The sequence below is a fragment of the Microcebus murinus genome, chromosome 4 (assembly GCF_040939455.1).
Source record: "Microcebus murinus isolate Inina chromosome 4, M.murinus_Inina_mat1.0, whole genome shotgun sequence".
NCBI classification, from domain to species: Eukaryota; Metazoa; Chordata; class Mammalia; order Primates; family Cheirogaleidae; genus Microcebus; species Microcebus murinus.
In genome coordinates this window covers 40452618-40740975 of record NC_134107.1, presented here as the reverse complement: position 1 = coordinate 40740975, position 288358 = coordinate 40452618, and the positions used below count along the sequence as shown (strand labels likewise).

Here is a 288358-nt window from a genome sequence, read left to right as displayed (position 1 = left end):
TTCTTTAAAATCACAACTTTTCTGCCCATATTCTTGGATATTTATAACCTTAAAAAGGGTGTATATTCCCCAATGTTCTATCAGAATTGCACAATTTAGGATCTTCACATTTAAGACTTGAGTCTTAGTTCCAGAAAAGCTGAGGAGCTAGAGAATATTTGAGGTGTTCTTTACATTGAATGTCATGAAACGTTTATGACTTCAGAAAGAATGAGTATCAAAAAATTCCATGCCTGCTAAACCTTTCAAAGAAGGGATATTGTGATTCTATGTAAGCCTTAGTTAAAACCCTTACTCTCACTCTTGTCTATCTTTCAATCTGTTCTCATCCCATTCTCCCCTTTGTTCACTCTTTGCCAGCCACACTGGCTTCTCTTCTTTCCCTAGAAATTATAACAGTTATTTCTTTCCTCCTTAGGGTCTTTATCCCGGCTGTTTACAAATCATCCAGATATTTGGCCAGTTATCTGCTTCTTATCATTTAGGTTTGAGTTCAAATGCCCCCTTTTTATGGAGGTCTTACCTGACCACCTAGCCTTCTGTGCCATGTATTTCCAGGTACAAGTAAATGTGGTTTAAGTTTGCTTAAACAATAAGAAACATTAGATCATAGGAGAGCAAGTCTTGAGGTGAGGTGAGTTTCAGGTGATTGACTTAGTACTTCAACAAATTCTTTCCCTGTTTTCACTCCAGCTTCTACAGCATCATCTTCCTCCTAATGCTGGTTTACATCATGGTAGTAAAATGGTTGCAGGGGAAATCTGGGCCATGAGGCTCCCAGAAATTTTTCTAAAGAAGACAGAAGAATGGCCAACAAACATATGAAGAAATGCTCAACATCTCTAATCATCAGGGAAATGCAAATCAAAACCACAATGAGATATCACTTAACCCCAGTGAGAATGGCCTTTATCAAAAAATCTCCAAACAATAAATGCTGGCGTGGTTGCGGAGAGAGAGGAACACTCCTACACTGCTGGTGGGACTGCAAACTAGTTCAACCTCTGTGGAAAGCAATATGGAGATACCTTAAAGCGATACAAGTGAATCTACCATTTGATCCAGCAATCCCATTGCTGGGCATCTACCCAAATGATCCAGTGACACTCTACAAAAAAGACACCTGCACTCGAATGTTTATAGCAGCACAATTCATAATTGCAAGGCTGTGGAAACAGCCCAAGTGCCCATCAATCAAAGAATGGATTAATAAAATGTGGTATATGTACACCATGGAGTACTATTCAGCTCTAAGAAACAATGGTGATATAGCACATCTTATATTTTCCTGGTTAGAGCTGGAACCCATACTACTAAGTGAAGTATCCCAAGATTGGAAAAACAAGCACCAGATATATTCTCCAGCAAACTGGTATTAACTGAGTAGCACCTAAGTGGACACATAGGTGCTACAGTAATAGGGTATTGGGCAGGTGGGAGGGGGGAGGGGGGCGGGTATATACATACATAGTGAGTGAGATGTGCACCATCTGGGGGATGGTCATGATGGAGACTCAGACTTTTGGGGGGAGGGGGGGAAATGGGCATTTATTGAAACCTTAAAATCTGTACCCCCATAATATGCCAAAATAAAAACAAAAAAAAAACAAAAAAAAAAACAAAAAAAAAACTCTTAATTTCTATGGTTGTTCCTTTTTTTTTTTTTGAGAGAAAGAGTCTTGCCCCATGACCCTGGGTAGAGTACGGTGGCATCAGCCTAGCTCACAGCAACCTCAAACTCCTGGGGTCAATCGATCCTTCTGCCTTAGCTTCCCGAGCAGCTGGGACTATGGGCACATACCACCACATCTGGTTAATTTTTGCTATTTTCATTGTAGACATGGTCTCACTCTTGCTCAGGCTGGTCTTGAACTCCTAGCCTCAAGTGATCTTCCCACCTCAGCCTCCCAGAGTGCTAGGATTACAGGCGTGAGTCACCACCACCTGGCCAGGCTGTTCCTTAAAAATAAAAAATAAATAAAAAATAAAAACTTAGATGACAGTGGGAAACTTGTTTTATATTTCATTGACTGGGACTGAGTCACATGAATATGCTGTGACTAATCATTGATAAAGTGAATGGGATTAATTCATAAATATAAGAGTCATCACCTTTTGCACTGAAGTCCTTTCCACAAATCATACAGTGTTGCTATTTTGTCAAGAGAAGATGGTATATGTGCTGGGGATTCAACCAAAATATCTGCATTACCCTCAAACACAATCTTGTTATCTTTTAAAGTTTTTATACTCACCACAATTTTAAGTTTTATATTTATTTGCATTAAGCTACACATATTGTCTGTCTTGCTGTTATAATTAAAGCTTCACAGAGGATGGTTCTTGTCTTAGCCAATGGTGGATTTTTACTTAGAAAAACAGAATAGTTTGTTCCTAATAAAATTTTTTGAAGTAGTGAATAAACTTGCAACATCACTCTGTCTTATAGAGTACCTTGATTTCACAGGAATTAGAAAGTTTGCCAAGTTATTATTAACTAACTTTTCCTTTTTATTACCTAAAGTCTCTTACATTCTCAGAAGGCCTAAGTTACTGGGTGAAGGTTCCTAACAAACAGTAATTTTATCAGTTTCGGGGACTTTTGGGCTAGGCTTTGAAGGATGAATAAAACGATATTTAAATAATTTTTTTAAAGAAAGGAGCACTAGAAAAGAGGCACAGGGAACAGGAACTATACCAAGACATGATGAAATTGCAGGGAGCGTGCTAATGAACACAATCTGGTGTGACTAAAGCTCAGAGGTATAGTGACTAGGGCAGGAAGGCTGGAAGGGAAGCAGTGAACCTGACCTTCTCCAGGTGGTCTTTCTTAGTTATTTCCACCGTTCTGATATTCTGGTCTCTACTTCATTGACCTCAGCACATTTATACTTTGTTTTATATTAAGTTACCTTAATGTACTCTTATTTCCTTATACTTTATCTCTTAGTTATATTTTACCTTTTGACTAGTTTCAAACTCATTGATAACAATAAATAGTTTTACTGTGCAATAGAATGAAACTTAACTCACCTAGACCTAAAGCAAAGACCTTAAGTGACTTTTGCTTAACCACTGTATCCTTTATGCACATAAAAAAAACACCCTTTAACATTAGTAAAATACTATTGAATAAATGGAAGAGAATGACTCAAAAGATCTCTTGTGTTTGTTTATTTTGTTTTTAAAATCAGCCTTCTCCTTCACTCATGTGATCTTGGAAGAGTTATTGAATCCTTTCTGACTTCTGATTTTATTATTGATCAAGTGGGGATGATGAGGTTGCTGATAATTGCTGGGAGAGTTAAGTGAAATGATGAAGGCACTTTGGGAAATTAAAATGTTATATAAGTATACCTTATGGTATATTGACAATAATATACCTTATGGTGTATTTAGAATATATACCTTATAGTATATTTAGAATAATATCTAATATATTATTCTGAAATCAGTGGCTGTACTCTGGCAACAAGATGGGAGCAGGGACAAGATAAGATTGTAAATTTGGCACCCAAATGGGAAAACCTAAATCTGACATTTTTTGGCGTATCTTGAAGATTTCAGGCTGCACATACACTGTTATAAAACATGTTTCACATGTCATTGTAAGAAATGGAAGTAGATAATCAGCTGAATAAATAGCTACAGAGCTCCAACCACAAAGATTTCTAAAATTTCAAGATGCTGTGTTAAGTAAATATTCCTGAGTTAGAATGGACCTCTTTGTTAGCAGATATTTCAGAGATTCATAACCTATGTCCGATTATTCTTCTCTTCATCTTCTCATCTTTACCAGAGAGGGAATGAAGAAATTAACTTGTCTTGGTATAGAAAAAAAAGTCATTACATCAGGGCTCGAAAAACTTAATGTAGTACTAGTTATCCACTTCTTACTTATGTAACCCTATATTAACTCATGCATCTGATTTTCATTTTAAAGTAAAGGAATTGTGCGAGATAAACCCTGAACGTCTTCAAGTGTGTAAAATTTTATAATCCCTAAGAATCCAGAGGAAATAGTAAATTTGAATCCCAGGTAGATTTCTGTGATCACTCAGCTTTCTGGGTCCTTTATATTAGTACAATATTGGGGAGTATCTGTCCCTTCCGCACATCAGAACACTTTTATTCTGGTTTCCGTAGGCTCACTTCAGGGAGACATTAAGCTGGCTAATTTAGGTCATGTCCTGTTATGTACTTGGATGATAATAATAATAGCTACCACTTTTATAACACTACCTGCTGGACACTGTTCTAAGAACTTTAATATATTAACTCATTTAATTTTTATAACAGCTTTATGAGGTAGATGTTATTGTGATGCCTATTTTATAGGTGAGTAAACTGAGGCAAAGGGAAGTTATATAATTTGTCTAAAGTCATACTACCATTAAGTGTCAATTTAACTCTGGGCTGTTTTATAACCCCACATATGTGTGATAAAGTAATAAAATATACTCAGAATGGAGAGTAAAAGGAATGATGGCAAAAGGAGGTCTACAACTAGAAAGAATGGAGCCAGGCACCCAGATCAATGTGTCAGATATACAAGGACAGGAAAACTATTCAAACAAATGTAGGCAAGCAACCGAAAGTCTGTGTTCTATCCCATAGACCAGTTTGCTCTCAGAATTTTGTCTTTGGGATTGCTTGCCAAAAATATGACTTAAAATATAAAACCAACAAAATGAAATCATTTCTTGGAGAGCATTTCTGTGGTTCACTGTGGCATGCCAAGTTAAGAATATCTGTCTTACATTTTCAAGCACATGTGTTGTAGTAATTTTATGGGGTAATGAGTTGGCTTCCATTGAAGATATTTTATTTTTACAGGGGCTGGGGCTGGAGAAACTGTTATGTGGCAGGCAGTGAAATATCTTGCGTGTTCAGATTGCTTTAGCTAATCACCTACAGGTGAATGTTTTAGGAACTCTGGTTTTAACCATTTGAAGGGTATAGATTTCATTGGGCTATGACTGAACACTTTGGACATAAAGGCATGGGACATAGCAGTGAGGAATGGAGACATTTGGGCTTTGGGGAAAATAATCAGAGTATAGTGGAAGAAATGTGGGCCTTTTGTCTCACCCTTAAAACTTGAATGATATTTAAGTCCATTCATTGGCTTCAATAATCCACCATGCAACAATAGCTAATAAAGGAAGGCAAATACAATTTATCAAAGCTAGAATAGTTAATACTTCCTAGTTTGTCACTTGGTAGATGCTGCTAGTCATTTACCCAATATTTATTCCTTCCTTCTTCCTTGTTGACAGAACTTCAATTTTGCTACTAAAATACTCTATTCCTCAGATTACCTTACAGCAAGAGGTGGACATGTGGCATATGATCTCTTTGGCCAAAGAGATTGATTTGGAAGTTGGCTGGAATTTCTAGGAAGGAAGCCATTTTGCAATCCTCCTAGCTGGTGGCTGGGAGCATCAGCCACAACTTTGTAACTATGAGGCAGAAAAATTAGGTTATGGACAGCGACATAGAAAGATGGACAAAGATAGATTCTTGACTCATTTTGAAGCTGATGTAGCTGCCCTTGACAGCTTAGCGCAGAAATTTTGTTTTCTGAAAAAAAAAATATTTTGTATATATAAGCAGTTGCCTAATTCTCACTATTTGTTTTTCTCTTGCAACTAACTTCTGGTCGTCTCAACTTAACAGGTTCACAGGCTTCCACTGAGTCATGCATGTGTCAACTTGATCAGGATACATGTTTTTCCTTCATTTGCAACTGCTATTCCTGAATAGAATGAATTGTTCTTGGTGCTCTCTGAGAAAGAAAAGGGACATAAACTGATATGAGATTACTTGCAAAAAATTTGTTGAATTTCAACATAATTTTCAAAAGAATCTAATGAGCCTTCTACTCGAAAGGGCAAATGAACAGGAAAGAGCTTGGTGCCTTACCCTTGCCCCATAGTGGGGTATGAAAATTCCCATGGACCTTCTGATGGAGAAAAAGCTGTATAAGGCTGGCGGCATCCTTAAGGGTTCTGGGAATGAAATGCAGCCCCACTGGGTAAAATTTCTCTGAGACTAAAAACCAGCAGGATGTGAGATCTCTAGTCAGTAAGTACTGTTAGAGAATTTTGAAAGAATTTTGAAGGGGGAGTACAAGAAATACCAGAGTTAAATGATTATAATTCACACCGTTCATCTGATGTTACCGAGAAGAGATAAGCTCGAAGCTGAAGACTTATGTTAAGGATAATAGATTAGGTCTTTGATGGTATTATTACATTTAAACTAACTGGCCTTGGGCTTCCTTCTGCATAAGTGAAATAAACCCTTTACCTGTTCAAGTCACTGTTTGTTGGGTTTTCTTTTATCTGCAACTAAGTGCATTTCACACTTGTACCTCCCTCCTTCTCTCAATACACAGACTCAGTGAGTGCTCAGTACATGTTTGATAAGGCAGGGGAATAATCCAGGTGAAAGACAGACCTTGTAATAGAGGAGATTGACTGTAATTATCTAGGCCACTGTAATCTCTACTTTGTGTTTGGGTTTCTTTGTTTTGCCCAGAAATTTTTAGGTTTGTTACATTTGGATGAATTCCATGAATATCATTTTTTAAAAATCTTTTATGAAATTGAGATAGGTCGAAATCGTCTAAGTAAATGGGGGCATTTTGATTTTCTAAAGACGGCTTGAAGAATGTAGGATGGAAGGCAGGGAAGAAGGAAGGTGAAGAAAAGAAAAAAACAGATGGGAATTGAGAGCCTAAGATGTGCCTATCATGGTGCTGTGGCTGGAATGATGGTCTCCTCCAATACTCATGTTGACATTTAATTGCCATTGTAACAGAATTAAGAGACAATTAGGCCATATCACGTTCATGGGTGGGTTTAGTGCCTTAATAAAAACCTTTTGAATGTGATCTCTCTTTCTTTCTCTCTATTGTCCCCTTACCTTGCATAGGATGATGCATCAAAAAGGCATGTGTCAGATGGAAGCACCTTGATATTGGATTTCTAAGTCTCTGGAACCATGAGCCAATACATTTTTGTTTATTACACATTATCAGCCGGTGGTATTCTATTATAGCTGACTAAGACATGTGGTACAAGTTATCATTTCATCTTATTCATTTTTCTAAACAGTTCTGCAGGCATATATTCCTAAAACTATTTTATAAAATCAGAAATCTGGAACTTGAAATGCGTATAATACCTTGTTAATAAGTGGCAGAACCAGATTTCACACCCAGATTTTCTGTCACCTTTGCCCCATAAGGAGACATTATTGTTAATATACTGGACAGTGATGTAAGCTGCCCTTTTCTCTGACAGAGGATTCTATCTACCAAGGCCATTTGCTGTACAAGAAGCCTTGAAAATAGAATAGGGAACAAGGATGACCAGTGCCTTTGTTGACAAACAGTATGCATGGAGACAGACCCATTGAAAAAGTATAAAGAAGTAAAAAGTATGATGTATTAATTTCACTGGGGGAGGGGGAGATTTGGTGCTTTTATATTATATGATCAAGAAAGTCCTCATTCAAGAAGTGAAATTTGAGTTAAAAAGGATAAGAGTCCATCATGAAAGAACTTGAAAAAGAATATTTCATACAGAAGGATTAGTAAGAGAAAAGACCCTGAGAAATAAGTCCTAAATCTATTAGTTTTAACCAGGTGAAGCTCCTAATGTTATATATTAAACCAATCAATTCTTGGACATTTCCTGTAGTTCAACCTATAAATAATAATAGGCACGTAATCAGTGCTATAAGAATTGTGTGTGTTTGTGAGCATTTACTTACTCAATCTCATTGAGAATAAGTTTAAAATTTTTCCATGTTACTAACGTTGAACTTGATTCAATGCATAAAAGTATAAGTACTATATACTTTTTTGAGATTTTCTTTATTAATCAATAATTTAAAAGTTTTAGGAAAATTGCTGAATGATTTACAAGAACTCTGAGAAACTGTAGAAAAATATACTAGTGAAAATTTAGAGGGCACATCAAATCACCTATTAGACAAAAGTGAAACTCTAAAGGAGAGTAATTAGAAATAAAAGAGGGGAAAGCATTAGGAAAAACAGACAAAATTATTAGATATTAACAAGCTCTAGTCAACATGTCAGAGTTTAACATAAGAAATATGTGTTTTAATTGTTTCTTTGAGACTAAATATTAGAAGTAAAAAATATTTTACTAATAACTGATAAATTATGCTAAGAATATCTATTATAACTCTAGGGACAATTATTTCATAATATCTTGTGTGATGGTTATTTTTATGTGTCAATCTGACTGGGCCATAGGGTGCCCTGATATTTGGTTAAATATTATTCTGGGTGTATTTGTGAGTGTTTCTGGGTAAGATTAACATTTGAATCACCAGGCTAAGTAAAGCAGATAGCTCTACCCAAAGTGAGTGAGAGATGGCTCTATCCCATCCACCAAAGGCCTGAATAGAACAAAAATGAAGAGTATTGACTCTCATTGTCTGTTGAATGGATCTGTACATGTGTTATAAAAGAGAGTTTAATGTGGAATCTTATTTGTTTGCAATTCTAGTCTAATAAATTGTTCCACAAAGAAGAAAATACATTCTTAACATCATAGACACATTCTCAAAAGTTATCAGACTTATATTTACTAAATACATATGTATCCCATCTTAGTGATTCATGAGCACACAAGCTCCTTTGAGAACTAATGGAAGCTATGAATACCAACAAAAGTTCTCTTCCAGTTTTAAGGATTTCACAGTCACCTTGAAGGCAGTTCAGATATCTCAGTTTAAGAATTTTTTATAATACCTCACTCATTCCTCCAAATACTCCTTAGGAGTAGATATTCTTATACCCTGCTACCAACAAAGAAACTAAGATTGGAGATTGAAAACAATTTGCCCCAGTTCTCATAGTCAATGAAAAATAACACTGAAACCCAGATCCATCTAAATCCAAGATTGGTCTATTTTGTTAGTAATTATACCATACTTCAAATCTAGTTTGCTGTTGTTGTTGCTGTTGTTTTTAACTTTCCCTATCACTTAGCATCTGACTTTTTTTTTTTTTTACTTGCAATTCAAGGACATTTAAAAAATAATAAAAAAGATATGCTTCTTCTAGTTGTTCTGTGGCAATTATAATTTGAACTTTGAAACCTGGAGTATAAAAATAAAATGATTAAAAATGCCTGTCTGCTAGAAGGTTTTGACTTTAGAAAATAATGCCTCATTAGCTGACACAGAAGGGCATTCCTACTGCATGCCTTACTTTGATTTCACAAACTGGGCACTGATGTTAGGGTTTGATATAGCTATGGGAGGTATAGTAGGAGGGTTTAAGGTAAGTTCATTCAGTTCGAGGTTTGGCCTAAGACACGAACTGCCTTTAGAAGCAAAAGTGTATCCAAATTGCATGAAATTTTAAGTGGCACAATACAAATCTAAAAGTATAATTAAGTTCCTAGAATAATAATAAAAATGACTTTTGGCTTGGGAACTGGTCCAGGTCCAAAGGGATTGTGAAGAATTTTGGGCTTTGAGCAAGCAGCATAGTGGCATTAACCTTTCCAGAGTTGCTTGAAAACTTCTAATTGAAATATGAATGTGAAAGAACAAAGATCATCTCATTATTTATTGTTTTTCCCATGAGGGAAAAATATCTGGAAGGAAAATTCATAACTGAATGCAATTGTCAATGTGCAATTTAAAACAAATTGACCTGTTACCTATAGTATTAATATGATGTCTACTGTAGCCTTGATCTTTGATAAAAATGAGAACTGTGTGTTGTCTGTGGCTTCTAATTGGCCATTGGAAAAATAATGCTTAACAATATCCTTTTAATTCAAAGTGTTGAAAGAACTTAACTATGTTGTCTTGAATCAAAACCAAAGAGTGGTAAAAAAAGATTCCATGTAGCAAATGCTTCCATAATAGATAGTTACTTCTAACTATGTTTGATTTCTCCTGAGACAACAAGGCCTCATGATCAATTTCAAAGTTGCTTTTTTTTTTTTTAAATGACCAGAAATACTTGGAAAATAAACATGTCATTTCCATAAAGGAATGTAGCATATTCAGAAAGACAGAGTGTGGGGATCATGGGTCAACTCCATCATAAATGCCTGCATTATTCCTTTCCTTAAATGTTTTTGCATTCTGCATATATCTATTGAGATTAATTTACATAACATAAAATTCACTCTTTCTAAGTATACAATTCAATGATTTTTGAGACATTTATAAAGTTGAGCAACCATTACTATAATGTAATTTTAGAACATTTCTATCATTCCTGGAAGTTCCATTGTGGTTTAATCCCCAGTTCCACAACCAGCTTCAGGCAAACATTGATTTGTTTTCTGTCTCTGTAGATTTGTCTTTTCTGGATATTTCATATAAGTGTAATCATAAAATATATAGCCTTGTGTGTCTGGTTGCTTTAGCTTACCATGGTTTTGAGGTTCATCCATATCATGGCATGGATCAATAGTTCATTTTCTTTTACGTCTAAGTATTACTCCATTGGTTGGATAGGCCACATTTTGCTTTTACGTTCACCAGTTTATAGACATTAAAATTGTTTCAAGTTTTTGGCCACTAAGAGTAATGCTGCTGTGACATTCACGTACAAGTCTTTGTGTAAACATATATTTTCATTTCTTTTTGGTAGATAAGTAGGAGTGAAATTGTTGTATTATACGTGTTATGGACAAAATGTATATGCGACTATATTTGGAGAGATGGCATTTCAGGAGTTAATTAAGGTGAAATGAGGTCATAAGGGTAGGGCCCTAATCCAATCTGACTAGTATCCTTATGAAACATAAGGAAGAGACACAAAGGAGACACGTGCACAGAGGAAAGGCCATATGAGGGGACAATGAGAATCTCACTGTCTGCAATTAAGGAGAGAGACATCAGGAGAAACCAAAACTTTCAACACCTTGATCTTGGATTTCCAGCCTCCAAAACTCTGAGAAAATAAATTTCTGTTAATTTAAATCTCTCAGTCTGTGGTATTGTGTTATGACAACTCTAGCAAACTAATTGAGAAAGTTCATGCTTAATTTTTCAAGAAACTGCCCAACTTTTCCAAACTGGATACACCACTCTTACATTCCCACCGGCAATATAGGGAGTTCTGTTTTCCACCCATTCTCACGAACACTTGATGATACTGTGTTTTTTTGATTATAAGTACTCTTTTGGGTGTGAAATGATGTAGTATTGTAGTTTTGACTTGCATTTCCCTAATGATATTGATATTGAGCATCTATTCATGTGTTTATTAGCCTTTTATCTATCTTGTTTAGTAAAGTGTCTGTCTATGCCTTTGACCATTTTAAATTGGGTTATGTGTTTTCTTTCAGAGTTGAAAGAGTTCTTTACATAGTCCAGACAAAAGTTTCTATCAACATGTGATTTATAAATATTTTTGTGCAGTGGATAGCTTGTCTTTTCATTTTTAATACATAATATACTTGCAAAGATAGCCCTCTCCCTACTTTTGTTTTATTTTATTTAAAAAATTTAATTGTGGTAAAACGCACATTACATAAAATTTACCAATTTTTAAGTGTACGCTTAAGTAAAGTATACTCACTTTGGTGTACCATCAATCTCTAGAACGTTTTCATCTTGTAAAACTCTATAATCATTAAACAACTCCCCCTCCCGTACCCTCAGCCCCTGGCAACCACCATTCTACTTTCTATTTCAATGAATTTGACTACTCTAGCTAACCTACATTGAATGCAATCATGCCATATTTGTCTTTTTGTGACTGGCATTTCCTTTAGAGTAACGTCTTTAGGGCTCACCTATGTTGTTACATGTATCAGAATTTTCTTCCTTGTTAAGGCTGAATAACATTCCATGATATTTTTATAGCACATTTTGTTTATCCATTCATCTGTGGTTGGACATTGGGATGGCTTCCACTCTTTGATTAGTGAGAATTATGTTGTTATGAGAAGGTCTCTGCTTGAATTTCAAGCTGTCTTTTCATTTTGTAATGGCGTATTTTGAAGCAAACTAGGCATAGAAGGAATATACAGTAACATAATAAAGGCCATAAATCTGCAGTCCCCAACCCTCTTCCAGAACTCTGTCCCCTTACCCACCCCTGTCCATGGAAAAATGGAAAAATTGTCTTCCATGAAACTTAGATGAAACTAGGGGGAGGGGTGCACAGAAGGAGGCGAGCTGCTGGCTAGAGTGAGGGAAGCTTCATATGTATTTACAGCCACTCCCATCAGTCACATCACCGTCTAGCCCCGCACCCACCTCTGCCCAGTTTGTGGAAAAACTGTTTTCCATGCAACTGGTTCCTGGTGCCAAAAAGGTTGGGGACCGCTGCCATAAAGGACAAACTCACAGTTAACATCATATTGAATAGGAAAAAACTGAAACCCTTTCCTGTAAGAAATGGAGCAAGAGTAGGATGCCTACTTTCACCACTCCTGTTCAACGTAGTATTAGAAATCCTAACCAAAGCAATCAGGCAAGAGAAAAAAATAAAAAGGGGAAATTAAATTGTCCTCTTTGTAGATGACATGATCTTATATTTAAGATCTCTAAGTCTTTAGAGAAACCTAAAGCCTCTACCAAAAAACTCTTAGAGATGATAAACAAATTACTGTAGCTTTATAGTAAGTTTCAAAACTGGGTGGACTCAGTACTCCATTTTTGTTTAGCATTTTTGAAATTGTTATGGCTTTTTAAGACCATTTAAATTCCCATATAACTTTTAGGATCACTTTGTCAATTTCTACAAAAATCTTGCTGCAATTATGTTGAATGTATAGATCAATTTGGTGAATTTCATTCTTAGCAATATTGAGTTTGAGTTTTGCAATCCATTAACATGGAATCTTTTTATTTATTTAGATCTTTAATTTCTCTCAGCAATGTTTTATGATTTTCAGTGTGCAAGGTTTGCATTTATTTTCTTAAATTTATTCCCAAGTGTGTATGTTAATCTTATATTTTGCAGCCTTGCTGAACACATTTTGGGTTCTTATAAGTTTTTAAATATTTTCTTAATATTTCCTATATCAGAATAATGACATCTGCATTAAAGACAATTATATTTATTTCCTTACAATTCAAATGCTTTTAATTTCTGTCTCCCTTCCTTCCTTTCTTTTTCCTTTCCTTCCTTCTAATATTTTTTCCTTATTAGTGCACTGGCTAGGGCCTCCAGTAGAATGCTGAATAGAGGGGGAAAAAACAGATTTCTTTGTTTTCCACCTAATTTTAGGAGGAAATCATTTTGTTTAACTATGTGTATATATATTATTTCTGTATTCTCTATTTGATTTCATTCATGCCTTTATCTATCCTACTTCCAATACCACAGTTTTCAAGTTTTAATCACTCTAGATTGACAAGTAATCTTGACATCTGATAGTCTGATAGACTGATTTTCCCTGCTTTCCTGCCTCAAATTAACTTTTCCAAGTTCATTACTTTTCTGCATAAATATGTGATCAAATTTTCAAAAACATCATTGGTGTTTAATCAGAATGACATTCAATTTATAGATTAATTTAGAAAAAATGTACATTTAGAAAAAATAAATTTTGAAAAAATAGAAAAAAATTAGGAAAAATGCACTATTGACATTTAATTCATGAACATGGAATGTTTCAATAAAATTTCATAATTGCCTCTGTTAAAGTCATATATATATATAAATAATTTCTAAGTAACATGATTTTGAGGCTATTGTAACGTGGCTATCTATCTATATTGGTTTATTGTTGGTTTATGGGAATGTTACTACCTTTTCCTATTAATTTATTGGCTGGCTGGCTTGATTATTGCTTTTGTTCTTTCGGGAGGATGTTAGTTTTCTCTTGTTTTTTTTATTTGTATCTAAAGCATCAGCTAACCTGTAAATATTCATTTCATTTCTCCTCTTCCAATTGTTTTTCTTCCTAATTTTTTTTTTCCTTTGTTACCCCTTATCTCACTAGATGAGATCAGCATTACAACTTTGGAAGAAACAGTAAAATAACTGTTATTTTGGTTAGTAAATGTAAAGGAATGTTGAAAGTTCCAACATTAAAGATGGGACCTTGATCTTAGATTTCCTGAACTCAAGAACTGTAAGAAATAAATTTCTGTTGTTTATAAATTACCCAATGTAAGGTATTTTGTTGTAGCAGCCCAAATAGACTAAGACACAGCCACTAAGGAAGTAATTAGCATTAAATGATTTTATTAATACAAGGGTGAGTCACTGATCTGAGAGGATTAGAGTCCTTATAAGAAGAGACTAAAGATCATGCTCTCTCTGTCTCTGTCTCTCTCTGTCTTTGTCTCTATCTCTCTCTCTCCCTCCCTGACTCTCCACATGCATGCACTAAAGAAAGATCATGTGAGAACATAGTGAGAAGGCAACCAACTGCAATCCAGGAAGAAATCCCTCATCAGAAATCAAATTGGCTGGAACCTTGACTTATAGCCTTTAGAACTGTGAGAAAACAAATTTCTGTTGCTTAAGCTACATAGTCTAAGGAATTTTGTCATGGTAGCCTAAGCCAATAAATATATAGCTCAATAGAAGGTAGCTAAAATTTGGCTCAATACCTGTGTGCAATATAGGTCCATTGTTTAGATTGCTAATCAAGGCAATATTGGAGTCAGATTTCTTTGCTTTTTATGGACTGAGTTATTTTTAGTCCAATTTACATAAAGGAGGCTGCTCTAAGAGTATCCTAGCTTTATGCAGGGCTCCCAGTTCCAGATTTAAGCCACTATTTTTTTTTACTTCTAGGTAATAAATAAACCCGAGGCACTGGATTATAGGGCCTATGTTAGGATTTTCTCTTCCCCAGGGCATTACAGGTTTAATGAAATCTTGCCTTTTTCGCCATGAGTTCTCTTCTTTTTTTCTAGAATCTGGGATTTCCACTATTTCTTCTGAGTTTACCTATTTATTTTCATGAGGTTGTTGTTGTTTTGCTATTGCTAAATTTTATTACTGTGTGTTTCTAAGGGAGAAAAGAGTCTGTGTAAGGTATGTTATTCATGTTGCTAAAATCAGAGGCCTCCTCTTACATATTCTTATATGTTCATCTTGTGTAAAATTGACTAGAACTTCAATGGACTTTCCCTGGATAATTATTTAAAACTCAATGGCTAGATGCTATTGCAATCAGCTCATTTATCTCATTAAATTCATAAGCCATAATAATTACTATGAACTGAATGTTTATATTCCCTCCAAAATCATACCTTAAAATCCTAATATCCAATGCATTGACATTTGGAGGTAAAGCCTTCGGAAGATAATTAAGTCATGAAGGTGAAGCTTTCATGATGGAGTTAGTGCCCTTATAAGAAGAGATGTGAGAGAGTTTCTTCTTCTCCTTCTCTTTCTCCTCCCCCTCCCCCTTCCTCTCCCCCTCCTCACCTTTTCCCTCTCTCTCTCTGTCACTTAAGGATTCATCAAGGCCATTTCAAAAACAGGAAGAGGACCTTCACCAGAGCCTGATCATTGTGACACTCCGATCTCAGACTTTCTGGCCTCTAGAACATAAGAAATCATTTAATGTTTTTTAAGCCACCCAGTCTATAATATTGTTATAGCCTCCCAAACTAAAACAGAAATTGGTATTCCAGAAGTTGAGTGCTGCTGTAAGAAATATTAATACATAAAAATATGGAAGCAGCTTCAGAACTGGGTAATGGGAAGAAACTTGAAGAGCTTTGAGATACATGTGAGAAAAAGCCAATATTGGCATTAAAGGACTTTTAAAGGTGATACTATTGAGCACTCAGAAAGAAAAGAGAAGAGCTATAGAGAAAGCTTCCATCTTTTTGAAGAATACTTAAATAATCATGTACAGAATGTTGGTAGAAAAATGTGGATGACAAAATCTATTTTAGTGAAGTCTCAGAAATGAGAAACATGCTATTGGACAATGAACAAAAGGTGATCCTTGTTATAAAGTGCCAAATAACTTGGCTGAATTGTGTTTGTGTTATAGAGTTTTGTGGAGGGTAGAACCTGTGAGTGATAAAATTGGATGTTTAGCTAGGGAGAACCTAAGTTAAGTATTAAAGGAACTCCTTGGTTTCTCCTCACTGCTTATAATAAAATAAGAGAAGGGAGAAATGAATTGAAGATGATATTGTCAAAAAAAGGGGACCCAGGACTCGAAGATTTAGAAAATTCTCAGCCTTCTCATATCGCAAAAAATGAGAAAGTATGTTCAGAAGAAAACACCGAACTGGTGACTTACTGACATTTTGAGAAGATTAGGGTGGGTATGAATCATTAACCTAAGCAGCCATCTCAACAGAGGCCAGAAACAGAGAAGGGATTATACAGCAAAGATACTGCCAGTTTGAATTAAAGGGGACAGAGAAAGTGGGATGAAGGGAAATAAAGGAAGGACGTCAAATTTCTTAGATTCTACAGGATGGGATAATAAAGGTATTCAGTTTGAACTTGCATTATTCTTCAAGAAAAGAGAAGAATGGCACCACATCTAATCGAGAGATCATTACGTTTTGACAGGAAGAGAACCTCTAGCAGAAGCCAGGGAAGCAGGGCTTTCCAGAGCTTTAGGGGTATAACCTTGTCTTGCAGGGGCTTATATTCTACTGTAACAGAACCAACTGCCATATTACTGTGGAACTCCCCTTTTAAAAAAGCAATGCCAAAATGAACTATAACTCTTCTGGGAAGATGTAGAATTTTTCTAAATTAATGAAGAATGTTCTAAATTAGATTTATATCAGCTCAAAGAATGTAGCAGAAGTAATTGCTATTTTTCTGGAAACCATTCTTACATTGATATCTTCTTAGACAAGTTTTTTTAGCTTCCACTGAATTGCAGTCAGTTGCTTGCAGGTCTTGAGAACTGCTAATAGGGAGTGAAAAAAGTGAAGAATGAATAAGGAGGAAATTCAAGTCATAAATATGACAACTGCATATAAGCAGCATTAATTAAGGAACTTGTAGATGACAGAAAATTAAAACACCCTTCTACAAGTTGCTTGAGTTTTAAACCTCCACTCACTCTCTTATTAAAATATTTCACCATGTACTTTGGCAAGTTCTGTATCACAGTCCTCTGAAGGTACCTAGAATTGGAACACTGAATTCAAGAGTCCAATCCTCAACTTTCTCATATGTTGTGTTCTGTTGGGAGATTGCCATTTTTCTTATAGTCTTTGCTGACCAAATGGCAATAGATTGTTAAACTGAGATTTTCTTAAGCATTTATGTTCTCCTGGAAATGGTCACTATAGATTTATATTATGCTGTACTTATGTTTTTAATACATATAAAATTAATGATCTATTTTGCCTCAGTCAAACCTTAAGTGGATAATCTTCATTGTATCAGATTTCTTGAGGGTGAGAGAATTCTGTGAGAGGTAGGCAGAAAGAATATAGGCTTGATAGTCAGAAATACAGGAGCTTTGTCATTAATCATTGTATGACCCTTGCCATGTTACAGAAGATCATGTTCCTCACCTGTAGAACTGAGTGAGATACTTCTTCACAGTTTTGCTGTGAGAATTAAAAAATAAAATAAATTTACAGTATTGAGCCTGCCCTGCTCAATAAATGTCAATTTCTTTTCTAGTTTTTTTTTTTTAAATGTTGGAATTAATTTATAGAATTAAGCTGAAGAGAACTTTCGAGGTCTTTCTCACACATGTCGCTGATGTGGAAATAAGCTAGGAGATACTGTGTTGGTCAAGTTCCCTCAGAAGTTGATTCAAAACCCCACTTCTGACTCTATACTGAATATGTAGCTAAAGCTGATGGCTTTCTGCTTTTTCTCTCATTGTTTAATAGAAAGGTAACTCATTACCACCTCTGTGATATCAGAAGATTGTCTTTTTCTGTAGGATTTAAAAACTCTGTCATTTTCCCTTCATGACGTTTGGGTTTTCATTATCCTCCAGTTCTGTGCCTGTACTTTCCCCATCTCTGTCAACTGTCTTTGTCATGCTGCTTGCTCCCTCAGAAATTCACACCAACCCCTTACCTCATCCCAGGTAGAAAGTGTTCTGTGGAGGTTCAACCCCTCCCCAACACCCAGGTAGTAAAAGACCTTCTGTATTAGGAAAACAACTAGAACGCTAGACTCCAACAGATAGATAAAGTTAAAAAACAGAAAAAAAAGTAGGTGGGTGGTCCTTCACAAAAGATCACTTTTGTACAGACTTTAAGTGAGAGAGTATCTTTCACTCTCTATGGGGACATGATTGAGATTTTTATCTAAGGAAACCAATTTGCTGGAAACCAAATTGCTGGAAAATGAAGAACATTAATAATTTTTTCTTTTAAAGGTGTGACTGTAAAATTAAAGAATGAGTCATATTCTACTGTTTAGTCTATGAAACTAGGAACTGGTTTTTCTTTTGTTTCTTTTTCTCTTCCCCTCCCCAAAGGAACACACAGATGATTTAAGCAGACTTCGATTACAGCATACCTAAAATAATAAAGCAATTGAGGAGGGGGAAAAAAATCAACTGAAGGTGTAAACCCCCTCCAGGCTGGATGACTGTGGTATATTTCATCCTCTCATTCTAAATCAATGCTAAGCAAAGCACAGAAATGTTTACCTTTGTCTGATCTCTAATTCCCTAAATTTATGTGGAATCATGCACAGATGCGCTGGAAACCAGCCTGGAAAAGCCTGGCATTTTAATTGATCCCAGAGCTTCTTGCCTCATGGCTCCTGCTGCGATGAAGTCTGCTACTTGTTCCAAAGATTCTCTGCCCGGTTGCCTAGCCACGGGCAGCCAGCCAATCAAGGTGTCCAGATGCAGTGAAGGAAGTAACCAATCAATTTTTTAATTTCCTTCTGTAAACGGGAGTGAATCAGGGTGGATTTGAAATCTCATTAGTCAAGAGTAAGACGTGTAGTGTGCATTTTAACATATGTATTAGTTGAATACATTTGGCATTTAATCATAAATTCTGATGAATATTTGAAAGCCCATTTCAGACAAGTTTGAACCTTGAATTATAAACTTTTTCCTTTACAATTCATATTTATATTCTTACTAGACCAAACTATGTATAAAATTTTAATAGACACCCCGCCCTCCAAATTTAACACCTGCCTCTTTGAAAATCAGCTTCTTATCAAAAATTTTTTTTGAAAACAATTGCACCTTCAATCTCCAAATCATCCAAATATTAGAGTCATTAACCAACTTTTTGCTTTCATTTGCCAATACACTCAGTTATCTGTTATTGTTCCTGGTCCTTCTCCCCTTCCATTTTGACCAGATTTCTCCACCCCCATGATCTGGTCTAAGGCCTCTCTGGTCTAAGGCTGAAGTTTCTTCATTTTTGGATTCTGAAACAGCCCCTTGGCTCTTCTTCCTTCAGCCCATTCTATAAGCTATCATCAATTGTCATCACTTCCATCTTCTGGAAAACTTTTACTCAAATGCAGGCAGACATGTGTTGAAGTGAACACTTAACAATTGATGTATTTCAGTAAGTCGTCTTGTATCTCTGAATTTCAGTTTCCTTATCCAAAAACATGGACGTAATTAGGATAAAGGAGATAATGTCTGTAAAGTACTTAAAAGTTCATATTATGAATACATAAACACACATATATATGTGCTATTATTTTAATTCTTAGTACTATTATTCATTGGCTCCTATTTTTGTTATTTGGTATTTTCAAGTTCCTTCATCATCTGGCCTCCATTCCATCCATCTGTCCATCCTTATTTCCATAGCATCTTTCCCATACCCCATACCTCATCACCATTATCTATCACACTAGTCAGATAGTCTCCTCACTGAGCTACAAATTCATCCTGTTATACTTATTTGCATTATTTCCTAACTCCTATTGATCCTTCATATTTAAACTCAAGTGTCACTTCCTACCAGAAGATTCCTTTATTATATGATTTCAAATAACCATGTTCATTTACTTCAGAAGATTTTTATCAGTTTGTAATTATAAGTTGCTAGTATAGCTACTTAATTAATTAATGTTGGTTTCCAACAACACAGGGATAACTGTAACAACAGAAACATGTAAGTTTTTGTTTGCCACTCTATTCCTAGTGTCTAATATGTAAGTGTGGTGTAAATATTTATTGAGAGAATGTTGTTAAATTCTCCTCCACTGAAATAGTATCTACTCTTTCTCTTTTTCCAGATCTAAAAAATATTATCTTTGAAACCCTATATTAATTTCATCTGAGGGTATCAATATTTAAATAAACATTTAATGAACATATTCTGTGTGTTCTATATTATGATGGGTAATATAGAGAAACTTTCCCCCCCTATATTCATGGGGAAATACTGGATAAAGAGACAAAAATAAAATTTATTTAAAGCAAGTGCTTAATTCTCTCTCTCTCTCTCTCTCTCTCTCTCTCTCTCTCTCTCTCTCTCTGTGTGTGTGTGTGTGTGTGTGTGTGTGTTTGTGTCAGTTGGATGGGAATGAGGCCATGTGGTCCAGTAGAAAAAAAAAAGAGGACTGAGAAATAAGATATCTGACATTTGATATTTGATCCTGAATAAGCTTAGATAAATCACTTTTCCTTTCTCAGACACTATTTCTTGTCTGTAATATGAGATTGAATCAGTGTTTCTTTAAGATGTTTTCAAAGTTTGTGACTCCAAACAAAACATACTACAGTATTAACAAATCAGCTTTATTAAAAAAAAATTAGACTGCATTTATATGGATAAATAAATGTAGTTAATAATATGTGATTAGAATGTTGTATTGTGCTTTTCTCTTGAATACAGTAACATAAACATTTCTTGTGGTACTACAATTACTTTACAACTATCATTTTTGTACTTTTAAAATTTATAAAATAAATAAGTATTGAACAAGAATTTTTTTGATAGGCACCATGTGAGGGACTGGAGGTGAAGTGAAGAATGAAAGAATTGTAGTTTTGGTTTTCGCAGGTGTCCTCAAACTAAGGCCCACAGGTCACATGTGGCCACCAAGGACATTTATCTGGCCCACCGGGAGTTTTTGCCGCCGCTGCCTGTCCTGCTTAGCAGCCGACTTGTCCCAGGCCCACAGTGCGCGTGTGTGGAATGTGCGCCGCACTCTCCAATGGCCCTCGAAAGGTCTGAGGGAGAGTGAACTGGCCCCCTGTTTAAAAAGTTCGAGGACCCCTGTTTCAGAGCTTACTGTTAATGTGGGGTGTAAACATTGTACTTAGCATTTTTATACTTATCCTTTTTTATAGTTGAGACCTCACACATCTCTATATGTAATTATCAATATGTGTTTATTAGTTTTGTTACTTATGTGCAAGTATTGTATTCCCTTCACAATTATATATTTCTTGGAGTCTGCATTTTATGTGTGTAGGAGTGTATGTGTAAGAGTGATCCTAAATCATTTAATTTTCATATTAACTTCAGTTTAAAAATATTTTTTTTGTTACCATAAATGCACATAAAATTGTCAATTTATAATAATATTTATTTAAAATGTTTTGTCACATTACATATAAATAAATGGTGAACATATATGGAATGTATATTAGGTATTAGCACTTATTATAGATTATTTGATATAGCCCTCATGACTATCCTATGTGATTAATAAGGTTATCATTCCCATTTTATGGGTTAAAAAACTAAGGTCTAGAGTGGTTAAAACACTGGTCTGAAATCACATGATGGTACAATGTATATGTGGGAGTCTAAGCCAGGCCCCTGATTATTATTTCATACTATGCTTTTCCTATGCTATGTTTTTTTTTTTTTCATGTACTTATGCTTTCTTCACATCAACTGAGCAAAATGCAAAATAAAACTGCTCTTGTAGCATAATAAATGCTCAATACATTTTTATTGAATTACATTCTTAGAAGAATTGTGAAAATTATTTTGGAGCCACATAATCCTTTGTTGTTTTTGGACAAGCCCTATTAGATTCAATGGAATTGTCTAGGGAAGAAATGGGGGAAGGACAGAAAGAAAAAATCCTGAAGCTAGTTTGTGTCAACTTGTGTATGTCCATTATTTTAAGCATTTGGATATTTTTCTAAAGGCACGTATTTTCCAAGCACCAGATTTAGTGTTTTGGTTACATGACATTGAATTATCTTCAAAACAATCCTATGAAGTAGGTACTATAATTATTCCCTTTTTAAGGGTAGAGAAATTGAGGCTTTGCAAGATGAACACACTTGCCTAAATTATTTATTCTGGATTACAATACATAGTGCTTTAAAATACCAATTTGTTTTTATCCACATTGTAGTAAATAATAAGATATTTTGTTCACTTCTCTGTCTTCTCATTCGCTTTTCCTGCTTACTTGCTGAATTTGCAGTCAAATCATGTGACTTGTTGGTGTTATATTATTATTCCTTGCTGAAAGGAATAATAGTAACAATAATAATAATCAACATTTATTCAATACTTACTACGTGCCAGGCACTGTTCTAAACAGTTTACATGTATTAATTTAATTCTTATAAAATTGCTGTATGGTAGCTACTATTATTATGTCCACTAAGTGAGATCATGTATGAAATGTGTTAATCACATCTCTTAGTATAGTAGTGAGGTTAAGTTAATATTAGCTATAATTATTACAAGTATTATAATTTTCACTGTAGCCTTGTCGATTAATCTGAAGTTGGGGGATTTGATGCCTCTAAATTTGTTCTTTTTTGCTTAGAATTGCCTTGGCTACTCAGGCTCATTTTTGATTCCATGTGAAATTTAGGATTGTTTTTTCTAATTCTGTGAAAAATGACATTGATATTTTGATGGGAATTACAGTAAATCTGTAAATCACTTTGGGCAATATGGATATTTTAACAATACTGAGTCTTCCAATCCATGAGCATGAGGTATTTTTTTATTTGTTTGTGTCATCAATGATTTCTTTCATCAGTATTTTGCTGTTCTCCTTGTAGAGATCTTTCACCTTCTTGATTAAGTATATTCCTGGGTATTTTATTTTTTTGCAGCCATTATAAGTGGTATTGAGGTCTTGACTTGATTCTTACCTACCCTTTTGCATTTAGGTGCACACAGTGTTAAGCCTGTTACTCATCACCATGAGGATTTCTACATATATGTGCATACGTATATGTTTGTCTATCTATAACTGGTAATTACCACAAAATTTTAAACAAAGAGGGCAATCGATAAAACAGCATACCAATAAATAGAAAAATTCATTTTCCATCTTCCTCAACAGTTTTATTCTGTCATAGTCCTCTCACCTCTGGTTGGATTCTGCCTAGTGAGCTCACTAAGTTTGGAAGAAATTTATTCATTTGATAGCTCTATTTTTGTAGAAAGTCTTGTTTCATGGTGAGTTGAAATCAAACCTTCCTGGAATGGTAGGCGATTTTATGGGAAAAAACAGTGTATCCTTGAACCTAGAAATCAACTAGATCTGCCCTTAAATCCTGACTGTAATACTTACTAGCTGTGAATCTGACTTAAGTTACTCAGTACATCTGTAGCTCATTTTCTCTTTCTGTAAAAGGGAGATCATAATCCCTATTGTAGGGGGTTATTGTGGTGACTGATTGAGACATGTCTCCACTATTAGGGAGTGCATTGACAGGGTGCTTTGTACCCATTCACTCCGCCCTCGTTCTTTCACATCTGGCAGGTAGTGTCCTCTCCTCTGAGCCACACTAAGCTAGCAGGGGGCATCTTAGTTCAAATGGATGGAGAACAGAGAATAAGATGCCCGCTAAGGAAATGTGTGCTGGCTTCATTAGCTGCTATTATATCCAGCTTGCCACGTTGTTCGCAATCTGGACCTCCACAGTATCAAAGAGCAGAAACCCTTGCAGAACTGTTGACCTTACCTCCAAATGGCTACAGGGGTTTCACTCAGGCACAAATCAAATCTGGAAACAGGTTCCCTAGAGAACTCAGCTATGAGCTGTGCAGCAGCAATAGTCACCAGGGTAAAGGGAGCAAGCTATTTAGTTACTGTGAACTGGGAGACTGAACAGATACAATGTCAGGGATGGTCTGTAGGGTAGTGGGTATTGAATGTGTGCAAAAGTCAATCCTCTCATTCTAATGGTGTAAATAATACTACTAGGCAATAACATAGGAGATATTCAATGCTATTTTTGGCCAACTAAATGCATGCATAATTGAATGAATAAATAAGTGGCTACAAGATGCAAAAGGGTTATTCAAAGGTACAAATTCATCATCCACGCATTTACCAGGTTTATTATATGCCAAGCACTATGAGAGATGCTATAGATTCAAATGTTAGTATGATACACTGGCTTACAAATAATTCTAATCAGGAGTCAGGATATTAATATATGTTAAATGTAATGAAACAACATAGTATAGTTGGGGACTATACTGGGAACTCTATTGGAGAATCATACTGGGAACTCTATTGGAGAAAAAATTATTTCTGCTGGAGGATGGGGAATAGGAAGGAAAGAAAGATTTACATTGAAGAATACATTTGAATTGGGTCCTAAGGGATGAGTGAGAGTTTTCCAAGTGGAAAGAGGAGGGTCAGAAGCACATTCTAGGGAGAAGAAGTAGCATTTACATTTACATGCAGTTTTGGCAAGAGACAAAAATAATCTAGGATAAAAAGAGTTCATTGAAAGAAAGCTTTAGGATGTGAATCTTAAAAGTAAGGTCAAAAGCAGGCTGGCTAGATTCTAAGTAGAAAATGAATTGTTCATGATAGATAAATGAGTCTGATTTGTTCATGCCTTATATTCTTTGCTGACTTTCCATCCATATTCATCCTTTTGATCTGTCATATCACTAGTCTCTCCCTCCCTACAGACAGTGTCCTGTAATATCTAGCATTGCTGCCTCTGGCCTCAAATAGTGATGTCATAATTAGAGATCTTTATATACTTCCCAAAACTCTAAAACTCTTGAAATGGCCAAATAATGTTTTATTCACCTGTTCATAAAGTCTCTCTGTCTTATTCCTTCTCTTTAAAGTTTCCTTCAGAGCAATGCTTGCGAAGGCATGGCTTTATTCATTCACCCATTTATCTATGTATTAATTCAATATATATTTATCAAATGTCTGTGAAGGACCAGACTGTGATGCTGTAGTAACCCCTGAATGTCATCATATCTCTGTCATGTCTTCCATATCTCCCTTATTCTTTCCCAGATGTCTTTCACCCAGTCACCATTATGTTTCTTAGACACAAGCACAAAATCCCATGCATGTTGTCCTCTAAGTTATCCCCACCAGAAATCCACAAATGCTCAGGCTTACAATCCCAGGATTTAGCAGCCAGTTCCCTTTAGCAAAGAAATTTGCTACAGAAAAGAACTCACTGCTAAGATTGTAAAAGCCAGCTGGACTTTCAGAATCTATTGTGAGAAGACTTGTTGACTCATCAAAGAATGACAAAAATACCCCAAATATTTAGTATTTCATTGTGCATAGGCCACTTGCCAAAAAGTCCTAATTCTCTAAATCCAAACTGTAATTATTAAATATCATTTTTTTTGGAATACAGGTTATTTATAGAAAGATGAATTTTGCATTTCTGGTTGAATCTTTCTGTGAATGGTGGGGGGAAAAAAGATAAAATTTTGAATGATTAATAAAAACTTCAAAGTTGCAACCAATATTGAACAATCCAAGATCATCACAAAATATAAGGTATTTATTGTAGAGAATAATTTTGAAAAATAATATGGACAGTTAGTATATATACATGTTATATTTTCCTACCTTTTCTGACAATACTCAAAATGTTGTTTATCACTGTTTTGCAAACTTAAAGATTACTAAATCTATACTCTCTTACAATGTTCATTCAAACATTTAAGATGATACTTAGGTCTTCTAGAGTCTTCCTTTTCTAAGGTAGACACAGTTGGTATATCTTAGAGTTTTCCTTTGTTTATTGAAACACATGGTATTTCAGTATGGCCATTATCCCGGTCACTTATTAGTTTATCAACTGAATTCATCAGATAGCTCAAGTTGGAATGTGATCAACTTGGAGAACAGCAGTAATTCCTGCTTATGTTAGAACATTATCACTATTTACTAATACAGTCTAAAATAGCTATATAACTTTTTCTATAATGCATAGATTTGGGATGATGTCGAATGCCCAATCTAATGACAAAATTCTTGGCTCGAGGGGGGAAGGGAGACAAGGGCAATGTATGTAACCTTAACGTTTGTACCTCCATAATATGCTGAAATAAAAAAAAGGGAAAAAATTCTTAGGCAGAAATTGGAAACACAAGTTTAAAATAAGGGGCTGAAAACACTCCATTAATTTGGCTAAAATGGAGTTTTACATTATCTTTTAAATTTTTATTTTGTATTATTTCATTTATCATTTCTCTTCAGTTAAGATCTTATTTCCTGAAAGTTAGTGACCATATTTTTAAGAGAAAACTTAAAGTTGTACACATACACGCTAAGAAGACATGTATTACAGTCTTAATTCATCCACTTATATGTAACCTTAGCAAATCTTTTAATCTCTGTTTCATATTTTCCATGTATAATACACATTCCATCTAATTACAGAATTGCTATGAGGATCAAGTGATGCAATGAATATAAATGTACTTTAGGGATTATAAAATTTTGTCCGGATTATGAGACTATGATTCTTCCTCATTCACAAAAAAGCATTCAGTAAATACATCTGATGTATAAATAAGTAATATATGTCTTCTTAGCACCAAGGGAGGTTAGATAGTACTGTAAATTATATATATATATATTTTCTCCTAAATAATACAGCTGATGTAGACAAAGTGAGAAATGATGGATAAACTGTAAAGAGAAGGGTTTTAAACATCTTAATTGTAATAATTTAATGTTCTCATTCCTTGTTCTTTACTGTGAAAATATATTTTAGAAGCGCTGGTAAAAGGAATTTTGTAGCTTTTGGCCTGAAAGGATCAAGTCCCACAGTGACCACAATGTGCTCGAGTCCTTCCTGCTCCGTGAGTTTTACAATCCTGAGTTAAACAGAATACAGATGTCTGAAGATGAAAAGAAAACATATGAAATTCTCACTCTCAAGCCAGAGAGAATTCCAGCCAATCCAAGTGTGAAGGCTAATGTCACAGCTGAAATAGAAGTCAAGAGGGTAGCTTTGAATATAATTAAGATATGACAGTTTCACTCAGATCTAAAACCCAGACACCTAAAAGAAGAATTTTCTCAAAGGTGTGAAGGTGAAAATAAAATGTTTTAGAGAATTGGGCTTTAAGCCAAAACTAATGAATTTCCTATTGAGTTACTAATTATCTAGAACCATGACCATCAGACAAGAGATCTGGGAGATAACAATTTGTATTAGAATTATTTGGACCTCTTCTCTCTTTGAGATCAGTGGAAACTATTCTTTTGATAAACAAACAAACAAAACAGCAGAGCTTCAAAAGAACAGAATTTTTCTCACTTTAACTAGATCCCTGTCTTTTATCCATACTGTTTACATTTATTCTTTGCCAACATTTCCAGTCATCACAGGGAAAAATACCAGCACAGTTAGTTTAATTTTAACATTGTATAACAGGGTATGGACCTTTGTTCTACTATGGATCTTTCCAGTACATTTTAATTTTATTAAAGAGTCACACAGAAAATAAGCAAAACAAAACCAAACAAACTGAAAATTTTTATTTAGTTGTTTACACACACACACACACACACACACACACACACACACACACAAGCACTATAAAACAAGAATAAAAACCCAGATTTAATTGATGGCAAAGTCCATGCTCTTCCTGCTGCATCTTGCTTACAAAGTGATAAGCACCGAATTTGAGCTATGACCATGATGTTAGAGGGAGAGCAGAGAATAACTTATCCCACCTGGTGAATGTCAATAACCGATTGTTTTTAACTTTTTAACTTCTCCAATGTTCAAAACCTAAATTTGGAGCAGCATTTACTAAAATATGTTTTGCAAAATTCTAGTTCCTTGAGTTAACAGCCAATGAGAAGTTCAATGGCAAACAAGGATAGGAAGCTCTGCGATCCATGTATTTCTTTTGGAAATTCTCAATGACTATTGACCTATCAAGGCCTCTAGTATCTCTTGTTCAGTTTTGTTTATTGTGTTTCTAAAATTCATTTGGTCATGGAGTATACTCTTGGAAATGCTGATTTAGAGACCACATCTTCAATGATATAATTAGAACATCTCATGACAGAGTGTTCTGAGTGATCATACATACATAATGAGTGAGATGTGCACCATCTGGGGGATGGTCATGATGGAGACTCAGACTTTTGGGGGGAGGGAGGGAAATGGGCATTTATTGAAACCTTAAAATCTGTACCCCCATAATATGCCGAAATAAAAAAAAATATAGCACAAATGCTTATTAAAGTGAAGCCAGAGATTTGAAAGACAAAGATTTAGAAATTTGAACTTTATCCTAGGCCCTTGAAGAAACCATTGAAGGTTTCCAGAGAGACATGATCAAAGGATGTTTTAGTGTACATCAAATAGTTTTCAAACTATGTTCCATAGGAATGCTTAGAGAGACAAATATGCTTCTGAGGTTCCAATTTTACCTAAAGGAATGTGGAAACAGTTCTTCCTTTTTTAGAAAGTATTTTTTACATATTAGACTTCTGTGCCATAGGTCATAGTAAGCTACTCCTTTTTGATTGCTTTGGTTATCTATGTTTTAGTTATTGCAGAAGGTAGTAGCAAACCACAATAAAACATAATTATGAGTATTCCATTTTGCTATACCTCAAAATATACTGAAATTAAACAAAATACTTCTTACATCTTGAAAATCAAAAAAGTTTCCTTTTGGCTTATTGCTTGCCTCATTGCTCCAAGATCAACCTCCCAAAACATCACCAATATCGTACCACATATCAAGTCAGAAACTTTCATTTGTTTCCTCATGGCTCTCAGAACAATCTCCCTCAGCATGACTTTTTGAGGTTTAGTGAATTATCTCTTCTTCCTACAAGACTTTCTTCAACTCTCCCAGCCTGAAATGATCTCTCTCTTTTTTTTTTTATTTCAGCATATTATGGGGGTACAGATTTTAAGGTTTCAATAAATGCCCTTTCCCCCCTCCCCCCATAAGTCTGAGTTTCCAGCATGACCATCCCCCAGATGGTTCACATCTCACTCGTTATGTGTGTATATACCCGCCCCCACTCCCCCTCTCACCTGCCCAATACCCTATTACTGTAGTACCTATGTGTCCACTTAGGTGCTGCTCAGTTAATACCAGTTTGCTGGTGAGTATATGTGGTGTTTGTTTTTCCATTCTTGGGAAACTTCACTTAGTAGTATGGGTTCCAGCTTTAACCAGGAAAATATAAGATGTGCTATATCACCATTGTTTCTTAGAGCTGAATAGCACTCCATGGTATATATATACCGCATTTTATTAATCCATTCTTGGATTGATGGGCACTTGGGCTGTTTCCACAGCCTTGCGATTATGAATTGTGCTGCTATAAACATTCGAGTGCAGGTGTCTTTTTTGTAGAGTGTCACTGGATCTTTTGAGTAGATGCCCAGCAATGGGATTGCTGGATCAAATGGTAGATTCACTTGTATCGCTTTAAGGTATCTCCATATTGCTTTCCACAGAGGTTGAACTAGTTTGCAGTCCCACCAGCAGTGTAGGAGTGTTCCTCTCTCTCCGCAACCACGCCAGCATTTATTGTTTGGAAACTTTTTGATAAAGGCCATTCTCACTGGAGTTAAGTGATATCTCATTGTGGTTTTGATTTGCATTTCCCTGATGATGAGAGATGTTGAGTGAAATGATCTCTTGAATACTGCTTTTGATTCCTCTATGACACATACATTTTGTCCTTTAGTCATACATTGTTTTTACACGTATTAGTTGTTTCATTATATGCTTGATCAGAAAGACTTGGAGTAGCAAAAGCACATAGCAATGTCTAAGCCAATAAGAATTTGAGCAGGTCACCAACTGCTTCCCAAAAATGCAAACTTCAATGAGTCATTTGGATTATCTGAGTGTGATTTTACAGGAGGCTTGTAAGAATTACTACTAGGGTATTCACCATGACACTGGACACATAATAGATGTTAATACTTGACAAACATTAGTTCTCTCCCTACCCCAAACCTTCTTTAAAACCAAAATCTTTTCTGCCCACTATAGTATACATTGCACAGTGTTATCCTTAAGAAGAATGTGTTTATAACTTGAAGCAAATAACCTAAACACATTTCTTTTATTGACCATATTTAGTTATTAGTTACACAAATCACATTTTTAGGTACTTCACTCATTCAAGAAATATTTATTGAATTGCTCTTTATGTGTCAAGCACTGTTCTAGCCCATGAGGATACGGTACTGAATGAAACAAAAATCTCTGCCTTCTTAGAGCTTACAAATTTAAGGAATGATGAGCATCCTCTATGCCCTGCATGGTTACAAGTGACCTTTCTGGCCTTGCAGTATCTACAGCTATCTAATTTTAGAATAAAAGCCAAGAGAGCTGATTATATATTACTACTTGTAATACATCCAGGATTTAACATTTTACTGGCTAAAACGATGCCAATTTTCTTAATGACTTTAATATTAGAGAGGATTTGAAAAAATTTTCCCCACAATGCTTAATAAAATAATTTTATTTTTTCATTTTGAATAAAAATAATCTTAAGAACATTTTTCTTTTGTTTCTTAAATTAATCTTTATACAAAAATGATGGGTTAGTCATATATTAAGCCAAAATTAATAGGCATTATTATGGTAAATGCTTGACTTGTCATAAATCAACAATCACCATTATTGCTTTTGTAGTACTCCAGGGTGTTTCTAGCTGTGTCAAGAGAGTTTTCAAATTGTAGAAATCATAACTCATTTTCATGAAAATAAATATAATTCATATTCATGATTACCAAATAGTTCTGTGTAGACAATATCTACTTCACACCCTCTAGTTAATTCCTAGGCCCTGGTTTTTAATTTTAAAAATATGGTCTTAGTACTCATAATTTATTTTTAGTTTTTCATTAAATTATATTTTTGTCATGAAAATAATGCACATTCATGGTAAAAAGAAATTAAAAAATATAGAAGAGAATGAGAAAAATACATTTTAAAAATTCCCTTACCACCCTCTAACTCTACTAATTTGCCCCAGAAGTAGTTACTTTTTATTTGTTACTTGTTTATTCTTCTAGGAAAGCACACACATATGCATATAGTTTTTTTTAAATAAAAGGATTATTTTATAAAATTTCATAATGACTTTGACACTTATTTCTATAGTTTGATTATTTTTTCATAATCAAACATAGCAATTTATTTTACTTTTAAGTCAACTTTATTGATGTATAATTTATGTATAACAAAATCCACCAATTTTAAGTGTTGTTGAGTTTTGATAAGCATGCATATTAATAGAGTCACTGACACAACCATACTTATATTCCTCGATAATTTCCTCTTTTATTTCTTTACAATCAAGCCTCTTCTCATACCCCCTGGCCTAGAAACCACTGGCCTGCTTTCCATCTCTATTGTGTCTACCCTTTCTAGCAATTCACATAGACGAAATCACACAGTTTGTGCTCTTTGGTGGCTGGCTTCTTGTCTACTCAACAAAATGCTCTTGAGGTTCATTCAAGTTGTGACATGTATTAATACCTCATTTCTTTTCATTGCCAAGTATTATTCCATTGTGTGAATTTATCATGATTTATCCATGCACCAGCTTATGGACATTTGAATGCAGATCAATTTTTGCCTATTATAAATAAAGCTTCTGTGAACGTTCAAGAACAGATCTTTGTGTGGATATATGTTTTCATTTCTCCTGGGTAAACCCCTGATGTGGAATTGCTGGTTTACATGGTAAGTGTATGTCACTGAGAAACTACCAAACTGTTTTCCACCAAAATGCATCCCACCAGCAGTTTATAAGGGCTCCAGTTTGTCTACATCCCTGCCAAACCTGGTATTGACAGTTTTTTTAATTTTAGCTATTTTGGTGGCTGGGTAGTTATATACCATTGTGGTGATTTTAATTTGCATTTCTCTAATGACTAATGTCTTTGAACATCTTTTTATATGCTTATTTGTCATTCTTATATCTTCTTGGTAAAATGTTTCTTCAAAATATTTTCTCATTTTTAACTGGGCTATTTTTATTTTTGTTATTGATTTGTAAGAGTTCTTTCTATATTCTGGAAACAAGTCCTTTATCAGATAGGTATTTTGCAAATATTACTCTTAATCTGTGGCTTGCCTTTTGATTCTCATTACAATGTCTTTTGAAGACCAACACTTATTTTTAATTTTAATGAGATCTATCATTTTTTTCTTTATTATCTATCACTTTTTGTGTCCTAGCTATTTTTGCTCAACCCAGGGTCTCTAAGATTTTCTCCTATGTTTTATCCTAAAAGTTTTAAATGCATGACTCTTATCTTTAGGTTTATTATTCATTTCAAATTAATTTTGTATGTAGTATTTGGTAAGTATCAAAGTTCATTTTTGCGTGTATAGTTATCTAATAATAGGTCCAGCATAATCTGTTGAAAAGATTACATGATAGCTTAATTTTGTGACTTTGTTGAATTGATCACATTGATAATATATGAGGGGTCCTATTTCTGGAATCTCTATTCCACTTATGTATATTCTATTTTTACATTACTATCACTCTGTCTTGATTATTGTAGGTTTATGTTAGGTTTTGAAATTGCGTAGTAAAAGTCCTTAAATTATGTATTTTTTCAAACTTAGTTTTGTTACTCTAGGTCTTTTACATTTTCATGTAAATTTTAGATATAGCTTATCAGTTTTACAAAACACATCCTACTAAGATTTTATTTTGAATTGTTGATCAACTTGAAAAACACTGACATCTTTATGATATTGAGTCTTCTGGTCTGTGAACATAATATCTCTTTAGTTAGTTTTTAAAAAATTTATCTCAGCAATATTTTAGAGTTTTTAGTGCACAGATTTTGCTAAATTTACTTCTAAATATTTAATAATTTTGATGCTATTGTAAATGCTATTGTTAATGTCTGTGTTTTGCTAATAGAAATAAAACTGATATGTACTTAAATTTAGTGAAGTTAATGTACTCACTTATTAGTAGTTTTTGTAGATGATATAGGGTTTTCTATATAAACAACAATGTCTGTCAACTGGATATAATACAGTTTTATGTTTTCCTCTTGCCCTGTTTAAGATTACCAATACAGCGGGTATATACATACATAATGAGTGAGATGTGCACCATCTGGGGGATGGTCATGATGGAGACTCAGACTTTTGGGGGGAGTGGGGGAAATGGGCATTTATTGAAACCTTAAAATCTGTACCCCCATAATATGCCGAAATAAAAAAAAATTAAAAAAAAAGATTACCAATACAATACTGAATAAAAGTATAGAGAGAGGACATCCTTGTCTTATTTCCAATCTTAAAGAGAATAATTATGATAGCAGCTATGGGTTTTCCATAGATTTCATAGATAAATGCTTTTAACACTTAATTCTTTATCTTGATTATTTTTCATAATCAATATACAAAAGCTATCCTACTTTTCAACAGCTAGCTAAAATTCCATCATACCATAAATAAGTACCATCATTTATTTAATTCTTATATATTTATAAACATTAAAGTCATTTCCAATTTTTTTTTGCAACTACAGTGCTGTAATTAATTCCCTGTAAATATAGTAGAGCACATTTGTGTAGGTAATTATTTCTTAAGCAATATTTCTAGAAGTGGAATTCCTGTGTCCAGGTGTGTGTGCATTTAAGAATTTGACAGAGATTGCCAAATTGCAATTGATACCTCCAAAAAAGTTTCAAATATCACTTCTGCCTGTAATGAAAAGTATCTTTACTTTCATGAATAATACTAGCAAATATTTTAGTCTTTGCCAGGATTGCGGGCATTGCAGTTCCCTGTTTTAATCTGCATTTCTTTGATTATGTATTTAGGAATGATGGGGAATAATGTTATGCTATCAAACAAGTGTTGATTTGTTATTCCAACTCCAGAAGGTTAGGCATAAATGCAAGAATAATAATAGATATTACTTGTGAAGCATTTACCATGTGCTAGACATTGCCCTAAGCACTTTTCTCATCATTTAATTTCTCATCATTTAATCATTATTACATCATTTAATTATCACCACAACTCTGTGACATAGGTAATGTTATAATCCCCATTTTACATATAAGTGAAAGGATAGATAGAAAAAATAAGATATTTTCCTAACTGCCCCACTGCATGTGAAGGCTGCTCTTATTTTTCACACGCCGAAGCCAACAAACAACCATTCTAAAACTGCCAATTCCAATGAATGGACTAAGAATTGAAATTCCAGCTTTAAAGCTTCCTAAGAACAAATTAAGGAGTCAGCCAAATAATGTCTTTAACAATTCGCTGTTTCTAAGCGCAAGCATATTTTCTCATTTTTTTCTTTAGATCATGATACCTCCAATGACTGATTTCTGCGTTGTATTACTAAGCTTTACAAACAAGTGCTCAATCAAATATCTAATAAGAGTGTTACTATGATAAACGGGTTCATTTACAGGCCTCTATACTTCCCAAACCCAACTCATTAGGTTTGAAATGGTACAATTAAGGCAGCATGGGGAAAGGGGGTGGGGATGTGAAGATCAGGGAGCTGGTGGGAATTGCAATTTTAATTTTAATTTGTGGGGTTTCACTTCTGATTTCTTCTCTTTTCACTTCCAATCAGAGCTGTAGACTACTTTCTACATGTTCTCTACAGCCTTCTCTGACTTCCCTGAGGAACTTACATTTGTTTTCTTCTCTATTAATGTGCAATTTCTCCGCCTGTTTCATTGTGTACAACTACGAAGGTGAAGTAATTGAAAGCGCCCCTTCCTTTTCACTCTGGTAAATAAGGAGACCTTTTTTCATGCTGACAGTGGGGTCTCAGAGGCCAGACTCTGTACCAGAAACTTGCTTTTCTAAACCTCAAAACACTTCACCATATGTTCAGCTCACATGTTCTCCTGGCTGGTTAATTTAACCCATGCAAGGTTCCTCTCTGCTTGGGGTGAGCACTGATGCCAGAGCCTGCTTGTGAATGATTATTTATGGGGATGTAAATTCACAGGTCACTTGTGATGACCTGTGGGTGCTTCACTGAACTGTAACAGACACCTTGTGGAGTGAGTACAGAGGAAAGATACTTCGAATTTAAAGATGAAATACAATACCCAGATCTGACACCTGGAGTTTTATTTAGTTCATATTCAGTTCATAAATTTAAAACAAAATATGCTTCTAAAAATTATCCATTTGTTGTATACATTGATAACACCTAACCTGTTCCAAAATATCAATTTACACAAATACAGGTAATGGGTAGCAGGTATGAGACAAAGAAGGAAGGGTGACAAGAAAATTAAGGTAAGTGATAAAAAAGCTTTGTTCCCAAAATATATACCATGTGATCCTTTGTCATTGTTAGGGACAGATCACATATTTGCCTCTAAATTTCCTAGTAGCCTAAGGAAAGACTTCAAAAACACAAGTTTCAAAATTCACTATAGACATAAGATATAAATGGTCTAGTTTCTTGGCAGCATAGTTTACCCAGTAACAAGATCTGATGATATACATTTCTTCTGGAACAACACATTGAGGGGGCTCTATAGCAGGGTTTTCTGTGAGATTATGGTGATCATCCTTAGTCACAGCCCAGTAATCAGATTATAACTGATTCTTTAATACACCTCAATGAAGTTTAATCTCTTATATGTCAATTGCAATTTAGTAAAAGAAGTTCTGTTAAGAAAAGTTAAAACAAAATGGACAAATTTCTAGAAACACACAGCCTCCCTAGGCTCAACCAGGAAGAAATAGATTCCCTGAACAGACCAATCTCAACAGCTGAAATAGAAACAGCAATTAAAAATCTCCCTAAAAAGAAAAGTCCCGGTCCAGATGGCTTCACACCTGAATTTTACCATACTTACAAAGAAGAACTAGTACCTATCTTCCAGAAACTATTCCACAACATCGAGAAGAACGGAAACCTCCCTGACACCTTTTATGAAGCGAATATTACTCTGATACCAAAACCAGGAAAGGATGCAACAAAAAAAGAAAACTACAGACCAATATCCCTAATGAATATAGATGCAAAAATTTTCAACAAAATCTTAGCTAACCGAATACAGACACTTATCAAAAAAATAATCCACCACGACCAAGTGGGCTTCATCCCAGGGATGCAGGGATGGTTCAACATACGGAAATCTATAAATGCAATTCACCACATCAACAGAAGCAAAAACAAAGACCACATGATTCTTTCAATAGATGCAGAAAAAGCTTTTGACAAAATTCAACACCCTTTCATGATACGAACACTTAAGAAAATAGGCATAGAAGGGACATACCTAAAAATGATACAAGCCATCTATGACAGACCCATAGCCAATATCATACTGAATGGGGAAAGATTGAAATCATTCCCACTTAGAACTGGAACCAGACAAGGCTGCCCACTATCTCCACTTCTGTTCAACATAGTGCTGGAAGTCTTGGCTACAGCAATCAGACAGGAAAATGGAATCAAAGGTATCCAAATAGGGGCAGAAGAGATCAAACTTTCACTGTTTGCTGATGATATGATATTGTATGTAGAAAACCCCAAGGATTCAACCAAGAAACTCCTGGAACTGATCAATGAATTTAGTAAAGTCTCAGGATACAAAATCAATACACAGAAATCAGAGGCATTCATATATGCCAACAACAATCTAATTGAGAACCAAATCAAAGACTCAATTCCCTTCACAATAGCAACAAAGAAATTAAAGTACCTAGGAATATATTTAACCAAAGAGGTAAAAGACCTCTACAGGGAGAACTATGAAACACTGAGGAAGGAAATAGCAGAGGATGTAAACAGATGGAAATCCATACCATGCTCGTGGATCGGCAGACTCAATATCATCAAAATGTCTATACTACCCAAACTGATCTACAGATTCAATGCAATACCTATTAAAATCCCATCAGCATTCTTCACAGATATAGAAAAAATAATTTTACGCTTCGTATGGAACCAAAGAAGACCCCGAATATCAAGAGCAATTCTAGGCAACAAAAACAAAATGGGAGGCATTAATATGCCAGATATCAAACTATACTACAAAGCTGTAGTAATTAAAACAATATGGTATTGGCACAAAAACAGGAATATTGACCAGTGGAACAGATGTGAGAATCCTGATATAAAACCATCCTCATATAGCCATCTCATCTTTGACAAAGCAGACAAAAACATACGCTGGGGAAAAGAATCTCTCTTCAATAAATGGTGCTGGGAAAACTGGATAGCCACCTGTAGAAGGCTAAAACAGGACCCACACCTTTCACCTCTCACAAAAACCAACTCACGCTGGATAACAGACTTAAACCTAAGATATGAAACTATTAGAACTCTAGAGGAAAAAGTTGGAAACACTCTCCTAGACATCAGCCTGGGCAAAGAGTTTATGAAGAAGTCCCCAAAGGCAATCACAGCAGCAACAAAAATAAATAAATGGGACATGATCAAATTACAAAGCTTCTGCACAGCCAAAGAAATAGTCATGAAAGTAAACAGACAACCTACAGAATGGGAGAAAATTTTTGCATCATATGCATCCGATAAGGGACTGATAACTAGAATATACTTAGAACTAACGAAAATTAGGAAGAAAAAATCAAATAACCCCATTAAAAAGTGGGCAAAAGACTTGAACAGAACCTTTTCTAAAGAAGACAGAAGAATGGCCAACAAACATATGAAGAAATGCTCAACATCTCTAATCATCAGGGAAATGCAAATCAAAACCACAATGAGATATCACTTAACCCCAGTGAGAATGGCCTTTATCAAAAAATCTCCAAACAATAAATGCTGGCGTGGTTGCGGAGAGAGAGGAACACTCCTACACTGCTGGTGGGACTGCAAACTAGTTCAACCTCTGTGGAAAGCAATATGGAGATACCTTAAAGCGATACAAGTGAATCTACCATTTGATCCAGCAATCCCATTGCTGGGCATCTACCCAAATGACCCAGTGACACTCTACAAAAAAGACACCTGCACTTGAATGTTTATAGCAGCACAATTCATAATTGCAAGGCTGTGGAAACAGCCCAAGTGCCCATCAATCCAAGAATGGATTAATAAAATGTGGTATATGTATACCATGGAGTACTATTCAGCTCTAAGAAACAATGGTGATATAGCACATCTTATATTTTCCTGGTTAGAGCTGGAACCCATACTACTAAGTGAAGTATCCCAAGAATGGAAAAACAAGCACCAGATATATTCTCCAGAAAACTGGTATTAACTGAGTAGCACCTAAGTGGACACATAGGTACTACAGTAATAGAGTATTGGGCAGGTGGGTGGGGGGAGGGGGGAGGGGGGTGGGTATATACATACATAATGAGTGAGATGTGCACCATCTGGGGGATGGTCATGATGGAGACTCAGACTTTTGGGGGGAGGGGGGAAATGGGCATTTATTGAAACCTTAAAATCTGTACCCCCATAATATGCCAAAATAAAAAAAAAATTAAAAAAAACAAAAACAAAAACAAAACAAAAAAAAAAAAAGAAAAGTTAAAACAATGTGGTTCAGTTCCTCATCTCTCTCATGCCTCTTACTAGTTATAATGAAAAGCTGATTTTTGATTATATTTAATAAGCAAAGAGTTTTAGGTTATATTCTCCAGCATGAACTCATAGCACAGATATGTTCTGATAATTAACTGAATAGAGAGTAGAGCTAATATTTTAAAAGACCATCATTAAGAATTGTGTTGTTATGTATACCATGGAGTACTATTCAGCTATAAGAAACAATGGTGATATAGCACCTCTTGTATTTTCCTGGATAGAGCTGGAACCCATTCTACTAAGTGAAGTATCTACTAAGTGAAGAATGGAAAAATAGCACCATGTGCTCACCAACAAATTGGTTTCACTGATCAACACCTAAGTGGACATATAGGAATAATATTTATCGGGCATCGAGCAGATGGGAGGGGGAGGAGGGGATGGGTATATAGATACATAATGAGTGCCATGTACACCATCTGACGGATGGACATGCTTGAAGCTCTGACTGGGGGGTGGGGAGGGACAAGAGAAACATATGTAACCTAATCATTTGTACCCCAATAATATGCAGAAATAAAAAAAAAAAGAAATGCGTTGTTGATTTTGGTCTTTGCTTATTGCTTCCAGACCTGAAGCTGTAACAGGCTGAGTGAAGCAGGAATGAGCTTTCACATTGCTCACGCTGTGAAGGGCCAAGTTGCAGAGCAGGTAGGGGAGATATGGCAGAGGGCTCAAGCAGGGGCTGCTGGTATAATAATCCTGAGGCCATAAAATACACTCCCTCTTGCTCACCCCACCCATCCCAAGACAGGGCTGAGATTGGCAGAGCACTACTACTATATCACCTCTACTTTCTATCATAAACCAGGAACATTCTAGGATTATTAAAGATATTAAAGAAATACCCTCAACTCTAAATTTCTTTTAAATCCATTCTCCCCAAGAAACTATAGGGTAGAAATAAACCTTATTATGCTAGTCCCTTTCTTCCTTCTTTTCTTTCTTTCTTATTTTCTTCCTTTCCTTTCCTTTCCTTTCCTTTCCTTTCCTTTCCTTTCCTTTCCTTTCCTTTCCTTTCCTTTCCTTTCCTTTCCTTTCCTTTCCTTTCCCTCTTCCTTCCTTCCTTCCTTCCTTCCTTCCTTCCTTCCTTCCTTCCTTCCTTCCTTCCTTCCTTCCTTCCTTCCTTCCTTCCTTCCTTCTGGCATGGGTGGGTGTGGGGTCTTGCTCTGTTGCCCAGGCTAGAGTACAGTGGTGTCATCATAGCTGACTGCAACTTCAAACTCCTGAGCTCAAGTGATTCTCTTGCCTCAGCCTCCCAAGTAGCTGGAACTATGGGAGTGAGCCACCATGTCCAGCCAACTTTTTGGTGAGACAGTGTCCATGTGTTGTTCAGGCTGGTCTCAAACTCCTGGGCTCAAGCAATCTTCCTGCCCTGGCCTTCCAAAGTGCTGGGATTACAGAAATAAACCACTGCACTTGCCAAAAAGTCAGCCTCTTGTGTTGGTTGAACCTTTCTTAAGTAATGGAGATCTTCAAGACTTGGGGAAAGCCGTGGGCCCTCTTCCTTTCCTTCATTGCCACTCTGCTCAGTGCTCCAAACATTACTTTGTATAACTTTGGGTAGTGTATATAATTCCTGATAACCAAATTAAGAGCCCTGGTTTTAAAGACTTTGTTATTTACAGGAAAATCCAGACTACTTTAAATGGCCATGCCATTCCTCCCGATAGGCCATGCCTCTGCCTGCCATTCTAGGCTCATCTCCTGCCATTTCCCCAACCCCAAAAAAGACCCCAAATACTGCAATTCTTAAAACATGTCGTGCTCATTCTTGCCTAAGAGTATTTGATTATACCTTTCCATCTGCCCTTCCTTCTCATTGTTCTGGTGAACTCTCATGAACCTGAAAATCATAATTTTCAGCCAACTCTGAAAATTACATCCTCCTTAGCTACATCTGCCCACCTCCCAGAACCGTCCACTCACCTCTTTACCCTCAGCATATTGCACTGACTTCTACACAGCATTAATCACTCTCTGCTATAATTATTTGTTTAATGTGGGTCTCCTATGTTGGAAGGTGACTTTTAAGAGCATTAACAATTTCTCAGTCACCTCTGCATCCCTAGAATTCCTAAAATATTGTTGTTGTTTAGGAAGGTTTTCAGTTGCTGAGAAGCTTTCCAGAGCCTTGCTATCTTCCCGTTGCTCATGAAAGCAGAGGCTCTGAGAGGCATCTATGGAGTCAAATGCTTTTAGAGATTCTCACTAAGAAGATTTATGGTATTTTTGGAGCATGTTTCTGTGTAGAAAATTGGTTTGGTCAAACATCTCAATGAATTAGCGGGGAATATTTGCAAGCAATCTGATTTAATAAAGTTTACATTCCCCATGAACTGCTGAACACTGGCATTACTGGCTTAGAAGTGTTATAGGAATATTTAGCACCATAAGCTTTTGTATAACCACTTTTTATTTCCCATTTTCAAAATACACAATCATCAGTTAAACCAGTTAGAATATTTTGCAAGTGGACTATAGATTGATAACTTTATATTCTTCCAGACTTTAATAAGGAGCATTTTTGCTGAAAACATTGTCACGTGCTATGTGATATAACAGAAAAAGAGTTTAATCCCATCACATCGTATAGTAGGTGTTTTTTAACCTCTTGGAGTCCTCAATTATGAAGTGGGCCCAAGTATATGGTTAGGATTTCATGAGATAAGGGGTTGGGAGAAGAATGAAATGCTTAGCAGAACCAGTTGAGAGTCATTCTTTAGAGTTGTTTATTCTGAATGCAGGGGGTATGCTGGGAGTTCAGTGAAACATAGAAACAGTTGTGCCTAAGAATGATGAAACCTGATCCTGGTCTGTAAGAGGAGAGCAGCTTCTAACTCCTGCAGAATTACTGTTGCTTTAAAATCTTCCTGGATAGTTAAACACTTAGAGGAAGTCAGTAGGGTAGATGGAGTAGAATATTACTTTGGATTCAACTCTTGACCCTGCCTCAAATTAATATCTACCATTTCTAAACCTTTAATAAGATAATAAGCACTGTGTGTATGTGTACAGTTTTGTTTCCTTCTTAGAACAACCTCACAGAAGCATAGATAATGCTTTGTTATTAGTATCATTTCCATTACACAGGTGAGTGGACTGAGACGTGGAAAGGTTATGTAACTTGCCCAAGGTAAGACAGCTAGTTAGGGGCACCTTGATCTACACTCAAGGTAATTTAGGACATAATCACATCGCTATAGTATCTCTGCGATTTACAGCAAATTACTTAATTTTGTTGAAGTTTAAATTTCTTGTCAGTGAAATGAAGGTCATAATTTCTCCTCTTGCTGTGAGATTTGACTGAAAGAATGTATGCAAAGTGCCTCACCACAGCCTCAGGATCAGTACAGCTTGTTAAAAATAAAGATTAGTCTGATAGTTGAGCTCATCATGTGTGTGTGTTTGTGTGTGTCAGGGGAGTTCTCACTTCAGTCTGAGGAGAATGTTTTTACCCAGTGGCATGGAGGAGGCAGTCAGCAGTCAGCTCAAGGTTTAAATGCTGGCAGGGGTGTGCGGAGCAGTCAAGCTCAGAGGTAGGTGGGGGGTTCCATGGCCCAGGATGGCAATGTGATGAGGTAGTTTGCAACCACTGTTTTTGTCTTTTAAGGAAACTATAAAGAAAGCAGAAAAACCTCTATCATATTTCCTGAATTTAAACCATGGGAATTTGAGAAGTAGGAGAAAAGAACTGGGCTGGAACAAAGGATTTATTTATTTTTCCTCTTGCTTCATCAATAGCCAAGACCAAACTGTTTCTGTAGCTTCCCCCTTCCCTTGGATCACTTGCTTGGAAAGACAGCAAAGATAGTAAAATACTATTTTTTAATAGAATTCTATTCTGTTATTTAAACCTATGTGTTTCAAGGATTCTCCCTAAAGGGTGAGATAGACACACATACACACACACACATACACACACACACACACACACACACACATACTAGGTTGCTGCAGATTAATTAGGATACACATTCACACTGTCTCAGACGTAATAAGATTTTAATTAGCCTTCAGAATTACATAGTTGAAAGCATGTAGATTTAAGAATCAGACGTCACTAGTTATAAAATTCCAGTTCTGTCATATGTGATCTTTGGCCCAATCTTTCATCTCATCTAGCTGGATTTTTCTCCTCTATAAAATAGGAGTAATAATATCCACCTTGCAGAGTTCACTCACCCAGTGAATGACATAGAGAATATAATGAAACTAGAGCAGTGTCTGGATCAGCACATGTTAACTGCTCTTCCCCTACAATAGGTATTTCTAATAGATACCGCAATAATTTTACCATATTGGTCATCACTACCATGCCACCACCCCACCATGCATTTTTCTTCTGCAATGTTCTTCTTCTTTTTTTTTTTTGGAAATTCATTTCCTGTCTTCTCATTTTACCTCTATCCATAATGTCCATTTGATAATTTTATTTTTGATACTGAGAAAAAGAAATAGGTTGTGTCCATGCCAGAGTGTTGGTATCATTTAAGTGCTCCTCTCCCTGCAGCACAGATCCTGCTCAGCAGGAAAAAAGACTACCTGCTGCATATGCAGATTTTGGATACCTGATTTCCAGAACTTCTAACTTGACTCTTCCATGCTGTACTGCTCACTTCATTTTCTTGGCTGCCCTGGACACCAGTTTTTTTTACTTTTTCTAGCATTTCATTTTTGCTTTATTCTTTGCCTTCTAATATATTGGCGTCTCTCTGGCTTGTTGATCTTAGACATCCTTTTTACTAAGATTTTTCCTCTTTGGATTTGATGCACTCATGGATCAGTAAGTCACTTCCCAAGAGAGAAGAAACCAAGGTGCCATAGTGGGGAGCTGCGGTCAAGCACGAAGTTGGAGTAATCAGAGAGGCTGTGCTGTACCAGTTGAATGAGGTGTTAGGTAGGGCCTTCCAAATCAGTCAGCATCCAGAAGGGTAGGGCACAGGGAGAATCAGGGCATGACACTAAGCATTGTAGAGTCTATGGGGATCTATTAAGAGTAGAGAGTAGAGATCTATTGCAAAGAGTGGGAGGTGCAACCTAGAACAATTTCTTTCTGAAAGAAGCAGTGGATTTTTATAGGGTTTTTGTGGCCCTCAAATGGTTAGGAATAAAGCAATTAAAGAAACATTGTGTGTAGTAGATGTATATGGGATTTTCTGCTCAATACTTCATTTCCAGGAATCACTCCTTTAACCAAACCTAATGTTTGAAGTAGAAGCAGCTATGTTTTATGTTTTAATGTATTCTGACCCTTGGTCACCGTAAATTGGTGTAGGGAATGAATCTAACTCAAGCTGAGCCAATGAACCCCTTCCTCAGGACATTTGGAAGTAGAGTTGAAGGTGCAAGAAATAATGCTCAGGATCTATCTTGGATATGTTTTTTTTTTTTTTCTATATACAAAAAGGCAGAAGAAGCCCATCCTTAGAGAAAGAGAGGAATGAATAGACATACAAAAAGGGGTAAATATGAGAGATGACAAGACAGAGAACTCTGGTAAGAGTAGAATCTCATGAGACATCCCATGTGCTTATAATAACTTATTCTTATTTAAAATAGTTCAAATTAAATTTTAGTCTTAGAAATTAAGAAAAAAATTGTCTAACTGTAAACATGCCAAATAAAGTGTCACCTTTGATCCTTTGCCGAAGTCATTTTCCTGAGACTGCCTCTGCTTGTCTTCTACTTTATCTGTCAGATCCATCTATCAAAGTCTCTCCTCCTCTTAGAAGCCCTCCCTGACTATACCTGCTGTCAGCCTTCTGGGATGCCTCTTACATGAGCAGCTGGATTAAATTTCTGATGGACTGAAAGTAAAAGGGCTTTTTGTATTTTATGTTTTCTTTACTTTGAATTTGATTGCTCTTTCAACTTTCCTCAGCAATTTTTACACATTTAACTTGGGGTCAGATTAGTTATTTATTAAAGAAAGCCATAGAATTCTTTATGACAAAAAGTACTTTGTTAAATGTCTAATCGTAGAGATTTCCATTATTAAGTTATAGAAGAGCAGAGCATTTTATTGGGAATATTTCCACTGACCACATGAACTAATATTACCTGACAACACGCTTTTGGACAAGCGTAGGTCTGGGACCCTTGAAAGATAGTGGACTACAAAGAGAACTCAAATAGTGCACTTGGTCTCAGTGTTTACAAAAAACTCAGAGTTCTAAGAATGTAGAATGTAGAATGAATGTAGAATGTAGAATGAATGTAGAATGTATTTGGACTTCAGATTCTACATTCAGGCTAGTGCTTTTGTCTCAGGCAAGATTTTAAAATGGCAAAAATACTAGCCTAAGAAACAGAATGCACGCATCCATGTGCGCGCACACACACACACGCACACACACACATGCACACACACATGCACATTCAGCTCTGGCTGTCTGTGGCAGCATTATGAATGCAGCTGCTGGGCCCAATAGTGAGTATTGACAATAGGAGAGGCGACGCAGCAGACGGTCAGCACATTCACTCAAATGTCAGGCAGTGGCATCATTAACATAGTGTAGTGTCCAATAACTCCAAGCTCCCCACGGATGGGGACTGTGCAGGAATAATTACTTGGACATCACATGTACTTCATCACTTCCAAATTAGATTTTACTAATCCACCGCTTTATTTTCAGAGTAATCTCATTAGCACAATGGTGTTTCTTTCCCTCTCTCTCTCTTTTTTTGCCAATGCCTTGGAAGATTTATTGCTTCAAACCAATAATAAGATTTAGTGATTGCCAAAGGGCATATTATTTTAAGATTTAGACTGATGTGAGAGGGATCGTGCAAATCCATTCCCTCCTTTTCTCTCAACTCCTACACCTCAAGAGAGATTGTAGGGTCAAAAACAAATTATGTCTCCGTACCTTGATTTTTCTTTTTTACAATACAAATAAATGCTACTGATTATTTAGAAAGAAAAAGAATGGTCAACTCATCATCATAGGCAGTTTTTCCTTGTAAAAATGTGTCTAGGAAAAAATGTGTATTCTCAGTAGACATTTTGTTTTGTATATTCTATTTTTTCCGCCAGTAATAATAAGATAAAATTATTGTTCTTAGTGTTTTTTTTTCTTTCATGTTGACCCAGGTAGGACAATGTAAGACAATGCTGAATGAATGCTTTCTTCCTCCAAGATACTGTACTGCCTCAAGAGCTAAAAATTATAGACTCTGCCAGGTAGGAACTCTTTGGTTCTTTTATAGGGTTAATTCAACACAGTCTGGTTGTTTTAATTAACAAAAACTTCACATAATATCACAGAAAACAAGACAAATTATGATGGAACACTACCAAAAACAAATACCTTGCTTCTAGATTCCTTTTATGAAATATTCTCAGAGTATTTTTCTGACTACACACATACTTACACACACCTTATACAATTTCATACCTTATTTAATTTCCATATGAGAGTTATAAATGTGTAATTAATGATTGACAGAATGAATAAATACTAATAGATATAAAATTATAATAATTAGTTACATTCTCTTTGTAGGGAGATTTTTCACTAAAGAATCATCCAAATGATCAGAAAAAGCTCAAAATATTTGCCTGTTATATAAGACAGGCATTGACATTGCTAAAATAATCAAGATCAGGATGTCTTCTGCCCCCAGCATACATAAAAAGTCAGAGATGAACCAGACAATTAAATGCATGGTAATTATTCACCATGATGAGAAAAGTACATAGTGCAACAGAAAAACACTCCATAGGTGCATAAGCAGGTCTTATCTTTGGAAAAGACTTGACATTTGATGTCTTCTTAATTTTTCTTTCAGGTATCCAACCAGTCATTTAGGCTATGCCTTTTCTGTGTATTCCTAGAAATGTGTCAACTAATTCCTCCATATGCCCTATACTCAGAGTGTTAGCTAGGACCTTCCCTGCTAGAGGAAGGAATATAAAGCTTTGTAAGACCTAGATTTTGGTACTGGGTCTGCCAGTAATTGATGCTCTGATTTGGGGATGATCTCCCAGTGTCTTCAGGCTTTAGTTTGCATTTCTATATAGTGAAAAATTGACCTAAATATATTTATGAATGTTTAGAATTCTGATAGCTCATGATCTTAATTACTGTTCAAGATTATCTCCCCTACATTATAGTCATATCTGAAGACTATAAAGGTTCAAGTAAAGGAAAAGAAGAAAATAGGATATTTAAGAACTGAGTACCTGTTATGTGACACTAATACTTTACCAAAAAAACTCTAGAGGTAGAGATTAATTCCAGGATTACTCTGCAAGTTTTGCTATCCTTATTCTACAAGGCCTACCAAATACATGGTAGAGCTGAGATCCAAACATGATGTCTAAAGGATGAATCACTAACGTTGGCATTTCAGATACCTAGGGATGGAAGTAGGAACAATCAGTCAAGACAGAAAAGACTTTCTGTGGACAATTTTTTAAAGGCTGACCCTATACATAAGAAATAACCATATTTGAGAAGATAAGTACGAAAACAAGACCCAACAAATACATGAACAATAACATAGAGCGAAGAAAGCTTTTGGTTGAAGATGCCCTGTTTCTGAAAGTTCATTCTTTCATTCCTAAAGTGTAATTACACTTAGTATCTCTAAGGGTAATACTACCTTTCACCTGGAAAACATCTCATGCTGATAGCTTGATACACATTCAGAGTACTGACTGGGATCTGGTGAGGGAGAAGGACCATTCAAACTGTTTTGATGATTGCAAAACTTCCTGATACTCTGTAGCCCCAACAAAAGAGTTGGCTGCATTTTTTTATTTCTATCTGGTTGCCATGGCAATACAACTCAGCTCTTTTCTAAATTTTTACCCTCAGTAAAATGTGTTACATTAAATAGGGTTGTTGTATCCAAACTTGTGCATGTTGGTGACAACTATTTGAGTTGTCAGCAGTTAGGCAGTAGTGGCAAAGCCACAGCTAGGGAACAGGCAGAAGTCAGAGAGCAATGAGAAGTGGGAGAGATGTCAAATCCTAGATACCTTGGCATCTGATTAAGTTGTCAGACCTGGGAAAGACTGAACAGAACAGTACCAAGAATCAGAGTCTCCTAGCAGGAAATCCAAAGATATTTGAGACTTCAGTGTTCTGTTAGGTTGAGCAGTCCTTTGAATGATCTCAGGCCTATAAATGCTATCTGACTTCTCTTAATGTTTTTTTTTTTTTTTGTTTTTTGTTTTTTTTTTTTTTTGAGACAGAATCTCGCTTTGTTGCCCAGGCTAGAGTGAGTGCCGTGGCGTCCTAGCTCACAGCAACCTCAAACTCCTGGGCTTGAGTGATCCTTCTGCCTCAGCCTCCCGGGTAGCTGGGACTACAGGCATGCGCCACCATGCCCGGCTAATTTTTTTTTTTTATATATATATCAGTTGGCCAATTAATTTCTTTCTATTTATAGTAGAGACGGGGTCTCGCTCTTGCTCAGGCTGGTTTTGAACTCCTGACCTTGAGCAATCCGCCCGCCTCGGCCTCCCAAGAGCTAGGATTACAGGCGTGAGCCACAGCGCCCGGCCTTCTTAATGTTTTATTTGAATAATTTTTGATTCTGTAATGAATTTAGAATTATAGGACAGCTGTAAATATAGTACAGAGAGTGCTTGTGTACCTCTTGTATGAGTTTTCTATGGCTTATGTAACAAATTACTACAAATGTGGTTTAAAACAAGACAAAATTTATTACTGTATGATTCTGAAGGTCAGAAGTGTGAAATGAAGTGCATTAGGTAAAATTAAGATACTGACAAGGCAGTGTTCTTTCTGGAGGCTTGAGGAGAAGAACCTACATTCTTGCCTTTTCCAGCTTTTATTGGTTTTTTGCATTCCTTGGTGTGTGGCCCCCTTCCATCTTCAAAGCCAGCAATAGTCAGTTGAGTTTGTCTCCTGCTGCATCACTCTGACAGTTATTCTTATGCCTCCCTGTCCCTCATTTAAGAACCTTGGTGATTAGTTCATGTCTACCTGGATAATTCAGGATTATTTCCCTATCATAAGATCAGCTAACTGCAAAATTCCATCTGCTACCTTAATTCTTCTTCGCCATATAATTTAGTATATCCACAAGTTATGAAGTTTAGAACATGGACATACTCGGGAGGCTATTATTTTGCCTATCAAATCTCTTATCCAATTATCCCCTTGTTACTATCTTATGTTACCCTGAAACATTTGCCAAAACTAAGAACCTGACATTGGTAGATTACTATTAACTAGACTTCAGACTTATTTGGATTTTTACCAATTTCTTTCCTAATGTCATTTTCTGTTCCAAGATTCAATCCAGGATACCACATTGCTTTTAGTTGTCATATCTTCCTGTCTCCTCAGTCTCCTCTATAGCATAACAATTTCTTGGTCTTTCTTGATTTTCATGATCTTTACCGTTTGAGGTGTACCCCAAAAGCATATTGTTTTTGACAGTTCCCTCTACTCTGAGTGCATCACATTTCTTCTTTAGCCAATAAACCATGGCAGAGAGGCAAAATATTTGCTTAACTTTCCAAAGCATCATATTCCAGCTTTGCAAGGGTGCCCAAGAAAACTGCTACCATTATGGTTGGGCTCCTTCCAAGCAGTGTCCGATTGTCGGCTCTAGAAGAAAAACAGAGCTCCAGCAACACAGCCAAGACTTCATGGAGTCCCTTTCATTCATTACGGAAACACATAGTTTACCATTAAAGACGTAGCATGATATATAATACAATGAGAATAGGGCTTGGGATAAAAAACATAAAAAATATTTTGCTCATGTTATTGTCACTGCTATTCCCATTATTGTTTTTTAAAAGTTTATTAAAGAGAAATTGGGAAATTCAAATAAGAAAAAAATAAAGCTAAATGAAAACCACCTAGAAATAATCCTGTAAATACATAGTTTATGATAAAAACAGAAAATTATGACTAGCTTCCTTTTTAATTTACAATCATCGATGTATTAATACTTAGACATACTATGATTTATTTAAACATTTTGTCATAAATAGGCATTTAGTTTATCTCTAAGTTCACTGTCATGAAGGTGAATTCAGCTAAAATTTTGTGAATATACCTAACCATTCCTTTAGGATAAATTTTCAGTGGAAAAATTTCTTATATGTTAGGTTCTGTTGGGTTGACAGTAACTCAAAATGTCAGAGGCTAAAGACAGTGGCTTGTGACATGAGTCATCAGGGATTGCTCAGACTCTGCTCCATATCATCTTTACTCTGGGACTAGGCTGTCAGAGCAGCCATTACACCGCTGGGTAATGAGGCAGTGAGGAGACAGTAGTGATGCACATGAGTTTCTTTTTAGTTCAATAAAATTAATTGGCCAAATCAAGTCATATGGTCAACTGACTTCTAGGAGGCAGGAAAGTATAGTCATTTCATAGAGATAGATCATCAAGTGGCAGGCTGGAAGGTTTTACTGCACTAGTTTATAATTCCACCAGAATACATGAAAGCGATGCTTTCCATACAGCCTTGTAAACACAACATGTTACCATGTTCTTATGTTTGCCAGTTTGACAGGAAAAAAGTAGTACTTCATTTTAAAGTTACATTCAGTTGGCTGTTAATGAAGAAGAACCCACTTTAAGTTTAGTTTTGCATTTAATGGGTGTGAGTTACCTAACCTTTTTAGCCTCTGTTTACATATGTATGTGATAGAAAGACAAATTGTTTCTATCTTATTGAATTATGGTAAAGTTTAAATTTGACAACATAAGGGATTACTTTATAAATTCTAACAGTTTTTTAAATTTCTTAATTGACACATAATTGCACATATGTAGGGAGTATATAATGATGGTCAGATACTACAAATAATGTATAGTGATCATATCAGGGTGATTAACATATCCATCACCTCAAAGATTAATAATTTATTTGTGTTAGGAACATTTCAATATCCTCTTTTTAGTTATTTGAAACTATGTAGTACATTATTGTTAACCGTAGTCATACTGCAGTGCTACAGAACCTTAAAACTTATTCCTCCTTTCTATCTGTAATTTTGTATTCTTTAACACTGCAGTCCCCAACCCCCAGGCTGCAGCAGACTGGTACTGGTAGAAATGGGGCACACAGCAGGAGGTGAGTGGCGGGGAGGGGGAGGTGGGGGGCAAGGAGTGAAGCTTTATCTGTATATAGCCGCTCCCCATCACTTGCATCACTGCCTGAGATCTCTTGTCAGATCAGCAGTGGCATTAGATTCTCATAGAAACATGAACCCTACTGTATGTAAACTGCGCATGCAAAGGATCTGGGTTGTATACTCCTTATGAGAATCTAATGCCTGATGATCTGGAATAGAAATACAGATTATCATTAGCAGAGAGGTTTGATAGCACAGAGACCATAATAAATAAATTGCTTGCAGACTCATATCAAAACTCTATCAGTGAGTGGCAAGTGACAATGTAATAATAATAGAAATAAATTGCACAACAAATGTAATGCACTTGAATCATCCTGAAACCATCTGCCACTCCAAACCGCAGTCAGTGGAAAAATTGTCTCCCCTCAAACTGGTCCCTGGTGCCAAAAAGTTTGGGGACTGTTGCTTTAACACATCTCTCCTTCCCCTCTCTTCCCCCTACCCTTCCCAGCCTCTAGTAACCTTTGCTCTCCCCCTTTACTTCCACGAGATCAACTTATTTTTTATTTTTTAGCTTCCACATATGTGTGAGAACATGCAGTGTTTAACATTCTGTTTCTGGCTTATTTCACTTAACATAATGTTCTTCCACTACATCCATATTGCTGTGAATGACAGGATTTCATTCTTTTTATGGCTGAGTAGTATTCCACTGTGTATATATACTATGTTTTCTCTATCCATTCATCCGTGTTGGACACCTAGGTTGATTCAAGGTTGATTCAGTATCTTGGCTATTGTGAATAGTGTGGCCATAAACAGGGGGTGCAGATGTCTCATCAGTATATTTATTTCCTTTCCTTTGGATACGTGCCCAGTAGTGGGATTGCTGGATCATATGATAGTTCTATTTGTAGTTTTTTAAGAACCCTCCATACAGTACTTCACAGTCGCTGTACTAGGTTACATTCCTACTAACAGTGTATGAGAGTTCTCTTTTCTCCATATTCACATCAGCATTTGTTATTTTTTGTCTTTTTGATAACAACTATCCTAACTGGAGTGAGATGGTACTTCCTTGTGATTTTTTTAGGATTTTGAGTCCAATTCTGTGAGAAATGCCATTGGTAATTTGATAAGGATTGCATTGACTCTGTAGATTACTTTGGGTAGTATGGTGATTTTAATAATATTTATTCTTCTGATCCATGAGCATCAGATATTTTTCCATTTGTTTCTGTCTTTTTCAATTTCTTTCATCAATGTTTTTTAGTTTTTCTTGGTTAAATTTATTCCTAGGTATTTTTTTTGTAGCTATTATAATTGGGATTGCATTCTTGGTAACTTTTTCAGCTAGTTTGTTGTTTGTGTATAGAAATGATACTGACTTTTGTAGAAGTAGAAAATCAGGAAAAAGATAAACCTACAATTATTAGAATTGAAAAATAAGATCATAACAGAAATAAATTAAATTGGGACTAAATATAATATAAATGATCAATGAAACAAAACATTGGTTTTTTGAAAAGAAAAACAAAATCAACCAACCATTAGCTAGAGTACAATAAAAAGAAAAAGACTCAAATAAATAAAATCAGAAAGGAAAAATGAGATGTCATGATAGATGCCACAGAAATACAAAGGATGGTTAGAGACTACTATAAACAACTATATGCCACTAAATTAGAAAATCTAGATGAAATTAATAGATTTGTAAATGCATGCAACCTACCAAGACTGAATCAGCGAAGAAATTGAAAAACTGAATAGATCAATAACAAGTAACAAGATTGAATGAATAATAAAATGTCTCCCAACTAAGAAAAGCCCAGGACTGGAAGAGTTCACCCTACTGAATAATTGAATAATTGACAACAATTCTTCTCAAAATAATAAAAAAAAAATTGAAGTGGAGGGAATTCTTCCTAACTCATTTTATGAGGCTAGCATAACCCTGATACCAAAACCAAGGAAGAACACAACAAAAACAGAAAACTACAAACCAATATCCTTGATGAACATAGACACAAAAGTCCTTTATAAAATACTAGCAAACCAAACCCAAAAGCACATCAAAAACATAATCTACCATGATCCAGCACAATCTATATCAGGAATGCAAATATGTTTCAACATATGCAAATCAATAAACATGATACATCACATCACTCGAATGAAGGACAAAAGACTATATGATCATTTCAAAAGCTGCAGACAAAGCATTTGATAAAATTCATCCCTTCATGATAAAAACCCTCAATAATTTAGGTACAGAAGGAAAGTATCCCAATATAATAAAGGTCATATACAATAAACCCACAGTTAGCATAATACAGGAGTGGAAATAGCTAAAAGATTTTCCCCTAAGAAATGGAACAAGACAAGGGTGCCCACCCTCACCACACCACTGTTCTTAACCTAGTACTGGAAGTTCTAGCCAGAGCAATTAGGTGAGAGAAAGAAATAAAGGTCATCCAAATCAGAAAGGAGGAAGTCAAATTATCCCTCTTTGTTGACAACATGATCTTATATATAGAAAAAGCTAAAGATTACCAAAAATTCTTAGGCCTGATAAGTGAATTTAGTAAAGTTGCAAGATACAAAATCAATATACAAGAAATCAGTAGCATTTATAACATGTTTTTAGAAAAGGAATTCATTTTTTATAATCATCTATATAGTATCAAATGTCTAATGCAGTATAATAATAATAATAGGAACTGTGACTTTATGGACTGAAATATAGGGGAGTCATCAAGGCATTATCAAATTTCTGACCACATGTGTATCAGTCAAAAGTTCTCCAACTGATAACATATTATAGTACTCATCTTGAAGGACTGTTGTGAAGAGTAATAAAACAAATTACATAGGGCATAAAATAGTTATTGAAAATTTTTATCATAATGGTGATATAGTAGTTAATAGATATTTCTTGAATGAATTATATCATCATTATCATTTGAAAGCACTCATTAAACTTATGAAATTCATGTTCCAAGTTCTAAAGTTTTTAAATTTTATCTTTGTCTTTTGTGAACTTCTCCTTGACTTGAGTAATGTTAAGCATGTCTTTTTAGTTTTGCTTAAGTAACATGCAAAGTTAGACATTATAGCCAACATATCTTTGAAGAACAGGAAAATTACATTAGCTGGAGAATTTTTATCTATTAAATATGTCCCTTAGTGGAAAGAAAATTATGGAATCCTTCATGTACAATTTGTCCTTGGTAACTTTTCACTGTAAGGCACAAGGACTCATAGCTCATTATAACTTTTATGACTTTCCTTTCTTTTTCTATTTGAATAAATGCTTGTGCAGATCACAGACATAACAAATAGAGAAGAAAATGCAATTTGTGGCCTTTTCTTAATCATTCATTTACTCATTCATTAAGCCCATATGTACCAAGCATTTATTCTGTTCTAGGCTCTGTACTAGACCTTTTACATACAATATGTTATAGAATCCTCCTAATAAATTCATAAAGTAGGTATTATTATTATTTTAAATTTTATAAAATATGAAACTGAAATTTAGTGAGTTTAAGTAAATTTCCTAAGACCACACATGGGAAGTGGCATGCCTAAGGTTAAAAATGGGTTAATAGTTTTTAAAAAGTATGCTTTTAATCATTGTGTTACGCTACTCCAAGGTAAATGGACTTGAGGAAAAAGAATAAGTGGAATATTTTTAAAGACTACATGCATAAGGTGAGACAGACAGAGAGAGAGAGAGAGAGAGAGAGAGAGAGAGAGGAGTTAAATATTATGCAAAGTTTTTACCCTGTGTGACCAGGAGGACGTGGGTTATGAACTGAACTTATATCACCCAAGACAAATGTTTAACGTTAGTGGGTTTCTCAAAATATGATCAAGGTTCAATGTAACAGAAGAGAGAATCAAGAAATAAGGCCAAATACCTGCAACTAAATGATCTCCAACAAGGCAGACAAAAGCATACACTGGGAAAGGACATCCTATTCCATAATGGTTCTGAGAAAATTGGATAGTCACATGCAGAGGAATGAAACTGGATTCCTATTTCTCACCATATATAATAATTAACCGAAGATGAATTGAAAGACTTAAATGTTATATCTGAAACTATAAAAATTCTGGAAGAAAATCTAGGAAAAATTCTTTTGGAAATTGACCTAGACAAGAATTTATGATTAAGACCCTAAAAGCAAATGCAACAACAACAACAAAATAAACAAATGGGACTTAATTAAACTAAAAAGCTTCTGCATAGTAAAAAAATAACAGAATAAATAGACAACCTATAGAATGGTAGAAAACATTCACAAACTATGCATCCAACAAGAGACTAATATCCAGAATCTACAAGAAACTCAAATAATTCAACAAGAAAAAAAAATAGGCAAACAACAGGAACAGATATTTTTCAAAAGAAGACATACAAATAGTTAAAAATCATATGAAAAAATGTTCAACATTATCAATCATCAGAGAAATGCAAATTAAAATCACAATGAGATACTATCTTACTGCATCACAATGGCCACTATAAAAAAGTGTAAAAGCAATAGATGTTGGCAAAGATGCAGTCAAAAGGGAATGCATATACACTGTTGTTAGGAATATAAATTAGTACAACCTCTATAGAGGTTGGAGAGTTTTCAAAGAAACTCTATGTTTACATAGATCTACCATTTGGTCCACCAATTCCATTACTGAGTATCTACCCAAAGGAAAATAAATCATTACATCTAAAGGATACCTGCACATGTATGTTTATCACAGTGCTATTTGCAGTAGCAAAGATATGGAATCCACCTAAGTATGTATCAACCGATGATTAGATAAAGAAAATGTGGTATATAAATAGTATGGAATACCATGCAGCCATAAGAAAGAATGAAATAATGTCTTTTACAGCAACTTGGATGGAACTGGAGGCCATTTTTCTAAGTGAACTAACTCAGGAACAGAAAATCAAATACTGGATGTTCTCACTTGTAAGTGGGAGCTTAACAATGGATACACATGGCCATACACAGTGGAATAATAGACAGTGGAGACTCTAAAAGGTGGGAGGGTGGGAGGTGAGTGAGATGAAAAATTACCAATTAGGTACAACTAATACTACTCACAATAGGTGCACTAAGAGCCTAGACTTCACCACTACACAATATATCCACGTAATAAAACTGCACTTGTTGTACACCCTAAATCTATAAAAATAAAAAAGTAAAAAATAAAATAAACATGATTAAGGCAATAATCACATTTATTGTTATATGCTAAATACCTGAGCAAAAAATTTTAAAAAATACAACCTAATTGCTTTTATTAGGTATTGACATTTTAAACTATTTCATAGGTTAATATGGACTAAAGCCCATTAAGACTTTGTACATAGAATTAGTTGTATAAACTCACTATTAACCCTAATTTACACACGTGCACTAATACCACAGAGAATCACACTTCTTGGGTGACAATTTCCAGCAGCACAAAAACCAGGAATGTGTTTTCTTCACTTCTCCATTTGAACTTGTACACTAATGACTTGAGATTTCTAGATTAAATAGATGCATATCTTTCTGCCTCTCAGAATATAAAGGTAAATATTTTTCTCTTTGACAATAGCATGACTATGCAGCTGCATACTAAGGATTGCCATAACAGGTAATTGATCATATACTCTAGTTTCAGAAATAATACCTCAAGATTCTAAAACCCAAATCATTTTTTATGGCATAAGTCTCCTAATATTTAACTGGCTTACCTTTAACCACTTGATGCATCAGGTCAATTCTTTCTGCTACCGAGGAAGTACATGTTGCAATTAATTTACCTCAGAGGGATCACCAGGAAGTTACTTTATTGCAAATTTCTTTATGGCTATGGTGAGTGATTGGTAACATCTGCTTCCAAAAAATTTCCAATCATATGTAATAGTGTAGAACACTGAGGCTTCACCACCCTCTCTCAGATCTCTAAATTGGCTTCTTCAGTACTCAATCCACGTAAGAAGTGGCCACTATGCCCAATGTCTCTTGTTACCTAATCCTTGTTACCTGAGGCTACTGAAATTTTGAAGATATCAATCTTTGTTCAAAAGCCTTCTATCTTTTCTCAGTGTCTACAAAATAAGAGACCAAATTCCTGACGCTAATATTCAAGGCTCAAATCCAAAACAGCTTCATCTTTCATTCCTATAATTTAGTCGAACAGAATAACTCGCCGTTCCACAAATGCACCCAGGAATTGATGCTGCCAGTTCTTTATCTTTCTGGCAAAGCCTCACTTACCTTCTAAAGCCTGTTCTAAATACCAGCTACTCCATGCATACTTTTCTTACCCTTATAAATCATGTTTCTCTCTGAGTGTGTTTCTTCATCAGTGAAATGGGAATAATAATACCAAACACATAGAATTGTGTTAAGGATTAAATTCTATATTTAAGAACTCCTGGCTTAGCACTAATTATGTAGTGGGCTCTTAACATATCTTCTTTAAACTCCTTTCTTTTGAATCCTCATAGTTGTATATCTGTTCCTTTATTGTACCCTTGTATTTTATGTTTTCTAAAGTTTGTGTGTACTTGACTTAATCCCCAGGCTTATCTAGTAAATATTGCAGGGATCATAAAATTCTTACAACTGAGACCATGCTTTGTCCTTCTTTGTTCAGTATCATTGGTTTCTAATACTCTGCCTGGTATTCACTAGGTGCTTAATAAATACTTGAAGTATTAACTTGAATCGGTTAACTCTCCATCACAGGCTGTCTTCTCAGCTTCTAGTCCTGGGTCACTGAGACTTGCTGGGGAATATGTTACACTTGGAGCCTGCATATAATCAAACCCTCATACAGCCCAGCTAGATTTCTATCTGCACCCAGGCAGTTTACTCTATTGATTTCATCAGAGTAGATATTGAAATCCTCTCAGCTTTCCTCAAATCTTCTTCTCTATCTTTCCCCCCACTTTATCCATCACCTATGCTTTATAGCATGTCCTTCTATTTCACAACAAATTTAGAAGCTCTCAGTTTCCTGCATCCTCATCCACCAATTTATTCACAGTACCCTGACAATACTGCTGCCACTCTATCTTACTTCCATATTTGTTCTCCCAATGGACTAGTTGTTGCTTCTCTTATATAAAGCTAATTACTTAACTGTGTTTTTTATTTCTGTATTTTCCCACTTCCTCAGGCATACTTTCCTACTAATTATCTTTTTCTTCCTTGCCTCCACTGATTCCTTTCTATCAAGATTTTAATATATCATAGCTGTCTCCAACCTTTTAAAAAATTGTCCCTTGATGCTAAAACCTTCTTAGATACCGTAATATCTACACTGTTTCCTTCCTTGAGTCACCTACATTTATTGCTCCTTTTCCATCATGTGCTTCACAACCTGTCTTTGATGTCTACTTTGTGCCACTACCACTCAAATGGGAATGTGCTAACAGAAGAAGACACCAACAGGTCTCCTGATTGCTGGATCTCTCTTTATGCATAGCAAAGTTATAATTCCCTTATCATTGTACTGCCACCTCAGCCAGTTCCTTAAGTGTTGGTGTTTTCAGATCTTTAGTTCCCTTCTTTCTTTTTCTCCAAGCTCTCCTCAGTGATCCCATCATCTTCTGTGATTCCATGGAATTTCCATGTAACAATGATTCTAAGAACTGCAATCGTAGACCTGATCACTCTTCTTCCCTGAAACCTCCCATCTTCGATAGCCAACTGACCATTTCCACCCAGCAAAAGTACTTTAAACTCCCATCATGCCTAACAACAAAGCCCATATTCTCCTCTTTCCTTCTTACAGGTCATTTTCTTCCCTCTCTTAGTGAAAATCACCACCAGTAACTCAGTAGTCTAAATCAGGGTCCTTTTCCTTGTGCTTCCTCTCAACACATTGAATGTGTCAATTCCATCTTGTTACTAAGTCTCTAATGCGTGCACTTCTCTTCATCCCCATGGTAACAGCCTTATTTCAAAGTTTTATTTCTTTTTATTTGTGTCACTGTGTGCAATGGTCCCCAATCTTTTTGGCACCAGGGACCGGTTTTATGGAAGACAATTTCTCCACGGACAGAGTGGGCTGCAGGAAAGGCAGAGCTCTGCAGCCAGGTCCTTAATAGGCCACCAACTAGTACTGGTCCATAGCCCTGAGATTGGAGACCACAGACTGTGTGTATTTGTTTGCTAAGGCTGCCATAACAAAATGCCACAGACTGGGTGGCTTAAACAATAGAAATATATTTGCTTAAAATTCTGCAGGCTAGAAGTGCAAGACTAAGGTGTCAGCAAGATTTGGTTTCTTCTGAGACCTCCCTTTGTGGCTTGCAGGTGGCCACCTTCTTTTTATTTTTAAGTTTTATATTTTTATATTTATTCATTTATTTATTTATTTTGAGACAGAATCTTGCTCTGTCACCCCTGCTGGAGTGCAATGGCATAATCATAGCTCACTGTAACCTCAAACTCCTGAGCTCAAGCGATCCTCCTGCCTCTGCCTCCCAAGTAGCTGGAACTACAAGGGCATGCCACTGCAACCAGCTAATTTTTTCCAGTTTTTGTAGAGATGGAGTCTCACTCTTGCTCAGGCTGGTCTCAAACTCCTGGCCTCAAGCAATCCTCCCACCAGGGCCTTCCAGGGTGCTAGGATTATAGGCATGAGCCACCACTCCTGGCTGACAGCCTTCTTGCTGTGTCCTCACATGGTCTTTCTTCTGTGCACATAAGTGCCTGGTGTCTCTTTTTGTGTCTGAATTTCCTCTTCTTATAAGGATACCAGTAGAATTAGATTAGGGCTCACCCTAACAGCTTCATTTTAACTTTAATGACCCTATCTCTTAAAACAGTCACATTCTGAGGTACTAGGGCTTCAATATATTAATTTGACAAAGTGGCAGAACAATTCAGCCCATAACACTGTGATAGCTTCTGTGCTAGTTTCCTAGGGCTGCTATAAAAATTACCACAAACCAGGTGGCTTAAAATAAATTTCCTGTCTCCCAGTTTGGGACCCTAGAAGTGTGAAGTCAAGGTGTTGGCTGGGCTGTGCTCTATCTAAAGACTTTAGGGGATGTTCCTGCCAACTTAAATGCTTTCAATGGGTTCAATACCAGCCTGAGCAAGAGTGAGACCCCATATCTACTAAAAATAGGAAATGGTGGGTACCTGTAGTCCCAGCTTCTAGGGAGGCTGAGGCAGGAGGATCACGTGAACACAGGAGTTTAAGGTTGCAATGAGATATGATGATGCCACTGCACTCTACCCAGAGTGACAGAGCAAGACTCTGTCTCCACCAAAAAAATAAAAAATAAAATAAAATAAAAAGCTTTCATTGGATCCACAAAATGGTTTACTCTCTGCATGAATTATCATGGCATACAAATCCTATGTCTACATCTCTGTCTTTTGTTATTGCTCTTCTTCTACCCCCTTATCCATTATTACACTGAAAACACCTACTGAACAGTGTTCTGCTACAGTTTGCCTAACCTCTGCTTAGGTACCTTAGGCAATCCTTTAACTCAAGCCTTGCCTCTTCTGGGAAGCTTTTTTGGGCCAACCCCGTCATGGGGAAGTGACTCATACATTTTTGTGGCTTTTCTAGCCTTAGCCCTTCATAGAATTAGTCACTATGTAATGTAATAATTTGTTTATTTGTCTGATCATCTATTAGACTTTTAAGAGTTTGAAAGTAGTAATTGGGTCTCATCTTTCTATTACCAATATGGGTGCTGAACATACACCAGGAATTCAAGGAAAGCTTACTGAATTAACAAATATGATGGAGATATTCATTGTTATCTACAGCCTAATTAGGTAATTTTATTTAAAAGAAAGTAATTTCAACTGAAACAGACAATATTATATGGAAATGTGTTGTGGTTAAACTCAATTATGTAAAAAATGCTGCTATACCAAAGAAATGTTGAAAAACATTTCATTGAGAATTCTGACATATATCAAGTATCCAGTCTGGAAGGGAATGATTATTTTTAACGCAATCCAAAAATGTTTCCAAAGTAATTTCAGGTTGAAAAATCTAGAAGAAAAATTTGTGTTGGGAAATTTCAAAGCAAAATTTTACCTGTGTGTTTCAGAGACTTGTTCTGTGCATTTCTTTCACTGAGTTTTCCTGTCTTCACAAGTTCTTCTATAAGTTTTATAGTTATGGAAAGTATTAATATTTAAAATCTTGGTTATTTGTAGAGTAAGGAGAGAAGACAAATTGAATGTAATGGCACTATGCTCTCACTTCCTTCTGCAGAGCACATTCATCTTTAGGAAATATAATTATTCTCCTTTATATTAGTTCTGTCTTTAACAAAAATTAATGACCCTATAATCCAAAACTGTTCCCTTAGACATAGATGAGAACAACTTGAAAACTCTAAGATCCTTCTGATTTTTAGTCAGTTGTGTCAAATGACATTAAAACAAGCTCTAAGGAATTGTATACATTCTTGGTGTAGAAATGTAATTGATTTTTATGTATTCATCTAATAGCTTCCTAAACTTATAAATTACAATTTTTCAAATGTAGAATATTTTGGCTTACCATGTAAACATTCATATTAGTGAGCAATTACAAACTATTTTCTTTCCAAATTTTAATACTTCTATGTTTAATATTATTAATTTTTAATATCACATTGGGTAGGATAGTGATGGTGGAACAATTTGTTTTGTATGTGAATTTAAAAAGAAAGCTTCTAACATTACATGATTAAAAATGCTATTTGCTGAAAATGTAGTGAAGATAATACCCTTTATCAGATAAAGGACATTGCCTTCTATTTCCAGTTTGCTAACATTCTTTATCATAAATGGGCATTGAATTTTATCAAATGGTTTTACCTCATCTATTGAGATGATCACATATTTTATTATTTAAATAATGTGGTGGGTTTACCAATTTATGTAGTAGATTATATATTTTAATCTGTTAATATGATGGGTGATTTTTTTTCTCTTAAAGTCAGGTGTTTTTGTTTTTTGTTGTTAAGACTTACTTCAGCTCTTTTTGTTTGTTTTGTATCAGTATATGTTTTACTATCCTTTGGATTTTAGCTTTCTCATGTCCTTAATTTTATTTATTTATTTATTTATTTATTTATTATTTCAGCATATTATGGGGGTACAGATTTTAAGGTTTCAATGAATTCCCTTTCCCCCCCTCCTCCCACAAGTCTGAGTTTCCAGCATGACCATCTCTCAGATGGTGCACATGTCACTCGTTATGTATGTATATACCCGCCCCCCTCTCCCTTCCTCCCTCCCCAATACCCTATTATTGTAGTATCTATGTGTCCACTTAGGTGCTACTCAGTTAATACCAGTTTGCTGGTGAGTATATGTGGATCATGTCCTTAATTTTTAAATGTGCTCCTTGTGGAGAGGATATCCAGCAATAGTTTATTGAATGTTCCCCAGAAGTCATATTCTTGGTTAGGACTAGGAACGTAATGAAGAATAAGAAATATTTATTCCTTGACACCACAGAAAGTATATTGACATGGGATAAATAAATGAGTAAACAAATAATAAGTAAATAAATAGTTGTAGATTGTAATCAGTAGTATGAAGCACAGAAACATAGTGCTAAGATAGAGAATAATGGGTGTAGACTACTTTAGATAGTATAGTTAGGGAAGGCAGTTAAGAGAAGCCAATATTTAAGCAAGACCTGAAGGATGAAAAGGAACAAATCACATGAGGAGCTAGGAAATCAAACATACTGGAGGAGGAAAAGTACAGATATCTGTGCCATTATGAGCCTAGCATGCTCTTGGAATTTGCAAATCATCACTCTAACTTGAAGATTGTAAGCAAGAGTTTGGAGGGTCCTAAGAGGATGTTAGAAAGAGACATTAAAAGGAAAGAAGATGCAGAGTATTTGAATCATAATAAAGAATTTGTTAATTTTTAAAGAAAGTTCACAGTGATATCTGTGTAAAAAATGGATTTAGTAGTGGCAGAGAGATGAGGAAAGGAAACACAGAGACCAGATAGGATGCCAATTCAGTGAATGATGCAGGTGGCTTGGATTAAGTTGGGGATAGTGGATGGGTTTGGTGTATGTTTTGGTTGTAAAACTAATAGAACCTGCACATGTTTTGGATATGAGGATGAGAGACCAGTAAAAATCAGGCATGCTTCTCACCATCTTATCTTTAATAATGGGCATATTATGGCAACTAATCAAAATGAGAAAGATATAGAGGGATGCTTGTGTAGAGAGAATAAAATATTCATTTTGGGATGTATTCATGTGTGACCTCTGAGGAATAGTGGTGAAAATATAGAGATCATTTTTTGACACCTTATTGTTGAGATGCCTTTGAGACATTCAAGTGGAAATGTCAAGTTGACAGTCATAGTCTACAACTTAGAGGAAATGTATAGACTGGAAATATAAATTATGATTATATAGAATAGTGGTTAAAAGTATGATTTTAAATAGAGACTGCTCGAATTTTAATCTTGCTTTGTGATATACTAGCTATGTAGCCTTGGACAAGTTGTTTAACCTATTTGTAGTTAAGATTTGACATCTATAAAATGATGATAATGATGGTAGCAACTACCTTATGTAAATATGTTAAACATGCAAAGCACTTAGAAAAATTTTACTTGTGTTAAGCCTAAATAAATATTAGCTGCTAAGATCACCATCATCAGTATTAATAACTCTATGGATTATCTTACTTGTGTACAATTTTACTTTTAATAAAAATATTCTAAAAATACTACTTTACTCAAAGACAATGAATCTCAAATAATAAAATTGAAGGTTAAGGCAAACATTATAAGGTAGAATTATAGAGGAGAAATAATTTTTGAAGTATAGTATTTTGCAACCTTCAATCAGAATGCCAAATCAATAATTTATGCCATTGTGTGTATCAAATCCATCCTAGAACCTAGCCCATCCAGGACCAAGAATGTAGTAGGTGTTAAGATGATGTTTATGGGCTGAATAATACTAAAATATACTGATAATGGACTGAATTTTTAAAGTCATATATTCCCTAGAGTGTTCTTGGAATTCACAGAAAACACCACTAGCTCATTGATATGTTAAAGGGATCTTTTGTCAAATTTAATACCATGATTGTGTGTATTTCAAGCTGTTCTATTACACTTGCCAAACAGACTCCCTCCTCCACTTCCAGTGCAAACTTATAATTCAAAATAAACACACCAAAAAGGGTGATTCATTACAAGTTTGACCGCTGAATGAAGTCATAATCTTTACCTGATTCCAACAACTGATTTTTTTTTTCTATAAACTAGGGGTCCCAAACTGTGCCTCATCTCCCAGACAAGGAAATGTTTCTGTGATAGAATTGTCAAATAGAAAGAAAAGATGAGAATCTTTACTTAAAGCATAGTCATTGGGCTCTCCATGCTGGTAATAAATATTTTGGTGCACTCTAGTGGTAGAAGGAGATAGGATGGAAGACGTAGACGTGCACCGGGATTGGAAGTAGTAATTGTTATTCTGAAAAATGTACCACCAATTGTGGATTTCAAAAATGACGAAGGGGATATTTTATGTAAACCGTGAAATTCACACATGACCTTGTCCCTTTGTTACTCTCCACCCAGAATATGTCTTGAGGAAAATAACTAAATTTCTTTAATAGGTAAAACACATCAGTTTAAAAGAATTACAATGCATATAGCTGAAAGTTATCTATCTTTTCTGATCATTTTATTTTTCACAGGAGTTGAGTTCATTGTTATCTTCCCATAATGACAATGAAAAGTAGTTTTCAACAAACACTTTCAGGTTCTATAGTTACATGCATGTGCATAAATAAAACAAAAATGGTCATAAATTCAAATTATATATTTGCACACAAATTGATAAATATTAATTTTGAGTGTTTTTGTAATTGGTTTCTACCTTGTTACCATACCTTTGGCTTCTCCTCTCTGTTAATCAGTTCTACATATAATTCTCAGATCTCTAATCATTCATTTATTCTTTGGCTTACAAAATCTTACTTTTCACAACTTTTCTTCTATTTTCTTGTTACTATTAATCATCATTCTTACAATGTGTATCTCAGCATATTGTTTAGATTGCAAATTTCTGGACTACCCAGCTGTGCCCTGATCATTCCTGCCACTTCCACAATACCTAAAACAGCACTTGGTGCATAATGGGCATTTGGAACTTTCTAGTGGGTGAGCAAATTCATGAACATCCTTATCTGCAGTTTTAGAGCCTACTTATAATGATGGATTACATTCACAGGTCTAAATCCCTCTAAGGGCTCCAGTTAAGTTCCAAAAGCTATATAGAAGGGAGTTTAGAGCTCTTCAGAGCTGCTGTCTCCTTGGGAACCAGGTGTCATGCCAACAAGAACTGATTTCACACTTATTTCCCTCCTTCTCAGGTAGGGAGCAGAATGATCATCTCACTTGAGCAATACTAAGCAGCAAGGAAAAATTTGCGCAGACAGCTCAGTGTCCAAATTGCTTTAGAAATTAAAACGTGTGTGTGTGTGTGTGTGTGTGTGTGTGTGTAATCAAAGGAGTAGGGGAGACAAAACTCACCTATATATGTTCCAGTAAAAAAACATCCAGGTTTGGGAATCTGGAAAGCTGAGATGAATGCTTTGTGACAAACTCCCCACATGTCCTGAAGAAAGTGACATAACATCACTAGGCCCCATTTACCCTAGCTATCAAGCAGAATTATCATGCATAGAATCAAATAAAACAGGGGATGTGAAGTGCTTGACAGAGTTAATAATGCTCTAAAGATGAAGCTTTCTATTTAAAAGTATCTTGCTTTTGGAAGCATCATGATGTAACTTTGAGGGTAACACTTAAATTTATTTGGTGTGTTATTTGACAAATATTTTATTTAACACCTATTATGTACCTGCTACTTTTCTAAAAACAGGAAACATAATAGTGAGAAAAGAAAACAAGCCTCTACTTTCCTGAAATTGATATTCTAGTGAGGAAAATCAATAATGAGCAAGCAAATGAATATGTGACATATAAACATTACCAAATCCAAAGTGGTGAAGACAAAGAAAGTAGGATAGAGAAAATGGAGGATATAATTTTACATAAGGTGGCCAAGTGAATCCTCTCTGCAGAGGTGACATTTAAACCAACACTCCAATGAAGTGAGAGAGCTGTGTGAATAACCACCCAGGAAAGGAGCATCTCAGGCAAAGGAAAAAGAGCAAAGACCCTGAGGTAGGAAAATGCTTGGGTGGGCTACAGCAGTAACAAGAATGTCACTGTAGCTGAAGTGAATAACAAGAGGGAGGGCATAAAGAGATAAGACGTAGAGAGGTATCCAGGGTCAGATCATGTAATGTCTTGTAGACCATGAAGATATTTTTTCAAATGATTTTTTAAAATAGCTTCTGAGCTACATAAAATTTGCAAAGCTAATACAGATAGTTTTCCTGTACCTTACACTTAGTTTCTCCTATCATTAACATCTTACATTAATATGTTACATATACTACAACTCATGTACCAATGTTAATACATTATTGCCAACTAAAGTCCATACTTAGTTCAAATTTCCTTTGTTTTTACATAGTAATCATTTTTCTGTCCTAGGATTATATTCAAGAAGCTACATTACATTTAGTCATTGTATCTTCTTGGGGTCCGCTTGGCTGTAACAGTATCTTAATCTTTCTTTGTTTTGGTGATTTTGAGAATTTTGAGACGTGTTAATCAAATATTTTATAGAATGTCCCTCAATTTGGGTATGTTATGTTTAGATTGGGATTACAAGTTCTTGGGAGGAAGATGACAAAGCCCTTCTCATCACATCATATCAGGGATACATGTTTCTAATATGATTAATCACTGATGTTGCTATTCATGGTCACCTGACTGAGCAAGTTTTTGTCTAATGACTGTAAAGTTATTTTCCCTCAGTGCCATACTGTACTGTTTATAGGAGCATCACTATAAGCATCCTATACTTAAGGGGTGGGGTGTTATGTTTTATCTCCTTGAGGGAGGAGTATCTAACATAATCTATTTGGAATTCTCCTGCACAGATTTGTCTATTCTCCTCTATTTATTTATTTGCTCAATCATGTATTTCTACCAGTATGGACTCATGGATATTGATTTTATCCTTTGAGTTATAATGCAGTACTGCATTATTTATTTTGGTGCTCGCATATTTCAGGTTTAGACATTGGGAGCATTTTTACTTGGCTCCTGAGTCCCCTTGGCATATCACCATCAATTTGTCTTTTGAGTCATGGAGAGACTTTGATGCTTAGTGTAACCACAGTCTAGCCACCATTGCAGGGAAAGAAGTGACATGATCTCATTTACGTTTCATAAGGATTCCTGTGACTGCAATGTAGAGAAAAAACTACATTGCAAGATGGTAAAAGTAAAAGCAGAGAGCTCGTAAGAAAGCTCTTATTGTAGTGTGGGAGAGAAGCAATGGTGGCTTGATAACGGTGTAAGAATAGAGGTGAGAAGGGGGAGGATTTGAGATATAATTTGTAGAGTAAGCTTACAGTATTTCCTAATGGAGTGGATGTGGTATATATATACAAAAAAAAAAGAAAATTCAAGGATGGGTCCAAGGTTTTCTCCTGAAGAATTGGCTAGCTGGTGATAGTGTTTACATCTACAGTGAACACTGGGGAGGGGAAAGTTTTAGAACTCTAAATAATGCATAAAATACATATAGAACAGCCACACTAAATAAAACTATATTTAAAAGAGCAGTTGCCTAAAAACCCTTGTTTTGACTGGTTTCTGTGAGGAAAATCAGCAGCATGATTCCAACACAGGCTCCTGGGCCAAGAGAGGCAGATGGTAGCTATTCCTCAGGCACAGGCTTTAAGGGAAGGGTTTTCATTTATTTTTCCAGTCTCTTAGTTTATAAATATTTTTCTTAAATGGCAAATTTGCTCTTATTTTGTCTGTGCACATTCAACTCTTTCTTTTATTTTCCTTTTATTGGATTTTCTTTTTCAATCTGGAAAATTTTTTTTATTTTGGCATATTATGGGGGTACAAGTGTTTAGGTTACGTATATTGCCCTTGCCCCACCTGAGTCAGAGCCTCAATCATGCCTATCCCCCAGACGGTACACATCGCACCCATTATGTGTGTGTATACCCATCCCCTCCTCCCCTCTTCCATCTGCCCGACGCCCGATAAATGTTATTCCTATATGTGCACTTAGGCGTTGATCAGTTAAAACCAGTATGATGGTGAGTACATGTGGTGCTTGTTTTTCCATTCTTGGGATACTTCACTTAGTAGAATGGGTTCCATCTCTATCCAGGATAATACAAGAGGTGCTGTATCACCATTTATTTTTGTGGCTAAATAGTAATCCATGGTATATATATATATATATATATATATATACACCACATTTTATTAATCTACTCATGTATTGATGGGGACTTGGGTTGTTTCCACATCTTTGGAATTGTGAATTGTGCTGCTATAAACATTCAAGTGCAGATGTCTTTATTATAGAATGATTTTTGTTCCTTTAGGTAGATGCCTGGTAGTGAGATTGCTGAATCAAATGGTATTTCTATTTTTAGCTCTTTGAGGTATCTCCAAATTTTTTCCCACAGGGGTTGCACTAATTTGTAATCTTGATCTTTCCTTTTTTGATTTGTATTTTTCCAATAACACTTTTTTTTCTGTAATTTGAGCTCATTTAAACAATTCCATATCTATTGTCTCTGCTTTTTATTTTATTAAATTTTAAAGGTTATATTAAGGTATTTCCATAGAAAACAATACTGACTATAATTATTTTAAAAGATAGTATTTTTAGATAAAATATTATATATAGATCAAAGAAGTTGTACTTGTTTATAAGGCATATATTCTAAATATGTTTCACCAAATCTATTTGTATCATATTTTTGTCAAGTTGATTCATTATTAATGAAATTGTTTTCAGTTCATAAGCAAAATGTAGTACACTGGCACTTAACCATCTTTTGTAAACACTGCTTCAAAACATAAAATCATTTTAGAATCCATAAATATTTTTAAAAAGCTAATCAGCAATTGTGTTAAATAGTACTGAATTATAAATTTTATACTTATATGTTATGTTTCTAGAAAAGAATACTAATTTGAGAGTTAATATTCACATGGTTTTTAAAAACCTGTGCTTTTTCATTTTACCTCCAGCTAGACCCATCTCCCAATAATCTCTTTATGGATGCTATATGACAGCTTCAAAGGTGTCATGGTGGCAATTAACTACCTCATAAGTTAAAATAATACCACTCCTTTCCTAAAACCTTGGATGTGAATGTTAATTAAGCAATTAGAGGCACAGGGGACAATTGCCAGATGATGCCTCCTGATAGAGTTAAGTCAGTAGATAAAAATGATGAATTCTATTAAAAGGGTGTTCAAATTTTTAAAAGAATTCTCAAACAGCCTAACATAAAAAGGCAAAACAACACTCAAAAAAGCGATTTGGGAAATAAGAGATTATTATTTTGGAGGGGGGCTTTTTTCATTTATATGGAAGTATTGGCAAATACTAATGGTGAAACATAAATGAGAGCTAGTCATATAAGCTCTTCACTGTGAATCATTCTTTAACTGTTGATTTGAGCAATTCCTTCAAAACAGAGCACCAAATTAAAAGCACATCCAGGAGACACAGATGAAAAAGCAAATTCTTAGCAAATGTTTGGATTGTATCAGTGAATGGCTTATTCTGGTGTATCCTACCTATTAACAAATTTCCCTGTCTTCATATATTTCAGACTAGATTATCTAGTTCAAAATTCTCATTTGCTGCAACTGACCCCTCTTTTTTTTATCTACACATCTCAATATCAAGACCCCAATCCTAACCTCTGGCAGAGCTCTAAATACTCCATTTGCCAAGCTCATATCCTTAAAAAGGATAACCTTTTTGGTTGGAAGGGCAAGGCAGTAAAACACCTCCATGTAGAATACTTTCATTCAAATTTGTGAAAGACACCATCTTTGGTGATTTGGGGTAACAATCCTGTGGACAAATGGCTTAGGGAGTGAAACCCAGTCTTGCTGGTCTGAGGATAACTTGCTAAGCTGTATGTAAGTGAAGAGATAAGAAATATATTTCAGACAGTTTTCTCTCTTTTTCCTATTCATCTGAAAAGGGCTGAGATCCCTTGAGTGCTTCTTTTACTTGAGAAGTGTTTTTTTGTTTTTCCTACTCCCTCATGCCTGAGGGATACAACTCTTCTCTCAGTAAATATAACTCTCTAAAATAGGGTAGATGGTAAAGTGGGAAGAAGTAATACTGGGTACTTAACACTGATGTTGCTAAGTTATTAACTAACATTCAAATTAATGATTTTAGAAAACTAATGACTCCCACCCATTCCCCTTCCAAGATATTTTTTTTTACCATCTCCCAGGGATTGATAATTTTTAAATGAAGTTTAGTCATTGAGTTTCTACCAACAATCCACTTATCTAAGCAGGGTTGAATATAAGATTTGTGGCAATAATCTTGTCACCAGTAGACCATGCTTTTTGTATGAATGTTCTCTCTATCCTGCCTCTCAGAAATCTAAAGGTATTTGTAGGCAACCAGTGTCCAAAGAGCCAGCATGATGAAATCTAAAACCTAGAAAACCTGGAAGGGTTCTTTTACAATTATGCATTGGTCAAAGATGCTCATATTAAATGACTATACCTTGCGAGACATTAGTCCAAACCATGTAGGTAATATAGAGATGATTATGACAGGGTCCTGATTTCAAATAATTTGCAGCATCTCAAATAGATTCTGCAAAAGGTACGTGAATAAGTGAGAAAAAAACCATATAAGTTGAGGCCTATGCAATGAACCAAACATCCTCAAAATACCAATTGAAAATGATGCTCCTAAGGGATACCTTTAACATTCCCTCCCCATATACAATATACTTGGTTTTACAGAGTTCTCCATAAGCTTTTGAGGCCAAGAACATAGGCTAGATAGTGACATTGATGGAGAAAATATTAATTAGCAATTCAACCAGTGAATCAGCACATTAAGTAAAACCTAAGAGGCTTTAAGGTAAATGAAATCTCAAAATCTGGATCAGGGAAAGGAAGATACTGCATTACTACCATTTATCTATTTTCATTAGGCATATTGCAATAAGCAATAGGACTCATAATACCCTAATTGGCACCAAACCAACAAAAAATAAGTAAATAAAAATTAAAATGTATTAAGATCAATTATATGTAATATCTACCTTCCATAATCTAATTTTCAAAACTAACTGAAGTACTTCCTTTTTTAGGGGAGCCTTCACTTGATGTATCTAGCCAGATGATTTTGGGGGCTATGAGTCCAATTAATAACATGCCCTGCTTTTATCCTCAAGCTTAGAAATAACTGAAAAATAAGACATGGAATATGTGGCTTAGGTGTGTGGCCAAAAGAATTGCTGATATTTCATGAATGGATTATTATATCAAATTTTTCACTCATTTTTGACTCAGCTGGACAACTATAGCTCAATTCCTCATTCACTAAAAGCAGATCTTGTCTAAGCACCACACTATGTATTAGAAAGCAGACTAAAATGCATTCTCTCTGGGTAGACAGATTGCAGAATGAACAGGGAAAGAACCGAACATGCTTAGTTTCATTTCCCTATTTACCAGTCACAAAAAAGCACACCTAATTCTGGGGAGGACTGAGTGATGGGGGGAAGTGTCCATAAATGTTATTTTAGCTCAAGTCCCTCATAACCACCTCATAAGTTAATCAAGTCCCACCTTATAGGCTAATCAATCATAGGACCTACTGAATCCTGTGAGAAAAGATATGTAGTTTTTATTACACCTGAAGTGAGAAGAGAGAGGACTTCACTTAATAATAATAGAAAATAGTAACAGACCACATGCATAGAGAACTTACTATGTGACAGACACTGAACTTTCCATATATTAACTAATTTAGTCCTCAACAAAAAATACCATGGAGTTGAATTATCCCCACTTTATAGATGAGCAAAATAAGGTATAGAGAGGTTAAATAGCATCCGGAAGGTCATGCAGCCAGTGACCAAGCAGAACAGAGATGTGCACCCTTATGCCTCATGTCATCCCACTTCTCGCCACGAGGGGCAGAGGGGACAAAGTGGAGAAGCGGTTTTCCAGCGTTTGGTCCTCTCCCAGCTCCTCCCCGGGCTGAGGCAGAAATTCCTCCACATCCTTCTAGAGGAACAGTGAAACAGTGCATTTCCTTTCCTGATAACCAACTCTCTCCATCCCCACAGAGCCTCACTATCCGCTTCATCTTATGAATAATGAGTGAGGAAAAGTTGAAAGCAAGTCCTGAAAGCTTCCCTTATTCTGTGGCATCCCCCGGGAAGACGCTAACAAACCCCGTTTCTCACAGCTCCCTTTTGTTGCCTGTTGGCTCGTTTTTCATCTGATTTCTGCATCCTCAGCTTGTCACTATGTTTTTGAGTTGGCAATCTATCTGAAACTTTCAAAGGAAAAGAAAAAAAAATCAGCCACTATCCATTTTATGTTCTCCTTCCCTTCCCTGGAAATTTGCCTTCAAAACCCACGTGTTTGAAAAAGAATACTCAGAGAATGAAGAACGATGAAAATCCTAAATACATGAACTGAGAAAATGAAGTGTGAATTTAGGGAAACTGAGTGCTACAGCCTGGGAGCATTTCACTGTGATGGGGCCTGGGCTTCTAATATCTGAGGACTGATCATGTCTTTTTCTTTTCCCCTTTTACTATATAGATTTCCTTGAATATTTGGCCCCAAATCAAACATTAATTAGTTTTTTACCTCTAGTGTTAGTTGTCAAAAATATCTCCCCTTAAGGATTACTTTGACACTCTAACCCTCTCTGGTTAGTACTGGGCATACAAGAAGGCCAATGGTAGTTTCTGTTCTGAGATTTTATGGAAGGTAAACAGGCAACATCCCTGCCTACACACACTTAGGGTAAAAAAATAAGTCTTTAGCCTGGAAGACTTAGTTTTCTCTGTTTCTACCAACACTCTTGTGTGTCTGCTGTTGCCTCCTCTGCCTCCTTGCTAGGAGCAATCTCTCAGTTTCTGAGCCAATGCTGGAGAGGTTAGAGGAGAATGAAGGAGATTAATTAACAATGATTAACCTTGAGCATCTGTACTGTGTCAGGTGGTTTGTTAGGCGTAATTCATTAGGTAAATATTATTAGCTCCCTTTTTACAGGAAATGGTTAAATAGTGTCAGAGACTGATTGGGACTGAGAATTACGCCATCACTAGGATAACTATACATCCCAGTTTTCCAAGGAAGTCCAAAGTTACATTTATCACCTTGACATTAAGTATTATATTAATTATTGACAACCCACCCCTTTGCTCTCAAATGTGAGTTATATGGTCACCTACTTATTATACTTATTTGAACTGGAGTCATGTAGCTCCAGCAATTCTTCTGGGTTCTCATTCCTTTGTACCCTTTTTATCTCATACCTAAAGTCCTATTTGCTTCCTGCCAAATGTGAGATCCAGTACAAAAATTGTGGGGGGCCTAAATACCTTTATATATACTAAATTATGGTTTTTCCTCATCCTGGATTGGGTCAATTTTTAAACCCAAGCATTGACTAAGGTGTTTCTCTATAGGTTCTGTCAGTTAGCCTATCTAGTAGTCAAACTTTCTAAGGAAATATAGACCTGCCTTTAACTAGTTGGAGTTCCAGTAATCTTACTCAAAATCCTGGCCAAACCCTTGGAGAGGGATTAAAACTAGCTTCCTGTTGCCCCCAAACAATTTGTGGAACATTTCCCATATGCCCAAGATACTGCTGCTTTTGGTTGCAGTCTGATTTACTGTCAGTTTCTATGCCTAGATTAAAATAATACAGGGCAATGTAAAAGTGGAGATACAACAGTACCACCAGAGGAAAAAGTCTGTATATGAGTCAATAAGATGATGCAAGGATTTCTTTGATGAGCATAATGAATGAATGGATGAATTTGTTACAGAATGAATCTGTGACATACTTTACTTAGATATTATGATCTCATAATGGTTCAAGATCTCATTAGCTTCTTGGTAGACATAGTTTACAACTCTTTAAAAGTTCAGGTAATTGTTAGCGTTTTTAACAATAAAGTAATTTTTAATTAAGGTATGCAAATTGTCTTTTTAAAAATAATGCTATTGCACAATTCATAGACTAAGTATAGTATGAACATAACTTTCATAATCACCAAAAATTTCCAAAATACCAAAAATTTCATGTGACTCGTTTTCTTGCAAAATTCATTTTATTGTGATATTTGCTTTATTGCAGTAGTTTGGAACTGAACCTACAATATCTCTGAAGTATACATGTATTTTATTCTTTGCCTCTTCTCCCCAGAGAAGATGTCAGAATGTGGAAAATTTTGATTCACTCTTGCCTATTGTCTGTGATTAGGGTTAACAACCTGCATACAGTTGAAGTGTGATGAGAAAACAAGAGTATGAGCAGATAGCATCAATCTCACTACAAAATTATAAACTTTGATTCAACTGTGGCATACCCATGTTATTGACCTAAAAATATAGATGGCCAAAGAATTTTGTAAGGCAGCTCTGTTTTCATAAACACATTCATTCCTTCTTTTTCATTCCCTTCTGGTTTTGTATTTTTGAATGATTTGGAATTTCTAGAATTTTGATAGTGAATGGTATAGTGTACAAAGCCAGACTTGCTAGACTGCCCATTCAGTCATTTCTGTATAAGAGAGTTATTTCTTTTGCCAAAACAACAAGGAAAACAAATAAGTAATATTTTTTATTATAAAGCACAATAATTGTTTAAAATAATAAACTAGAATTGATATAAAATACATCTTAATCGGTGGGTAGAGCCAATTTTAAAGAACCTTCTCTTTTTATGCATTTGTGCTTCAGCTAACCCCATGCAAAAGCCTTGTGGGCCTTTTATAGAAGCCCATAAACATTTCTATAAGCCACATTTTGGGTTTTACAGAAACATGACACTTTTTAATTGCCTTCTAGCCATAATCATCCAAAACACACAAACACACACACACACATGCACACACATGTGCACACACAGATGAGCCTGAGGCCATACCAGTTTATAAAGTCCTCATTCATTGAGGACCCAATAATCTAAAAATTGCTATGGAATATTTTTCCCCTGACTCTTATATCATAGGAGATACAGGTTTAGATTCTGTTGAGAAAGAAGGAATATTAGTATATTTTCCATGTCAATGCTTTTCATATACATAAATAATTTTCTGTATATTTCTTTTACTAAGAGAATGCCTTTAAAAGTCTCCAATTGTCTATTGCTTTCCAATAAATAAGCTAAATCATCAAAGGCCCTTAAGATGACCTTCATTGCCTTTTCTATAACCTTTGTTATAAGCCTGCATTCACATCAAGCTCCAGATAAAGGCAAACTTTTATTTAATCAGAAAAATTTTAAAAATATTATCTTTTATTTCCAGCTCATATTTAGGTTCTGAGGATGCAATTATAAATGCTATTTTGCTGTTTTCAACCTTAATAAAACGTGGAGATTACAGTAAGAAAGCCTGGGAAGCACCAATAATTAAATGATATGTAATGATAAATGCTAATGAAAGTACAATATGAACAATATACATGCCAGAAATTCTTAATTCTTTTTGAGTGATGGATCCTTTTAAGAAAATGATGGTTTATGTTAGTTATGTGTTGCTACAAACAAATAATTGCCTGAATGTTTAGTGGCTCAAAACAAGCAACATTTATAATCTCATAAAATTACTGAGGGTCAGAAATCTGAAAGTGGCTTAGTTGGATGGTTCTGGCTCAGGGTCTCTCATGAGGCTGTAGCAAAGATATCAGTTGGAGCTACCGCCAGCTGAAAGCTTGACTGGGGATGGAGAACATGTCTGTAAGATGGCTCACTTCACATGGCTATTTTCAGGAGGCCTCAGGGAGTTCCCTATAGGCCATGACAGAAAAACAAGCCCCAGGGGCTTGTTCATAGGACTGATCATAACTTGGTGGTTGGTTCCCCTAAGAGCAAATGATTCATGAAACAAAGGAGAAAGCCATATGCTTTTCATGATGTGGCATCAGAAGTGTTTTACTCTCACCCATGCAGCATTCTATTGGTCATACAGATCAATTTTAATAAAATGTGGAAGAAGACTACACAAGAGCATAAAAATCAGGAAGCAGGGGTCATTGGAGATCATCTTTAGGTTGACTACCACATTCTTCATAGACCTCTTTCTAGAAAATGCACCACGGACCCTAGGTTAAGAAACCCTGTAATAAAAGAGGACCAAATATATAACTATGCCTGGAGCAGCTAGAAAAGTTTTACAAAAGAGATTAGTTTAATTACAGCCTTCAGAAAAGTAATAATTTAATTAGTAGGTGGGGTAGACAGGTAGTCTATCCCGGAAGGTGAAACAGGAAGAGTGCATATATTATATATAAACAAAAGTCACTCTGTATTTGGGAAACCACAAGCAGCCCACATGATTAAAGCATAGGGAGACAGAGAAATATAGGCAGGTGTCCTCAAACTATGGCCCATGGGCCACATGCCACACACCTAGGACATTTATCCGGCCTGCTGGGTGTTTTTGCTGCTGCTGCCTGTCCTGCTTAGCAGCTAACTCATCCCAGCCCCACAGTGCTCACTCTCCAACAGTCTGAGGGACAGTGAACTGGCCACCTGTTTAAAAAGTTTGAGGACCCCTGAATATAGGTATGGGTCAGAAAATAGAAGACTTTAAAAGCCACACTGAGGAGTCTGACTTTTGTTGTTCCTTGTGGAAAGCCTGTGAAGGCATGCGAGAATCTGACTTTACAAAACCCACTTTGTGTTTTATAAAGATTGTTTTGATCATTAAATAGAGATGGAAAGCAGAGAGGTCAGGTGGGGAGCTATTACACCTGTATAGAGACAGGAAATGATAAAGGATGCAAGCTGGGGCATAAACAGTAGGAATGGAAAGGAAGGGTATTTCCAAAGGATTGTTTAGAGATAAGATGTATAGGAATTGGCAATCAATTTGATGTGAGAGATGAAATAAAATCATACATAAGTGAATCTTATGAACTTTTGCTTTGGACAACTACAGAAGTGAGAGTTAGGAGAGGCTCTAATTGGGTAGATGAAAAAATATCAATATGAGTTCAAGGTATCTTTGGAACATGCAGATAATATACCTGATAAGTATTTTCCAAAGCATCTTCACTGAAAACTACACATGTGAAAACTTAAAAATATAAGTTTCCATAGTTAACTAGGCTTAGAAAATACTATAAACATTTTGCATTTGGCAATTTACAATGCACACCAATATATTAAGGATCAAAGGGTTTTTTGGTTTGTTTTGTTTTTTCCAACAAAGAAGCCCATATATTTTCAAGGTAATGTTTCCCAAGTGTATTTGACAAAGGAATGTTTCTTTGGCTCAACTTCTATAATTCTTCTTCAACTTCTTATTCTATTATTTTTATTCTTTTAGCTATTTCAGTTTTTGCAGTTTCATCTATCAGAACTAATACAAAATATGATTTTATAAAACCATGCAATTATTTTGTACCATTAGGTACAAAACGTATCCTAGCTGAAAAATTTAGCAAGGCTTTAGTCTGATAGAACAGTTATCTGTTGCTATATAACAAATGTTTGTCCCCAAAGCACTGTCCCATGTTTAGGTTTTGAAATGGAAAAGACATCATGACCGTGATGATAAGTGATGTTTCAGCCAATGTTTTTCAAATGAGTGCTGCTTGCAAGAGCCTGTCAACAGGCTGACATTGAGGGTCCTTTTTTGAGATCTGAGTCCCCATCTGTAAGCTGAGGAGAATTTTTAGCAAGGCTGACTGCAAAGCTAGAAATCCAAGATGGTTCCTGAAGCTAAACAGAAAGTGTTCTGTCATTCGTAAATAAATAAAGACACTGAAAATTACACCAGGAAAAATGATATGTTTTCAGTATATAGTGGTTTTTAATCTTCAGTTTCAAATTATAACCTCAAGGAACTCAGCACATTATGTGGAGAGGCAACAGTGTGGGTTGAGAGTATAGTTCTGGGGGAAGGTGTGGACTGAGTGACTCTCGGTTCTGCTCTATGGCTGTGGACTTTCACAAGCAACATAACCTTGTTGTGCCTGTTTTCCCATCTGTAAAATGGAGCTAACGATGCCTAACACACAGGATTTTGTAAAAATTAAAAGGATGACTCATAGAAGCTTTAAACTAATATGAGCTATTGTTATCAGTAAAACATTTCCCACCTAAAATCTAGATTACCCCAATACAAAAAAATTATATAGATGTCACAATGGTAATAAAATAATGACAATAACTCAGACTTGAATAGTGTTTTCAAGTAATCAAGAACTTCCACATCTCTATGCCCGTTGACAATAAAGCACACTTCTCTGTAGAAAATTGTGTTAGTGAATCTGTGTCCAGCCGCTGGTGGGAAAAGGGTAAAGCACAATGAGCCAGGCAAGCTCAGGACCGACAGCCATTAGTGAGAAATAACAGATGGTGTCTCATTTTTTGCTATAGGCAAAGAGCCAAATGACATGACTAAATAGAAAGACAGCCCCAGAGGACTGCATTTGGGCTCCTACTGAGCACGGAGCCTGAAAGGCAGGGACATTTTTAATAACCTTTCTTTGACAAGCTTAAAGCCATTTAATGCCTAAACCTGTCATACATATCCAGCCAGGAGAACAGGCCTCCAGAGAAAACCCACAGCACACAGTCTTACCTCCCTGTGAAAAAATAAAAATTGCAAGCACACATAAAAAGAAAACATTATACAGCAAGGTCACCAAATACGAATTTTCCATTTAAATAAAAACAGCCATTGCCCCTCTCAATGGTAACCTTCTAGACCTGCTTCCCATTCTGTGTTAGATTAAATGCTGAGTTTCTGACCAGTCATTATTCAAATAAAACAATGGGGGACTCATGCCTGCTTTAGCTGAAGTTTTAGTTCAGTCTAATTAGAAGGACATGCATTATAAATTATTATGTGATGAAAGTCTACACCAAAAAAAAAGAAAGAAAGAAAAGAAAATGAACTCATAATTCTTTATATATTGGGTTTCACTTTTTCATCAAGCTAAATGAAACAGCAAGTAACTACTTTTATTAACGGCTTTTAAAGTAAATGGAAAAAGTAATCAATATCATTAAAAATGTTTATCATTCTACTATTCTAATAATCAGCACCAGTGAATGAGCGATTTGGCAAGACAACATTCACTACAGCAAATTTATTTAATAAATTGTATTTTTTTCCCAGTGAGTCAGCTAGTAAGAGCATCAGTATGGACACAAATTTAATTTTCCCTAGAGTCCATGGCTTCATCTTGTCCCAGCTGTTTCATTTTCTTCTCATCACCAAACAATTTTATTGTAGTAACTCTTCATGCCTTAGTTTTCTATAGCTCTATATAAATATAAGCACATTGTAGATACTTACATGCTGAGTAGTGGTGTGAAGGTTTGCAATGAAATCCCACGTTAAATGTACATTTGTCAAGGGGAAGGATACAGAAAAAATAGTTTGAAAAATATTATTTTACTATTAATTAACTATATTATGTGAAAAGTAATTTATAAGGGCTGCAAGGGGGAAACATTGCAAAAGCAGTCAAAATAATGTCTGTTTAGTCTTACAGATTAATTGAATTAAATAAATTAGTTACATTCATTGCTGTTTCTTGAAAGGCCCCAAATAACTGTTGCATATTTTTTTCCTTTTAAATCTCTCATGCCAAAAAACATTATTTCAAGCTGAAAATATATGCTTATTTTGTAAATTCAATAAGTCTGTAAATTCCGTGAAGGAGAAGCTTTTTCTTGTTTACCATTATATTTCTATGGCACCCATGAATGGTAGGTATTCAATGATTATTTGTTGCATATGTAAGGAAATTAGCAGCAAGAGTTGGATAGAACTGCATATGCACAGTAAAACAATTGAAGCAAATTGGAATACACTTTATCCTGGACATACAAGAATAAGTTTGCAATTGAAAAATGTGGGTTCTAATAATAGAAAGGAAAAAATATTGAAGCTCATTCCCTCAATAGTAAAATTCCTTAACATCCTAGATTTAACTTTCTTTCCTCCTAACCCTCTCTGTTAAATGACACCTATGGTATCTCTTCCACACTCTTGGGTAACCCATGGCATCCATGGTTAATCTGGTATTTCACTTCACGATGTCTCCTCTTCTTACTTTGATGAACCAGATGCTCCACTGGCTGATGCTGCTCCTTTTCAAAAGCACTGCAGTACGTTGTGTTAACATTGTTGCTTCTGTTGCAGGCTACATAGTAAATCTTCAGAAAAATGGATGTTAAGCAAATGCCTGGACCACTTTTGTAGTCAAAATTACAAATGTTTGCCTAGGCTCATGTCTATAAGAGTTTTTCCAACATTTTTTTTCTAGAATTCTTATGGTTTTATGCCTTTGAGGTAAGTCTGTTATCCATTGTGAATTAATTTTTGTGAATGGTGAGAGGTGAGGATCCTGTTTCAGTCTTCTACATGTGGATATGCCATTTTCCCAGAATCATTTATTGAAGAGGGATTCGTTTCCCCAGTGTATATTTTTGTCTGTTTTGTTAAAGATCAGATCTCTATATATATGAGGATTGTTTTATATTTGGGTTCTCAGACCTGTTCCACTGGTTTATGTTTCTATTCTTGGGACAGTAACATGCTGTTTTGGTTACTATAGCCTTGTAGTATAACTTGAAATCTGGTAAACTGACACCTCCAATTTGTTCTTTTTTGCTTAAGGTTGCTTTAGCTAAATGGGGTCTTCTCTGGTTCCATATGAAGCATAGAGTTATTTTTTCTAGGTCTGTGAAAAATGATATTGGTATTTCAATACAGATTGCATTGAATCTGTAGAGCACTTTGAATAGTATAGACATTTTTACAATGTTGATTCTTTCAATCCATGAACATGGTTTGGTTTTCCATCTGTTTACATTCTCTGCTATTTCATTCCTCAGTGGTTCATAGTACTCCCTATAGGGGTCTTTCACCACCTTAGTTAAATATATTCCTAGATATTTTATTTTCTTTGTTGCTATTGTGAAAGTTATTGAGTCTTTGAGTTGGTTCTCAATTTGACTGTTGGTGTTTATAAATGCTACTGATTTATGTACACTGATTTTATAACCTAAGAATTTATGAAGACCTCAAAAGCAATCACAGAATCAACAAAAATAAATAAATGGGACATTACCAAATTAAAACGCTTCTGCACAGCCAAGGAAACCATCTCTAGAGTGAATAGACAACCTACAGAATAGGGGAAAATATTTGCATGCTATGCATCTAATAAATGTCTGATAACTAGAATCTATAGCACTCAGAAAAATCAGCAAGGAAAAAAATCAAACAGCCCCATTAAAAAGTGGACAAAGGACATGAACAGCAACTTTTCAAAAGAAGGTAAACTAATGTCCAAGAAACATACGAAAAAATTTTCAACATCTCTAATAATTAGGGAAATGTAAATCAAAACCACAATGAGATATCACTTAACTCCACTGAGAATGGCTTTTATCAAAATGTCCCAAAACAACAAATGCTGGTATGGATGTGGAGAGATAGTAACACTCATACCATACTGGTGGGACTGAAACCTAGTACAGCCTCTATGGAAAAAAGTATGCAGATACCTCAAAGAACTAAAAGTAGACCCACCATTTGATCCAGCAATCCCACTACTCAGTATCTACCAAAAGGAAAAAAAAAAGACATTCTATACAAAAGACATCTGCACCATAATGTTAAAATAGCCACAATTCACAATTGCAAAGATGTGGAAACAACCCAAGTGTTCATCAATACATGAGTGAATTAACAAAATGTGGTACATATATACCATGGAGTACTTACTCAGCCATAAAAAATTATTAAATACATGTTTATTATATTATCCTGGGTAGAGCTGGAACTCATTCTTCTAAGTGAAGTATCATCGGACTGGAAAAACAAATGCCACATGTACTCCTAATTAAAATGGTACTAATTGATCAACACTAATATGCACATATGGGAAGTAACATTCATAGGGTGTCGGGCAGATGGGAGTGGGGAGGAGAGGACAGGGAAATCCACACCTAATGATTGCAGTCTAGGAGATGGGTATGCTTCTCAGGTGGTGCAAAAACAATTTATGCAACCAAAGTGTTTGTACCCTGTAATACTCTGAAATAATAATTAAAAAAACACACGTTATTTTTTAAAAAATCCTTTTTTCTCATTATGAATTTTGATAATGAATTTTTTAAGAATCTTGCATGCAACCAAACTGGGGTATGTATACCCAGCTAATTTTTCTGTATATAAAAATAAATATTCTGACATCAACTTAAAACATGCTATTCCAGTAAGATGCAACAACTTATCCCATCCAAGGGGTTTCAAGACACATATGGCCTCTCAGTGTGAAGAGCCTGGAGGGTAGCCCTCTCCATATCAACTTTTTGTGTACCCTGTTCAGCACCAAGAATTTCTTTATTAAAAATAATGTAAGACAAATAGTAAGTATAAAAATATATGTCTTTCTTCTTCTATTTTCTAACATTCAAAATCTAGTCAACCTCTAGGCCTACATTAATCCTTTTACATGATAATATATATTTTCACTATGGACATCACAGTATTTAAATAAATTGCCTATCATCATCCAACCTGAATTACAGTAATGCTTCTCTTTCACTAGAGTTTAAGTGTCTGGAGAGTCAATAAGACCTATGTGTATTTATCTTTATATCTCTAGGTTTAATACAATGCCTAGTGATAGTACCTAATAAAGGTAAGTTCATTGAGATTCAAACAAGAACCACAGTCAATTGTCTTTTTTAGGCTATGGAGAAACTCAAGGACTAGGACATGTGCAGCACACACCTTTGGTATCTGCTTAAATATATCAAGTTCATACATATTGAATATAACAATGTTGCTATGACAGGTAAAACATAACTAGCTTTATTCATAAAAGAGTATTTATCTTCTTACTCTATCTCAATGTTTTTATAGAAAAGAGCCCAAGTCTTTCTTATAGACTTGCATTAAAGTTAAGAAATACTTAAATATAATAATGCAAGCAAGTAATTATAATAAAACCTCATGTACATGCATCGTTTTACACATATACATATGTATACATCTTTATCATTCACATCCACTTTTCATGAGAAGCCTTTACAATAACTACTTTTATTTAATTAGTAAATAGTTATTGAGGGCTCACTCTGTGCCAGGTATCATATCAAGAATGAATCAGAAGGAAACATGTCCTGCCCTCACAGAGTTTATGATCCAGTGAAGGGAATGAAAAGGATGCAGATCATTAAACATCCACAAGGCAGCAAACTAAGTCTTATGATTTTGGAATTACAGAATGCTAAAAGATTATATATAAGAGTCTTTAATTTTGAAAAAGAATATTTATGTTCATTTTCTAATGAAAGAATCTTTATGGAGAATGGTTATTTTCTGTTACCATTTAGGCTAACTAAGCTTGGTTTTAAATGGTTCTGGTATTATAGGTACCTCTCCTTAGGTCCCTTGGGGTCTTATGTTAGAAAGTGGAGAATCCAAGCTTGTGTTGGTGACTAAATAAAGTAACATGCATGCATCACTTGGCAGAGTGCCTGGAACACAGTAAAGTTTGTTCTTGTTGGCTTTCTATGTGCCAAGCAATTGCCATTAATTACAGTATTATCTTCAATCCTACAACTACCCAATGAAGTGTATATTATCATTGTCCCCACTGTAAAGATTAAAATACTAAAGCTCAAAAAGTTCAAATAACTTGTCCTAAACTACCAAGAGACTAATAGTGATGCAGCCAATATTGGAACCGTGGCCAGACTGAATCCAACTATATTCCTGCTTTTTCCTATTGCACCCTGCTACCCTCACTATCTCCTTAGCACTTAATATAGCCTAGCTATTCCTAGATATTCACTTTTTTTCCTGTCTGGATGTTTCAAGGGGCTCTGGACCTGTCCCTGATTATCATACTTACCACAATTTCTTTTGTTACATATATCCTTTCTTGATACTCTCCATCCTTGCTGTCCTCTCTCTAACTCCATTACATTTTCCCAATCTCCCGGTACACTCAATCTCTCTCTTTATTGCTGAAAACTGATAATTGATCCCTCTTTTGATGTTAACTCTATAAACCCTTCCCTATGACAAATGTTAGCACATAACGTTTGGTGATCAAAGTACTATAGGGACCAAGAAGAATAGCATAGAGGTTAATAGGACAATGATTGGACTCAGGTCAATGCCTATTCATCTTTCTTAAATTCTCTTGCCTCAGCCTCTTTACCTGCAAAATGGTTATAATATAGTTACTGTGAGAATTAAATTAAATAATGCCTTTAGTTTTGTGGCATATGACTGGTATATAGTTAAGGGCTCAATAAATGATACTCCTGGTGAATATTATTATTAAGATTTTTTAATGAAATAGCATGGTAAGATTCTTAATAATAAAAATATTAAATAGAAATAAATTTATACTGTCAATGTGGATAAATTGATGACAAAATTTTCTGAATATTTAAACAAGATATATGCAACCAATTATAACTCTTTTATGCCACATTTTAATAAATATGAGTATGGCTGAGATCCCCAAACTCTTCACACATTGGTAGTCATTAATAGTTCACAAGCCATTTTTTAAGATGGCAGGAAAGAGATTGGAAAATATGGTAGCTAGCCTCCAAGATGGCTCCCAATAGAATCTGGCTGGACTGTGTGATCAATAGAATACAACAGATGTCATGGTGAGTGACTTTCAAGGCTAGGTCATAAAAAGGATAGCTTCTTCCTTGTTCTGCTGGAATTCTCACTCTGCTTCCATGCACTGAGGAGAAATCCTATGGAAACATCCACAAGGATAAAATAGCTCCCAACAGCCAGCACTAACTTTCCAGGCATTGACTAGCCCACTTTGGAAGTGGATCTTTCAGCTATCAAGCCTTTAGCTGATATCTGACTGCAATCTCATGACAGACCCTTAACCATAAGTGACCAACTGAGTTGCTCCCAAACATACACCCCATGGAAACTAAAATATAAATAAATGATTAATATTGCTTTAGGCCACTAAATGGTGTGATGCTTTATGCCACCATAGATAGCAAACACATAAAAGGGGAATTGGTCCTCTACCTAATCTCTTACTTCAGTCTGTGAAGTTGGCTGCCAGAATTCCTAATGTATTCCTTGATATCTTATACTGGAAGAACCTCCATTTCTGGAAGGACTTCATCAAAGATACTTGGGTATCCTATAGTGTTCCTTTGCAAGTAGAAAATTTCTAATTAATATTATGTCCAGCTTTCTGCTGAATCTTGCTGCTAATACTTATAAGTCATTTTGATTCTTAGCTCTATTCTTCTTTATTTTTGTTTTGATATTGATTTAGGTGGTTTAACATCATACTCTATCCACATAATTTTCTTGGTCCAGCCTTTCTTGGGCCATGTTCACATGGAACATACAGCCCATCAGCCACACCACTTTAATCAGAGGGCCTCTTAGAGTACATGAAAGTGGAGGAAGGAAGGAGATATGCTACTCCAGGGCTTTCATGTGTTTTATTTGTTCACCCATGTCATTATTCTTCCGTTCCTTAGGGTCATGAGTTCTGAATGCATTGGTCAAGCAGAACTCTGTGGTTATTTATTGGTCTCACTTTTTATTTTTTTTTCTTGTTTTGTATCATATTAATAATTCATTTACAATGAATTATATAGCAGTTATTCACATAATCCCTGAACAGCTAGGATGTTCAAAGGCTGAAAGGTGCCTGGAAAGTTCAAATAAGATGCCCACGAGTTCTTTAATCACTAACTTTCACCTAGTTGGTCATAAATAATTAGTGTAATTCAGAGAAAAACACTGGAGATAAGTGATCAGAGTTCGGTGTGACTTTGTGAGAGCTGTTTAACCTCTTTCAGCTTCAGTTCTTCATCAGTAAAATTCTAATACCTACCATGCAACCATGTAATGAGGGCAAAACTTAAAGTTAGTCCCAGATACTGCAAAATGGCAGCGATTATTAAAGGGGCATACATTTTCCCCTTAATTACCTGTCCACATACAAGATTTTTACCTTTTATTCTTTTTAGAGTAATCACAAGTCTTTTAGAAAATGTCAAGATGACTGCTTCAATTAAAAGGTTGGGGATTCCAGGTAAAGAACCAGCAGTGGTCCTAATTTGAGGTCAATATAAATTATTAAAGGTCATTTACGGGTTTCAAAGCTTACTACAGGTTATTGACATTGCAAAAGGTCCCTAAAGCTATTTAATATAACCTTCAGCTAAATGATCTACATTAGTTAAAATCAGTGTCATTTTTTTATAAAGAGCGTGAGTTATGGAATTTGACTTCCTAGTTTCAAATTCCAGGTGCACCATGTACAAAGCTTCATGATAAGTTACTTAACTTCTCTGAGCCTCAACTAACTTCTTTGTGTGTATGTGAAATGGAGATAGTACCTACTTTGCAGGATTTTTAAGGCTATTAAATATGGTAATACATATTGAATACTCAGTACAATTCCTGGCATAAAGAAAACCTCAATAGATGCAAACCATTAATGTCCCAAGACATACATTGCTGCTGAGGAAAATGGGTCCTTTGTGTCACCTTAACAATTTACCTGGCTCACATTTGATAAGTAAACAGCCCAGGTTCTCCCTTTACCCTTGCGATTAGATGAATACCTCCCAGGTAGATCCCTGTACAGTATGGGGTTTTGAAATGTAGCAATGGTGCAATTTAGGAGACAATATTGATTCTGTTTGTAGCCCATATTGAAGAGTATCTCAAACCAAGAAATCTGTCTTTCACTTCATAAGACTATTCTTTTGGAATAAGTAAAACTAGGTATACTTCAAGTTTCTTTCTACTGTATATTTGTTCCTGTCATATGTCTTAAAATGATATTTCATCACCTTTGATGACATTGTGCTCTGGAAGTTTCCATATGGTCTCTGTAATTGATTTATTATACTTTATGGGTTAGTAAATATATTTCAAAGCACTTGAAATATATTTAAGCTTCTGTGTTAAATGCTTGGAGACTATGGTGAGTCCCTGGCTGTTTTCTTGAGTGAACCATCATTACTGAAATTCCATCAGAGAAATCCTGGTATGCTTATTAGACACATTTTCTGCCTTCTCAATCAACATTCTTTCAGTTTGTTATAAAAGACCACAATTAACAGTTTACTCACACATGTACAGCCTCCACAACAGTTTGATCACTATTTTTCCAGACATTGCTGTATGACTGCACTGCACTTTCAGTCTTCACCCACCCACCCAATCAAAAAGTCAATACCATATGTTTTAAGTTTTCTTATGGCAACATTTCATTTCTAGTACCCATTTCTATATGATTTAGCTCTACTGTGCAAAAAACCACTCTAAAACTCAATGGCATTAAACAACCACCATTGTATAGCTCAAAATTCTGTGGCTCTACCAGGCAATTGTTGTTGTCTAGGCCAGTGGTCCTTAGCCTTTTTGGCACCCCCTAGGGACTGGTTTCATGAAAGACAATTTGGGAGGATGGTTTCAGAAAGATTCAAGTACATTACATTTATTAAGTCAAACCTCTCTGCTAATGATAATCTGTATTTGCAGCCACTTCCCTGTGCTAGCATCACCACCTCAGTTCCACCTCAGATCATTAGGCACTTGGTTCTCATAAGGAGAGCACAACCTAGATCCCTCCATGCACAGTTTACAGTAGGGTTCACACTCCTATGAGAATCTAATGCCACTGTTTATCTGACAGGAGGCAGAGCTTATGCGGTGTTGTGAGTGATGGGAGTGGCTGTAAATATAGATGACTCTTCACTTGCTCACTTGCTGCTCACCTCCTGCTGTGCAGTCTGGTTCCTAAAAGGCCACAGACCAGTACCAGTCTGCAGCCCAGGGGTTGGAGACTGCAGGTCTAGGCCAGCTTGGTGGATCTCTACTGGGTTTTCACATGCATTGCAGATTGTGAGCTGCTTGAATATAAAAATTATGCTTTATGTCATTGAATCTCTAGTTTCTAATGTGCTCTATTGAACATATCACATGTTTATTGAATGTTGGCTGAATGAAGAAGTAAAATTTATACTTCATGATAGATAAGAGGGAAATTTTGAGTAGAAGTGTGTTTATCCTTCTTCTAAATAGTATCATATACCAGGGAGCCAAAACACACATGCCTAAAGGGAACTAGTAGGTAATACAAATGAATGACTCTAAATAGATATAAAACGAAACAATTCACATCACTAGTTTATACCAACAGATAAAACTTAAACTGCTAATGTTAGCCTGAGGTTCAAATCTTTAGCCTCTCACCCAAAGCTCTTATAATACATCATAAAGATTTTAATTATTATATTTTCACAAGGGAGGATAGTTTAGGAACAACTTTCTCTGGATATAAGGAATTATAAAAGCAAAAGCAATAATATCTATTATTAAAGATGGTTTGTTCTGTTTCAGTTACTGTGCTAATAATGTCTCATTTAATCTTTATAGCTACCTTATAAAGTAAGTACTATAGGTTTTTGTAGTTTACAAGTGAGAAAACTCAGAGTTAAATAACTTGGCCAAAATCTAGTTATCAGTACTAGAATTTAAAGTCAGATCGAGCCAAGTACAGAATTTAAGCTCTAAAAATGATTGCTATTTGATCCTAACTCTCAAAGCCTACTCTTTATCTCTCACTTTCTAACCTGCACCTGTATAGGCACTATGAAATTTTTAGATGGCGTGTTCAGATACTTCATGATTCTCATAATCTTACAATATGAGAGGAATGATGGTTTGTTTTATAAGTGGATTTTAAGAATATTTATTGATTATATAAAATTTTTAATAATGTGAAATATCTTAAATAAATAAATGCTAAGAATAAATTTTCTTCTTCACAGTTGAATCCAGATCTTCGAAATAATTTGATAACATTAAAAAGTCAATGGTTTTGAATAAAAAGTTACAGCATTTTGATTGATCAGATTTTCCTCCTACTTTCTGTTTTTCTAAGAATTTAACAGCCCGACCTGTCTGTTGCTCTTTATTTTTGAGGTATGATAAAAAACAAAAACAACTTACTTTCATAGAAATCTACAAAACATTTCTTTCTCCATCTAAGGGACTTTAAATGGGAGTCATTGTTCAGATTGATGACCCTCAGCAGGATAAAATTGCCCTCATCAAAGACTGAATGACACCTCGACACTTATTAAGACCACCCTTGGTCAAAAAAAAAAATCCAGTGAAAATACCTCATAACCTGAAAAATGCAAATATTCTATTGGACACTTAATAAAAAAAATGAGTAATAACAAGGGCAAACCCTGGAGATGGATAGGCAGCAAATTCACAGACATGGAACCAAAACTCAACAATGAAGAATCAATACTGGGTAATGTTCATTGCCTTGGCCAGAAATATTGGCAGGAAAAATAATCACTGTTATGAGAAAAGTATAACCTTGGGAGAGAATTTTCCAAGGGTTTATGCCAAGGTCTATAATGTTACTATTATTTTATATATAAATATATGTTCTGTAAAATGGATCTAGGGTGATTTGATATTTGATTCATTAGCAATATCTCATAAATAACAGCTGTGACATGAACCCTCACAGAATATCTAATCATGAGTAACATTTTACTTGCAACATTGGCTCTAACAAGAAGTGTCAAGTTATTAGTTTTTCAATTTTATAGACTAGTTTTAGTAGATTCAATATAGCCAAGGGATATAAATTGGTATTGGAACACGCTTATGGAATTTTCCATTGAAGCCTAACTCAGGATAATCCCAGAATCTACATACTATAATTCATGTATGAAAGTATACATACAAGCTTTGAGATAGAAAGAAAGAGAATCTGGCTAAGAATGTATTTATCTATTCATTCAAGGAGTATTTATCAACTGACTACTATATGATAGACCTTGCTCTAGGCCCTGGAGATACAAAGGAGGAACAAGAGAGATGAGGCATCTGCTCTTGTGGAAATAATGTTCTAGTGGAAGGAGTTTGGTGATATACAACTCAAACAATAAATGAATGAGAATTAACTTCTGACAGTGGTGAGAGAAAAGAAAAATAAATGAGAATGTTGTGATACTAAATACCTGGTCAAAGGATATGGGTAGCTGCTTTCTGGAAAAGCCAATTAAGGTGAAGGCTGTGCTGTGACCTACATGTCAAGAAAGAACCAGCTATGTCAAAAGTTGGCTGCATATATTATGCTTAATTCCTTTTGAGTCACTTCTGGTTTTGTGTTGTTCTTTTACCTTTCTTCCCCAACACCCCCACACCCACACCCAAGTAACCAGGTCTGGCTGTCTATGCCTGAATCTTGAAACCTCCCAAAGCATGGATCTGATCATCCTTTCTAATTCTCCCTCTTAATATTATGTGCTCTTCTGTAGCAAAACCCTACATCTAGAGAGCAGTTTAAAAGAATCAAGGGCTTGCTCCTAGAATATTTCTAAGTGTGTAACTACCTGATTTTCTGAGTTTAAAATGTTTAATATACATCCTTTTGGGAGTAAGATCATTTTGTCCTAAAAGTATACTAAGCTTATAGTAAATATAAAGTTATAGAAAATATAGAACACGTTCTTTAAGAGGTTGCAAAATAATAGATTGACTTGTATAGCTAGAAGAGCACTTCAATTTTTCAAATAGTAAAACATTAATGCCATTTTACCCAAGGGGAACAAAATGAATTTTAAATACTTCCTTATATACTCTGCATATGGTACAAAGAATTTTTAATTAAAGGCAAAATCAAAACTTAATGGATATGAATACTTTTTATTAATGATTGCATTTATGTATATATACATGTGTATATATACATTTATATGTACACTATATATCTCTGATTTGCGGAGTTGGATTGTTAGCAAATCAGTATAATATTGTATTTTCTTGAAAAAACAGATTTATGGTTCATATTTCCATTTCAAAACATTAACCTGGATTATCCAACCTTGCCAGTCATTAACAAAGTTGAAATTCCTACTTGAATAGTTATTAGAAAAATAATTAAATCATGAAAAATTAAAAGATGTTCTAAAATTCCCAGAGCTCATCATGGAAAGTATAATGAATGGAAGATATTTTCATTAATTATTTATATGCTTTCCTATAATGACTAAGGAAGAAATATATGTAGAAATTGAAACATTTCCTATTTCTGGTTTTTATAATTTTTCATTGCTGACATTTTCTGTAGCTTTCATTTTTACAATTAAAGTTCCCATCCAATTTGTTTGTCAGGTATCTGAAATTTAACTTAATAGTTTGACATTTTAGCTTTCTTGATAGTATATAAAATAAGAAAACAATAAATGTGAAAATATTTTTTAATCATTAAACCAGTCTCAGTTTTGTAGCAGGGCTCTATGAAACTAGAGTGGACCATGTCCTACTCTCTAGATTGGTTCATTCAACATCTTTTCCAGCTTTCTTTTATAGTGCTTTCTTGTAGACAGAGGCTAGAAAGATAAAAATGGAATTTCCAAGACTCCCTTGTAACCAGAGTTCCAGATGTGATATTTGTTTTGCCAATTAGATGAACTTTGAGAGTCAAGACCAGAAGCACCCATTTTACTGGTGCAGATCCAGCAGGTGGAGCAAGCTGGCTTGCAGGTTCTTCTTGACCTCCGTAGCACTGATAAGCAATGATTTCCTGGAGACAATGCTGTGGTAGTGGTCGCAGCTTCCTGACTGGGTTGCAGATAAGGTGCTAGAGCCAGCAGTTGGTATAACAATGTCCTGAATTCCCAGTTTGCTGATTGTGGAAAGATAGCAGGCCTTTAGTAAACTAGTTTTGCTGTTTATTCTAGGAGTCTTTCATAGAGGACCAAGGCTTGAGCTTGCTCCTCCAGCCCTTCTAGGGATTTTGCAAGAACCCAACAGGCTGCATCAAATTTCTTTCTGCTCAAAGACCAGCTAGGGTTAAGTTTCTAATTTGGCTAGATGAAAGATGGAGGTGTTATTTAAACTTGTTACTCCAAACTAAACTCAATAACTTCTTGTGAATTAAAGCAGAAACTAAACCCTAATGTTGGTAGGTGTTTATTATTTTAAGGGTAGTATAAAAATAAGTTTCTTATTAAATCATTTTTTCTTTCTTTCTTTTTTAATTGTGAGAGAGAACACCTTATAAGAGCTTTCTGGTTAAGTTCCTACACAAAATTCATAATTCAGTCCCTAATTTTAATGGAGCTGATAAGGAAAGTACTTCAGACTATGCCAATAATTCTAGTTGAAAAAGGCTGTGGTAGACCTTGTATAGCGTAGGAACTCTTAGCTCTTCTCCACGCCAGAAAAAAATTCCTTGCTCTTCCTAAAGGGAAAGATATATACACACAAATTTCAATGTCTAGATTACAGATACTGATTGAGCCTTATTTACTTCTTACTGGCTACTGGCAGAGTTAAACACACTCATATGTATGCTATGCTGCTGGATAGGTAAACTGAGTCTTATTTCTTCAGAGTAGACCCAGCCATCTCATTCTTTGCTTGTCTTTTCTTCCTGCATGCTAAATTACTCCCATTTCTTCTGGTTCAAAGACCAGCTAAGGGTAAGTTTTTGATTTGGGCTAAAATGAAAGATGCAGACTCTACTTTAGATCTCAAATCTAAGCTGACCTTCCAGCAGGGCTTTTTCAGAATGCTATGTTAAGTGATACCAGACACTTGACAAGTTAATAAAGAACACCTATTTTGCCATTGTTTGAATGTGGAGCTTTCTGTGGGATTCTATGTACAAGGCAATAGTTAGTTATTCTTGAGTGCTTAGTGATCATATCACCAAAAACTTGACCTTAAGTCCTAGACAAAGGAGTGGAAAGTAGAGGCATTTTCATTGCTCTGCTAGTAATCTGGTAGTTTTATGGATATCTGGCAATTCACGACTTGGACTACAAAATGGAAAGAAATGGTCTTTCTGGGCCAAGATAAGTATTCATACTTAACAAGATAATATTTGCATGAATCCTTGACCTACTTAGGTAAAGATAATTTTAGAACTGTCAGATATTCTACTTAAATAACAAGAGAGTTAGCAAAAGCAAGTATAGAAATAACTAGCACTTCATCACTTCTTGAAAAAAACAATGTTCTATTGAGTTCTCATTATTTTTGATACTATTCTCCCTTTGAAATACATATTGGGTTTCCATTTTAAGCTGGTATATCAAAGTAAAAACAAGCTCCCCTACTGCTTAATAAACTCAGGTGCATACCTGGTCAGTTAAGAAAGTACTGTAAACAAATGCTAAAATGCTAAAGTCCTCCTTTAAAATATGACTAATTTGGGCCTAAGATCCAAGGTCATACACTCTGTTCATTAGGTGTTTTAAAATATGTTACACACACACACACCCACATACATGTGTGCATAGCAGTTTTAAACTTTTCTGGATGGGAGACCTCTCTACTCATTATATGACTGACTTCATAGTTTACAGTGGTTTGCTGTAACTAGATGACAATCTTGATCTGTTTCACTGGTTGACTCATTTGGATTCCAATTTGGCTATAAACACCTTAAAGGTAGGTATCAACTTTATTACTTCTACCTAATACAAAGTTTGCCCAGAGTAAAATTTCAATGAGTTTATGGAATGAATTAGCTATTAATATCTGTCCATTTAATTTCCTTCTAGACAGATAACATCAATAGCTCTATCAAAATTCTTCTCAACCTGATGTGAATATGATCATCCGAGGATTTTATTAAAATTCAGATTCTGATTCAGGAGATCTAAGATGCAGTTCAAGATCCTGCATTTCTAGTAAGTTCCCAGGTGATTTAGATGCTGCTGTCCCTTGGACCATATTTGCAGAACAAAGACCTAGGCAATTCCTCAGGGTCTTATTTCTGTGATGTAATGCCGCATAGTAGTTAAGACCATAAGCTGGAGTCAGAGAAACATGAGCTCAAATTCTAGCTCCTGTATTTAACTAGCTAAGCAAACACAGGAAAATTATTCAATCATTCTGTGCCTTGTTTCCTTTGTATATAAAATACCGATAATATTTACAATATTTCATATGGGTATCATGATATTTAAATGAAATAATATATATGTTCAAAGAACTCTTTGTAGGCTAAGTTAGGTTAAACCTCAAGCCTAATCTTGCCAAGTTAGATTCTCCCAAACGCCTGCAAAAATTGACGGCAAATGCAGGAGGCCCACACTTGTGATGTGGGGTTGAGTAAGAAAGGGAAACTAATGAAAAACAAAGAGATACAGAGATACCAGATATTAATGTGGGGTTTATTATTGAAAAAGGCAGTTTTTACAGTAAAATAAAGAAGAAAAAGTGACTAAAGAAGAGCACATAAAAAACCAACCTGTTTATGGAGAAAATTAAGAACAGGTCTAGAACATATAAAATGACATTTTAAATGCTTCTACTAATTCTTGGTATGTCTTAGGTCACCCAGTCAGGAAGAAAGATATTGAGACAAGGATTCATGGTTAAGTGGCTTCCTAAAGAAGTGTTCTGGAGGGAAACCAGTAAGACAGTGTAGGATGCTGACTAAAGTAAGGGATACAGCCCAGTAAGGGTGGGCTTTCAGGCAAACTACCACGGAAGGAAACTTCAGCAGAACATTCAGGGCAAAGCAGTTCCCAGTACCTGAAAGCAATCTTCCCAAAGACAGTTACAGGTCATAGACAAACCACACAGAAAGAAGGGAGAACACACAAAAATGATAGATGCTAGATATCCAAATATCAAATTACAAGAGAAGCTTTATTGTTTACACCTTCCCAGAACAACTGTTAACAATGAAAGTAGTTATGAACCTGTGATTCTTTCGATGTCTGCAGCTTCTTATTGCACGCCATTCAACAGAAATGCCAATGTTTCCTGAAAGTCAGGGTGATTATTCAACATGGACTCTTTGTTTGGTTTTATTTTCTGATTCTTTTTTTTTTGTTTAACTCGTTCTTCAGCAGCAGAACTAGTGAAAGCAAGCAAGATGAGGGAAGTGTTATTAAACACAACCAGTATAAATAGAAATTGGGATGAAGACAAACTACAACCAAGTTGTTTAAAACCTTGTGTTGTAGACCAGAGAGGAGAATCTCCAAAACACATGCTGCATGAAACAATGTATTGCATCAAAAATATGGTTAATCTATATGATTTTTAAAAAATTGTTTGCCCTTTTTATTTGCATCCACAATTTCTGAAATGAATAAATTATCATGTAAGATGTAGAGATGAATCAATGACATAATGAATAATGTCCAAAATGGCTAGGCAAACTTATATTTCATAACTTGACTGGCAGAAACTTAGGAGCTAAACAGAGAAAGAAGTGTCTTAGGGTAAAAATAAACTAAAATGTTCTGTTAATTCAAGCACTCAAATCTAGTTCTATATTTCACCTTGCACACAAACTGAATCTGAGGAGAAAAACTAAAAATACTTGAATATAGTTTCTGTACTTGTTACCAAAAATACTGACATGGGAAGGAAAGGGAGGATTATTTTTTCCTCAGGACAAGAAATATAGACCATTTTCCCCTGCAATTTTTTAAAGTTCAGTTATATGAGACAGGTTTTAGATTAACCCTGAAATAACTGAAGCTTAAGAGAACAACAAACACAAGAATGTGTGTGTGTATAAAATTAGTTTTCTCAAACAAAAGATTTTATGTACAGTAGGACAAAAATATTAATTATAAGAAATGATTCCGAAAAAAAAGAAAGAAATGATTGATGGAGGTAACTGCCTCTTCTCTAGGGTTCTTCAAATATTTAAGAAAAAAAAAAAAACAGTACTTCAAAACAGCACCAAAACTCTAAAATATCTATTAAGAAAATTTTTAAAATGTCTAGAAGCTATAGAGAATAAGTTAAATGAAATAATATAAATGACAAAATAAATAACACAAAGAACCTAAAAATCTCTGAATAAAAGAAGACAGAGATAATTTCCCACATGGGAAGATTTAAAGATTATAAGATGCTAGCCACAAATTAAGATTTAATTCAAAATATCCAATGGTAAAGCCTGGTATGCTAATTCTAAAGTTTGCTTGAAATAGAAAAATGTGACAGCATAACTAAAATATATTTTATAAAAAATAGTAATCAGACATCAAATCACATTATAAACATACACAAGTTAAAGCAGTGATTTTCCTGAAGAAATAGATTGTTAAAACAGAATAAAGAATCTAGAAACATTTTGATGGGGATTTTAGTATATAAAAGGTTAACATTATAAACCAGTGGAAAAAATATACACTGTTTAGTGTTATTGGGATAACTAGATCTCCATTTGTGCCTACTAAAGGCAAAAATAAATTATGGGTAAATTAAAGATAATCTTTAAATGAATTAAATATAAAGTTCAAAAATATACATCTATAAGATGAATGAATAAAATGTAGTGTGTGTGTGTGTGTGTGTGTGTGTATGATGAGATACTATTGAACCTTTAACAAGAAGGCAATCCTAACATTTGTGACAACATGGATGAATCTGGAGGACATTACGCTTAGGGAAATAAGCCAGGCACAGAAAGACAAATACCACATGATCTGATTTATATGTGTTGAATTTATAGAAGTAGAGAGTAGAATGATTGTTACCAAGGTCTGGGGATGGAGGTGGGAGATGTTGGTGAAAGAATACAAAATTTCAGTTAAGTAGAAGAAATGAGTTCAAGAGATCGATTGTACAAGATGTTGACTATAGTTAATGACAATGTATTGTATTCTTGAAAATTGCTAAGAGAGTAGATTTTAAGTGTTCTTACCACAAAAAACAGTAAGTATGTGAGGCAAGGCATTTTTTAAAATTTAGCCATATCACAATGTATACATATTTTAAAACATCATGTTGTACATGATAATTGTATAAAATTTGTATTTTTTAATTAAAAATTAATTTAAGAATATACATAAAAGAAACATAAAAGCAAAACCTACAAAATATTGGAAGAAAAATACAGGAAGATAATTTACATAATATTGATATAAGGAAGGCTCCCCAAAGTAAGCAAATTAGATACTTTGAAGAAAAAGTAGATTAGGCTAGTAAACATTCAAAACATTCTTATGATTAAAAATGCTCTAAAACCAGTTAAAATATGAAGGTCAGTTTGGCCAGGAAGTATTTGAAGCATGTTTAACACATAAAATATGAACATCTCAAATATATAAGGAGGCTAAAAACCTGTAGGATAAAAGTAGGAGTATAAAAACCTTTTTAAGGGGTAAAAGTATAAACAAGTATTTTGCGAAAGAAGAAATTCTAATGGCCAATTACCATACAAGAAATGCTCAATAAACAGGTAAATAAAGCTTAAAATTTATATGGAGCCAGAAAAGATTGCCAAAATAATCTTGAGCAAAATGAACAAAGCTGAAAGTATCACACTACTTGACTTTAAAATATACTACATAGTGATAGCTATCAAAACAGAATGCTACTGGGATAAAAACAGACAAACAGACCAATGGAACAAATAAGAGAACTCAGAAACATATCCACACACTTACAGTCAGTTGATATTCAACAAAGGTGCTAAGAACACAATCGAGAAAAGACAGTCTCTTAAATAAAAGGTACTAGGAAAACTGGAGATCTACATGCAGAAGAAGGAAATTAGATCCTTTTCTCACATCATATACAAAAATCAAGACAAAATAATTTAAAGACTTAAATGTAAGGCTTGCAACTAAAGCTACCAGAAGGAAAAAATAGGAAATAAGCTCCATGACATTGGTCTGGGCAAAGATTTTACAATATTACCCCAAACGCACAGACAACAAAAACAAAAATAGACAAATGAGATTACATCAAACTAAAAAGTTTCTGTACAGCAAAGGGGTAAACAGAGTGAAAAGACAACCTACAGAATGGGAGAATAAATTTGCAAGCTAGACAGGGATCAAGATGGCGGACGAGAAACACCGCCAGAGTGTCTCTGCAGAAAAGACAGATTCTAGCAGAAATTAGAAAAAAGAAGCAAGAAGACAAGCATACAGCGGACAAGGGCCGGAAGGAGGGGTACCTGAGACCACGGGAGACTCCACGGGAGGAGACTGCGGAGGAGAACTGGAAGCTGAGACCGCTGGAGCAGCACGGAGATCAGCAGGAAGGGTAGGTGAATCAGTCACCTTTCCCCTCCCCTGCATCTAGGACTGCTTGTGGGCTCCTCAGCGGGTGGAGAGACCTGGGGACACCAGCCCAGAGACAGCAGCCGCCAGTGAGCGGTGAGCCTGTAGCGGACGTAGCACCAGGCTCCCAAATCCCTTGGGGCACCTCCGTGTGCACAGACTTGAGCCACGCAGCAGGCGCCATATTGCCTCTTCCTCCTCTCCGCCAACCCTACCCCCGGCTGCACAAAGAGACAATATAGCCACCAGCCGGAGGCACCTCCAGGGAATGGGACCTTCCCTTTTGGGACCCTACAACTGACTCAGGGAAACTCAGACTGTGAGCTCCCTACCCGCCAGCTCTCCCAGGTGCTGCTGGCACGGTGATCCCAGGAGAACCGGGCAGACCCTGAGGCTGAGAGATATAGACTCAGCTTGGGCTCCCTGTGGGCAAATTGGGACTGGCACTCCTCTCCCTGGTGGGGATACAGTTTGAACTCTGGGGCCCAGAAGGGATATACGTGAACAGCCTACTGAGGTGTGTGTGCCTTCAGGGACAGATCAGCGTCCTAGAGGGCAATCCTCCTCCCAAAAGGAGCCCGTATGCCCAGCGCAAGTGGCGTTCCTATGCAGGGAACCTCCTCGCCAGCATCAGAGTCCAGGGAGGCCTGGTGGCATGTGGTCTGACCTGCTGGCAGAGGCCCAGGAGTAGCCGCAGAGTTGGGGACGGTGGAAAGAAGCAAGGCCTGCTCCAGACTGCAGGTCTCAGACAGCCCCACCCCCACACACAGATTTTCTAATTGAGCTGGGCCATTCCAGCCCCTCCCTGACAGCTTTTCCTGGAAGCAGAGAACAGAACTTTGACCCTGCTAATGGCATTTGTGGTACCCGAGAGCAGGCTTACCCAACCCAGAACCTCCCAGACTCTCTCCTAGACCAGCCCTCACTGAGGGGGAGAAAAGGACACACCTGGAAGTCCCAGGGCCCCACCCACCACCTGAGGCACCAGAATGCCTCTCTACAGGAACAAGAGCTGATAATAGGACATAAAAACAATAGCGTAGCCTGTTCCTCCAAGCAAGCACCATCTACTGACAGGGAGGATATCCTGCACAGCCTTTTCATGGCACCTAGTGACTCATTATACAGGGAGTGGTGGAATCTCACCCACAGACACTACCTAATGGCTCAGAAACTAAACAAGGTATGTGAATACCCAAACAAAAACCTAAAAAAAGAAACAACAACTGATCGACATGGGAAGAAATCAGCGAAAGAACTCAGGAAATATGAAGAACCAAACAGAAAACACACCCCCAAAGAGGAGCACCAGCCCCCTAGAAATGGACACCAACCAAAATCAGGCAACCAAAATGACAGAAGAGGAATTTCGTATGTGGATCATAAGAACACTCACCGATCTACAAGAACAACTCAATAACCAACACAAAGGAACCACAAAAAGCCTCCAGGACCTAGAAAAAAAGTTCACTAAAGAAATAGACACATGAAGAAAAGTTTAACCGAACTCCTGGAAATGAAGAATCAATTCAGGGAACTACAAAATACAGTGGAAAGTCTCAAGAACAGGGTAGATCAAACAGAAGAAAGAATCTCAGAGATTGAAGATAACACCCTCCAACTAAATAAAACAGTCACAGAGATAGAGCAGAGAAACAAGTGAAAAGAGCAAAGCCTACAAGAGATGTGGGATTATGTGAAGAAACCTAATGTGAGGGTCATAGGGTTACCAGAAGGGGAAGAAGAAAACACTCAAGGGTTCGACAAGCTATTTGAAGATATAATAGAGGAAAATTTCCCAGGCCTTGCTCAAAATCTCGATATACAAGTTCAAGAAGCTCAGAGGATGCCTGGGAAATTCAATGCAAACAGGAAGACGTCACGACATGCAGTCATCAGACTGACCAAAATATCAACTAAAGAGGCCCTTCTAAGAGCTGTAAGATGAAAGAAGCAAGTAACATACAATGGAAAGCCAATTTGAATAACACTAGACTTCTCTAATGAGACTTTACAAGCAAGGAGAGACTGGGGACCCATTCTCACCCTTCTGAAACAAAACAATGCCCAGCCTAGAATCTTATTCCCTGCAAAACTAAGCTTCGTATATGAAGGAGAAATAAAAACATTCTCAGACAAGCAAAGTCTCAGAGAATTCACCAAGACAAGACCAACCATACAAGAAGTACTCAAAACAGCGTTATGCACGGAACACCATAATAAAAACTCACGAATATAAAAACAACCAAAACCCAAAGATTAAAGGCCAGATAATACAATGGCTCAAGAGAGAAATCAAAGCAACAACATCCAACCCAACAGAATGAACAATAATCTACCTTACCTATCAGTTCTCTCAATAAATGTGAATGGCTTAAACTCTCCACTCAAGAGACATAGGCTGGCTGAATGGATAAGAAAATATAGGCCAAGTATATACTGTCCTCAGGAAACACATCTAACCTGCAAGGATGCATATGGACTAAAAGTAAAAGGGTGGAGATCAGTATTCCAGGCAAGTGGAAGCCAAAAGAAGGCTGGCATGGCAGTTCTAATTTCAGACGATTTAGTTTTTAAACCAACAAAAGTAGTGAAAGACAAAGAGGGTCATTATATAATGGTGAAGGGCACAGTTCAACAAGAAGAGATAACAATTTTAAATATATATGCACCCAACTTAAGTGTACCTAGATTCATAAAGCAAACCGTACTGGATCTAAGCAAATGGATTAATAGCAACTTCATAATCACCGGAGATTTCAACACCCCACTGACGGCACAAGACAGATCCTCCAAACAGAAAATTAATAAAGAAATAATGGACTTAAACAAAACTCTGGAACAATTGGGTCTGACTGACTTTTACAGGACATTCTACCCAAAATCCACTGAATATACATTCTTCTGATCAGCTCACGGGACATTCTCTAAGACTGACCATATCCTAGGACACAAAGTAAATCTCAAGAAATTAAAAAAAATAGAAATCATACCATGTACCTTCTAAGATCACAGTGGAATAAAAGTAGGAATCAATCGTAACAGAAACTCACATTTCTACACAAAAACGTGGAAATTAAACAACTTCTTATTAAATGATTACTTCATAAATGAAGAAATCAAGATGGAAATAAAAAAATTCTATGAACAAAATGACAATGGAGAGACAAGTTATCAAATCCTCTGGGACACAGCTAACGCAATTCTGAGAGGAAATGCCTATAACCAAAAGTCAAAAAGATCACAAATAGACATTCTAATGAAACGACTCAAAGAGCTGGAAAAAGAAGAACAGACCAACCCCAAACCCAGCAGAAGAAGTGAAATCAACAAGATCAAATCAGAACTATACGAAATTGAAATCAGGGAAACAATTCAGGAGATTAATAAAACCAAAAGTTGATTCTTTGAAAAAATAAACAAAATTGACATGTCACTGGCTAAGCTAACAAAAAGCAGAAAAGAGAAATCTCTAATAAGCTTCATCAGGAACAAAAAAGGAGATATCACAACTGATCCCAAAGAGATACAAGATATAATTTATGAATACTACAAAAATCTTTATGCACACAAACTGGAAAATATGGAGAAAATGGACAAATTTCTAGAAACAGCCTCCCTAGGCTCAACCAGGAAGAAATAGATTCCCTGAACAGACCAATCTCAACAGCTGAAATAGAAACAGCAATTAAAAATCTCCCTAAAAAGAAAAGTCCTAGTCCAGATGATTTCACACCCGAATTTTACCACACTTACAAAGAACTAGTACCTATCTTGCAGAAACTATTCCACAACATCAAGAAGAACAGAAACCTCCCCAACACCTGTTAGGAAGTGAATATTACTCTGATACCAAAACCAGGAAAGGATGCAACAAAAAAATAAAACTACAGACCAATATCCTTAATGAATATAGATGCAAAAATTTTCAACAAAATCTTAGCTAACCGAATCCAGACGCTTATCAAAAAAATAATCCACCACGACCAAGTGGGCTTCATCCCAGGGATGCAGGGATGGTTCAACATACATAAATCTATAAATGCAATTCACCACATAAAAGAAGCAAAAACAAAGACCACATGATTCTTTCAATAGATGCAGAAAAAGCTTTTGACAAAATTGAACACCCTTGCATGATACGGACACTTAAGAAAATAGGCATAGAAGGGACATACCTAAAAATGATACAAGCCATATATGACAGACCCATAGCCAACATCATACTGAATGGGGAAAAACTGAAAGCATTCCCACTTAGAACTGGAGCCAGATAAGGCTGCCCACTATCTCCACTTCTATTCAACATAGTGCTGGAAGTCCTGGCTACAGCAATCAGACAGGAAAATGGAATTAAAGGTATCCAAATAGGGGCAGAAAAGATGAAACTTTCACTGTTTGCTGATGATATGATATTATATCTAGAAAACCCCAAAGATTCAACCAAGAAACTCCTGTAACTGATCAATGAATTTAGTAAAATCTCAGGATACAAAATCAATACACAGAAATCAGAGGCATTCATATACGCCAACAACAATCTAATTGAGAACCAAATCAAAGACTCAATTCCCTTCACAATAGCAACAAAGAAATTAAAGTACCTAGGAATATACTTAACCAAGGAGGTAAAAGACCTCTACAGGGAGAACTATGAAACACTGAGGAAGGAAATAGCAGAGGATGTAAACAGATGGAGATCCATACCATGCTCGTGGATTGGCAGACTCAACATCATTAAAATGTCTATACTACCCAAACTGATCTGTAGATTCAATGTAATACCTATTAAAATCCCATCAGCATTCTTCACAGATATAGAAAAAATAATTTTATGCTTCGTATGGAACCATAGAAGACCCCGAATATCAAAAGCAATTCTAGGTGACAAAAACAAAATGGGAGGCATTAATATGCCAGATATCAAACTATACTACAACGCTGTAGTAATTAAATCAATCTAGTATTGGCACAAAAATAGGAATATGGACCAGTGGAACAGATCTGAGAATCCTGATATAAAACCATCCTCATATAGCCATCTAATCTTTGACAAAGCAGACAAAAACATACGCTGGGGAAAAGAATCCCTTTTCAATAAATGGTGCTGGATAGCCACTTGTAGAAGGCTAAAACAGGACCCACACCTTTTCACCTCTCACAAAAATCAACTCACACTGGATAACAGACTTAAACCTAAGGTACGAAACTATTAGAATTCTAGAGGAAAATGTTGGAAACACTCTCCTAGACATCAGCCTAGGCAAAGAGTTTATGAAGAAGTCCCCAAAGGCAATCACAGCAGCAACAAAAATAAATAAATGGGACATGATCAAACTAAAAAGCTTCTGCACAGCCAAAGAAACAGTCATGAAAGTAAACAGACAACCTACAGAATAGGAGAAAATTTTTGCATCCTATGCATCCGATAAGGGACTGATAACTAGAATATACTTAGAACTCACGAAAATTAGGAAGAAAAAATCAAATAACCCCATTAAAAAGTGGGCAAAGGACTTGAACAGAAATTTTTCTAAAGAAGATAGAAGAATGGCCAACAAACATATGAAGAAATGCTCAACATCTCTAATCATCAGGGAAATGCAAATCAACATCACAATGAGATATCACTTAACCCCAGTGAGAATGGCCTTTATCAAAAAATCTCCAAACAATAAATGCTGGCATGGTTGCGGAGAGAGAGGAACACTCCTACACTGCTGGTGGGACTGCAAACTAGTTCAACCTCTGTGGAAAGCAATATGGAGATACCTTAAAGCGATACAAGTGAATCTACCATTTGATCCAGCAATCCCATTGCTGGGCATCTACCCAAAAGATCCAATGACACTCTACAAAAAAGACACCTGCACTCGAATGTTTATAGCAGCACAATTCATAATTGCAAGGCTGTGGGAACAGCCCAAGTGCCCATCAATCCAAGAATGAATTAATAAAATGTGGTATATGTATACCATGGAGTACTATTCAGCTCTAAGAAACAACGGTGATATAGCACATCTTATATTTTCCTGGTTAGAGCTGGAACCCATACTATTAAGTGAACTTTCCCAAGAATGGAAAAACAAGCACCACATATACTCACCAGCAAATTGTTATTAAGTGAGCAGCACCTAAATGGACACATGGGTACTATAGTAATAGGATATTGGGCAGGTGGGAGGGGGGAGGGTATATACATACATAACGAGTGAGATGTGCACCATCTGGGGGATGGTCATGCTGGAGACTCAGACTTGTGAGGGGAGGGGGGAATGGGTATTTATTGAAACCTTAAAATCTGTACCCCCATAATATGCCGAAAAAAAAATTTGCAAGCTATACATCTGGTAATAGGTTAATATCTAAAATACAGAAGGAACTTCAATAACTCAATAGTAAGAAGGTAACAATTAAAAAATGGACAAAAGATCTTTAATTTAACACAAAGATAGGAAAATTTGCAAACCATACATTTGTTAAGGGGTCAATATCTAAGATATACAAAACAAGTTACTGAATAATATGCATAATATAATTTAGAGCTTTCTTTAACATTCTTTTCCATTTAAAGGGATACATCCCTAATTGTTAAAAGTGATTACCTCCAAAAAACAAAGAGAGACTGAGTATAAGTGATAGGGGCAGTGTGAAGAGGAATTTCACTATATTTGTTCTCTATATGAGTTTAAATCATTTTTGAAATTTAAAAAATGAAAATGTTAAGAACATTTTCCTGAGTTGTGAAAGGTAGGGACATACATGAAGTCATTATGAAATGTGCCAGTCTCTGAAATTCCTGGCATGGCCACACTCAAGATTCTGCAAATGCAGCAGGGGTTCTAAGAAAGGGAGAGAGACGACACTCAGCCAAGGCCAGCACAAGCAAAAACGTAAACTATCTTTGCTGGCACATATGGCATTCCCATTACAAAAGTGCTTTCTCAGCTAAAAGTAATAAATTTCATTTTAAAATAAAAAGCAAAGAAGAAAGGATAACCATAATCTTTGTAATACTTAAATGATAAAGTGTGATAACTCTGGCATAATATATAGACTGCATTTTATATAAAAAGCAAAATGTGGAACTAATATAAATAAATCATGTTTTATAAGTTATTTGCAATTGACTGCCTCATATGGATCTACCATATGAGCCTACGCTTAAACCTTATAAACATAAAAAATAACTAAATCAGCAGGAGAGATTCCTTTCTTTCAATAAAAGAACCATATGTCAGGTAAAAATTAAAATAATCACATCCACCAATGTTGCTCTGAATTCCTGTCTCTGTTCAATTCAAAATTCTGGCTGAATCATACCATAAAAGTTACATAATGGCATAGAAAAGTCATTATTTATGATATGAATCAGTAGGACAACTAAGCAGAGAGACTTTCTTTTACTGATTTGATCACCTGACAATCTCTACACAGAAATATTCTTAATGAAAAGTTAGAGGCAAGCCATGATAAATATCTGGTATATATGCCCCTAATTCTTCATCCCAGTGGAGTCAGCAGAAACTAATAAGCATATACTGAGCCCCAACATAGTGTCAGAATCCTTTCCAACTCAGCCATTCAGGCAGTCACTATCAATCAGATAGAATTATCACCAATCTAGGTGAAAGTAAAAAAATTCAATTTGGCATTTGAACCTTTCTCTCTGTTACAATACTTTATGTATATAAAGATATGTGGCACTGTTGTTGATTTTGACAGTTTTTTAGTTTTGATAATTTTAATAGTTGAATTTTGATAGGTAATGAGAATTAATAAGAGAATCAGATTCAATAGAAAATACTTTCATTGCAATTCTGTTGTGATTTTTGTCATTACACTTACTGTAGTATGAGTTAAATAGAATTTTAAGAATTTAATGATTAACTCAGTATTATTTAGGGCTCTAGACTGAAAAACAAAACCTAAGAAATCCACCATTTTTTGTTTTTTAAAAATGGTTTTGATTTATACTTTTAAAATTAGAATCATCAATCTTTTTCTCACTATATTGAAACTAATAATTACTTAATATTTGGCATGTAAGATCATGTACTTTCCAAAGCTCTTAACAAAGAAACATCATTTCCAAATACCTCAGACCAGAAAGCAATGTTTAATATGACATTTTTTGCCTCTTTTAGTGACAGCTCTTAAGCCATTATCACAGCATTTGTGCTTGCTTTTTCTTTGTTTTCAATACCTGTAGATAGAAAAAAAAAACTTGATAAAGACTTTAGTATGTTATATTTATTATTTCTGCAATAACAAGTTAATAAGTAGAATTTATGAAAAGGTAAAAAATTAAATAAGTAAATTCTTACTTAGTATAAAAATAAATACTTAGAAAATATATAACTTAGACTCCTGGCTACATTTTCATTGTCAAAATTAATTATTTGCTAAATTCCACTAACCCACTTGGTTTTAAGCTTCACAGTTATGAGTGGATGAAATTCCTTTTTATTTCTTTTATGAAACAACAAACTCAAACTTCATAATATTGTATTCAATTGTTAGAACTTAAGATAGCTTGCTAACAATATATGCAATCTAAACATTTGTACCCTAGTAATACGCAAAAAGAAAATAGAAAAATAGTAACAGTTTTTGTAAGGGAAAAATTTTTAAATCTTAAATTATACAGTAAATGTGTTTATCTTATACACTTACTAATGTCTTATCATGGTCAGAGTCTTACACAGTAGGAGTTCTGATAAGTTGTTGAATCAAGAACTAAATGTGTTAATGACAAAATGATTGAGCAAAACAGTTCTTTTGATGAATTGATAATTTATATTGAGGTAGATATTCACAGTCATTTAATTTAAAGGATGAGTAAGTATAGCATATTATTTACTGATATGTAAAATGTATTATGTGTATTTATTATGCATACTTACAATATAGTCATGCCTCTTTTCATTGTCTGTTACCAACATAGATTCTCTGCAGTTTAGAGACTCTTAATTGTTTTATCACTGAATTGAACACTACTAATAAAGTTAGTTAGAAATAAATTCTAGAAAGTGCTAACTTAATTTCCCTGATTTAAATTTACATACTTGCCATGTTTAATGTGGTGGTAGACCTTTCCATAAATAGCTTCATGTAATTCAGGAAATAGAGTAGTTGTAGAACTTGTCTCTAACTTACAGTACTTCAAATACTCCTCTTTAGCCACCTCTAGCCACTATTCAGATGTAGCTGAATAGTACTCTATGATATACATATACCACATTTTTTTAATCCACTTATGTATTGATGAGCACTTTCCACATCTTTGCAATTGTGAATTGTGCTGCTATAAACATTCGAGTGCAGATGTCTTTTTTATAGAATGTCTTTTGTTCTTTTGGGTGGATGCCCAGTAATGGGATTGCTGGATCAGGCTGGGGGTGGGCGTGCGGCAAGGACAATATATGCAACCTAAACATTTGTACCCCCATAATATGGTGAAATTAAAAAAAAGAAATAAAGGAAAAGGAAAGTGAAGTTAGGGGGTGCTAATGCCTCTCTTGCCTTAACAAAAAAAAAAAAAAAAGAAGAAGAAGAAGAAGAAGAAAAATTAAGATGTAGCCAGAATTGTGTGTAGACAACACTCACACTCAATATTGAATCATAGTGATGAATGGTTTGCATGGCTTCACCAAAAAGCTGTTTCAGCAATTAAAATATGAAGTGATTTGACAAGTGATATACATCACTGGAAATTTGGTACCAAAAAGTTTTCTTAAACTCTACATGCATATGTACTAGAAATATATCATCTTTCACATAATCATTTTTTCCTAGAATAATGTATATAACAATGGGAAAATAATTCTAAAGCAAAATATTTATACAATTTTGTTAATTATATCCTTATAAATTAGGACACAAAGTCCAAATACTCTATTATGATAGACATACTTTAATATTCATTCAAGTTTCACTTTAAACATTATTTACATTGCTAATCTATTTTGATAATCTTTTCTAGACTGATAAGTACATTAGGAGCATAAATGAGCCAATGCATTGGAAATTCACTACCATTAATTGAAGTAAAAATATTTGTAGTCAATGTTTAAAAATAACATATCTACCTACAAATATGTGCTTCATATCTAAACTAGGATATTTATCATAATAAAATAAACTAAAACATTTCATTTTAATTAATAGATGTATATATTCACTAAGGGACTGGAGAGTCAATCATTACTTCTCTTGCAAATGGCCTAAGATAAATACAGTTTGATGTAATTCAGTTATCATTTATTGTTAATATATTCTAACAAAATTACACAAAATATTGCATTATATTTATTCTGAGATTTTACTCATGACTTCACTAATATGTCATTGTTTCATGTCTGGAAACCAAAAAGGAAAAATACTTTATATTTCAAAGTTCTCAGGTTTTTTTTACCATATAACTATGGTAAAACTATTCACAGGAACCATAGAATATCAGAGTAATCAGAATACAGAAATTATTCCCACAAGTAAAAAGAAATATATTTAAGAAAGTGTTACTTATTGGTTACAAAAGATAAATATATTGAATCACATAAATAATAATGACCAGATTAGGAAATTCATAATCAAAATCTACCCATCTTTCCCTAACAATACTAGTGCTCTGAGATGTTCTCAGCAAAATATGGTCAAGTAGTCTTATTTGAGAGAAATATCACATTTTCTTTCTGTGTATCTTTTACTTCTACATATGTTTATTTACTTCTATATATGTTTGTATGTTTATTTCATATCTGTATTCTCCATTAGTCTATAAATTCCATGACACTTGGGGCACTGTTTAATATATCCAGCCCAATAAAGAGTAAGTCCTAAATAATATCTGTTGATATAAAATTAAAATTTATCCCAAATAGAAATTAATTATGTATGCTAGCATATTAAAAGTTCTGCCTAGTTCATAAGTAAATAAAGCTATTTACTTTTTAAACTCCTATTTTGCAAGTTGTCATCCTTTTAAATTAGTGTTCATAGAAGTCATTTTGTGAAATTGAAATATTAAGCTAATTACAGCATTCCAAATCTGGTAATTAATGTAGTCAATATAAGTATAAAGGTAAGAGAAGAAAATATGACTATGAGGACAATTATTCAAATCAAAATATGTATTTAAGGCAGAACTTATTCTGTACTCTATTTTGGCATTAAGCAAGCTATGCTGAATATAGTTATATTCTAGGGATATAACTTAATTTTTAGTTATTTTAATCAATACACATATTGATATATATGATCAAAATACTTCCCTTATGTTATCTTAACTTATATACATATATATAATTCTACATATGTATTTATGCATTTATTTATTTATTTTTTGAGACAGGGTCTTGCTATGTTGCCCAGACTGACCTCAAATTCCTGGCCCCAAAGTCCCACCTCAGCTTCCTAAGTAGCTGAGATTATAGGTATGAGCCACTGTGCCCAACTTAACTTGTATATTTCCCCCATACATATGTTAATCTAAGGTATGTCTAAATTCTGTCACTAGTCACATTAAGTACTCTGCTCCCCTATATTAGTACTCCTATATGATAACCTATATATTGGTATGATAATACTTTTCTTGTATAAAGATAACACATCCATATTACTGACTAAAATATACACTTATTTTTATGTAGACACTGCCGCAGGTTCAATATTCTAAACTTTGAGATAAATCTACTAGACATTATATACATACTCTTTTTCATTCCAATTTTTCATATCTGTGCATGTTTCATATATGTTTTATGTGGTTATTACATCTAAACCTATGAATAGTAATAGATATATTTATTTGTAAGTTAAGGTATAAATTCCAGAAGCAAAATTCTTAGTGATAAAACAAAATATTGTCTCAATATTTTTTTTTTTTTGAGACAGAGTCTCACTTTGTTGCCCAGGCTAGAGTGAGTGCCGTGGCGTCAGCCTAGCTCACAGCAACCTCAATCTCCTAGGCTCAAGCGATCCTCCTGCCTCAGCCTCCCGAGTAGCTGGGACTACAGGCATGCGCCACCATGCCCGGCTAATTTTTTGTATATATTTTTAGTTGGCCAATTAATTTCTTTCCATTTATAGTAGAGACGGGGTCTCGCTCTTGCTCAGGCTGGTTTCGAACTCCTGACCTCGAGCAATCCGCCCGCCTCGGCCTCCCAAGAGCTAGGATTACAGGCGTGAGCCACCACGCCCGGCCTGTCTCAATATTTTGATTCAATATTGATTCAATATTGTTTCAATATTTCATTTCATAAAAATTTATTCAGTGGATATGTCAGTCAAATCAGTAAAGGTAGGAATGAATCATTCTCTTCAAAACCAATAAGTGTAAATTAAATAAAATTTAATTTTAAAGTAATTCTCTTTAAGAAATAATCTCATATTCTTTTCTACTTCTGTGAAAAATATTATGCTTGAAGAAAATATCTTCTGTATCTTAATAAAGATAATCTACTTCTCTCTGCATTGTCAAGTATCTCAAAAGAAACTACATCTTCTATTCTTTTCTTCTTGTATAACTCTAAGAAAATGTAAGATAATGAACAACCACTTCTTAAATAGTTCTTATGCACAGAGGCCTCAGCAGATATTAATCTTTATCTTCCCATATTTTATAAATTTAGCATGATAGATAATTCATTCAACATCTACATGGTCAGGAACATATCTTTTTGTTCACCACCTGGAATTTTATCAGGACATTTTAATTTGAATTAATTTCTCCTTCCTTTGCATTTTCATATATGTTCTTTACTATTCTGCTTTAAAATTACTTATGCTACGTTATTCATTGAATTAGAAATGTCTGGCAGCAAGAAAATCTCAAAAGTTCCAATTGCATTGCTAGGTATATGAGCAAGGATAAAAATATCTAAATAATTTTCCTATCTACTCCCACCGTCCTCAGTTTCCTGACATTTTTCCATCAGAACTATTTCTTAAGAATTGATATATACTGCACAGTTTTTTCAAAAAATGAGTTAAATTATCTTTTGTATTAAATGGTTTTGATAATAGTTTCCTTCTTTAATTTAGAATTGAGAGATTCTTTTTTTAAGTTAAACTGAAAATATATGAAAACATTAGTATATGTAACAAAAATTAGTAAACATTTTACAAACAAGTTGAAAGTATAGTTGAATCCTAGCTATTTTATACGTTCTTGGATTATTATCTATACCTTCCATTGGGATTATTCTTGAATAATAAATTTATTACTTTAGAACATCACTAGATGAGTAACATGTAGTCTAGAGTGCTATGCTGTCCAATATAGTAGTCACTAGCCACATATGACTATTTAAATTTAACTTAATTAAAATTAATTTTAACAAAATTAACAATTCAGTTTTTCAATTGCACTAGCATACTTCAAGTGCTCAGTAGGCACATGTGGCTACCACATTGCACAGGACAGATTATATGTGTTAAATTCTCTTTGTCATAGAACATTTGATCATCATGAAAGTTTTGTTGGTTGGTTATAGTGTAGAGAGTTGACATAAAATTAGCTGTAGGAATTAGAAGGTATTTTTTTTCTAAAGTAATAGTGTCGTATATAAATAATTCAAGTTTTTTTCTTAATCTCTGCAATATTTCATTGACAGAGTTAGCCATTAGGTAATAAGTAATGTTTCATATACCTTTCTGACAAATGTGACATGGTAACATGGATGTGATTATTTTTCTGTTTCTTTAGGGAATGTCATGCTTTGAATTCACTGTGTACTATGCCACTAATTCCCAAGATTTTATCACTCTCATAGATGCAAACAATTCACTGTGGTTGAAAATCTAATTTTTCAACTTACTTAACGTAAAGTAGATTACTCTGCATTATAAATTGCTGCCAGAGAACAAGGAACCTGGATTAGATAAAGCTTACTGAGATTGAATGGTTTTATCATGAGAAAAATATATTAGGATATTCAGTGTTTTCTCCTAATAATTTAATATGAGGTTTTCCTGCCAAGGTCTGAAAAAGCCTTTAGTTTTATGAGTTCTCTCTTTCCAGATGGTCTTCACAGTGATTATTTCATACCTTCTTTCTTTTTAAGATCCCACTTCCTCTCCTTCATTCTCACTTAGGATGGACAATTGTATGATATTTTTCTTTACTCAGATCAAAGTCATCTACCTGTATTTTCACATATAAATCCTTTATAATAACTTTTGCTTCCACACATTCTTGTCTATAACTCTGTTCTCTCCCCTCCATGCTCTTGTACTCTTAGATGAAAGAAGCCTATTTTCTACTTCAGAGTAACTTTTCCACCCATTGTTTTTGAATTTTAACCACTCTTATTCTCTTCCTAAGGTCTTGAATCCCTAACTCCTTTTTAATTCTCCTCTATATCAGGTAGAATTACATGGCTGCAAACAACAGAGCTTGTCCCTGGTTAACCTATGAAAAAAAGAATTTATTAGAAGAATTAAAGGACTAGTAAAAACAAACAAACAAACAAACAAACAAACAAACAAAACAGGAAAGGGCCAAGGAACCAGAAAAGCTCTAAAGAGCCAGACAATGAGCTCAAGTCTGTCAGAACACCAAGATCAAGGTGAATTGGCTCCAACTACTTTTTTTCATATTTTGGCCCCAAGGAGAGCAGAGCCTCCATTATATACAAAGGAAAAATATATTTTCCCTGAAGGTAAAACAGAGTGTTCTTATCTGAAGAGTCACTACATGCTAGAAGGCATAAATTACACATTTACACTATAATCCCCCTTCAAATATGCACAAAGCCATTTTAAATATATATAAACACACATCCTAAAATATTAATATATCACTTGTTCTCCTCCTCTTCTTATTATTATCATAATTTCATGATAATATATATCATTCATTGAGCATTTACCATATGCAAACACTGCCTTCAATATTTTACATATATTATACAATTTATTTTTACAAGGACTCTTTTGGTAGGTACTATTATAATTTTCACTTTTTGTCAGATGAAGAAACTAAGTATTTTGCTCAGTAGGGTTCCAGCCTGCATTTGCCTGATCCCAAATGCTAAATTCTGAGTAAATACACTACAATATTTCTATTTGCAATGAGCTTTTCAAGCTAGTGGTCTGTAGTCTATGTTTTCTATGTTCTTGTTAATCTTCTAAAAACTGTCTCTGTTCTTCTCAGGCCCTGAGAAACTACAGATTTCTCAGTTTATTGAAAACTTTTTTAGTCAAATCCGAAAGCAATTCCCATTCTGTTTAACCTTCTGTTTGTAAATGACACCTTGAGCCATCCTCTTCTGGAAGCACTAATTACATCATGTCCTTTTTGTCCTCCTCTCATATTCCTGTATGTCAACCCCTAAGATCTATCTTCTTCCTTTTGCATCATAACTCTAAGTGCCTTCTTCAGCAAATAAGTGCTGAAGACAAAAAGCCCAAGGCCAACAACAGAATTTTTATGCCTACTTTTTTATATAGTTAATCAAGTCTTGTGGCCATTGTTTCTTAATGCTATCTGTGCCAAAGGCCATGTATCTATTTCTAACTCTTTAAATTCTAATTTTATATTTGTTGTTACAATTTTCTACCTGCAGAACATTAGCTTCTCAAGTGCCTATGTAAAATATATCTTAATTGTCTTTGGAACATCTCTATTTCTATTAATATATCATCATCGTTAGACCGCTAAATCCTGTCAACTTTTTAAATCATTTCATTAATTTTGCCTAGATCACTGAAATTGACTTTTAGGTAACAGAACTATGATTACTTAATTCATATTAGTCCTAGATTTTTCGCAGTCATTCTGATCTTCTGGACTGAATTAAACCAAACAGCCTATCTTCCACTCTGCCCACTTCCCCAGTGAATCCTTACTACAGACTCTAGCTTAGAAGATGGTTTAGAGGTCATAAACCCAATATCTGGTATGTTTTGGAGAGTCTTGTGCCCATAAAAATCTATCATCTTTAATCCCTGCTAAGGAAGGGGGTATCATACAGTAGTTATAAATGTATAATCTTAACTAAGTTATTAAACATTCTGTTCCTCAGTTTCCTCATCTGTAAAAAGAGGAGGATAATGAAACTTACCCTATATGGTGCTGTGAAAAAATAAATTAAATGAGTAATCAAACAAATGAAGAAGTAATCTCAAAGTGGTTAAGTACTATGATGAAAATAAAACAAGCTTATGTAAAAGAGTAAATCCAGTGATCCTTGAAGTATAGTAACTTAATCAGCATATATTACTTGATTTTTAAATCAATTTTTTTCCTAGAATGTAGGCATGCCTTTTCATCCCTTAGATTTAGTTTTCTTCTTATTTCAGGGGATTTTTTCTTTTTACTACTTCTTTGAATAGTTTTATTTGCTCCATTGCGGGGTAGAGGATGTCTTCTCCAAAGACATCAAATACGCTTGTATTAAACTATTGTTAACCTTCACATTTCTATCTCCTCTTTCATTTCATTAATATTTATATTTCATATCCACCTTTTATAGTTAATATTATTAGCTCAAACTTTTCTTTATGACAGTAAATTAAAATTCTCTTTGTTATAGGTTTAATTAATTTATTACTTCTATAATGTTAGATTTGATTCACAATTTTTTTTTTTTTAGTTTAGCAATCTCCCTTCATTTTTATATTGTCTTTTTTCATTGAATTCATTAACTTATTATGTTTTTTATAGAATGAAGTGCCACTGGGGAATTTTCCTCTTTTCTGTGGATCATTGCCCTGGCTGGAGTGCAGTGGTACTATCATAGCTCACTGCATCCTCAAACTCCTGGGATCAAGAGATCCTCTCACCTCAGCCTCCTGAATAGCTACAACTCCAGGTGCATGCCACCCCACCCAGCTAATTTTTAAAAATTCTTCTGTAGAGATGGGGTCTCACTATGTTACTCAGGTTGGTCTCAAACTCCTGGCCTTAAGTGATCTTCCTACCTTGACCTCCCAAAGTGCTGGGTTACAGGAATGAGCTATGACAGTCATGAAAGATAACCCATGCCCTCATGTAGGCATGAGAAGATTAAGGGCTTCAGATTCCTCATCCCTCTCACCTTTGTGTTTTACAGTAGCTTTCACAGAACATTGGGAATGTATTGAGAATTGAAAGCCTATATGTCTAATGAAGTGGGAAGAAAAAGTGAGGGTGTATGTGGGGAACCACTGGCATCATCTGGAAGATGGACAGCCTAAACTATTGTCTGGGTGAAGGATGTGGCTGCTTCTGCTTATATCAGTACTGCTCCTGGCAGCTGAGGTATAGACATATTCTTCAAGGAGTGACCATCAAGCGCTCCATCCACTGCTCATGCCAAAAGAACAGATAAGTAACACCACCTATTCGAGAATCTGATGAAAGGTGAGGACTCTTCCCCATAAAAGTCAACACATGGACATCAAATCTTGTATATAATTTCTGGAGTTCAAAAATAACTCAAAACTACCTTTTATACCTCTAAAGATCGGTGGACCCTATATTGAAAGCCCCTGATTTTAACATTGCAAGTGAAATATTTTACTAGGACACTTAAAGAAGTTAGATTTTTTTCTAATTTTGGATTGAAAAAATAAATTTAAAATAAAAATAAATTTGTTCCATCAAAATATATTCTTGGAGACTGATAAAAGGCAATCAACAGACAACACCAAAAAGATACAGATATTGCAGTTATTTGACAAGGATTTTAAGGCAATAATTATTAAGTGATTCAATGAGCAATTACAAATACTCTTGAAACAACTGAAAAAATATAAAATCTCAGAAAAACCTAAATAAAAGTATAAAAAAAGAACCAAATGAAAATTTTAAAGATGAGCTAAACACAATGACTGAAATTAAAAACTCAATGGAGGGGTTCCACAGCAAAATGGAGAGAACAGTGGAAAGAATCAATGAATTTGAAGATAGAACAGTAGCAATTACTCACCTTGAGAGAGAAAACAGACTGGGGGTAGAAGAGCCAGACTCAAAATAGAAACTCAAGGACCTGTGGGACTAAAACAAAAGATCTAACTAACATCATGTCATTAGAATCTGGGAAGGAGAAGAGAAAGAGAGTGGGGCTGAAAAAATATTTCCAAGAAATAATGACTGACATTTTTCCAAATTTGGCAAAAGACATAATCTAACAGAGCCAAAAAGATGAGCTAACTCTAAACAGGATAAATCCATAGAAATCTGCACCAAGATACATCAAGATCAAACTTTTGAAAACTATAGGGAAAGAAAAACCTTTAAGTAGTGAGAAAAAAATGAGATTTTACCCATAGGGGAAAAATAATGACAGATTCGTTATTAGAAACCATGAATACCAGATGAAAAAGGTACAACATTTTCAAATACTGAAAGAAAAGATATGGTAGCCTTAAATTCTATATCTGGCAAAATTATCATTTAAAAATCAACACATTGTCAGATGAAGGAAAGCTAAGATAATATATCACTAACAGACCTACCCTAAATGATAGCTAAAATAAGTTTTAAAAAGATATTCATGTTTTTAATTGCTTTATCAAAAGAACATGTAGTTATTATTCTTATCTAAATTGTATAAATGAGAACATGGAAGCTTAATGAAAAATTTTACCCAGGGTTTTTCATTGATAATGTTATATGATCAAAATAAGTCATAAAAGATAGCTCATTTAACAAATTTTAAAATCTATTTTCCCTTTTTGTCTCCTTAGTTACCCTTTAGTTCCCACACCATGAAAAAATATTGTTATTTGAACCTTCTTTTATTCTTAAAGAGAATAGTAAATGTCTTTTAATTGTAATATTGTAATAGTAAGTATAATATTCTATTCATAGAACTAGACTATAAATATGCACATAATACCTTTAACAAATTGCAGAAACCATATTCCACAAATATCCTGCCTTGGCTAACGTCTATAATGACAAACTGTGAAATCATTTTGAATCTACAGGGGCCAATTTGCTGGTGCACTGCACAAGGTTCAGTACTTTCCAGCTATAATTAGAAAATGGTGCCTGCTGTCAATTAGTTTTGGTTACTATAGCAATTCCATATGCAACCTATGTCTGCTGACTAGTGAACTATACCGTGTATCTTCTGTAAATTGCTCTTGTTAGTCACTTCTAATTTATTTTATGTTTCAACAACAATTTCAAACTGGCAGTGTTGCAAACACATGTTTTTGTAATTATTGGAAAAACAGACAGAGAATATGCACCTCCAATCTCACCCCACTTTTGGCTATTAATGTTTATGTGAACTACCGAATATTTTTGTAAATCATCAAAGTTTTGTGTTTTTGTATTTTAAAAAAACAAGATAGAAAACATTCTCCCTTTCTGTCACAAATATTTATTAAAATATTATGAGATCCTTTTATTTCTAGAAGAGATTATGAAACTATTTATAATCCTCATTGATTCTTCTATTAGATATTTTGATAGTCAATTTATTAGTGAAAGATTATTTGAATTGTGGATTCAAATTCAGTTAACATTTTTAAGATACCTTACTGTACCTGGGATTAGCAAATAACTTTTATACATTGTTTTCCATGGGTGTATCTACTTTCATTGAAAGCTGACAGCACACAATTTTTTTATTCTATCTTGGCATACTGTCAATGCTCATAAATATATGCATAGCCTCACACAGAATATCTTACAAAAAAGTATTGATATTATGTCAAATGCTTGGTATATTAATGAATATTTTAACAGCTATTGCATAGATCTTTGAATACTGTAGAAGGTAAAAATCTAATATTGATCTCTATTTATATATATCTGTCTTTTACATATTGATTTCTAGATATATTTTCTTTTAAAAAATGAGAAATTTGGTTCATAACATAAAAACATATAAGCTATATAAATTGATTTGTAATCATTTTAGGGCATTAAATCATATTTTGACATATACTAGGTAATCAAATGCTTATTGAATGAATGAATGAGTAAAAATTTGCAACATAAAGATAAAACTTAAAGGTTGTATATAAAGTGAGAAAGCTTTTATTTGTAGTGATAAACAAATGTTTGTCTTTAGAATAAATTTACTTTAAATATTCATGTATAAAACTCAATTTTAAATAAATCCCCAAACATTCAGATATTATCATTGACCTCTTTCAGAGATCAATACTATTTGTATTATATGAATAAATATAAAATATAAACTGAGACTATTCACATATTTCTGTGCTTGAACTTCTGAATCACTGCATATAAAAATTTCTAAGATTTAAGAGCTACTCATTCGTGAGATAAAAGGATAAAACTACAATGAGCCTTTAAAACACTGTAAGCTCTTCTGAACCCAAACCTTAACCCCAATATTAAGATTAATGAAGCTCCAAGAGACAGCTGTATACACATTAATTATTTCAGTGATTCAAGCTACTTTCCCTTAGGGCCACCATATTTCTAAGGCAAAAGGGCATTCTTAGCCCCCCATGACAATTAGCATCTAATAAATGATGCTACTGCCACACTTCTAATATAGTGATTGATCATTTCCAATTAGTTCCTGAGAGAAATCAATGGTTTCTTCCTAGAGCATTTACATTAATTAATTTGTGTTAATAATGAATACCCTTATATTCACAATTTTCTGGGGCAGATGGGTCATTTTATTCATAACTGTTTTCTACTTCAGAGCTTTAGTGTATTGTTTCAGAGCTCCAAAAATATATAAAAGAGCTATAGCAATCAAGTAAAAATGGAATATTTAACAACAGCAACTAAATCTTGACATTGATGAATATTGTTGATCTAGCTCAAATGCAACAAAGAAGCTTGGGAAGATTTTTCAAAATTGTTGGGTTGTAGCTTGAAAATATTACCGTATATGAGGACCTCCACTCTTCTTGTTTGGATTTATACTTCCTGTAGCCACTAAAATGACCCAAAGGATAATGCTCTCATCCAATGTTTACTCCATTCCCATTCATTAGCTACTGAATGTATGTCAATCATAGTTACAAGCGAGGTACTTGGATGTTCAATAAACAAAACAGAGAAAGTTGTACCTTCCTCACTGAGCATGGAAAAAGCAGTTCCATGAAAAAGACAGACACAAATGAACAAGAAAACTATGATTAACAGAAAATGTCTGAAAAAAAAAAAACAGGGTGAAATATATTTAGATAGATATTATGGTCAGAGAATAAAAATAAGCTGAGATATGAAAAACCTGGGTGAGAACATTATTGACTAAAGGAATAATATAAGCAAAAGTGCTAAGACAGAAAAAATCTCTGCCTACTCAAGAACTGAAATAATTCCTGTGTTTTCAGGGTGTGTGAAAGGAGAATGAATGGCAAGAGATGAGGGAGCAGATGAGCATGTTAAGATAAGCAGAGTATACATTTGATCTTGTAAGGCAAGGAAAGAAAAATAGCTTTTATTCAAAGTGGAATGGGAAGCTACTCAAGAATGTTAAGTAGATAAGTGAGATCATAAAATTTGACTTCATAAAAGCTACTTCACTCATTCATATATTCATTTAACAAATGCTTTTTAAGCTTTAACTTTGTGCTGAAAACTATTCTATACTCTTGGGATATATTACTGAACAAAGTCCACCCTTGAGGAGAAGCTTATGTTCTATGGGGAGAGGCAGCAAATAAATATTCATCATCATAATAATAAACAATAAAAAAGTGAATAATAAATTAGTAGGTGATGATGGAAATTTCTATGGAAAAAGAAAGGATGGAAAATTACAAGGAGGACCATGAATGAGGATGGGGGCAAAAGTGGGCAGGGTCTGGTGATCAGGAAAATTTCTGTATTAAATAGAATACTTAGAACGAGCCTTAAAGAGGGAGCATTGAGCAAAGAATTGAAGTTAGCTGAGAAGATAATGGAGAGAAGAGTTTTACAAGCAAAGAGAACAGCCACAAGGCACGAACATGCCTGGCATTTTGTAAGAGCAGCAAGGAGGGCAGTGTGGCTTGGGTAGAGGAAGTTAGGGGAAGAGTAGGAAGAAAGGCAAGGAGGTAAAAGGGATAGAGCTGATCATATAAAGCCTTGCAGGCCATTAGAAGGACTCTTAGTAAAATGAAATGCCAACTCAGGATTTTAAGGAAATGAATAGCATGATCTATCTTATAATATAAAGCTCTCCAACTACATTGGTCAGAATGGATAGTAGAGAAACCAAGATGAAAGCAAGAAGATCTTATTGAAAGGCTATTACAAATTAGAACAAAAATGAGATACTACTTTATACCTATCAGAATGACCAAAATCCAGAACATTGACAACACCAAAAGCTGGCAAGAACATGGAGCAACAGGAACTCTTAATTCATTGTTGTGGGAATACAAAATTGTACAGCCACTTTGGAAGACAGTTTGGCAGTTTCTTACAAAACTGAACATGCTCTCACCATATAATCAATCCAGCAGTCACATATTTTGGTATTCACCCAAAGGAGTTGAAAACTTACGTCCACACAAAAACCTGCACATGGAGGTTTATAGAAGCTTTATTTATAATTGCCAAAACTTTGAAGCAACCAAGATGTCCTTCAGTAGGTGAATGGATAAGTATAGTGTGATATATCCAGAAACTGGAATTTTATTCAGCACTAAAAACAAATGAGCTATCCAACCATGAAAACACATGGAGGAATATTATGTGCATATTACTAAGTCACAGAAGCCAATTTGAAAAGACTAAATACTATATGATTCCAACTATTAATACACAACATAATGAAAATGGAATAGATATGGAGACAGTAAAAAAAAAAAAAAAATCAGTGGTATCCAGGGTTGGGGAAGGGAGGAATAGGCTGTGCACAGAGAATCTTTAAGGTAGTGAAACCACGATCTATGCTACTGTAAGGGGGGATACATATTGTTATACATTTGTCCAAACTTACAGAATGTGCAACATCAAGAGTGAACCTAATGTTAACTATGGACTTTGGGTGATAATGTGTCATTCAACTGTAATAAACATAACATTCCGGGGGGGTGTTGATCATGTGTTTGTGTAGGGAAAGGGGGAAGGAAAATATCTATACCATCTGCTCAGTTTTCCTGCGAATCTAAAATTGTTTTTAAAAAAGAAATACTATTTTTAAAAAAGCTATTGCAGGAATCCAGATATGAGATGATAGTGGCTCAGACCAGGGGATTAGCAGTAGAGATGTTAAGAAGTGGACAAATTTTAGATATATTTGGAATGTTGAACTAATAAGCCTGTCTGTTTGGATGCATAGGAAAAGAGAGAGAAGAATCAAGAATGACTCCAAGATTTTTGGCCTGAGAAAACCATAAGGATGGGATTGCCAATAACAGGGATGGAGAATGATACAGATCAAGTAGGTGTGGCACATGTTGAGTTTGAGGTATCCAAAAGGAGGTATTGAGTATGCAGTTGGGCATATAAATATTGAGTTTGAAAAAGATGTCTGGGCAGGAGAAAAGTCTGAGTCACTGACATACAGATAAAGTTGAAGTCATGGATGGATAAGAGTATTAAAAAGTGTAAATAGAAAAGAGAATGGAAGAGTGAGTCTTGGGGCACTCCAATATTAAGAGTTTATAGACAGGAGAAAAATATTAAAAAGGAGTGACAACAAAGGTAGAGGAAAACCAAGAGAAGGCAGCGTCCTGGAAACCAAACAGAGAAAATGTAACAAGGAGAAGGAAATCATCAACTGTATCAAATTGCTGATCAGTTAAAAAAAGACCTGAGAATTGACATTTAGATTCAGCAATATAGAAGATACTAGGTCGCCTTGAAAGGGCATGTTTGGCCGAATGGTAAAGTCAGTGGTAAAGTCCAGATTGGAATTCTATTATGAAAAAATAGAACACTTTCAAGAAGTTTGTTGCAAAGGATAGAAAATAAATGAAGCAGGTATCTAGTATACAAAATGGGGACAGAGTTTTATTTGCTTGCATTGTCTAAGGTGGCAGAAATAGCTTCATATGTGTACACTGGAGATGTAAGAGAGAAAGAAGAGAATTGCTAGAGCAACATAATTATGCCAGGACAACAGGCATTAACCTATATCTTCCCTGAGCAAATGAAAATTTATGGTTACCCTACCCTAGGGGTGGGGAAACTTTTCATGTTTGAAGGTCACATTAATTTAGCTGTAATCAAATAAGGCCACATTTAAGAAACTTGAATTAGATATACTTAAAAATGTATATTATTTTGTAAAAATATAACTGCTATGTACTTAATAATTTCAAAAAAATGAAAACTATTTGCTAATTTTAAAGTTAACTAACCTTTAAATGACTTTGTTGTATCTGCTTTTTGTTGGAAAGCACTTGAATATTTAATTGCAGCATGGAGGTCGGCTGTTTCAGTTGATCCTCTAGATGGGTATCAGTCATTTGTGATTTTAAAAGCATCTTGATTTGGTGTAGGTAAGAGAATGTAGATTCACAGCAATAAATGGTTGAAAAGCAAGAAAGCATTTTCCAGGCATGTTACCAAAGGCATGAGTATTCTACTAAATTTTTCCATATTTCAATTGGATCTTTCTTAGCATTAATGACTTTAAAATGTCATCTACTTAAAGCTCAATCAATGCCATCTGTAGTTCTTCATGTGCGTTGGTGATTATCAGCTAGGTGAGGCTGAAATGCTAATTTGAGTGTGATGTCATGATCTCCAAACTCAGTGAATCTTTCATTGTATTCTTCAAGTAATAAGTCTGTAAAGCTGGGTATTCTTCAAATGATTTGCATATATCATCCTGCTCAACAATGACCTTTATTAACCGGGGAAAATGTTCATCTGAAATTTCCTTTTTGTGTTTTGAAAACAGATAGCTTGTTTTTTTTTTTTTTTTTTTGACATACTTGGATTTTTTGCCACATAGACTTAGTTTTACATAAGTCTAAGTCTATACATAGACTTAGTTTTACCTTGCAAAGAAATATTCAAGTCGTTTTGGTTTGACATGGTATCACACAGAAATGCTACATTGCTATAGAAATCTTCTTTCAATAATTCACATTGCCGATTCTATTCTTCATAAAATGTAACTATCTGTTCTCACAGAGATAAAATTTTGGCTAACACCTGTCCCTGCAATAACCAACACACTTTAGAATGATACAGCAAATCCACACTAAGTACCTCTTTATTCAACTTTAGCATGTTCAACTTTAGCATATTACAAAACTGATGATGCAGTGTTGCATGTGCATGAATATAGTTAACAATACTTACAACTTGTTGCAAAGTGTGGCTTAAAATAGTAGCTTTCCTGCAAAGATTTTGCTGATGCAAGATACAATGAAAAGAAATGAGAGCATCTGGATCTGTTAATACTTTTATTTTTAATCTGTGCAATAAATCCTCTTTTCCTGTCATGGAAGTTGCACAGCTGTCATGGGAGGTGTACCGACTGTACATACATTCACTAAATTTACCAAATTCAGTCCAACTTCACATTTATCTTGAAAGTTATTGAAGATATCTATTCCCTGTGTTCTATGTGCAAGAGTGTCCAAAGCAAGTAACTCTTCATAGCACAGAAAAATCTTCTGTTATGACCCGATGGAGTATAAAACCTGCACCAAGTCAGTAGTATCAGTTAATTCATCCAAAGTGATTGAATAATATACATAATATAATATATAGAATACTTCCTTTTGAAGTATTGCATGAAGTTGTTCTGTTAAGTTGAAGGCTAATCCATGCTGCTGATCAGTTATTGTTCTCCTCAAAAGAAGCAGTTCGTGCTTTGAAATGTTATCAGGTTCTAAGCACCCTATGACTTCAACAATGCATTATCTTTCTGTGCTTGGCTTATACCCTGACTCCTACGTTTCCAAAATTAAGATTAAATACATGAGAACTCGCAATAATACATTACCAAATATATAAAGAGACAAACTGCCATGACTATCAACAAAACAGGTTTAGATCCCAGGGACTTCAGGTTTTGAAATGATTAATAGACTATAAAATAACAATAATAAAAAATAAAAATGGAAGCACAAAAAATAAGCATGTAATACAAAATTGCCAAAGCACAAAGAAATGATAAATGCTTGAGGTGATGGATATCCCAGTTACCCTGATTTGATCATTATACATTGTATGCTTATATCAAAATATCATATGTACACCATTAATATGCACAATTATGTATCTATAATTAAAATTTTTAAAAATTTAAAATAAAAATGACCAAGCAGACTTGGAAGGAAGAAAAACATATAAAACTTCTAGAAAAAAATATTGCTGCAATTTAAAACTTAATTGATGGCTTAAACATCAGATAGATCAGGGAGAAGTATGAAGAATATACCAATACTATGTAGGATTATAGGTGATATTGATAAGACCAAATAACCCCAAACAGTGATTTGGATAAGAGAGAAGTATATTTCTCTCCCAAGTAACAAGACAAACTAGGCTGATAGGCATTGTCCTTTCATTCTGAACATGTGACTTCATCTTTGGGTCTACTGCAATTGTTCCAGTGCCATTGTTGCAGTCGTCCTTGGCCATATCATTCAAAGCAGTTAACTAGCAGCACATTTGACTTTCTGGCCCATTAAAATGGAAAAGGAGAGCATTAAGGGAAAATAATTTCATATTTTTCAGGTGTGAATCGTAAGTTGCATATATTACTTCTGCTTATATACCAGTAGCCCAAACCTAACATTATGACCATACCTAACTGCAGGAAAAATTAAGAAATTTACTCTAGATGAGTGGCCACTTCCAGGTAAAACTTGGGGGTAGGATATTATTACTAAAATGAAGACAGGGATATGGATCCTGGGAGACATCCACAGTTCCCACAGCAGCATAGAGTGATAAATATGGAGATACAAACTAGGAAAGGGAAGTAACATGATATAAGAGAATGAGAAGATATAATATAGGCCTGATCAGAGTCACAGCAATGAGTAGAAAAACACTGGGGAAAAAATGGCTGGAAATTTTCCAGAACAGAGGAAAACACAAATACACAGATATGAAACACAACAAAGATATTTGTAGATAAAAACTGAAAAAGTTTACAACCAAGAGACTTTCTCCAAGGGAATATCTTTAAAAAAGAAAAAAACCCGAACAATATGTAAATTGACTCTAGCAGAAATATCTGAGGTGCAATCATGGGAAATTAGATGGTCAAACATTTAAGTGAATAAAAATGCACCTGTGTATATATATTATTAATTGTAGTGTTCTAATTTGCTGGATTTTTTTCCTTCAAAGAACAAAACTAAAAAACTGGATAACAAGTTTTGAATTTGGAGATAAAAGATCAGGGTTAAAGTTTCTTAAGATCCACTGCATTGTTAGGAAAGGGGATTAAGAGATTGACTAATTTTAGATATTTTTAAGTTAAATATGATGAAAGTTTTGAGAGTAAAACTTAGGTATATAATATAACATCCGAACTGGTAGAAGGGGAAATGGAAGAAGACAACTATTTAGTCAATTGAAAATAGCTGAGAGAGAAATGAAACAGAGAAATCAAGACAAATAGAAAGCACAAAGTAGGACAGCAGAAAAAAGTCCAATCATAGTATTAATAATGACAATAGAAAAAAGATGGACTTTAAAGTAGAAAGGCAATCCACTACAAATAATAGGTTCAGTTCATTATGATATAATTCTGTATTTCTTTGCATGTTATAAAATTGCTCAAAATACATAAAACAGTAATTGACAAAATGTCCTGAACCAAGGTCATAGTGAGAGATTTCAATACTGTTCTCTCATTTGATTGGAGAAAAAGACTCCACAAAATAAGCATTTGTAGATTTTATCAAATATTTTGCTATTCATAGTTTTTCTCTCACTTTTTTCTCTCCAATCCTATGTGTAGATTCCAAGAGGGATAATAAGATTAGTATATTCACTATCTTTTCAGTCCTTAATATTGTTCAAAAAGGAAAAGTATAAAAGGTAAGATTCTAATGCTCATTTCATTCATTCAAACATTAGGGGGACCTACCACATACCAGACACTGTGCCAGGCTCTTACTAAATAAATAGCAGATATGGCTTCTATTCAATTGTCATGTTCCTTGTGCATGTACCCTTGGGCATTTTACTTAATCTCTTTTTAGCTTATATTCATATGTATAAGAATACATCATTCGTGTGAAGCTAAAATAAGATTATGTATGTAATAAACACATCATGGAGCCTAAAATACGGGTTTAATAATTGATAAGTATAAAAATGGATTTTAAAATGTTAAGTCTATATTAATCTATATTATTTTAAAAACCATAGTGTGAAATGTAGTTGCAGGTATAGGGAAATAAGTTCACAAACTGTTACATTCTAAAAATAAAGCTAATATTATGATAACATTTGTCATGTGGTAGAACTCTTCACATTGGATTGTTTCTTTTTTTTTTTTTTTTTTTTGAGACAGAGTCTCGCTTATTGCCCAGGCTAGAGTGAGTGCCGTGATGTCAGCCTAGCTCACAGCAACCTCAATCTCCTGGGCTCAAGCAATCCTTCTGCCTCAGCCTCCCAAGTAGCTGGGACTACAGGCATGCACCACCATGCCCGGCTAATTTTATATATATATATAGGCCAATTAATTTCTTTCTATTTATAGTAGAGACGGGGTCTCGCTCTTGCTCAGGCTGGTTTCGAACTCCTGACCTTGAGCAATCCGCCCGCCTCGGCCTCCCAGAGAGCTAGGATTACAGGCGTGAGCCACCGCGCCCGGCCAATGGATTGTTTCTTGATATAAGACTTTCATGTAACTGATAGAAGGAATTGACTTTATTCTTGCACTAATAGCAAATGGAATCTAAAAGATGGTTTACATGGATTAAAGCTAGAAAAAGGAATCTGACCACAAGAAATTAAGAGTTTGCTAGTGTACACTCAAGATTATCTAGAAAAGTGTATTTATTAGTGGAACATTAATTTATTCTCAGGTTCTACTACAGAATTAAAATTCTACAAGATTACACAATTTTTTGCTCTAATTCCATTCTGGAATTAGAGATTAACTTTTTGAATATCAAAAATATGTCTGCCAAAAAATCTTGCTATCAGCTAACCTGAATATGAACAAAAATATCTTTGTCACTGTGGAAAGTTTTATCCCCCTAATAAAAATGAATAAATCACTCTAAAGTTTGGTTGTTGGGAATCACTCTGCCAGTTGTGGAATGCCTGGGTAAGCTAACAAAGTTAGGTTATTACACACAAAACAAATACTCTGAACTCCATAGAGCAGCCACCGAGGGAAAAATAAGTAAATTTAACTATTTTAGTCCAAATATTTCATTTAACATGAAGCAAATGTAGCACTAAGGTTGTGATTTATTAACCTAGTTAATGGCAGACAACACCAAAATCTCAGTTTTCTAATTAAAAAGTTTGTTTTGATTCTTTTACCACCAAATGCTAAATTTATATCCAAAGGCATATATTTGAATTTACCACACTTTAAACCTTTTGTCTGTGAATCAAAGCTTTAAATCAACCTACTATGTAGTCTTTTACTTTCAAGGAGTTGGAATCTGCAGAAACGAGAGACAAATTTTCAGAATAACACAATTTTAATGCATGTTGAAGCTAGTTAACTGGTTACAATATAGGTTAACAAGGCCAAAGTCCAGGGCTTACACTCCAAATAGGCCAGTTAGCTTTCCAAACCAACATTTCTGACAGTTTATGTTGTTGGCTAAAGAAAACTCTTTACTACTGGGTAGGGGGCGTGGCGAGGGGACTTAGAAAAATCATACTGATAGAAAACGCCACTTTAAAGCTGCTAGCTCTTTGAAAAGTGCACGTTCTCATCATACTTCGAAAGAGGCCTTCTGAAAAGCAACTAATGCTAATTCCATGGCTTTAAATAGAATACTTCCAATATGTCACTTCCTCTATCCAGAAAATCCATGGAACTACAAGCAATTACTTTCCATATTTATAATTATATAAAAAAAAACCACTCAAAAAATAGCACCTAAAATAACACTTTGGACACATGAAGGCATAGAAGATTTGGTGACAATACTGGAATTTTCATTTTGTAAACCATATATTCAAGTACCGGTAATTAATAACAGAGCGTTGCCCATAGAGAACTGAGGCCAGGGAGGAGACCTAAAACTGGTCTCTTCTAAATGCAGTATCACGCAACACTCCCAAGAGCTAACAACAGGTCCGTCCAGATGCTAAGACCAGGGACTTCGAAATCTCCATCCTGTGCCTTACAGGACTTTAGGACAGTCACAACTTCATCTTTCAGAGGGGGAGGGGCCTGACAGAGGCTTTGAAACCTATCGTACAACTCCTCCCAGGTCACATCTTGGGACTCATCTCCAACCCAAATGCCTTTCTGAAGGTCATAGTGCAGATGTCGACCCCAGTCTGTTAGCAGACCCAGATAGACACGAGAAAGCTCTCGGTGGCGGCTTGCCACCACAGTTAAAAGCCCCGTTGGGAGGTGACGGCAAAAGACAGCCATGACTTCCGACTTCCCCAGAAGCCAATGGACTAGCTCTTGACCCCCCTCTCCAGGTGTTTTGGGGCCGCCCAGTTCCAAATCCTCTTCTTGGGGCCGGGGAGGCACAGGCGGCTGCAACAGCGCCGCCGCTATCACCTTCAAGAAGTTGTTCTGAGGCAAGCGCTCCCACAAGCTGCTGAGAAACATGCTGGGACCCTCCGCTTCGGCTTTCACCACCTCCTGCAGACGCTCCAGCAGCATCTCTGCCTGGGTTTTCAGCAGTGAGTCCTCTGGAAGATTCTGGTTCTCTTTATATCCATAGAAGCACAGCAGGTGGACCGCGGACCGGCGGCGGGCGAGGCAGGCCAGGCGGTCTTGGAGCGGCTCCTCCTCGGTGTCCGGGACGCCCGGGCCTGGAAAGAGCTGCTGCAGCAGGTGGTGACGAGCGGCATCCCCGAGGTCTCGGTTCTCCAGCAGGCGCAGAGACAGCAGGATGTCACAGTGCCCGAGGGCCTGGAAGTTCGTCAGCCCCGGGACTGGACTGGACCCAAAGCCGCCCTCCAGCCACCACCGGTTGTGCAGCCGCCGCTCCATAGCCCTGCGGATGCGGCCATGGCGACCAAAGCGCCGGTAGATGTGGCGCAGGTAGCGAGCCCACTGCAGAGCCCTGCGCACGGTGGCAGGGTCCCAGGTGCTGACGTGGGTAGTGCTCGAGACCACTAGAACCTCTGAAAAGCGCTCGAGGTGCTGTAGGAGCGGTTCCATGAGGCACGCAAAGACCTTACTTCCGCTTTCACCTTGGAGACGGCGACTCTCTGCGTGCTGATAGGGTTAGCCATGAAATGGTACGCCTCTCTGCAATGCTATTGGTCGAAGTGCATGTCAATCTCAGAGCGGCTTCATCCGGGTTCCTTGATTCTGGGAAACTTAAACTAGAGAAAAGTTCTGACCATTTTATTTTTGCTACTATTGAGTAGATTCTTAGTGGAGCGAGAATAGATGTAGGGAATCCTAGCGGGAATTCCCGGAGCCATATGCGAGACGCTGACAGTCGTGAACGTCTCCACGCTTCTTTTCGCTTTGGAAATACCCCTAAGTAGAAATTTTCTGAGCTTTGCCTAAAAGAAAGATCTGTGTTGAGGTTTAACGTAATTGGGTAACGCCAGAGACGTGCTGTTACCTGTGAGGAAATGTTATTAAATGAAATTTTAAGGTCAATTTGGGGAAAGTGTACAGACTATTAGTTAATGCCAGTCACACTATGCTACATTCTAGGCATTCACATTGGCATTCTATTATTAGAAGTGAAGCACAGATTAATTAAAACAAAAAGTAAATTTAAAGATTACTACTTTATTAAAATTACAAAAGAACTTAAAATTTTATTTCAAAATTCCACTATCATTTTGTCTTCATAGTTTCTAAAGCAAAATAGTTTAATTGACTCTTATTTCACACAGTAATTATTTCACAAATAATCAACTGAAGGAAACAGCATTTAAGATTATATAGCAATAACAATTGGGCTAAACACTGTAGAAAGGGAGCAGGGAGAGGAAGAAGGGCTTATCTCTTGAAGGCCATCAAAATTATCCACGCATTGATTCATTTAACAAATATTTATTTGCCAACTCCTAGGAGTTGCCTTGTATACAAATTCACAATTTTTAACTTACTAAAATTGATGATATAATAACTTATTTAAGCTGATTTATTTCCAGTTCTAAAGACACTAGCCAAAGGTTAGGGTTAGGGTTAGGGTAGGCAAAAGATGTTTTGTTTTGTTTTTAACAAAAGAGAAATTTAGAAACTAGGAGAGTCATTCTTCATTTATTAAAGTGAGCATTTCCACACCTTTTATAAAATAAAGCATTGGTACTCATGCTGTTAATTCAGTATTTTTATTTGATTTTTATAAGTTAGCCCAAACTCTTATTTGGTCCTGAAATAGTTATTTTATTGTACTCAAGTATACCATGAATCTTAAAATTCTCTGTCTTGGCTACTAGAAACTTAGAGCCAATTGAGCAACCTACCCTTAATAAAAGTGCAGGCATCACTAATTCATTCATTTATTCTTATATTGAACACTTATTATGTCACATAGCATAGGGTGCTACAGATTTAGTGGTAAATAAAATAAATGCAGCCCTTGCCTTGGTGGAGTTCATCTACCATTTAAGAGAGACATTACACTAATACCCTCCAATGTGATAGAAGGATATAATGGAGTAGTGTCATCAAGCCTTAGGTGATAGAGAAGGTCTATTTAAGAAACTGAATTTTCAACTGAAAGCTCAAAGATGAGTGTTGAGCAAAGCTTTCAAGGCCACAGAAATGGTTATTTTATTTATTTATTTTTTTTGGCAAGTACCTGAGTGAGTTGAGAGAATCAGACCCATTCAAAGAGGTGAATAAAGTCCAAAAAAGTTTCAGTTCAGGATGGGGATGAAAGTATATGGCAAGAGTTGTGTAAATTAATATCTCTAGCTTCATAACTTTCTACTTATCTATTTAAAATTTTATTTTATTTTAAATCCTTCCCCCCTAGAGCATTATAATGTATACATTCATACATATTCCTGATTAGCCTATTCCTATTATATAAGCACAATGTCTACAAAGTTTTCCCCTTTAGAAGAAATAAAATCCTAGGGTTTGGAACTTTTCCTCAGTCTTCCATTTAATTCAACAAAATTCAAAGAACATTTATTAAGTTCCTACTATAAGTAAAATACTAGGGATTGAAAGATGATTGTGACAAGGTTCCTTATTTCAAGAAATCTACATTCTTAAGGCAGGGATGGGGAAGGGCATAAAAACAGTTATAATGCAAATAAGATTTTAATATTTTAAATTTTTAAAAAATGAGGCTATGAGAGACTAGATATAAACTGACAGGAGAGTTCTTGGAAGACTTTATAGAGGACAGATACTTGGTGTAGGCCTCATAGTATTTGAACAATGATGGGACAAAGGAAAATTCAAGTGAGAGAAATAACATGAAGGCATGAGTGTACGTACTATGTGCTATGAACACCAGGACCAATCTTCCACTTCTTGGTTAAGATCCCTAAATTTCTGTAATATAGTAAATTAGGACAAAAAGTGGAAGTTCAGATTTCAGGAGATTTTATTAAAATAAGATGTCATTCAAACAATGGGAGTTATGGAACATAAACAAGGATCAGCAAAAGAAACTTTCACAAAACCCATGTCATAGGACCCTGATGAGAATTAAATGAGATATCAAGTGTCAAATGCCAGAGTGAATATTGTGGTTATCTTTTAACAGCCATTCTACCACCCTCTCACCACCATTGCATAATAACCATGCAATATGTGATACTGACCACAGCTCAGCTCAGTGGGTAGGATCTGATAATTTTTAGCCAATCATGTTAATCCACTCATCTTTTAATTCAGTAATTAATTTATGTACCCAGCCTTAAGCCTATCAATGCATAACATTCCTTAATGACAGAAGTTTGTTCATAAATGATCAGATGAATCAATTCCAATTAATTAGGCCTAGAGGACTCAGAAGAAACCTTTCTTACCTTCTTCAGAGCAGTAGATGAACATTGACTAATATGAATAGTTAGCCATGAGAGTATACACACTGAATATCAGACATGCTTATTGCTTTCTCTCTTCTTCTTGATTTTGTTATATTAATATATTTATGTGGCATCTAAAGTTACCATAGACATTTCCTTCCCAGAGACAAGATAATCTCCAAATCACAAAGAAAAATTGGATTAAGAGAGACCTTAAACTAAGCCTGTTTAGAATTATGTAACCCTATATATATTCTCAATTGCTTTTTTCCCCTCAATTTCAGTTTTATTGGCTGTTGCTTTCAGCTAAATGGACCCAACTAATACTAGCCCTTTAGAATATGTACCACAATATGTGGAACATATAAATATGCAGTATACATTGGTTACCATTATTAATATTATATCAGCTTTTGAAGTACAGGACTTTCCATGTCTTTTCCTAATTCTACTCCTTCAAATATAAAAGAGCAACCACCAACATTTTTATGGGCAGTGATAGAGGAAATTTTATCAAAGCCACAGCTTGCTACTGCAACATTTACTCTCGGTTCTGAGAGGTTTCTAATAAAATCTTGTCAATGGAATATTCAGACTTGAAAATTTGAGTTGATTTCATTCTCTATTAGATGTATTTATTATTTTAAGATATTCAAAAAATTATAGGACTCTATGCAGCTGAGAGACCAATGAAAACAAATTATTCTGATGTCCCCTTATTTTACTCTGAATGACATTATATTTATATACTGCCACAGTGGCAGTGCCATTGGTGTAGTGGTATTATGTGAGATTCCCATACACTATCACTAATTTTAGCTGTCTGCTTGATGAAATAATATTTTTCCATGTAGACTAGTAGAACCGGACTGCGCATCTTTAGGCAGTGCAGATGTTTTTTTGTTTCTTTTTCTCATCCAGGAATCTGATTCACGGGAAGAAAGTGTTTTAAACTTTTTACAAGTGGACAAATATTATGGGTTGCGATTATACTTGACCCCAACTCCATTACTTCACTGGTCTGATAATCCAAGGGTATATCTTTCTATATTCTTTGGTAGCAACAATAAATAGCAAGCTGGCACATTTTTTTAACAGAAATTTCTTATAGAAAATTTGCAAACATTATATCTGCCATTTTTCTGGCAATGTGAACTGTCTTTCTGAGAGCAATATATATTGCTATGGTTTGAATGTCCCCTTAAAAAAGAAATCGTGTTGAAATTTAATTGCCAATGTAATCATATAGGAAGGTGGGTGCTTTAACAGGTAATTAGATCATGATGCTTCTTCCTCATGAATGGATTTATGTCATTACCTGAAAGGGGTTCCTTATACCAGAAGTAGGTTTCAGATTAAAATGATGAGTATGGTTTGATTTCCTCTCTCTTTTGCCCTCTTTAGTCATATGACTTATGCTATGTTTTGAAGCAGCAAGAAGTCCGTTACATTGGACTTCCCAACCTCCAGACCATGAACCAAATAAAGCGAGTCAAATAAATCTCTTTTCTTTGTAAATTACCCAGTCTGTGGTATTCTGCTAAAGCAGCAGAAAATAGGCTAAGACAGCAGAAAATAGGCTGTTAGTGGGATTTACTTCAGTAAAATCACAATTTCTTAATTTCCTTGGTTTCTCTTACAAAAGGGGAAAATCATCAAATGAATTATAATGGATAGAGGACTTTAGGCCTATAAAAAGGAATCTGGCAGTTAGGTTTCCAGTCTTGCATCTTATGCTGTTACAGCTAGTCCCTGATCAGACCGTCTTGCATCATATGATATTACAACTAGTCCCTGATCAAACTGAAGAAGCTCATACCAAATCTTAAAAATATTAAATTTATATATTAATAGGGGAAAACGCACTATGTTTACCTTTCTTACCTTTAGAATTGTTTATAAGGCTATAATAGGCTGTAACCAAACAAATATTTTTCTGGATCCTGAGCTTTCTAATCAGTGGAAAGTAGACAGTAATCAGTGGAGAGTAGAAAGGATTACAACTGTGTATGCCTGGGATATTACTCTCCCTTGGCTTTGAGGCACATGAGAGAGGTCTGAGAGGTGAGAGTCATTACTGAGATGGAGAGAGGTCTGAAAGCCCATCCTGTGGTCCTTCTTTAGATATGCACTATCGCCTGGGCATCTAGTCATTGGCTAGAGGAGGTATACATTGCAACCCAGCGTGGACAATGGGGCCATGAAGTTAGTGTAGAGTTCCATATGTCCAAGAAAGACAGGGGAGAGCCTAATGAATTCAGAGGACAGTGGTGGAGGAGGAATTCAAGGAGGGGGTCTCCTTATGGGCACAGATCTAAATGATGAATACAAATCTCTGTTTTCACAAAACTGAGATACTCCTTTCTAGTTGTGGTGGATGTGACTTTAAGTGGCCTTGAAGCTAGCAGCAGAAAAACTACTCTAACAATGCACCTGAAAATTAGAGCTTCATCAACATTTTGAAACATATGTTATGAAAAATTTTGTTTGAATTTAAAATTTATTTGTGTCATAGTAATGTTTAACATTATTTTCTCTTGATAGGGAAAGAAAAGAGCCTTTATTTAAATAAAGTTTCATTTCTTATAAATTTTGAAGGGCTTTATAGCCATTCAAAAATGGTTTTACCTATTTTATCAGCATTTCCAGTCTATGGAGACTCTCAAGAATATAAAGGGAACTTTGTTTAAAATTCTTAATCAGGAATTGCAACTGACCATTTCAAACATAAAAATCAGTTATTGAAAAATTGCATTTGTGAAACAAGTTTAATTTTCTTCTTAAAAATTCACTTTTAAATGTTGGGAATTACATAAATTTAATATGTAAAATCATCTCAATTCATATTATCATACAAAGAAAGTGCAAACAGTTTGTTTTTTCTTGAAGTGTTTTATGTATGCCTTCCTACCTCTTGGGTTGACTGCTTTATTCTGTGATGTGAACAAAGAAATGGAAAACACTGTTATAACGTAGGTATTCTAAGCAATTAGCTCAGGAAAGGGGGCAAAAGAAAGGACTTTGTAATTCAATTAGTCTGTCTTCAATTTCTATAAATAGGACTAGGAGAAAGTAAGTTGGGTAGTTCTTCAGTTGTCCTTCCCCCTTCACTTGACAGATCTGATCTCTCCCTTTTCTTCCCCTGCTCTGTGCACATGAGTGGCCTAATCCTTACTGACTGTTTCAGCCTGTTCCCTTGCACTCCAGCTTTCCATTGTATTTCCAAGGAGAAGCAGTGGGAAGCAATCAGGAGGGTTAGAGGAGAGAGATGTAGGGTTTTTCTTCCTCTACTCTGTGCTAAGGTGCCAGGATGCTAGTTCCTTCCTCTAGAAGTTCTGTAAGACCTCCCTGAACTTGAGCTAACACATAATCCTCTCTGCAGCCTTCAGAACTTCTGGCTGTTGCTAATCTATAGATGCCCTCCTTTACCTTGTTTATTCCCTTAAACTTACCCGTACTTTTATAAGTATTGCTCTATCAAATTATCTTCAAAAATCCCCGCCGAATGTGCCCTTGTTCCTGCCAAGGCGTTGCCTGACACATTGCCTGAATTCTCAGTCACTGATATAATTAATATAAGTCTGTGAGTAATAATATTATCAGTGTGTGTTCAGAGTGCTGAGTAGTCCACAAATACCTGTCATTGACATACACTGTTCTCAATCTCTGACAAAGTCATCGTTACAGTAATAAATGAAAAATATATGGCAGAACAATGTGTGTTGTATTCATAGACATATTGTTTAAGTGAAGGGCAAAAAGCACTTTTTTTAATAATGTGGGAAATGGTAGAAGTGTTTGTAGATGGGCCCAGATTGTTAAGACCTTAGAATACTTTGCTAAGGAATTGGGTCTGTGTTCAACAGACATTCAAATTTTATTGAGAATTTTGAAGCACAAGAATAGCAAGATCATATCTGTTATAACACAATGTAGAGAATTAATTGTACCCACCTGGAACAACTGATTAGCTATGGAGGCTGGGCATGATGGCTCACACCTGTAATCCTAGCACTCTGGGAGGCCGAGGCAGGAACATCACTTGAGCTCAGAAGTTTGAGAGCAGCCTGAGCAAGACAGAGCCTGAGGAAGGAGGATGTCTTATGCCCATGAGTTTGAGGTTGCTGTGAGCTAGGCTGATGCCATGGCACTCTAGCCGAGGCCACTGAGAGATTGTGTCAAAAGAGAGAAGAAAGGAAGGAAGGAAAGAGGAAAAGGAAAAGGGAAAGATGGAAGCCCAGGTGAGCAAAATAATGGTCTCACTGTGACTGTAACAGAGTAAACATTAAGGTGAAGTCTGGAGAAGATAGTGTTCAAATTTGAAAATTCTTTCTGAAGTAGAATCAATAGATCTTAATGGAGAGAAGAATCAAAGATTATTCTGCATTTTCTCATTTAAGTAATTAAGTGAAGTCTCTTTACCTTTGGAATGGAATTAATAATGATTTGGACTGATGCTAGCAATTGGGAAAAAGGAAACAAAACCCAGAGCAGAATATTGGCTCAGCGGAAATTCTTATAAACATATTTTTCAATTCCAAACTACTGCCATTCCTCACTCTCTTTAGGATCTTCTAGATAAGCATACTAGATAATAGAATAGACAATTAGTGAATGCTATGGTGTTCACAAGACAACCTGAAGGCATCTTTATCTTTTGTTGGGGGGAGAGGGTCAGTAATCAATAACAGCTCAAGGCTTATTTAATTTTATTTTGTCAGTATCTTGGAATTATGTTAACAATGACACATTTGAGAATTTATACAGAATATAAAGAACAAAAGAATTCCATCCACTAAAACAATGATTTTATGTTTTGGCACTAAATTTGTTTTGTAGGTATACAATACTGTAGAACCTTATTTGTAGATTATTCTAAACCCATTGTATGCTCTGTAGTTGGGTTCAAGCTCAGGAAGGAAAAGAACATTAAAACAACACCACCAAGACTAATTTCTCCATGGCATTTTACTCTCTAACTATTTACTTTGGAAGGCTTAAATGACTTTTTATTGTTCAGTGCATAGAGTTGAAAGTGCTGGTGGAGGTAGTGGCTCACACCTGTAATTCTAGTACTCAGGGAGGCCAAGCCAGGAAGATCACTTGAAGTCAGGAATTGGAGACCCTGTCTCTACTAAAAATAGAAAAAAAATAGCAGAGAGTGGTGGTGCACACCTGTAGTCCCAGCTACTCAGGAGGCTGAGGCAGGAGGATAACTTGACCCCAGGAGTTTGAGGTTTCTGTGAGCTAAGCTGATGCCACAGCACTGTAGCCCAGGCAATAAAGCGAGACCCTCTTAAAAAAAAAATCCTGTGTATGTTTTTATTTTTATTTTTTTGGCTTCACTTTATCTCTCTGGTCTGTTTTACAACATTTTTCTAAATGACTTTATATAATAAAGTTTCAGTAAATTAATAATGGGAAAATCATAAAAAGGTTTCATGTTTGTTTGGTTTTATTACTTCAGGAGATTTAAAGACAAACTTTGTTCAAATCCTACCAGAAGACATCTTGATTGCGTGAGAAATGAGTTATTAGAAAACATGGATTAAATTATACAAAAGGAAGAATTTAAACAAGAAGATCTCTCCTTAAATAATCTCTAGTTCAATTCTGAGAATCAGAGCATTAAACTTGATAACTCTGGGATTCCTTGTTCAGAAACTACTTAAATACTTGAATTAATCCAACTAGAAGAGGCTCCTCTGACTTCTACCATTTTTACATTTTTTTCCACTGCTTAGATGTCTGTTTTGAAAAAAAAAATCAATATAAAAGGGTCAACAATGAAATCCATACTGACATAAATTATTTTAAAATTATATATCAATACACAGATTATAGACATATCCTCTGTAGTATATGTGTGTGTTTTTGTATAGTAGTAGTAAAAGGAAAGAACTTAAGAAGATATTTGAACTAAGTAATTGAACTAAATTTATTTTTAAGATTTCATTTTTCTTTTACGATTGATGATTATTTAAAAATGTTCAAGCCATAAAGAAAAGATTATGAATCAGGCTCTGTCTTTACCTTTCAATTAGAAGTTGGATTTCATATATGAGAGCTATGTAATAATGTCTGGATGCCTTTATTTTTATCCAACAGTTATCAGTATATTGCTATATAAGTACCTGCCAGGAAGGACTTTTTTTTTCTGGTTCAATAACTTTTTAAGTGTCTGTTGTTCCCATTTTCAAGTCTCCAAAACTTTTATGTGAATTCTTTCAGCACATTTTTTTCATTATTTCCCAACCTTCTTTTTTTCTGGATGGCTGAAGTTTCCAGACATATAACCTAAAATGTCCTATGAGAGTTAGTATATATTTTTTAAAAAACTAAGGAAATGGAAAGCAAAGAAAAATATGTATGTACAATTACATGTATATAGATATGTAAACTCATTTTTATTTCCTTTAAAAGATAATAGATGAATCTAATTTTCCTTATTATTCTCTCACTTAGTAGCAAATATGGTGAAAAAGTTATCAAGAAACATTCTGGTTTTTAATCACTTCCAGACCTAATCTGAGTTCTTAGATTGGACTAGTCTGTTAATATCATTAATGTCAAGGAGTGTTTTCCCTAGAGCTTCCTAGCATTTCAAAATAAACTGGCTGAAATAAGACAAAGAAGTGATTAAAACAGAACTCACATTTTGTTGGAATGTAAAAATTCTTTCTGGTATTGTTTTTACCAGTTAATTACCAAATTTTAAGTATAAAAGGAAGCTTTACGGGGAAACTCTTTCAGATTTGAGGGAAACACTCCATATAAGCAGAGAGAGATGTTTGAAGTGAAAAGTGCTGTTACTAATATTTTTTCCCTTCATTCTTTTGAATAGATTAATAAATAATGTAATTTCCTAAGTTTGCATATCATTATTTAAACAGATTCAGTGGGTGAAAGTTCCTATTACTTGTCATCTTATTAATAGAATATGGTGTGTCTTCACCTTCCTTCTAGCTGATATAATCTCCGTATCTGTATGTTTTATTGATGCTATACATAGAGGAGGGGAAGTATGCAACAGAACAACATCACTGTCACCAGGATGTTGGTTATACCTAGATCCATTCGAAGACACTTTGTATTCCATGGCCAACTCTGCATGTCAAAAAATGCCAAGAGTTCAGAACAAGACAAAATGATTGAGGGAATTGTAGGGTAGAAGAAGGAGAGTAGTGATAATAATAAAGGCAAGATTAAAGAAAAATACATAGCAGGTTAAATTTGACCGTATAAAGGGAAATGTTGAGAAAATTTTCAGACTTGTTATTTTAAATAATAATATTATTAAAATATTATGAAGTTAGAGATAAAAGTCAATGATATAATTCTAAGCAGAATGTCAAATTATACTGGAAAAAATTTTGTTAGTCAAAACTGTAAATTTTGAATTGTAACATTCTCAACTTTTTCTAGTTTAAATAAAGTTTTCTGTTCTTGGTGTTCTTAGTTGTGAAAAGCAATATTTATTTTATTATCTAGTAATAACAAACAATTTAGTATTCCTGTTTTCTGCCTAACCAGGAAAATATGTGCAATTCTGTATAATGAGAAATTACTAAAGTGAACACTAAGTTCTTCTCTAGCTTTGTGATGTGATGATTTTAATTAGTCTGTTTATATATTTGAGCAAAAAGAAGAAAAAGGAGCTTAATTTAATTTTAACAGAATGACTAATGTCTCTACAGTGTGCTTTATGATCAATTTACCCTTTATTGCCTATACTGGCTGCCAAATTTTTCCTCATTCTGCTCTACTCTACATTTTAGAGTCTAGAGTACATTAAATCTAGCACTTGAGTTCTAGCGGTCCAAGTATTTTCAATTTAAAATCTAGCTATTTGTTTTTTAATGCTGTACTCTCCTTAGGTATGTAAGGAGCTTTCAGTTGGATTGTTGATTTGTCATTTACTATGCACAGATTTTTACTACAAGTTAGCTTCCTTTTATTATTCAAATGTTTAGTGACATGAGCGCACTGTGTCCCTCATTAAGCAAGGCATATTTCTGCTTCTAGCATCCCATAGTCCAGGTTCACTATGCACTCACGGTGCTTCCTCCATGAAAAGTATAACACACAGGTCAATTACATTTTCAAGTGGATATATGCATTTTAAGTCTGAACTAACCTTTTTGAATGTGAAGATTTTATCTTAATATTATTTTTAATGCCCATAATTTTTCTATAGTATCTCACAGGATGTAGGAATGCAAGATGACAGACTGGAAAGAATGTGAACTTTCTTAGATGGTGAGATGTTTTTCATTAGACTCAGAGCTCCTAAAGAGAGAGGCTTAGTCTCTGTGCCTGTGGTTCCTAGCACAATCACATGGTTGGGGTTCACTTAGTGCAGGGGTCCTCAAACTTTTTAAACAGGGCACCAGTTCACTCTCCCTCAGACCATTGGAGACCGTTGGAGAGTGCGGCACACATCCCACGCATGTGGCACTGTGGGGCCGGGACGAGTTGGCTGCTAAGCAGGACAGGCAGCGGTGGCAAAAACACCCAGCAGGGCTGATAAATGTCCTCGGCAGGCTTCATGTGGCCCTCGGGCCATAGTTTGAGGACCCCTGACTTAGTATTTGATGAATTCAACAAAATTTTGATATCAGACAGACCTGGGGATATTAGTACCAGTGTTGTTTTTAACTTTATCTCAGGCAAATTACTTAACTTTTCTGGGTCTGTTCCTTAATCCATAAAGAAGAAACAGTTAGATTCATCATAAAAGTTGAGACAATGGTGAAGAATTCAGCTCTTCAGACTGCCTCACCTTCCCTGAAGACTGTACATTTTTAAGCTTCCATGCCTGGGCTCACCTCCCTCACCTCATCCTGAAAAAGCCACTGAACCTTGTGTCACTTACCCTGATTCTCAGAGACACACCATTCTTGCTTCTTTGCGCTCTCCCATGGAATGTCATTTGTTTCTCTATATAGTAATTGCTTGATTCTGCATTAAACTATTTTTTCAGATGTCTATTTCCTTCACCAATGTAAAATATTTCAAGGGAAATATTCTTTCTAATTCATCTTTGTATTCCCATATTGCCCATTTTAGTTATTTCATAAAAATGTCCTAAATGTTGAAAACAATATAAAAAACACTGTTAGGTAAGTTTGTGATATGGTGAAAAACATTCCAAAAATATTATCAGCATCTCCATCTACTGTTTTACTGATTCAAAAATTGAATCAAAGTATTTGAAAAACAAGAACAAAACCAAAAATCACCACACTTTGTTGAAATCGTAAAGTCCATATTGTGGAAATTATCAATTTGTTTTAGAAAAAATAGTGTTTATATTCATGAAGACATCTCTGTAATTCCACTTATGAAATTTGGCTTTGCTTATAAAATTTACCTCAAGGAAAAAAAAATATAATGTATAGTTTGGCAGGGCTTATAAATGCCTTGTCTGCTCACTCAGCAAAGAAATTAAACCAAATCATAACATATAAATCATAATCTTTCTCAGTACAGAGCCTAGTTTTATTTCCTTATCTTCTATATGTCTAGAAAAGCCTCAAAATTAGCATAATATTTAAGGTTCAGTGTAAGAGATTTTATCAATATTGAATAGTTATGAAGAAGTATGCTAAGTAAATATTTTGTCTACAGTATGTTTTTATATTTCCTGTGTCCCTTGGGTCATACTTCTTCCTGTTATTTCATAGAAATATTCTTGTTTGCTAAAGAATAAAAATATCAGTATTGATGGGATCACGTTGTCTGAATAAAACTGTGGACCAAATTTATTCATGAACAAGGGACTAAAAATGTTATAAAACAAATTGGCAAGTTTTCATTTCAGTCATATCTGTGATTTCTATAAACTATAAAACCATAGCATATACTAGTTGCTTATGTCTCTTCTGATTTTTGGCTTAGATATTTTTGGTTTTAAACTTGGCTGTGTTTTCTGAAACTTGAAGCTTTTCATAGTTTCCTTACAAGTCACAGCAGCATATGTCATTAATGAAGGGCCTTGGGTAACTTCCCATGCTATTGTTCTTAATACAGCACACGATCACATGATAGACACCAGCACCAATTAGGGAGATCTGCCCAAGGCATGGAATGTTGAAAAAGATGTTTTTTGAATGAAGGAGAATTGATGTAAGGAAAGCAAAAATAGTACAGAACTGTATAAAGGAGAAATTTAATGAATGTAATAAATATCTTCACATATTGAGCAAAACAAGGAATAATGTATAATAATAATTCAAGCAAACTATATAGAATCATTGGAATTAGAAAATGTAAATAAGAAGGCATCTAGAAGCAAAATGTATGCTTTCACAATTTCTCAACCAAGTGGTAAGGCAATATTAACAAATGAAAATCATCTCCATACTTTATTCATAAGCCATAAGATGTATGAGGTAGAGAAAATTGCTTATGGTGGAAATAGTCAAAGGCAGTTCAAGTTACAGTGAGTAACTGTAACTCACACAGAGTTATGGCTTATTACCTTCCCATTGGTGGTGTTTGTAATGATTTGTCTGTGCGTGTGTGTATGTGTGTGTAGGATGGATTACGTATAGCACTTGTATGCTTTTATACTTTATTCTGTACATTTCACTTTTACTCTATTAAAGGTTTAATATTTTCTTGCTCACATCTTTTCTTTAGTTTTAACTTTTATGAAGTATTTTGAGATAACTTACAGAAATCCCTGAGCCCAGGGGAGTATGATCACTATATTTCTATAGACAGAAGACAGTAGAAAGAATCTGGTAATCATATAAGAAGAGCAGAATTCTGCAACTGTGAATAAGGTGAAGAAAGGAAAATGGTCAGGATGAAAAGAGACTTCATCCCTTCCTGTTTTGTGAAATTTAAAAATTCTTTTAATGGTGGAACACAACACACCAACACCTGACAGATGAAAAGTAGAACTCTTTGTGACAGCTGCAAAGTGAGACAAGACTGCCAGGGAGAACCACATAGGGGTTGCACCCTGGGACAGGGTAACAGCAAGCTGGAGCTGCAGGGAGCAGCTAATATGTGGCAAGCAGGGTAGGATTGGCTAATTTAAATAATTTTACAGATTTTTGGGCAAGGGGCTCTCCTTAGTTGTTTTATACCTGGCCCAGGGAGATTAGGGTGTGTGCACAGTGGTGGGAGGTGCGAGAACTCACTAAAGGAAGTGGTTGGGATGTGGACTTAATTGGCTGCTCTAGAAGGAAAACTGACCAGACTCTAATCAAGGTAAAACACGCGCACACACACATACACATGAAGTAAAAGAGAGCTGAATAAACTATAAATATAAACAAGGCACAGAAGAACAGATAAAACAATAGAGAAGAAAAAAAAAAAACTAGGTTATGTCCTGAACAGAAGATTCTTTATGAGGTTATTTTCTTCTCTTAACCTGCAAGGTCATGACTACCCTGTTTCCTCACACTCTTTCTCTCCAGGGCTTTTGTTGTCAAATGAGGCAGCTCAATTATGTGAGCATCAAATCTTGGCCCACAATCATATATTACTCCTAATGCACTTTATTAGTGTTTAAATTTACTTCACAATTTAGTAATGAACTGGGTTAGTCTCCCCCACAGTTATACAACTGGTAGTTAAACAATTAAAAATATTGATAAATTTTACTTTTATTCAGTAATTCCCCAATATTTAATGTGAGAAACAAAACAATCTGGATGTATTTGTGAGAAGAGGAAGAATGGAGACAATCGAATACTTATATGTCCACACAAGATTCACTTTTAAAAGATTCTATTATCTTTGATTCACCCTCTTCCTATGCTTCACTGACCACACAATAGGTCCCCTTGGAAATCAAATAAACATCTCAAACTTAACTTGTCCCAAACACAGAAACCTGATTTTTATTCCTCTCAAAATATGATAAGGCAAAACAAAACAAAACAACTTCTTCCCAGCATCTTTCTCGTTTCAGTAAATGGTATCATAGGGACCAAAATAAAACAAAACCCTAAGTGCTTTTCACATCTGTTTCTCACATCATATATCCATCTATCAATAAGTCATGATAATATTTAAATAATGATTTAAAATAAACATCATAATAAAGCATATCATGGATAATGTAGATTTGTAGACTAGGATTTGATACTCACCTAATTTACCTGATATTCCATAAGATGAAAAAACTGAGAGAAAGAGTGTGAAGAAGAGAAAGGAGAATAACCATTAAAATTTACAAAGAACCCAATTGCTTATCCTTAAGTTCTTTACTATTCATTCTCATCCAATCATAATCCCCTCACTGAATTACTACAATAGCCGCCTGAACTATTTTCCCTGTACTCACAAACACTCCCAAGTCAGAGAGACAGCTTTAAACTATAAATCCAATCGTATCACTCCTCTGCTCAAACTCTTGAGAGAAGCAAAGTTTTTACAAAGGCCTACAAGGCTGTATGGGATCTGGATACATCCCCTATCTCCCTGACTTTATTTCCTACTCTTCCCTCCTGTGTTCATTCTGCCATAGGGTTTGGAACATAATCCTGAAAGACACAATCCCAAATGCCATAATCCTGAATGTTGAAATACCGAAAGATCGAAATCCCTAAAGTCTAAATCCAAAACTTCTAATTCCTAATGTTAAAAATTCTGAAAATCACAATCCTAAAAGATTACTGAAATTCTGAAAGCCATATTCTGGGGAGGTTATTAGTACATTTTTAGTCTTACACAGGATAGTTTCATCATGTTAGTGGCATCATGTCAGATGGAACTATTACCTTGTTATTGTCTTTATTTGGAAATTAAGTATGGTTTAAGAAGATGCCTCTGGGTGCCAAGTTGACAAGGGATGGACTTGTGATCTTACTTTTAGGTGTCAATTTAACTGGATTAAAGGATACCAAGAAAGGATTATTTGGGGTGTGTCTGTGAGGGTGTGTCCAAAGGAGGTTAGTACAGGAATCTGAGTGGACTAGGTGGGGAATATCTTCCTTCAATGTTGGCGGGCACCATTCAATCAGCCAGGGGCCAGGAAGAACAAATACAGAAGGTGGACTAGTCTCTCTCTGAGAGCCAGAACAGGTTTTTCTTCTGTTTCCTAGGGCATCGGAAATTTTTATTTAAAATATTTATTTATTTTTACATTGATTTTAAATGTGTTTTTATTTAAAATAAAATCCACCATCTCTCAGCACTTTCTGACCCTTACCCCCACTTCATTCATGTGTATAGCATACTTATCACCACCTAATATATTATGTATTAGCTTTATTGGTTTATTTGCTTAATTACTGTCTCATTTAAGTAAAATATAAGTTCTTCATTCAGTAAAATGTAAATTTTGTGAAGTTAGAGACTTTGTATCCCTGGAAAGAACAACCCGTGTCTTATTTTAATAATTTATTGCTACTAGAAATAAAGAAAATGAAGTAGAGTAAGGGAAAGATATTTTTTGAGAAAAGATTCTCCTTGATTTTCTATTCAAACATATGTAGGCAGATATAAGAACAGGGATAGTTAATGGCTGTATTTGTGTTTAAGATTAGTTGAAAATTTACATGTGTTATGTATTCACAGGTTAAGCAGTTTTCGATGCAGACATGCTACACTGATACTTAAGGAGCATGTCATAACCTCAGTCATTAGGCTTTATTTAAAATAAGATACAGTACAAACCTTTGCTACCTTCCCTCCCTTGTTTTCAAGTAATTCATGTTTATTTTTATTCTAGCATCTTATTTTGCACATAAAATGAGGGAAACTTAGATTGCTGATAGTCATAAGAATTATGAGCTATTAAATCAGCACCAGTGCTTCTTATCACCTCTTCTTTTGATGGTTAATTTTATGTGTCAACTTGCGCCATGGTGTTCCCACATATTTGGTCCACCATCAGTCTGGGTGTTTTGGTGAGATTGCTTTTAGATGAGATTAACATTGAAATCAATAGACTAAGTAAAGTAGATTGCCCTTTCTACTATTAGTGGGCCTCATCTCACTGGTTAAAGGCCTTATTAAAAAAATAAAGTCTGACTTTTTTCCAAGGAAGAGAGAATTCCTCCTGCCTAACTGCCTCCCAGCCAGGACATTGACTTTTTCCCACCTTTGGACTCAACCTGAAACATTGACTTTTTTTGGGTCTTGAGCCTGCCTGCTTCCTACTGGAGATGCACTATCAGCTCTCCTGGGGCTCCAGCTTGCTGACTCACCCTGAATATCTTGGGACTTGTCAACCTCCGTAACTGCATAAGCCAATTATTTATAATAAATATTTTTATCTATGTATCTATGTATCTATCTATCTATCTATCTAAGGTGAAAATCCTACCTATGTTGCTTAACAGGTATAAGATTACTAGGTAAACTCTTTAAAACTGTTTTTTTCTATTAAACTGTGAGCTCCAGGAGAGCAAAGTGTGCAAATTCATGTTTATATAAAACGTTCCTAGTACAGAAAAGGCTGCAGAATAAATGAATGAATGAACAAACCAGGAAGTCATCAGATGTTTAAAAGAGAGTAAAATGGGATGCCATGACGTGGGGAGAGGAGGAGAGGAAGGTTCAGATAAAGGGTGTGTAAAGTTCTCTGATCTTTTGTATTTTTAATCATGGTAATGGCCTTATCTCAGGAGCTTGTTGTTATCAGTCAATAAGATGACTTGGGTTCTCAATTAATGATAAAACATAAAACATCATTTCAAACTTATATATCAGAGAGTAAACTAAATATTTTATACATATTGTCTTATATAACTCTCAAGACATGCCTGTGAGAAAGTGGTATTTATTAATTCCACTTTACAGATGTGGAGACTGATAGTTTGAAAGGTTAATTTGCCCATAATTTTTAGCAAACAAATGAAGAAACTAGAACTTGGCCCTAGTTTTGTCTGTCTCTAAATATGGATTCCTAATTATTATGCTAACTCTAGTGACTAATATTACAATTTAGTATGCCTATTCCTTGACAGCTTTGGTGGGTATTATAGCTGCTAAAACTTCTTTGCATATGGCTTTAGAGGCCAAGTGGCCACTGTGATCACAGAAGGATGGCAACATTTCCTTCTTCCAAGAAAACCCCCAATGATCCTGACTGCTTCCTGCACCATTGTCTAATCTTGGGCTTGGAGTGCTACCCTTTTGTGGCATGCTGCCTTGCCTACTATTTGATACTACAAAAACCTTTGATGAGATCATTTTAAGAGTTGCTTCTCTAAATGCTTGTGTAAATCATCAGCTTGCAAAGATTTATTTGTGAAATATGTCATAGTTTCAATAATGGAAATTTCAGCAAGTTTTCTCATTCCACAACAAATTAATTCTAAGTTTGTCATTGTCAGTGATTTGAAGACATTATTAGTGTCTTCAAAAATAAATGAATAACTGGACTCATGTCTACTTGCAAGAGAGTCACAGAAACATGATAGTAAAATATCACTTATAGTGTATATTTTTCTAGCAACAAAGATGTAAAATTAACAACTGGTGTGGTCTTTACAGAGGGATTTCCTTTTAGTTCCTCTATGACAAGCCCAGTCCTTCCTTCCTGAATCTCTTCCAACACCCACTGGCACCCACATTTTCTTCTTCAACTATTCAGAGGTTGATGGTTCATTTATTCATTCATTCAATTGTTTAGCAAGGTTAGGTTTAGTCCTGTGATAAATACTTGAAACACAAGGAATAACCTAGTCCCTTCCCTCTATACTCACAGTTTAGGTGAGATAGATGCATAAGCAAATAACCATGATACTGTGTTATAAATGAGATACAGAAGAAATGGCAAAGTGCTCAGAGCACTAGACATAGAGATATGAGCAGTATTTCTGCCAGAGCGGTAAAGAGAACTACAGAGAAGGTGATAAGCTGTCCCTAGAACAATGAATCAGATTTCTTCTGGGGGAGAGAGTAAAATGGTAAAGTAAGGGGAAGTATAAAAAGATCATTCTCGTTAGCATGAGCAAAGGCATGGAGTGTGAGGGTGTAAGATGCTTAGGATGTTGTGACAATACAACATGCCAAGTCTACAAATGATAGCATATACAGTATATACAATATATCTGCTTCATACTTACAATGAAACCATTTGTTCATTGAGACCCTATCTCAATTTTTATTGATTTCTCCCTGAGTTAAGTTTCCTCATAGTCAGATTTTTTCAAACTGTGGGTCATGAAACAAATTTAGCAATTCTGCAATAGCATTTTTAAAAAATTGAATAGCATAGCGAGGTTAGAATAATGTAAAATAGAAAACTATCCGAGTGCAATAAATTAGTAAGGTAATTACTGTTTTGTGAAATATGTTTAGTTATGTGTGTCTGAGTGTTTTTCTATTTGTCTGTTCCATAATGTATTTCTTATTGTGGGTCACAATCAAAAACATTTGAAAGCCACTGCAGTAGTAATATGTTCTATTACTTTTCGTTGCACTCATGTTATATTGGTTATGATTAAAACTTGAGTCCAAATGAACCTTGGTTTTTAATGACGTGACAAGTGACACAGACTGACCTCATTTATAAGCCTGGCACACAGGCAAGCATCTGTTTTAGTGAACTCCAGTTACATTTTACCAGATGAAATGTTTCTAGGCTGGGAATGAAACCATCATTTTGTAACATTATTTTAACATTATTATTTCTATTCTGAGTTCCAAACTACTAAATTAGAGATACTATATAAAAATATAACCAATTAGTAGTAAGCTTCATAAGATACCAGTTTCTTTTATAATAAACACTCATTCATTCAACAATTATTTATTGAGTGCCTATTATATACCTGATGATATTCTATGTGTTAGAGATATAAGATGGAAAAGACAGGCAAAGTTATTAAAACAAAACTATTTTACATTTAACATTTATATTAAATTTGAGCTTCTTGTAATTGGAATGACAGATTTCTTTAAAAAAGATTTAGAAGCAGACCACAAAAATACAGGAATAAAAGGCAAATAAAGGAATGAAAAATAAAGGAAAAAATTTTTAAAAACCCAACTCCAATTTAGACAAGGAAGTCACACAACAGAATATATTGCATAGGATATTTAAAACTAAATGAGATAAATGGTAAATTTCATAAAATGATTTTAATGTATTCCTTATGGAAAAATTAGAAAACACATGTTCATATATAACACACATTTTGCAAAAGTATGAGTCTTGCACAGTAGTGAATGAATATCTATGCTACTGTTGTGTTTTACTTACAAAGTTTAAAGTTTTCCACTGAGAATAAAGCAATAGATTCTTAAAATCGCATATCAAGTGGAGAGCAAACCTTGAATTTTTCATAAGAATTTTTTTCATTTAATTTATTCTGTGTAGTTTTATATATGAATGGTGGTGAAAAGTAATAGCATTTATTGTTTATAATTTCAGAAAACAGTCTGCTTTTATTTCCAACACCATTTATAATTACCATGCTAGGATTTATAAAATTCATTCTCTTTGCCTTATGACATTTACAAAACCACATTTTAATATATATCAATTGAGGGCCCCTACCATGGACTAAGAGATAGATAGGGAAAGACAAACATATTTTACCTCACTGATGAAGTATTTCAATAAAATGTAAATAAATGTTCTATGTTATTAGATTGCTTCATATATTTTTTCAGTATCATTGCATGTTTTCTTACTACTTTCTATATCATTATTCTTCTTTGCCTCCAAGGCTATTGCTTACCATCTTTAACTGCCCCTTTGATGCTGTTTAACAATATCAGAATTTCTTAGTCACCTTTGGAAGTTTATTTTGCTTACTTTTAACCCAGCGTCTATTTCCATGTAGTTTAAATTTTTTTTTTTCTAAGTGTCCTCTAATCTCAATCAACCATTGAAGGTTTGCTTCACTTTTCTGAATAAGTGACTACTGTATATATTATTTGCATTTGGGAGAAGGAGAAAGAAAGAAAGGGTGGGTAACCTATAGATGAGGAAAAATATTTTATTGCTCATTTTTAAACTTTAAAAATTTATTATTTGATAAATGGGACAATTCATGTTCAAGACCATGTTGAAGATTTAAAATACACAAAGTAACCCAGGAACTTTTAATATTAAAGTCCTGTAACTGTGATAACTTAAAAAGAAAAAACTAAATTGTTTTCTTTAAATTTGGCTTTACTTTTCTTTTTTATGGTATCAAGTTTCAAGTTTCAAATGTCTTAGACATTTCTCATCTTATTAAGTAAAGCATTTGCCTCCTTTACCTTTATGTCAGATAAGCCATGCTTGAGTCAGTTGGACTATGGTTTCCTAATGTGAACAGTTTGGGTTGAGACAAAACCAAGATAAGAAAATTCTTGGACAAAATATTATCTTTGACAAATGTATCACTGAGAGATTGGAATACATGTATAGAAATATTGATTTTGAACAACACAAGATAAATATCAAATGGGAATTATTATAAATGCTATGAAAATTAAAAGAAAAAATTATTTTGATGCCTCTTCAGAAATCTTTTGTATTACTTCTCTTTTGTCACCAAAAAAATATTCAGTACAATGCTTAGATGTTAAAGGAAGAAAAAGCATATTCTATATTTATCTTGGTATTTTTTTCTTTTGACTTTTCCTTAAAGGAAAGAAGGTCTGATATAATGCAGAATTTAAGACTAAAAATAGTTCGAAGAAATAAACACTGAGAGGGAGTAATTTTGAATAATGATTATGCTTTTCCAATGCTTTTGTAAGCCTCCTTATTTTTCCAACCTGGATTTAGGATTTTCCTGAATCAACAAAAACATTGCCTTACATTTTGCTTTTTATAACATCAATATTGAACAATGTGACAAGAATATTTACAACTGGGGAGCAATAGGATATGAGATTTTCAAAGTCCAAGGTTCTAAGTTTTCTGAACTCATTATATATCCTGAGAATGCTTAAATTAACATTTATTGGCTGATGTTTTAATCATGAAAAATTTTCAAGGAGCTTTGACTTTCTACTTAAATTGTATAGGTTCAGACACTCAAAATACTTTGTTGGGGCTGTAGAAATACTCAGACCTACCTACTAAAGTTTTGAGAAACTTTATTATTCAGATTCATTTACTCAAATTCATCAGTAACCACTTCTGTATGCTTTGTTGTTATTTATGTATATTGAATAATGATGTTTTTCCTTAAAATGAGGAATGGCTCTTTTTCCTCTCTTTTGAGAAGCTAAGGAGGAATATGTAGCTAACAGCTGCAACACCAAATTGAACTAAAATAAAAAGCTTGTGTAGTTCAATGCCACCAAACTTTTCAATCTGTTTTCTCTTTTTCTTCATTATTTTTATTGCCACTACAAGCAAATAACTGATGCCATTTCTGGATGCCTTAGAGAAAATAACCACTTCCAGATGACAGCAATAATAAATGCAAAATGCATTTTTTTTTCAATTACATTTAAAATTATCTGCATCACTATGCTATTGTGGATCTACAGGTAGGTTTTATGGGAGAGGGGGTTAGGTAACTCATCATTTTAAAAATGGTACCCAAGAGAGGATCAGAATATCTGTGCCACTGCCACCACCATCATAAACATTGGCTGGAAATATCCATGAAACTGATGAACATGAGAACAAAACAGAGCAAAAAGTATAGTACTTTTCAATTGCCCTTCATTGGAAGTAGTAACTTGAGGCAATTAGGACACAGCAAGAGGCCACTGTATATTGGAGGTGAAGCAGACACGTGAACATCCGTCGACTTCATGGAAGACTTTTCATCTCAGAATACATGTACTAATAAGCAACAGTTGGAGAAAATTGTCTCTTGACATTCAACATAACTGAGGCTGAGAGAAGGAAGAGTGGAATCGTATTTCCTTTTGTAAAACAGAAACAGCCTGGAGTGTAGCCTCTTCTAAAATTTGACATTTAAAGAGAATTGTAAGACATCAAAATGTTCAATTTGGAAGGAAGAGTGGCCGAAGTTACTGGAAAGCTCATGCCTGTCTGCAGAATCACTGCCCAGAAACGCAGAACTTTTCCAACACCCAATTTTAATATTGTGCTAAAGCCATTGACTCTGTTAAAACCCTGGAGTTAAATATGATCTCCTCCCCACCCCCACCCTTTCTCTCTCAGGTTAGTGTTTGGGGGACAAGGAGGGGGCTGGAACTTGGCCCCAACCTCGGAATTGCTGCCAAGGGCTTGTAATACAATCTCTCCCCGTTTGAAGGGTAAATCAGTGTCAATTGCGTTTGCTGTCCACCAGAAAAAGTAAGCATTTTACTTCCGCTCGGTCTATGAGGACTGATGAAATGTAGGAAATCTGTTTCTGGCAGGGAGAAAAAATCGTTTTCCCAAACAGCACCAAGAGGAGCCATCAGAGAAGTATGAAGAGGGGCAGTGCGGCTGTAGCTGCTACCGCTGCCGCCAGGCTGGTGGGGTGCGGGGAGCGGCTGCTGCAGGACCTGCGCCTGGAGGGGGTTGGCCCCGAGAAGCTGCAGGAGCCCAGCTCAGAGCCCAGCCGCCCGTGAGAACAGCCAGTAGCCCAGCTCTGGACGCAGGGGTGAGCAAGGCGGGCTGGCCCAGCTCCGCACCAACGCCACCGCAGCGTGTGCGCTCTGCAGCCGGGGACTGCGGGAGCCCCTGCCTCTCTGTTGCACGGGGGTGGGGGCGTGGGGGAGGGGGCAGGTCATTAAAAATAACCTCAGGGACGACGTGGAGAGGGCTGAAGAGCGGCGGACAGTTGGAGAGACTGGCGCTGAGAGTGGGTAGTCACTGCAGTGGGTGACTTTCTGATTCCCTGGAAACAACCATGTGTTCCTCATCCCTATTGTGGAACAGCCCAAATGACCGCAGCACGTAAGCCCGCTGGGGCGGCTCAGCCAACCAGGGACAGAGTGAGGACTTCTTATTAGCACATCGATTATAAATGCACACATATGCATTCGTGCACAAGGGTGTCTGTAATGCATGCTCAGCATTGTCTGTTACGGGGGTGGGGAGAGGCAGAAAGGCGGCGATGGTCTTCGTGGACCGATCCTGAATGTTTTCCTTGAGACAATGAGACCAGAATGCTAGGAAAACGTAGCGCACGTGTGATTTGGGGTGATACTGTTTTGGGTTGATGAGTTTGACAGAGTTGAGTTTTATGCGAATAAACAAACACTAGCTAGCCTGTGTATCAACATTCTTTGGGAAGATTTTGCATAGCATTGTTCTTTTTGTCCAGTTCAGAGATGAGACTAGAATCTGAACTTGTTCGAGGAGCAAAGGAGCCGATTTTGCTTTGGAGGTATTAGCTATCCTGGTGAAATCACATTCTATCAGCTCAGTACGGGAAAATTGCCATTAACTTAGCCCAGGCATCCGAAGTTTGTATTGTCTTAAATGGAGAGGGAGCAAAAAGCGAGGGTTAACAGATTGTCTTCTAAATTCCAATAGTTATAAGTGGGGGAGGGTTAGTCAATTTTCCCCTCAACCTTTTTGAAATCAGTTTTTACCCCCTCCACCTTCTTCATCTTCATCCTCTTGCTTCTTTCATCTTTACCTTCTTACAGTCAAGAGTTTGCAAAACTTTACTCTTAAATTTATCCCACCCCTCCAAATAATAATAATAATAAAAAGAATGGATCAATTGTGTATGGGAGATCTTATGCTGATGGAATAAGATCTGCATGTGCACAGGAACACCCATTGGGCATCCTAGTGTTAAAATAAAGGCTCAGACAGGTTGGATGTGCCAGTCAGGCAGAGGAAATCCACCTTTTCTTTTCACCTGTCCCTTGAGATTCACAGAGTCAAAGCAGAGAACAAGCCCTTGTGCTTGCTCATTGCTTCTTTTCCCCAACCTCTTAGCAGTGTGAACACTGATTAACTACCTCTGGGATCTGATTTGCCCAGCTTGGTTTTGAAATTGATCAATGAGCTTCTTCTCGAGGAATGCTTCCCTCTAACTGCTCAGAAGGTGGTGGCTTTGGTGGTCCTCTCCAACATGGGCGTCTGGGTTTTGACTGTCTAAGAGAAGGTAAGGGACAGATGGATGAGGGACATTGAGCCTTTGCAATGCACATGGAAGCTTTCCCACAGGGCTGCCTGAGTGGTCTCTTGCACAGTAAGATAGCTTGAATTTCAGTCTATATGCTACTAAAGTTTGGGCTTATTTGTTTACTTTATTGCTAAACATCATACTTTGGTGATGTGGACTGAGCTTTACTGGGAAATAAATGCACGTGGCAAAAATTCTTTCACCTTGTGCTAAAGGTCATGTGATTGCCCCTAAGTTTTCTAGTATCTTGTTAAGAAACTTTAGTTTAAACCTTAAACTTGTAGGTATGGTGAAATGTTGGGTGGTATATTAACCCTAAATTATGTTGTGTATTTTAAAATTTTGCTTCAAGACTGGAAGTCTGCATTGTTTTGTAGACTCTGGGAAACTTTGGGAAACTAAAGTTACCTTGGTTGAAAGCAAATGGTGAGGCTATTAACGATTTGTTTACAGGGAGACTCTTGTTTAAAACTGCTGGGAATGTTGTAATATTTTGGTATCTTTGTGTACTGATATTGAGGCCCAAAAGGGATCCAAATGCTTCTTTTAATTTCTCCTGAACAACTATCAAGGTTTTTCACTCATTGTTTTTTTGACTAGAGAAATGAACTGGAGTGCAAGTAGAAAATATCTTTTGTCAAAATGAGTGAGATGCTTGTATTGACGAGCAAACTTTGTGTCTGCGTTGTTTGACACCCTTAACACAACTGAACAGAGGTGAGGTCAATGCTATAGATGAGAGCAAAGGTTACCTTTAGGGATGGGCCTCTTGACTGTGGGTTGCATAATTTTCTGTATAAATGTTTTCAGACTCAATTCATTGAGATTTTACTAGTTTTTCCCATGATACCATCATATATACGTACACATATATATTTCAACAGAATATAGAACTGTGCTATCTCTTAACTATTTTATAAATAAGTAATAGAAATATTTGTATTATATATACAGAAAACCGAAATTTTCTTATGAATTAAGGATTACCTAATAAACTTATATGAAATTTTGATGTAAGTCCCTTAAATAGTCTGATTCATAACTGCCAGATGGTTTTCCAATCAAACTATGTCCCAAGCTAATCTGATAGGGTTTTGTGCTAAATTGTTTGGAGGGATGGTTTAGTAGGATTAAAAAAACTTGAAAAAATATCCCCAATATCATGAAAATATAGAAAATCAGTTCTCACTAACTCACGTAGTTTTTCTATTCATGTTTTGAGAAGGAATTTTTGTTGTATTCATACCATGATTCCATTAAAAACAAATTATCATTGAACTATGAGATAAGAAAGAGATGCCTAGAAGAGAGTTAGCATTACACAAAGTTGGGCACCGGAGAGCAAAGTAGGACACTTTTAATTACTCTAACTAAATAATCTTGTTACTTTGGGCAAAATATCTTTTTAGGCTACCAGTCCCTTATTTATAATGATGAATTTGACTACATAGATCTAAGTTTGTTGAGTTTAAAGATTTTATTATGTAATTAGATAAACTAGCATTGAGTGTTATTTTGCTTTATGTTTGGTGCTTTTATGTTTGTGAATAAGTTGCTTCACTGAGCCAGAGGTGGAGGTCCCATTACAAGACCTGAAATTGCCTTTCTGATTAAATTGTGGACTTTATTTTCTGATTAGACCCTTAGATTCAGATTTTGCATTCATGACATTGGTTGAAAATACCTTTTTGTAGAGATATTATTGGTTAGCCAAAATGAATAACAAAGGAGTAAAGAACTCACAATGGAGAAATAAAGCCTTCTAGAATCTTCTTTGTTGCTTTAGTCTTTGAGTTCAGCTTGAAAGATGGCATTTTTCTCTTTCCAGAGTTTGAAATGGTGCTTGGTTTGGGGCATTGTTTGTTTTTAATTTTAAAATATAGTGTTATTAACTTGCAAACTTTGTATCTGCATTTTTGACACCCTTAACACAACTGAACAGAGGTGAGGTCAATGCTGCAAAGGTCAACGCAAAGATTACCTTTAGAAATGGGCCTCTTGACTGTGGGTTGATTTGGACTTACTGTTTTGAATGGCCACAGTTGACTGTGTGTGTGTATGTGTGGATGAGGGGGGTGGTAGTGATACCCTTTCATGTTTGAGAGGTATAGCACTTCTCTCTGTTAATAGCTTATGATCTTTAACTGGTTAATCAGCATCTTGGAGGCAGCATCCTTCTCAATATGAAGAAAACTTTGAATTTTCCATTATTTATCGTATTATATCATTACTATTTTTTATCTGTTTGCACTTCTCCCCCTTGTCCTTTGTCCTTTTCTAATGATTTAGAATTCTATATAATATTCCTGTTTTGTCATAGCATTGCTTTTCTTTTGAAGATAAGTCCATGGAAGTTTAGTTTGACACATTTCTGATGATGATTTAGATTTCACTAATATAAAATATATTGAATGTAAAATATATGCCAAGCATTGGCATAAATATTTAATCCTCAAAATTATCTGTAAGGTGTTAGCCTCCATTGTACATACTGAAGAACTCAAGTACAAAGAGAAAAGTCATATGACTAGAATAGACTAGCTCCTTAATGTCTAGGTAGTGGAGATATTATATGAACCTGCCTTCTAATTCCAATTCTAGCATTCTATCCATGAGTCAGGCTTCTTAGTGGAATCTCATAGCAGATAGTAGTGATATATAATGTTTATCATTTAATTCTTATTTTTCTTCCTAATCTATTGTCTATGTAATATTGCAATACTTTTTCTCTAACATGTCTGCAAAGTCTAGAGGTAAGCCAGAAATCATCTTGGTCATAATTAAAGCACACCTCTAGGTGGCATGGAAGAATACTTTTTCTTCAGAGTCAGAACTATGATGTCTTCAGCTGGAATTCCGAAATAACAAACTAGACAGTCTTTAAACATGTGATATTTTACTTATGGAGTCATTAATTTTTTTCTTCTTCCCCTGGGCTAGTTCAAGTCTCATCGTATTCATAATTGTTATTCCAGAATCAGTTCTACTATGGAAAGAAAGAAAGAAAGAAAAATACATGCATAGTCTTTGAAGGATTTTGTATTAAGTTTCTGCATGTTTTTCCCTTTAAATTTTATTGTTCTGAATTCCAAGCCATGAGGGTTGAGTTATCCACTTTTAGTTATTCACTCAGACAGCTTGAAGGAGCCATAGAAGCATTTCAGTCTTTATGCCTCTTTCCAAAGTGATTGACTTTAATATTTACCAAAGTTATCAAGATTTTGAGATATTTAGATTATATAAATTTTATTGGAAACATCTTTCAGTCTTTAGAAATATTACAAAAACATGTTTTTCTTTCTCCCTAACCAAATTTTTTTCTTCAAGTCTAGTGGATCATTAATCATTTCATGTCCTATCTTTAAAAGCTACCCTGGACATCTCTTGTGATTTTGAAAATTTTTGAATGAATTCAAAAGAACTGAAGTGATCTATTTTGTTATAGTTTATTCTTTATAGGCAATTCAAGTCATCCAGATTGATTAAACATTTGTTAAAAATTCTAAGAAGGGTACAATTCTGTAGTAATCTTTTCTTCTGGATAATATTATAAATTTATTTGACCTTTATTCACCACAATTTCTTCATTTCAGTTGGAAACTACTTTGCCATGGGGTAAATTCTCCATATTCCAAATTTTGATCCTGCTAGCTGGAGCCATTTCCATGTTCATGTTCATGTCTCAGCCAAATCTAAATCCAAGACCTCCAGGTAGTGACTTTCAGCTAAGCCATGGAGTCATGCTCAGTTTGGTGGTGATTTGAAATATGAAAAAAAGATCAGGAGAAATTGGATTGACAATCCTAATTCTATTCAGAAGGGACTTAAATAGAAGAGTCCCAATCTATGACAGTGACTTTAGGTTTCTACATGTTAGTCAGATGTTTAGTTTCTACAGCTTGTTAATTGCCCACTAAGCCTTCTTTCTGTCACTTTTGCCCCTGAGAAAATGTAACTCTGTTCTTGCTTTTTCTCACCACTAAAATTCCTATTATATACAAAGTAGCAAAATAAAATTGGTTAATTATTCTTATTGTTTTCACTTAATGATCATCTGTAAATATTAGAAGATAGTTCAAATTACATTTCTGGCAGTACACAGGACAGAGTACATGAGAAATAAATGTGCCACTGTCAAGGAAAATAAAAACTTTACTGTTTAGTGGAAGTATTGAGGGGAAGGATTGTGTCCCTCTGGCTCATTGGAATTGTTACATGCCATTAGACTTACTGTAAACTATCCCTTGATGAATTCTTTGCTGGACAATGAGCTTAAGAATCCGAGGTGTCTTCTTGCTTTTTATAGAGCAAATAGGACTCTGATGCTTAAATGGAAGTTGCAGAGCACATAATAGAGTGTAGGTAAAGTTACTGAACTACGGCATCTCACTTTCAGGAAAGTAGTGGGAGAGATTGTGTCTTGAGAAGAAAGACATTTTAGAGGTAACCCTTTTAAGATTTCAATTAGTTATTTAAATGTATGAATCATGTTGTTAAACATTATGACTTTATTATTTAAATGTTTGTTTCTGAGCTGAGCTGACCTGTAGGAATACTAATTAGCTACAGGGAAATGTTTTGTTTCCTAGGACTTGATATATTTTTAGAAGAATGGGGACAAAACAGTATTTTAGGTTTTTGGTGTTTAATCACATGGTTTGGAGAAAACTTTAAGACTTAGATAAATAATGTTATTATTAACTGTGAAAGAATAAACAGTGATGATGTTCCAATTCCTACACTGACAGTTTAGTAACCTATGACAAGGTGTGTTGAAAGCAGCTCACATTTGCACTGGTTGACTAGATACATGCATGAAAAATGTTTTCAAAGAAAATATATGGTAATTTAAAAAAAATACTCAAAAGAATAATGGCATTAGAAATGAAATTATGCTCTTAAATTGTATGACACTTTTTGTGTGTTTACTCATACTCTCAATGGTCTTTTCCAATACTACAGCAAAATATTTGGGAGATGGTCATGTTTTGCATTTTTCTAAATATCAGGTTTTTTTTTTTTAAGAATATAACTTATGCTAAGTGAATTAGACTTTGAGATTAACTGGAAAGGAATACTATACAAAGTTTCAAAGAATAAAACCCCAAAGAGAATATATTATATTAATATTACTTATATTGCTATATTATATTAATATTACTTATATTGCTACTTATAGAATTACTTATATTGCTAACTTTAAAATACCATAAATATTGAAATAATGAAATACCATAAATATTGAATTATTACATATAGATATACAATATTTAAACACTTCTACTCTAAAGATGATTGCAAATAAAACCAAGTATGTAAAAAAGATTAAAGTGGAAAGATAAAAAGCAAGAAAGAGGGGGCAGTAGAGGACAAATAAAAACCTCTGATAGTATTTGTTAGAATTATGGTACAACTCTTGGGTTATCAATATGGATTCTTGATTATTATACTTTGTAAAAATGTGCCATTATTGAGAAAGTAGTAATATTGCAGTGTGAAGACCCAATTTAAGCCTAGTTCTGCCATGATCTAACTATATGATGTAGGTGAAGTCACTCATCCTCTCTGGTTTTTGTTTTCTTTGACTATAAGAGAGAAATGTAGGTAGTGATTCTTTGAATGCAACTCCTCCCCTATCCCCCGCCCTATTTTCTAAACTGTGAGTCCAGGGGTTCTTGGTGCTCTCCAAAGAACCATGTGCTTAATCTTTTGGGCAATAGTCTTAAGAGTAATGACCATGTGTTTATAATAAGTTGTGCAATACTGTCACTGCTAGTGCTCAGTCCTAAAATCCTGTGGAAATCTATGGTTTCAAAAATTAACTCAAACAATGGAAGTCAACAACTTGGGAGTTAACAAATTCTGTAACTTTTTATTGTGTTAATATAAGTGAAATTTCTTGCTTTAGAAGCTGGTTCTTTCCAGTTAGACACAAGCTTAGAACTTATTGTTTGATTTTCTATTTGACCTTTGCTTGCTGCTGTTTCCTACCAAGTGGTTGGCCAAAAGTGAGAGGGCCAGTACAGATAAAGCAAATAGTGTTTCATGGGGTTTGATCATTAATAAACTGACCTGTCATCCAAAAACCCACGGCTCTGGTTCATTACTATGCCATAAGGGCAAAATTTTAACAAGAGAGGTCTGTATAAAAAACAATTGTTCTTTTCTTTCCAAAATAGGTATTACAAGTGGATAAATAATGTGCACTGCTCTGAGCTCAAAGGTACGCAGTGGACCTGGCCTCTCTGATATGCATCAGTATAGCCAATGGCTGGCCAGCAGACATGAAGCTAATTTGCTACCAATGAAAGAAGATCTGGCCTTGTGGTTAACCAATCTATTAGGTAAGGTTATAAGATCTCGTTTTGTAAGAAAAGATAACAGATTTTGTTTTATTTTTCCTTCACCTAAGCATGTGATAGCACCTTGGAAAGAAAGACTTTCATTATTTGGATATTACATCTGGGAAACCTGAAGCATGTGGAAAATTTAAATGAATTTCCCAATGTCCCTCACATTAACTGTGCTTAGTAATTCCAATATCATGTGTTGAAATGTGGAAATATGTGGTCAAATTGTTTATTTCATCTATATGCTGGTCTGATTTATTTTTGGCTCCCCTTTCATGCAACTGTCCAATTTGACCTATCTTTTTGACATTGTACACAGGCCACAGTCCCTGTGAAATCTGCCTTCTAAAACTGGATTTCTTTGCCCTACTTTTATAGCACACCTTCTAAAACTGCTGAATACTCATACTCAGGAACAAAAAACATCTATCTTTTGTCCAAATGAACTGACTATAATCATCCAACCTTGAACTAAAATTTTTCTTTCCAATTTGCTTTTGTTTTTAAGCTCCAGTCTACAGTATTGTTGTTGAGAAAAATGCTACCTCATGCTAAAAATGCCTCCTTTTTTATTTCTATCATGCTGACATATTCACAGGATAAAATTTCAACCATGTGCAAAATAAAATCATACATTTAAGAGATATACATAATGACACTGTTTCCACTAATAGTTTTTTTTTTTTAATGGAGGATAAAATTGACTTAAGACCTGAGGAAAGGACCCTAATAGAGTTTATAAAATGTAAGATTTGAATATTGAGCAAGCATAGAATTTGTATGGTGCTTTATGATTTGCAGAAGAGATTTCACCAATGCTATTTGATTATTTAAAGAATCTGTCAAGGTAAGCTTGTTATCCTCACTTTGTCGGAGATAAAACTGAAAAGATTAGTGAGATGTACCTTGTTCATCAGAAATTTTAGCAAGGTTTGGCAAGGTTTTAGCACATTTTAGCAGAGCTTTCCTTGCTAACCATGACTCTGAAGTTTTACATGGCTTTTGTATTTATTTATCTTTTAGTCTTTATTCTAGAGTGTCTTTATCCTATGTTTCTTTCTTCTTCACTCTGTGCACAATCTTGGTAGCTGGTTGTAGTCTAACCAAGGCTACCAAATATGAGTGTGCAAGTTGTGCCCTTCACAAGGGTGCTCAGCCAAGGGGTACTGAGGTCAGAAATAAGATACTCCTCAGCAAGACCCTTCATGCTATCATAGTATTGTAACCACTAGAAGGAGGATTCTACCACCTTTTGGTAATTCATCCATGCAAAGGAAGATCTTTTATCTCCATTAGATAAAGAGAGTTATTTTTTAGCCTAATCAGATGGATTTCTTATTTTTTGTCTTTTTGGAGTTCGCTAACAATTGTTATATTAGTAACTCATTAACTTTGAACTGTCTGTTTTTAGATATGGGCAATCACAACTATGGCAGTATAGAATAGAAGTAAAGAACATAGACTCTGGAAACAGCCTGTGTCTGAACCCCAGCTCTTCCACTTGTTAGCAATGTGATCTTGGGCAAGTTACTTAATGTCTGTGGCCTCATTTTATTCGTCTATACATTGGTAATAATAGTAGTATCTACTTAGTAGGGTCACTATGGGAGTAAATGATTAAAATATGTATAGTACTTAGAATAATGTCTGGCATATAGTAAATACTATATAGGTTATTATTCCATTTATATATTTCAGTGAAACTATTAATTTGATTTGTCCATAAGTTCGTTCATTTATTCAGCTAGTATTTGGGTGTGCAGCTGCATAAGGTATTGGTTAAAAAATGGGCGTTGTAATATGAATGCTCCAATTGAAATAACTTTTTTATCACTTACTATGTGACATTGGGCAAGTGTCTTATTGTACTTATTGCCTCAGTTGTATAATCTGTAAAATAAGTACAATAAAAAACCAAACTTATAGGATTGTTGGAGATTTGAATGAGATCATCATTTTTAGAACAAGATCTGACATGTAGTAATCAAGCAGTAAATAATAACTATTATGATTATTGTGTTCCAGACACAATCTGTTAAAAACTGATGATTAAGAATAGTCATAGTACTTATTTTTACAAAGCTTGGAGTAGATTAGCAAAGAAGCACATTAAATAAGTCATTGTGTATGTAATCCATTTGTTTGACTTCTTATAAACACTAAAAGATAGACTGCGATTAGAGTGCATATAAAAGAGTTAAGGGTAGGGCAAGTAATCAGAGGGCTTGGGGACATCCTCTTTAAGAGAACTTATATTGAAACTAAGAACTAAAAAGAATGACTGGCAACTAGCCAAACAAAGTATGGGATAAGAAACTCTGGGGGAGAGAAGGGCATGTACTGAAGTAGGAAGGAATTTGGTACATTGGAAGAACTGAAAAAAGGCTAGTGGTAGCATAGAAAGAGGGAGAGAATTTAATGAGACATGTTGGGGTAGATCTTACACTGTTTTGAAGACCATACTAAAGAGTTTCTAATTCACAGTATGATCAATGAGAAAGTATTGAGATGTTCTAGGCATGGGATGAGTTTGATTAGAGTAGCCTGATTTTACTGGTATGTTCCAAAGTCCCAAGATTTGTCATCAAAGGCATTTTATTTAGTGAGAATGATCATTTACAAAGGAGCTTGATCAGTCTGTACAGCCTCAAAGAATAGAGAGTCAGTGTGTGTAATGGAAAGATCCTTGGATTAAAAGTCAGGAGACCTGGCTCCTAACTAGGCGTCAGGAGACCTGGCTCCTAGTTCTGGCTCTGCCACTTGGTAGGAAACTTGCCCAGAGTCACTCAGCTATCTTTTCTGGGCTCAGTGTCCTCAACCATAAAATGAAGGGGTTGGAGTAGATGATCTCTAATGTCCTTTCCAGCTCCAAAAGTCTAAGTTTCCAAGAAATCCATCTCTTGAGACCGATTTCAGGGCAGTTGAGGTCATCAACATGTATAAACAAGAAGAGGAAGATTTACCTAAATGAATGACCTTTCTTTTGAAGGTTAAGATTTTTTTTTGATATTAGTAGTTGTAACACAACTGCAACTGATAACTTGTGAAATTTTCTTAGAAAAGGAATCCTAAAAGACTCTCAAGATACAGAAAAGTATAACCTTTGAATTGACTTGAGTTCATTCAAAGTAGATAGATAATAGACTTCAAGTGAATACTCTCCTGGCAACTTGAAAATAGACTAATAACCTGAGATCATTTAAAGCAGTACAGCATTTGGTGGTAGAAAAATAATTTATGTACTGGAGTGGTGATAATAAGAAGGGAAGGAATAAATGTATGGCTATGTTAGAAGATATTTTTCTCACACATAGATATATTTAGTGTTTACATACTTTGGAAATTGAGGCATTAAAGTAAATTTTAAAATTATAATATTACTGGCCATTTTTTCATCTCAAAAATATTTACAGATTTTTATTATGCAGCTTTCTTCTAAGTCATGCTTTTGATCTACTTGAAAGTTAGAGATGTCTTGAAAGTAGTTTCAAACTTGATCCTGTCTCCATATAAAGTACCTGAATTATTAGGTGAGGTACAAATTTATGTACTAAATTAAAGCTGTTAATTAGGTTTTGCTATTATGATATGAGACCATACTATGGAAAGATTTACCATTTCCTGTTTACTTATCTAAAATGTAACTTTTTTCCTATTATGTTTTTCAAAAGGAGTATTAATAGTTCATATATTTCTGATCCTACATATAAAATGTGAATTGAAAAATGTTTCTTAAAGAACACTCAATTCATATCCAAATTTTTGTTGAATAAAAATGATTTGATGAAAATTATTTTATTGACTCTTAAACCAATATTTACATTTATGCCATGTATGTAGGTATGATAGTGTAGTTTACAAGTAATATACATTTAATTGGTAACAACAATAAATGCCACTTTAAATTCCTAGGCATAGAATTAAAGCAGTAATAACAAACTTTTAGGCTAGCTACAATTTATATATTAGAATATAAAATGCCAGTTACTTTGAGATAAATTAACTATTTAAGGTGAATAAATGTTTATGGTAGCTGGGTTTTGTTTAGATGGTAGCAGACTGATGTGATTCATAAGAAAATTATCATATGATATTTGTTGACTACTTACATATCCTGGAGTGTATCTACCGACCTTACAGAAAATACTTTGTAGTCCTAGTATGTTTTTGAATAATAGCTAGTACCATGGAACAGTTTTATGATAAACATTCAAAAAAGGATAGTGCAAAAGTCAAGAAGAACCTATCATTCTTCATTATAAAAACTTTATTTGGCCATTGTCATTTGTTAGGCATGAACACATCAACTGCCATGTGAGTTGTATTTAACTCATGCTAGTTTTCAGCCCAGGGCCTCGTGAAGCAAAACCTGGGCAAAATCCTGCAGCTGGTTTGTGAAAATCTTACTTGTTGTTGTTCTTATTGTTACAATTAATATTGACAAATTAATTCTAAAGATGTGGATTAAATGAATAGAAGTCAATAAATTTTGTTTTTCATTAATGTTTTATTTGTTTTCAAAGTTTTTATTCTATTTTTATATAAAACACTGTGGCCACAAGGAAAAATTTTTTTCTAGTGTAGCAGTCAATGTGTTAAATATACACATTTTATCTTTGTTTTAGGTCATCTGTTTTGTTGCCTTTGTTCATGAAGCAACTGTTGCTCATTTGTTGGTTAACTGTGCCTTTAGGGCATATTGGAACATAAAATGCTTATAATAAGTAAATATTGAGTAAAATTTTAATTTTCATCATGAGTTAGCTGAATGTTGTTAACAAACCCAGATTGCAGAAACCACTCATCATTCAAATAGATTAGGAACATTCTACTAATTTTATGATTGTTAATGGACTTTTGAAGATTGTTGTTGGCTCAGCTTTGAAATGAGCATACTGCCATAAATATTTTCACATCGTTTATTTCACTTATATTTTTTAATAATTTGAGAATGAAGGTTTACCTTTATTTTGAATTAGTATTTGTCTAATAACACCATGTATCATGGGAGTATAATTTTTGAGAAAGGATTATAGCTATTAAGCATCAAAGAAATTGACATTATTTTTAAAGACTGTAGATCTTTAGGAGGTAGGCACATGTGTTCGGATAATGTTGGAATTCTGAGTAAATCATAAGATATATTAGAAATTAAGTTGTGCTGAGTTGATTTTACTTATATTTAGAAAATGCATTATGACAGTTGATGTCATGGTGACTTTCCCTTTCTATGATATTTCTCCATGCATAAAAAGTTCAGTTGTGTTCTGCTTAATGCAACTAAGATATAATGTTTCCATTGTTTTCATTTATTTCTGAAATATGACATATTTTCACCATTAAAATGTTAAGCACATATTAGGGTTATTGCTGTCAAGTATAACTGCAGTCTAATGAGTTTGGAACAGCTAGCTTTTCTTTTTTCTTAAAAATCTTTCACCAGATACTTATCCTGCAAGGTTCTTATATTCTTGGTATGGTCAATAAAAATTCCTTAGGAAAAGTGGTATCTTGTGCTAGTTCAGATTTTAAAGAATCAAGTTCATGTTCACAAGTTGACACCTTTCAGAGCAATTAGTGCCTAATTTTTTACCTGACTTTACCAATGGAACCAGCCTTGTCTTTTTTTGACATAAATGCAGGGTAAACACTGGTTTCTGCATACAGTAAATCATTTTCTATTTCACAAGCTTCACATTTTAGTCTCAAATCTGAATAATTTGGGTTAAGATAGCAAATAAGTTACTTTGAGTTCTCCAGTTAGAGAAATCTATTGAGATTGAGAGGTGCAGTGAAGATGGAAGTCGAGTTTAGTAGTATCTGGATCTTATTTACAGATTAAAAATATATCAGCTTTCTTCAGTAAGTCAAGACAAATTTCATAACATGCCTGAATTATATTGTCAGCCATTGTCCAATCTACAAGGTGGACTGATACTCATTTTCCAATATCACTGTCTTCAACTAATCTTTTCTTTTCCTGAAAAGCTTTCTGTGTTTTTTTCTACAGAGAAAAATACAACTGAAATTCTTAGGGAAACTACTATTGCTATAGAAAATAATCATTTGTGAATTCAGCAAATATTTAAGTAGTCAATCATAGTGGCTAAGAGCGTACACTCTGAACCTAGACTGCCAGGGTTAGAGAGCCAGATTCCTCTATGTGCTAACTGTGTGACCTTGGGAAAATTATTTAATCTACACATCTCAGTTTCATTATCTGTAAAATGGATATAATAGTAACACCCCTTTCACAGTCTTATGAGAAGATTAAATATATGAATACATATAAAGTGCTTAGAATTATGCCTGGCATATAATAAGAACTCAAATATTAAATATGATTATTAGGAATCTTTGGGAATTCAGTTCTGTTCATTTATTGAAAGGAAAACATTCTTTTTAAGCAACATAGAAGATAAAAAGGATCATTTTTCTAGGTGGCTCTAGTGTAAAACACTTTATAGATTGATACTTAAATCTTTATAAAAATTATGGCAAATATATTTCTGGGGGAAATACACTTATATGTATAAGCATGTGTGTTGATTTTAGTTGCCTGATAAAAGATTTCAGGCAGATGTTTTTTTCCAATCATTGAACCCTAATATTTTAAGGGGAAGTGACTAACCACAATATTTAATCAAACTCCTTGATCTTTCTCTACTGGCAAATTGTCAATCATGACTGATTTGGTGGTGTGAAGATCAAAGCTCACAATTATGAGCTGAGGAAGTAAAAATATTATTTCTAGACTAGGATAATCTAGGTTAATCGTCAATCCAATCATCTTTACAATCTCCAAGATGATTTAATTATAACCATTCATTGTTCTTTCTTTCCTAAACACAACAGTAACACTGAAAGGATGGGATTGGGGAAGAAATAACTCTCTGATGAGAAAATCCCACTGCCTCTGGTTTGTATAATCTGACATGTCAAACCAGCTATACCATTTGTATTAAAAAGATGCAATTCTGTTAACAAATATTTAACTTTGTATGAATTTTACTTGAGAAATTATAATTAGTTCTTTGTGGCCTATTCTTATGGATTTGTCATGGTTAAATTCAACTAGTTTCATACGGTATTTTATATATATAAGTGTATATATATATAAAATTTTAAATACTGTTGGTAATATTAATGCAATAAGGAGTGAGATAATATATCAGCCCATATGAAGATTATAATGGATTTTTTATAAACATACAGTATATTTAAAATGTATATTTGATAATTCTTAATTGTTGGATGGAAAATACATTACATATGAAGAGTTTTTTTTAAAACTTCTCAGTCTTGCGTTTTTTTTCTTCATTTGAGGCAGTACATTTCAACTATAAACTATGTAACAGTCTGTCTTAGCCAAAAAAAAAAAAATCTCACCTTTCTGAGCTATAAAATATACAGAATTGAAAGCTGACACCTAATATATTTTTCATTAGATACAGATGTTCAATGTAAAACTCTTTCTTTAAGTATTCATGAAAAAGCGGTATAACTAAAAATCTTCAAATACAATGCATAAAAAGTGAAAATAATAGTAATTTTGGTAAATTTCTAATGGCTTTTTAATGAAAGCCATTTTTCTTTTTATGATTTACAAGTTCTTCTAAGTTTACTGCAATCATCTTGTCACTTAAATTTATGAATGGAAGCTTCAATGGAACTCAATGAAATAAAACACCTAAAGATCGCTTACAAATGTAGAAAATTGTATAAGTAATTTCTAAAGGAATCATTCAACAACTTAAAGTGTATTTTCTTTATCTTGAAATTTAAACACATTTCAATAACGTTATAATTTTAAAAACCCTTTTCAAATATTTATTTTTCATACCTGTTTGCAAAATAACTTTCTTATTATTGATAAAGAATACAGGACCATATGGTGATTACACAATGCAAATTCTGTTATCTGGCTTTTTGTATCTTGAGACTGCTACTTTCATTTCCGAATTGAGCAAAACTGCATACAATTTTGAAATAAAAGTAGTTCTGCATAGGCTACCTGGTGGGGTGGATACTTAGAGCTACTGATGTTTTTCTACCTGCAGAAGTCATCATACTAACTAGGGCTAAAATGTGAACTATCCAGTAGGGAAAAAAGAACATTAAAAAAAGTAATTGTTTTTCCTCTTTGTCGACCGTTTCCCCACAAAATAGGAAAAAAATCATTTTAAACAGATGTTTCTTGAAATCCAAATATATTAGATATTGTAAGTTTAACAAGAAGCAAATAGTTTATATGTTGTTCCAGTTGGATTATATTTAAGGTGTTCATTGAATTGAGCTACATGCATGTTTCTTAAGATAACAGATAAGCCTTTGAGAGTCTCAGTATAAAACTTTTAAATGCTTACTCAATTATTTCCCTTTTAACTTAAGTCCATTTTATAAAAATAATACCCAACGTTTTCTAAGTTTTCCAGTAGTTTATTTCTTCATTTCAATTTCTCATGCTCACCGAACACATGTACTAGATGCCTACTATATGAATAACATTATGCTTACCTCTATGCATAAGCATAACATTATGCTTTCTCTGTAGGAGAAACAATATATATATATATATATATATATATATATATATATATATCAAGAGTTTTATAGCATTTTGAAGAAGACAACTCTATATAACACCTTTTATCAGCAATAGAAGAAAATGTTTGATAAATGCCAAAGTAAATGATATTATGAGTGTGACCATAGAGAAAAGAGATCAAGGTGCACTGGGAGAATCTCTTTCTGGAACTATGATTAAAGGAAAGGTAGAACTTGGCCAAGCAGAAAGAAGGTAGGACACTGAAGGCAGGGACCATGCCAGGAATAGAAGCATAGCAGTAGAAACAGGAAGGTCTGTGAGGGTACTTGTGAAGGCAGCCTAGAGACCACAGTGCAGGGTATAAGGATGTTAGATTAGAAAGGTGGGTTGGAGGCATATGGGGAAGAAAGGCTTTGAATATTTAGTTATAGGACATAGATTCCATAGTCTAGATAGAGGAAAATATTAGGGACTGTGCAAATAAAGGTATCTGAAGAATGCTCAGTGAAGATAGTGTTAAGCAACATTAATTTTTGCAGTGATTGTGGTATGTATTGGAGAAAGAAATCGAGGACACAAAGAATAGTCGTTGCTCTTGTTGCTAGAGGTTTGGACATTAGATAATGAAAATTTTTGTTAAGGTTATGGAATGTAAAATAGAAGGACACTTGAATCTACAGGACTTGTGACTAATAGGTCATAGAAACTTAAGGCAGGAAAATGAGACATTCTAAAACTTATCGAAATAGGAACATGGAAAAGGAGAGAGCATTGGGAAAGATAAGTTGTGAATGAGCATATAAGAAAGCAGTTAGTGGTTATATTTATAGGGCTAGAGGATAGATGAGTCAGGTATAACAGCTAAAAGGTACAGGGTTTCTTTTGAAGATGATTTAAAAAGTGGTAAAATTATGGTGGCGATTGCACAACTCTGAATATACTAGAAGTTATTGAATTACATACTTTAAATGGGTGAATTATAATGTATATAAATTATGTTTCAATAAAGCCATTACAAAATAAAAGAATATGTTTTAGGGGCCACATAAGAAGAAGTAAATAACATCAAACTGGGATCCGGTTAAACGTCAGGGATGAGTAATTGTGGATCATGTTTATAAGAGCAGTAGTTGAAATTGTGAGGATAGAGAAAAAAAGCAGAGATCTCAACCTAATAATTCCATAGTTCAAGGGAAAGGGAGAGGTAAAAAAGGGAACTTTTTTTTTTACAGAGAGTTTATCATCTGCATTACTTTTTCCTGTATTATTTTAATCAGGAAAACCAGTTCAATAGAATTTAGAGATGTGGTTTTATCAATTGGGTATGGTATTAAAGTTGCCAATGGTGGTTGATTATTTTATGCATATATACATGGCTCTATTTTAAATTAATGAAAAAAGATATAGTGTTCTTGAAATCAGACATATACCAGAGTCAAAATACTTGTCCTGCTTTATGTCCTGCCTTCTGGGTCAAAGTTTGAATGGGCCACTGAGGATGAGAATTGGATCATGACTGGTAAAGCTGGTTCTTTGAGTTCCGTGAACTGGTTGGTTTTCATTTCTCTTGATTACTAGATGATGAAATCTTTCACCTAGGATATCATTTTGCCATCTTGTATATGAAATAAAACTTTATGCAGTCAGAACTATATTATGAAAATGTAAAATGTTGAGATTCATGTAACCAAAGGAACACATAATTCCAGATAAACAATTCTTCTTGGTAAGTTCCTATTCCAGATATGTAACTATGCTGGAATAGAAATTTGAGTGATAAAAATTATGTCAAATATATTATTTAGTGTGAATCTGATATTTGTGTTAAGAAATGATTATGCTTTTAAAGTGCTTCATTTTGTTGTTTCAGGGAAGGAGATAACAGCAGAAACTTTTATGGAGAAGTTGGATAATGGTGCTTTGCTCTGTCAACTTGCAGAAACTGTGCAGGAGAAATTTAAAGAGAGCATGGATGCTAACAAGCCTGCAAAGGTAAAAAAGATCCCAGGGCACAAATCACTGTTAGGTAGTAGGTTACATTTGTATAACTAGTTACTTAAGAATTTAGTGTAATTTGAGAACTTATTGTTAATGGATGTATCAAGGTCTATACCAACAACAAAGTGCAGAAGATGCTTTTTAATTACGTAACATACTATTTGCACTCTAATTTCATAATTTACACAATCCTTTGTTAAGTCTAATTAAATAATATGATTTATGGAAAATGATGGTGTTAAAAGAGTACCATGTATAAACTGGCTCAATCTGAAGTATTAATTAAAACTTAACAGACAAATAATTGTGTCATCAGGCAATGAAAAAAATCTAGCCAAGAAGGATTTACTGAATAGGTCTTTGTTTTCAAAAATATTATGGCAGAATATTAGAACAATATATCTGGAGTGTAATATTTTTGTTTGTTTTAAATAAGTAGTAGCATTGAATTAATTAACGTTGGACAAATTATTTTATTGCTGACTCCTCAGATTTCTTTTCTGTTCATTAGTTCTAATATGCTTTCTAGTTATTATAAACATCTGATAGAAGTATGATGTTTGGTATTTTTAGAAGAAAACAAAATAGATGATACTTTAAAAATATTATTTTAATGTAATTTTAACTCCTATTTTCAACATTTCTGAAGTTCCAGATAATATGTAATTGGGCAGAAAAACTCTTTTATTACATCTTTACCCACCATAATTTGACAATCAATCATGACTATTAACACCCTTAAAAAACCACTTACAAGAAGCAATTATTTTGGGAAAACATTTGGAAAATTTGTTACTAGTTGTCAACATTTTCAAGACTTAAGTATGTATACGAAGTATTTATAATGTAATGGTTGGGGATATTTTCAGTTAAATTCATATATTAAAATATATATTTCTACCTTCTAAAAAAAGAAAATGAAAAGAAGTAAAAAATATGGTTAAAATGATTTTGAAGACAGCTTAAAGTAAAAAGCAACTGTTAAACTATTTCTGTAACTCTGACACAAAAGACTAAAAGTGACAAGTTTGTGTGTATCAGCACTGTACTTAGTTTTGGGATACTTTATATCATTCTGTAAAGTATTGGTCATGCTGGAAACTCAGACTTGTGGGGGGAGGGGAGGAAAGGGCATTTATTGAAACCTTAAAATTTGTACCCCCATAATATGCTGAAACAAAAAAATATACAAATCCTCACCCATACTTTTTTAATCTTAAAAGCAATTCTGTGAAGGTATTAATTCAGTGTCTCTGAAACTTTGCTGCACATCAGAATTAACTTGAGCATCATTAAAAAGAAAATAGTAAGACCTAGATCCTATACCTGAACATTCTGGTTTAATCCACATTGGATGAAACCTAGTCAATGGAATTTTTAAAAAGCTCTCCAGGTGATTTTAATGTGCGACAAACTTTGGTAACTACTAGGTTCTTTTTTGTTTCTCTGTTGGTGGATGAAGACTCTTAAGTAATTTGTGCAAGATTGCCTGGATATTAAAGGACCAAGCAAGAATGTGACAGATACTGTCTTTCAAAGTCTAGTGCTCTCTCATTTTGGTTCACTATGGGTAGCACAGACATGAAGAGACTGATTATGAAAATGTTCCATGTCAAGCTTAAAGTTAGGATGCCAATTATTCTTCTGTGGTTTTCATTGTAATGTAACTGACCACCTCTTCAGCTTCCTGGTGAGAAAACTTAATGCCTAATAGGAGGATAATTTGTATAGACAGTTTACTGTAAAGCAATTAACAGAAGGAAAAAAAGTGTTGTGCCCATATTCTGTTGAGAGAGCATTTCCTTCACATTGCATCGGTCCTGAATGCCTCAATTAAGATCAGTTGAATCCTTCATAGTAACAAAGACTAAACTCTATTAAAGCTATTGTACAATTTTCTGGTTTTGCTTTGTTATGTAAGCCTTTGCTTTTTTTTTTTTTTTTTTTTTTTTAGAGAAGGTCTTGCTCTATTGCCCAGGCTAGACTACAGTGGCATCATCATGGCTCACTGCAACCTCAAATTCCTGGGCTCAAGTGATCCTCCTGCCTCAGCCTCCCAAAGTACTAGGATTACAGGTGTGAGCCAGCATGCCTGGCCAAGACTTTCCTTTTTAAAACAGAAGCAAAAATTCCCAAATATAATTGTCATTATAAGGCTATCAAGTAAGTGTCAGACAGCCCCAAAGTGTTAGTTCATAATTCAAAGACTTTGACATTGCACACATTTTGCTTAGGTTCTAGTTTTGTTATTTATTTATTTATTTATTTATTTATTTATTTATTTATTTATGAATGAATGAATGAATAGATGAGACAGAGTCTTGCTCTGTCACCCTGGCTAGAGTGCACTGGCATCATCATAGCTCACTGTAACCTCAAACTCCTGGGCTCAAACGATCTTCCTGCCTCCCTAGTAGCTGGGACTATTAGGCACACACCACCACTTCCAATTAATTTGTTTCTATTTTTTGTTATTTATTAAGTGGACATGTCTGAGCATTAGTTTTTTTATCTGTAAAATAGGATTAGTAATCATGTATATATACTTTCCATAGATCGTTGCACAAAAAGCTCTTGATAAACATTCTCTTTTGCCTATGTGACAATTAAGAGACCCTGATGAGAATTTTTATTAACTAGAAGAAAATACTTTGCAAATGCTTGTATTTAGCATGATAGCTGCTATTTGCAAATATGTATAAATTTACTCCAAATCTCTATGAAAATATATAATATAGAGAACATTTATGAGTCAGGATTTTTACAGCTATTTACCTTTTATACATTTATTTTAATATTATATAATTTTTATAATAAAAATATAAAACATAAAAGAAACGAAGAGAGTTTTCCCTTCAAAGTTAGTAGAACTGCAGCAAGATTTTATTAAACTCAAAATACTTCCTTGACCCTGAGCAATTTTGTTTAATTGAATATAAAGCTAAAACTTATTCTGATTATGATAAATATATTTTAATGTGAAAACTTAACTTTGTTAAAAAACAACTATAAGTTTAAAAATATCCACTATGACTTCACTTTCCATGCTCAAAAAATCAAATTTGATCTGAGTTAGAAGCTGACACGATTGCTCTTGACTGAATTGCCTTCTGGGTCCTTGGCAGCATTTATATTTTCACAACTAATTGCCAACAATATGCAACTTAAATTAATAATAGCATATGCCTTACTATATAAAAAATGTAAAGATGGCTAGCATTTTTACTTTTTATGAGAACTTCTTTAAATAAAAATCCAAATGATCAGTGTCTTCCTAGGTATTATTATTCATCAATATACTTTTGCCAAACTAATAGTTTTAAATCCATTTTTTTGTGTCTAAACAAAGATGATATAGAAGATTGTATAATATTCTGTTATTGTTAAATGTAAACTTAAACATTAATGGATTCACTAAAACCCAGGTATTTAGGATTATGGTGAATATTTCACATAGGGAAAAAAAAGGAGGTTTTTAAATTGGGTATAAATAACCTGAATAACCTGGAGGTTACAATATTATCTGCTTTTGTAGGTGTGTATGTGTGTGCATGCCAGGGTGTATGTGTACAGAACTATTTTCCGCATTGGCAAAGTTTAGGGCAATGGTAGTGAAGAAAGATGAGTTCATGAATACCCTCTATGAATTAGTGAAACTTTTATGGATAGGGAGATGTTGAAGCAGAATTACTTTTAAAATGTCAACAACAAAACTTGATCCCAACCAAAGCTGTCACAGGAAGCCCTTTGTAATTATTTTTTTACCAGCTTAAATCTCATATCTTCATTTTTATAGAAATATTTTTATTTTTCCTGATGGATAGTTAATTTGGGGGATTTTACAGCTGTGTAAACATATTTGAGTGTATAAGTTATGCCTGGTATGTGTGAAGTATGTCTGTATTAAGAATGACTTAAGTACTCTTACTATTTGAAAGTAAATTTTAATAAATGTTAGACAGTTTACATATTTGATATTTTATGTATAAATCCATGACTCTTTTATATCCTGCTCTAGTTTGATAAAGCACTCTGAATAGAAATAAATTCTGTCCTATGATTCTTTCCAGGCTTCAATAGATCAATGTAAAAATAGCCTCTCTATGTATGTGAGCTCTAAGCAGTTAATCTTAGTCTTTGCATGGTGAGACATTTTCTCACTTAGCATGGGAACAATGCAGAGACTTCACAGAGTTAGGCAGTAGTTGGATAGAAGCATTTGAGACCAGTATGCATAAGTTTAATGTATAATTTGATTTAATTAGTTTGTATATATTAATATCATAATATGATAAATTTACCATAGCTATAAATCTTAATATTCTTGGAACCGAGGACCTTTAAAGGCAAAATTCTAAATGAAACTAATCTTTCCGATACTCTATTAGGATGAGGAAGCCGAAACAAATGACAAGTCTATGGTTAGATTTTATGCCTATTAGTTTCCTGACTCAAAGTTGGCATCTCTAATCAATATAGGATAATTGTTAGGTTTATGCATGAACTTTCACCTCCTGGTCCAAACAGTGTGCCACTGTACAAACTCCTTATTGTATATTTACTCTGTTTTTATTTTCAACCAATCACAACTTTTCTATTTATGTACAAGACTGTCTCAACCACAGGGCATCAACATGGGCATGATATTCAAAGAGTTTAACCTCTTTCTCTGCTAACATTCCTTTTCATTTGTCTCATTTATTTTGAGAGTCTCTGCCTCAGACATCAGAGTTCCTCTGGGTTCAGAGCTTCCTTTGACTTCAAAGAGCCCTGGGTGGTTAGATCAAGTTTGAAGCAGATGAAGCAAAAAGACAGAGAGAGGGAAAAAAAAGTAGTTCTGTCTCCCAGTAGAATGCTACATTATGCTCCAAGGAAGGAACTGAACATTAACCATCTAGATGTAGAATCCGGTGCTTGTTCAGGGGAAAGAACATCCTACTCAGATAGAATGCCTACAATACATTTGCCCATCAAGAATACCTAGTTCCCTGAGCTGCAAGATAATAATACTGCAGGAAGTTATTGTGTACCATCCAGAAATAAGACGTAAAGATTAAAGCTTTTCCCCTCAAAAAAATCAACAGCACTTTTTGTTTAGAGAAAATCTTATCAAGATTGAATTCAGAGAAATCCAGAGATTTGTATTTACTGGTGATATCTCTGACAGAACAAGAAAGTATGGTAGAAGTAATAAAAGTCTTTTTATGAGAAGAAAAGAAATCTCAGTTGTAATTAATCTGGAGTCATTCATTTCTGACTCTACAACTAAAGTTATTTTATATTCCTTAATAATTAATTATTCTAAAATGCAATTAAAACAACAGAGATATTGTTTTAAATAAGATGGGGAAAATAATGATGTGGGAAAAATGATTTTTTGATGGGTGTTTTGTTGCCTGGGACTAAGGGATAAAGAGAAAAGTAGAAAAGTTAGTGGTGCAAGTCTAATCACTCAGAATTTGTAAAAAAACGAATGTTAATATCTTCAAGCTTCAAATATACTAAATTACTTCACAGTATGAAGTTAAATTTCATTGTCACTATTTTTCTGAGGTCCTGACCACCTACCTGGCCAAATCTTTCACCACTAGATCAGAGATAATAAAATGTCTTGCTTAGTGGTTTTCTCACTGGGAGGAGTTATGTTCCATACCATCTTACAGAGATATATCTAAATGGGGCTTCCATGCCTTAGCAATACGTGTTGGTGTATCCAATGGAATAATAAGAATAATATGTAAGGCGGCTTGACTTTGTTTTTACTCATAGTCAGCTGGTCACAGAAGACTCAGTAATGGGCTCTATATGCAGACTGTGGGGAAAAAACCCCCAGCAGTGTGAAAAAGTGGGCATGATAGAGAGTGAATGATGTACTCATGGCATGTGTCTGGATCTTCAAGCCTAACTGAGCTAATCCCATATATGGCGCTTCTACTAAATGATAAAGTAGCTATAGGCACAATAAAAAATATGGCTGAGTAGATCTTATGGAACTAAATCCTTGACAAACAGTTCAAGTTTCATGGTCATTGGTATCCCATGATAGAGATTCAGTCTCCATCAGACAACAATAGCAAGCTAGGAACATTTGCATGGTGTCCTTTCCTAAAAAGGTAATGTTCCTACTACTAGACCCAGAATCTCCATGCCAGAGCCCCCTTCCTGCATTTTCATGGGAAATGCAGATTTTTTTTGAAACCATGCAGCTTTCCTAATATTCCTTCTCTTCAATATCAAGTCAGCAAAGTATCATATGATAGGAGAGGAGTTTGATGCCTTGTGAGATGCTGAAATGTCCATGGTGCCTGTAGGTTATGTCAAAGAGCTAGAGTTGGTGTGAAGAACAGGAAGATTTCTGTTGTTTCTGTCAAATGTATGCAAACTGATTCTGGAGTTTTCTATTTATCAGAATTAAGAAAATTGCATTTTTCAGACCAATGGATGAATGTCAAGTACCAGGATATTGACTAATACACTTCAGTGAAATGACCACATCTGTAACAGCAATTCTGATTAAAAGTGTTACTTCATTACAGCTTTATTGCTGTTTTCCAAGTCCCATTGATCTTTTATATTGGCTCTGATTGAAACGAGATGTGATAGAAATCACTTTCCTTGCAATATTCAGCTCATTGATAATAGTGTGAATCTGTGTTTTTTATAGTTCTTTTTATATAGGTAACTTTTTTTTTGGTCCTTTTACCACATAAGAACTTATTCCATGTGTCAGGGAATAAAGATTTTGATAGTTGCTGAGAATATCCATGCAAATTATGCATTTAAAAATATAAAAATAACCTATGTTGTATTCAAAGGCATACTAGTGATAGTGTAAAGTGGACATAGGTCAAAAATCTGTCTCCCTATCTCCACAAGGTATTTCCCTTTACTGAATGCATAGTAAACAGTTCGGGTCCCTTTGATGAATATTACAAGAAAGCTTTACAGTAAAGACTTGAGGCCATTATTCCCTTCATTTAATGGGCCCTGTATCTATAAATTGTCTCTAGTCTGCAAATTGGGTGATCAGAATATTCTCACGTTTTGTTGGTTTTTTTTTTTTTGTTGTTGTTATTCAAAATAAGAATTTAAGGAGTTGACTTTTCAACTTACATCTGAAGGTCCCATGATTAATAAACCATAGTAAGATTTCTTATGGTTCAGTTCATGCTAAGAGAGATGGTTGGCCTGTTGTGGATTCTGGCCACCATATCTACTCTGCCTCTGCAAATTAAGTGCCGCCATGTGTCCCTGCCACTCTGAGAATTTCCTTTACATAAAAATGAGGATTATTATTTCAATAAGCCCCTGTCCTTTACTGGAAGAAAATGTCATATTAAATTTAGGACCTTTCTTCATTAACTTACTCTTCATTTCTTACTTAAAAAGAGATCCTCTTGGGCTCCACTGAGTAATACAGTCAAAGGTATGCTTATGTAAGGTGTACATTGTAAATTAGATGTGGCATTTCTTCAAGTTTTTATCCTTTGTCTATATTATAGCAAGAGATTTTGGGCCCTTTAGTGTCATTTAGTGTGGGCAAATGTCATATCTAGCATTAGCAAATCTGGCAAACTTTTATAGGATAGTCCTTGGCTCCCATGCTAGCATAGTGAATTCAGGACACCTTGTTAGGATAGTCAGAGCAAATTAATTCTACCAAACCTAAAATTACATCCTGATTTCCTCAGAGTAACACTCTCAAAATCTATCACATAGATAGAGAAAAACCCTGCCATAATACACTTAGTGGCGCTCAATATTTTAAATGTATGTTGAGGCTATGTAACTAGTTGGCCAGAAATTCCTGAGTCTTGCTGTGAGATGAATCTAAATCCATCCTGAGCCAAGCTGTGATATTTTGACACCTGGTAGAGGTTGTAAGCTCTCGCTTAGAATATGGATTCTTTATTCTGTAGCTAGCTGAGATATTAAGAACAGAGCCGTTGTTCCAGGAATGTCCAGGTTCATTAGTATACTTTTTTTTTAGCCTGGTCCAGGAAAATACCAGGAATAGGGGAATCCACTGTGTACCCTCTCTGATTCCCAATAGGGAGGAGTGCTTGCTTTATATCCCAGGCTGCTCTTCCTCTTTTTGTCTCTTTCCCCCCACCAAGATAAGAATTTTAGATCTTTCTCATTTGAAAACAAGACATGGCAAAGGGACAGGATATAAGCAAAAGACAGGAACCAATACCAAATGCAAATCATATTATTATCTAAATTCCTTATATCACAGCTATTCTGTAGAAAATTTTTCCATATCCAACTCGCAAATGAAAGAATCTTGATAGATTTCTCCAAATTTGACAATAGAATTTTTGTAAATTTCAGAATTTATGATATTCACCATTAATTAGTTGTGAGGTGAGGCTGAAAGAGATTTTTTAAAAAAATTATTTAAAAATTTGTTCCAGTTAATCATGCTAGAGGAAAGATTCCATTGTATTTCTATGCTTCCTATGCAAATATTTCTAAACCGTTGTTTATGAAGAGGTGATCAAAATTCATAAAACTAAAATATTTAGGGAAAATCAGGGTGCCATCAGACAGTTAATTAATAAAACTATTATGTTATTTTTCTGTCTTTTGCGATGGTTCTAGTGTTTATCATTTTTAAGTTATTAATTGCTTATGCTTTGCTATAGTAAATAACTTCATATCTAATTTTGTATTCATATTTCTATATTATTTTTCATAAATAGAGCCCCCAAATAACATAAACTTAAGACCCCACAAAAAACAATTTCTTTTCCAACTCTTGTGTATAATAACTGTGGACTGTTATTATCCATTTCACAGTTGTGTTCCAATAACAGTCTCAACACCAATTCCAAATACTACAGGTTTTTCTGAGTTCTAGTGGCTGAACTTCACTCTCTGGTACTAAATAAATAAAAAAAAACAACTCTGGCTTACATAAGAAAAAACAGGATTTATTGGAAAGACAGGGGGTTCATCTTGGAAAAAAAGAAATTTGAAGGAAAGTGAACCCTGGGCTTAGAGGGTCTAAGAATTAGACTATTTCCAAGGGTTATGTAGCATAGTTTCATTTCAGATTACCACTGTCAAAATTCATAAATTCAAACATTTTTAGAGAGGGAAGCTGAACAGATGTGGTTAGCAGTGTGGACTGAGTGGCCAGAACACCAGGGCTCAAATCATAACTTTACTATTTATTAGCTTGGGAAAATTATTTAACTTCTCTGTGCCTTAGTTTTCTCATTTATAAAATGTAGATAATAACAGTACCTACCTTACTGAGTTGTTATGAGTACTAAGTTAATATACACGAGCACTGAGTAGTGCCTAATACATATGGTGCTCATTAACATTTAGCTATTAACTTTATTACATCATTCTTATCAGGATTAAAATTTCAGCAAGCTAGAGACGATGAATAGCCAACATTCGGACCAGGTCATACTCGCATATCTTGATTGACAGCTGCTCAGACTAAATAATAAAATGACAGATGGATCACTTCCATAAGGAAAATTAATATATTACTACCAAAAGAAGGGAACAAGGATTCTGGATGTGCAGAGTTGTCTCGTATAATCTCTATACTCTTTAGGTAGAACTGGCCTCCGTCTTTGCAGTTTCCCCATATGTACGTTATCCTCCCATGCCGTACCATATTGTTATACTCAGTTGTTTCCTAGTCTTTACCCCCTTTCTAGCCTCTGAGTCTTTTTTTGTTTTTTTAAGAGACAGTGTCTCACTCTGTCACTCAGGCTGGAGTACAAGGGTATGATCTTAGCTCACTGCAGCTTTGAACTCCTGGGCTCAAGTGATCCTCCCATTTCAGCCTCCCAAGTAGCTAGGACTACAGGTGCACACCACCACACCTGGTTAATTAAAATTTTTTTTTTTTTTGTAGAGACAGGCTCTCGTTATGCTACCCAGGCTGGTCTTGAACTCCTGTCCTCAACTGATCCCCCCTCTCTGCCTTGCAAAGTGGTGAGATTATAGGCATGAGCCATTATGCCAGGCTAGACTCTAAGATTCTTGAGGATATGATTTATGTTTTATTCATCTGTGAGTCTTAACATAATGTTTGGCATATAGATGCATAGTATATGTGTTTTTGGATGAATAAATGACTAACTGAATGAATGAATGACTGAATATCCCAATATAGATTCTTACTTTTAGATCCAGAATGTTGTTATCTGGGTTTTAGAGTTTTAGCCATTTTTGATTTTTAATCTTGAAGATTTTTATTCTCATTAAGTTTGAAATTCCTCCCTCTGCTGATTTTGCTTAGATCAAACGTCTTTGATGTGAAAAATCACGAGGAACAAAGCTGACTTTTTAAGTAATGGAGAAGACAGAGCACTGGAGAATTTTAGGGTTGTACAGGGGAAGAGCAAGTATCTGAGGACATTAAAAGTACTGACAAAAGATTGGCCAAAGTAATAGACCATGCAGATTTAAACTATTTAGTATAAAGTGAATCCTGGAGGAGGCTGATCATTTAATTAATTGTAGATGTTATTATATAGTCACATGATGTGGTATTTGAGTTCAGAGCATTATCAAAAGGTAAAAATGTTGATAAAAATGAGCACATTAATATCCAAATGTTGCATTCAGTTTGGGGATTATTTTTCAAGGCCTGTTTATATCATTTGCCATGGATCCAATAAAATTGGGATCAGACAAGTGATGACTTAGTGGTTTTATGAATTTTCCCACCATTGAGAATTAAGAAAGAGAATGATCGCAGGACCTTTCATGCAATAGACTCTCAAGAGATGTTTTTGGCCTGAAATGAGGTGTTGTTATAGTAATTAAGGGTTGTCTTTCAGTTATCGAAGGAGCCATAAAGATGAAATCATTGTTTTGTTTTGTTTCTTTTGCATCTTTTCCCCAGTAACTGCCCCTTTTGCCCAGTAAAATAGTTGGTGAGTGAAATGGGAATATAAGAACCTTTGTTTCTTCTCAGAGCCCCTAATTAGCCATCTTACCAAAGCACTATTTAACAACCGAGGTAAAACTGGAGTTTCTGTAAAATTGCAGGAGAGAATCACAATTACAGTACAATGCACAATAAAGACCACTATTAGAAAATGTGTTATTTTATTAACCAATGGGTAACTCACAAAGGAGATAAAAATCATGGAGTATAGCAATTTCATTATTTTATTAACCTTTAATAATAATATTACCAATTGCAGATATTTCATGGTAATTGAGTCCTATTTATATATGTTATTTTAAAATTTGATATAAGTGTGATGAGTTATTGTAGAAACAAGAGAGGAGATTATTTCCTGTGGGTATTTATATGTATGTGTGTGTGTAATGGTGAGAAAGATAGGTGTGATTTATAGATAGACACAGTGTACGCTCAAGGAGAATTTACTTTCTATTAGGGAGAAATACACTATATGTAGTAATGCATAGCTTGTGAGATCAAGCTTAAAAATGATTGGAAAAAATTGATTTCAAGTGGACAGAAGTCTTAAATAAGAGAAATGCAGTATTTTATTTGGCTGAATTTAAAATAGAAGTTAAAAGATATATAATAGTAGTATACATTGAAAAGTTTCCACACTTTTTAAATTACTTTAAGTATGTCTCAGCTTCCTAAACAAAAGGAATATCAATTGAAAATAAAAAGATCTACTTTATAATATACACACTAGCTATACACATTGCAATATGCTTATATATAAGAATATTACAATAATTTTAAGTGAGTTTTAATAAATTAATTTGACCATTCTGACTATCCATACATCATTTTATTCTTTACTCTTTTTTTTATTATCACAAGGTCAAAATCTAAATTATTCTCATTTGATTGTCCTCAATGAATCATAGAAGAAATTCCCTCTCTCCCTCTTATTATATAACTCTTTTTGTGGGTGTCAGAAAAAGCCAGTATCTAAGAAGTTGGGCTGAGGTTCTTTAGGAAAATTATTTAAAATAGTATGAAGTTTGTCCAACTATCTATACATGGAATTAAAATTGTAAAAAACTATATTGTGGCTTTACACACTTAAAATTATTTGGATAAGAGTGTTAAGTCCTAGTCAAGTGGAAAATGACCATGTGGAAAACATGGAGTTAGCCTCTTTGAAATGCATTCATGTTTGAGATGATTTTTTTTTATGTGCTAAGAAGCAAATGGCAAAAGTAAGAATTATTTCAGAATTTCTCTTAAATTATAAAAAGGTAAAACATAATCTATTTTTATGTTTGTCTTCTTTCTTACTTGTTGTAGGCCAGTAGCTGCCAACCTTTATATAGGAGCAAGAACAAGTCATTATTTCCCCAAATCCTAACGTTCTCCATGTTGGGGTATGCTTCTGCTGAGATGTGAGGGAACATGTACCCAGCCTATTCTGTATTCTTCTGAGAACCCCCACAGTCCAGAACAAAGAGGAGCAATGAGGGGAGACCAGGTGGTAGCACCTGATCTAGAAATTTGCCTAGACTCCAGAGGCTCTAAGTTATGTGAATCTGCTTATAAAGGACCCCTCTTCAAAATTGTTTTTTTGCTTTCAAAAACATAAGAGCCATAAGTTATTGTTGGCAGTGTAAATCATGATGGCAGTGAAGGTATATGAAACATAAAGAAAAAACATGTTAAATTGAAACTTCAGAAAGTATAAGAAATCAGAACACATTCTGGATTTTAAAAGGGAGGTTCACGCACACATACACACACACATACCCACACACATACCCACACACACACACACACACACACACACACGTTTTCCAACTGCATGATTTCCCAGTACCAGTGCAATGTTGTTCCTTGAGTGTAAAAGTAAACCTGACCGAATTTTTCCCCAGTGACATCATCTCTTCCACTTACAGGCTCACATCCTGCATTTAACCACATGCAGGCACATCGGCAAGACACAATTGTAAAAGGAGTGTAACTGAGGAACTGTTTTCATGATATTTGATAGCACTAATTGTGGTCACTGCTTTCAAAGTACTGTGGATATAGAAAACTATGTCAAGAAAAGTCACTCTCACCATATGGAAAGTGGAAAGTTAATTATTTTTAAATGAACTGTTACTAAATGTGTTTGAGATGAGAAATTCAAGTCATTTGAATAAATCAATAATGAACATACAGGCTATTTCTTAAAGAAGAACATTTATAGATTTTATAAAAAGAGCCTTTTTCAGGAAATAAACATTAGGGGGAAAAGTTGCTTTTTCCTTTAAAAATGTCTGAGGATTGCTAGGTAATTTAAAATGTAAGTACTCACCATATTTATGTGTGTGGTCCAAGGTATGTGGTACTGGCACATTACAGAGTAATGGCATAATGTTTTCTAGATGAGGTAATTGAGTTTATGCTATATACAGCTCTTCAACTGTATCTTAAGCTTTTAGGGACTAACTACATGAATGCCTTCTATTGTTTCACTTAGCAGTTTGAAAATGCATTACATATCAAGCATGAAGCCTTCTAGTATGTGTTTTGTGTTTATATTACTTTGCCGGTCATGTCTAATTTCGCACCAGCATAGGCTGCTTGTCTAATGGATTCCTTGCTAGCATTGCTGTGCCATGTAAGAAATAAAAAAGTAGTAATTTTTATATCTTGAAACAACAACAACAAAAAAACCCAAAATAGCTCAGTAAACAATTGTTAAAAAAGAATTAAAACTTTGAAGTGAAAAGGAAGAAAAGAACCTTAAAATAGGGCCGAATAAACTCAATAAATTCAGGAAGCCTTTTGAAAGTCTATTTTGTACTAGGGGTTATGAAAGATGTGAAAAAAGTAAGTCAAAGGCTCTTCCTTCTAGATCAGGAATACTTACTCGTTTTTACACCATATTTCTTTTGGCAGTTGGGTGAAGCCTGTGGATCCCTTCTTACAATGCTGTTTTTAAATACATGAAATAAAACACATAGGATTACAAATACAAAGCAAAGGAAATCCATTTTATTGAAATGCAGTTATCACAATATTACAAACAAACATTAAAACACAAAAATAAAGCAATATGCTTGCTTTTTAAGAAATTAATCTGGTATTGGTTCTAATAAACCCTGGAGTTTTAAAGTAGAGGAGAGAGTAAACTCAATATTTCTAGGTATCTATAACATTTGTAATATGAAATAAAAACTTGTGTAATTACTATTGTTGAGAAAGCTCCTATGTTTTTTTTCTTTATACTCTAATTGAAGGAATGTTAAACTTCAATTAGAAGCTAATAAACATAAAGATAATTTTTTGCTTATCTCAAATTCATAGTCCTTCCAAAATAGGATGATCACAACCTATTGTCATAAACATCCAAAATTCAGAATAAACATATTTTTACAGAATAAAGTACAGTGAGAAGTTTAATGCAAAAGATTAATCTTTATATGTTTATCTAATATATGTATAAATATATGCCATATGCATTATAAATTATAAAATGAGGAACCATATGTTTTTCCATGTTGTCATATTTGCTATATTTTAAAGCGTGTAAAAATTAAAAGTAGATATCTAATCTTTTTTTCTCAGACTTTTCTCAGATGCGATATGATAATAAAGCAAAAATTTACTAAGTACTTTGTGCCAGTCAGAGTAAGCTTTGTACATGGATTAAATCACCAAATAATTTCAAACTTAAGTCAGATTATGCCACTGTTCAGCTCAAAATTTTCCAATGGCATCTTGACTTGCTTGGAGAAAAAGCCTAAATCTTTATGACAGCCAACAAGGCCCTGTATGCTCTGTTTCCTGGTTACCTATCAGATCTCATTTCCTATGACTTTTCCCTAACCCCACTTAGCTTCAGCCACACTGGCCTCCTTGCTGTTCTTTGAACTCAACAGGGACCCCACCATGACCCCCCACCCCAGCCCAGGGCTTTTACCATTGTTCTTGTAGCTTTCTATAGTATTCTTTCCTCAAATAAGTGTATGACTCATTTCTCAGTCTCGAGTATCTGCTCAAATGCCATCTTTTGGCTGAGGCTTTCCCTGACAAACCTATATAAAGTATCTTTCAAGGATGCTTTTCTAGACTTCAGACTTCTGCTTTTCTAGACATTTATTGAGTGCTAACAGTTTACAAGATGCTGATAAATAGAAATAAGAGTAAAACATTACTGTCTCCTCTCAAAGAGCTTACAGTCTAATTAAGTAAATAAAATATGAACACATCAAAATACAGATATCAATGGTAAGGGTTAAATAAATCACATATACCAGTGGTTCTCAACTTTTATTTCACCATAACATACATTGATAACATCCAATTCAACAGATATGTACTGAACACCTAAAATATACAGGACAAGATGCTAGATGTTCACATGTTTCCTGTTCTTGAAGAATAACACAAAGCTAATAATTAAGAATTGAGTAGACAGTGAATTTCAACTTTTATGTATAAATATGGGAAAGTTCAGGTACATGAGTGGCTTCCAGAGGAGGACCTAAGCTAGCCATGTAGAGAGGATATCTTAGATTATTCTGAAGTGGAATAGGAATTAGCCAGGTACAGAGGGAATATAGCGTGTTCCAAATACAGGAAATAGCATGTGTAAAAGCCATTAGATGTGAAGATGCATGATGACTTTGATGAATTAAAGGAAAGTGAATGTGTCTAGATAATAGCAGAAATGCAAGAGTGTTAAGAGATGAGATTAGGAATAAGTCCTGTTGGATGCTGGCGTTTATCCTAAGAACACTATTGTGTCATTGAAGTATTTTAAGCAGAAGCAGGATAAACTCTTTTAAAATGATGACAGTAGCAGTGTGGAGAATGGATTGGAAAGGAGAGGTGAAAGTGGAATTGATGACCCCAGCTACGAAGCTGTTGCCCAGGTCAGATGTGAGATAATGGCCACTTAGTTAGCTTAGGCTGGTGGCAGTGGCTGAAAAGCAGCAGATGATTTTGAGATCTATTGAGATTAGACAGACTTGGCAGGACTTGATGGTAAATTGGATAGAATGGCTAAGGGATATTGGTCCAGGGTTTCCTACATGAGGAAATGGATGGATAGTGGTGATGTATTTTGCAATTGGAAAAGCCAAGGAAGAGTAGGATTGGGGAAAGATCATGGGTTCCGGTGCACATATGCAATATGCCCTCACAAGGTAGGGAGTACTCTAGATATAACTTGGAGTTTTCTTTGATGGACGTAGTCCTTAAACTATACTTCAGGTGTAAACTATTAAGGTTAATACTTTTTAAAGTCACAAATATCTGTGGGTTTAACTCTCAGCTGATCCAGACAAACCATTCTGTATTGACCTCTGACGGTATACATAGTAGATCCTATAAAATCAGTATGTCTGTGTGCTTAGGGAAGTTTGCATGGAGCCAGTGGAATTTGAATCATCTAAACCTGGTGCAAATAAATGGACAAAGAGAAATTTGTCATACCTGCTATCTAAAACTCCTTTCTCTGAAAAATCTTTCATATTCCATTTCATATTTCACTCTTGTACTCTTGCTGGTCTTGCTGTGATTTAGAGGTTTTCCAAAACGGAGGTGGCAGGAGGAATAAAAAATCATCATTTTTACGTCTGTAGAATTATCTTTAAAGTTTTTACTTTTTCCTTCAATCTATCCTTAACAGCAGTGCCATAATTATTTTTTCCAAAGAACACAATATGATTGAGATACTTCTTATGTGAAAATGTTAAAATGTTTTGTTCACTCTTATAATGCTTAGATTGTAAACTGGCAACCACATGCCTCTGCCTATATATCCAATTTGTTCAAAATCAGAATTTTCACATTAAACTATCTGGATTTCCTGCTTCTTCTGAAAAAATGGGAAATCCGACAATATTGGGACTTTATTTCTTTATGGCAGCTGTGAGTTAGAACTAAATAAATATGGCTGCCCCTTCTGGACTTGGCATGAGCTCTTCAGTGTTCCACAGTCGCCACTACTCCTTGTAGTCCCCTGGAGCTAGGCAGGCACATCACTCTTTTATTTAATCTGCCTGGCCTCTTCTGGGCCTTTGAGTTTATAAATCCTGATTGGGATTATAATGTTAGTAATCCTTATCAGGCATAAAAAACCCTGTGATCCTGCCCCAGGCCCCAGTCCACTTTTTTTTTTTTTTAATAGTAAATAGTCTCAATAGTAAATAGTAAATAATAAATATATCTCACTTTTAATGAGATATATATCTATCAAATAGGTGACTAATGAAATTAGAATATATCCATAAACAGAATGCTATGTAGCTATTACAAAGATCTTAATACATATATGTGTCAACAAACACATACACACACATGCACATACACACACACACACACAAATATCAACATACATTTAACAATTTTTAAAAAAGAAAAACAAGATTTGGAGCATTACAGAGAAAGTGAAGACTAACTTAAATAAAGGCATTTATTTAAAAAGACATCTCTAGGCTGGTCGCGGTGGCTCATGCCTGTAATCCTAGTCCTTTGGGAGGCCGAGGCGGGCGGATCGCTCAAGGTCAGGAGTTCGAAACCAGCCTGAGCGAGACCCCGTCTCTACCAAAAATAGAAAGAAATTAATTGACCAACTAAAAATATATATACAAAAAATTAGCTGGGCATGGTGGCGCATGCCTGTAGTCCCAGCTACTCGGGGCTGAGCCCAGGAGATTGAGGTTGCTGTGAGCCAGGCTGACGCCACGGCACTCACTCTAGCCTGGGCAACAAAGTGAGACTCTGTCTCAAAAAAAAAAAAAGAAAAAAAATGACATCTCTAAAAATGAGTAAGAATGTTCACTTCTCAGGATGCATCAAGACCCGAGTACAAGGTGTTTCATTGTTTTCGTTAAATGTGAATTTTGACTTTGTACAAAAGGCCCATTTCCTGAGGAAATTCACATTAGCGTCATGAACGAAGGCAGCATTCATAATTCATGTCAAAAGATGTTGCCAAAATTGCAGTACCATCTTTCTAAAATATTATTTTGAGAATGAATATTTGTTATATTTTCTTACAAATGTGTCAAAAGAAATATTCACTAATAGGCTCTTGCTGCTCTTAGTGTCTTCTTTTGTTTTTTATTTATTTTATTTATTAATTTATTTTTATTTTGGGATATTATGAGGATGCATTCTGCACTCATTCATAACCACCTGAGCTCCTTCAATTCTGTAAACAGCTGCTCCTTTGAAAGGCTTTCCCATACTGATACCCAATCAACCCCTTTATAGAGTTAAACAAAGACCTTTAAAGTTCCCAACTAACTAAATTTAAACCAAACCGCTACTTAAACTTGTAATTCTTACCATATGATGTGATTTTTAAGTCTGGTCTGTTTTTCAACAAGACAGAGTTTCCAGCAAAAAACTTTGACCTTCCCAGGTTGATTGTTCAATCTCCAGTGCCTAGTGTACAAAACTGTAGTTTAAAATGATTGGTTAAATTGAATCAGCTTAAATTTTTTTTAAAAAAAATGTTTAGGTAGCTGCATCAATTAACTGAATTTAAAGTGTAGAACTAAACTTTTGGACATTTCAAAAAGCTAACCTCAGTCTATTCATGTGTAAACAATTAGTTGGGAGAATAGAAGCTTTTCATAGTAGCATAGCATTTAGATAATGAATCCCATGTGTATGTGTGTGTGTCTATGTGTGTGCATATGTGTGTGTGTGTGTATATATATATATGTATATATACATATATAAATTAGGTATAAAGTATAAAAAAATGGAAGGAATGTAGTTGTTGTCAAACTTCCTATACTTCTCTTTTGTGAAGCATTTGATGCTTAAACTATCAATAAGATAGTAATTTTTGTAGACTTTATTTTTTAGCTTTGTTAGGGTATAATTGACAAAAATTATATATATTTATGTACACAATATGATATTTTGATATATGTAAACATTGAGAAATGATTATATCAAGGTAATTAAAACATTCATCACCTTTCATACTTATTTTTTGTCGTGAGAACACTTAAGATCTTCTCTCTTAGCAATTTTCAAGAATATAATACATGATTATCAACTATAGTCACCATGCTGTACAATAGATCTCAGAACATATTCATCCCGTGTAATTGAAACTTTCTTCCCTTGACCAACGTGTCTCCCTTCCCCAACCCCCTTCTGCCAGCCCCTGGAAATCACCATTCTACTCTCTGCTTTTATGAGTTGGACTTTTTTTAGATTCCACATATTACAAAAGTTTTAGATTCACAGCAAAGTTGAGTGGAAAGTGTACCAAATTGGTACATTTGTTAACAGTCAATGAACCTACATTAACACATCATTATTACCCAAAGTCTATAGATTACATCAGGGTTCACTGATAGTGTTAAACACTCTATGGGTTTTGACAAATATATAATAACATGTATCTATCAATCTAATATCATACAGAATAGTTTCACTGACCTAAAATTCTCTGTATTCAGCTTTTTTATCCCTTGCACCCTGCTAACCTCTGATCTTTCTATTGTCTTCATAGCTATGTCTTTTCCAGATTGTCATACAGTTGGAATCATGTAGTATGTAGCCTTTTTAGATTGGCCTCTCTCACTTCGTTATATACATTTAAGGTTCCTCCATGTTTTGTCATGGCTTCTTGTTCATTTCTTTTTTAGCACTGAATAATATTCCATTGCCTAGTTGTACAACTGTTTATCATTCAGCTAATGAAGTCTTTCTTGGTCACTTCCAACTTTTGGCTTCCAACTTTTGGCAAATAGCTGCTATAAATATCCATGGGCAGGTTTTTGAGTAGACATAAGTTTTCAACTCATTTACATAGTAACTTTTGTTGTCCAGCTCATCTTTTATGCCTTAAGTTTGAGGACTAGATTTGACCTTCATTTCAAACATCATTTTACATTATGCCAGAGATGATTTCACATAATTAAAATTGCCTCACATATTGCTAACTTTTTATTTAAATGATCATTTTCATGATTGTAGAGGAGGAAAGGTACACCAAAACTCTGCTGTGAGAAACCTTTTATATATACATATATGCATATATATATATATATGGTTCTTATAGTAGAGTTCTCAGGAAAGGGTTAGGGTATCAGAAAGGTTTTCTCTTTCTTTAAAAAATTTTTGTAATTTGGATCTCATATTTTCATCATGTCTAAAGCCATTTGGTAGTTATGTTTAGATAACTTGATACTGTGAATGTTCAATGCAATAATTTTATTGAAAGAGATTATTTTTCAATAAAATATATAGTAAAGGTAGCAAGGGAATACAAGTGGAAACATTAATTCTATCATGGAAAGAGTGACTTTATTGCCTGCATATTTGAATAGTACATTCTATATACCCTTTGGAAAAGGAAAAATATTGGTTCTTGGCAAGTGCCACATCTTCTTTTATGTATCTCTTCTGTTTTATATCTGAAATGTCTACTTAATATAATCAAGGGGAATAATGTGACTCAAACTTTTGTGAAGAATGAATTTAAACTACTAGTATTAAATTTTCAGTTCACAGCACACAGGGAACAAAAGATGCCACTCTCTTAGTCTTCCCCCCTCCCCCGGCTTGCATAGATAAAATAGAATACATATTTCTTTATTTTAATGCTGCCTGGCCAAAAATTTGGGAAATAAATCAAATGCTGAAATATATTAAATTCAAGGCACTGGTGAGCTATCATGGAATAGCTATAAATGTATGGGAATGAGAGGTGGAATTATTTGATTTGAGCTATGTGTGAGCTCAGTGTCTTCACCTGGAAAATGATGATACTCTTACTTACCTAATTTGTGGTGGTGTTTTTCGAGACTTAACTAGGACAATCCATGTGAAAGTAACTGTTCTCTGCTGAGAGCATGGTGGGCACTCACAGTATTAGTTCCCTCCTTTACTACCTCACAAGAGTTTGAGAAAACAGCAAGTCATCACCTTCTGTGTGGAAAGCACTACATTTAACACCATGGCAGTAGAATGCTAAATAACATTCTGGTTCTCCACGTGCAGATTATTATAACATTATAAATAGAATTAGTTGCTATTGCCCTTTTGAAGCTGTGACACCCATGACACTATAATTAGGACATACTTATGTTGAACACGGAAGCATATAAGTATAAAACCTTTGAAAATGACAGTTGTCTGTCTCATACCAGGGAAACTACTGTATATGAAGGGAGTTGCGAGACATGGAGAGGGATTGAGAGGGAAGCTAGTCAAGTGGTCAATATTAATCCATAAACCCCTAAATATTGGCTTTACTTTCCCCTCTATGAATATGTGTCTAATATGATAGCTACCAGCCACATGCAGCTCTTTAAATTTAACTTGATACATAAAATAAGTTCTCCAGTCACAACACAGTTCAAATGCTCAGTGGCCACTAGTGGTTTCCATATTAGTTAGCAAGAGATATAGAACGTATCCATTCTTACAGAAAACTCTATTAGAAAACTCTTCTAAAAGCTAAGGTCCAAATTTAGGAAGAAGTAAATCATTTGCCTGTATTTTTCTGAATTCTTGTGCCCATAATGGAGAGAATGCAATGTTGACAAGAAAATATGAGAGAAGGAAATCATAGGTAATTCATTAGGTTTTTACTTACATTGATGACCTTTATTGAATACTTAATAATAAATTTCAGTTATATGATTTAATTTGCACTTACATACACATAGCCAACGAGGTGTGCATTGTTTGCTATGTTCATTGTATAGAAGAGGAGACTGAGATGTAGACTTTAAATAAATTTCCCAAGACATCATAGCCTGAAGGTGATATAACTGAGTCTGAATTCAGGTAATTGGACTTTAGGGCCCTATCTGGTGGTTAACCTGAGAGTCAGTGGATTGAATTCAAAGCCTTTAGAAGAAAATTTGAATTCTTTCTTTTGATTTCAACCAATCTTGGTTGTTGCCTGAAGGGAATGGTGGGCACATTTTAGATTGCATAACTCTTCTCTTGTATGTTAATTAACCAATCTGTAAGTATTTTAGGGACTGTAAGTACATATCTTGGATTAATCCCACTGAGAGATACAAAGATAAACATGAGAGTCTTGATATTAGAAAATTTAATATGTATGCTATCGATTGCTTACACATAATCCCAGTGATTTATTGGTAGTAATTTCTCATTTTGCTAACACAGAATTTTGAATCCCACACCATAAAGGCTGGTGTATAATAGCAAGACTTTTGCTAGTGAGTGAGTGAGTGAGCCTAAATGTCTGCTCAATTTTAGTTCAGCATAACTGTTCTCTACTCATAATTTCATATTAAGTAACTTTAAAAACAGATGTGAATGTAGTACTTAAATTTTTAAGTTATGTTTTTTGGAATTTATGGGAAGCATTTTATGTATAGGTATGCTGTCAGTTTACTGAATTTTGAATGCCCTGGAAACATGTCCCTTGTAGATATCAGAACATGAATACAGAGAATTTGGTCCTGCCTTCAAGTTGATTTTGATCCAGTTTGAGGGGTCAAGTCTAACCATTTATTCCTTCACCTATCAATCAGTTTTTGAGGGCATAATATATAATAGCATTGTCTGGAAAAACTTTTGTGATTAAATAATCAAAGATGGTATATAATTTAAATGCTGAAGGAATTGAAAATTAAACAGTAAAGGGAAAACTAATATGGGAAACCTATCAGGTGACCTATGTGTGGAGGTTCTCTTTTGAATTCCTGGTGAACAGACATTAGTTATATGTGATGGACTTTAAAGGTATTCTATGTGAGGGCTTACAAATCATTTGGAATAATAGGGTGACTTTTTAAAAAATCTACCAACTAAAATGTTTTGTTTGAATGAAAACTGGAAGCTCCCATTCACACTGTTTACTATTTTCTAGTCTTCAGCTGGGAGCACTCAATCTAACATCTCCAAAGCAGAAGCGAATACTCAATAAATTACCTAAATGCCAAGTAATTATTAATAAATCATTGTTACTGCTGAATTCCTCTGCACTGGGAATTCCCAAGTTATCAATAGCCAGCTTTCATTTTATTTGTCTTAAAATAATTTTCATGTCTTTCAATATGATTGCATTGAATTTTAAGTTAATACTCAGACTGTGGTATATGATATATAGATGACTTTGTAAAGACCACATGCTTGTGGGAGCAAAATGCTATTTTAATTTGTCTTCCAGGTGGTTGTTCTTGTAAGTTCTTAAAGAGTGGGCTGAAGGATTTTTGAGGGGCTTGTCACTTGTGGTTATTCTCTCAAAATGTGCCCCTTGATGGGTTAAGTGTCAAATCCATCTCTTGTTTCTCCAGTGCAATATGGATATTTTATTCCTTTTTGCCACACAGATCGTGTATCTTATGCCCTTTAGCACACCTTTAGCTGTGTCAAATATTTTATAGTTCCTAGATTATAATCTAGTTTCTGTACATATACTCATTCATTGGTTTGAAGTGGTTTCACAAGTCCTCCCCTTCCCAAGGGATATAGATAGTAGGTTTAAAATGGCTCAGTGTTTGGGCCTATTTATGTTCTTATCTTAAAGATGATCTTGGCCTTATTTACATCACAAAGTTTTACAGTCTCCTCTTAGATATCTTTTTTAGCAAATCCTTTTTATAAAATATTTTGGTTGGCATAATTTACCTATTTTGATTTTTTTTTATTTGAAAGCATTGAAAAGATACAAAAGTCACTCACAATCCTACAGGTTATATTCTATTAAATAAATTTTAGCAATCTGTAATGCTTGGTATGGTGCCAAGGGAGATTTCCTGGCTAAAATTTTATAAGAGATAGTTAATTAGAAAGTCTGTCAGGGTTCAGACCCTCCCTTAGCTTAAGCACTTTTTTATCCCAGAAGAGAAATGCCCAATGTAAATAATATCTTTCAAGGTCAAATAGCAGAGCTCAGACCAGAATTATGTAGTATTATGTAGCATAGCTATGGCTTAAGGAAAAATATTCTGGAAGAAAGAATTCAGAATGTTATTGTTAAAAGATTTTTAGTATCTCCCTTTATTGGTATTGGTGATTGAGATTTGTGATGTTAAATACTTCTGCTCTTTTTCGACTTTATAATTCTTGGGTAATTTCTATGGGATGCATGTATGTATACATGTAAGAATGCAGGTATACGTGTTATACATATATTTATATACTATATTTGTTTTTCTCTCATTCCTCTTTCACAAATAAGAAATACATTTATAAATACTGTGTGATAAATACTGATAGAATAAACATTCTAGGTGAAAAAGAAGGCCAAAAAATAATAATGGAAGAGAAAGGGAAGAGGCAATCTGAGCCAGGAAAGGGACTTATGTATATTTACTACTCGTTACTAAAAGGGTATCTGCTTGCAGGCACAGACTTTCATAGTCTCCTAAGGCCTGGTAAGTTGTATAGCATTGTATTTCTTTTCTACAGTTCTTCACAAACCTACTGATTGACATTAGGTTATTCCAAAGCATTTTGTTATAAACATAAATATGTCACTGTGATGACTTTGCCAGATATTTCACCACAGTGAATTTCTTTATTTTTCAGAGTCTGCCATTGAAGAAGATTCCATGTAAAGCCAGTGCACCCTCAGGCTCCTTTTTTGCCCGAGACAATACAGCAAATTTCTTATCCTGGTGCCGAGATTTAGGGGTGGATGAAACATGTCTATTTGAATCAGAAGGTTTGGGTATGTATTTCATTCAGAATTTTAGCTGATAAAATACTCAAATTGTCTTTTATCTTTGTCCATGTAGCCATCAAAAGTTTTTTGTGTAATGTCATTTCACAGATTATTAGCATAAAAATTCTGAGTTTATTGTTAACTTGAAGGTTTACTGTAAACTTGACCCTTTGAAGATAGAAAAATGCATATGCTTTCTGTCTGTTGGTCACTTCATGGATACATGAATGGAAACAGAAGTAGCACAATTCTTTCCAAGCTAAAAATAAGGGCCATTAGTGCAAAATTGGTGGGTATCTGGAAAACACAGGGGTAAATTTTACCAACAGGCTTAAACTGGACTAAAAGTGTAGCTATGTGTGTCCTGGCCATATAGAAAACCATTGTCTTTTCAACTTTACAAAAGTATGAAAACACTATCTTCCATTAGTCAGCTCCATCTTTGTTGAAACTGAAGTTTATTAGTTCATTTATTTATCTATTTTTAGTGAGTTAAAAATCTGACAAGCAAGCAAAATATTAAGATAATTGAAGATGATGAAATAAAAGACAAATACCTTAGTACCTAGGCCTACTCAGATTACTGTAGTTTGTTTGTTTACTGGTTGAATTTTGGCAAATCCACTTCTAGATCACAGAGCTTTTGTATTTCCTTGGAAGAAAACATACATTGGAATGTTAAGTGTTTCAACACTACTTGATACCATAGGATTAAGTGTTCAAAACTCCTATAGAGTCTCCACCACAGGACAACTCTAATATGGAAAATATTAGAAATATTAAAAATGGAACCAAGTAAAGAGACATCTAGGGAGAATAAGCTTTGGTTCTTTTGCCCGAGGCTTAAAAAAATCAATTTACAAGATCACGTAATATTAACTATTAACATCAAAGGAAGCTGGACATCTTTCAGAAAGAACAAGTATACAAATCACCTTCCCAACAGTCAACATACCCATTGCCCTTAGGCTTCACAAAATAATATTCCCTTGTGAAACGTAGGAAATTGATGGTAACAGCTGAAAACTTAATCATTTTATATGCTTAAGAAAATTTGTATTTGTTTGAAGAGAAGTTGAGTGCTATAGAAACAAATGCCACCAAATTTCCAAGAATTCTCTCAGCAAAGAAAAGAATAACATGAATGTAGACTGGGAGAACAGTCTAGACCTGAAAAATATACCCAGACTAAATGCATAGTAGTATGCTGTATACAAGAGTGTGCTCCTGGAATTATCATTAAATAAATGAATTTTGATTGCTCTTCCATTTCCTCCCATTGAAGTGTGTGCATATAGAGATGATGCCTATTTTTCAGTTCAGTGGTGATTTTATAAATAGATTTTAACTTTCAGGTTTATAGAAAACTATGTGAGCTGAGGATTATAGGAAGGGAGTGTGGAGGAATTATTTGCAAAAACAAACCTAGGAAATGTACATTAACATATATAGCTATTAATATATAATCAAATGTTAGTCACAAGGAGTACTTACTGCATGTGTTGACACATGATTTAAAATTCTGCAATTCGCCTGAATTGCCAAAGAAGCACTATATGGGGAAACCGCTTTATTGTTTATTTGTTTATTATATAGCTTTTTATTAAAGAAGCATTTGTTCAGTGACTACTGTAGGCAAAGTGGGTTACTAAAAACTATGAGTGTAAATATGATCTTGTCTTATTTTTCTCAAGGTCTATGAGTTATTTTGTTACTTAAACTAATAAAACTTTCCAATGGACACCAAGAGGAGCCAATCGAATACTAAATTTTCTCTGCTAGAAATAGCACTATAGTTGGGGTTGTAGTGTTGTATATAATGCATATTATGTACTTTGATGGCTTTTAAAAACCCAAATAATAATAAGTAATATATTTTCAAATAATAAGTAATATATTTTATTCTAAAACTATAAAGTCTAAAGCAACTTATATAATGACCCTGGTATATAAATACTACTCAGTAGCATGTAAAATTATGTCAAGAAGAACTTTGAGATGGCCTACTGCATCCTGTTTGGAAAAAAAAACAAGACCAGGGTTATAAAAAGAAAGTCCATGATAATTTATATATTATATATACAACTATTGAATATTTGGTTTAAAAATATTTGATTTTTATTATCTTCTGTGTTACAGCTTAGCTTCTAACTTATAATAAAATTTTATTTACATATTCAAAAAGGTTTAATAAGACCAAGTTTTCAAGGCTATAAAATTTAAAAACTGTTTGCAATCTCAATACCAAACTAAATCAAATGGTTAGGCTTGTGAGTTTGCTGCACAATGAAAAAATAAATTCGAAATCTCTCCTGCTCAGAAGAGGACCTGAGGTGACGTATAATAGGCTCTGGGGATACAGTGGAAGGGGGCCAATATTATAGCATTGACTTTAGGATTAGTCAGAGAAAGGAAACAGCTGTGCCCATAGATGTTAATGATAATCAAGAGGAAGGACAATGAGAAGTTCCATTTCCGTAAGTGGAATCCTTTCTCCTTGGATTTTTCTTATTATTCACTGTGGGGTGAGGAAGCGACTGAGCCACTGCTGATGGCCTTGGATTCCGTACTTGCAGAATTGACTTTCTTGCAACAATAACACTGTGTACTCTGCTTGATGTCTTTTCACACTTTACTTTTGAAAGGGAATTTAGGGCAAGGGTTTTTTTTCTTTTTCTTTTTTTTTTTTTTAACCTCAAGATTTCATTTCAATAGCTCACAAGATGAAGAACATCCTTTGTGTCCTAGTGTTTTGAACAGCAAGTAAAATGAAAAGATGCCCTGATGAAGGGGAAAAATGTGTTTGAATGGATGATAAAGTAGATCACTGTACCGAGTGTGTGAAGAGGCTTCTGTTTTTAGCTATTCAAAGGTCTTTGCCTGTATAAAGCATCCTTATCTTTGTGGCAACTGATATGCTACCCTCTGTTGCAGTGCTTTTTTGTACAATTATTTGTCAGAGGATCTTGATTCACAACTCACTCAATCTGTCCTCTTTCCACAGCAGCTAATGCCAAAAACATTTTAGTGGGTAGGGGAAGATGTGCTAAGGATGAACTGGGGAGTATGGAGAGCAACTAATTCCATATGCTTCTCCCATGCTTCTCATTTTTCTTTTTTTTTTGTTATTGGCAGATAAATTCCTATGCCACATACAGGATATAACCTGCAGTTTATCTTCCATGACACTCTTGAGGGATAATTGTTTTTCTCTGGGAAATGTCAGTTCTTAGATCATATGTTCACTACATCCTGAATAGTGTTTCAGAAATGAACCAATAGAAAAAATGGACAAATGTCATGAAGAACCTATTCCTAAATGACTTATAAAAGGCCAAATAAGATATAAAAATGTTGGATACCGTAGTAATAAGGTAAATGTAAATAAAACTATGAAAAACTAGCAAAATTAAGAAAATTACATATTTAGTGTTGGTGTATGTATGTAGGGAAACAGGATCTTTTATACATTGGTGAAGAAAATTGAAAATTGATAGCTTTCTTTGAATAGCAATTTGATATTATACATCAAAGACCTCAGAAGTGTTCATATATTTTGGTTAAATTGTTCTGCTTCTAAAAATATTTCAGGAGGAAATTAGAGTTATGTTCTAGAATATACATTGAAATATTTTTTAAATAAAAATAAAAATCTGTGATATTTGGTAGTAGCTTAAATAAACTATAGTCATCCATAGATAATACCAACAAAAAATAATATTCTTGAAACTATTTAAGCACATGGGAAAATATGAGATACTATGAACATAAAGTCATACATTTATGTCCAGTATATAAAAATAAAGTTCCATATTCAGAATTTGAAAGAAAAATAAGCAATAATTGAGTTGTAATATCATTTTCTTCAATGCACTTTATGTAGTAAACAGTTAACAGCATGTAATCTGAAATGTGAACAATTAATTTTTTATATTAAGATGCAATTGGACCAATTTGCATAGATAATTATGTATTGACATAAAATTTTTCACATCATCATATTATAAAGGAGGTTAAACTGATACTTCAAGTGACCATGGAATTGTATAGCGCATAGTAACAGATCACAAAGATTTTTGCATCTCTGGAGCATATTCCAACCTAAGGGTCTACATGCAGCGCTCACCCTGACCCCTACTGTTCAAACCACGTTTACCTATAAGTCAGTGACGGGAGGAGATTTCCTTTTTCATGATTCTGATTTATTAAGATTCATAATTGGTTTTATTGAATTCCTTCAAAATATTTAGGATTGTGCTTTAAGTTAAAAAGATGAGCATAATTTTTTTTTAATTTAAAAGTATGTAATTGATCAATTTTAAAACAGTCTGCCAATAATTGCTTTAAAAGAGATGAGCTTCTTTTAATGGCAGAGTTAAAAAATATTTAGAAGGCTCTAGGTGTGAAAGTACTTATTTTTTCAATTTCACAGAGATGTAACAGTTATTAGACTATATTAGTCAATAATCACCCTAACAGTAAATTTAATAATTTTTCAAATGTTCATTTAAATAATTTAACCTTTTCTAAAATAATTTTGAATGTTTTTATATGGCTCATCTTTACTATTGAAATTAAGATCAGAAATCTATAATTTATTTTCAAGCTTAAAAAGAGTCATAAGGTTGATGCTTTTACATCGTAAAGGCATCCTTTTTTCCTAAATTAGTGATAGTCTTATTTGTGTTGTTTATTATTTGTAATTTACATTGGCACACCAATTTAGAAAATGTCAAGTTAATTTAATTCTTTCCAGAGCCATGTTTATTTTGCTTTATATGTATATATTCTGGTGAGCTGGGAGATGGAAAAAAAAGGGGTGGTGGAAATACTTTAAAAATACACACTTTTTTTGTTTGATATAATTGTGTCAATATCATTATGTTATTGGATAATTATAGGATTTGGAGGCCACTGACTTTTCTTCACCTATTTCTCTGAGAAAGAATCTACTCAGCAAGAAAAGGGTTTGCTATCTGCTGTGTAGCATGTAAATGTGTGTGATTTGTTTGTGTATAACTTTTTTTTTAATTTTTATTTTCTGTGTTGGTGTTTACTGTGTGGTACTGTCTTCTTTTGATGCATCACTCTGAGGAGCACAGTTTTAAAAAATCCTTTGTTCTATTGAACATCAGTCAGTATTTTGCTTCAGAGGCAAACGTTAGCTCACTGTACTGCTGGTTTGATATTGCACAAAGGTGAAAGGATTGTGTGTGGATTTGTAAGCATTTATGTTTTCTATTTTACACTTTAAAGTTACCTGTTGCATCAGAAAAAGAATCTGTGCCTACCTTTGAGTGTTTGGTGAATCACCCGTTGTTCTTGTTCTTGTTCTTGTCTATATTGAGGACTGTAGAAGTGTTTTTGTGGGGAACAAAAGCTATATTACTTTTATTAGTGTTAACGCAGGAAAACAATTTCAGGATTCCCACTCAGCTCCGAGTTATTTACATTCACTTTATTTCTCTCCCAGGATAATTTTCTTTTAGACTGTTTTATAAACACCTTTTTGTCTTATAAAGTACTTACTTTATTAGCATTTCAATTCACCTATTTTTTTTTAACTCAGAAAACCCTTTATAAAGCTAGTCATTTGCCCTATGCCAGGGAAAGTGTAAGAGAGTACAATATTGATTTAAATTCAGAGAACCAAATGTCTCCCTGGAATGATAGGTGTATCAAGGACTTGACAGAATTAGGGTCCAATTAGGAAAACAAACCACTTTCTATCTTTTCTAGAGTCAAATTTGCACTGTGCCAATATACTCAATAAAGGGTAGCTATTCGGTGCACACACACTATCATATATATTCTCCCAACATCATTATTTATAAATGAGAAGCTGAGACTTCGAGAATTAAATCACTTGCCCAATTTACATAGCTCCTAAATGGCCCAGCTAAAATTTGAATTCAGCTCTTATTCATTTCTAAACATCATGCCCCTGTGTTACGGAAAGTAATGCTTTATTTGAGCTAATTTTAGATGTTAGTAGGATCATTTCAAGAAAATGGAATAATAAAATATAGATATAAACCAACTTAGAAACAACTCTTGCTTTTGATTGCTGTGCTGCACGTTAGTGACTTAATCCATTGATTTAACATGACTGTTGGGTGCTGAAAGAAAGGGCACTTCTTCCAGTACATTTCTCAACTTGGGGAAAAAGCAATTAACTACACTGTCTCCTAAAGAGCTTCCATTACTACTAATGAGATTATAAATGGACATTCCTTGTCTATATAATTTATATGGATCCCATATTCTATTTTAAATCATTCTGATTAGTGACTCTAAGAAATTTGGGCACTTACACACTCAGCATTAATGAGCCTATGAGATTCTTTCTTGTTTGCTTTTTCCTTCTACTTCTTAGCCTCACATCAATTTCGCAGCCCTGAAATTGCTATCTGAAATTGTCATTTACATTTAAACTCGCAGATTTCTGTGTGGGTCTTACTCATGATGACATGACATAGGGAGCGCTTTGTGACTATCCCTTTTTTATAAAGCCAGAAAGTTCTTTTGTATCTTATAGATCATGGCAGAAAAGAAATACTCATCATATCCATTAAGGGCTAATCTGATATATATGTTATTTTTCTTCCATTCATCATCATCTTCACCGTCACCCTTGTTATCCTTCACATTTTTTATGCTTCATATGTCAAAGCACATTTAAATATTTTTAGCAAAATAGATATAGGAATCATAACTAATGCTTATTATCATAATGTATAATACAGTGCTTATGAAACTTTAATGTATGTACTCATTACCTGGAAATCTTGTTTAAATGCAATTTTTAATCAGTAGCCCAATAATTTGCATCTCGAACAAACTCACATGTGACACCAAAACTGCTGGTCTGTGGACCACACTTCAGTTGCAAGGAATTAACATTTAGTGTTTACTATGTACCAAGTGCTCTAAGCCATATAATTACATTATAAGGAAGAGCAAGTAGAAGGCATGACACCTTTTTTTAGAGATGAGGGAATTAGGCAACCTTCAATAGAACCCAATTCTTCTGAGTTCTAGTTTACTGTGTCCTCTACTATATCACTCTCCTTGTTTAGAACCTATTCCCTACTCTGAGAAGGCAGGCAGTTATTAATTCCTGATATTTTTATAATTAAACAACATTTAGCCAAAAATATATTTTTTCAAATTCCTTTCATAATTAAAAAGCTAAAAAATAGTTTTCTTCAAAATTACCATGAATATTGTAGTCTCTAGCTGTGTAGAAACAAAATAACCAACACAATTTTTCATGCTTTTATTTCTCTGTCCATCTGTTAAAACTTAATATACTTAGTTAAACTATACATTCATGGTCTAATGCATTTTATCCTTGCAGATTCTATGACATTGAAATTCTACCCCTTGCTTTAGTGGAAGGACTGATTTTCTATTCCTGTAGCTAGCAGCATTCCATTTGACATTTGATGCCCATGAGATTTTTATAGAATCTAGGTTATGAGATTGAGTCTCTTGCCACATATTTTTGAATGGAAATCTGTGTTACTTTTCCCAGAGGTGTTCTGCATTATGCTTTTCTTTGAAATGGTTTTGATTATTTAAAAAGAAGCCTCCAATGATAAAACCTTTCACATACTAATCATCATTGACTGGAGAGCTTTTTATTTGTTTTAAAGAGAAATGTTCAGAGGAAAGAAAACAATAGCAATCTCTTTTTCTACCCTTAACTCAAAGCAAAAGCCATATTAATGGTACAGTGATACAGTGGTAAAAATGTTTTCCACTATAGATTTCAGTATAAGTAGAAGATTCTTTTGAAAATATAAATAAATAAATATGTTTAAAATAAGTAGTACATGTGACTCAATGCAAGGGCTTCAGGTCAAACACAATATAATAAAACTGACCTTCTAATGATCCTGACAAAAGATATGCAATCAGTTATTTGATCTTCTAAAATATACAATACTTAATAATTAACATAGATAATGATTAAAAATGGACTCAACTAAATTGTTCTCAGAGATGGAGGGTAATTAATGGCAAGATGTTTGCTGTTTCAAAAAATGACATATGTCTTAATGTAATTGTTACTTAAATGTTATACTTATCACAAAGTTATAATAGCTAAAGGATATCTGCTTTATATCTTTCTATATCTGCTGGTCAAAGTGACCTATATAAACTGAAATTTGATTAATTTGGAATTAACTAATCACTTCTCAGTCTTTTGGCTAAGATCAAGTGTCATTTTAGAATTAATTATCTCTGATATGATATAATTGATGAAATATTTAAAATACACTCATTATAATAGGACCACTCTAAATTATATTTCCCAATAGTATTTTTTTTTTCATTCCAAGTTTCTTTTATCACTTAATGTAGTAACTGACACATTATAGATGCACGAAAAATGCTTGGGGAGAAAAAAGCAAATTAATGTTAGTTGACTAAATGAAGATAATCTTTAAAGAAATTAAAAAATAAATAAAACTAACATTGGGCAGGTATGTTTCATATTTGCAAAAAACTGTGCTAAGCATAACAGTAAACATGATTTTGTTTAATTCTCACAAAAATATTGTGTGGTAGGCACTATTGTTTTCCTTTAGAAAACTGAGATTTTACAGAATAATCTCCCCAAATGACACAACTAATAAATATTAGAACTAACATTTACACCCAGATCTTTGTGGCTTGAATCACTATTTCCATCTATTAACTTTAGTATAGAACTTGCTTTAGTGCAAAAATCAAAGTCATCATTTTGGTATAAAATAGATACTACTTAAAAATTGTAATTTAATTTTACAGCAATAGAGTAAGAGTGCTTGCTATTGCAATTAAATAATAATTTAAAGTCCTGCCTTTTCTGAAGATGCTAGGTAAATTTTTAGTTATTATTCAGTTTGTTCATTGTTCCCAACCACTATCACCACCTCATAATTGTCATCATCCTCCATACTATGAGGTGTAACAGTTACTGAAGAATCATTTTGTTCTAGGTATTGTGCTAAGTTATGCACCTCTACAGATTTATTCATTGCTTACTGATCATCAAACATTTTGATTTTTTTTTTTTTTTTTTTGTCATTTAGGGGCCAGGCATGATCTGTCCTGATATTTGAAAAGCTATTAACATGTGAGCCAATATTATAAGTGTGTTTTAAAGCAATTTTATTGCTTTATAAAAAGGCAACATTTCCAAGAAAACTTGCAAGTAAAACCTTATTTTTCTGTTAGCATTTTCCTAAAAAATGATACTGAGGAAGAAGTTTATTTGTCTTAAATTCTATGGCCTGATTCTAAGAAGATAGATGAAGAATCATGCAATTACTTTCCAGTTTGCCACACTGATTTTTGACGAGTCTGTGGTATAGTCAACATTTGAATTTTAGCATGCAAAAGCTGTTTAAATTGACAGATGAAACAAAGATATACATAATAGTGGTGTACCTTCTTATCAAATCATCTTTATTATATTATCTACATTATTCAGAACAAACTCAACTTTCCATAAAATAGATCTATTCACATACTAATCCTTATATAGTCCTCAAAATATGTACAATAACCAATAACCAATGGTTCTTGGTTAAAGAGCCATTATAATTGTGTTGGCTATTTTTATAGTTGGTTGTTCACTGCAAATTGCCACAATTTGGTCAGTTCACTAATAATTTTCATATTTTGACACTGTTTCCATCACGAAATGCATGAAATTGTATCCAAAGCTCTTGGGGCTTTTTCACTTTCTTCACACAGCTTTTACTTAAGATAAGGGTATTAGTAGGGATTTAAAAGTGTTCCTCTCCTCATTTTTTATGTAGTCTTTTCTCCCACTCAAAACTCCTATTTATTTTATACCATAGACATGGTTTTTAAAAAGTGTGACTCTGAAGAAACTGATGATCTAAACAAAAAGATTGATTTTTACTTGTTTACTTCTGTTTTGTGATGTTTGTTATTGTTCTGTGTTTGAAATTATGCCTCTGTGATGTTACAGTCCCTATGTGACCCTGCGCTGAAGTCAATTTAATATACCAAACTTTATGAAGTTGGTATAATTCTAGCTCCAGTGGGCTAGTGGTACATTTGACATTTGAAGTAGTAAAAATCTTTATTTTAAGGCCTTTTGGTTAAAAGTAATTTGAGCTTCCCTAAATAGGGTTTTGTGACAATTCACTAAAGGTCAACTGAATCTGAAAATTACATTATCAAGAACAGAAATATTCTATAATTAAGAAATTCCATAACCAATTATGGAAATTAGAATTTAATGATGAAATTAGAATTTATCTAGGAGCTTTAAAAGGGACATTTTTATAACCAAATAATAATAAATTTGTATGTCTATTTAAAGCCAAATGAAATCACATACAGTAAAACTATTTGTTTTTGTTTTCTTTATTTGCCACATACTCCCAACAAATTCCATTATTATGTCAGTGGACCAAATATTGCCACTATCATTACCTGTGAAGGAAGAAATTAGAATATTCAATTGAATAAAATAATACTGGAAAATTATTACAAAATTCTATGTTTAAGAATTAAAGCAATATTGCTACTTTTCTTAAATTTTTTCAATAAGTAATCAATAAGCTAGCATTTTCTTTTATTAGAATATTGTGTCTATGTAAAGACTGTTCTCAATGGACATTTTTTCCCAATATCTCCTGTCTTTATTCAGTACTGAATTTATTAACATTTAAAAAATCCCCTAATCTTGGTTGAAAAAGAGAGTGGTATGCTCTTCTACATGTTCCTCTGGTAGGCTCAACAAAAGCAAGTATGATTTGTCAGCATTACTGAATGTGTCTGAATCTATCAGTAAAGCAGGTTCATTAATTAATCATATTATATTAGATTAGAAATATTTAATCAGATTTGATTGGGAGAGGACATCAAATTTCAGAGTCTCACTTGACATTCATCTTTGTTTGAAAGATAACAAAGAACTTGGGTGTATAATTTTTACCCTTGTCATTGTATTATTTCTGCTAAAGTCCCTGATGAAGTTAGATCCCGGATATCAAAAAGGCTAATCCTTGCTCCATAGTCTTGTGTATGATGTGTGTTTTTAAAATATTTATCAATTATTTATATGTATCATAATTATAGCTACATATGTGTTCCAGTATTGACATACTAAATATTAACTAATTGAAGAAAATATGTTTAGGGTGAGATTTACTCAGGGTGAGAGTTCCTGAGAACTCTCTTAGGAGGGAGGTTGGGTTGAGGTTTGAAACCACTTAAAGCCTTTAGTAGAGGTAGGTGTATTGAGGAATAGGATGGGTTGTATGAATGTCAGAATGAAGGCTGGCTAGCTCATTTACCGAAAGCATGAGGGATGGAGGTCATTGGCAAACCTGTTCGCTGTTTAGCTGCTTTACAAGCCCTTCTATTGTAAAGGTGTTCACCTTTATCTTGTCTTTCAGTCCTCCACAAGCAACCCAGAGAAGTGTGTCTCTGCTTGCTAGAGCTTGGCCGGATTGCAGCCAGGTAGGTCAAACTACTGTTGCTATGTCAAGACACAGACCAGCACAGCATCCAAGAAACAGATAAGCTTTCTGGCTTCTCATTGCTGATGTCTAAACTGGATATTAAAAAGCTTCTCATTCAAATATGATTATATGAACATCTCAAGAGCAGTTTATCAAACAAAAAGCATGCCACCAATATTCTTAACATCACGATCTTGTTGTCAAAGCCACTATGTCTAAGCACTTGCTAATATCCTTTAATCAAATACAATTTCCCTTCAAACCTTTCTTGGGAATGAAAAAGTCTTGTACATGAAGTTTTATGTGATAGTTAACTCTGTCCTTGGTGGAAAGTCTATCCCTACTACATTCTCTCTTTTCCTCTTCCTCACCTCCTTGCTTTCTGTTTATGTTTTAATAATTTTTGGCCTCCTCTTTTTTCCTTTTCCTCATTTCCTGCATTCAGCACCTCATCTTCAGCTCTTTTAGTGTCTACTTCTGAATGGGGAGATAGTTTTAAAATTATTTTCATATTTCTAATAGAAAAAGACATAGAATGTTATCCTTGTGTAGATAGATATTTGGAACCTGTTTTTCTCTAGGGGAAGGAAAAATAAGAAGAGCAGAAATAATAGCTAAATAAGCAGAGGAAGGAACTTCCTTTATTAGCAAAGCCAACTTGCTTTGGTTTTATGTTTCCCATTTATTATTTTGAAAACCATTGGATGGGGCTTTTGATAGTTCTATGAAGTCCAAAGAATGAGAAATGAAGAGGTCTTGATACAGATTAAAATTGTGGAATTAATTAGAAGATGCTTTCTGATCCACATACTGGTAATATGTTTTTACAGTTGAGATCAGATGAAAAAGTAAGATAGAGTAAGAGGTGGCACTGGGTGTATATTCTGAAATAGAGAATTTATGAACAAAACAACAAAAAAAGAAAATACAAGGTGAGCATATCAGCAAATGAACATGACTAGAAAACATGCTGCCAATGAACAGACCTTTTTTCCATCCAATAGAAAACTAATCAGATGATGTAACCTCAAATTCTTTAAATCATCATAGTCAATAGAATCTTAATGAATTGTGTATCAGGTATGAATTTTATTTTACACAGTATTTGAGTATGAGAAGTGTTGATTTAATATCTTTTAACTCAAATTAAATATTACTGGGTTTTATTCAACATAGAGTGAAAAAATTAATTTGAGGCATTTGGAGATTTTTTTTTTCTACTCTCCCATCCATTCCCAGATAATTTTGTGAAGGCCTCTGGGGGGAGAACCCTCTAGGCTTTGGTCCTCTCAGGTGTCTACAGCTTAGGCATAATTGAAGCTCATGGTATCTGGCTGTTTCTTAGGGCTCCATTCCCTTCAGTGCTGCCACATTCTTGGGTTCTATGTAGGACAAAGGTCCTAGCAGGACAAAGGTGTCCCTGCCAAGCCCACTCCCCCACAGTCTTGGAGCTTCTGGCCTGCAGGACAAACAGCCTTGAATCAAATGAATACTAAGGACTCAGGAGCTATCTCTTAAGAGAGAAGTTAAAAATACAGAGGATAGGAAAACACACCAAGTAAAATGTCAATAAATGAGCTGCTGCCACCGAAAAGCTCAAGTAAAAGAAACATGGGTGTTCTTAACAAAAGAATAGGCAAAAAACTTTTTGTTTAGTTGTTTTAACTATATCATTAGAATCTTCTAAAATTCCAGATTCCATTTTGTTGCTTAAATAACCTAAATACACGTATCAGATAAATATCTTCTGAAAGTTATGATATAGAGGAGAACAGAGAAACTTGCACTATTTCTAGAATTAGTTGGAATTTGTCATTTTCCTCCTGTTTAGTTCATAGTATTTGCCTGTTTTCTGATTTTTATTTTATATTTTCTTATTATACTTTTTATTACATGAACAATCTAATTAAGAATCCTGCAGAAATGAACATTTTACCGAGAACATTTTAACTATGGCCGGGTCATCAAAGGAGAAGATGAGCAAACCAATGACACAATGCCTTTAAGAATCACCTTTCCTCCATCTCTGAGTCTGACATAAATTGCCTGCTATCATAGGATGTAAAACAAATTGAAAATCTTGGTTAATGAAAGGGAATCATAATGGCCTTGCCAATTTCAAGGTGCAACATCATGTGAAGAGTTCCCCCCACCCAAATATCTTAAAATTGTGATTTGGGGCTGCTGCATTTCTGACCATGCTTTATGACCATGCAACCTGATAAAGGCAGTGATTATTCACATTATAAAAAAATTAAATTACTGATTTTACAAAAGGGGTTACATAAGGATCAAGATAAACCCTCACTTTAATATATTTAATTTATAAACTTGCCCTTTTATCTTCTTCACCTACTTGGGTGGTGTGAAGTATTATATACTTTCAGTGAAAAAATATGCTATTATAATAGATAACTCATGGTGTTGCTTTTGTTGTGTGCAGCATGACGTTAAACACTTGAATACCAATTGGATAGATTGAACATTTGAGTATGAATGTCTGTTGAAGTTTCTCTCTGTATGCATTTGAAGATTTTTTATTTTGATGGAAGTTCATTTGTGCTTTACAAGCAGAAACCCAATAAACCCAAATCTCATTTCCTTACCTTTGTGTTGAAGCATATTAGTTGAAAGAAAAAAGGAAAATTAATTTCCTCAATCCAATTTTACTCCTAAATTTTGCTTTAACAATTAAACCTATATCCAAATGCTTACATCTGTGTTTCCTTCTCTCCCCATTCCTCTATGGAGGCTTGCACAAAGTAGTGAGTTATAATAGCTTTAGCCAAAACTAGAAGTGATTATGGGAGAGCTCTCCGTAATTACAAGATTAATTTGCACACAGAACAGATGAGTTTTGACCTTAATAAAGTCCCTACTACAATCTTGTTAGCTTGGTGTTTTCATCACTGATAGATGATGCTTTCTTATATTTGATTCTAGACATTTACTGCTCCAAATTGCATACATGTCGTTTTAAAAACATCAATTCAACAACATTCCCAGAATGATGATTCCCACAAAGTTTTTGATTTTCTGCTGTGTTTTTTTGTTTTTTTTTTTTTTGTCTTGGGCTACTTAGTGAAACTCCTTTGGGAACTGTGGGCTTTTCTGAGTTCTGAGATGGAAGAATGAGTCCGCTTATTTTGATTCTCATGGGTAAAACTTTCTTTTATTTTAAACTAAATAGAGCTATCATCACTGAAGAGTGAAATCTCTGTGCTAATATTTCAGAAATATGTCAGTTTCTGAAGGTAAAATATGTGCTTGTCTTGTGAAAAGTCAAACATTCAGCAAAGGAAGTTAATTAAACCTCAAAGATATTTTTAATGGCAGTATTTTGATATTCATTGCTAAAAAAAGTTACTCTGAATTCAACATTTTTATAGATTTTAGAATTAAGATTATCTTTATGATAGTAAAAAAAAGCTTTCGATATTTTGATTTGGAGCCATAATCAATACTCAGCATGATAGTGGAGTTTTTTATGATTATTTATTTTTCAGTACTTCCTTGATTTGGAACAAAATTAATGACCATTCAAAAAAATATACTTTGTGAACATTTTCTTTAATCTCCCATTTCAATCTATGGCCTTATAAAAGGAGATGTTACTAAAAGGAAAAAATATTCTTATAGAAAGATCATTAATTGACTCATCCTATTCAAAGCACTGGAAGTAACTGCTAAGAATAGCATTTACTTTCGCATGGTTGAAGTTTCCTTTCAAATCTATATCTTTAAATTGCTTTAAAACAGAAGACAAATCGGACAAAATTTATCTTGCATTAATCTATAAACATGCCTTAAAAGGAAAGCGTTTCTCTTATTTGGCTATAAAATGTTTTCCTCTACTTCTAGTAAAATAGGCTCCAGATGTCTTTTGTTTGAAAGCTATAGTCTACTAAATAGTTTGAGTAAACTTTCTAGTTCAGAGCTCAGTTTCAGGACTCAGTTATTTCATCTAGATCAATCTCGAAAGTTGTGTCAAGTTGCTGGAAAAATAAGAAATCTGTTCTTAGAATCTCCTTATAAAGTCATTTAGCCATAAGACCACTTTTCTAGCACTTCATTTTTTTTTTTGAGACAAAAATAAGTATATTGCTCTTTGAATGTTCACCCTACTTTCATATCATTGAGATGTATAGGCAAGTATTTGATTTTAGTGGACTCAACCTATTTGGTCTCTTTAGTTTGACTCTTACTCAGTTTGAGAACAGCTACCTTCTTTTCTCTTCTCTTCTCTTCTCTTCTCTTCTCTTCTCTTCTCTTCTCTTCTCTTCTCTTCTCTTCTCTTCTCTTCTCTTCTCTTCTCTTCTCTTCTCTTCTCTTCTCTCCTCTCCTCTCCTCTCCTCTCCTCTCCTCTCCTCTCCTCTCCTCTCCTCTCCTCTCCTCTCCTCTCCTCTCCTCTCCTCTCCTCTCCTCTCCTCTCCTCTCCTCTCCTCTCCTCTCCTCTCCTCTCCTCTTCTCTTCTCCTTTTCTTTCTTTCTTCTTTCTCTTCTTTTCTTTTCTAGTTTTGGTGGCTAGAAAAGCTACCCACTTCTAAAACTCTAAAATCTTGTAGTTGGAAAGGAGCGTTTTCACTCCTTTCCAACTTTATACAAATACACTCCTTTCCAAATTTATACAAATATACTCCTTTCCAAATTTATACAGACCTCATAGACAAAATAGAAATGCGAAGTGGTGTAGAGTTAACCACAGAAACCAGAATGAAGCAGCCTTTTGGCAAACACAATAAAAAGACATATTTGATGACTGAGTTGGCTTGCAGGTGCTGGCCCCCAACCCAAAGGGGATTTTACGATTTACGGCCTGTTGACATCTCCAGCCAGACAGGAAGCCAATGAATAGTATTTAAGTGTGCATTTTGGGACTGGCTGACTATACCTTAGGCAGTTGAAGTATTCAAAAGCCAATATAAGCAGAGATTTGGGACTTAGTGTTGATTTTCTGTGTTGAGTGGCACAGCTAATTTTCAGCATTCCCAGATAAAGAAAAATCTCCAGGACAAGGTTTTCCATGTGTAACTTGGGTACCAATTTTATTCAAACCTAGTCTGCTTTGTATTGGGCATGGAGTTGAGCCTGTTGTTACTCTAATAACACATTTATTATTTCATTTTGTAAAAAAAATAAAATAATATGCAACCTATTCCTGAAAGGTGGCATAAATCCCTCTACAATTATAAATGAAATCATATTTTCCAATTCACCTAATCTATACTTTCAAATATGATGTTTTCACTTATGATTGACATTTAATTGGCTGTGACTTCTAGTTAAGTTTCTCTAGCCTCACTACCAAGTTTATGTTATTCTCTTAAAAACATTAAATGTAACCAAATTTTATACTTGAGGGAACTAAGAATTCAAAAACATCTAGAGAGTTTAAAAAAGATTGCCTGCCTAAATTCATCTGGCAAATTAGTAGCAAAGCTGAATGTATAACTTGGTCTGTCAAACTCCAGTACTGAGATATTTCTGATATTCCACAATTCTAACAATTTTTTAAAAAGGGTATCTATAATAATTTATAGAATACCTATAATAAATAAATTTATAACATAAAAATAGTAATACTGCTACTTTGTATCTTAATAACACCTTACTTTTGAGGCTAACATGATCTCATTTTGGTGGTACAATATATTAAAGAAACCAAAAACTTTGGCAGCAGAACCTCAGTGCTGCAGTTTTCTGGTTGTGAAACCCATAATATGTCAATTAATTTATCAACAGCAAAATCTTAGAGGTGGTGACATGTGCCAAGACACTGTACTGGATGCGTATTGTATACTATTTTAATTCCTTCTAACAATATTAAAGCATAGAACTTAGAATTTCCATTATATATTGAAATAAAGTAAGGCTCATAAATAATGTATGTCAGGATGTCTAGTGATGCTAGACATATTGAAGATGTTCACTAGCAGTTGACTTTCTATGTTCTTCATTCTCCCTCTCTCCCTTTACTGCTACAATAGACCTCGAGAGAAGGCTGTTTTCATGTCTACTTTCCTGATAGAAAACAGACTTGTAATGGTGAAGAGATTTGCTAAATTTTAAAAGTAGGTTAATGGTATAGTTGGTTTAATTCTTCCTCAGAGAAGAATGAATAAATCTCCACGTAAGGATTGTTGGTATTTGTCAGCGGTAAGGTAATGAGATGCATAATTAATGGTTACTAGAACATTTTTTAAAAATGTGTTTTAGTTTTGGACAGGGTTAAAGTCTTCTAGAAGAAAATTTTTTTTTTTTTGGTCAAGCATTTTTGTACATTTAACCTTGACATGTTTTATCAAAGTGATATATGCACTTAGGGGTCCAAATCCATGAAACTGAATTCATATTTAGAACCTGATATTATTGCTATATGAGAATAAAGGAATTCATTTTACATTTAAATGGTAGCTATTAGGTACCTACTGTGTGCCAGGATCTATGTCAGATGCTGGGAATTCTAAGAATCAGTGGTCTCTATCATTATAGAATGTTTAGTCTACTGCATGTTTCAATTAATGTCCCATTACCTGGTTAGTATATATAAAAGGTTAGAAATATGTGGTATTTAGGTACTTTAGGTAATGATTTCTATGTAACTAAAAATTACTCTGTAGACAAGAAGCTGTTCTCAGAGGAGTGATTGTTCAGTTGAATTGTGCCAGATTAAACTGTTTTGTACTGAATTCTACTATCGGCTTTCCAGCCCACAAAAGGTACCTGACACATAGCACCCCTTTTTACTAAACCAACAGAAAATAAAAGAGTGGCATATGAAATATCAAACATCATCTTTATAACCATAAAGGTTGAAGATGACAGACATGTTTAGTGTCTTTAACTGAACTCCAGAATTAGGTCAATTAACTACCCACTCATGAGCACAGATGAGTCAGGGTAGGGGTCCTCACAGAAGACGCCCCATGAGCAGTGTCCTCCCTAGAAGAAGAGTAAAGCATGCTCAGGTTATTCTTAAATTTACAAATTTGATAAATCCCTTTATCTCATTGGAGAGAAGTGGGCAACAAAGCAGAGAAACCAAAAATTAAACTACTTGAGCCCCCAGTATAAAACATCAGGAGCAGGGAAATTGCCTACTCCTCAAAGTATGTACTGAACATATGTAGAATGATGTCAATTGAAATAATCCATTAGAACAGGACAATAACTTAAGGTTTTACATTTAATGGTGTTTTAATAGACTATTCAATCAAAGGTACTAAACATATTGTCAACACAATCTCTGCTTGTAGATTATTTACTTTGTAGATTATCCATAACCTCTTTTTAAAACTCCAAGTGCCTTTCCTCTCCTTTCTAATACATAATCACCTGATTAAATGTCAGGGGAAAATGGTGTTGGCACTGAAATCAGAAAACCTACACTGAAGTCTTTACCCTGCTCTTAGCTAATTATATACCTTCTCTGCATCTGTGTTCTTATCTGTATAAATGAAAGTGGTAACTCATTCATCCCCAAATCCTTCATAAATCTCAAATTATAGAATTATGTTTGGCCTTTCCTGTCTAGTTCCAGTTGATATGTATATAGGAAACCAAACCTAATTTTATATTTAGCTTAAGAAAAGTATTATAAGAGATAGCTGATAGCAATTACATCTCTCTCTTTGAACTTCTATGGCATTTATAATTTACAACACAGTTTTTTATATACTGCTATTCTAAATTATTTCTCTTCACCTGGTTCATTTTCTTTCCCAGTAGCAATATATGTGCTTTCATTGTGTTGTTCCTAAGAACAATATAACTTATGACACTGTATAACCCATAGTACATTATTCTGGGCCTATTTCAAACTTGACTCTGATTTTACTTCTATCTTTAACAATCTTGTATTCAAAAGAGGAGTTTAATTATAGCACTATTATCATTAAAGCTGATAAATGGGAAGGCTGAAGACCAAATTTTATGTGGTTATTCATGTTATTGACTCGTTAAGGTGTTACATTGAGTATTTTATTTATTTGTACTATTGTTGGTATGTGTGCATGTATGTACACATATATAAGCACAGCAGGTCTATGTGTTTTTCTCCTACTTAAAAGCCTACAAATTTAAGAAGTTAGCATTTCAGTGCCATAAAATGCAGATTTATTTTTGAAAGTCAGCAGTTTACTCCTAAAGGGTTCATAATCAATTTTAATATATGATAATTTTCTCATTATAAGTTATGCATATATAATGATGTGGTATCTCTTAAAAGGTATGGTGTGGAGCCTCCTGGTTTGATAAAATTGGAAAAAGAGATTGAACAAGAAGAAACACTTTCTGCCCCTTCTCCTTCACCTTCTCCTTCATCAAAGTCTTCTGGAAAAAAGAGTACAGGAAACTTACTGGATGATGCAGTAAGTAAAATTGCTCAGACTTTGCACCAGTAGTTAGTATTTTCTGAACTACAAAACACATTCTGTACAATCTCATATCAATCTCAACATTACCTATTTCAATTTCCTTGAAATACATTTTAACCCTCTGTGAAAAAGTTTGTAGTTCTACAATTCATTTTGAGATTCTAAACCAAGCCAGTCCTTTAAAAGAAAGTGTCACTTAATTCTGCTGAGTAGCTTCTAAAATTTTCAGATAATAAATCAACTTCTGGAAAATAGTACTCAAAAACACTTAAACCTCATTGTTACTGGATCATGAGTCCTCCTTTCACAAAAAAGAAGTCTGAGACCCAAGATCTTGCGAATTGTTAAAGAAGAGAAAGTGCCCATCAATACATGAGTGGATTAATAGAATGTGGTATATGTATACCATGGAGTACTATTCAGCTCTAAGAAACAATGGTGATAGCACATCTTGTATCTTCCTGGAACCCATACTACTAAGTGAAGTATCTCAAGAATGGAAAAACAAGCATCACATATTCTCACCAGCAAATTGGTATTAACTGATCAGCACCTAAGTGGACACATAGGGATTACATTTATTGGGTATTGGGCAGTGGGAGGGGAGAGCAGGAGACGGGTATATACATACATAATGAGTGAGATGTGCACTGTCTGGGGGATGGTCACGCTTGAAGCTCAGACTTGTGGGTGGAGGGGGGACAAGGGCATTATACACAACCTTAAAATTTGTACCCCCATAATATATTGAAATAAAAAAAAAAAGAAGGGAAAGCAAACATCTGATAAAGAAGATAATTGCCCTTTACAGACCACCTGCTGCCAGCCAGGGTCTATCATTGTATTTCACAGGTTTTCATGTCTGAAAGGCAGGTTCCTTATAAAAGAAACGGAAACTTAGAAGTTGAGTAACCTGTTGAGGGGAGAAGAGGAGCTTAGATTTCAATACAGTTTTGTCTAACTCTTTGAGGTCCCTCTACTAAGCAGAGTCCTTGAGTCACAATTTTTGGCAGTTAGGAAATATTTTAATGACACAATCATAATCACAGTGAGCAGTTTCTAGGTATAACAGCAACAGGGTAAATGAAAACTCTCAGGCTAGGCTGGGCGAGGTGGCTCACGCCTGTAATCCTAGCACTCTGGGAGGCCGAGGGGGGAGGATCGCTCAAGGTCAGGAGTTTGAAACCAGCCTGAGCAAGAGCGAGACCCCCGTCTCTACTAAAAGTAGAAAGAAATTAATTGGACAACTTAATATATATTAGCCAGGCATGGTGGCGCATACCTGTAGTCTCAGCTACTCAGGAGGCTGAGGCAGAAGGATTGGTTGAGCCGAGGAATGTGAGGTTGCTGTGAGCTAGGCTGATGCCATGGCACTCTAGCTGGGGCAACAGAGTGAGACTCTGTCTCAAAAAAAGAAAACTCTCAGGCTACCTCAGTTGTCTGTTAAGTAGTTATAGGTTATGATAAGTAGTTTGGTTGATTATGTATATGCACTTTAAGCCCGATTGTAAAAATGTTAATAAAGGAGAGAAATCGTGTGTGAGTGGAATGTTTATGTAAAGTTTTCATTTATGGAGTTGCAAGTGTTTATGAATTTTATAGAAACTAATGAAGCCAAGGATATTAGACTGACATGGGTCTCACATACATTGGGAGAGTCCATAGAAATGCACCACCCATAATGCCAGCTGTAATAACAGGTAGGACAAAAAAGGACTGATGGTTCATAGCTAAGAGTTTCTTTCTCTAGAGTCTAAGTTGAAAAGGGCTGGGAAAATGGCTGATTGACACTATAGAATACAGGAAAGATTTCTCCATATTTTACATTTCTCCATGTGACACTATAAACTATTAAATATATTGCAGATTTAGATGAGCAGAAATATAAAAATATGTCAGATTAAAAAATCCCATTTCTGTTAAGGGCAACAAATGTAAACTTAGCCCTTAAAAAGATATCTTAGCCAGTTTAATTTAGTTTCTTTTAGGTAAACTATTCACTCAAGACCTAAAGTATAGACAGTGCATTTTAATGTAATGCCATCTAAAAGGATTTTAAAATCATGAGACTATTTTTAGGGATTGGTCACATACTTTGATTTTTATAGCATTTCATTTTTTTATTTTATAAGCAAATTGAATAACCTATCAATAGTAGATAATGGTGCATGGTTTATACATTGATGAGAACAATTTTTTCTCTCTCTGAATTATAGTTTTTTGATTAGATTTATTTTAGGGTAAGAAGTTCCTTTGGTCTATCTATTATAAATATAAATATGTTTCTCTGGGGCTATTACATGTGCTCTTAATCCTTTTCCTCTCAGCAATCACCCCCATTCATTTTTTAATGCCTTATTTATAGTGAGGGTCCCAGACTACTGAGGAATATCTGGCCAATGTCACTCTTAACTTCCTATTGAATGAATGACTGAATTTAATGAATTAATTTAGTCCTGAATTATGAGACCTCTTCTGGGCATTAGTCATTATTGACCACTCCATTCTTGAAATTCGTCTCTACAAACATTACTACTACCAGAATGATCTAACTCAATGCAACTCAGATTTGCTTAAAATTATATAGAGTTCCCTAAAACATCCAGGGTAAAGCCCAAACTCATTGATATGTCACATAAGCCCTCCATGTTCTGGCTCAGTGTGTGTTTCCCAGCTGTTTTGCCCTCTGGATTAATCCTTGAATTTTTTGTAGTCATTGTTGCTTTCCTCATCTTATGCCTAATCATCTTTTAAACCTACTTTTAAATGCCTTTTCATATTTTAAAATTCAGATTATGTTACCTCCTATATTAAATTTTCTTGGCATCTCTCATCCCAGGTAAAATTGACAAATTACTCCTTGATGTCTCAAGTATTTGTGTATATTTAATGAGGCATTTACCTTTTGGGGCATAACATCCATTCCTCTCAAGGTTCAGACTTTGTTCTCATAGACAAGGAACATATTTTATTAATCTACATCTGTCTAGTACTATGTTAATTGGATAAATTATCAATGTAGGTAATTAAAGTTTAAAAAATCTCTCCATTGTTCTATTTATTCAGATTGGCCATGTGTTCTGGACATGCATGAACTTCTTAATTCTGCTGTAACTTTGCAGAGGAAGGAGATGCTGCCTCTTGAAGCTATTTATTTTATGTTCAGAAGCTGGGAGAAGTGGCTATAATGGTTCTCTTTCTTCAGCAGTTTGTCTTGTATCTGGCCATCTTTCATCCTTGAGAAGGGAATGGGGTGAGGAGGTAGTGAAATGATGAAAGATGTTTTGGAGCAGTTTTCCCAATACTCCAATTCAGAAAAAGAGAGTAAGATTAGAACTTTCTATACAACAGCAGGGCAGTGAATCCATGGCAGTTCTCCCCTACTCCAAGTTCTATTCTCTCAACTGGAAACAGTGGAAGGGATTTTTGGAAGAGCTTTAAACCCTCTTTAATGTTTACCAGAGTTTGGGAACATAACCATCTATTTGGCTAAGGGGTTTTAATTGGATGCAGGAGATACACAAAGTGGATATTTCTGTACCTTTGCCAGCTAGAATACCATGTTCTACAAGTCTTTAAACCAGCACTTTTCAAGGAATGTCTAATCAAACATACCTCCAGATGTTCCATGGGGAAAAGAATTCCATGGTTAGGTTACTTTGAGAAATACAACTTAGTATAGTCCCCACCTAGAGTTTGGCAAGACACTTTGGCATATCAAAGGCTCCCTTGAGTTCCATTATACAATCTTGTTTAACCTGAGATTTTCCAAACATATTTAACCACAGAATTCTCTTACAGTTCCCTTCATTCTACGTTGTCGAAAAATTTGTTGAACTATTTGCATTATGTGTGAGTGATAGTTTTTCACTGAAGTGTTTTATTTTGGGAACAGTGGAGCAGAGAGAAAAGTAATTGGAGCCTCACTAATGGTTTAGGTCGGAACTTCATGTATCTAATATAAAAAGGAAATTGTTCCTATGGAAACTGCTTTACTGTATGTGAAGCAGTTGGGAGTTGAAATTGATGTACCCCAATATGTGTTTTAGAACAGGGATATAAAACAGAGATTGCTTGCAAACCTCCTGTGTTTAGTTAATAGTATTGGCTATTTGTACTCTGGCAAAGCTATTATCTGCAACCACAAAAAAGAAAAGAAAAGGAGGAAGAGACAGGAGGCGTAAGTGAAGAAAAAGGAAAAAGAAAGAAGAAAAAGGAGGCAAGAGAAGCAGACCTATGTTAAGATATTATATTCCAGTGAAAAGTTTGAGCAGTAACTGCCAGTTTTGAAATTTTCAATGTTTCTTCACATTTCTTTGTTTGGTAGGGAATAGTGGAAAATAAAAGAAAAATAGGTGACCTTTTATGTGAATAATACATTCTACCTTCTTTAATCAAGATATCATGAAAGAAGCACAGTGGAGTCCATTCAAGTTAATTTATTCTGCAGATGTCCTGATAGAGTGATTCAGCTGTGATAAGATGGTGGGGTCAGGTTCAGTTCTCCTCTTTGCAATCTCTCATGGTGAGCTAGTTCCCACACACAGAGTTGAATACAGTTCTAAGAAGCCATTCTTACTTTCTTCCTCTTCTCCATCAACTTCCTCAGTCTGGGGATGAGAGATAGTATAATTCTGAGTAATCAGGCTCCTCTTGAAAACCCATTTCAGCACAAAACTGGCTGGGATCCTAGCCCAAAACAGAACACCTGCCAGACTGACTTATCCCAAGGTAATGTAAGAAGCACAGATGTCATCAGTCACTGTTTATTTAACAATATATTTCCACTGCCCACAGCCTCGCCTTGTCTCTTCCATTTCTGCTTCCACCTCTCACACAACTACAAAAAAAAAAAAAAAAAAGCCCTTGATTTGTAAAATCCAGTTCATTTTAAAAGCTAGGAAAGCATTAGAGAATGGAAGGCCACTTGAGAAAATGTTTCCTGTATTTTACTTCATTTGATACCAGCAGTTTCTGTGTTTTGTCTAAGCACTGCAAGATGGAAATACTTTCCATACAGACTTGTGATTGCTGTTTCGTAGTGGAAGAACCACTTAAACACCAATTTACTGTTTGCTCAATTACTACGTGGCAGAAAAATCCTGCCAAGCATGATCCTCCTTAAAGTTCCTGCCTCAGGCCATGTGCATTTTGACACTGTCTGATTTTCTTTAGGGTGTACAAAACCTCCCTCCCTCCCATCCTTTCTTCACTCTTCCTTTTTTCATGGAAGCCCTTATTTGTAGTGATGAGGAAAACTATACCACTTCTAAAAATGATGTAAACAATTTATATATACACCTATTTATGTTTTAAACACATTTTATAAACAAATATAGAAAGAGATGCAGAGATACACATAGAAAAACACTGGAAACAGCACATACAGGCTCATTCGTTGGTCCTAAACCCTATCAGCACCTCAGAATGTTGTTCTGCATTATTGGAATGGAATGGCATTATCATTACCCAATTTTCAGACTTTTTGTTTTGTTATCACTGTCCCATTCAGGAAAAACCTTTCCAAAATCTCTAGGGACAGAATTCTATTAAATATTGAAACTTGAGTAGATGTATCTATGGACCAAGTATGGTATGATGGGAGAAACTCAGAACTCAAAGTCATGAGCCTAATCACTAACTTAATGTTAGACAGCTTCTTCATTTTTCAGTGAAAGACATCTCTAATTTTGCCAACACATAAAATCATTAATGGTCCAGGGGACTCAGAGCCCTTGGAACTAATTAATGTAAACACAACCTGATTAAGGAGAATGAACTTGCCTGCTCTTCTACTTCAGGTGAAACGAATTTCTGAAGATCCTCCTTGCAAATGCCCAAGTAAGTTCTGTGTGGAGCGGCTTTCCCAAGGAAGATACCGAGTGGGAGAAAAGATCCTCTTCATTAGGGTAAAGTTTTATTTTTCACTTTTTATCTTCTTCTTTATGGGACTGTGCAGAATTTGAGTTGGGGATTACAGAAGAAATATGACAGGTAACTAAGCAGAAATTTCTTTATGGTGCTTACAGTTGGATTAAAAATGCAAGGTATGAATATTTTTTAAGGTTGCCTACCATATAATATACTACTGAGGGCTAAATAAATAGAACTATCTCATTTTACATATACATAACTACATACACACCAAAGTGATCATAGAGATCTAACAATAAAGATGCTCTTGTGATCTGTTTTGCTTATAATTAAGATAATTTAATCTCTCAAAATGTTTGTGACTTGCTGAGACCAAGAATTCTTTTTAAAAATAAGAAAATGAAAAATATAGCACTGATATATTCCTAGAAACTTACAGTAATACTTAAAAGTATTTTTCTGCCTTATGTTTTAGCCATTTCTTAAAAGAGAGTTTCTGATTTAGGAACAAAAAGTATTCTCACTTTAGTAAATTAAAAATATCTTGTTACTTTACAGAACAGAATGATTTGAATGTATTCATCTAGTACAATCAATGCACATTCTTACAATACTCAAATCAGTGATGGTCCAGTAGAAATGTTGTCGGTATTAAGTTTTCTTAATTTCTACTTTTTACTGAAACTTATTTGTATGACAGTTCTTCTTTTGAGTCTCTGCAACATGTATTTGAAGAAAAGTTTGGATGTCGATTATTTTGCATTTTAACCTAATTTTAGGTCAACTTTTACTGATTTTTTTTCTAATTTCTAGGAAATTGCTATTCTGCTTTGGAATGGCAACAAAAAGAATATAACAATATGTTATTATTAGGGGTTTGAGAACAAATCTGGATGAATGGCCTCACTAGTAAAGACAGTTGCCTGAGTGGCTTCTTATTGTTCTTTTGTTCTTTATTGCAAGGATAACATAATTTAGTTTTACCCATGCTGCCGGCTTTCCCTGTACTACAATACATAATAGTGACTTGGAATCTCAAAAGATGTATTTAAATTTTATCAGGTTGACCTTTCTCAGTTGAGAATCAGCCTCCTGTAGAATATTAGGCCTTTGAGTTTAGCATGAAAACATAGGACTTTGTTTAAATAGTTACTCCTTTTTATAATGGAAGTGTTAATAAAAAACATGACTAATAATGTAGATTATTTCCTCTCTAATGTAACCTAATATCTCCAGATGAAAATATATATTACGTATATTTGTGTCTAATCTTCCATAGTTAATCATTTGTGAAAGGATTAATACCCATATTTATGAATAGCATAAGTTTTTATAGTATTTAGTATATAGGTATTTTTTTGATGTTCCATTTTTTCTTTTCAGGAATTGAGAAAAGAAATTGAGATTTGCTTTACTGAAAAAAATTTCACAAAAGTTTTCAGTGATAGCATTTTAATTTAATATCAATTAATATATCAGAAGATATTGTGTACACTTGGTTTCATATTTCTAATGTCCTATGTAAGCTTGCAATAAGAGAGTTAACTGTGATGTGATTATTCACTGATTAGCCCAGCAAGTAATGGCATCATGCTATTACAATGTGTGTTTTAGAACAGTATTTTATTGAACTTTAAATAATTTACTTTCTTGATTTTTGCACTGTCCACATACAATTTTACCATTTTTATAACATATTTCTCTTGAAAATTAGCCCCTTTTTAAAAAAATTTTAATTTTCTAAAGAAGACACTGTCACTCCCTAATTTGGAAACCAAAATTCTTTGTCAAAAAAAGAAAATATTCATGAACATATGAACATAGATTGATTGCAATTTTTATCCTTTGGCTTGCCATGAGTCCATTTCCACCCTGATGGAGTAAAGTGATTCTAAAAAGGCTCATCTCCTTCTCTCTGGTTATCTCTAGAGGCTTAGGAATTACAATTTTAGAGGCAGATCATATATGCCTTGCATCACATATTTTTTTCCTGCTTCCTCCTTAATGGACAAACTAAAATGTCTCATTGGTGTGTACACACTTTTGCTAGTACTTTGGATTTGTGGAAGGGACTAAGTTTAATTGATTGTCATTCTGCTCTCACTCATTGAAAGGAACTGGCAATTATTACAAAATCTCAGAGGTATTTAATTGGTTTTCAAATGATCATATGGTTGTTGCTGCTAATGTTTTAACTATGGCGGTTTCTTTGAACACCTGGGTTAAGTAGTAAATGCCTGTGGTCAAATTCTTACACACACTAAGTGGATGACCATTCCAGAGTCTTCATTACAGTTCTACATTTCTTTAGTTTGTATTTTTAACGTGAGCATATTTTAAAATTTGTCACATCTTTGCTGAGTGTGCCTAATATGGTCATATTTACTTGGCTGTGTTTATGGATATTATTCCATTAAATGTACACATAGTGAAACATACATGGCGTCTTAGCATTTGTCCCTTAGTTATCTATCCACCTTGAGAGCAGCAGTGTATTCATATGGTCATAATGAACCTGTCCCACGGAAAGAGTTATTCAGGGTCAATTAAGGCTGTTAAGACTGTTGACTTCACTCTTACTTCAAGATAACATGATTACCAAAACACTGACTCAGAAACAATTATCCCTTAGAAAGTCATAAATACAAGATTTTCCTAATAAGCCTGTATCTAACACATTTACTCTTGACTCACTCTTGTCAGTGTAAACCAGATTAACAATTTTATTGCTAACCACCTTTCAAGGTTTGTTGACAACTCTCAACCACTTGACTCAGGTATGGTTTTATGATTATGTACATATATGAACATATCTTCTTTTTATACATTCACACAAATACAATAACAACAAATAAAAATGACAAATATAAAAATGTGCACAGATTTCAGAGGAAGAGCCAGGAAAACATTTTTCTGAAGAATGTCTTTGCTAAGTATATGTCTTGCCTCTGGATTTCTAGAACCAATGTGTGTATAGATACTTCCTATACTTAGCTATCTAATGTTTACTGATGTTGCTGCATCTATATGCTTATGTAGGCATGCTTGTTTATGTGCATGTATCTCCATTTGCAGTTGGGGGATTAATCTCTACCCAAATAAAAAGAATCCATTAGTACAAAGAAAATCCTTTGAGATTTTTTACTGTGGTTTTTAGTCAAATATCCTAAAAATTCCTTGCCAAATGGGAATTTTCTTATTTCTAGTGTGTCAAAACCAATTTCTCAAAGACAGATTTTTACCTTGTACCTTCCAATGAGTAACAATTTTTTGAACTATAATATGCAGCTAACTTATATTCATGTTGTACAGATTCAATTTACTGTCCTCCAAGGTATAAATATTTCAGTTATTTTTCAGTGACATTTGAATTTGAATGATGATGATAAAAACTCCTTGCCAGATTTCTGCAGTAACAGAGATTTGGATTATTCCCATTCAACCACAATATCTTTGAAATGTAAATAGATGGATCTAAGTACCCATGTCTTGATTTCAGGGAAAAGAGAAGTAAGAATTTTCTCTTGTTCTTTTGTTCATTTGATCAGTTGGTATCTACCCAGGCTTCAAGTATCAAAAGTACCAAAAAGTCAGTTGGAAATACAAATCTGAGTGAGCTTGTAGAAAGAAACTTCAGAAATATGTCTTTAGATTCAATAGAATTGTCTATGCTGTTTGGCTTATCAGCCCCAATTTGGTGCTGTATTCTGTGTGAATACTCCAACAGTGATTTTTAAAGTGGTCCCCAGATGTGCAGCTTCAGTATTATCTGGGGAACTTGTTAAAAATGCAAATTCTTGGCCGGGCGCTGTGGCTCACGCCTGTAATCCTAGCTCTTGGGAGGCCGAGGCGGGCGGATTGCTCAAGGTCAGGAGTTCGAAACCAGCCTGAGCAAGAGCGAGACCCCGTCTCTACTATAAATAGAAAGAAATTAATTGGCCAACTGATATATATATAAAAAATTAGCCGGGCATGGTGGCGCATGCCTGTAGTCCCAGCTACTCGGGAGGCTGAGGCAGGAGGATCACTCAAGCCCAGGAGTTTGAGGTTGCTGTGAGCTAGGCTGACGCCACGGCACTCACTCTAGCCTGGACAACAAAGTGAGACTCTGTCTCAAAAAAAAATGCAAATTCTTGGGCTTCCCCCAAGCCCTATTGAATAAAACTCTGAGAGTAAGACCTATCCACCTGTGTTTTAACAAACCCTTTATCTCTGATGTGTACTGAAGTTTGAAAACTAATATTTAAAAAGAACTATAAGCATAGGAAGAAATTTGTTGTACCATAACACAATTGGAAATCATTTTCATGTCTGATCATGGAAGAATATGACTATTCAAGTACTAAAACTGATTGTTTTTGAAGGCTTCTCTGTATTGATGGGAGAAAATACTTAAGATGTAATTGTAAGTGGAAAAAATAGGCTTTTTTTTTTTTTTTGAGACAGAGTCTTGCTCTGTTGCCCGGGCTAGAGTGCCATGGCGTCAGTTTAGCTCACAGCAACCTCAAACTCCTGGGCTCAAGCAATCCTTCTGCCTCAGCCTCCCTAGTAGCTGGGACTACAGGCACGTGCCACCATGCCAGGCTAATTTTTTCTGTATATTTTTAGTTGGCCAATTAATTTCTTTCTATTTTTAATAGAGATGCCAGGTCTTCCTCTTGCTCAGGCTGGTTTCAAACTCCTGATCTTAAGTGATCTGTCCACTTCCGCCACCCAGAGTGCTAGGATTATAGGTGTGAGCCACCACCCGGCCTAAAAAATAGGCTTTTAAATTTACATTTGCATATAAAATAGTTTCGTGTAGAAACAATACACAATTATGATTACAACTTGAAGAAAATAGGAATATTTGAAAATAGATTTTAATTGTTGAGGACATAGAATTATGATTGATTTTTCTATGTCCTGCATTTATTTCTGATATTAAAATATGAACTCTTTAAGAGAAACCAACAGCCAGATACAGTTACAAGTTTAAGAATAAATAAAAAGCCCTCTGAAAGTTGTCAGAGTAATTACCAGACTGCTTATTTGAATGGTCCTTTTGTTAAGCTTTCTATCTTCTAGAAAAAAATAGGAAGATTTGTTGGAGCCATGGTAGTATTTAGACTAGGGAAGATTTTGAATTTTGTTGTGAACTTGCAACATATTTTTCTTTGGAGGAAGCTCTTATCTTTTCTTATCTTTCTTTACTATTTTATTGCTCCACTTTGAAAACTCACATTATTTACAACTAGCACTAGGAAACATGTAACATTTATCTCTACTATCTGGATAATGTGCCTTCTCTTTGTAGATTCCATTAGCGAGCCAACATGTACTCAGTTTTCTCTCTACTAATCATTAAAGCTTTGAACATTTGGTGTTCTATTCCTTTAGGTATCAGTTTTTAGTGACATGAAAATAACCTAATATAATAAACTGATCTGTGCTAATGCATGAAATGGATGCAAATATTGTTCTAATGGGTAGAACATCTATGGGTAAGATCTTTACACTTGACAAAGTTGCTCTGATGTTCTGGCACTAGAACTTTTTGGCAAAATAGCAGCCAGTGGGATCATATGTTGTGAGTTTGCTGATGTTTTGTGCTACTTACTTTGGTCACTAATGTGATGAATACTTTTTAACTTAATTAGAATTTATTGCTACCCCAACATTGTACTTTAGGGTTGTTCAAAGTATATTCCCAAGAATAATAGTTCCCAAGATGTTCAAAGATATTATTTATAAAGAAAACGTAATATCATTAAAAAAACCTTAATAGGCTTCTTTAATAATTTTTATTATTGATAATTAAATTTGTTGGCTTCTATGTGAACACTTGACATATCTCATTATAACCTCTCATCCCAGTGTGGAAACACCATTGCCATTCCCATTTTGCAGATAATGAAGCTGAGACATAGGTGTTGAGTAATTTCCAAAAGTTATAAGCTAATATCCCTTGGAAGTGAGGATCAAACCTGGCTGACTCCTAAATTTATATACACTCCTTACTGATTTCTTTACCTGGAATTTCTTGGATGGTTCAATATACTAATATGATCTATAAGCTCTTAGAGGTTATAGACTATATGTACTATATGGTTATAGACTATATGGCATTTTTCAAATGTATTTAACCATAAAAATGGTCTCCTTACCACCTGCCCCCCCCCCCAAGCATAATCCTATTCTGAGAGGCTATGAACATATACTTTGGGGAAAATATTATCAATTGAAACAAATTTGAATAAATTGTAACATAGAATTGCATTGAAATGAAAGTTTTCCACATCTTGCCACAGTTAAAACCTATGTATTTTAAGGTACTAAGGAATATTGAATTTTACTCATTTTTCCCTTCAAGTATTATTTGGAAATGATTTTCAAGAACATGACTGGAAAACCTTTAAAGGAAAGGCAACTAAAATCTAATAAGGATCATTTGTGCCAGGCATTTTCCCAGGTACTTTCTGTATTGTCTCACAGAATCCTCTCAAACATACAACTGAGAAATTGTTTTTATCATTGTGTTATAGGTGAAAAAATAAAGTCTTAGAGAGTTTAAGTTCTCAAGTAGTATGATGAATAAAATTCAAGCCCTGACTCCCAAACCTACAATATGTTTCACTACAAGCTGCCTCCAGTGGCTTGTCCATTAAATGCAAATATTTTATTTACAAATCTAGTCCTCTAAAAATTATCTGTACCTTTGTACAATATCTTTAATGCTCAACTATAGTAAAGTATTCCTTATAGCAGCAGTCTCCAACCTTTTTGTCACCAGGGACCAGTCTATTCATTTATCTCATTTAATAAATAAAACTATTAGAATTGTATATATTATAATATACATTATCTTTCCTGATATCTTTTTAATAGAAGTCATAAGAGAATTCTTCCATATTGCCAGTATAATCTTATTGTGTCATCTCTTGCTAATTGTAGAGATTTCTAAAGTGGATTAATATTATTTCAAGACATTTTCATAGCAGAACTTCACAGTTGGCTAAAAACATATGAGATTTTATACTTACACAGTAAATGGGTTAAGGGTATTTTTCTAGTTTAAGAAATATGAGAACTTGAGAGCCTAAAGAAAAGACAATGAATAATTTAATTGGAAGTCAGCAAAGGGATTTGAAGTGTTATAGAGTTACCTTCTTTGTACTACTTTTAAATTAAATCATTACAGATCAATAGAAAAGTCACACACATTGTTATTGACTCTGTGTAATTTCTTCTTTACCATAAAAATGCTTCAGGATTATGCCTGTGTGGTAAAAATCAACTCTCTGAAACAAACCAAGCAAGAGAGGCACCAGAGCTCTGTTGCTATAGCAACTGAACTTGGCAATGTCTTCTGGGACTTGCTCTAAGGGGAGGTCCAGTGATAGTGAGAGATATTACGTTCTTTCTGCTCTTATGACACATATTGATTTACTGTGAGTAAAAAGTAGCATAGTTCAAATTGCATACCTTTTCTGGTGATGAAAAATGGGCTGTTTTGTAAAAATGCAAAGGAATTTTAAACCAGTAACAAGGAGATTAAAACCTCCATTTATCTTACTAGAAACATTGCAGAAGTGGCCATTACTCAGCAGCTAAAAGTCAAAAATTCATTTTTTGAAAAAAATATAATCCCTTTGGATAATTTAGCAATTTATTAGAGCAGTGATTATGATTTCACAACTATATAATGGCTTATATTTGTTTCTAAAGGAAAAATATGGTTGTGTTGCTCCTGATGTATGTAACACCTCAGACATTTATAGTGTTTTAATCCATGGTGAGAGAAAAATGACTGTTATTAATTACATGAATATTTTCAAACTCGGTCCCATTCTTTGCCCAACTGCCTCAAAACTGAACACTAATTCAGAGAAATAAAACCAAGCAATAGCATTTACAATGTATTTATATGCTTTAAATTCAGTTTTTAAATTCTTTTTGTCGTAATATTTTTGCTCCATGAAAGACACTCATTTGTCATTTAATCATGTTCACTGAGGCTGGATGTAATTTACACTTTGGTAAAACATCTCTCAAAGGACTTTGTAAATATTCATAAATCTTCTTAACCCCTTTTCTCTGAGAAAGACATATACAAAATAAATAATGAATCGCCCTCGCTGTGAAGAGTTCAGCTTGATGGGGTGTTTTCTTTCTGAGACTTATCCTTTGAGGTTGGAAATCTTCAAGTATAAAAAAAATTTAAACTGTACTGTATCCAAGATTGCAGCCTGACACTATATCCAGTTGATGCCACTTTTAAAATCAAGAAGAAAGTGAAATTTAATATTTATTATAGGAATGGAAAAAATAGCTAATGTATCTGGACAGTTCTCTGTATTCTTATATAAGCTAGAGAATCCCATTTCTTCTTCCACTGACTTGTTAACAGGTATATCAAATGTAAAAACAATAAATAAATGAGAACTCAAAACCAAAAATAATTCTTCCCTGATAATTTGCCACTATTGACCATTTAGCAGTGTTTAGAATGTTTAAATTGTCTACTGTCACCTCACCAGCTAAGCATTCTTACTCAACTCCAACTCAATTATCAAGGTTTACCATGCCTTTAAATTGTGCAATGCACATGTGACTTTCCTTCAGCTTGTATAATTTTCTTGAGCAATTATGCGGCATCTAGAATAAATGGACAATTTTTTTCTCACTAGCCACAAATCAAAAATATTTCATTAAAACATCGGAAAACTGAATGACTTCACTGAGAAAATAGACAGTTCCTATGATCTGCATTTTCAGTTTCTGCCTTGCTATAGCCTTTCTGTTATTAAGATAAATTTGTTAATTATATATGGATATATGTCTTATGTAATGTTTTATATGTGTATGTATGTCTATTTATATGATCCATACACACATGTATGTGTAGTGAAAAGCAACAATATTAGAGAATTGAATTAGTCCAGTAATTTAGCATTTTAATTGATTTTAAAAGAGGTTGATTTTTCTGTGCCTGAAATGTAAATTCCTAGTCAAGAATTCTGTGAGAAAAATAAGTCTTTTTTTCAACATTCCTATATATGTACTATTTAATATTCACTGAATGCTTTCTGTGTATGAAGTGTTAGTTTCTAAGTACTTTCCTTAGATTCTTTTATGTAGCTCTCACAACTCTTTGAGGTAGGCATTACTATTATCCTCATTTTAACAATAAGGAAAGTAAGCATTAGATAGTTAATGACTTGTCAGAGATCACACAGCTAATAAGTGCTCATGCCTTTATTTGAATTTAGTGTATCTGATTTCAGAGCCCACAGTTTTAACCATATGCTATATATTTCATTTCAGAATAGTCTTTTGGCACATCATTTTGTAAGTATTACTGCTCAACATTTTAACACCCATTGGTAATTGACCTGCACTTGATGTGTAGTCCCTAATTTACTTATTCCTTTGCCTGTGTGCTTTGGCAAAGCATGAAATTTAGCAGCCAATCCCTGTTGGAGAGACAGAGGAGAGCACCCAGGAAACAGTTTTATTGAACAACAAAAATACGATTTGAAAAATTAGAAAACCCACGAAGAATGGTTTTCATGTTGTTTAGTATATTAATTGATATTCTTTTCAATGTATTGACCATACTTGAAAAGTCTTCCAAAAGCAAAATTTATTCTAGGAATGAAGAAACTTCGGAAGATTCACAATTTACTACAATTATACATTTTCATTTACAATTGCCCTCTGCTCAGTTAAGATTAGTTTCTTAGTTTGATTAGGTATGGAAGGATTTTCTGAGCATGTTACGGTGGGGCAGAGAGGTGAAGTTGTGTTTTGCACCTTTTTATACTTTTATTAAAGGATCTAAATTAAACTTATGATCAAGTGTAAACTGAAAACTTTGGCATAGCAACTAATATTTCGAAAGCAACTTTCCTAAAAATGGGTGTTAAGTAATTTTTAAATAACCTTTTTTCTTAACTGTTTTTATTTTGTTACTTAATGACAGAATAGATATCTTATTTTTATATCGTTTGTAAAATATATTCACTTATATATTATCTCATTTTAGCTTCATTACCATAGTGTGGCCATTAATTAATACATCTTATTGATGAGGAAACTGCAGCTAATAGATATTTAGTAACTTTCCTAAGGTAACCCAGCTAGCATGTACTTGATCCAGGATAGATTATATTGTAAGATTTTTGTATTAAATTCCATAATAAATTCCATATTAAATTCCAACTTCACATAATAAAATTTCCCTTTGAAGATTTTTTTTAAACTCTGCATAGATGAAAACAGTTATTCACTATGTTTTTGATTTAGGATGCATTTCCCTTAAATTACAAAATATATATTACATTGCAATATTAACTTACAAAGGTTATAAGATTTTTCTCTTCCTTTCTTTTGTAGTCTTCCAATAATATTTCTTGGTTTATATGTTCTGTACTGATACAAATGTGAATGATTTTTTGCAAAAGGGAAAGAAATGAAATAGTCATACCTAATGTGTTGTGTTCTTGAATAATTGATAAGTCTTCTAGCCACCAAAGAAAACAACTGAAATATCTGTCATATAAATTGTACATAGTTCTCCCGTGGGCTCAAGTTGCATAAACAAGATATAGCCAGATTCATTTAAAAATATATGTTGCAAATGTGGCCATTTTGAATTTGTATTGAATATAGTCAAGCCTGGTAGAAATGCTTCCATTACAACATTCACCATAATAAATTAGACTCATTTAGTGTTATCTTTTTCATAAAATTATGGAGATTAGTTTTCATAGGACTGGTCATTTTAGAGCTTGCCTTGCATTTTCCTCTAATACTTGACATTTTGAATTTTATCTCTTCAATAAAAACATGTAGTCTTGGTCCTGGACCCTTCACCTAAAATGCCAAGACCTCCATTGCAAAATTCTTACTGACTCACATCAATTTTTAGTTCACTGAAATGGTGTGTTCAGATTTTATTTTCATTTGAAGCTTGGGTGCACACTGTTTTATTACATAGGCTACCATTGCCTGATATCTTATTAGAAGCATGCTAAAATCTCAAGGAATTATTTATGAAGATTTGAGGAGGAACAATATGTGAGTATTCAGGTTGAATATTGGCCTGAGGATATATCACTCACTTTTCTTTATTATGAAATTCCAGATGTTACTTAAAAAAATAAAAACACCAAGAAAATTATTTACTGCTAGTTACCCTGTTTCCCTAAAAACAAAACAAAACAAATTAAAAAAACCAGCAAAAGAAATCACTATATCAAGTCATTACTTGTCTCCTAATTGTAGCTTTCTTTTATGTCACCATCTCTTTTACATAGCAGCTTTTCATGCCAACTTCTAATTCACCACATTCACACCTTGTCCCTCTAACACTTCTGACAATTATGGAAAAATGTCTTCTTTAGCCAAGAATTCTTATAATCTAGTTTGTGTTATAGACAAGTTTTAGAGGATTACAAACTCCATGGGGAAAAATTATAATTATATGAGACATCACCACAAACTGGGTTTTCTAATCCTTTTTTGAAACCAATTCATCCAATGTTTTATTTGTTCCCATTCCCAGGAAATGATGTTTTGGTTAACAATCTCTAATTTTCACTGTGAACATGGGTCATTTGTCATATTTTTCCTGAAATCTGGCCTCAGTAGAATAAGGGTGGCCAAGATCATTGCATAGTCTGAGGCCTCATTTAATGGCAGATAAAAGGCCTTATTTCAAATTTGTCTTCTAACTTTTGCTTTAGGCATAATGTCTCCAAGAATTCCATTCTAGAACTTCGGTATCCAAAGAGTAACACAGTAATTTGTTATCATCTACCAATGTCTTAGCCATGATAATATTACTCAGTTCAGGACTTTTTTTTTTTTCTCAGTAATCATTATCCTTTGCAGTCCTGTGTTAATAGAAAAAATATGGAAACTCATATGACACACAGTTTTGTTAATGTCACATTCCCTGCTCACCTGGTAGGACTAAGGCTAATGTGGGTTTTAGCCTTGCACGAGGAGATATTTCGAACCATAATGTATATGTCACAAAACTCTTCTGCCACAGTGATGTTTACAAATCACCTTTATACCTCATACTATTCCCCTAACAACCTATAGCCAGCATAACAAGTAACTAGGAGTATTCTCAGGACCAAAAATAGGAATATGTTTCATGTCCAACTTTGCAAATATCATTTATCTCCTTTATTTCTTCAAAATCTTGTAGCAAAAATAGATTCTCTAATTAGCACTGGAAGAATTCCAGAGGAACCTGAATTTTAACATGTTGGTGCCAAAGATGTGAACAGGATCTTCCCCCATGTACACTATCCATAGATCTGATGGATAACATGTATATCAACTAGAGGAAAGGTGAAGATGAAATATTCTAAGGATAAAAAGGAAGATAGCCTTGACTCATAAATTGAAATTCCAGACATAATACTAGCTAACCATGGAAGAGGAAACAAATGTTTTCCAAAGATGACATTATTACCTTGATGCTTAGACTGAGAATTTGAAACATATCCTTTAATTCTTTTTGAAAGCCTTTCAACAAATTACCTTTCAGAAAAGTATCTCCTTGTGAGTTTAGAACCTCTGATCTAATTGTAAATTAATCTCTCCAATTGTGAGATTAGAATGTTGCATAAATGCATTTTAATGACAACAGAAGAAAATGGTAAAATAGAAAAAAAGTGTTTCCTGTGTCACACAACTTTCTGAGGGTAAATATAATGATAGGGTCTTGACTGGAAGCAAAATGTCAACACCAGTGAGCTGAGTGAGTACCAGGGAAGTCAGAACAAGATAGTAGGATATTACCCCAAAGTAGCAAGTTTCATGCTGAAAATAAAGATTTCATTTACTTAATTTTCCCCAGGACTTTATTATACATTCTCTAAAGTCTGCTATGTTTTTCTTGTAGAATTAAGACACAGACTTGATACCTGTTTCCCTAGCAAAATTATTTCCTTGAATGTATCTTTTATTTTGGAACAGGAGAACAAAGGACGCCAGAAGAAAGATAATTCTAATATTTGTGTTTCAAAATGCTAACAGTCTATGATTCTCAGACTATGTATGTCTCACTTATCATTTAACATGAATTGCTATGCAATAAAATTCCCTTCACTTCAGAATATGAAAAAAATATAGAAATAGTTATTCTCATTATAAGCTAAAAAGAAAGTTTTCTTTAATCCTGTTATAAAAGATCACAGTTTGCATTTTTAGGTGATGTTAGTGTGCCTTTCTGCATTAGAGAGCATTTTATGAACTTCATATCTTCTTGTTTCAGTAGGGTCTTCATGTTTGTGACTATGTCTCCACAGCCAAAGCAAAGCAGACATTTAAGGTAATTACTTAGATAATTAAGGGGAAGATATCTCCACTTTGCTTTCACTGTGGAGCCTTGGCCTCTAATCCAATGAGGGATGTTGGATACCCAAAACTCAATATTTTGTCCTTTTTCTTTTTTTAAGTGAGGTACTAAAACACTGTTTCTCCTTTGATTTTCCCCATAATACTTTGTATAAATGGCAGCTTGGGGTTTATTGTGGGTGGGTGGCAGGCAGTAACCTAGTGTGTATCTTTTTCTTAGTGTAATTCCTATGTTCCAGTGCATTCCTTTGTTTAACTTACTATTAAAATTGTTTTAGCATATAAACTGGGTTTAGCTTCTTCATGCAATATCATCCTGGCCTTTGCTTTCAAATATTGAAATTTACATTTGTGAAATAAAAATAAAAATATATAATTTCAGAATGTCTCCATTCTACTCTCATTGCACAAATTGCCCCTTGTAGTCTAACACGAATAGAACTTCATGGACCTCTGACAATTTTCCGCTCTATACCTAGCCTGCAGATGTATCAGTATTTTAACATGTCAGTGCGATAAAAGTTAAATAAGACAGGAATGGGACAAAATTTGAATTGAGGGACTGAGGTTGCCAGTGCACACAGGAGGATTAGCTCATTTTTAGATTTTAAATATTAATAACTATCAGATAGAAAGCACAGCTTACTTGAGAAACTCTTGTCTGTTACATAAATACAAAATAATATTCAGAGAAATCCCATTTTATAAATGTTGCTTCAAACTGGATGAACATATCCTGAAACTACTTTATGAGAATAAGTTTAGATTTCTAAAAGAGTATGGGTAAATGCATTCCTCTATCCAGCACTTATTCCTTCATTCATTCACCACATTTGTAAGGGTGTACCATGTGAAAGAACTTTTAGAAATCCTGAGGATACAGTTGCTCTGTAACCTCTGTTTCTTTGTAAAGATTATGTTTAACAATGTATATATTGGTCACATCTTACTTAATTATTCTGACAAGTCAATGTAATTTAATTGATTATCCGAATTAATAGTTGACAGGCAGAAGAAAGAGATGAGTGCCTGAAATTTCACTTCTAAAATTTCAGCAGACCTAAAGATATGTTATAGAACATAAGAGTGCATATCTGAGTGGGGTGGCAGAAACACCAGGCATAACTTTCCTTGGACCTGTTGAAAAGTATTGCATAGAGAATTATGAAGCAAGTTACTATTAAATGAACATGAAACCTAAATCTATGGAGCTAATCTGACTGTGACAGCTTTGATCCCCATTCATCAACAAAGTTTACCCAGCTACTCTTGCTGGCTGGTGTTAAGTTTCCTATTTCACTATCCAGGTGTCACTTGATTGAAGAGGAAGATGTTGCCCGACAGGTTTTCTTTGTTCAAAGAATATGAGTGTCTGTGTTCTTTTCACTACTTAAATTGCCACACCTCTCCTTGTGTCCTATAAATGTAATTTTTTACTTTTCATCAGTGTATTTTAATAGGTCGTGTGTATTGAACTAGAAAGATAGGAATGTAGTTTTCTAAAAACTCTAGTTATGATTCTTTATGTTTTAAGGTGAGTCTCTAAAGAAAATTTCTGAAGTCGGTATGATGCCAGTAGGCATCATGGATTTGATACTGGAGGTTTGTAATGGAGCTGGAGTGTGAATTTGTTTTGGAGGTAGTTCAGATCTCCCTTTGGGAAGGCAAAAAACTGTGCAGAGTTCTCTTTTCTTCCTTTCTCTGCCTTCCCTCTATTCCGAGAGAAGATGAGCAGAGAAAGGATAAACTGCCAAGTTTTCGGGGTGGCATCCCCATTTCAAAGCCAGTTTTCCTTTCTATCTAAACACAGATGTGGAATAATAAGACTGGCATTGTCCTAATTGAAGTCAAATGCACTAAAGTCAGGAGCAAGATTTGCTTCCTGTATTTCTCAGAGACCCTAGAATGTTCAAAGAAAGAATTTGGAGATGAGCTACTTCCGCTGACTCTTTTCTGGTCCTAAAACAATCGGAGGGGCCTTCAGTAACCACATCAGGGTCATTTCTCCATTCATTCTTGAACCCAGGAAGTTCCAGGAGAGTGCTAAGAGCCTCAGAGTTTGTTGCACATGGGCACCAAGTTGCTGAAATACCTGAAGGCCAGCAGAGAGCTACACGGTGCCAACCTGTAGCACCGGTTGCTCTCTCCTTCTGGAGGCTGCTGTCTTTTGCTTATGGTCTTATTTCACTTTCACACCATTTCCCAGAGGAAGCTCAGTCCTCTCTGCCTCTTCTGACTTTAGCTGTTAAGGCTTGCCAAGCTGTCTTCATTCCTAAGTCTCATTACCCATGTCTGTGCCCAGTTTTCAGTTTTCTCGGCCTCATTTTAAACCCTTTTTCACAGATGTGACTTATATTGTAGTCATCCTTGCTTCTTATGTCCAATGTCACACATCCGTCTTAATACCTCCTATTTAGATCACCTTTGGGTCTTGCCAGATGTGTACAGGCTGGAATTGGCTATTCTCCTTGGGGTTTATTTGGTATGAAATGCTGTTCTCTCTGAAGCAAGAGTACTTTTTCTACCTGGTTTTGTTTGCATTTCTCAAATCAATTTCTTTCACTTGATCATCATTTCAAGATGCCACATCTTGACCACTCCCCACCCCTCACAGCAGGTTGTAAAAATGGTGGCAAACATTGTCTCAACCATTAAGAGTCCAACAGTTTCCATATAACTGGAGGCTAGTGAGAGAGGTGCTGCTATCTTAAAATGATTCCACTCAGTATATGCTATCTGGAAATTCACAGTTAAATACATCAGAGCTCTATTTTTATTTTATGTGCAATTTTATATTCAATGATCTACACATTTATTTACTCTATTACAAGTATTTCTTCAAAATAACTCAGTACTCTTTCAAATTATTAGCTGTTGGAGCTATATAAGTGGCTTATCTTTAACCATGTTTTCTTTCTGATTTTCTTCAAGAGAAAGGCTTTCAAATTAAGACACATCTTTGATTAAAGTATATTTAGTATGCCAAACTTTATTTAAAATAATAATTCCTAGACTTTTTTGGTATTCAAGCATTTGATAATTAATCTTTGGAACCCAGAGTTGAATTGCATGAGAGAGTACTTAAAGCAGTACTTGATACATTGGCTTTAAGAATTGGGGTCATGTTTGGGAACCATAAACTCAACATCAAAGTTAAGCTAGAGATCCACTTTTCATTAATCGTTCATGTGATACATTTCTTGGGGTTAGATCTGAGCTTGGAGTTCCCATCAGGGTTTTATCTATCATGTTTTTTTTTTTCTATTAATTTAGACTTTAAGAGTCAGGAAGGGTTATTAGAAGAAAGCAAAGTTTGGGATGACATTCAAAGAATAAGCAGATATTGGTCAAACAAACTAGGAGAGAAAGTGTTCCAACCAGAATCAGAAGTGAAACAGCATGCACAAAGGCCCAGAAGCAACAGAGAAGATGAGAGGAAGACAGAGTGAGATAGTATCAAAACTGTACAAGTACAGCCTTCAGAGCCAAGGACAAGGGGTAGGGTGCAGAATGAGAGGCTTGCATGGCCAGGGAGACATGAGGCCAGCCAGACACACAGAGCCAGCTCAGAAAGAGCTACCTGTATTATGAGAGCTTTGGATTTCTCCTGAAGGCAATAAGAATGGTCTAATTAATTTTCAGAAGGGGATAAATGTAAGTAGATTACATTTTAAATTACATAGGCTATAGTGCAGAGAATGAATTGCAAGAGTATAAAATTGGAGGAATACCATCCAACCATATTGGCTTGGAAAGTTCATGGGTCATGATGGTGGCAGCTCAGCCTGGAGACATCTTTCATAAATATTCCAGATATATATTATCTACTGGTTGAGGCTTTCTATCTTGGTATGTAGGTTATTTAAAACTGAAGCACCATTAAGTTCTTTTTGTCCCTTAAACAATAACAGAAAAGCAACATGTTAGTTTTGGCTTGTTCTGACATATCTGCCTGGCATGGAGAACTTGGCTGGGTTTCAATAGGTCAGAGTTTCCACTTGTTAATAAAGGGTTTCTTTGGTGAGAATTTTACATAGAATAACATTGTAGGCTACTCATAGAAACTAAAAGAGAATGATGAGAAATGGTGTTTTTATATTTCACAACTGTAGTTTTTTTTTTTTTTTTAAATAAGACAACCTCTGGGTAATATCAATTGACAAGAGTCAAATAAATTCACAAAAAGGCACAGACTGGTGCTCCTATCAACAAGTTTTTAAAAATTTGTTACCCTATAGTCTTATTCTCCAGATGTTACTCAGATTCTCAGTTCCAGGTCTGCTGGTGATTTAGAGCACATTGCGTTTAGCATAGCAGAGCTATAAAAAGTACAGTGCTCTGCCCCAGTAAGCCTTGCGGTGAGACCAAGGCATTTATATTAAAAACTGCTCCTTGGGCCAAGAATCCTCCCCAGAGTATTTTTTGGCCATTGACAAATTTCTTTACATGAGTTCATTACAAATATACCCAGAAATCAGTGATTCCAGATGTGCAGTGGAGTTCAGAGCTTTGGGTACATGTTAACACAATTTCTTCATCTCCTGTTAAGTCTGTGAGTTGTCAGTAGCACATAGTAAGCACCTACTATGTGCCTGACACTGATGCCATGGATCAAGCAGTGAACAAAACAATCTTTTTATATTCTTGGAGATAGACAATAAACACATAGACCGAGAGGCTTATAGTAAAGGGCCAGATATAATTATTTAAGCTTTGTTAGTATATGGTTTATGTTACAACTACTTTATATTTTTAGGTGCAGTAAGTAATGAATTAGCATGGCTGTGTCCTAATAGCACTTTGTTTATAAAAATAGAGTGCGGGCCAGATTTGTTCTATGGGCCATAGTTTGATGGCCCCTAACATAGATCATGAAATAAGTAAGTCATCTTATGCACTAATAAGAAAGAAGTTTCAATAGGATAATGTTGAAGAAGATGTACTAGAGTGGTTGGGAAAGACTTCCTTGTGATTGGATTAAGTCAAAGTCCAAGTGATTAACAAGCAGGTTGTCAATATTGTCTGTCTTTATCTTAAAATTATATGTAAAGCTATGAAAGTTAAGTTATAGTTTATAAATTTATGAACGGTAGAACCACATAGAACATGCTGACATGTACAGAGACTCAATAATTGTTGCACTGCTATCAAAGAGAGTTTCAGATAATATCTTCTTATAAAGCCCCAGATTTCATTAATTCTGCCCTCTTCTGAATTTCCATGGCCTTTATTAAATGATGATACTCACCTAGCAGTGAGAAAATGTAACACTGTTCAGTATATCTTTTATGTGTGCTGCCTTGAAAGGTACAGTGTTTTATGAGAGTTTCTATCCTGGCTGCTTGTTTTGGCATTCTTCTGTAGTTGACACATCATAGCTATTGGATTATCATTTCATGAGGAACAGAAATGTTAAAAGAGGATGCAGGTAGGAGTCCAACAAAAAGTGGCTCAGGTTGAGAATTAGTTTTCACGGTGCATCAGTGCATGGTGACTTGGCTATACGTAAAATATTAACTGGAGAAAAAAGGGGGGTATGCTTCTGAACATCAAGTGGTCTCTCTCAGAAGACCTGTAGGGTTAGCTGTTTTATGTATACTGTAGCTGTTAAACCCTGAGCCATACAGCAAATCAGCTAACACAAGTTTTTCAATAATGCACTGTGATGTTTGGCTCACTTGTTTAAAGCACATGGAATAATTGGTCAGACAATAGGTATTGTTTCTTATAAGGAGCTGGTTAGAAGTCATGGCTTCAGACCTCAAAGATCCAGGTGGAAAGAGACTCCAAGAGTTAATAATTCAAATAAAATAAGACAAAATTAAAAGTGTTACGTGAAAGAACATGATTTAGAACTACAGATTCATTAATTCATTTGAAAGACATTTGTTCAGCACTTATTATGGGAACTATTTTAGGCACTGATGAATTTAGACAGGTGGGTTCAATATACATTAGATTTATCTGGAAAGCTTTCAAAAGGAAGGTGGAAATTCACCAGTTTTTTTGAGAAATATGAGATTTGAATGAGAGCAATTTGGGAGAATAATATGGTAAGCAACAAAGAGGTATAGGAAGAACTCAAGGAATCTTTGAACAGTGAATGGGCCAGTTTGGCCGGAGATTATAGAGAATGCAAGTAAGGAGTAATGTGAGAAGGATAGGTTGGGGGCAGTTGTGAAAGGCCTTGGATGTAAAGTCCCCCCAAATGGCATTTTAACCTGAAGGCATTGGAAAGCAAGGGGCAGTATTGAGCAATAGAAAGATAAATTGAAGTTTAAGGTAATTAATATGGCAGAGGTTGGTACGAAGAATTGTAAGAGGAGCAGAAGGAAAGTAAAGACAATGTTGCCTATTAGGAGGGGTCTCCAATCATTCATATACTATAAGCATTCACTGAAATGGTAGAGAGAATGGAAAACGAATGGACAATGTGGGCAGTATTTTGAGGGTAGGTTTGATTGGATATTAACGAAATAGAGGGAAGAGGTAAAGAACAAAATAGAATTTTGAAAATGATGATTTCTTAACAGAAATTACTCTTCTCCCAAGAAAAAAAATTTAGTTGAGAAGAAACATTTGTAGCTTAAAAGAGTTTCTGAGGTCAAGTGATTCTGCTATCAACTTGCTATATCACCTTGATCAAGTAATTTAAAATCTCTGTGACTCATCTGCACTGTGAATTATAATACTCATTTTTTGAGGGCTGATTATTCATTCATTCAGAAGATAATACATAAATTATTGTCTAGCTCCTGGAAATAGAATGATGAATAAGACAAGGTTCCTGCCTTTAACGAGCATATTTTCTATTAGAGACAGATTCTTTTTCAGTAAGCAAATATATACAAAGTAATTTTGAGTTCTGAGAAATGTTAGAAGGAAACATTTGATGCAATGTAAAGTAATGGGATTCAGGAGGGGGTTATTTGAGTAAAGCTCTAAAAGATGACCTCTCCAAGGAGGGATGTTTGAAATGAGACCTAAAGGATGAGAAGGAGCCAGACTTGAGAAGAGCAGGGAAAGCATTTCAGAGGTGACCGAAAAAGCAAGTGCAAAGCTTAGCTTACTTGGGGAACAGTAGAGCTGATTTCTTAGCTTATATTTGAGCAATTCTGGGAAGCGGGACCAATTTAGTCATGCCTTACCTATAACGGTAATACTTCATTGTCAGACTGTGGGTGGAAATTATAGCAGATTTAAAATGATCACCTGCCCTCTAGTGTCCTCCATGGTATATTTAATCTTGTTAATAAGATTTTCCCAAGTGCCACTGAGGATGTTGAAAGTGTGTGCATGTACGTTTGTCCTGTGAAATGCATTACTATTTCCTTATGTAGGAAACAGACCAAAAAAAAAAAAAAAGTAAGAAAACAGCTTCTGTTGAAGAGAAGGAATATATTTATTTATTTATTTTTGTAAATGAGAAGGAGTAGAAACAGAGGGAAACAAGAAGTGTTCTGTTGAGAGGAATGACTTGCATATTTCAGTTGGTCTGTTCATTCTTATAAAACCAGGGCAAAACAATGATCCCATTAAGCGTTATCTTTTTTTCACTTCAGTGTTTTCCTTTTTTTCGGAGGGAGGGCAATAAAGAAAAAAAATCGCTAGAATGAGGGAATCCTTTGATTCTATGGTGTGGGTTTAAATTTTATCTCTTCACCCACAAGAAAATTCTGAAAATTGGACCCTGGAATTTTCCTCTTCATGAATCCTAATTATCCCTCTCATTTTTTGCTGATTGCTCTAGTTTTAAAGGTGATGGAGAGACAGTAGAGAACAGAGTGAGAATTTGGGGACCATGCCTACCTCTGCACCTATATCTGTGCCCCCTTTTGTTCTGCCATAGCCATGTTAGACTTCTCTTCTTTCAACACACTCTGCTCTTTTCTGCTCAGGAGCCTTTGGAAATACAGTTCCTCTTTCTGAAATGTACTTCCTCTCTGTATCGATTGCCTAACATCTCATTTTGATTTTTTGGCGGTTACTTCTAACTTGCTATCCTCCAACAAACCTTTCTTCCTCCCTAAGCTGGGCCACCGTGAGATTAGGTCTCCCTGTTAAGGGATACTGATCCCAAGCAACCTGCACTTCTCTTCCAGACATTTGTGATATTGCAGTGGCTCTTTGCTGTGTTTTGTTCCATTCTTCACTATTACAGACTGTAACGGTCAACTTATATTGGAGTTGCTCACTGTTCTCTCCCCAATGGGATATACTCTCCAGTATATTGCCTGGCATGTAAGAATTGCTTAAAAAATATTTGTCAAATATTTGAGCTAAAATAAACAGGTATTGTTTAGACATGATGGAGGATTTCTGGAAGTTGAGGAACTCTGAAAACAAAGATATAGAAAAATAATTTCATAAATTAGAGTTAAGATTGGTCATGAGTAACAAATAAAGCAGTAGTTCCTTAAAGAAGAATACATTTATTTCTCCATCATGAAAATCCAGAGCTGGTTTGATGACTCTGCTCCTCAACATCCTCAGAGACTCAGTTCCTCCAGCTCAATACTCTGGCTTCAGTAGTGGTAGGTCTCAGAAATACATGGATTAAGGTGGCTCTCCGTGTCAGGCAAAAAGATGGAGAAAAGGATGTAAAGTGCATGTGCCACTTAAGGAAAGTTCTTGGAAGCAGTCTCTTCACTCATTTACATCTCATTGACTGTAACGTAGACTTGTGGCCACATCTAGCTGCAACAGAGATTAAGAAAGTAGCTTTTATTTGGGGCATCAATGTGCCCAACTAAAATTTCTACTGTTCTGGAAGAAAAGAAATACCGAGGGGTTAAAGTCTTTACCAGGAGATCGGGGTAAACATCATAGTGATTAGATACCCTGAATACCACTTGGCAAGTCATCAAGTATTAGTTGAGCCTTGAATTTAAGGCTTTGATTTTATAATTTGTAATAACAATTAAAGGGGCAAGAATTACTGATACAAAAATGATATACAGTCATGTGTCGCTTAACGATGGAAATACGTTCTGAGAAATGTGTGGTTAGGCAATTTCAGCATTGTGAGAACATCTTAGAGTATACTTATGCAAACCTAGATGGCATAGCCTACTACATACTTAGACTATACAGTATCTTGTATTGTTTCTAGGGTACAAATCTGTGTAGCATATTAGTGTATATAACCATAAGACAATGGTATTTATCTAAACATATCCAAGCATAGAAAAGATGCAATAAATGTATGGTACAAAAATTAAAAAGTGATACACCCATATAAGGTACTTACAATGGATGGAGTTTGCAAGATGGGAAGTTGTTCTGGGTGAGTCAGTGAGTGAGTGGCGAATTAATTTGAAGGCCTAGAAGATTGCTGTGTATACTACTGTAGAGTTCATAAACTCTGTACACTAAGGCCACACGAAATTTATAAAAAAATTTTTGTTTCTTCAATAGTAAATTAACCTTAACTTACTGTAATTTTTACTTCATAATTTCTAAAAAATTATTGACTCTTGTAATAACTTAAAGCACATGCAGCTTTACAAAAGTATGTTCTTTATGTCCTCATTCTATAAGCCTTTTTCTATTGTTAAATTTAAAAATTTTTTACTTTTTAAACTGTTTTGTTAAAAACTAAGGCATAAACATATGCATTAACCTAGGCCTATACAGGGTCAGGATCATTAAGATGCTACTAGGTGATAGGAATTTTTTAGCTTCATTATAATCTTATAGAACTACCACTGTATATGTGGTCTGTCATTGATTGAAACGTTATGCAGTGCATGACTGTATTCTTTTGAGCAGTGGTTTTTGGTTTTGTTTTGCTATTTTGGGGAATATGACAAAAGACATGCAAGTCAAGGGCCATTTTAATAAATAATAGCATGTTTCTCTGCTGAAATGTATTGACCTTGAAGTAGCTTAATTATAACTTGCATTCAGAATTAAATGCAATCATCTTTCTATGTCTTTAACTTTCAAAAAGTATGATAAAAATTGTGGTTCAGAAATGAAAAAAAAACGATAGTAACAGCATCTTATGTTAACTTAATGCCAGACCATTTACAGAGCACTCTGAATTAGGGCATTTGAACTTAGGGTATTTGACCCCCCAAAATTAAATAGATTTACAGATAAGAATCTGAGAAATAAGCACACCAGACTAGAGGCAGACAACTTATAAGAGATGCGGTCAAGACTGAACCATGTTCTTGTTATTAAGTCTAAGTTTTTCCTCCCATTCCCAAAGGCATGTCAAAGCCTGGTGAGGAAATATGTAGAGCTGTGGATACTCAAAGATGCCTCTCCTAAGCACCTTTCAGGTAAAGCAGGCAGTATAGGAAGGGAGCATACATTGTGATATTTATATGGATAGCTTGTTTTCTTAATTGTAGTTCTTAGTGAAATTGCATATGGAGTGTTGCTTAACACTGCAGTGAAACTAGAAGTGCTGAGTGGCAAGGTACGCTGCCCTTTGGCAAACCAGAGACAGCCCACGCACACTAAAGACATCCTGTGGTCTACACTCTAGTGTCACTAAGCAACCAAGAGTAGATTCCTTTGTATTCTGAGCTATTCACCGAGATAGGGGTGTCTCCTAGAAGGCTCTGCAGAACTGGGCCTTGTGGAGAGCTAGATTAAATGAATTTCTGCTTCCTGGCACATGCTCCCAGCTCTGCTACTGCAGCAGGTCACGTATGAGTACAGCTGCTACTTGGCCTGATCCAGAAATTTTCACTCACAGGTTTAATTAAAATTTCTAGCAAGCTCCATCTATCATTCCTCTTTTGTAATTTTTCCTCTCAGAGAAAAAAGCTCAGTGCTTATTACCTCTTATATGGTTATAGTGCCTTTGTTTCTGTAGGAAGAGATTGGTAACCACCTTAACAACTCAGATTTTCATTGGGAGCCTTAATGGAAAGCAAATAATAATATAATAAATAGTTGGCCTGTGCATTGAGCTAAATATATGTGAGTAAACTCCCTGAGATTTGTTATTTAACTCAGTGTAATATAATATAAAATCCAAAATGTAATATCAGCAGGAATTATTTTTTATAATACCATAATATAACAAAACAGTTCCCCCCTTTAGGCTGTCTAGATACCTAGATCTTGTGCTTGTAGAAATAGAGATTTGTAGACTAATTTATTTATGTCAGAAAGCCCAATGGAACTTGTACCTTTACCAAAGGCAGGGGTTTTTGCATAAGCTCACCAAAACATCAGGATTTAGGCCAGATTAGTATAATAATTGTTTATTTACATTAATCAGTTGATTTTCTGCATGGCATATATGTTTTTCATAGACTAAAATGAGAACTAAGTTATTTTTAAGGAATAACTTTTGCTGATAAATTCTTTCAGCATGGTATAAAAAAAAAAAGAAGAAGAAGTCAGATTTTAGAATAAAATATAAGATGGAGCCCTGGTACTGTTTTGTTACTTAGAGTAAGTTACGCAACTACTGTGAGAATGAATTGCCTCTTCTATACAAGGGATGTTAATAGTAACTATGACAGAGTTGTTTGAGACCTAGAGAGGATGCCTAGGTCGTAACTTGCATGTCGCAGGCCCGTAATGGTGAGAAACCCAGGGTGGTTATCATCACCACCATCATCATCATCATCATCATTATTCTTATTCCTTCAAAACATGGGGTTTAAGAGAAAAATAAAGGGGTCCCTTAGTTGTGAACCAATTGGGAAGCACTGCTTAAATGTTCAGCAAAGTTAAGATTAAACTGATCTGTGGTGGAGTTTTTTATTATCAATCCAACCTGGGCAAGTTATTATATCATGTAAGGGCTCATCAACCTGGTCATCGACTGTGAAAAGGAAAGCTTTGGATTGATGATACCAGGGTACTAGTGAAGCCAACTGAAGTCTATAAGGTACTTTCTAGTTCTAGCTCAGATGGTTCACATTCCTTACCATCAACCAACCTCCTCAGCTCTGCCACACAGTGTCATCTGGCAAGTCACTGATCTTTTGTGAGTCGGAATTTCCCTATCTACCTAATGGATTTAGAAACATCTGCCTTCTAGATGATTGTATATAAAGAGCCTGGCATATCATAGTCATTATTCCCACTATAGATGGCAGCTGACCACTCTATGTTCAGTCAGCCCTTCCCACAAACAAGGTTTCCTAGATTTCTCACCATCCTGGCCAAACACATTGTGTCTGCTCCTACTTGCCTGTATCCTTCCTCCAGTATAGGACTCAGAATCTAACCCAGTCCTGCAAACCTGTTCTCATGATTAACCTAGATCCTCTATGTATCTTCTACTCCCAGGTAAGGGCATTTAACTTTCATTTCTGAGACATCTGTCTTATGTCTCTTTCTACCTACTTTTCTCAACTTGTTGCCTCCAATGCCTCTAAATAGAAGGTCTGAGGTCATGGTTTAGACTCATTTGCAGACCACTGCAAGGTGTCCTCTGGCAGAACCACAGAAGGCTCCAGTAAACCTGTCACAGGCAAAACCCTGTGTCTGAATTGCAAGGACATCTTCACTCTCGGAGGACAAAAAGGGACAAAAAGAATAGAGAAAACTCCTCAGTTCCTCTGTCACACTCTAAATGCTCCATCTCTAGGGATTCTGAATTCTAAGAATAGCTAGTTTGGCCTATATGAACTGTGGATGTTTTGTCATCTAAGCCCAACCTATTCTATGGATCAGAGACTTACACTTTGTTTGCATCATTGCTAAGGGGAACAAAACAAAAACAAAGAATAAAGAAACAAACAAGCCCCCCCCCACAACACTCAAAGAGTGCATCTTTATAGACTACATAGAAATAGAAGGTCAGTGGCACAAAGTATTTGATACCTTACCACCTCCTCTTTTTCTGTTCATCCCAGGTGAAGGGTCAGTCTGTCCTCTCTCACACTCCCACCTGGCCTCTCTGATTCACTCTGACACATTATCCTCAATGGAAACTGCCTTTCCTTGTTCCTGACACATTCTTACTGTACCAGACCTGTGCTTAACCAGGAAGTGCCAGATGACACTGAATCACCAGCTGCTTAATATTATTATATACAGAACAGAACAATGTTCTTATTGATTAAATGACTGTGATGATGTCATAGCAATCAGGGAATGTCCCAGTCACCTCCACAGCTATGCCTTGAATATTTGTATACATTGTAAGTTTTTCTTTTCCCTCAGGGGTGGGGGTACTCTGCTAAGTTTTTTTCCACCTTTACTTTTGTTACTGTATCTGCACTTTGGTATTTTTATGTTTCTTTTCCTTTGAGTTGTTTGGCATTCAAGGTACTGGACGATAAGCCACATTCACTGACAGCATTGTTAGAAAACATTCCTAGGGCTCCTCTTCGGGGTGATGAGTCTACAGGAGAATATATGACCAAAAGCTGTAAACACAGATAGCTTTAATTTTATGAAGAAACTGTCATTATAATTCTGGAAGATGTCAACATGTTAGCACATTCAGGAATTACTTTCATGATATTATAGACTATGAATAATATGTAATGATCTAAAACTGATTCTGCACATGAGGATTATAGTATGTGCAAGGCAGACTTCTTGGATAAGCCCTTTAAAAGGACTATGTTTTCCAGGGGATCTTTGGTTAAAATCCAAAGCAAACCAGAACAGGCAAACCAAACAAAACCTACCTTCTTATTGTTTTATCTTTTCAAAGATATATTCTGCTTCAGTAGCAGCCACCTCAGAATAGCTTAAAATGTTCCTAATAATTATATCTAATAGTTCTGTTAAAACAATCACAAAGCTTGTCAGACTTTCATTTCTGAAAACAGATCTGCATTTACATGAGTTGAGTTTTTTTAAAAAAATGTGAAAAGGAACTTTATGTGAGCTGTCAACCATCAGTCTTTACCATTTTTTTAAAAATTGGCCAGATAGAAATACTGGTAGTAATTATTGAGAATGCCTTGAAGTAGGTTTTTGAATATTAGCCAATAAGATCAACCACATATCTCATTAATTAACAAGGCATCCTGTGTTTGTCCATCTACTTATTTATGGATAAATAAGCACTTATCAACTTATTCATATATAAAGAAGTTATCATTTCTCATTATGTGCAAGGATCAGTGGTCAATAATAGTGATTTAGGATTAATAATAATCATAAATAACACCTTGAAACATATCACGAACATTTTGCTGAGTTTCTAAAAGGTAATCAGTAATATAGTGTTGAAACAATTCTATCTATCATTCACTTTTATGAATGTTAGCCTTGTGTGTAAATAGACAAAAACAGATTCCTGCCTGTCACTGAAGTCACAGAATTGATCACAAAAGGAATAGACACAACTGCATGGGGCATTTTCAATGTTGATGAACTAAAAACTTGTATCTCCTTTAATGCTAAACATCACACACATAATCTTCTCCAGAGCTCCATAATATTTTCAGTTTTATCTATGAAGACTTATCAAAAAGAAGTGAGAAAGATTTCTACGACTCCTCAGAATCTCATAGTCACCATCCTATAGATTCTCAACAATGGCTGCATATTAGAATTACCTGTATAACTTTAAGAAAACTACTCTCTGTAAGAAATTCTAATTTCATTTGCCTGGACTGAGGTCTGATAATCCAAATTGTGATGTACATCACAGTGTTCACTTTCATTTTCCCATGTATTCCTTTTCCTCACCACCATGAAATGGTCACAAGTTATTCTTACAATTGATATAATACATTTATTGAGCACTTGTCTATGTTTGGTGAGAGACAATAGACATTAATAAGACAAGATTCCTGCTCTAAAGAAGCTTGCAGACTTAGAGCTTTCTGACATATATGATGTGAATCCAGGTTCTGTAGTTCATTATACTGTGTGACCCTGGACAAATTGTTCAACTTCTCTTATCCTTGGCAATTAAACTGAAAAGGAAGAAAGTTAATACCTTCCTCATAAGGTTGTTAAAAGCGTTAAATGAGATAAAGTTCTAGATAGAAAGTAACTAATGCTGTTGTTATTATATTGTGTTGGCCATAATTATTATACATTTTGTGTACCTAATTTATATACAATATATATGCAATTTGTGTATATATGCATGGTTATATATACATACAGGTACATACACACACGTATATTAAACATTTGTTACTCTCACACAGAGAAACAAATATTCTACAGTGAAAAGTAGATACATTCTAGAAAAGAAAAAACAACTTAATGTTTTGAGCCTGGGTAAAATACATATGAGACACTGGTGAGAGATGCTAGCGGGGAGGACATGTTTACTTCTTTTGTTCCAATAGAATTTAACGCAGCACTAAATTTTTACTCAGGGACAAACCCGTGTACTTATGTGCTGCTGCCACCTAGTGTTTAAACTCAATAACTGCAACTTTGCTATGCGTTTCTTTCAAACAGGTACTCAAGGCTGAAAAACAGCGTGGTACGTTGTTAGGCCTTTTGAAGCAGACGTTAAATAAGGGTGGGACTATCTGTGGAAATGTATTTGTGCCTTTCCCTTTTAGAGTGTGTAATATTGAATAGCTGGTTGGTTCAAGCATAGTGGTTTACTGGCTTCTTGCTGGTCATGTGGTTCATCTTTCTTGAAAGTGTCGGGGCGTCTCTGGAACATGAAGTGCTGTACATTTTCCTAAGTCTGTATGTCAGCGAGGCACTGAAGAAAAAGGAATGTAGCTACCACATCTACTCTATTTTTACTGTTATCATCTCAGTAGTAAAATAGTACACTGTGAGTCTTACATATTAATGAATCTCCTGGTAGTAAACGTGACACTAAAAGGAGAGCCTAGGAGGTAGGAAAAACATTATAATGGAGATTAGAAAAATGACTAAAATATATTTTTCTATTTACAGGAAACATTTCAGTATGATTTGACTTCTTCATATGAACAGTCACATGATCTAGAAACAGGATTTTTCTAAATCGGCCTATTGACATATTAGATGAGATATTTCCTTATTGGGGGGATTGGAGCAGTTCTGTGTATCGTAGGAGCTTTCATAGTGTCCCTGGCCTTCACCTACCAGATGCCAGTGTAGCTACCCACCTTCCCACCCCCAACTTTGAAAATCAAAAAGGTCTTCAGAAATTGCCAAATATACCATGGTTGAGAACCATTGATATTAAAGCATATTATGGGAATTACACATAAAACGTGATTTTTTAAAATTTTTAATTAGTATAGCATTTGTACTGATTGGGGACAAAGTTTGTATGATGCCTAGTGGATTACTAGAAAATTCAATCAATCCATTTATTCATTTGTTCACTCATTCATATATTTGGTAGTGGCAATATCACATAATAATAAGTGGCCTGAGCTTGAATCTCAGATCTTCTACTTAGCAAATTTGTGATTAAATAAATTAATATCTATATGTTCCATTTTATTCAACTGTTTAATATAAATTAGAGACAGTGATTACATCTTCTTCATAAAATTGCTGTGAAAATTAAATGATATTGCATTTAAAATCCTTAACATAGTATCTACCAATTAGTAATGACTGAGTAGTTTTTAGTTATCATATGATAAATATTTTTAATTCATCTATGTGTCAGGGATATGGCAATCCCTTGGGAAATAATGATGGCTTACCATGATTTTTCAGAAGTAGATTATAATTGTTGTAGAAAAATATAAATAAAGATATATATAATTATTTTGATCACTATCATGAGATTAAAAGCATAGAATCCTATTACGTGTCATTTCATTTGAGATTGACACTAATTTGATGAAGCTGCTTTTAGTGAGCTAGTTGCTAGTCAATAGTTAATCAGCAAAATAGATAAACATTAATTTCCTAGGGCAGTATGATGGCCCCTAGATTTAAAAATATGCATAATTTTATGCATCTTTTGAAATTAATTAACAGAATTTTTTTTTTTACTTCTGAATGTTGAATTATAAAATGGGAAACTTTATTTAGAATGAAGATTCATTATAGCACATTAATTATGAGAAAATATTTTTATAACTTGGCAGGATATGTGGGCATGGCTGTCAGAGCCTGTTCTGAAAGTCACTCTAAAGAGATGAAATGTTTGGTAAGCTGATTTTCCTTCCATGGCTCACTTTTCTCCTTTGTCAAATGGGTTGTGTCTACCCTACCTACTCTATCTACCTCATTTCGTGTCAGAGAGGATGGCGTGATCCTCACCTGTAAATCAGTGGTGCATTCTGGAAAGGAGATAACAGAAACCTGGTGGGAAATGACATGAGAATGAGGTCACCGAGACACTACAAGAAAGACTCTAGCATCCACAACTCCCCTGGCCCAGTCAACCCTCTTTAGCCTGGACCACTGCAATAGCCTCCTACTATATCTCCTCTTTCCTCCTTTCTATTTAATCATCACAGGGCAGCTAGAATGAACTTTAAAAAATATAAACATGTTATTCCCCTTCTCAGAGCCCTTAAAAAGTGTTGCTTTGAATTTAGGGACCAGAATTCTTCAGTGGCCCCATGGGGCTCCTGACAGTCTCGTGTGATGACACGGTCCCTTTGTTTTCTTCATGATCATCACTGCTTCTGTAGCCACGTCAGGGTTTTAGCCCAGCTTGCTTCCTGTGGCTGGAATGTTCTTCATTGTCTGCTGCTGCTGCTGCTGCCTTGACTTCCTTTGTCAGATTAAGGCATACCCATCCTTCAAGGCTCGGCATAAAAAGTTCCTCTTCCAAGAAGCCTGCTTGGACTTCCCTAGACTGTTAGTTTTCCTTTGAACCCATTTGGATTACATTTAGTTGCATGTAAAAGGAAATCTGTTGATAGTGTTTTAAACATCACATACTGTGAAGTTCAGAAATCAGTCACTGCTGCTGTTGGCTCATCAATACTGATCCCATTAGAAACAGGGGATCTTTCTGTCTTCTACACTGCTGCCCTTCATGTGTAGCCTTCATGTTCACATTTCTCCCTTCATGATCATGAGATGACCGCTTCAAGCTAAAGTCTTGTGTCTGAGTTTGAGGCAGAAAGGGTGGAAATGAGTGGTGTCAGTCCTGGGTTCCTTTCGGTTGTTTTCTTACTACTATAGCTGGGCAGTAAGGAAAGCTGAGAAAGTAACTTTTTGGATTTCCCTGCCTCTAAAATAGAGCCATCCCTCCCCGCCAAAAAAGGAGATTGAGAATGACCATTGGGTCAATGAGGCTAAATTGACTTTCAAAACATGTTTTTTTGATCCCCTACTCTGCTGGACTTGTCCTTAATGACACTCATCACATTTACTTTTACTCATTCAATGTCTGTTTCATCAATATACTCTTAAGCTTGAAGACGGCAGAGAAATCTTGGGTTTATTCCATATCATGTCCTCAGCAGTTAATGTATTATCTTCAAGTAGTATTTGCTTAGTAAATATCTTTTGAAAGAATGAATAAAGAGTACAAAGAACGTAGTGTTGGCATAATGGAAGATAATGTGTTGAGTAAGACTCCTTGCTCACAATAAGTATTTTTATCTCTTCATCCTTCTACAAGAGATAAGACAGATAAATAATTATAAAAATTCTAAAATTTACAAGAGTGTGATTCAGAGGATGGAGAAATGGCATCTGATTGGGAGATAGGAGGATATGATAACCATGAAGGTATCTGTAAAAGAAGTATATTTGAGTTGGCTTTCTATACGTCACCAAGGAGAACATATTCTCTTAAAAAAATGATAACATTTAGGAAACAATAATATAGTTTGACTGATACCTATGTAAGGTATATGTAGGGGAAGAACGCTTACCCTATATGTAGGGGAAGAAAGCTGAAAATTTGATTTCAGGCCATCTTCTTCAAACCTAGAATGTATGTATCCAAAATTTCCTAATAAAAGGCAAGTTCAGTCTTGTGTCAGCATGTACAGAGGCCCTGAAAAGAAAGGCAGATCAATTGGAAGCTATTATTGCTTATTTGGGAAAGAGAGCAAGGAGCTGATAACCAGGTGGCAGTAGTCAGAAAGTATGGAACCGATTTGTGAGATATCAGAAATGAAAGCCTATGGGGCTTGGTAACAGCTCAGCATGGGTTGGCTTTTCAGCCTCTCTGTCTTGTTTTGGATCTGCTCTGTTCTTCTCTTGTTCAAAGCCATATGTTCTGAAGCATTCCCTAAAACTTTCTTTGTTCCTCACTGAGATTTCATCTGGCTCATTCCCAAGGACATACTCTTTCAAATTCTGGGATCCCATAACCAGGTGGTGTCATATCCAGGGATATAAGAGATTTCAAGATAAAGCATTGAAACATAATGCTGATGATTGTATCTTATCTCCTGTAAAGAAAACTAAAGGCCAGGGGTTGGAATAATAGATAACTTACACAGTTACTAGAGGCAAGGGTACAAGAGAAAGATCACTTTAAGATGTTGGTTTTTTTCTTAACCCAAGTCTCATCCATTTTCAGCTCTTCCCTAGATACAGATGACACAGAATCAGAGCGAATTGCACCATTGCCAGCTTTGGCCCCTTAGACCTATACTGCAGACAAGGGGATGACTTCCTGCTGCCAGCAATGGTGACATGTCTATTAACAACTTAGGGATGGACTTGTATATGAAGCCATATGTAAACGATATATTATGGAACTTTAGCCGAATTGGAAATAAAGTATTAGGAAATGTAGGTTAGACTGGTCAATAAGGAATGAAGATTGGGGCTCCCTCAACGTCATTATTTAGCTTAGAATAAAAGGGACACAGGAAGGTGTTTATCAGAAAACCCAGGATTTCTCACTGACATGGAGAGAGATAGCTATGCAAGGAAGTTCCTGAAATATGTGAAGATATTTGTACAGACAGGAACATATCATCTCACACATTGGATTTTTGGGGGAAAAAGGGAAGTGACCAAGGGACCCATATAGCTGAGGATTTGTGTCATAGATTTTTTTCATAAGAAAATACACATCATTTGAGAGAAATAGATGAACCAAACAAATAGAAAGTAGTTCCGGTGTGCCAACCAGGCCTTAATTAGACAAAAAACATCCTTCTAATAACAGCCAAAGGAAAAAAAAGACGTGAAAATGGGGATGGTTGTATATTTATTTTTATTAGATGGGATAACTTTATATAAACTACCTATGTGTTTATAACATACCTGTATGTACACTCACACACTCACATGAGAGACTTTTGAAAGTCATGAGCATAATTACATAAATGAAAGAATAAAAATATAAAATTGTGAAACTGTAGAAATAGAAGATGAACCGGTAAAAAATTTTAGTGCAGATCTTGAAAAGAAAAGAGTTTACTGGAATATTTAGAGCAAAAAGTAAATTTAAGAGCAAAGAAAGTCAACATGGGAGCTTTGGAAGTTCATGTCTGAAAACAGGGTTGAATTTCAGTAGGCAGTACCTACTGAGAACTTCCTACTGCACTAGTTATGTGTGGCTTTTATAAACAGTTTGTGTCATCATCCCTACAGGGACCTCTGGGTGGCCCCAAGGAACAATAGACTCATTTATAAGTCAGCATATGACCAGCTCTGAAGCAAGGGTGGATTGGCACAGTCAGTGATGAATTGCTTAATTCTTCTGGACTTCATCTTTAGGAAGACTAAACCATCTGGAAGTGATCTCATATTTTACTTTACTTATTCATATTGGAAAATGAATGGTGGGATAAGAATATTCATTTAAAAAATATTCAGAATCAGTCAAACTATTTAAAAGCTGTAGCAAAGGTCATAGCTGTGTGGAAGATAAAAACAAAGGATTAAAACAGCCATATATACAAAACTGATTTTTAACATATATATTGATAAATGAGATTCGTTTATAATTTTCTTCTATGCTCATAAATTGTTTAGATAGCATGAAAACTATATGATCATTAAAGTTTTGAAAGAATTAAAAAATTAGAATAGTGTGGACTAAAAATAACTGAGAAACACAGAATTAGAAGAAGAACACTTTGTCTTTGTGTCTCTGGAAGGTGTTTGGAGCCAATTAGGATTATAGAGAACACCGTGGTGATCAAGCTATGGAAAGTGTGGAGAGAAATAGAAAGAACAAAGAATCATGATCTTGCAAAGGAAGTTTCAGGAAGAGAAATACTAAAGCTTATAATAATTTAGGAGTCAGAAGCATTTTATAGAAAAAAGGAGATAAAAGAAGAGAAAACAATACAAATAGCAAAGCTTTGAGTTCCTAAGTACATGTCGTGACCTTCTCTGAGGATATTATTAATATGATAGCTTTGTTTGGGGATGGGAGAAATTAAAATAATGTATAATATGAAAATAATTTAAAAAGTAACATTAGAGGATAAAATGAAATGGTGTTAGAAAGTATTTTGGAACCATAAAGTACTATTAAAATGTTAGTAAATGGATTTGAGAATAGATGGCTAGATTGTGCCTAAGGCCTGAGTACTCTTCCATTATCTCTTACTCCTGAAGTATGTTAAGGGGAAAAAAAGATCATCATTAATTTAGTAGTGATTCAGGTAAAATTACATCTTTATATAATGCAGTGTATGAGAGCATGTCATCTAGTCTGCAAAAGAATAAGGTTTTCATAGTAAGAAAACAATTTTCTTGGTTAAAATTTTTTTTCTTATGTAAATGTTTTAGAAATTCTATTTATTTTTCCTTTGGGTTTTTTTTAAGTAACAGAACTGGATGTTTTACATTTAATTTTACTTTTCTATAAAGAAATACATGTATGTTGTTAATAAATGGTGCCATAAGACTGATGCCCCAAAACAGCAAACCTGCCCCATCCACTCTTTCTGACTTCTACACAGTTTCATCTTGTATTTATCATTCAATTTTATAAATTATATAATTACACTGTTTTCTCTTAGTATTTTTTATTTCAAAATATTAAATGTTTTTGTTATATTGATAATTTTTTACAATGCATAACTCGGGGCTGTACGTATGCCAAGCACCCTAATAGTGTTCATTTTACCTGCATTATATGTGGATCAGCACGACAGACACGCACCACTGTAAAATCACCCCCAAGCTAAAGCTCACAGCTCATACAAAACAATAGAATAAGAGGGAAAACAAAGCAGTAAGGTACTACCCAACATGATGAACAGAACCGCATTCCTCATCAATTCTATCACTCTACATTAATGGTCTGAATGCCTCACTCAAAAGACATAGGCTGGCTGGATGGATGAAAAAATACAGCTGAAGTATCTACTGTCTCCAGGAAACACATCTAAGCCACAAAGACTCACAAAGACTCAAGGTGAAGGGCTGGAAAAAAATATTTCACACAAATGAAAACTAAAAGAGAGAAGATATAGTCATGTTCATATCAGATAAAATTGATTTTAAATCAACAATGGTAAAGAAAGACAGAGACAGTCATTATATAATTGTAAAGGGAGCAATTCAGCAAGAACACATAATAATCCTAAATATATATGCATCTAACACAGGAGCTTCCAGATTCATAAAGCAAATTCTATAAGACCTAAGCAAAGAAAAACTGAACCATCATAACTGCTGGGGACTTCAACATCCCACTGAAAAGATTTGGACAGATCATTGAAGCAGAAAATAAATAAATGCTGTTCTCTCTTAGTTTTTAAATTTTAGACATTTTCTATGTTATACTTATAAACCCAGTGTAGTAGGAGTAGGAAAATAATCGAGCCATCTTACATGTCCCCCATTAACCCACCACACGTAGACTCCTCCTTCTTCCTATTTGCCCAATGTGATTCATTAGTCATGCCACAATGTTGGTGAAATCATTATGCAGTATTTACTTTATAATAATCATGTAAATACTGTAGTGTACTGTGATTACTTTTCCTTTTTGTAACAATTTCTATTTTCCTTGAAGTCAATAATGTCTCATTTTGTTGTCCTAAGTATGACTAAGAAGCCCATACCAGATCTCCTTGGAGAACAGTAAAACCCATCACAATAGTGTCACACACAAACACAACAGTTAATCTATCAGTTTCATTTCTGGCCCCTCCACATGTCTACCCTCCCCAGGTCTGTCTCATACTGTCATCCTGAGACTTCCTGAACTTCTGTTGGGTCCCCAATTTTCTGGATCACACTCTTTTCTGGATTACCCCTTTGTTTTTCAAGGCTCATCCTGAGAACACTTATAATCATTCATTCATCCAACATGTATTTATTCAACATCTATTGCGAAACAGGCAGCATTCTAGGAACTAAGAATATACCAGGGGGAAAAACAGAGGACTGCTGACTCTCGTGAGGACTTTATATTTGTGTATGTGTGTGTGTGTGTGTGTAGGGTTCCCAGATAAAATACAGAGTGCTCTCATATATTTGAACTTCAGATAAACAACAAATCATTTTTAGTATAAACATGTTCCAAATATTGTAGTGTTCATTATTTATCTTAAATTCAAAGTTAACTGGGTACCCTGTATTTCTATATGCTAAATCTGACAACCCTAGTTGGGAGGGATTAGACTGCATAGAGAGAAACATATAATAAGTAAATAGTTTGTTAGAATGTGAAAAATGCCATCTGCCATGCTGGGGTGCAGAAGGAAAAGTAGGAAGGATGAGGTATATCGGGGGTGCCAGGAGAAGGGATTGCAATTTCAAAAGAGTGGTTAGAGTAAGCTTCATGGAGAAGATATGAGCAAGGGCCTGATGCAGGTAAGGAGTTAGCTCTGCACTTACCTGAGGGTGATGATTCTAGACCAGGGGTCCTCAAACTTTTTAAACAGGGGGCCAGTTCACTGTTCCTGAGACTGTTGGGGAGTGCACACTGTGGGCCCTGGACGAGTTGGCTGCTAAGCAGGACAGGCAGCGACAGCAAAAAGACCCAGAGGGCCTGATAAATGTGCTAGGCGGCCTGCCCATGGCCCGAGGGCTGTAGTTTGAGGACGCCTGTTCTAGACAGAAAAACACTGAGTGTGGAATGCCCCGAGTGGGCCTGAGTGTTTGAGAAATAGCAAGGAGATCAACATGGGTGTCACAGAGCACATGAGCGATGCAGTGGTAGGACATGAAGTCAGAGAAGTAATGGCATCCAAGTCACACAGGAAATGTAGGTGATCGAGCAAACTCTGTAGTTTTCTCCCAGTGAAATGAGGATCTGTGCAGGGTTTTGAACAGAAGCGTGAGGTGGCGTCTGTGTTAACAAGAACTCTGTCGTTGCTCAGTGGAAAATACCCTGAGGGCCAAGAATAAAAGCCAGAAGACCAATCTGAAAGTTGTCACAGTCATCCAGGTAAGATGAAGGAAACTTGGACTGAGGAGACAGCAGTGGAAATGGCGAGAATGGATTGGATTCTGGATGTATATTTCCTCTAACATTTTACTGTGAGAATTTTCAAACATACAGAGAGGTTAATACCCATATAACTACCATCTGGGTTCTGTGGTGAACATTTCACTCTATTTGCTTTATCATTTATCTCTTCATCTCTCCATCCTGTGGCCTTGTCACCTCCCAGGATGAAATGTCTCTGATTCAGCTTCTGCAGAGGTAAACCTTCAGTTTCCTGCTGTGATGGCAAAGTCACTGGTGTAGGAAATCTGGGTGGAAGCATAGTAATTCTGGGGGGCTACCCAATCCTTACAGCAATTTACAACCTATTCTTCTTACAGCTGCACTTCTCTCCTCACCTGACAGAGCTACCTGGTATTCTAAAACCTAAATTTTCTATACTTTCAAGGCATGATTTGGCTGGCTTCTCTTCTTGACACCTGCCATTTCAGGCTTTTAGTTCCGCCTCCCTCACTCTTAGTCAGTCACAACCCATTTGCCTGTTTTCTGTCTTCTAAAAATGTGTTGATCTTTCTCATCTGTCATTTTATCCTCTTGATTTCCCTTTGTCCTATGGTTTGGTAACATTTTTATTTCTTGCCTTTCATTGGAATGGGACTTTGAAAGGAAAGAACTTAGGTTTTCAAATATTTTTTCAATAGAATTGAAGTGGATATATTTAAATATACTTGATTTTCTATTTTAATGGTTCTATCAATATAATAAAGATACATTAAAATCAGTGGAACATAATAGTTTTTCAGAATATTTGGATTGTAAACTGTGTTGTTACCTTTCCAGACTCAGGAAGATACTGATTTGGAAACCATCCAGTGTTAAACTTTGGCTCTCTGGGTGCTTATTCCAGCCTGTCTGTTGGATTTTGGTATCAGTTTAGAAGAGATAATGGAACTCAGATTGAATCAGGCAAATGTGACCCTGCTGGCTTAGTGGAAGGAATGCTTTTTCTTTGCCCTTGGAGCCCAGCTCCCCTTCTCTGAATGGTTGTTACATCTTTGGGGTGGATAAATTCTAGTTTCACTCTGGTATAGACCAAATACAAATCCTCCCTCTAGCACCAGCATTTCCCACCTCCTTGCTTTCACTATGCTGACTGTTCTATAAAATATTTATTATGACTTTGCCTTCCCTGTCTGAAATGGTGCCATACACGGGTAATTAGATTGCAGCTAAGCCTTCTTAATTTCATCTGGTGCAGAGCTGGGAAAATGGAGACCTTACATAACAAGTAGATGAGAATTGACAGGCAGTTGGCATTAAGTGTTCCTACACATACTTCTAAGCAGATGCAAATGGAACTTTTCACCAGTCCGTCATTATATGTCATCATTTTGCTGTTCTTCTCATGTTTGGTTCCAGAAAGAATCTACTGAAACTTGTCTCTATGATGAGCCTCTGAAGTTAACTACGCCATCCCCCCACCCTCAAAAGGAAAATAACAATTGCAGGCTAGCGATTTTTTTTTCTCTCCAACCCCAATAGTCAGAATATTTCTGAATCAAGGCTCAGTTCATGTGGGGGATTGGCTCTCACTATTCAGTGCACTTATTATAGTTCACCTTCCAAATGAGGGTTTGAGGATTACATTCCCCCTAATGTATGATTTATTACTTAACCTTTTGCACTCGCTTTTTTCTCATTATCCACTAGACATTATCCACACTCGACATCCGAGTGCAAAGGGTTAAGGCAATGAATCACACAACTGGGCATCAGAAGATCAGTGTGCTGTGTGTCTGTGAGCTACCCACTTAACCTCTCTGAATCTCTATTTCTCCATCCAGGTAATGATAACAGTAATACTAGCCTGCTGAACCACTGGGTGGTTGTGATAACAAGATGAAATGAAATAAGAGGGAAGCATTAATACTTTGCAGACTGTCAGGGTTTTAGTATGGTTTCATTCTGGAATGTGGGCCCAAGGACTAGGCACTCTGGGTGTGCTTTCAACATTTTTGTGTGGGTAAAACAATCAGGTTCAAATTCAAGTTAACTGTTCTAAGCTTTTGTTAAGCACCTTCTTTGTTCTGGGTTTAGGGCTCATTCAGAGTTGGAGAACATGATAACCAATGGAAACATCATAAAATGGCAACATGTTTTCCTAAGGGAAAGAGGTGTTGCCCTTGGAAAGTGTCTGGATAAGAACTCAGATGGCTTTAACCCTTGGCAAAGTCACTTAGGAGTGTCCAGCTGAGTCGAAATGAGCATTGTATGAATTCCGAGACTCAGGTTCAAATCTAAACTTTGTCACTTCCTAGCTGAGTGACCTTGGGCAATTTACTCAATCCCCCTGAGTTGCTGTTTTCTTCTCTGTAAATGTGGACATAATGCAAACCACTTAGAGTTGCTGCAGGGGTTAAATGAAATAAGATCTGTAAGGACTTTATCATCAGCGTCTGCAACAGCAGCATCTCAACAACATTATTATTTTAAAATAATAATAGGCTATTATTATTGAGTATATGCCATGTTCCCAGAACTGTTGCTACATGCTTACACATATTTATGTTTGTTTAAACAACTATGGGAGGAAGGAATTATTGTAGTCATTATTTTGCAGATGAGAAACTGAGGCAAATAAAGATTAGATAAATTTCTTGGGGTTATATAGCAAGTTAGTGGCAGCCATAACTAGTGGCTATCAGGTGAAGACAAAACAAATAGTAGCTTCTGCTCTGTTTCCTGTTATTCACCTCTCTGAGGTTTTATTTAAGAAAAGGGCATAACAAACCAAAGGACTTTTAGGAATTTAAAATGAGATAATAAATATGACAAACACTTGTGAACAATAAAGTGCAAGATCCAGACGCTTGTTTATTTGAGGTATGATCAACCGTTCATAATTTCACATAGCTAGAGATGTTGAGCTGTATTCCTAACCTTTAGCAAAGAAGTCTTCAATCACCATGTATTGCTAATAGTGCCTCAGTTTGCCTGGCTGACAGGTGACCTTATCACTTACCTTGATAAGTGCTGCAACCAAGCTTTCAACATGGCAAAGTATCCATTGAACACCTGCTTTCTTACCTTTCCATGTGTCGGGGTCTCTCAAGCAGATAGCTGAATTCCCACTCGCCCAATTTTGAGCATATGCCATTTCGGAATAGTATTAGACAACGACAGAATCTGTTGTCCTATAAATTAATTTAACACTCTTCCTCTGGAGAGCAGATGACTGCATTCTAAAACCAATATTTTCACTCAAGTTATGATGGCTTGTAAAAACACACACTGAATGGGGTTGACAAGGAGGTGTTAGGAAGCATATGATATCCCAGGAGGCTGAACTGATCTAAATTTAGGTGGGTTGTCTCCTCTAGGGAGTCAATGTCAGATATGGTTGCCTCTTAAAAGGATGGCTCCAGTGGAGAGCAGTTAACAGACTGAGCAGAAACATGAGCCTCTGTGGTCCATTAAGTGGGGAAAGGCTTAATGAGACCCAGAGTTATGCCGAGTGACCCATAGCACTTAAGCATTAAAAAGATAGAAACGGAGTGAAAATTTTATGAAGCAATTTATTACTCCTGTGAGCCATATTTTGTGTTTTTTGAAATGTATTCCAGGTGTAATGAGGATTTGTGGAAGACCATGCATAGTATGATATACTTAATTCTCTCTGAATGCTGTCATTTTTTTTCTTCTCTTTCTCCTTCCCATTTTTCCACTTTCTATTCTGTTTCTTTCTTGATTCTCAATACAATCTCCTCTCTTATGTGATTCCTGTTATAGCTTCATTTTTTGACCCAAAATCTATCTCTCAAAGAAATTGTCTAAGCAAAGATTGGTGTAGATTATCATTCACACCCTGATTTTTTTCAGACTTTCTTTTCTAAATAAGGACACAAATCATTCCACTTTCCCTTTATCCTATCTGTTCATAAATAATACAGACAGCTTCATAATAAGCATTTAATAAGTATTGTATACCTAGCACTGTGCTAGGCCCTCAGGTTATGAAACTTAGCAAGGAATAACTTTGCCTGGCACTCAACAAATATCTGTTGAATGATCAAAGGAAGGGGTTCACTTTAATTCACCTGGTGAATGTAGGGCAATTCTCTGCATATAGTAAGGCATGAAATATCGTGGAAATTTTAATGAGTTCAAATTGTCTGGGGGTAGGTAATTTCAATATTGGGCTTGGGCATAGGTAAATAGGACCTGTGACAGTATAATGTAGTTGTGAAGTGCACATCCTGCACAATCATATGTGATAACTCTGGCACAGTGAGAAAGAAGATGGAAAAGGAAAATAGTAGCTGTACCATAAAGTGCTTTGTATGTCAGGTTAGTTATTCTTAGAGGGAGGGGAGACAGGTAGAGGTAGGAGAGCAGATATCAGAATTGCTCTCAACTTGTCCAAATTCCATATGATTCTGTCCATCCTGGGGATGCTGATTATACCCTACCCCTGCCACCACTGCTTTTTCAGAATCTTTTGACACATTGCTAACTTACCATGCTAATAAGAATGAGTCATATTTCTCAGTTGTGCTGGCCCTAAAAACACTATAAGCAATGAAGAACCCCACACAGGTTTTAAAGTAAGGCAATACCATGATCAGATTTTTTTTCCCCCAAAAGATCACCTAGGCACTGGAGTAAACGGTGGATTAGTGAAGAGTGAGAGATGAGGAGGCGTCCTGCTGAAAACCTTTCACGTCTTCAGGGTCTAACGACATCCCTGCTCAGAGCAATTGGCGTACTCCTGTTGCCCTTGGTTTTCAAGGCCACAAACACAAGATTAGAGTTAGAATGAAACAGATTTATCAATGTCATCCCGTGAGGGTGACAACACCTGATGCATTTCGTAGAAATTATGATTTTGGACAGACATGGGCATTCAAGAAGATTTATACTGAGAAATTAAATAAAGCTATCAAATATGAACATGAAGCTTTTAATTTTAAATTCTGCTCATTTAAAAGACATTTCCTGTTGGGTATTTCTTTTTTGGTGTTTTTGCTTATTTGTTGTTTATATATTATAGCTAAGCTATACAGAATATGGTCATCTTAAAAAGCAAGCATATTATCAATAAATCCATAATATTTTTCTGGCTCTCCTATGTGACCATTTTTTTCATTTAATGAAACCTGAGATTTTTCTGTGATCTACATAAATATAGGCTTTTCCTTGTCAATGAAAAGTGAGTTGATGCATTTCTATTTCTAAACACTAATTAGTGTTCCCAAGAAGAAGAAAAAAATATTGTTTTTCTTGCTTCAAGTTCTTAACTATACATAATGTGATTCTAGCCTGCTTCTCCAAGCCACATAATTAGAAAAAGAAAAAAAAAAAAACTCCTTTCTGAAATCCTGTTATCACAATAAGAACCAGAGCACTAGACCACTTGATGTTGTAATGACCTCCCCATGATTTGAAGGAAGCTACTGATTGATCATTTCTACAACTTATGCAATTTCCATTATGTTCTAAGTTAATATAAGAGAATTAACTTATTTCCTTTCAACCCATTTTTTTCCTTTGAATTAAGTGTCTGGAGGAGCTATAGAACATGATTGGTTATGGATAGGTTCCCCCCCCCTTTCATGTTAGGAAAATAAAATTAAAAGATGATGGCACAAAGCAGGCATTAGGTAAATATACCGTAGTCTCACAAAGGTGCATTCAGTTCAGTAAAACTAAGATAGTGACTTACCTTACATGTTAACACCACTTCTGATGATATACCTACTTTTAGATATTGCATTCAATTTTAGAATAACAATTTTTGGAATAATACAGCTCTCCAATTGTAAGAGCATGTGTTACATTGGGAATAAAGGAGATGTGATTTCTAGCCTGGCTCTAGTGAACCACCTGTGTGACCCTGTCTCTGAATGTGCATCTGTGAAACAAGAGCATTGCTAATGACCTTGATGTTTCGTTTTCTTTGTATCCTCTTTATTTCAACAGGACATATGTGTAGACTACTTGGCACATAGTAGGAACTCTAATAGTGTATGACCCTTATATCATCTAAAGAAAAAGTTTTGCTTTTGCTGTAATATATGCAGAGGCTTTTTAAGAAAACAGATGATGGGCCGGGCGCGGTGGCTCATGCCTGTAATCCTAGCTCTCTGGGAGGCCGAGGCGGGCGGATTGCTCGAGGTCAGGAGTTCGAAACCAGCCTGAGCAAGAGCGAGACCCCGTCTCTACTATAAATAGAAAGAAATTAATTGGCCAACTAATATATATACAAAAAATTAGCCGGGCATGGTGGCGAATGCCTGTAGTCCCAGCTACTTGGGAGGCTGAGGCAGGAGGATTGCTTGAGCCCAGGAGATTGAGGTTGCTGTGAGCTAGGCTGACGCCACGGCACTCACTCTAGCCTGGGCAACAAAGCGAGACTCTGTCTCAAAAAAAAAAAAAAAAAAAAAAAAAAGAAAACAGATGATGAAGGATCATAAGACAACAAAGTCCTAAAACAAAATGCCCTTGATTAATAAAGGAAATGTTTCTTCCTGTTACTGAGAGAAATTTTTTTAAAGCAAAAAGACAATTTTGAGGCATACTGATTCTTTTCTCTGGACAAGCAACATATGTCACTCATAGACATGAAGGAAGAAAATGTTTACAATGTTTGCAACAGTCTGGTTATGGTCATAAAACTTCATTAAGGCTACTGGGTGAAATGTCAAGATAAGATTTTGGTTACTTTGGTATTTTTTCCTTTCAGCATTGACAAATGTTGCTTAAGTCATTAACAGATCATCTCCCCTTTGCTAGGACCAGAGGCACAGTGAGGAATGAGACCAATTGGAGAAAATGGTAACAGCCATAATAAGACCTAACATGCAAAACTACTACTGTGCAACATATAGTGTTGGGAAAAATTTGTAGCAACTCTAACTTGTTTATCCTTACTTGAGAAGAAATGCAAACAACATAAGACTAAATACTCAACATTAAATATAGGCATAGAAAACCCATAATGACATTTCAACCAATAAGAGTGGCTCCGTAAAATTATAATACTGACTTGTACTATACCATTTTTATGCTTAGATACATGAATACTTACCATTGTGTTGCAGTTCCCTACAGTATTCAGCAAAGCAATGTTCTGTACAGGTTTGTAGCCTGTAGCAACTGGCTGTAACCATAGCCTAGATGTGTAGGGGCTATTCCTTCTAGGTTTGTGTAAGTACACCGTATCATGTTTGCACAATGACAAAATGACCTAACCACATGTTGCTTAGATCGTATTCCCACTGTTAAGTGATACATGACTGCTCTCAGTTGACATGTCCATTGATGCTTCTTGTCAAGAGTGCTATCTTTTGGAATGGAAAACACAAAGTTGTTCAACTCTGTGAAACATCAAAATAAATGAAAAGATCAAAATAAATGAAAGAAAAGATTCTGCCACTGATTTTTTGTGCACTCTTCCTCAAGTTGCTTAACTTCTTTTCTTTTTTTTTTTACTAGTCCCTTATAATTGAAGCAGTTTCTTTCTTTCTTTTTTTTACTAGCCCTTACCTTCTAAAGAGCATCAGTTTTCCTACCTATAAAATTGGAGTAATACTGATGATAGCATAGGTCAGGCATAGTAAGTACACTCTGTGGAAGTACAAATAAAAAGCAGTATATGATTACAGTATTACTGTTCTGAATTGACATGTGTGAGATTCTGAAAATGAGAAATACACTATCCCGCTTTTCAGAGAGCTAACATATTATGAAAAGGGGCATACAGATGAATTGGCAATTACAATATGGTAGGATGAATGAAACAGCGAAATCATGTGCAAATTAAACAGCACACAGCAAGAAAGGATTCACTTATCAATGGGTGAGGGAACTGACCATGGAAGATTTTCCAGAGGGAGGTGATGTTTGACCATCAGGTAAGCGGCAACAGCTAGAGTCATAATTTGTAAGACAAAAGTAGATGGTAGTGAAACCATGAGGTGGAAAATAGAGAGTGATTAGAGTAAGAAAAGCAATAGAAAAAAGGACAAAACCCCTTGGAACAGCAAAATTTAAAAAGGTAGAAGAAATGGAACCTATGAAGGAGGCAGAGAAAGAACAATGAGGTAGGTTGCAGGCAACCCAGGAAAGAAAGGCTTGTCATAGTTACACACAAGAAAGTGATTCCCAATGCTGGACACCTCTTGATATCCAAGTGGGTCCTTCGCTTCATGCAAGAAAGATTCAGGAGTGATCTGACAGCATAAAGTGAAAGCAAGATTTATTAAGTAACAGTAGAAAGTCTACTTGGCATACAGACCAGAGGCTAGTTCTCCCTGCAGAAGAGAACAAGCCCTATGGTTCCCTTTCCCCTTCTATTTAAGAATGGCTTAATTGTAATCTAAACAAGGGGAGGAATATTCATGGAAGGGGTGGTATTTTCCTGGAATCAGGGTAGCATCCTCTATTTCCCCACTATCTTGGTTCTAAATGGTTGGAAATTGCCCTGCCTCCATCCTGTTTTGATCATGGTAGTTTGAAACTCTGGGGACTTCCTGATTCAGCTAGGCAATGCCTATAGCAATGCCAAAGCAAAGCAATGCCTAAAGCAGTACCCAAAGCAGTGCCCAAAGTAGTACCTGCCGGTTCGCTATTTCAATAGGTAGTCTAGGAGTAGGGAGTTTTAAGGACAGAGTGTTCAATATCATCAGATGCCTCTCTTGTGAGAATGATCAAGAAAGATAAAGATTTAGGACTATTGGATTTGCTACATCTAGAAGCCATCTCGTTCCCTTTCCCTATGCAGTTAAGTGGTAGGGGGCAGAAACAATGTATACTGTGGGTTGTATGGTAATAAAGTTAGAAGTGAAGATATAAAGTGTGAACTTAACTATCAAGAAGCTCAGCTATAAGGACAAGGTATGACAGCAAGAATGGGAGTTAATGAGAAGTGGGATGTAGTGGGAGGAATTGAATGTGGAAAGGAGGACTTCTTTTTGAGATGAAAAAGGCAAGGAAAACATAAATACAGTTCCGGGTAAATTAGCCTGTAGAGGTACCAAGAGAGAGGATGCATATGAGATGAAGGTGAAGTCTTCAGTAGACTGATGAAGGTAGGAAAGGGTAGTATGTTTGAGAATAAGAGAGAGGAAAAGGAAACGGAGTTGAAAAAAACAAAACAAAAAAGAAAGAGGATCGATTAATTGCAGTTGGTCTAATGAATGTCACTAATTCTTGAGATGGAATGAGTTCTTGGATTAAGTGTTTAATCTTCATTCTAAACTAGCTCAGCAGCTCTGTTGGAAGAGCTCATTGTAGGGCAAGTGTTACGGAAGAAGGGAGGGAAGAGTTAAGAGTAATTTGGTTTATAGCAGATTGATTGTTTTTTATGTTAAAAAATAGAGGTTTTGTTTATGGAGATGAGGGGTGGGTGTTAAACTTTTTTGTTTGTTTTTGAGACTGAGCACATACCAAAATTTTTTTTAAAAGACTTAGAATTTAGGTCCCTATGATCAGAACTTTAATCCTCTATGACCTAAATATCTTCTTTTTTTTTTGTTTGTTTTTGTTTTTGTTTTTTTTTTTATTTTGGCATATTATGGGGGTACAGATTTTAAGGTTTCAATAAATGCCCATTTCCCCCCCTCCCCCCAAAAGTCTGAGTCTCCATCATGACCATCCCCCAGATGGTGCACATCTCACTCATTATGTATGTATATACCCGCCCCCCTCCCCCCTCTCCCCTCCCCAATACCCTATTACTGTAGCACCTGTGTGTCCACTTAGGTGCTACTCAGTTAATACCAGTTTGCTGGAGAATATATCTGATGCTTGTTTTTCCATTCTTGGGATACTTCACTTAGTAGTATGGGTTCCAGCTCTAACCAGGAAAATATAAGATGTGCTATGGATTTTATATATGTGTCTTCTTCTATTTATTTATTCATTTATTTTTAAATTGACAGATAAAAATATATGTATTTGCCATGTACAACATGATGTTTTGAAGTATATATACATTGTGGAATGGTTAAATGCAGCTAATTAACAAATGTATTAACTCTCACAGTTATATTGTGGCAAGAATACATAACATCCACTCTTTTTAATTTTTTAAAGAACACAATGTATCTGCCTTAACTATAGTCACCATACTGTATAATAGATCTCTTGAACTTATTCCTTCTATCTAACTGTAATTGTATATCTTTTGACCATCATTTCCCCATCACCTTTCTCAACCAATCACTCCAGTGTCTGGTAACCACTATTCTATTCTCTACTGTTATGAGATAAACTATTTTAGATTAAATATGTGAGTGAGATCATGCACTATTTGTCTTTCTGTGTCTGGCTTATTTCACTTAATATAATATACTCCAGGATCATCCATGTTGTTGTTGCAAATGACAGGATTTTTTCTTCTTATGGCTGAATAATACTCCACTGTGTACATATGGCAAATTTTCTTCATTCATTCATTGATGAACACTTAGGTTGATTCTATATCTTGGCTATTGTGAATAGTGCTACAATAAACATAGGAATGCATGTTTACCTCTTTGACATACTGATTTCATTTCCTTTGGATATATACCCAATAGTGGGATTGCTGTATCATATGGTAGTTCTATTTTTAATATTTTGGAAAATCTTCATACTGTTTTCCATAATGGCTGAACCACTTTATATTCCTGCAAATGGTGTGTAAGGGTTCCCTTTCTCCACATCCTTGCCAACACTTGTTATCTTTTGTATGACCCTAATACTTTAATCCCATGCTTGAAACTGTTGCCGAATTTGACCACTGGCTTTCTTAGCAAATTATATGTTATCCATGAACAAGGTCTGAGATTTGAGCAGGAATGTCTCAGAATTGAAAAGCCTGTTTTCTCAAGTATATCCTCAGACAGGGCCATCTATCTCATAGGGAATTAGGACATATCTGATTTTTAAGGTTTGCTGTAGAAAACTATTATCAACCTAAAACTCTTCCAACTCCCAGGAGTAGCCAAAATGAAGCATAAGGAAAGTTAATGGATTCCACAATTACTCCTTTTCAATATCCATTCAATATTTTTCTTTGAAGATGGAGACAGTTTTTTGTTTAAGTATTATGGATAAATACATTTGTACATGGACCATGATGCTTAGACCCTTGTGAAATACTGCATCAAGAAATCACTTAGTGAAAGGTATTAGTGCATTTATGTATGTATTTTTTTTTATTTTTAATGTAGCTTAGGAACTGAAAAGAAAATGAAAATTAAAAAAAGGCTGGCTCCAAAGCAAGAGAGAAGCATTTAACAGTTTTGACCCAAGCTTCAGAGCTGTTACTGGGTCATAAAGAAGATGAGGAAAAACAAAAAACTGTCCTTGAAATAATTAGGAAAACCAAACAAACTACTAAGGCTGAGACCTAATAGGAACCTTTCAGAAGAAAGAAACCTCTGATAATCTGATTTTAGCATTAGCAATGACCCAGTTCTTAAGGCATCCATATGAAGCAGTGTCTCAAGGAGACCGAATAAAAACATTTTATAGGAAGTTATATCTGTTTCTAAAAGGGGAAAGCTCTCTTTCTAATTTTGTGGTAAAATTTTAACAAATATAAGTAACATATTATCTGTTCATTGTTTCCTTTAAAAATTTGGTAGTGGGAAGATGGTCTCATACCTTTGGAGAAAAACACCTCTTCAGTGATTGTCTACAGAACTGCAATCAAAGGCAAAGGATGAGATAATCACACGAAATAGATTCAGATTTCAAGATGAGAAAACAACAACAACCACCCCCCTCCCCAGGGCAATCATGCACAACCAGCAAAGCTTTTAGAGCTCAGGAAAAATACATGTGCCTCCTCCAACCATAGTTCTCATTAAGGAAATTTTCACATGATGAAGCTAGACTTCTGAGAGGGAAGTTATTCACCAAAATACAATTGTGTCCATTATCTTCCACTTACTAAGGCATAAAAGTGAACCTAGATACATTGCAAAAGTATTTTTTGCTAAACCCCAGCTATTGATTGTGAAAGAATATTGGACTGAGATCAACATCCGCTGTAGGAAGGATGTGGAAGAGGAGTGGGCAGAAATTTAATTCCTGTGCTATTCACATTCAGTATGATTTGTCTCATGTTGGATCCACTTTGCATGGTGGGCCTATCGAGTCATTAAGAAATCTGTAAACAGAATATATACTAAATTATTAGCATACTCTAGCCTGAAAAGTGTTTTGGTCTCTGTTTTGCAGAATTATTTAAAAACTGTTCTGACCAGTGGTTTTTTTTTTTGTTTTGTATTGTTTTTTTTCTTTTCTGGTCAAAGTAGCCTGCTCACAAGCAGTCCAGTGACCTCAGGCATTCTGCCAGGGACATTCAGAATGTTTGGAGGGAATTCTTAAATGTAATGTGCAGAGCTAGGAGGTGTCAGAACTTCAATAATAGGCAAAGTGAGAGAAAGCAAAGTGGGAGAAAGAGTCAAAAGGCTATTTTGACACTGGCCATTGCAATTTTTGTCCAGTTTTGTCCTAAGTGACTTCTGAACAGGCAGTAGAGGCACATTTAGAAACTTGTGGGAATGGGAATGTGCAGATCAAATTATAAAAGCTCTGCTGGATTTTATTTTTTAAGTAGAAACTGTCATTGGAAAAGCATTAGATTGGAGTTAGGAAATCTTGGTCCTAAGCAAATCAAAAGATCTGGTGCTAAGTATCCTCATCTGTAAAACAAGAACTTGGTAGCACTGGCAGGATCAGGAAAGGCAAAGTAATTACAAGCTAAATCCTAACTCTTTTTATCTGTTTTTTTTTATTTCAGGGGTTCTCCTTGAGATTTTATTTAATGAATAGGTTATGATTCTAAAATATCTTTAGAGACTTTTGGCTGGAAGATGTTTTCTAAGGTTCTTTCTATTTTAAAATCTAATACTCTAAATGAGAACAGTCCCTAGAGTTATTTTAAATTTGATTCTTGTAAGTCTAATAATTTTAATTATTGTTATTAATTACATTTGCATTACTTTTCACATTATTCTATTTTAAAAACTGTTTTATGTCAACCAGATAAATGACAGTTTCTTAGTTTGAGTCAATAGATAGACTTCTGTGATTCTGTGAAATTCCTAAACCCACATGCAAAAATTTGTGAATACAGGCATATAGAAAGAGGGTCCAAGACTTTCATCATATTCTCAAAAGCTAAATGAAAGCAATAAGATTATTCCCTACTAGATGGGAGTCAAAAAGTCTGAGTCTTCAGCTGACACAGAGAGAGAGGAATCCTAATAGATGTTATGGGCTCTCCAATGAAAATGACTTCCCAGACTCCCTCTCACAATCACATCCCCTTCCCAACATTACATTGCTTGTGTGTATCCATAAAATTGCAGGCAGGAGAGGAGGTCATCAGGGTCTCCAGTGATTGTGCAACTTTCCCCTTAATCATAAATGTTCTGATATTTGAAGGATGATAAGGTCACATTCTTTGGCTTTTCATTCCAAACCTCCACAACTCTGACATGATTCTATTATACTAGGTAGAAAGAACCATGCATTCTTTACTTCTTAAATCAATAGTCTTGTTAACCTGGAGCTCTAGATGGCTCCTGAGCCTGGAGGTAAGTTTTTTAAAAAGATGTTATTCTGAAGTAATTAGGAAGAATAAGAGTAAAGAAAAACATAAATGCTTGGCTGTTCAGAAACAACTTGCCTTGAATTACTTGGACAATGACTGGGGAAGACTTCATTTTTTTTTTTAGTGCATTTTCAATTCTATTTCATATTGGATATTTGTGTGACTGTTAACATTATAATTCAATAGCTGACCTTTCCATGATCTTTAAGTCCTGGTTCAAAGGGGGAATAACCTGGTGGGAAGATTAAGCACCCAGTAGGCAGGAACTGGGGACAGTGGTGAGGGCTATAATGGAACATCAGATGTCAGGAAGAGGCACCCAGAGACATCAAATGAAAGAATTATACATAGATGCCAGTTTCCATTGCATGGCAAAGCTGTATCATTGGAATGTTCACCCACCATCTACTTGCATAGAAAAAACAAGGCTTCTTTCATAAACTATATGCTAACTCAGACACTGTGCACCAAGCAGAAAAACAATGGGGCATGAAATAAACAATCAAAAACACTTATTTCACTAGAACTGAGAGATGATTCAAGATACTATGAGACTTCTCAGAATTTAAAACTTCTATCTCTTCTTTCATTTCAGATGCTGCACAATAAACATGTCATGGTCCGTGTGGGAGGAGGATGGGAAACCTTTGCAGGGTATTTGTTAAAACACGACCCCTGCCGAATGCTGCAGATCTCTCGTGTGGATGGCAAAACATCCCCCATCCAAAGCAAATCTCCAACTCTCAAGGACATGAATCCAGACAATTACTTGGTGGTCTCCGCAAATTATAAGGCTAAGAAGGAGATTAAATGAAACTAACTGGTCACTATAAGGGGACTCTCATAATGGCCTGTATCCACTTCTCCAGTGTAGTCAGTTTAGTTCACATGCTCTGAAAACTACTTTGGAAAAAAGTGTAACAGACAGAAAAATGTCAACATACTGAAAAATGTTCAAAGAGTAGCACTATTTATTTTTAATGCTTCTGTAGGATATCACCTATTAAAAGAAATTATAAACTCAAATTTAAATTAGACAAATTATAGGCAAATTATTATTTCTCAATATGTGAATACAGTATTTAGAACATAAACATTAGGAACACAATTCTGGCTAAAGATAAAAACTTGTTAGGGGAAAACATTTAGAATTCACAGATAAGTCAACAGAAAGTGCCTGCTTTATGTCCATGAGTAAAAGCACCCCAGACATTTTTATAATTGTGGGATTTTTAAGCTGTTTTTTACAAAATGATAATTAGTATGATAATGTGCTACTTAAAATATCCAACAGCACTACAAATAAATACAGAGTATTCACAGCAGTAATACTTTACTGGAAAGGCCACTTCGGAAAAGTTTACATTCACTTGGAAGATTGCCTTAAAGTTTATCTCTTATCTATGACCAAATATCTGGGGTACTTTTGGAAGTTTTCAGTACACCCCCTTAGAGAGTAGCTTATGAATTGTTTCACACATTCCTAAGCACATGGCTGTGTTTAGAATGACTTAGTATAATTCACATACATAAGCTGACATACGTTTATATTTTGACAAGTAAATTGTACAGTCAAATGTTCATTGATTTCATGTTATTTTAAAGCATTTTATTAAAATATATCTTTAGTTAATCCTATTTTGCTATGCTGTCTAGTAAAGTAAATTCACTGTAGCTAATGATGTTACAGACTTATGTATACCCTTGTATACCTGGGACAGGGCTGTTTTGTAGCAATAAACGGCAAACTATTGTCCTCGCTGATTCAAGAATTAAAAAGATAAAATTCAAAAAATGTTATTTGTCTCTATATCAATGGCTTATTCTGAAACAAAGTTAATCTTCAAATGGCAACTTTTCTTGAGAATTATAAAAAGTCTAGCACTTCTACACTTTGGGATATGAATGATGGTGGTATTTTTTTCTCCTTAGCAGAGGGTTTAGATTTGATCATAGGTAGTACCTTAAGTGCTGCCCTGAGTATAAAAAATATAGGCAGAATTAATTTTTCATTTCTTTATTTTTCAACATCAATAAAAAGTCCACTTTTCTTGCTGCTTCTACCTTCTACTAAATGGCCAATTTATTCAAAACATTACATAACCTGTTAACTGAGAAGTTTTAAAATAACAGACATGGTTGAATTTTGTGGTGCTGGAAGTGGTGATAATAATTCTGGGGAAAAAATGTCAGTGAAACCTAAAAAAATTAATAAAACCTAAAAGTTTTTATAGGAGACAAAATCACCTTGGTAAAGTACATAATTCTAATATCTTTTAAAATATAATATTGAGTGATTAAATCTTTTTACCAAACTAATATTAACAAAATTTCTCTGTATAATTATTCACAGTATTTCCATCAACACTTTCTCCTGTGCTTAAATTTTTCCCACAAACATATTTATATATTTAATAATGAAAATTATTTTCATTAATTTAGTTTAAAAAAGGAAGTATAGCTTAAAAAATAGTATTCATCTCTTTATTGCATTGGTTACCTATTACTGCCTTAAATTACCAAAAATTTGGTAGCTTAATCAGCACAGATTTATTATCTTACAGTTCTATAGTCAAAGTCCAACATGATATCACTGGGCTAAAATCAAAGTGTCTTCAAGGGTGTATTCCCTTCTGAAGAGTCTAGGAGAGAATCCATTTTCTTGCCTCTTCTACCTTCTTCAATTTACCTGCATCCCTTAGCTCTCATGTACATGTCCCACCATGTTAAGAAAACCCCGCATAATAGCATCTCTCTGACCCTTCCTTTTCACAGCTCTTTCTCTGAACATAGGTTGGAAAGGTTTTCTGCTTTTAGGAATCCTGTAATTAGACTAGGTCCACCTGGATAATCCACTTTAAGATCATTAACTTGTGCACATTATATGGCCTTTGTCATGTAAGATAACATATTCACAAGTCTCAGGGATTAGGACATGAACATATTTTGGGGAGGGAGGGGAGGATTATTATGTTCATACAACATCTAAGATGGTCTTTTAAGTGTCACTAAGAACATAGCCACAACTGATGTTGGGGTCTAGCTGCTCGCTGATCATCACTGAGCAGGGCTGACTCATTGAATCCTTACTGAAGACAGGCCAGGCACTAGACTGAAGTGGAATAGTGTCACCTTACTCCCAGCTGGATGTGACATCCAAGGAAGAATAATGGAGATGGGGTCCCATACCAAATAAATAAAGGATTAAATTCTAAGTAGTCCAAAAATCTGATTATGAACTGAGAAGAATCCAAAAGAAGTCCAAGTAAGTAAACAGTGAAAAGGCCACACTGAGAAGTATATCAACACATTGAACAGAGTAGGCTAATTCTGAAGTTATTAAGTGATCCCCTTGCTATCAGATTCAGTTTCTTCTGATATGGGTGGGGGCAAATCCTACATAATCCCAAAAGGATATATGGTAAGGTGTTTGAATCCATGACATATAAGGAATCATTTCAGGAACCCTGGGAGGAGTTCATTTTTGACTGTTGGGAAATGACTTGGAGGAGCTGTCTAGAGATTGCTTTGTAGCAAAAGGATAGATGCAGGGTGAATGAGTGGTATACTCTGAGTCACCAAGGTAGCTCAAAAGAAAGAACTTTTTAAAGAAAACTATCCAAGATGTAGTGCCTGCCTCACAGTGCTGGACACTTTGTGACTGAAAAGGCAATACTGATTGGATGTCAACTTCACCAAAGATGTTACAAAAAAAGAACATTTAAACACTGCATGTGTAAACTAAATTTAAACTAATTTGTGATTCATTTTTTCTCAGATTCCTTTCTGTGGGCCATGTTTTATAAAAATATCTTTGTCCTCATGGTTTCTCAAGAGCATTGACTCTCTCAGAGCATGAAATCAGTTTTTCTAGACCTACAAGGAAGGAAATGATCAACTCTATATCTAGAGTGCAAAGTATCTTCCTGGTAACCATGAAGTTATGAAATCTTGTAATCCTCTCTTTTTACACGTAAGGGCCATAAGGCCTCAGCAAGTTTAAATAATTTGCCTAAGGTCAAACAGTTAATGGCTCTAATTCCAATGCTATTTTTTCTTAAAATTCTGATATTCCATGACTCTTAATCAGAGTGGGGTAAAACTGGTCAAACCTCAACCCTGATTCATAGAAACTCAAAAGGGGAAATATTAAAAATTATATCAAATCATCTTACTTCACAGGTGATGAAATTAACTGAAGTCTCCCAAAGTTAAACATCAATGTTAAACACGAGTCTAGAATTCATGCCTTCAGATGCACAATATTATTTTTATGATCTCTAGTGTTAAAATCTTTGTGCATAAAAAGAATCCTAAAAGCTGAGAGTTGGAATGAATCTTGAAGTCCTTAGATTAATGGCCTGAATGGTAACTGCTATATCACATTGCTAAATCGTGTGCTTACCTTATTTTAGGCCTTTTGGGAAATTTATGTTCATCATTTTCAGAAGAATCCAACTATTTTCAAAATGGTTGTACTATTTCCTCTTCCCCCTAGCCATGTAGTTCCAGTTTCTCTATGTCCTTCCCAACAATTGGTATTGCCACATTGATTGACTATAGCCATTGGAGGGAAAAGGAGCTGATATATTTTTGGTTTTAATTTGCATTTTTCCAATGACTAATAATGCTGAGAACCTAAGTAGTAATGCTTATTCTAAAGTTTCTTTGGTGAAATACTTTTCAAATCTTTTGTGCATTTTTAATTATGGTACCTTATTAAATTGTAGTAGTTGTGTATATTCTGGATATAATCATACTTACCGGATATATAATTGCAAGTATTTTCCCAATCTGTGATTTGCCTTTTCACTTTTAATATTACTTTTGAAGTACAAAAGTTTTAAATTTTTATGAAGTTCTATTTATATTTTTTCCTTCATGAATCATGTTTAATGTCATATCTAAGAAATCTTTGCCTAACTCAAAGTCATAAAGAATTTTTTCTATGTATTCATCTAGAAGGTTCATGGTTTTAGTACCTACAATCTGCTGTAAGAAAATTTTGAGTTAATTTTTGTCAATGATGTGAAGTAAATTTCAATTTTATTGGTATATGGCTATTCAGTTTTCCTGGAAGCATTTTTTGAAAATATTTCCTTGTTATTTTTGTTGAAAATGTAACAGTTTATTTATGATTATTAAATTCTGTTTCATTGATGTAAATATCTCTTCTTAGGTAATGCCACACTACCTTGACTACTATGGCTTTATAGTACATTTTGAGTCAGGTAGTATAAATCCTTTGAAGTCATTTTGGTCAGGTAGTATAAATCCTCCTTTGTTTTTTTCCAAAATTCTTTTGGCTATCCTCCTAAATCTTGCATTTCCCTATAAATTTAAGGATTATCTTATCAATTTATCTAAAAAGGCTTGCTGGGATTTTGCACTGTATATATTGTTCAATTTGATAACTAGCATCTTCACAATATTGAAGCTTTCATCTATAAATATTCGATGTCTCATCTTGGCAATGTTTTCTGGAGTTTAGTGTCCAGAGATTTTCTTGTTTTATTTTTCCTAAGTTTTTAATTCTATTTGTTGATACTCTGAAATTTTCTTATTTTCATTTTTAGATTGCACATTGCTTGCACATAGAAATATAATTGACTTTCATATATGTATTTTGTATTCTATAACCTTGCTAAAGTCATTTATTAGTTTTATAAGTTTTTGTGTAGATAGCTAAGAATTTTCTACCTATGTGGTGCTTGCTATTCTTATAACCTACTTTAAATATATCTGTTCATTATAATCTATCTATATCTAACAAATGTAGAAAGAAATAAGGAAATTTTAGGAATTAGGTAAAAAAAGAAGTACTTAAGATAACTCCTTGACTTCTGACTTATGTAACAAGATAAAATTTTAGAGAAATAGCTAGAAAGAGCTAGTCTGTGTATAAAATTAATTAGTTCTATTTGAGATAAGTTTGAAGTACTTGCAAAGAATGGCTCAATCCTGTTTTTGAAACTACAGGACATTAACTCAAAACTCAACACATGTCAAGTATAGTGCTATAAAAACAGTCAATGCAATTCAGGATATAACAAAAGTATCATATGCAGGTCCAGGAACTTATGAATATTCAGTTCTAAGGCCATTGTGTTCACATCCAGAAGCAGTATTTGCAAGATGAAGCATAACTAGAAGAAGGAGAATAGGGTAATAAAAAGCCATGTCAAATGAGAAACAAAGTGTTTGAGTTATTAGAACACAAACTTGTCTGCATCAAACCAAAACTTCTTCAATGTCTGCTATACACAAAAATACCCTGCACAGCAGTTTTTGAGAAAAATCAAAGAACAGGGCCACAGTACCATAATTTAATTAGCTTACGGCATTTACAGTACTTAAAAGAATTTGAGATGCCTGGAAAGGATGTTAAAGAAATATACCTTAAATTTCAACATAGATAGGCAGGCATATCTATCTGCCTCTTAGTGATCTATTTATGCAAAATCATTAGATTTCTCAAAGAACTAAAAGTAGACCCCAACATTTGATTCAGCAATCCCACTACTGGGTATCTACCCAAAGATACACTGATGGAATATATCTCAAAGTTATAAAAGCCATATATGACAAACCCACAACCAACATTATACTGAATAGGGAAAAATGAAAAAGTTACATTTCCACTTAGAACTGGAACAAGACAAGGATGCCCACTCTCATCACTTTTATTCAACATAGTGCTATTAGTCTAAGCCAGAGCAATCAGGCAGGAGAAGGGAATGAAGGGTATCCAAATGGGGAAAGAGGGGGTCAAACTCTTGGTCTTTAATAATGATATGATCTGATATCTAGAAAAGCCCAAATATTCTACCAAAAGAAACCTATAATTGATAAATAAATTGATTCTTAGGTTACAAAATCAATGTACACAAATCAGTGGCATTCCTATACACCAATAACAGTCAACCTGAAAATCAAATCAAAGACTCAAACCTTTCACAATAGCTACAAAGAAAAAAAAATCCTAGGAATATATTTAACCAAGGAGGTGAAAGATCTCTACAAAAAAAAAAAAACTATGAATCTCTGGGAAAGGGAATTCCAGATGACGTAAACAAATGGGAAAATATATCATGCTCATGGATCAGCAGAATCAACATTGTTAAAATGTCCATATTGCCCAAAATGATTTACAGATTAAATGAAATCCCATCAAAATAACAATGTCATATTTTTCAGTTCTATGAAAAATAATTCTACACTTCGTTTGGAACCAGAAATGAGCACAAATAGCCAAGGCAACATTAAGCAAAAAGAATGAAGCTGGAGATATTACTTTACCAGACTTCAAACTAACTATACTACATGGCTATAGTAACCACTGGCAAAATAAAAGGGAAATAGACCAATGGAACAGAACAGAAAACCCAGATATAAAACCATCCACATATTGCTATCTGATCTTTGACAAAGCAGACAACTATATACACTGAGGAAAAGAATCTCTATGCAACAAATGGTGCTTGAAAAATTGGAAAGCCACGTATAGAAGATTCAAACAGGATCCATAACTTTCACCACTCATAAAAGTTAATTGAAGATGGATAAGAGACTTAAACCTAATACATGAAACCATAGGATTCTAGAAGAAAATGTTGGGAAAACTCTTATAGATATTGGCCTATGCAAAGAATTTATGAAGAAGACCCCAATGGCAATCACAGCGGCAAAAAAATTAATAAATGGGAATTGATTAAATTAAAAAGCTTCTGCACAGCCAAGGAAACAATCAACAGAGTGAACCGGCAATCTAGAGAATAGGAGAAAATATTTGCATGCTATATATGCAATAAAGGATTAATAACCAGGCCAGGCGCGGTGGCTCACGCCTGTAATCCTAGCTCTCTGGGAGGCCGAGGTGGGCGGATTGCTCGAGGTCAGGAGTTCAAAACCAGCCTGAGCAAGAGCGAGACCCCGTCTCTACTATAAATAGAAAGAAATTAATTGGCCAACTGATATGTATATAAAAAAATTAGCCGGGCATGGTGGCGCATGCCTGTAGTCCCAGCTACTCGGGAGGCTGAGGCAGAAGGATCGCTTGGGCCCAGGAGTTTGAGGTTGCTGTGAGCTAAGCTGACGCCACGGCACTCACTCTAGCCTGGACAACAAAGCGAGACTCTGTCTCAAAAAAAAAAAAAAAAAAAAAAAAGGATTAATAACCAGAATCTGCAAAACACTCATGCAAAGCAGCAAGAAAAAAAAATCAAGCAACCCCATTAAAAAGTGGACAAAAGACACGAATGGAAGCCTTTCAAAAGAAGATAGACTAATGGTCAATAAACATATGAAAAATTCTCAACATCATTAATCATCAGGGAAATGCAAATCAAAATCCAGTGAGATATCACCCAATTGCAGTGAAAATGGCACTTATCAAAAAGTCCCAAAACAATAGATGCTGGATGTGGAGACAAAGGAATGCTTATACACTGTTGGTGTCATTGTACACTAGTACAACCTCTATGGGAAAATATTTTGGTATGGAGATTCCTCAAAGAACTAAAAGGAGCCCTACCATTTGATCCAGCAATCCCACTACTGGATATTTACCCAAAGGAAAAAATACAAACAAACATTTTATCAAAAATACACTTGCAGTTGAATGTTTATTACAGCACAATTCACAATTGCAAAGATGTAGAACCCACCCAAGTGCCCACTGATCCATAAGTATATTAATAAAATGTGGTATATGTGTAACATGGAGTACTACTCGGCCATAAAAAATGAATTAATACCTTTTGTGACAATCTGAATGGAAGTGGAGACCATTCTTCTATATATTGCAAGAATAGAAAAACAAATACCACATGTACTCTCTATAATATTAAATTGTAATGAACTAATCAGCACTCGTGCACATATGGAAGTAAAACTCAATGGCAATCAAACAGGTGGAAGGGGGCGGAGGGGATGGATGAAATCATACCTAGAGGGTACAACGTATACTATCTGGGTGATGGGCACACTTACAACTTTGATTCAAGCAGTACAAAAACAATCCATGTAACCAAACCATTCCTGCCTCTGCAATATTCTGAAATAAAAAAAAGTTAAAAACAAGTCATTTTATCAAAAAGATACCTGCACCAGAATGTTTATTACACCACGATTCACAACTGCAAAGATGTGGAATCAACCCAAGTGCCCACCAATTCATAAGTGGATTAACAAAATGTGGTGTATGTATACCATGGAGTACTACTCAGCCATAAAAGTGATGAATTAAAGCCTTTGCAGCAATATGGATGGAACTAGAGACCATTATCCTAAGTGAAGTATATTAAGAATGGAGAAACATGAAATCAGGAGCGTTTAGGGGGTTATGGCCTATAATGACATATTTTCAAAGAAACCCTTTCTTATTTATTGCGTGATGTAAAATGTTGCTAAATATGTTGTTACATTATGTCACTGCTGAAAGTTATTTGTACTATAATAAAGGAATGTTATACTAAAAAAATAAATAAGTAAAACAAAAAGCACTAAAAGACATTGAAGCTCTGACTTGGGTGGGGCAAAGGCAATATATGTAACCTAAAAATTTGTACCCCCATAATATGCTTATATATATATATATATATATATGAATGGAAAAACAAAACAAATACTACATGTACTCTCTAGTAAACTGGAACTAACCAATGAGCACACATGTGCACAGGGGGAAGTAAAAATCAATCAGGAAATCAAAAGCAGGGGGAGGGGTGGAGGGGAGATGCAAAACCTACCTAACAGGTACAATGAACACTATTTGGGTGGTGGGCACACTTACAGCATTGACTTAAGCATTACAAAGCTTCCATGGAACAAAAACATTTGTACCCCCTTAATATTTTGAAATAAAGTGTAAACATCAGAAGTACATTAAAATTACCCTCATATAAAAATAAAAAATAAAAATAAAATTTCTTCTAAAACACACACACACACACACACACACACACACACACACACACACACACACACACACACACACACCAGGCAAGAGTTATCCTTTTCTTCTAAGGACTTAGCATAATTCTTATTAGTGAAAATAAGTCAAATTTTTGGAGAAAAGGAAAATTCAAAGTTTACATCAATTCTCCTGGAGTACTAAGGATGACAGAACTCTTATATGGCATTATTTCTCTAAACAGAATACTAATATCATTTACAGTATAGGAAGATAAACGTGCCCACCTGTAAATCCAGGGATTATATGAACAGACCAAACAGCCTTTAGCTCTGTTACTCTTTCTAATTCCAAAGAGATGAAGATATTCTTGAGGTTTTCCTAACCACCAACTCAATTTCTATTATAGTTATTTAAGATACAGTAAATATAAAATCTTGTTAAATATAGATGGCCCATGACAATTTTTATACAGGAAAAATATGTATATTTATATTCCTAAAAGGCAATACAGAATTTATAACAAAATCACATGTGGGAAAACTATTACATTCCAAATACAATCAGTGGGACAATAGAATCACACATGGATGTTTAAAAAACATGCAGCATATCACAAGGGGGCTGTATAATATACAACTTTTAGTTATCAGCTATAATAATTGATGATCAAAAGTAAGCAGCAGTAGTTTAAGCATTTTACATCTTAACATGATAGTTATACATATTCATTTTACTGTTTCAGTGATATCTTGGTAGTTTGGGAGATTTGAGTGACATATTAAGCATAATAATATTTTATTTAAATTATGAATTATGGGAAATTGGCTCCCATTTAAGGTTTTCATATGAACTGATCCATAAGTTTATGAGGAAAATGTCTGGAAGTGTGTGTATGTATGTGTGTATATGTGTGTATTTATTTATATTCATTTGCTATCTGATCAGGCATCTAGTCACCCCTTCTCTCTTCCCAACAATGTCCCTAACATTTGAGATCACCACTCACCCCTGAAACTCATGTGGTTTTGGGGAGAGCCGATTACACCCATGGAGGCAGGCCAAGGCTGAAAGGAGCAGCATATCCCATTTTCCCAAAAAAGCAATATATCTCCATATCACTGATGTTTCAACAGTAGATAAACATGATATTTGGGTATAAACTGTTGTTAGGGCATTATCCTCATGAAGTAAACATTTTGTTTACAGCAACTAAAGTTCTAATTCTTTAATATGTAGTAAAGATAAAATTGTTCTTGCTGTATTAAACTAGGAGGATGGATTTGCAACTTTCAGGGATGATATGCTCTGGTTCTATATCTATGCATCTCTTAATGATCCTTTTTCCTCTTTGCCTTGAAAGATTAATCAGCTTAATAAATGTCAAAGAGTTTAATCCTAAAAAAACAATTCAATGATTTCACCACCCTTTATGAACAAAAATAGCATTAATCTTCTATAGGTTAATGAAAATTGAACGTTTCTAACTATATGTCTTGATTGGATATTCACAGACTATTTCATACTGTAATAGAAAAAGTAATTTTTTCCATGGTGAGTCAAGATACCTATATTAGAATTCAAGCCCTTTACGTTTAACAAATATAACATAAAATAAGTCTTGTGGAAAGGATGGGTGAAATACTGGCTTAGTTTCCTTTATGTTAAGCAAGTGAGCTGGTCTATTTAATTTACAGCCCCTACTGGCACTTAGTATCTGCAAATTCTAATTTAGAGCTCAGTATGTGGCCTTGTCATTAAAAAAAGTTAACACCATTAATAGCTAATAGCAATTCTTTTATCATATTATGTATTAAAAACAGAAAACAAAACCATAAAACTCATGTTCCTAATGAACAAAATCTAAAAAGTTTATGACTATGTATTGTATATATTTATCTAATATTTTTGTTTGAAGTAGAACTTTTTAAATATACTACCTATGTGTTTCTATTTCATACATTTCAAATTTGCCTTGAAATTTCACATCTGTATAAATCTTATGATCATTATTTAATAAATAAAAAATAACACTTACAAAATTTGGACAAATATATTACTACTCATTACAATTCATGAAGATTATTAGTTTAACTCAATTACTACCGAGATCATTACAGAACTGCATGTGATATTATATAATAGTACATCACTACCCTCTGATGATATCACTAATACATAATTTTAAATTCAGCAAACAAAAAAACTTTGTTGTAATGTAAAACATATGTTAATTTTATAAATAGAAAATAAATTAGGAGAAATTCAACATTTGCCTAAAAATATTCATTACCTAGTAAGTTATAAAAATTTACAGTGTTCCTTCACATAAGCCCTTAAAATTATTTTTCAAGATTTTCCCTGATGATCAGTTTAAAGGCACTAGACCCATAAAGTTTAATCAAAAGTCTTCATATACAGAGAAATAAAAACCTATATATAAGGCAAAGCAGCACAAATATAAGTAGTTAGATCACTTTATAAAGAAAGGAAATACAATTGCAAAATTTAATATTAGAGATGTATGCAGAATTTTTACATGCAATGTATATGTATTCACTATTTAGGTCCATTTTTAACTACTTTAAAAAAATGGCAAATCATCCACTAACTGTAAAAGAGCAAATGTAGGAATATAAGTATTTAATGAAAGGTGTGGCCATTTCTTAAGTTTGAAAATCAAAAGTTTTTTCAATATTTTCAATATAGAGTTAACATTGCATTTAAGGATAATAATATTACAAAGTCTGAATCTTCATTTATTCAAAGAAAGAGATTAAACTGAGGAACTCCAGTTGATTGCAGATATTAAACAGTTATTGGCACAGACTCTTCCACTCATGTTATGTTTATGATACTGTCCACTAGAAAAAATAAAAATATAGACAGAAAAGTAAATTTCATTTAAAGTTATGTAATGATACCTGGTGAGCAAACAGAATATGGTATAAAGAAATGCACAATAATTTTTGTGAATAGCAGCTATTAATACAATTTTACATTAGAGTCAAAAGTCTGAAATAAGATGATGGTTTACCACAAAATAAAAATGAAGAAATTTTTATTGACCCAGGGAGCCAAGAAATGGCATAAATTATTAAATAATAGTTTGGCAAGGTATTTTCCCTGCTTGAGTTAACAAAATATTTCATTTTTTGCTTCTAAGAAGGAGATACAGCTGCAATATACAATTCAGAATTTTTAAACATTTTTTACCATAGGACCATATTTTCTATAATGTATCTGTTATGGCTGGTGTTAAAAATAAAGGTCTGCCACTACCCCTCTACTGATAATATTTAGCATCACATTGACTTCTTAAGGTAATGGTGACTTTCCAGAAGACCGTGAGCTTTACCCATGCCAATCATCCTGTGAAGAGACAGAGTTGGTCGGGTGATGAACACATGGAAGATGTGAAGACAGGGAAAGGAAATGTTTTCCTTGTATTATGGAATTTAGTTAGGAAGAATCTGGCTATTCCACAGGACATTTTAGACCAGCCCATGGAACAGGCCAGACAGCAGCCCTTAAAGGACCCTATGCTAAGGGGGTTATGGATTAAGTCATTTTTGCCTTGTGTTTTCCTTTGTTGTTATCCCTGAGCCTTCAAGTTTGCTTTGCTTTGCTTTCCCTTTCTTCCCTTCCCTCCCTCCCTCCCTCTCTCTCTCCCTCCCTCTTTCTTTCTTTTTGAACTTCATGCTCTCCATGTGCATGCATGTGGTCAAGGAGAAAGGAGCAAACCCCTTGAAGCCAGTGTGGTGGTGGTAGAGGTGATTAGGAATAGTCCAAAAGAAAATGACTGAGTGGGCAACAGTAATGGTTTATGAGAGTCGCTCTTGCTGAGAAAATCCTCCTGCTACTATCCAACTTTATGGCTCTGAAGGTCATTTTTATTAAGCAAACCAGAAAGATTTCTTATAAGAACAATACACAAAGACAAAAAGGAATGATTAATAAATCTACATTGGGAATGTTGTTCATTTTGAGCACTTTTGAGGGAATCAGAATTAATAAAAGGCCTAATTGTTTAATCTATAGGCTTCAGAGTGCAGAAGAAGCTTCAAATTTAATTAAGAAAGCTCATTTCTTTTTAGAGTCTAAAAGCTGATGTTAAATTTATTAGCTTAGAACATGTGAAATAAGTATATTCTTATTTCTAACTAAATGCTGATTAAAGTCTTCTTTTCTTATAACATTATATGTGATTTTAACTTTGCACCATCTCTTCTACTATAAAATAGACCTCAACATCACTTCCAGTCCTATAATTTAATTTTCATAGTTTTTGCTTTTGAGAACCCTATATGAAGTAAACCTGGTGACAAAGTCCTTTACTCAAAAGAATATTGAAAGAAATAATCTTTATTTCTGGTAAAGATTTGAAATTGTTATCTAACAAAGGTTTTACTTTACATGAGATGTAGTCTATTCTATAACAGGGATATATGAAAAGCAAGCAAAATGGCCACAGTTATTTACCTTAATATTGAAACCAATTGTTTTATACATTGTTAAAAGTTCGCCATAAATAAAAAACAAACTTTTTACAAAATTTTCATTCATTTAGTGAAATTAGATGAAGTAACTTACAATGGTAAAATACAGAGATAACTCTTCCCAGCTCTGCTCAGGACACTCCCATGATGCCTGCCCCATATATTAGGAGTATGTGTGTGTGTAGTTTTGTGAGCAAAAACAAAAACTGAATTACAAAGACAATAAATTAGCTAAAAATTACTCATAAATCATTGACAAGTTAAATACAAATGACTGAAATTAAGGATATTGGCCTTTTTACAAATATACTTACTTAAGCATTTCCTTTAAAAATGGAGCAAATGTTCCTAACACAAAGAAATGTTAAATTCGTGATGTAAAGGATACCCTAATTACCCTGGTTTGATTAATTCATACTGGATGCCTGTATCAAAACATCACATCTACCTTATAAATATATACAAACTTATGTACATATAATAATTAAAAAGAAAAAAATAAATGGACCAAGAATAAAATCTAAATATCTGAACTATTATCTGAGCTTCAATGTGTAAAATAAATCCTTTATAGTTCTGCTAGACTGTAAATATTCCAGAGTTCAGAAACCTTGCTTAACTTGCCTACCATTATATTCTCAGTGTCTGCCTCTGTGACAAAATTGTGAGGTATGTGCGTCACACTCAACCTGTATACCCTATGGTCCAAATTAATAATTACATAATTATGATAATGAGTGACAATGGAAAAATCAAAGATCCCAAAACAATGAATAAAAAAATTTAGGTTATGAGAACAGAATTTACATTGCAAAATCCAATTTAATTAGATAGATGTATAGAGATTAGAAATGATGTTTGTCAAAAAGACACTGAATTTGGAAGATTTTTACTTTCTTCTTTTCACTTTTTCCTATTGCTTGAATTTTTGACATATTTAAGATTAGTATTAAGTATAAAAGTATTATAGTGTAAGATAATCGCAAAAATGTATTTTCATTTTGAAAAAAAGAAAGCAAATCAATTCCAATAAATGTTAAAATTAATTGACATTTCCAACCTATACTATTCATGCTTGTAAATTACTTCAAAATTTTCTGATAATACATTTCATTATGAAATTCTGGAATGGATTGCTACAATTTTTCAAATTCCAGTTAAATTTAAACCTTAAGTAAATTTTAATACTTACTCTAAGTCCACCTTGTGGTGGGGGCCCAGATTCAGCAATTTGTTTTTCTATTTTTTCCTTTTTCTTTCTCTTTTCTTCCACAGATTGAACATCCAAAATTCCCCGACATGCAGCCTTCAAGAAATTGGGTAAGAGGTACAGAAATATAACAAAAATCAGTATCCAGTGGACAAAACATGTTTTTTATTTGCTTTTTGCTTTTTAGATTGTTTTGGTCAGAAGGGTTTTTGTTTATTTTGATAGCAAAGAATTAGAATATTTCTACAACAGCATTCCATAAAACATGCTGTTATTTCCTCATTATTTTGCAACCATACAAAATTTTCCCCATAAACTTACTTCACACGTGGCAATGTTTTATAAGGCACATACATTTTATCCCAAGGAAGGATGTTATTAAAGGAGCATCTCAACATATAGAAGATATTAAGCTAATTTTCATATATTAAATAATGTAAATATACTAATGCAATTTATAAAAATATGGAAATCACTTTGAAAATAATTGC

The 288358-nt window shown here is 34.7% G+C and overlaps 3 protein-coding genes across 9 annotated transcripts in view; 1 reads left to right on the top strand and 2 right to left on the bottom strand.

Annotated features, from left to right (window-relative positions):
• Positions 1–127496: 127496 nt before the first annotated feature.
• On the bottom strand, positions 127497–129199 carry FANCF (FA complementation group F). The gene has a single exon (XM_012735530.2). It carries the CDS (start codon positions 129168–129170, stop codon positions 128091–128093), a length of 1080 nt encoding a protein of 359 aa, XP_012590984.2. The 5' UTR covers positions 129171–129199; the 3' UTR covers positions 127497–128090.
• Positions 129200–152161: 22962 nt separating this feature from the next.
• On the top strand, positions 152162–274042 carry GAS2 (growth arrest specific 2). 6 transcript variants are annotated; one of them, XM_076002088.1, is made up of 9 exons: positions 152171–152451; positions 160113–160277; positions 170702–170823; positions 195254–195395; positions 206819–206882; positions 215111–215252; positions 221060–221167; positions 234412–234465; positions 272841–274042. In XM_076002088.1, the coding sequence occupies exons 2-9, from the start codon at positions 160133–160135 to the stop codon at positions 273057–273059; spliced, it is 996 nt and encodes a 331-aa protein (XP_075858203.1). In that variant the 5' UTR covers positions 152171–152451; positions 160113–160132; the 3' UTR covers positions 273060–274042. The 6 variants fall into 6 exon arrangements, with proteins under 6 accessions (XP_012590985.1, XP_075858203.1, XP_012590986.1 ...); XM_076002089.1 differs by lacking the exon at positions 152171–152451 and adding an exon at positions 153812–153912; XM_012735531.2 differs by lacking the exon at positions 234412–234465 and having other exon boundaries at positions 152162–152451.
• Positions 274043–282622: 8580 nt separating this feature from the next.
• The window catches only part of SVIP (small VCP interacting protein), an 8230-nt gene continuing 2494 nt past the window's right edge, over positions 282623–288358 (bottom strand). For both annotated transcript variants that reach the window (XM_012735534.3, XM_076002086.1), the window contains exons 3-4: positions 287850–287963; positions 282623–285022 (exon numbers count right to left, since the gene is read on the bottom strand). In XM_012735534.3, the coding sequence (XP_012590988.1) occupies positions 285008–285022; positions 287850–287963 (129 nt within the window). In that variant the 3' untranslated portion in view covers positions 282623–285007. The remainder of the gene's footprint in view (positions 285023–287849; positions 287964–288358) is intronic.

Coding starts and splice junctions, on each gene's coding strand:
- FANCF (XM_012735530.2), bottom strand. CDS start 129,170: ATGGAACCGCTCCTACAGCACCTCGAGCGCTTTTCAGAGGTTCTAGTG.
- GAS2 (XM_076002088.1), top strand. CDS start 160,133: ATGTGCACTGCTCTGAGCTCAAAGGTACGCAGTGGACCTGGCCTCTCT. Junction 170,824..195,253: donor ATGCTAACAAGCCTGCAAAG/GTAAAAAAGATC, acceptor TTTATTTTTCAG/AGTCTGCCATTGAAGAAGAT. Junction 206,883..215,110: donor CTTGGCCGGATTGCAGCCAG/GTAGGTCAAACT, acceptor ATCTCTTAAAAG/GTATGGTGTGGAGCCTCCTG.